Source organism: Nuphar pumila, chromosome 12 (genome assembly GCF_984573655.1).
Source record: "Nuphar pumila chromosome 12, dmNupPumi1.hap1.1, whole genome shotgun sequence".
In the NCBI taxonomy this organism is placed as follows: domain Eukaryota; kingdom Viridiplantae; phylum Streptophyta; class Magnoliopsida; order Nymphaeales; family Nymphaeaceae; genus Nuphar; species Nuphar pumila.
The window spans coordinates 104,140,332-104,389,755 of record NC_143260.1 but is presented as its reverse complement, the minus strand read 5'-3'; the positions used below and the strand labels follow the sequence as shown (position 1 = coordinate 104,389,755).

The 249,424-nt window shown below is 39.7% G+C and overlaps 2 protein-coding genes and 1 non-coding gene across 7 annotated transcripts; 1 reads left to right on the top strand and 2 right to left on the bottom strand.

Moving 5' to 3' along the window:
• Nucleotides 1–40,825: 40,825 nt before the first annotated feature.
• Nucleotides 40,826–42,960, bottom strand: LOC149821430 (uncharacterized). Its single transcript, XM_089982784.1, has 5 exons — nt 42,581–42,960; nt 42,099–42,476; nt 41,734–42,010; nt 41,523–41,636; nt 40,826–41,425 (listed from the first exon to the last, which is right to left on the bottom strand). The coding sequence occupies exons 1-5, from the start codon at nt 42,815–42,817 to the stop codon at nt 41,292–41,294; spliced, it is 1,140 nt and encodes a 379-aa protein (XP_089838910.1). The 5' UTR covers nt 42,818–42,960; the 3' UTR covers nt 40,826–41,291.
• A 23,066-nt stretch (nt 42,961–66,026) lies between these two features.
• Nucleotides 66,027–211,364, bottom strand: LOC149821428 (guanylyl cyclase 1-like). Of its 5 annotated transcripts, none has more exons than XM_089982472.1 (11): nt 211,266–211,364; nt 210,900–211,024; nt 210,443–210,712; nt 210,183–210,307; nt 208,634–208,745; nt 205,957–206,031; nt 205,393–205,481; nt 181,863–181,924; nt 125,457–125,529; nt 80,819–80,894; nt 66,027–66,164 (listed from the first exon to the last, which is right to left on the bottom strand). In XM_089982472.1, exons 3-11 carry the CDS (start codon nt 210,638–210,640, stop codon nt 66,060–66,062), a joined length of 915 nt encoding a protein of 304 aa, XP_089838598.1. In that variant the 5' UTR covers nt 210,641–210,712; nt 210,900–211,024; nt 211,266–211,364; the 3' UTR covers nt 66,027–66,059. The 5 variants fall into 5 exon arrangements, with proteins under 5 accessions (XP_089838598.1, XP_089838599.1, XP_089838596.1 ...); XM_089982473.1 differs by having other exon boundaries at nt 210,981–211,024; XM_089982470.1 differs by lacking the exon at nt 210,900–211,024 and having other exon boundaries at nt 211,266–211,343.
• LOC149821429 (5S ribosomal RNA) lies at nt 106,460–106,578 on the top strand. Its single transcript, XR_016426890.1, has one exon. It is a non-coding gene; the product is annotated as a 5S ribosomal RNA (ribosomal RNA).
• Nucleotides 211,365–249,424: the final 38,060 nt, after the last annotated feature.

The window sequence follows — 249,424 nt, the reverse complement described above, 5'->3', positions numbered from 1 at the left end:
CACTTTTGCACTTAAAACATTACAAACATGGATACTTAAGCCATAAAACCACATATAAATGCATGAATGTATGATAAAATGATGTGCATTTCATGCATTATAAGTTATCATATTTTGAGTGACATTTGCAAAAACAATTTGCAATGGGCTGACTATAATTGCGAAGGAACAAAATTATCGTAAAAAAGTCTGGAATTAAAGATTTTGGATATGGAAAGGATTTCAGCAAATTGTAAGGTATTTTCAAAATCATGCCATTTTGTAAGGACAATTTTATGTATTTCTTATGAGTGTGTTCATTTGATACCCCCACACACAAAAAAAATTTGAGTCCCTTGACATAGGATGAGTTTCCTATGTTGATCCTAACCATCCAGCCCAAGCATGTAGATGGCTAGGAGGTAAGAATGTAGACCAATCGTAAACATTGATTAGATAGCTACGATTGAATATAGGATGAAACCCATCCTATATTCCTATGTCAAAGGATTGGATCCGTACTTTGCAAAAATGGCTGCCTTTCTCGTGAAACAAACTGACCCTTCAACAAAAATAAAACTCGACCTTAGGCCAAATGCCATGAGAAGTCAGAGGCTTACCATCAAAGGTGACCCTCGTGTGGTTCATGACATAAGAAACACCATGGATCAACTGTTTATTTTCTAGATGGGCCAAAACAAAAAAATGAATAAAGGCAAGCTTGGGTTTGGCAGACCCTACCAGTTATACAAGTACACCATTGGGTTTTGAACCTGCAACGTCGCAACACAAGGTGACGTGCACTAGCTGCATCCAATGTACAAAATGGACGGGTGAAAATAAAGCAGAACACCAGCATCTTTAATACTCGTTCATTGCATGGATGAACAGTATCAAAGGCATGGGGCCAGGTCAGAGTGTTCTTTGATGGTGATACCGTCGGAGCTACTTTGGATGTCGTTGATCTCATGATGAACGACATCCAAACCTATACGAATGAGATGCCCATTTGGGGATGTCAACTGGTTGCATGTAACTTGATATCCGACCTGAATCCAAATCTAATTAATCGAATTCCATAGCCAAATCTAGATCAAAATAAAAATCAAATTCGGACTTGGTATTAATTTATCATTGAAATCCGAATCCAATTAAGTGTAAATATTGGATTTTGGACTAATTGGATCTGTATTTGTTTCTATCTTTTTTCATCTGACTCCAATCCGATTAGGTCAGATCCGATTTAATTGGATTCAGTAATGCCTTGGATCAGACCCCTTGACATCGCTATGTCCGCTACTTGGATGGGACTCACTTTTTATTTCCAATGTCGTTCGTGTTTCGGATGGATGGACCACATCTAGATGGTTTTAAAATGAATGGCTCACAATTATCCATATTCACTATTTGATGGATGCTGTTCATTTTCAAGATGAATGGCATCAAAGGTGCAGAGGTGACTGGCCTGATCCTCTCTCGCTCTCAAATACCATAGCAGTACTCACAAGTTTGTGTCATGACTGACAAAGCTAACAATCAGATAGGCAATTTGATTGATTGGGACGTCCTGTTTGGTGAGTCTATGAAACTGCACCATCAGATGCAAGGTGACATGATATACTCCAACCACGTCTCCTTTTTCTTATTATTTTTTAGGGCATGATGGGGTTAGGCATACCCATACCAGTTCATCACTGCTAAAAAAAATACTTATTAGTTATTAAGTTTCCTATTTTAGGAACCACTTAGAAGGTTTGTCTTTGTGGATCTTGTGATGTCCCTCTTTACCCACCTTGGCTAAACTTTCAAGTTTCAACTATAATTTTTTAAGTATAAGAGTGCATGGAAACCCTTAAATTGATACATATGGAATATGCACTTTTGGCTAAACTTTCAACTAATAGTTACAAATTTGGAGTAAAAGATTACATGGAACCCCTTAAATTGATACATGTGGTATATGTGATGTCCCTCTTTACCCAATTTTTTGGCTAAACTTTCAATTAAATGGTTACAAATTTTGAGTATAAGATTAACATGGAAACCCCCTTAAATTGATAAATGTGGTGATTAACCATGCTCGGACAACATCTTCCTTTTAAGGAATTATTGATAATTTTTTGTGACAATTCATCTCAAGCCAGTGAACCACTAACCAAATCGGTGGCTTCAATGATGATGGGGCTCCCAAGAAAGCTGAATATCAGACCAATGGCTTCACCCATAAAATATGACTAGTTTTATTATAATATCTTTTTGGGTGCTTGATTTGATTTACCATAAAGAGCTAGGTGATTTTTCTTTCAATTGGGATCAGGTGCAATCACATTTTGCAAATTAGAAATGCAAATGGGTTGGATTCAGGATGGAGGTTTTGCAATTTCTGGTTATTGTGGATTCAACTAGATCCAACTCTCCCATGTATTTAGTTGTTCTGGATCTGAACCATTTGCATCCCTAGCACAAATGCAATGTGTATCACCCTCCATCTATTGTTGGGTTGTTGGGCTTCCCAACAATTGATAGAGGAGGGTGATCAGTGGCACATTGCATTTGTGCAATATTATAATCACGTGTAAAGTTCAAGCTTAGGTAGGACGTTATGCAAACATAATCACACACACAAAATATCAGAATTTTTGTAATGGTTCGGTCAACTTTACCTACGTCCACAATTGGGCATCCATCTCTCTCTCTAGACGAGGAGGTGTACGCTTTTTTTATACAAATTATCAAGGGGTTTACAATGAGCAGGACTGCTTAAACACAAGGAATTCATATTTAGGTTGCTGATTACAACCTCAGTAGGACTTCCTTTCTACAATCTTGATCTCTTTGCAAGGCTGGTTTTCTTGGTAGGGACGACTACCGAGATATCTTCGAGATAGTTCACTTTAACGTGTAGACCAACAGGGTGAGGGACTCTTGCTGGATCTGGATCTAAACTCATCTTCACACAGTGCACCTCAACCAACCTCTTTTCCCGTCATTAAGAAACTTATTATATGAAGCGAAGATCAGGGGGAGTCACATTGCACACTTTGTGCCGCTGCACCTAACTTCCTTCCATCTCTGAGGTGTGGGACCCAAGTGCAGCGGCACACTAAAGTGTGCAATGTGATTGCACCTGATGTGCCATCATTTTATGGGAGTTTGACTTGATTTGACACTAAGTCCAGCTCAATTCTGGTGTCACACATCTAAATGTTGACTTCAAACAAGTTAGTCTCTTATGAGCATATGACTGTTAAGTAAAGCCCAGTAGATCCATCTCCTCATGGGGTTGGGCTATAGGACAGACTACACAACGTTTCCATCATGGATATGGGTCCAACTTTAAATCAACCTGGATCTAACCACTTTTATATTAAGCATGACTGGACGTGGATTACCTAACTAAATTAAAGCATGGGCCAAGCAAGAGTCCCTAACAGTCACATGCAGACTTGGGTCAAGAAAGAATTGACCCAAGCCCAACCAGTCAGCAGCCATAAAATGTAGGCCAAATTTGCAGGCATGGCCTGATAACTGATCTAATTTGAGGAAAAAAAAACATAAAAAATCTCGATGTGGGTCAAGATTATAATTTATTAAAGTAAAGAGAAATTTCAAAGTGGCAACCAACTTTTTTGGCACAAATAAAAAATGCACTTAATGGTTGGAAATTCTTAAAATAACACTAATGAGTTGTGTTTATATGCATCAAAAACAGATTTTTTCAAAATGAACTGCAGTTGCTACAAGCCTATCTTAGGTTGGTATACAGATATTACAATTCTGGCCTTCAATAACTATAATTCATTCTTGGTCTTATATGCCAATCTGAGACATAGTGAGGCTTATCAATTAGGCATATTTTGTTTTGATATCTTTTTAACTTAATTTCTGATTTTATAGTTTTTTTATTTATCCTTTAAATGTATTGGTATTTGCATAGCCATCACCTCCATGCCACAACAAATTTGTTCAACTTACAACAAAGCAGTCCAAAGTTTGGAGGAAAACAGTCATTAATAGATTTTCAAAGCTAGGTCACAATTGAGAATTTACTATAAATTTGATGCCAGAAATATCCTTGAGTTTTCTTGATTAATCATAGTAATGCTTAGGTGCATTTTTTAATTATGTTGAAAACTTGGGCCTCGATTCATAAATTGCCTTATTTAAAATAAGCAATCGAAGACTTGAAAAACAAACACCATCAACCGCTTGATAAAAATAAGGGGCAATATAACCCGGGTGGGGGGTGATCAACCAAACAACTTAAGGGCATCAAATTTTGTTTCATGCACGGATGATTATCATAAGAGATTTCCAACATATCATAAGATTCTAGTTAAGAAAATAAGTATTTTTAAATGGACGAAGGCGTCTAGATTGTTGACAGCATTGTCACAGATACCCGAGATATTTTCAAAATATCGTGATATTATCATTGTAAATTCAGCAAATGATAATATAGATAAAATATCATGATATTTTGAAAATATCACCAATTTATTAATTTCATGATATTATCAATTAGTTTTACTACTTTTATTTATTTTTATATTTTTAATATGTTTTTAATATATATTTTACTTATTTTTTCTTATTTATGTATTTTTTATCTAAACATGATATTTTCTTACTTATTTTTGTTATTTTTTAGATTTTTCAAGCCCCAAGATTTATCATCAAACATATAATATTGCGAGAAATAATCTCACCAAGATATAGCCTATGCCGATATAATTTGTGACTATGGTTGACAATAACAAGAAATGTTTAAAATACAAAATCAACCCAATCAATTACTGGTATGCAAATAGACAGGAAGGACTGGAGCCACCTTAGTTTCTCTCTTGCAAATGAGAGGAATGGTAAGTATGGGATTCAACTTCATAACCTTATGGGCCGTCTTGATGGATTTTTTCTCCTTGGGGATGTCGTCGTTGATCTTGGGAAAGATGCAACCATTGTTTGTCAAACTAAAGAAGAGGATCCAAATCAATGAGTTGTAGCTAATATCTTGTATTGAGTTACTTCAAATTCCCTTGTATCAGGAAAGGAATAAGGGATATGGATAGCAGCTAGTGCATGTCACCTTGTGTTGGGACGTTGCAGGTTCCACTATAAGAATTATGCGGATTAGCGGACGCTAACCGACGACAATTCATCACAAATCCGTTGCTAATCCATTTAGTGATGGATAGCGTTCGTCGTAATTTCTAGATCGTTAATTAGCTACAGAACTGATCTATCGTTACTTTCGTCGCTAATTCGTAATGAATTAGCGAATGTCATGATCCGTCTCTAAATAATGACTGATTTGGTTTTGCGACAGATACATATCCGTCGATAATCTATTGCTAAAATTTAACGACGGATACATAATCATCGCTAAATTTCATCGCCAATTTATCAACAGATTCGCGATGGATTATATTAAGTCGCAAAACATTGACTGATTTAGTTTTTAAGATAGATAATTGTTCGTTCGTAATCTGTCGCTAAATTCGTGATGAATATTAGTGATGATAATATTTGTCGCTAATCCATCACAAATTTAAAAAAAAAAAATATTTTGTTTGAAATATAAATATCAAAAAAAAAATCTCGTTATACAATTTATATAACCTGTGTATAAAAATAAAGTACACATAAAAAATACATATACAAAGCAGGTGAAATAAATTTAACACAAGTTATAAGCGAAACAAATTTAACAACCCACTATAATCCTCGCCAAGTTCTAATTAGTTACAAGTGAACATATACAAAGAGTTTCGTTTGAAATAACAAGTACGTGAAACAAATTCAACACATGAATCTAATCATAGGCAAGATTCAAAGCATCATCATCTTCATTGTCTCGATCTACCCCTTCATCCATGCCTCCATCAGCTCCTCTACGCTGATCATCTTTAACATCCTACAAGAGAAGCGAAATGTTAGTATTGATAAATAAAATATAATGAAATAAATTATATGCAACACACCTAATCTAAGGTAATCAAAGTAACATAACTGAATGGCACATAGACTAGCAATAAAGTGAAGGACATTAACAAAATTCAGATATATGTTCTAAGGCAGACAAAAAAAATTCATAGTGATTCAATCATGCAGATATGTGTTCTAAGGTTGTCAAAAAAATGTCATAGTCATTCAAGCATGCATAAATGTGTTATGTATCACAATCATACATATATGTGTTATAAGGCAGTCAAAAAACTTTCATAGTGATGAAATCATGCTTATATGTGCTCTAAGGTTGTAAAAAAACTTTCATAGTGATTCAATCATGCATATATGTGTTATAAGGCAGTAAAAAAAAATTCATAGTGATGAAATCATATTTATATGTGTTCTAAAGTTATAAAAAAACTTTCATAGTAATTCAATCATGCATATATGTGTTATAAGGCAGTCAAAAAACTTTTATAGTGATGAAATCATGCTTATATGTGTTTTAAGGTTGTCAAAAAACTTTCATAGTAATTCAATCATGCATATATGTGTTATAAGGCAGTGAAAAAACTTTTATAGTGATGAAATCATGCTTATATGTGTTCTAAGGTTGTCAAAAAACTTTTATAGTAATTCAATCATGCATATATGTGTTATAAAATAGTCAAAAAACTTTCATAGTGATGAAATCATGCTTATATGTGTTCTAAGGTTGTCAATTTTTTTTATAGTGATTCAATCATGCATACATGTGTTCTAATGCTATCAATAAAAATTCATACTGATTCAATCATGCATATATGTATTCAATCATGCATATACTAGCTTGAAATCTAACAACATGAAACAAATGACCTGAAACTTTATACCTGACGGAAACCAGAGCTCATGTTGAATGCAGACAAAGTTCCCCTGTCCCGAATAAAGTTGCAAAACTCATTATGGACAAGGTTGAGAATGACTCCATGTAAAAAGTCACGCATTGTGTCCTGAAGAAGCTGGCGGACACCATCCTAAGAAATAGCAGGGTCAATCAGACGGTGGGAGTTGATGCTGGCGGAAGAACTCTAAGAGCCCTGGTTGCATGAGGCAACGACTGGTGTGGTGTTCATGTTACTCCAAAATCCGAACACACGACCATTTTTGGGTTCACCGGTTGTAGTCACCCATGCTGCATGATCAAAAGGCGGATGCTGAGTGGAGTCATCGCCATATCGCTCTACCATCTGCTGCTCGTATGACTCCTACAAAGTAATGATTATAGTATGAATTAATAATTAAGATGTTTATGAGGATATTTAGAAAGATGAAATCATATTCACAAACAAGATACATTCAATTTAAGCATATTTTTATGATACATTTTTACATGGAGTGTATAATCAAATCGAAAATAACTTCATGCAAGCATGAATAGTCATGTCAAATATTGCAATACATTCAATCATTCATATCATAACAATGTCAAACATGTACCTACAATAAACACACTCCAATATCCCGCTAACTACTACCATGACTAGCATGAAATCCGAACTCCAGCAAAACAATCCTAGAGATGCACAACTAAGTTAGTGTGTGAGCAAGAAAGTGTTGCATCCAAGAAAGTAAATATCATGTGATGCACTTGCATCACTTACTCACCACGGGTATTTACCCAATTTGCATTTGCATTTTTCTTTTTTCTTTTTGCATGGTATTTTAAGCCGCATGCGATACTTAGCATTAAACATCATGCATTTTGCTTTGTTACGCACCTGCAATGCACATTTATATATGATCTAAAGGTGCATATTTTACTTAGCATTCTTGTATCCACTTTTCCCTACCTTGGGGGTTTCAGAGGTTTTACACGTCTCGAGTATACGAGCTAAAGGTCTTTGGTCACGGGGCGCATGCGGCTACGTCGTGCGAGCTGCGAAGGCACAACATATTAGCATGCTAAATAATAAGAATGAAAGAAGAAGAAGGGGCAGGGAACACATCCTTGTCAGATAGGGAAATGAAAAGGGACAAGGGGTGAATCCCTCGTGCCGAAAACCCAAAGGCAGCAGGAGGCCTCGCCCCTGCCTGCCGAAGGGATAACAGGGGCAGGGGCTAGGCCCCTGCCTGCCGAAAATCAGAGCAGGCAGGGGCCTTGCCTCTACCAATTTGACCAAGCCGGTGGCAGGGGCTTCGCTCTTGCCTGACAGAATACAGAGAGGCAGGGGTGAAGCCCCTGTCTGTTGGAACTCTGAAATGGCAGGTGCTTCGCCCCTACCTGACAAAAACTTAAGATGAACGGTCGGGGGTCGGGTGCTCGACGAGGCTGCCGGAGAGGGAGGGTGGGGTTGCCGATGAGCTGCAGGCCAACACGAGGGAAATAGGCGACCGAGGGAGGGTGGGGTTGCCCGACGAGGCTGCCGGAGAGGGGGGGTGGGGTTGCCCGGCAAGGCTGCCGGAGAGGGAGGGTGGGGTTGCCGACGAGCTGCATGCCAACACGAGGATGGAGAAGAGAGACAAGAGACGAGAAGAAAGAAGATGATGAAGAAGACAACGGAGAGGGGGGAAGAGAACACCTAAGAGGGCCGACGTTGGGTGGCCGAAATATGGTGGGCGGGAGAGAGGGATCACCCTAGGAAAAGGGGCGACAGAGGGGGAACGACCGAGGGAGGAGAAAGGGAGGTGGTCAGCAAGGTCTCCGAAAGGAGTTGTCGGTGGGTCGTCGGAGAGCGAGGGGGGGGGGGGGGGGAGATGGCGAGCATTGCGAGGGCGATCGACGAAAGAGGTGAGAGAGAGAGAGCAAAGTTAATTTCGTGCCCTAGATGAGCCGTTTTACATCGAAAATTAGCGACAAAAAAATTCTGTCTCAAAATCCATCGCTAATTAACGACGAATTAGAGACGAAAAATTTTTGACGCTCATTCGTCATGAAGTTGCAATGAAGTTTGAGACAGAACGTTTTCGTCGCTAATTAACGACAGATTTTGAGACAGAATTTTTCCATCATAAATTCCACAACTAATTCCAATTTTAAGGATGGCTAATTTTCTCTTGCTAATCCGTCACAAAATTACGAAGGATTTTTTCCGTCATAAATTTTCGTCGCTAATTAACGTTTTTCTTGTAGTGTTCAAAACCCAATGGTATAGTTGTATAACTCGTATGGTTTGTGTTTGTACTATTTTTTTTTATATTTACACGGAGAAACTGGTCCAGGATCAGAGACCCAGCCATGCTAAAAAACATTTTTTTAAATAAATTTAGATTGTAAAAATACTTCTAGCTTCTTTTAAAACCTCTCTTTCTTGTTTTGCTCTGCTCTCACGATAGACATTTCCAGCTTCCTACTTCAACGTTATTCATTACTTACTCTTTTTATTTTATTTTTTGCAAATCTGATTATAAGCGCTATCTTGAGCTTGCCCTTGCGAGATAAAAGTTCATTTTTGTTTTAAGTTAAACTTAGCTATGATATATTTCTTTTTTTCGTTTTGTTCTAACAAAATGCCTATGGAGATAAAACGAATTTAGTGTTGTTTGGATGATAAATTTATTTGTTTTTCGGACGACCTGCTGCTGCATAAAATACCTTAAGTCTTTATGGTGATGATAAAAATGAGATTGATGTCAATGATAATAAGTGTGTTAAATTCACGGACAGTCAAGGTTTAATATCCCCATGAGCATTGCCCCTCTGCACAAGTCAATGCATAGCATAGGCCCCGAGGGCAGAGGGTCCTAGCCTCAGAGTTTAACCGCTGTCAGTACTATGACTGTAGGTATGGCAGGCTAAGCTAGTGCGACCAGGTCTTCGAGCTGGGTGCGGTTTCTTCAGGTTATAAATCCAAAAGAAAAGCGATCTACTCGATACAAAGCTTGCTGACAAACCAAATTAAGCTCAAACTGTGTAGGTTAGGTTTGAGGTGAGCTTGTGCTGGTACCTTTTGCCTTGGCGGCTAAGCCAAGGGGAAACACCCCAGGACCTGGTAGGCCTCTGATTGTTAAAACCTTGAGCTTCCACCTGCTCATTGGGGAGTACACCCAGCTTCGACCTTATGGCAATGGATGCCTCCCATGGGTTTCGAACCGTGTCCAAAGGCGTAGCTAGGGGGGGGGGGGGGGGGGGGGGCAGGACTGGGCTGTAGCCCAGTCCTGCCTCCCGAAACAGTTATTTTTTTTTTTAAAAGCCCAGTCCTAGCCCAGCCCTGACTGCAGCAAATAGTTTGATTCGTCCATATGAAATAGATTTTTATTAATAATTATAGCCATTTTTTATTTTATCTCAAAAAAAGAAAAATTCGGGGGCGCTGCCCCCGAACCCCCGACTATCGCACAAATTTTTTTTTTTTTGCTACACCCCTGTTTGCCTCCCCCCTCACATGAATCCTAGCTAAGCCACTGACCGTGTCTGTCTCAGGTAAGGTGGTAAACCATGGTCACCCTTAGCCAGAAAGGGGGAGCACTTATAAGATTGATGTCACACTTTATTTTTATTTTTTTTTTGAATGGCAAGCTGGGTTAGGCATACCCCCACCCGTTGCTCAAATTTCCACTGGGTTTTGAATTTGCAACGTCCCACCAAAAGGAGACATGCACTGACAGCTCCTACCAACCATGGGGAGCCCCCATTGGTGGTCACACTAGATATTTCTTAACAAACAAGCCTGAACAATCTAAAAGTCGATTCAGCCCTGCCAATTTACACCAAGAATAGCAATTTCGACAAATATGTTCTTAGAAATATATTTTTCATGGTTGCCATTTTCTCGAGTTTTTCTTATTTGGTTGTTAAATTTCATGATAAGCGGTTTAGAAATTCAAAGAGTGTGCCAAACACATCATGCATGCTCATGCTGTGTTTGTTTGTTGAACATGTATGTTGCATCTGCTTATACAGAAAATTTAGTTTATAACTATGTACACCAAAGCCCCAAAGGGGTTTGGCATAGTGGGAGGGGACCTAGGCCACTAGACAGGTGGTCTAGGTTCAAATCCTCATGAGTGTCACCCCTTGCGCAACATGGTAACTCACTTGGGGTTAGGGCTAAGCCCATAGAGTTTTACACTGCCAGGACAATAACCGCAAGTATGGCGAGCTGAGTCAGTGTTGTTATGTCTTTGATTCTGGGGGTGGTTAATTTCTCCGTGTAAATATAAAAAAAAAAAGAATGTGCACCAAAGGCCTCAGTTTGCTCTATTTTTCTCAAGTGGTTCATCTAAAGGACTTTTGAAAAATATGATAAGCTTGTTAGGGTACATCATATAAACTTTGCCTACTTTTGAGTTTGTTGAGTCATCAAAGCAGATCTGTCCAGTGGAAAGAAAGAGAAACTGAGTGCTCACTGAAAATCCGAGATTTGTGGTTGATATGTTTTCATTGTCACAATAATTTGTATTTGTTACACTACAAGAATGCAGGTCAATAGCGGCGATACAACTCACCGCTATTCTCTATTTCTTGCCACTATAGGCTTATAACGGCAAGAATTCACAACAGAAAATCATCAAAAAATGATTTTTATTAAGTAATAACGGTCATATTTATAGATCGCCGTTAAAGGATGAACTAACAACAACGAAAAATCTCGCAAGAACTAGGAACACCAATAACAATGTGACAATCTTTAATGACAATGTTGTTTTAAGGCCGAGAGAGAATATAACGGTGAGATACCTGACTCGTCATTATAGGCTACCTATAGGTTATAACAATGAGATACTATTCTCACCATTATAGGCTATAACGACAAGACCAATACTCGTTGTTATAGGCTATACGAAGAGAAATAACTTGCTGGTATAAGCTATAATGGCGAGACAGGGATCTCGCTTATAATGGTGAGACATGGATCTCCTCGTTATAGGTTATAAACCTGCAAACAAAAAACAAAAAATTAATTTTCAAATTTGTTTTTACAACTTTAAACATGAGGCAACATTGAAGAATGAACATATAGATTTAGCAATACAAATGGAAGCATCTCATATTTAAAAGCTTCATCAATTTCACTAACAAAATTCATCGATACCATACAGACAATTGAACTTTGAATCTTTTCACCAAAAAAAGATTAAGTTGAACGATTTCCCATCTCAATTTCATGATGATAATATATCAATGATAACATATGAAAAAGCAGAAAAGACCAAAATTTACAAATTTAGATCTCCCTGTGGCTCTCAAGCCCTTATTAAGTATGTGATAGAGTTTGATAGTAACATCAAAGCGATAATGATAGCATTCTGCCTGACATGATAAATCACAAGAGGCAAAGAAATGAAAGACAATTCTTGATATGTTTTATGTTATCAAAATCAAGGATCATGCAAAAAACTTGGAAACTCACATCCGATTCATCCCTTGAACCATCATTAACATGAACCAGTCTACATATATATGAAAAAATATGAACACATATACTGATATATACCAAAATCCCTCATGTTAACAAAACAAGAAGATGCTTAAAAGAGAAAAAAGAAGTTTACAACCCCTCAAGTTCCAACAAGCACAGGGGTCAACAATACTTGCTCCAACAAAAGTTTCCAAAAATACAATTAGTGCTTCGGTAATAAGCTGTATTTGGCAAAATATATAACCTTTTTGCCAGTGAACCGATAGGTGCTAATGAACAATTACCTGCAGATTGAATATAAAGCAATTTCCCACGAAAAATTTTGTTGATTGATAGAATGAAAAACTAAAGCAAACACATGATGAACATTTATCTTACACTAACCCGTAAGATCAAACATTGTAATGAAAATCAAACATTCATTACATGCCTAATAATAATAAAAAACACAATAAACCTTAAAAACCAATTAAATATTTACGTTGTTTAAAAAATAAACTAAATCAATAACCTAAATCCTAAAAAACATCATGCATTATGCCAATTGAAAAATAAATAAATAAAACCCTTAAAATCAAAACAAGCACTCATTTATGATTTGAAAATAAATAAATAAAAAGAAACAAAGAAGAAGAAAAAGTCATAGCCCGACGGTGTCAAAGAGGAAGAAGAGGCTGCCGAAGAAAGGGAGGGGGGAGGCTACTGAATAACACAAGGATGGGGGGAAGGCAACAAGGTTGATGGCAGCCTGCACCAATGGCCGACGGACAACAGGAGGTGGTGGCGCCCTGCTGGTTTCGTGCATCATATATCATAAGAGAGGGAGTGTTGTGTAGGAGAGAGAGCATACATGAGTGGGAAGGGAGTGTTGTGGTGGATTGATTAGTGACCGACAAAACAAAACCGAGGGAGAGAGGGATTTGAGTGAAGGAGGGAGCAGACTGGAGGGAGGGAAGGGTCGACGACAGCTCCATGAACGGTGTCCAGAATCCAACATCTGTGGGTGGTTGGGGTCACGACCACCAATGGTGGAAGCGTGGTGACACGGTGGTGGGCGATGGCATTGACAAGAAGAAACTGGAGAGAGTGTCAGAAAGAGAGACTGTGGGGTTGCAGGGAGGGCCGAAGTAGTTGATGCTGGAGGCAGCCAATGGTCTGGCAGTGGTCCATCTTGTGGAGGGTTAGAGAGAGAGACAGTAGAGAGAAAAATGTTAAAAGGGTTTGTTAGGTCCCTTTTATAGATGTCACTATATATAACAACAACATAACTATCATTGTTATAGATTAAAACCTTATTATGATAATATAATTATCATCATTATAGACTAAAACCCTATAACTGCATGATCCATATCTCGTCGTTATTGCTCTATAACAACTAGATCTTTTGGCTGTTAAATATACCCGTAAAGTATTTTAATGACAATATCTAATAGTCAGATAATCTCATTGTTATACATGTCTTTAACAGTGAGACATGTGCATAGGCAAAACATTATAGGAAATATTCATTTCATTGTTGTTGATAAGTTAATATCACGAGATTCATGGTTGTAGTAGAATAATAACGGAGACATATTTATGTCTGCTATTAACTATCAATTAACGGTGACAAAAATATCATTGTTACATTATCAATAGCGGCGAGATTTTGTCTCACTGATATAGTAGTGTTAATTGCAAACTGTATAGGCTCCAAGTGAGAGCATATCATTAATTGAACCAAGTACCTTAATTTCAAGAAAAGAGATAAGTGTCATGGTTATTTGACACAACAACATTTCATGTGGGGCCTGTATTTTGTAGTTGTAGACCCACGCAACATGAAACTAACCGGCTCCTTTGATCTTAACTTCCCAAAAGCTCAACCTGCATTCTCTCGTTGACCAATGTCGCGGCTTTTGCATTAATAACATCATTCTACATTGTTATTATTCTTTAACACTTTTAAAAATCACTTTTCGTTTAATGATTTTTCAAAAAATCACTGGTATGTTCAGCAATTTCTGCAAAATACGGTGTTGGAGTTACTTGATCCTATTTCTAATACCAACTACTATGGAAATCTAAAACAATACGAAACGATATTCTTAAACATAGATGATAATTTTCAAGATCACTTATTTCAAAGGGCAGTCGCTTCATATTAGTTGTATATAAAAATTATTTATTTAAATTATACACCTATCAGATGAGAGATTGAATAAAACAAAAAAAAATTGAAAAAAAAGGATGTAAGAGCTATTTCTCATGCATGTACGACTTTGGCCCACGTACATGGGGAGGGTGGTGTATGTTCCCCCTGGATGATTCACTGAATCCCACGTCTGTGTTCGGGGCTTTGAATGAGCACCATGTATACTGGTGTTGTTGCAAAGACTTAAGTACCCTTTCTTGCTATTCTTCTCATAAAGTGATGGTTTGAGAAAATGACAAAAATGCCCTTCATTCAAAAAAGAAAAAACAAACAGTTCAAAAAAATGACAAACATATCCTCCGTTCAGAAAGTCGAGGATGATGTTGACTCTTCAAAGTCTTCTTCTTCTTTCTCCGTTCAAAAAAAGGACAAACATGTCCTCCATACAGAAAGTCGAGGATGATGTTGACTCTTCAAAGTCTTCTTCTTCTTTCTCCGTTCAAAAAAAGGACAAACATGTCCTCCATCCAGAAAGTCGAGGATGATGTTGACTCTTTAAAGTCTTCTTCTTCTTTCTCCGTAAAACACTGTAAAACCCTCTCCCTCTCTCTAGAGAAGAAATCAAGGGAGGCAAAGAGTTCTCCCTGGAGAAGGCCATGAACATCAACCCTCTCACTCTCTCTCCCTTCTCTCTCGACTTCTGTGCACATCCAACAGGCGATCCTATATTGCTCCATCAAACACCGACTGCCCTGCACACTGACTGTAGCATCGTTCAACTTGAAGAATTGTGGAGTTTGATTCAGAGTTTTTGCCCTTACAGGAGAAAAGTTTGGGGGTTCCTCCCAACGTGGGTAGCATCGTTCAACTCGATTCGTTGTGGAGCCAGATTTAGAGTTTTTGCCCTTACAGAAGGAGGGTCCGGGGGCTCCCCCCCAGCGCGGATCCCGTCGATTTGTAGTATTATCGGCTTTCCTACAGCGATTTGTAGTGTTATCGGGCTTTCCTACAACAATTTGTAGTATTTTCGGGTCTCCAACGAGCCCCACAACGATTTATAGTGTTATCTGACTTTTCAACAACAATTTATAGTGTCTTCCGCAAATCGCTATAGCGATTTATAATGTTTTTGGATCTCACTATAGCGATTTGTAGTGTCTTCCACAAATCACTATAGCGATTTATAGTATTTTTGAATCTCACTATAGCAATTTGTAGTGTTTTCTGCAAATCGCTATAGCGATTTATAGTGTTTTTGAATCTCACTATAGCGATTTGTAGTGTCTTCCGCAAATCGTTGTAGTTATTTATTCAAAAAAAAAATTGGGGCCTTCCAATAACGATTTGTAGTGTTATCGGGCTTTCCTACAGCGATTTGTAGTATTTTCGGGTCTCCAACGAGCCCCACAACGATTTATAGTGTTATCCAACTTTTCAACAGCGATTTGTAGTGTCTTCCGCAAATCGCTATAGCGATTTATAGTGTTTTTAGATCTCACTATAGCGATTTGTAGTATCTTCCACAAATCGCTATAGCGATTTATAGTGTTTATGAATCTCACTATAGCGATTTGTAGTGTCTTTCGCAAATCGATATAGCGATTTATAGTGTTTTTGAATCTCACTATAGCGATTTGTAGTGTCTTCCGCAAATCGCTGTAGCGATTTATAGTGTTATTCAGTAAGCAAATCGTTATAAATTGCTACCCGAATTAGGACCAACTTGTCAGGGACATATCTCTTTAACCGAAGGTCATATTGTAACGCCCTAAAAATCCAGGACTTGTAACTTTTTAGAAAAGTTTAGAAAGCTTTGAAATCATATAATAATCAGAGTTTAAATAATACTTTAGCGGAAAATGATATTTTTAAAACCACAAGTCAATGGACCTTGAGCACATTACAACGTAAACTTTCCTTTTGTCAAATCCCGCACAACCATTAAAATCAAATGGTTTAGAAACGGAGTTTAAATAATTGAGAATTCGTTTGTTGAAACCAAGAAGAAGCTTACTAAAACAGTTTTATTAACTCACGGTTTAATAAAAGAGAAATTTTGAAGCACACTTTATACCAAATTTACCAACATGTCCTCAGGAGCGAAACGTCAGGAAAAAAGCTCTATCTTGATCTCATCACGCCAGCGTGCCATCGCAGACTGTATTAGCTATCCAAAACCTGCGCATAAAATGGGTCAGTTTCACTAAAAACTGGTAGGTGCACAGACAGGACAATATAGAACATAATTAAGAAGAATAATTTAATATGTCAAGTAGACAGGCAATTAAATAGCAATTTGCTTTCAGCAGAGTCATAGAGCAAACTATCATGAGCATAATGCTAAAATTATTACTAGCATTTTAGTGGCACAAGAAAGTTAACTAGCAGAATACAATGCTTCATCAACCACACACACAATTCCATAAGTATTGAACATGTTGTACTCTATAACTTTCATATGTGCATAACTGAACACATTGTGTGATCGGATTTAAATTATGTTTAGATATTAACTGGCCAAGCGGGTACGCACAAGGCACGACTCTAGAAACAGCCTAGACTGATCCGGGGGTTTATTATGCTATGTATATTATGATAACCCGGATAACTGACTGAGTCCACACCTAAGGGGACGGTCGGTGACCAAGAGAGAAATCCCCAAAGCAGCATAAACAATGGATGCATCCCAAACATGGAGAGCTACCACCTAGGATAATTATGGTAGTCCCATTCCCCTAACTCCGATGACTGGGGAAGCCAAGTCTTTTGCTCGTAACTGCCATTAATGGCCTGTCCATCGAAGTTTTGTACCTTCTTGTTCTCTCTCCTGACAGAAGTCAGCAATTCGAATAAGTACATGAGGGGTAGTTAACTGAAGACCCATTCTACATACTTTGGTCTTTCGACCAACTCGAGTATCTTGCCGGTGAAGGCGAAAACATCACTTATTTAGGTGATCACAACATTTTTTTATTTGCACTCATCGAGGTTGCCACAACCTACTCATCCAATCATCGCAACGTAAGAAGACATACTTGTCAAAAAGTACGGTCGTACTTGTCAAAAATACGACTACGATGAAAGGGAAATGGTTCCACAAAAGAAACCCCAACAGATATTATCTGCAAAAGAATTAATACAACACATCCTGGCAAGATAAGTCTTGAATTCAATTCAACAACATTTTTCATATTTTATGATGCAAGGTCATCTCGGATCTCTCGTCCGATCAACAAAGTACTTAACATGTTGTGCATGTCTAAAAGTACGCTATACTGAACCAGGGAGGTGTGTGGGCTTCTCAAAAGGAACACCCAACACACAACTTCATAATGATCCAAAGAATAAAGGAGTGTTTATTTGACACGATTCATCCTTAAAAGCCATAATGCCACATTAAGTCATTCACGCAAGGCACAACACTATCAAACTCGCATCCAAAATTTATCTTAGTATCGACATGTGACACTAGATTGATAAATAAAGAATGGGTCCTTCAACAGAACCCCACTCATTCATATGCTCATGCCCCTGATCGGGGTTATTCGAATTGGGTCACAACTCGAATCGGGGTTATAAAATATTTCTCCCAAGTGTGCGGACTTGGGAGGACTCAAAAGCAACTTCGACATCCTGCGAGGATTAAAACTTAACTTTGCAAAAGCTGTGCCATTTGAAGAGCACTGGGTTCGCAGGAGGAAACCCTCTTTTAAAAGAACTATAGCGCACAAGTGCAACTTCTAGTGTTTTGAAAACAAGTGATAACAGGATAGACACAAGACTACATTTATGTAAGTACATATTTACCATGAGTGTGAGCATATGAAGGTTATAACATGTCAGCAAACAACTCTCAACTTGCGATGTCGCACATCGAAGGAAAAGCACATAAGTAATACACGAGGTACCAAAACCATACATTGACCACTTAGACAGGCAAAAGACATAAGGTCATAAGTAATACATGAGACACGAAATCATACCTCAGTCAAAGGAAATATGCAGGCAGAAATGTATACAAGCAAACAAGGGCATATGTATTTCACGAAGTACGAAACCACACCTCAAATTCATAAGCAAACTATGCAAAATAATGATCAAAGAATGAAATTGTACCTCGACCCATGAGCATACAAACATGATAATACGCAATGCAGAAGCAATATAACTCTAAGCATATCTAGCATGGCATCTTAATCATTTATACTTAAATACGTTTATCAATTGCCCTTTGTGCGACTTTACCCTACCTCGGGATGTCGTGCAGTTGCGTCCGTCTACGGGTGTGGATGATACGAAGGTCGGGCCTCGGAGCGCGAACTGGACTCGTTGCGAAAATCTGCAAGAGTGAGAGTTATTATGACGTAGTTGTCAAAAATAGCAGAAGGCCACTGGTAAGTCATGCCCTGCCGACGGAATCAAAAGAGTGGCAAGGGTATCGGCCCCTGTCTGACCAAACAACGAATGACAGAGGCCTCGGCCCCTGTCTGACAGGACAGCGGATGGCAGGGGCCTCAGTCCCCGCTAGACAAAGCAGTGAATGGCAGGGGCAGAGGCCCCTACTGGCCAAAACACGAACGACAGGGGTCTCGGACCCTGCCTGCCAAAACAACAAACGGCAGGAGCCTAGGCCCTTGCCTAACAAAAGAAATAAATGGCAGGGGCTGAGGCCCTTACCTCACGGAAACAGCAAATGGCAGGGACTTGGGTCCCTGCCTGACAATATTGGACGACAGGGCCTCGACCCCTGCAAAACAATGAATGGCAGGGGCTTCAGTCCCTGCCAGACAAAACGGAAACTGGCAGGGGCCATAGCCCCTGCCTGACGAAACGAAAAAATGGCAAAGGCCCCGACCCCTGCCTGACGGAACAACGGCGAAACAAGGGGGAAGGTGCGACAAGGAGGGTGTCAGTCCCCTGCCACCCTTCAGGTAGGCATAGAGGGAAAAAGGAGGGCACGACACAGGCGGTATGCCGTCTGTCGGCCCCTCGGCAAGCCCTCAAGGAGAGGGAAAGAAGGGAGGAGGAGTGCCGCAGGGGTGACTGCCCCCCTGCAGGCTCACCTGCAACCTCAAGAGAGAGGGGGAGGCGACAGGGGCCCCGTAGGACACCTGTCGGGCCTTCGATGGGCACAGACGAGGTGGGAGGGCGCGACAGAGGCCGTGCGCCGCCTGTCGGCCTCCCGACGAGGTGACAGAGAGCGGGGGGGGGGTGAGGAGGAGAAGAGGGAGTACCTGGAAGGGGAAAAAAGAGAGAGGTGAAGATGGAGGGCACAACAGGGGCCATCGACCTCCTGTCGTGCCTTCCGCCGAGATGACAGAGAGAGAGGTGAAGGGAGGAGACGACGTACCTGAGAAGAGGATCGCCGGCGGTGGTTGCAGCGGCGGTTGCGATCGGACCAGTAGGAGGAGGGGTCGGTCGGGGTTGTCGGCGAGGAGATCGAGGGCGACGCTGGGGGCGAAGGGATGTGTGCCCTCCCTCGCCCCTCTGTAGTGCTTTTAAAAGCCTTAGGGGGGGCGATGAATGGGGAAACTCTGATGGGTTTCCCCCAATATCCCCGAAATCGAAGGTGGAGGGGGGAAAGGTGTTGCGGCGCTCGGGAAGGGGTTTTCTCAAAATCTCCTTCTCGAGTCGGGTTATCTTAAAACCCTATCGATGGCGGGCTCGGGTCGGGTCCGAACCCGACCCGGCCCGGGTCCGAACCCGACCCGGCCTGGGTCCGAATTTTATATATATATTTTTTTAAATGCGGGTTTTACATCCTACCTCTCTTAAAAGAATTTCGTCCACGAAATATCATTAAAAGATTATCTGTAACAATCTGGTTCTTAGTTAATCGTTGTTAATGAGGATACACTATATGTGTGAGTGATCTCAAACACGTATGCTATGCAAGTAATCAGGACATCACATAATGAATTCTAATGAATTCTCGAGAAAGGTTCGAAGCCAACAACTCGATCGAACAGAATGTGGGCAATTTTGTTAATAATTTATGTCTTCGCAAGATTTTGCACGGAGTCACCAAAAGGGTTTGGCAGAAGACTGTAAGAATGTTTATTCGTCACCTTCTACTAGATTCGATACGAATGAAGAGACACAACAAGATATTGCTCTGGTTTGTTTACGTTCCTTGAACGGAGGTTTCTGTACTATATCATAATCAGGTTGTCGTTCGTTACCCTTACTATTTCTAGCAGACTCTTAGTCCGGAATAGCCTTAATTAATGCCCATATTTCAAGGCCTTACATGTCCAGTTGTCCTATCTTGCTTAAGTTATCCTTCTTAGAATGGCCCTAACTTTCATAGAAGACAAAAACATAACCTTGTATCAAGATCTAGAATCAGCAAGGATCTGATTCTCTAATGTAAAATCAGTATATAATCATGCTACAATAGAAAGCCAAATTTAAAGATTCATAACTGGCTATATCAAATGCTCTCAGAAGAGCATCAAAACACACCATAATACTCTACGAAATCATAATCTATAAGTTCCACGCTGGATCACCTGGTCTGAGAAATGTACGACCTCACAAGGAATTACCGCCCTAGATGGTTTACCTGGTCTTGGATAAATATACTTCCTCACAGGAATTCGCCGTCTTTGCGGCTACCCGATCTTGGACAGTATACTTTCTCACAGAGATTCACCACTAGTCGGATTACCTGATCTTGATCATACATACCCTCACAGAGAATCCTTTGCGGACAAGTCCTCAACTGGTACCGAAATCAATGATACATGCATCAAAACAAACGACGACTCTCAGGGTCGATAGCCACCAATAATGGGCAAAAGTATATATATCATCAATGAGAATCACATCATTTCATATGGTATTCAATTCATAAAATCACCCATTTCACCAATAAGGTTCCAAGAATCATAGTTCACTATTGAACTTAAACATATATTGCATAATTTCAAAATTTGAGGTCACATGCATTTCAATCATATCATACAAAAGAATATTATCCTATGCATTATATCATTGCCACCAGGAGCATTGCATTATCCAAATCTAACCTCAAAACGTGAGTTCTATACAATGTGATCCGATATATATCAAGAATCAACTAAACCTCAAGATACGTAATTTCTACGCAGTTCGAGTTATGCACACAAGATTCAAGTCATATATGCATCTAAGTCATTCAGATCATTGCATCATCTTCATAAGCATTCATAATTTATTTATTTATTTTATATCAAATCACATTTGACTATATTCAGCATGAAACACACGCACGAATCTTCAAAACATCTTAGTCCAATGTGATATCCATCAATCATGCTATACAGGTATGATATATTCTCACAAACAATCATAATGCAAACCTCTGCAACACAACTATGTAGGCGTGATGTATCATAAAAACTAAGTGTTTGTAGTCGTGAGGTGTCATTCCTCTAGATAGTCTAAACTAATGATTTGTAGGCGTATAAGTCAACCACCTAAAAGTTAATCATTTGTAGGCGTAACAAGTCAACTAATCAGTTGTAGGCGTGGCATGTCATTTACCTGCATAAGCATCATAATCATAAGGGTCTAAGTTGAACAAAATTCATACGTAATTTCATTAATAAACTTTTACTCGACAAGATCCGTACTGGAAAATAAAAAGTCTTACCCAAACTTATTAAAGTGTCTATTCGCTAATTCTCTACCTAACCCATCATGATGAAAATAAACACGGTTCACTACTCTCATTACAACTAGTGAGGCAGCTTGGGTTGTTGTTGCTGACTTTCCTTCGCGGTTCGCTTCTTTAGATCTGCTTCCTTCTTGCGACAAATTCTGGTGAAATGCCCCATTTTTTCGCAACAGAAACAACCTCCAATGTCTCGAGGGCATAGTTGTCCAGGATGACCATAATTACACTTCGAGCATTTACGACTAGACGATCGATGTAGTTTCATTCCTTTGCCTTGCTTTTGTTTCTTAGGTGGGGATCTCTGCATTGCATTATTGGCAAGTCGGCATTTGCTAACTTCCTTACTACCAACTGACTTATTGTTCTGAATATCTTTAACTTGCTTCCCTTGCTCCAAGCCTTGTGTGGCCAGATGCCACCTATCGTACTTTCGCTTATAGAGGCATTCTTTCCCTGAATGGTCCACCTTACCACAGAAAGAGCAAACAATAGAATTTCATGGGTACAATAGATTAGGGGTAACTTGATGGTTATCCATCTGTTTATCGCACTGACACTGAAAGGTGTTCTCGCAAGCCACACTATGACTTAGGTTCTGAACCATAGATTGGAGATGAATAACGGCTCCACTCAAAGCATTTATTGCCTCGCTCATCTCATTATACGACATCTAAATCGAAGCAAAATATTTTAATCAAATTAAGTACAACACAACAAAATCAATAGTACTTACCGTGCGATGCAGATGTCGGATGATCAAGAATCACTATTTTCCCTGTCGCTCTCATACCAAGTTGTAACGCCCCAAAAATCCAGGACTTGTAACTTTTTAGAAAAGTTTAGAAAGCTTTGAAATCATACAATAATCAGAGTTTAAATAATACTTCAGCGGAAAATGATATTTTTAAAACCACAAGTCAATGGACTTTGAGCACATTACAGCGTAAACTTTCCTTTTGTCAAATCCCGCACAACCATTGAAACCAAATGGTTTAGAAACGGAGTTTAAATAATTGAGAATTCGTTTGTTGAAACCAAGAAGAAGCTTACTAAAACAATTTTATTAACTCACGATTTAATAAAAGAGAAATTTTGAAATACACTTTATACCAAATTTACCAATATGTCCTCAGGAGCGAAACATCAGGGAAAGAGCTCTATCTTGATCTCATCACGCCATCGTGCCATCGCAGACTGTATTAGCTATCCAAAACCTGCCCATAAAATGGGTCAGTTTCACTAAAAACTGGTAGGTGCACAGACAGGACAATATAGAACATAATTAAGCAGAATAATTTAATATGTCAAGTAGACAGGCAATTAAATAGCAATTTGCTTTCAGCAGAGTCATAGAGCAAACTATCATGAGCATAATGCTAAAATTATTACTAGCATTTTAGTGGCACAAGAAAGTTAACTAGCAGAATACAATGCTTCATCAACCACACACACAATTCCATAAGTATTGAACATGTTGTACTCTATAACTTTCATACGTGCATAACTGAACACATTGTATGATCGGATTTAAATTATGTTTAGATATTAACAGGCCAAGCGGGTACGCACAAGGCACGACTCTAGAAACAGTCTAGACTGATCCGGGGGTTTATTATGATATGTATATTATGATAACCCGGATAACTGACTGAGTCCACACCTAAGGGGACGGTCAGTGACCAAGAGAGAAATCCCCAAAGCAGCATAAACAATGGATGCATCCCAAACATGGAGAGCTACCACCTAGGATAATTATGGTAGTCCCATTTCCCAAACTCCGATGACTGGGGAAGCCAAGTCTTTTGCTCGTAACTGCCATTAATGGCCTGTCCATCGAAGTTTTATACCTTCTTGTTCTCTCTCCTGACAGGAGTCAGCAATTCGAATAAGTACATGAGGGGTAGTTAACTGAAGACCCATTCTACATACTCTGGTCTTTCGACCAACTCGAGTATCTTGCTGGTGAAGGCGAAAACATCACTTATTTAGGTGATCACAACATTTTTTTATTTGCACTCATCGAGGTTGCCACAACCTACTCATCCAATCATCGCAACGTAAGAAGACATACTTGTCAAAAAATACGGTCGTACTTGTCAAAAGTACGACTACGATGAAAGGGAAATGGTTCCACAAAAGAAACCCCAACAGATATTATCTGCAAAAGAATTAATACAACACATCCTGGCAAGATAAGTCTTGAATTCAATTCAACAACATTTTTCATATTTCATGATGCAAGGTCATCTCGGATCTCTCGTCCGATCAACAAAGTACTTAACATGTTGTGCATGTCTAAAAGTACGCTATACTGAACCAGGGAGGTGTGTGGGCTTCTCAAAAGGAACACCCAACACACAACTTCATAACGATCCAAAGAATAAAGGAGTGTTTATTTGACACGATTCATCCTTAAAAGCCATAATGCCACATTAAGTCATTCACGCAAGGCACAACACTATCAAACTCGCATCCAAAATTTATCTTAGTATCGACATGTGACACTAGATTGATAAATAAAGAATGGGTCCTTCAACAGAACCCCACTCGTTCATATGCTCATGCCCCTGATCGGGGTTATTCGAATTGGGTCGCAACTCGAATCGGGGTTATAAAATATTTCTCCCAAGTGTGCGGACTTGGGAGGACTCAAAAGCAACTTCGACATCCTGCGAGGATTAAAACTTAACTTTGCAAAAGCTGTGCCATTTGAAGAGCACTGGGTTCGCAGGAGGAAACCCTCTTTTAAAAGAACTATAGCGCACAAGTGCAACTTCTAGTGTTTTGAAAACAAGTGATAACAGGATAGACACAAGACTACATTTATGTAAGTACATATTTACCATGAGTGTGAGCATATGTAGGTTATAACATGTCAGCAAGCAACTCTCGACTTGCGATGCCGCACATCGAGGGAAAAGCACATAAGTAATACACGAGGTACCAAAACCATACATTGACCACTTAGACAGGCAAAAGACATAAGGTCATAAGTAATACATGAGACGCGAAATCATACCTCACTCAAAGGAAATATGCAGGCAGAAATGTATACAAGCAAACAAGGGCATATGTATTTCACGAAGTACGAAACCACACCTCAAATTCATAAGCAACTATGCAAAATAATGATCGAAGAATGAAATTGTACCTCGACCCATGAGCATACAAACATGATAATACGCAATGCAGAAGCAGTATAACTCTAAGCATATCTAGCATGGCATCTTAATCATTTATACTTAAATACGTTTATCAATTGCCCTTTGTGCGACTTTACCCTACCTCGGGATGTCGTGCAGCTGCGTCCGTCTACGGGTGTGGATGATACGAAGGTCGGGCCGCGGAGCGCGAACTGGACTCGTTGCGAAAATCTGCAAGAGTGAGAGTTATTATGACGTAGTTGTCAAAAATAGCAGAAGGCCACTGGTAAGTCCTGCCCTGCCGACGGAATCAAAAGAGTGGCAAGGGTATCGGCCCCTGTCTGACCAAACAACGAATGACAGAGGCCTCGGCCCCTGTCTGACAGGACAGCGGATGGCAGGGGCCTCAGTCCCCGCCAGACAAAGCAGTGAATGGCAGGGGCAGAGGCCCCTACCGGCCAAAACACGAATGACAGGGGTCTCGGACCCTGCCTTTCGAAACAACAAACGATAGGGGTCTCGGCCCCTGCCTGCCAAAACAACAAACGGCAGGAGCCTAGGCCCCTGCCTAACAAAAGAAATAAATGGCAGGGGCTGAGGCCCCTACCTCACGGAAACAACAAATGGCAGGGACTTGGGTCCCTGCCTGACAATATTGGACAACAGGGCCTCGACCCCTGCAAAACAATGAATGGCAGGGGCTTCAGTCCCTGCCAGACAAAACGAAAACTGGCAGGGGCCTCGGCCTCTGCCTGACGAAACAAAAAAAAGGAAGGGGCCCCGACCCCTGCCTGACGGAACAACGACGAAACAAGGGGGAAGGTGCGACAAGGGGGGTGTCAGTCCCCTGCCACCCTTCAGGTTGGCATAGAGGGAAAAAGGAGGGCACGACACAGGCGGTATGCCGTCTGTCTCCCCCTCGGCAAGCCCTCAAGGAGAGGGAAAGATGGGAGGAGGGGTGCCGCAGGGGTGACTAGCCCCCTGCAGGCTCACCTGCAACCTCAAGAGAGAGGGGGAGGCGACAGGGGCCCCGTAGGCCACCTGTCGGGCCTCCGATGGGCACAGGCGAGTTGGGAGGGCGCGGCAGTGGCTGTGCGTCGCCTGTCGTCCTCCCGGCGAGGTAACAGAGAGGGGGGGGGGGTGAGGAGGTGAAGAGGGAGTACCTGGAAGGGGGAAAAGGAGGGAGGGCACAACAGGGGCCATCGGCCTCGTGTCGTGCCTTCCGGCGAGATGACAGAGAGAGAGAGGTGAAGGGAGGAGACAGCGTACCTAGGAAGAGGATCGCCGGCGGTGGTTGCAGCGGCGGCTGCAATCAGACCAGTAGGAGGAGGCGCTGGTCGGGGTTGTCGGCAAGGAGATCGAGGGCGGCGCTGGGGGCAAAGGGATGTGTGCCCTCCATCGCCTCTCTGTAGTGCTTTTAAAAGCCTCAGGGGGGGCGATGAATGGGAAAACCCCGATGGGTTTCCCCCAATCTCCCCGAAATCAAAGGTGGAGGGGGGAAAGGTGTTGCGGCGCTCGAGAAGGGGTTTTCTCAAAATCCCCTTCTCGAGTAGGGTTATCTTAAAACCCTATCGATGGCGGGCCCGGGTCGGTTCCGGACCCGACCCGGCCCGAGTCCGATTTTTTTTTAAATGCGGGTTTTACACATATTCAAAATCCGTAAAAAATGGTGTCTTCGTTATGTAGTCTAGTTTATTCCTGTAAATTTTAAGCAATTTCTATTGTCATTTCATTCCCTATTTTAACTAAAAACCACACCCTTATTATTTTGTGTTATTTGAGTTGCACAACACCATTCTCGCTTGACATCCACATCTTGATTCTGGCATGCTCCCTGTTGGATTTTCCATTGATTTCTTCCAACCTTGCTTGGAACAAACATATGTCTTTCTCACCACGACACCCTATGCATTTTTTGACCACGACACCCGGGACCCGTGCCAGGGGGAGCCCCCGGACCCCCCTTCTGTAAGGGCAAAAACTCTAAATCAGGATCCACAACGAATTACGTTGAACGATGCTACCCACGCTGGGAGGATCCCCCAAACCTTTCTCCTGTAAGGGCAAAAACTCTGAATCAGGCTTCACACCGAATCAAGTTGAACGATGCTATCCACGTTGGGAGGAGCTCCCAAACCCTCCTCCTATAAGGGTAAAAACTCTGAATCAGACTCCACAACTCATCAAGTTGAATGATGCTACCCACGCTGGGAGGAGCCCTCAGACTCCCCTTCTGTAAAGGTAAAAACTCTGAATCAGACTCCACAACTCTTCAAGTTGAATGATGCTACCCACGCTGGGAGGAGCCCTCAGACCCCCCTTTTTTGTAAGGGTAAAAACTTTGAATGAGACTCCACAACTCTTCAAATTGAATAATGCTACCCCACGTTGGGAGGAGCCCCCAGACCCCTCTTCTGTAAGGGTAAAAACTCTGAATTAGGATATACAACTCATTTAGTTGAATGATGCTACCCACGCTGGGATGAGCCCCCAAACCCTTCTCCTGTAAGGGTAAAAACTCTGAATCAGGCTCCACAACAGTCAATGTGCAGGTCAGTCGGTGCTTGATGGAGCAATGTAAGATCTTCTGTTGGATGTGCATAGAAGCAGAAAAAGAAAGGAGAGAGAGTGAGAGGGTTGATGTTCATGGCCTTCTCCAGAGAAGATTTCTTTTCTCAGATAATCCTGCAGTACAGAGACTGGGTCTTAAATAATCATCTTCGGGGCACTTAAGTCTTTACAACCACTCCTTTTCAAGAATCGTCATTTTTTTTTTGCACCAATGGAGGAGAGGGTACTTAAGTCTTTGCAATCGCATCAAACTCCAATGCTAATTAATGCTGACAAACATGGGGATACAAGACGCACATGCTTACATACGTGGTGCTCTTTGGGACCCCCGAACATGAGATGTAGCTAACTGCCCTGTTCGGGGGGGGGGGGGGGTGGGACATATAACCTGCTTCGACGTACATGCATCTTATTTCTCTTGTTTACTTTTTATTTAATTTATTCTTTATTTTTTTAACAATTACAATTAACCAAAGGCCCCTACTAAGGAGAGCAGATCAGGTGATCCAACAAATCACTTTCCTTCATCTGCAATATGCACAAAGACCATGAGACCCGACCCTTGTGAGATGAATCAATGGCTGGTGAAGATGTTAAATCACCTGATCTGCTCTCCTTACTAAGTTGCCCTTCAAAAGTCTTGTCTTGTTGCCCAAGGGGATTGGCTTAGTGCGGTGGGAGCGTCACCCCCCTGTGCAAGCAGATGCACAACATAAGCCTCAGGGAGTCAATGCAACACAGCCAACCCAAGTGGAGGGCACAACTTGGTTAACAGTGTATTGAGTTCATGACATTACTAAGGCTATCAGGCGTAGATCTGGGCCACCAAGCAGATCTCGAGTCATTATCTGGTGAAATCAGTAGGATGTGAATCCTGACCTCGAACTGAATCTAACGCGGGTCTCACCATGAGTATCCAGATTTTCTAGATGAGAGAATCTCACAATAAATTCTATTTTTGGTTTTTGTAAAATATGGCAAAGGGTAAGCTCACGGAGTTTTACGTTGTTAGGACTGTGACAGTAAGTATGGTAAGCAGAGCCAGAGCAGTTAAGATGGTTTCTCTGTATATATATATTTAAAGATTGAGAGTAATGAGTCGGTGCTAAACCCATTTGGTATTAAACTGCGTGCTAAATGGGGTTTTCAGCTTCTCTTGTGCCTTTTATGCAGTTCCGACCCTATAAATGTGTTGGGCATGGTCGATTTGTTAAGAATCCACACCTGAATCATGTGTTTCTGGAAAAAAAATGATCTTTGGAAATTTACAAAAAATTTGGACTGTTGATTTTTCAAACTTTATAAAAACCCACCCATGTGCTAGAATCAAACGCTTCAAGATATGGTCCCATAAAATCAAGTACATAGATCACATCTCTGCCGTCAGAATTTAAAAATAAAATGAAAAAAACCCAAAAAACCTATTTAGCACACGAGCACCAACCCATTACTCATATATATATATATATATATATATATATATATATATATATATATATATATATATATATCGGAGCATTTGATTCCGAGGATACATTTTTATAAGTTTCAAAATCAGCGGCATACAATCTTCATAAATTTTTGAGGCTCCAAATGATCTAAGTATCGATTTATAATAAATCAATCATGTCGAACACATCTGTAAGGTCAGTATTTTGAAAAAAAACACCAAAAAATTTCATTAGAGAGGTTCGGAAGGGTTTCTATTGGGGAGGTTTTCATATATATATATATATATATATATATATATATATATATATATGTGGCAAATGCACAAAATAAAAGTAAGATATAAAGACAAAAAACTTAAAAAAAAACTATTTTATCATTCTATTTTATCCAAATAGACTATTACCATTTGAACTTGGCTAAGACCTACTTGGAAGAATTTAAAAGGGCTAACATCTAATTGACCTTTATTTTTCCACAAGTACAATTTTGTAAAGAGCAGGTGAAGGTCTGCTAAAGAGGGCTCATGCGTGAATGGTGGGAGGAGCCAATGATGCAACATGTGAGGCCTACTTTGATAAGTTGAAGCCAGCAGGAAGACAGAGGAGCGACCCACAAGGTAGCCCTATTTATTTATTTTTTTGGCCTGAGCTACCTGCCAACATATCATGTGCCTCCTTGGAAGCTTGAGCCCACGCTCACTTATCACCTTGCTGTTTTTTTTTTTAATGATGAGAGGAACATAGGCCATTTGATGGGCTTCCCCTTCTAATCATAGTGTCAAATCTCGAAATTATGAAAATATTTCGAGAAATTACTCGAAAGTTAAAAACAGTAATTTCTTGCGATTTTTTCAATTTCTTGTGAGTTTTTCATCAAAAACATAAATAAAGCGTTTTAAATACAAAATTTATGCTTTTATCGGTTATTTATCATGAAAATCAGTGTGATTTTTATTTATATTTTCTTATAAAATTTATTTTTATATGTTTAATTTGTTTTTATTAATAAGATTTTGCCAAAAAATACAAGATTTGAAAAAAAATTCCAATTTCTCGTGGCTGTTGATATTTGGGCGTTTTTGTCACTGTGCCTCCTAAATAGCAAACCCTGAGTGGGTGCCCTAACCCGTGAATTTCACCCACCCAGCATGCCAAGGGCAATAGATCCTGGGCAAGATTGGTTCCACCACCATCTCAAGAACCACTACCAAGGGAGCCTCCGTGTGGTTGGCAGGAGCTGTCAGAGCAGGTCTCCCTGTGGTAGGGCGATGCAGGTTCAAAACCCCATGGTAAGTTGAATAGTAACTGGTGGGGTCTGCCTAACCCCAGCTTGCCTTTGAAAAAAAAAACAAAAATCTCAATAAGCACTCCGAGGACTTGGGCAACCCGGGGAGGGATCCACCCAGGGGTGAACACCAGGCCAGGTGCCTGTTGGGTTCTCGGGCACCCGGCCAGATATGGGCTGGGATCGGCAGGCATTTGACAAGGCAGCCAGAATTAAGTTGGTCCGAGCCTGGCTCGATATAGTATTGGGTGGGGGCTTGGGCTTATATGCTGGCTCAAGTTGGGGCTTTATGGTTGGTTAAAAACTATATTAAAAAAAGAAAAAGAAAATTTAATCTCTCAATTCACAGATTATGCTTAAGACATGCAGAACATGGGGGTGCTTTGTATTTTTTTTCTTTTTTTTGATAAAAAAAACCCTTACCAAGAACTGGGTCACTTAATGGGCCGGACCTGTGCGAGGCAAAACCCCAAGTGTAATCACCAACATCAGTTAAAGGCACCCTCACATAGGGATGGCAGTGGACCGGGGGAAAGCGGGGCCCTGCCCCGCCTCGCCCCGTTTGCATTGGGGATGAAGGGTATGAAACGGGGATGGGGACGAAGGTTAAAATCCATCCCCGTCCGGGGGTGGAGGCGGGGATGGACGTGCACTTTTCCCCGCCCCGCCCCGACCACTTTTCCCCGCAATATCCCCACCCTGCCCCGCCTCATCCCGGTTTGAACCGGGGATGGAGGACATGAAACGGGGATGAAGGCAGGGGTGGAGGATAAAATCTTGAGGCGGGGTGGGGGTGGAGACCTTGTCCCCCGCCCCACCCCGCCCCACTGCCATCCCTACCCGCACACCCGATGAAAGTCGGGGGGACAAAATAGTCTTGGCATGATGGGCCGGGCTGCTTGTATCAATCATTGGCACAATCTGTTTTGCTTTGGGCCTTGGCAGCATAGATAAGTAAGCAAGGAACAAACCAACCCTCGGCTTGTCTGGCAGGAGAAGTTAGTGGACGTCACCTTGTGTTGGGACGTTGCAAGTTCAAATCCCAATGGTATATGGTTGTATAACTGGGGGTCTGCCTAACCCAGCTTTAAATGTTGAAAAAAAGTTGACAAGAAACAAACCATCTGATGCTGCAGGGTCTGGGTTTCCAACATCTGGTTTGCAAACCCATCCAATCTCCTGTCAGGAACCCCATGTCCACCATGTAAAAATTAGATTTGGGTCGGATTTGGTTTTTATTGTACCACTTAGATTTGGATTTAGCTTGAAAGTTTTTGTTTTAAAATTCGAATCTGAATCCTCATCTGATTAAAAGAAACCCTGTCCGTCGGATTTGGTATAAGCTACATCTGAACCGATTCCAACCCGTTTACATTCCTGTCCACCTACAAAGTTTGGCAAGACATAGCATTGGCAGTACGGCAGGACCATTTGGAATCCACCAGGCATTTATATTTAACCGTTTGTGGCCCTCCTCTTTGGCATTTATCTTTCATGGGTAGTTAATAGGAGTTTTTAAAAGGCAAACTTGGGGTTAGGCAGACCACTACCAGTCATACAACTATACCATTCGGTTTTGAACCTGCAATGTCCCAACACAAGGTGACGTGCACTAGCTGCTCCTACCAGATAAGCCAATCCCCATTGGTATATAGTTGGATAGTTTAAATGGTTCCACAATAATTTTCAGAGCCATCCATCTTGTAATTGAACAACATTTAAAGCACACAAAAAATGAAAAGCTGAAAAACAAGGAAAGGTAGTGGTGTTTGGGTTGCCACTCATGTCAGGGATGAAAGGCATCCAAAGTACCTCTGACGATATTATCATCAACGGTACCTCTGAGAAAAGATGAACTCGGATCCGATCCTGGTCCATACTTGGTAAAAGAATATTCTTTTAGATTGAAAATCCGCTTATCTTAATCGAAACTTGGGTCAGACTCAAATTCGTATAAAATTTTATAAATCATACATGACCCTTCGGACATCATGAGTCCGACCCGAATAGTTAAGCAGACCCTTCTTTGTAACCAAACCTTGACCCTATAGGATCCAGTACAGGTCAGAATAGGTCCACCCCGAGTGGTTGACACCCCTAATTTTATATGTGCCAACATGCATACCTACAACGCATCATTCTAGCCACCAATTACAAATTGAGCACATACTTTAAGCCGATGAAGGAACATAATTACAAGGTAGGTCATATACGGGGATCCAAAGTTGGTGGTTTATAATTCTACTAAAAAAAAGTAAAAACCATCGATGGCACCAGATTTTCCCAAAACAATTGCAGCATTTGTGTGCACGACAGTAACTTATAAGTGGGGACTGTATAAAATATATAAAATAGCTTTAAAAGTCATATGATACTCCAAATAATGAAGAACTTAAGACATATCCCGAGCATATAACCGATGAGCGCACGTATAATAGAAAGTCATACGTGGGAATGAATAGACAAATAGAGTAGGTGAAGCCCAACTCATGGCACAAGAGGCAAAACTTCAAAGTTTCTGTGCTTACATCCAATACATGAGGAGTTGGTGAAGTGCCTGATTATTTGCAAGCGAAGCAAGTTATATGTCCCCCCCCCCCCGAACAAGGGAGTTAGCTACATCTCAAGTTCGGGGGTCCCAAAGAGCACCACGTATGTAAGCATGTGTGTCTCGTATCCCCATGTTTGTCAGCATTAATTAGCGTTGGAGTTTGATGCGATTGCAAAGACTTAAGTACCCTCTTCTCCATTGGTGCCAAAAAAAATGACGATTCTTGAAAAGGAGTGGTTGTAAAGACTTAAGTGCCCCGAAGATGATTATTTAAGACCCAGTCTCTACACTACAGGATTATCCGAGAAAGAAATCTCCCCTGGAGGAGGCCATGAACATCAACCCTCTCACTCTCTCTCTCTCCCTTCTCTTTCTGCTTCTGTGCACATCCAGCAGAAGATCATACATTGCTCCATCAAGCACCGACTGACCTGCACATTGACTGTTGTGGAGCCTGATTCAGAGTTTTTACCCTTACAGGAGGAAGGTTTGGGGGCTCCTCCCAGCGTGGGTAGCATCATTCAACTAAATGAGTTGTAGATCCTGATTCAGAGTTTTTACCCTTACAGGAGAGGGGTCTGGGAGCTCTTCCCAACGTGGGTAGCATCATTCAACTTGAAGAGTTGTGTAGTCTGATTCAGAGTTTTTACCCTTACAAAAAGGGGGGTCTGAGGGTTCCTCCCAGCATGGGTAGCATCATTCAACTTGAAGAGTTGTGGAGTCTGATTCAGAGTTTTTACCCTTACAGAAGGGGGGTCTGAGGGCTCCTCCCAGCGTGGGTAGCATCATTCAACTTAATGAGTTGTGGAGTCTGATTCAGAGTTTTTGCCCTTATAGGAGGAGGGTTTGAGGGCTCCTCCCAACGTGGATAGCATCGTTCAACTTGATTCGTTGTGGAGCTTGATTTAGAGTTTTTGCCCTTATAGGAGGAGGGTTTGGGAGCTCCTCCCAGCGTGGGTAGCATCGTTCAACTTGATTCGTTGCGGAACCTGATTTAGAGTTTTTGCCCTTACAGGAGGGGGGTCTGGGGGCTCCCCCGGCATGGGTCCCGGGTGTCATGGTCAAAAAATGCACATAGTATCGTGGTGAGAAAGACATATTTTTGTTCCAAGCAAGATTGAAAGAAATCAATAGAAAATCCAGCAAGGAGCATGCTAGAATCAAGATGTGGATGTCAAGCGAGAATGGTGTTGTGCAACTCAAATAACACAGAATAATAGGGGTCAGGTTTTTAGTTAAAATGGGGAAAGAAATGATAATAGAAATCACTGAAAATTTACAGAAATAAACTAGACTCAATAACGAAGACACTACTTTTTACGGATTTGGAATATGACCTCCGGTTAAGGAGATATGACTCTGACAAGTTGATCCTAATTCGGGTAGCGATTTACAACGATTTGCTTACTGAATAACACTACAAATCGCTATAGTGATTTGCGGAAGACACTACAAATCGCTATAGTGAGATTCAAAAACACTATAAATCGCTATAGCAATTTGTGAAAAACACTACAAATCGCTATAGTGAGATCCAAAAATACTATAAATCGCTATAGCGATTTGCGGAAAACACTACAAATCGTTATAGTGAGATCCAAAAATACTATAAATCCCTATAGCGATTTGCGGGCTCGTTGGAGACCCAAAAACATTACAAATCGCTGTAGGAAAGCCCGAGAACACTACAAATCGTTGTTGGAAGCCCCTAAAAAAATTTGGTTCGGAGGGTGCTGCCCCTCGGAATCCGCGCCGGGGGGGGAGCCCCCGAACCCCCTTTCTGTAAGGGAAAAAACTCTAAATCAGACTCCACAACTCATCAAGTTGAATAATGTTACCCACGCTGGGAGGAGCCCCCAAACCCTTCTCTTGTAAGGGCAGAACTCTAAATCAGGCTCTACAACGAATCAAGTTGAACGATGCTATCCACGTTTGGAGGAGCCCCCAAACCCTCCTCCTATAAGGGCAAAAACTATGAATCCAGCTCCACAACTCATCAAGTTGAACGATGCTACAGTCAGTGTGCAGGTTAGTCGGTGTTTGATGGAGCAATATAGGATCGTCTGTTGGATGTGCACAGAAGTAGAGAGAGAAGGGAGAGAGAGTGAGAGGGTTGATGTTCATGGCCTTCTCCAGGGAGAACTCTTTGACTCCCTTGATTTATTCTCTCTAGAGAGAGAGAGAGGTTTTTAGAGTGTTTTACGGAGAAAGATGAAGAAGACTTTGAAGAGTCAACATCATCCTCGACTTTCTGGATGGAGGACATGTTTGTCCTTTTTTTGAACTGTTTGTTTTTTCTTTTTTGAATGAAGGGCATTTTTATCATTTTCTCAAACCATCACTTTATGAGAAGAATAGCAAGAAAGGGTACTGAAGTCTTTTCAACCACACCAGATTCTAATGCTTAGTGATGTCAACATACACGGGAATACGAGCCCCATGTGCTTGTATAAGTGGTGCTCATTCCAAGTCCCAAACACAGACGTGGGATTCAGTGAATCATCCCGGAGAACATTGCAAGCATGCCCACAAGTTAATATATAGGCAACTTATCGTTTGCCACCCATAAAGCATATCAGCTATATATAGCATATATATCATCAACTTATCCACCATTATAATATAAATATATATAAGTAAATTAGAGGCACTTGATCAGTAACCAATTTATGACGACCGTAGGTATGGCAGGCTGAGTCAACGCAATCAGGTCTTCCTGCTCAGTGTGGTTTATTTAAGTTATAAATCCAAAACAAAGTACATAAACAGATATGGTGAAAGGTACATCTCATATTTTCGAATTTGAATTTAGAAACGGAACCCTTCCCGGCGCTAGGCACAAGTGATAAAGCGCAACTGGCTGTCTTCCTCTTTGAAATCCACAAGCCAGACAAGAAATTGGCAGCTTATTGCAGTATGCTGTTTCTAGTACAGAGGTTCAGCCTCATTCAAAGTCAGGGATCCAAATTAAAGTGAAAAATCCAATTTATAAAAGCCTGAGACAAAATACCAGCTTGTCTGGTAGGAGCAGCTAGTGCACCGTCACCTTGTGTTGGGACGTTGCAAGTTCAAATCCCAATGGTATCGTTGTATAACTCTGGTAGGGGTCTGCCTAACCCCAGCTTGCCTTTCAAAAAAAAAAAACCCTCAGACAAACTGCACATAGGCACGCATCGTGCCTTAAAAAGTGGAATCCACAAACACACACACACCCACACCCACAGGTGGATTTTAGATTTGAAGATCTAAGAAAATATCTCCCCTGATGTAGAGCAAGAGTAGGATGTTATTCAAGTTCAAGAGATCCGCTTAGATCCGTTTTGTAGTTTGGACTTTTTATTTGAGTTTTCTGTTCTGTAATGGATATTAGATCCATGTATCAATTTAAAAGTCTATGGAAATTGAGATGTCTTTAACTATATCTGTTAGAATAGGATGTTAACAAAAATGTACAAAAGCTCTAAGAGTTAAGAGTCAGTTTTGATAATTGAATTGTCAATTAATTTTTGTCTTTATTGAATTTTTAAGTGATTTTAACTTTATTATTTCCTTATTTTCAAATAATTTTAGATATTTTTAACCATTTCTACATAATTTAGTTTGTAGCTACACTTGGGTATGAATCCACCGGTTTTCAAACAGGAAACAGGCCACACTTCAAGCTCCAGCCAACTTAGCCTAGATAACACTGGCAGAAACATGCAGGTCTTTCGACATAATGCAAATTGCGCATTCCACATGTCGTAAAGGCATTATTTGGGTCTTTTTTGTTTTGGATTTATAACTCAAAGAAACCGCACCCGGGCACGAAGACCTTGTCATGCTGGCTCAGCCTGCCATACCTACGGTCATCGTACCGGTGGCGTAAAACTCTGAGGCTATGACCCCTGCTCCCGGGGACTATGCTGGGTTGCACATAAAGGAGACACCCATGGGAATGGAACCTTGACTAGGCTTCTAATGGCCAAGGCTCCACCCTACTACACCAAACCCCCTTGGGGCAGGCAATATTTGGGTTGAAATTCAATTTTGAAGCTCACACTCGGACCCACACCAAGTACTGAATGGTTTCACATAGTTCAGCGTTGAATCAGCCACCAATTAAGCACACCAAGTTGAGAAGCCAGTTCTACACCAACTAAAGGCTAGACATAAGTTGGTGGCTCAGCCGCACAACACCTAAAAAAAAAAAGATAAAGAAAAATGCCATCCTCGGCTAAATCTAATGCAAACTATTCGGATCCAGAATAGAGAGTTGAATCTGAACCAGCCAAAAATTGCAAAGCTTTCATCCTGGATCCCACCTATTTGCATCTCTTATCTTTTTTTGAGAAACCACCCTCAAGATCAGAGACCTAGTCGCGCTGGCTCTGTCATCTGTATTTACGATCATTGTCCTGACGACGTAAAACTCCATAGGCTTACCCCTCGCCCACAAAGGAGTCACCACGCTTTGGCTCGTACAAGGAGTGATGCCCATAAGATTTGAACATAGACCACCTGCTTAGCGGCCAAGACTAGGGATCGCAGTGGACAAGGCTCATCCCCTGCCCCGTTTCAAAATCTGAACCTTCATCCCCGCACGAGGATGGATTTTAACCTCCAGCCTCGCCTTCATCCCCGATCTAAACGGGGGTGAGCCGCGCAGCCCGGTTTCCCCTCGATCTATAGTCATTCCTTAAAGGATTGGGGATGGAGCAGGGCGGGAAAACGCGGGGATTGAGAAGGGGATAGGGCGGGAGAAAGTGTAAGTCCATCCCCGCACGGAGATAGATTTTAACCTTCATCCCCGTTTCATGCCGTTCATCCCCTGTCCAAACGAGGTGAGCCGGGGCCCCATTGTCCCCCGATCCACTGCCATCCCTAACCAAGATCCCATCCCACTATGCCAAACCCCTTTGGGGCCTCATTTGCATCCTTATCCGAAATAGACGTTGCATAGTTGCATCTGCAACAGCTGAGATAAGACGGCCGGCTAACAAAGTCAACTTCAGATCCACCAAAGAGAACTCAAGTGTCACACCAAAAAAGTAGGGCTGCCAATCATCATCTTAAGCATCTCCTCGCTTCATCTTCACATTTCTTACCAACTAATGACTGCACCTACTAATGACTGAGCCAACAAGGGCTCAGTGCACCTGGCCAGACAGATTGGTTTTTCTTTTTTTCCATGCAAGATGGAGAAACCACCCTTGAAATCGAGACCTAGTCTCGCTGGCTAGGTCTGCAGTAGTTATGTCCCAACGATGTAAACCAGTGGCACACCTCTTGCCTACCCTTAGGGAGTCACCAAGCTTCGGCTGAGCAAGAACTTATCACTTAAGTAGGCATTGCCCTTATTAATGCACGAACACTTACCAACCGTCTAGTGGCCAAGGCCCCCCACTGCGCCAAACCCCTTGGATCAGACAGATGGGTCCGCTTAAGGCCTTCAAATTAGAAGTCAGCTGAGAGTTCCAAACACAATTCAGTCTAACGGCAATTAAACCTCATTCCGCAGAGATTTTGTTCATTAAGGCACGTTTGTGTGCCAAGGAAAGCGGGCTGTTTTCCATGAATACATTTTCGCAGGGCCCACAGTGACAACACAAAAAGCAAAATCCACCAATTTCGCAGAAAACCCTTGACAAGCGTGCCCAAAATACACACTAAATGTGGGTTTTCGGCATGAGGGGTCCGATTTCATTTCCGCAGCAGACGTTCCCCGTCCGTGACATGCAAACGGCCCCTAAGAGAATCATATGGTAGCTTTGGAATTAATAGTAGACAGACAGGTTACCCACATGAAGAGCTCTCCAAAATTTTAGGTGATGAACCACTGAACCAAAACATGACAACGTGCAGGAATATGCCACTAGGTCCACCGCGTCTCCCCCTACTCCCCTTGGTAGATCAACTAATCAAACTTAGTGTATAAAAATACACAAAGCATATTTTCCATATTTGTTAGGGTTCTTTCTGTGGATCTAATCCTACAAATATGATGACGTTCACCATGGACTAGGTGGTTTTCATCAAGTAACTGTGACGTGCATGTGGTTTTTTAAGACTTGAAAAGAAAGTCCCACAATGCAAAAATCATGTTATAACCTCTAAAAGCATGATAAAAAAACATGAACCCCAACAAATCACTGTTAGCTCAGATTATCAGATTATGAGCAGGCGCAGTTTCCAACCAGGAGAGTGTGAATGCAGCCCAATTATATAAAGTTAAATGCCCAATAGGGGCAAAACGCCTGCTTTGGCGTCTATCAACCAAGAAAGAAGGGCAGAAAAGGGTATAAAAACATAGGGGCAAGATATTATATCTGAACAACTCATTGCTCTTAAATAAAGTAACTAGTGGAAAAAGCACAAGCAATTGAGAATTCAAAATTGCACATGCAACGATGATAATATCATAATAAAGAAATGCGCACCCCACACCCCCGTCCCATACCTTTTCTGCTTTTTTCCTCCCACAAAGCCGAGAAAAAAGAGAAAAAATGGTGTGAAGGACCATCGGTCACAATCCCACACGAACCGAACCGGCTGGTCACGCCAGTCCCACCCGCCAAGGTACGACAGGGCGACCGCCGAACGCCTTTCACGCAGAAACATGCTAAGCAAAAGCCGTTCACCCCGCTCGAGAGATTGTAAAACAGAAAAGAAATTGTAAACAGAGAACCTCTCTCTCTCTCTCTCTCTCTCTCTCTAAGCAAATAAAACAAGCGCAGCAGGTCTAAGTCATCCAACGCTCTTCGAGGCAGAGTAGGACCCACCAAAATGACAAGTGGAACCCTGACCACACACCACTTAGGCCGGCAAATCCTTGATGAATGATGCCTACACAGTCTCTCCAAAAAACACACCATTCAAAATTTCTCTCTAAAAGACATACACCATCCAAAATCTCTCAGGCAAAACAGGACCAAAGGCTTTCTCTCACTCTCTGGACCCCAGCTGCACACGTACCAACTAGGCCGGCAAAGGCTCCAAGCCTCACACACACTCTCTCTCTAAAAAACAAGTATTCAAAATCTCCCTAAAAAACATATACCATTCAAAATCTCTCAGGCAAAAACACGACTACAACGACCAAAGGATAGGATGGACAAAACTAGTTACCCCTTTAAAATAAACAGTACCATTGAAAATCTTCATCAAGAGAAACAGTAACATTCAAATTTCAAAATCTCTCTACAGAAACACAGACTGCGACTACCCGCGCCCTCTTTGATGATCAAAGAGATGCAGTCTTTAAATGTTGAACAAAGAGATTACTCTTGAGAGATGTATAGTCAAAGTTCTCTGTCAGCCACAGCTATAAACAGCTAATAGCCTAATACAAAACAGCTATACAGCCTGTCTCTCTCTCTCTCTCTTTGAACCACAAAGGTATTAGAGATTGAGGACCCAAAGAAGCTCAATCTCAAACAATGGGGGAGCCGCGTGGTTGGTAGGAGCTGTCAGTGCACGTCTAATGGTGGTGGGACGTTGCAGGTTCAAAACCCAGTGGTAGGTTGAATAATAATAGGTGTGTGGTTGGTAGGTTGAATAATAATAGGTGTGTGGTTGGTAGGTTGAATAATAACAGGTGGGGTCTGCCTAACCCCAGCTAGCCTTTCCGAAAAAAACAGAAACTCAATCTCCATTAGAAGAGTCTTTCCAGCGAAAACATATAAATCAACCTCTCTCTCTCTCTGACCCGAGTAATAAACAGCTAATACAGACAACATAATAATATTTAAAGAGCGAAGAGCGGAGCAGAACACACGCTGGTGTAAAAGCAAATTCCATTATCCATATTCATTACAATATACTATTCAAGAGACAAAACACCCGTCTCCTTTAACCTTCCATCTTTTTTGATGTACGAGAGTACACTACAACGACAGCTTTATTATTTTCCGGAGGTGGGGTGGTTCTAGGGGTTTCCCACTCTGGCATCCCGAAAAACTTGCAGACCAGCCGAAACTCCCCCGCCAGCCATTTTTCTCTTTCCCATGGCCTCCGTGAAGGGCGCAAAATAGACTTCTTATTACAAAAGGGCCCCCTCCACAAAAACTGTATCACCTAAGCCTAACCCTATAATAATAACAAAAGATAAGCTTTTACTTATTATGATCATCATCACCGTCATCACCTAAACCACTAGCCAAGACGTATATCTGAACCTATAATCCTTCTAGAGGAGAAACCCCACCAACATATCAGGAGGATGGATTCAAGAGATGGGTCGATATCAATACGTCCATTCTTGAGGCAGACGCAACTCGCTGCTGATGGCAGATTGCCGAGGGCGTGTAGTTCTTCTCTGGGGAGGAAGGAGCGCGTTTCTTGCAACAATAGGCCGAGGGTCCAAGGTAATCGAAGCGTCTGATATCATTAAAAGAAAAAAAATAAAATTGTAACCACTAAAATAGCAAAAATCAACCACCACAAGATTAGAAATGAGAAAAAAAGAGAAACATACCGGGTTCATGAACAAGACTCCCAAGGTAGTAACTGGGTTGCGCAACACCCATGTCATCAATATTGAGATTCAACGCCTGAACAACCCTCGCCGGCAACAAAACCGTCGAGCACCCTAACAAATCGCGGAATCATCACCACCAATCAGAACCCCAACTCGGAAAAACAGTCTACGAAGCAATACAGTTAATAAAAGTGCCTCAAAGAATTACCAGATTTCTTCCTGAAGTCGGCCGGGTTAGCGATTCTTCTCGGCAAGAAAACGCCAGTACCGGAAGACTCCCTTCGAGAACCAGAATTACCGAGAAAACCCGCTCTCATGCCATTGTGGGTAGTGTTGTCCTGGAGAGGGGGCCATGCAGATGACGGCAATCCCAGTGGGCGACCAAACTTCGTGTTTGCTACGGCCCTGGCTCGGATCTGCGTCGGCTGCGTCTGCGCAATATTGCCCTGTCTCCCTAAACTCTGCTGCTGCTTAAGCAACTCAAACTACACCAAAAAATAAGCAAGAACAGTGAACACCCACAAAATTTTGGGTCAAGCAAGACAAGATGGGTTCTATCTGGGAGTCGCTTACATGCATAGCAAGAGCAGCCAAGGGTCGATTGTTGTCGACCAAGCAGCCCTGCAGGGGATACCCGGAACCGTTAGCGGTTTTCATCTGTGCAACCGGCTTGCCCACCACCGCCGGAACCGGATTCTTCGGCGGGCCGAGCAATCCTCTCCCATGATACCTTCCACCCTCGTCGTTCATCTTCATCCTCACCACCTGACCAGCGGCGGCATACAGAAGCCCCCACGCGTCGTCTTTCTGGTTGAGCGGCGTCGACGGGGGCGACGACACCTGAGACGGCCCGTTCGAGCCTCCACGACTCCCGTTCGAGTCCAGGCTCCGGCCGGACCAGCTCCCCACCGTGCAGAGCGTCGACTTTGGCGACCCCGCCACCGCACCCACCTTCACCAAACCCAACAACAAGCGCAACAAAATCAAACCACAAAATCCCCAGAAACCAAACACCCAACAAACAAAGCCCACATCAATGAACACAAAACACCTACCTTCTGCACAGCATCGTTCTCATCGTCCTCCAGCGTCGAGTGAGCCATGCGCCGGGTCAGCCCCGCCATGTAATGCTCCTCGTCGCTCTCCGTCTCCGTCGAACTCACTACTGACTCCACCGGAGACGAGTCGGCGTATGGAAACTCGCAGGGGAGCTTGTTCTCCAAGAACCCCATCTCGTCTGATAAGAACCGAGACGGCAACCAGAACTCTCCGTCGTCGAGATCCTCCGCCATTTCGGTTAAAAAGAGGAGTGGGAAGAAGTGGACCAGAAGAAGATGATTTGTCAAGAATTTAGAGAGAGTAGGGAAGGAAGGGGGTTTGCTCTTTGCTGTAGACAGAAGTAACAATGATAATCATAACAATGAGATGGCAAAGGGCCCCAACAAAAGGCTGGAAACTATGGAGAGAAAGGGAAAGGAAATAGGGAAGATGAGGAGGGACAGGGAAGATGAGAAGGGAGATAGGGACTGAAGAGTGAAGAGTCGATTGGTGTATGGTGCAAGCAATAAATACAGAGGCGTTTTAGGGTTTCTTGCCTTTTATTTATTTATTTTTATTTCTTTTGGTCTTGTGTGGAAGAGCGTTTTGGTTGAACAAAACACAGACTAAAACCAACAACTGGCAATTCAGCTGGGTTCGCTTAACTGGCTGAGGGAGACAGTTGTTGAGGCTCGACCTGCCATGTGGAGGTTAAGGGCCCAACCGCTAGCAGCTGCCTTTAACTGTCCCACACGACCCCTCTCTTTTTTGTTTTTTTATCTCTGTTAATGATGTTGAAACCCGAGAGAAGCCCTCCTTTATCTTGAGGGCCCTTGAACCTTGTGGTCTAAGCCAAGGAATCAATCACCTACTTAATTTGCTATAAGCGAGTGCTGTGGAAGTTTTTTTTTTCATTTTTTTAAAGGCAAGTTAGTGTTAGGCAGACCCTACCAGTTACACAGCTAAACCAATGAGTTTTGAACCTGCAAAGTCCCAACATAAGGTGACGTGTGCACTAGTTGTTCCTACCAGACAAGTGGAGCCTCTGTGCCGGCAATGGTTTGGCTCATCTGGTAAGGGCGACTTGTGAATGCAGTCAAGTTGACTGAAAGTCACAAAATTTGATGGGACATCACAAGTTTGAAACTCGCTAATGTGTTTTTTACAGCAAGATTAAAGTTGAGTATACTTTTTTTGTGAACAAAAAAAACCTCAAGGGTTTTACCAAGAGAGGGCCTTTTTTAGGATTATCTAAAAAAAGTGTAATAAGATTCAACAAATATTTGTGCATTAAGCACTTATCACCCTCCATCTTAAAGATAGGCCTGTCAAGTGCGGAGCCCAAGACATGATGGATGGCGATAAGGTGCTTAATGCACAATTTTTGTGCAACCATATTGCACCCAATCCTCTCTCGTCTTACCATATGGGATGTCATGAGTTTGAAATTCACACTGGATGCTTTGTCACATAGACAAAATTGATTCTCAAAAGATTTACCAACCAAAGCCAGCCAAAAAGTGCTGTGGGTGATTATTTAAAAGTAGTCGGAATCATAGTTACTAGAAGCACCTCCCTAAAGAGGGATATGAAGCAGGGCACTCGTGAACTTGCTTCCCATTAATGACATTTCCGATGAACAAAGCTCTTCCCACTCCCTTCTCTCTTGTATCCCTTTCATTTCTTATTAATTTTCTTCCTGTTTTTCCTTTGTTTTCCTAAAATTATCAATTTTTAGCAAACTTCAAACACATCGGCTGAGTCAGATTTACAAGACAAAAATATTTAAAAGTGTTCACTTTGCGTATTTGATAAGTTGTATGTGTTAGAAAAAAACTGACTTTCTCACAAGTGTGAATTGATGGAAGCAATACACCGATGACAGTGGAATAAAATACAAAAACACAACAGCAAAAACAAAAATACACAAAGATTTACGTAGTTCCCTAAAGATGAGGTACGATAATGATGATCGATAGGTCAGCATATTCCACTATTTTCAAACAAAGATTACAAAGTAGCCAAAAAGCATACGCCTTACAAGGACACAAAGGTATAATGAAATACACAAAGAGGATATACCTCACTGAAGAACAAAGAACAAAGCACGAATAATATGAAGAACCAGCTCCATAAGGTTATCCTGAAAGAAGTGCAACAACACTTCTTGCTTTGTTCTCTTCATACCCTTTCGATGCCCTAAAAGAGTTTTTTTCTCTCTTCTGCCTTTTGCTCTGCTGCGCTACACACTGATTCTCTCTCATCCATCCCTTAAATAGAGGTTGAGATCCGCATTAAATACATAAGACTAAACGTCTTGCACCACTTACGATGTGCCTGAAACGCCTTATCACAGATCACTATCCAGCGATACCATAAATCGCTATCCAACGATACCATAAATCATCATATGGATGAAGCACATAATGTTAACCACAAATCGCTTTGCAGTGATACCACAAATCGTCATCCAGTTGAAGCACATAATGCTAATCATAAACCACTATCCAACTGAAGGCTCTCACTATAAATCGTCATCGACAAATCGCTGAACCTCAAACTCTAAAGAGCTGAATCGTCATTTAGCTGAGAGGACTTCTACAAATCGCTATCCAACGAATACTCCAAATCGTCCTCGAGAAGTTCAAGCATCGTGATTGGAATTCTGTAGGGATACAGAATGCGCAACGAACCAATGAAACCCACAAAGGAGGGAAACCCAACAATTCTTTTCCTTCCTGACTTATGTAGAAGCTTCTTCCATTCTTGCTAGAAATTGACACTTCCCATGCTTGTCCTTGGGCAATGACTTGGTCAACATATCCGATGTATTGCCATCAATTTGTACTTTCTTCAGTTGGAGCAATTTTTCATTCAAGACATATCAAATCCAGTGGTATTGAACATCGATATGTTTTGATCTTGAATAAAACGAAGAATTCTCACTCAAGTGAATCGCACTCTGGCTATCACAGTGAAGAAAATACTCTTTTTTGCTTGAAGCCCATCTCTTGCAAGAATTTTTTCACCCACAACAATTCCTTACTGGCTTCTGTAATGGCGATGAACTCAACTTCTGTAGTGGAGAGAGCTACACATTTCTGTAATTTCGACTGTCATGCAACTGTTGCTTCTGCAAAAGTAATCAAATACCCAGAAGTAGACTTTCTACTATCTACATCACCAAGCATGTCAGAATCTATGAACCCATCAAGAATAGGTTCACCCTTTTCAAAGCATAAACTCAACTTTGAAGTGCTCTGAAGATACCTCATAATTCATTTCACTATTGCCCAGTGTTTCTTCCCTGAATTTGACAGAAATTGACTAACAACTCCAACAACATGAGCTATGTCTGGTCGAGTACAGACCATAACATACATCAATGAACCCACTGCCGAAGCATAAATTTTTTTTTGCATCTCAATTCCTTCTTCATCATTTGCAGAATATTGACTTGAGTTAAGTTTGAAATGGCCTGCAAGTGGACAATTAACAAGCTTTGCTTTATCCATGTTGAACCTCTCAAGAACCTTTCTGATATACTTCTCTTGAGATAACCAGATTAGCCTATGTGATCTGTCACGAACGATTCTTTTCCCAAGAATATGCTTTGCTGGACCTAAATCCTTCATGGCAAAGGTCTCACTCAGCTCTAACTTTAACTTGTTTATCCTGCTGATATATTGACCCACAATCAGCATATCGTCCACATAAAGCAAGAGAATGGTAAAATTACCATCTAAAAATTTCTTCACAAACACACAACGAACTGTGGAGGTTCTTAAATATTCATGCTCAATCATGAAAGAATCAAATTTCTTGTACCACTGCATTGGTGCTTGCTTCAATTCATACAAACTCTTCTTCAGCTTGCAGACTAGGTGCTCTTTACCCTTGTTAATGAAGCCCTTAGGGTGCTCCATATAAATTTTTTCTTCCAAGTCAACATGCAGAAATGCAGTCTTCACATCAAGCTGCTCAACTTCTAAGTTCATACTTGCAACTATACCGAGCACAATTTGAATGAAAGACATCTTCACAACTGGTGAGAAGATCTCATCAAAGTCAACGCCCTTTTTCTGAGCAAAACCCTTCACGACTAGCCGTGCCTTGAATCTGGGTTAAGAATCATTTTCATCAGTCTTCTGCATGAAGTCCCACTTGTTCTTCAGTACCTTCTTTCCTTTAGGTGTCTTTACCAGATCAAAGGTGTGATTGTCATGCAATGAATTCATTTTCTCTTTCATTGTCTTAAGCCACTCAGTTTGGTTTTCGTCCTCCAAAACTTCTTCAAAAGTTTTTGGCTCACCTTGATCTGTAATCATCACATACTCATTCAATGAGTATTTTTTGGATGACTGTTTCTCTCTGGTAGACCTCCTTATCGAAGTCTGAGCAAGTGACTCTTGGGGTGTTGGCTCTGCCTCAATTTCTTTCTCATCATATCCTTCATTTGCATCATTGTGAGGAGGTGCCATCTCTTCCACGAAATTCTGAACAGTCGGTGCATCAAGGGGATCTAAGTTAACAAGATCACCTTTACTGGACTCAGATTGCTTAGACTTACCAATATCTTAAATGGTCTGATCTTCCAAGAAGACAATATCTCGACTTCTGACCACCTTCTTATCAATAGGGTCATAGAGTCTGTAGCCAAATTCTTCATGTTCATAGCCAAGGAATATGCATTGCTTGGCTTTTGGATCAAGCTTGAACCTCTCTTCCTTCGAAATATAACAAAGACTCTACAGCCGAATACTCTTAAGTGTCCATAGAAAGGTTTTTTCCCTGTCCAAACTTTCTCTGAAACATCTCCCTTCAAGGGAATAGAAAGAGACAAGTTGATAAGATCAACTATTGTCCTCATTACCTCACCTCAGAAAGATCTTGCCAATTTTGTGTGTGATAGCAAACATCTGACTCTCTCAAGAATGGTGTGATTTATTCTTTCAGCAACTACATTCTGTTGAGGTGTCATCCTCACAGTGCTTTCATGCTTGATGCCATGATTGGTGTAATACTGATCAAATGGTGTAATACTGGCTCAATGTATTTGCCACCATCCGAGCGAACATACTTCAACTGTCTGCCAGTTTCTCTTTCAGCCATGGTCTAAAAATACTTGAATACATCTAGAACTTGGTCTTTAGTTCTCAGTGTATAAGCCCAAACTTTCCTAGAGTGATCATCAATGAAAGTCACAAAGTACAATGCACTACCAATTGTTTTGACTGTCAAAGGTCCACACACATCAGAATGTGCGAGATCTAGAACATGAGATTTTCTAAATGCAATGCTTCTATGGAAAAAAACTTTGTTCTGTTTGTCATATAAGCAATGAACACAAGGTTCTAAAGATGTACCTTCAGCCCTTGTTAGGAGCTCTTTCTTGACCAAGACCTGCAGCCCCTTCTCGCTCATATGCCCGAGCCTTCTATGCATAACTCTGTGGATAAGTCATTCTCTATAGTATTCACAACACTCGTGTAGATCTTCGCTTGCAAAGTGTAAAGAGAACATGTCTTTGTTCCTCTAGCTACCACCAAGGAGCCTTTAGCTAACTTCCATCTTCTATCATTGAAAGTGTTGTTGTAGCCCTCATCATCTAACTTTCTGGCAGAGATCATCTTCAGTCGGATGTCTGGTAAATGCCTCACATCTTTTAGCAACAATTTGCAGCCAATGTTTATTTTCAAATAAATGTCGCTGATGCCAATAATTTTTGACACATCTTCATTTTTCATTTGGACATTACCGAAATTACCTAACAAGTAGGAAGTGAAGAAATCAACCCACGAGGTAACATGAAATGAAGCTCTAGAGTCAATTACCCAATCAGTCTCTTGACCGATCAAATTTATGCAGGTGCCATCACAAACAACCACGAGCTCTCTATCTGTGATTGCGGCAGTGGCACCCTGCTTTTCTTTTAAGCTTTTCTCTTTGCTTTGCTCCTTGAACTTGAGCTTCCTGCACTCTCGCTTCATATGCCCCTTCTTGTGGCAATAATAACACTCGACGTCTTTCTTTGAGCTCGAGTGTGAGTGACCTCTGGATTTGCCATGGTAGTACGAAGCCTTGCTCTTACTTCTACTTCTCTTCCTGTTTTTAATCACAAGCACCTCAGAGATTGAAGGACCTCATGACTTTCTTCTGGTCTCTTCATTCAATAGACTGCTGGTAACTTGGCTCATTGTTACCGTTCTATCAGGTGCGAAGTTACTGACTGTGACCACCAAGGTTTCCCCACTCTCAGAAAGGGAACTAAGAAGCAACAAAGCTTGCAACTCATTATCAAAAGAGATTTTCATTATGGCCAACTGATTCACAATGCTTTTGATTTCATTCAAATGCTCTACAATAGAGCCGTTGTCTTTATATTTGAGGTTCATATGCTTCCGAAATAGAAAAGCCTTATTCACTGTCGTCTTTCTGTTATAAAGGCTTTCTAGTTTGATCCAATGATCATGCACCGAATTTTCTGTGGATACATGATGAAAGACACTGTCATCTATTAATTGCCGAATGAAACCGATCGCCTTTCGGTCTAGCTTTCTCCATTTGTCATCTTTCATCTCTTCTGGTTTACCGCTGACACCCTCAATGAGTCCATCCAAATCTTTACAAACTAAGAGGTTTTTCATTTTAGTTTTTCAGGTGATCCAGTTTATGCCATTCAAACTGATCATACGACCGACATTCTCCATGACTTCACACACAAATATATGAACCAAGGCTCTGATATCAGATATTGGAAAAATTGGCTTTCTCACAAGTGTGAATTTATGGAGGCAATACAACAATGACAGTGGAATAAAATACAAAAACACAATAGCAGAAACAAAAACACACAAAGATTTACGTGGTTCCCTCAAGATGAGGTACGTCCACGGTGATCGATAAGTCAACACCTTCCACTATCTTCAAACAAAGATTACAAAGTTGTTAAAAGGCATACGCCTTACAAACACACAAAGGTGTAACGAAATAAACAAAGATGATATACCTCACTGAAGAACAAAGAAAAAAGAACAAAGAACAAAGAACAAAGAACAAATGATCTGAAGAACCAGCTTCACGAGGCTATCCTGAAAGAAGTGCAGCAACACTTCTTGCTTCTTTTCTCTCTACACTCTTTTGGTGCCCTAAAAGAGTTTTTCTCTCTCTTATGCTTTTTGCTCTGCTGCGCAACACACACTGATTCTCTCTCATCTATCCCTTAAATAGAGGACGATACTCGCATTAAATGCGAAAGACTAAACGTCTTGCACCACTTACGATGCGCCTAAAACACCTTATCACAAATCACTATGCATCGATACCACAAATCGCTATCCAATGATACCACAAATCGTCATCCGGCTAAAGCACATAATGCTAACGACAAATCGCTATGCAGCGATACCACAAATCATCATCCGACCGAAGCATATGATGCTAACCATAAATCACTATCCAGCTGAAGGCACTCACCACAAATCATCATCGATAAATCGCTGAACCTCAAATTCTGAACAACTAAATCGTCATTCAGCTGAGAGGACTTCTACAAATCGCTATCCAGCGAATACTCCAAATCGTCCTCAAAAAATTTAAGCATCATGCTTGAAATTCTACAGCGATACAGAATGTGCAACGAACCAATGAAACCCACAAAGGATGGAAACCCAACAATATGTTCTCACAACCCACAATTCATGTATTTGTTGTGTTATAAGTTGTCCCTACCAACCAACGGGGGGGGGGGGGGGCTCCATTTGTTTGGTAGTAGTAGTTTGTGCATGTTACTGTGTAATGGGATGTTGCAAGTTCTAGTCAGACTGGTATGGGTGGCTGTATAGCTACGAGTAGGGCTTGTTTGCGGAAAAAGGAAGGAGCCCTTAATCGCTGAGTTGGATCATCTTAAGAAAAAAAAGTTATTCATTTTTCACGGTGAGCAATGTGTTCAAATTTGTTCTAATGATCAATTGCTTTGGGCTAATTTTTGACAATTAAGGTTAGCCGTGAGTAATTATCTATACTCCCAACCTTATATAGTAGGAATGCAATGGTAAATTTGTGGCATAAAATATATAACCATACAATGTCTTTTATGGATTACATGCAATGGATGCTGGGAAAGTAAACTTGCAATTTGTTCCTCCGTTTAGATGGTATATATGTGTGGCTTTTGAGCCGTTGGCATTCACCACTGGTTTCAAATGATCCCTTACGAAGGTCCCCAAAATCAAATATCTCTTTAGATCGTGTGTGCTATAGGTAGCGGTGTCAATGGGTTGGGTTTGACCCGAATCCAAACCTGTACAAAACCCTATAGGGTCGGGGTTTGGTGATAAATAAAAAGGCTCGATTAGAATTCAGGTCACATCGAAAGATCCGATTAATATATGCAACCAAGTATAGTTTGTGAAATTTCATACCAAACTTGGGCTGGACTCGGGTTTCGATTATGATATGTAAATTTTTAATGTAAAAATGATAAATAATATTATTTTACCCAGTGTGGTTTGGATCTAGTTCATGTAATTCTTATAGATTTTATGTACATCTTCTTTCTCTTATGATGAGTCTGATTAAACCTGGGTTCGGACCCGATACCATAATATCAAATCAGGTTTTGGTTTGGTTTCACATGAGCCCGAAACCAAAACCCAACCCGTTGACACCCCTAGCTATACGTGTTTTTCTACAAGGAATTGATTGAAGGGTCCAAGGAACCCCTTGGATTACGTTTGTCAAGACATGCAACTCACACAATTTGATACCTTAACATATACCAAACGCGTTGCATATTCAGTATATTAGGGTTCATAAACTTTGGTCAGCATAAGCTAAGACCAGGATAAGTCCCTGCAAACCATTGACCTAGACTCAAGATTCTAATAAAAACTACAAGAAGGAAAGAAGAGAAGCTTGACCTAAAGTGTTTGACACCAAAAATGATTTTGGTCAAGTGGAAAAGTTCTTAGTCAAGTTACCTGTTCATTTGAATGGAACGTCATACATGTAAAACCTACAATGAGTTTCCTTTGTCACAGAGGTTGAAGCTGGGTTTACTCTCCAACGACAATGAGCAAGAAGAGACCTAGAAGTGGTGCTGGAAAATGAATCTATTAGCTAGTGACTTGGCTTGGTTTGACTCAGCCCAATCTCATTCATGATCGACTCATATAGCTGGCCAGCCAAGCCATGAGCAAATCATTTAGTTTAAAATGAGTCGAACCCAAAAGCTCAGGAGAGCTCCTATATATACAAATATATATTTTTTGTGTGTATTTTATATTTAAGTATAATACATAAAAAGAATGCAAAAAATATACAAAAAGAAAGATGCATGAAAAATATATACGCAAAATATAAACTATTATATATAAAATATATTGTAAGTAATATATATATATATATATATATATATATATATATATATATCGGTTAACATTAAATTAGTTGAGTTTAACATTAGACTCAATCTTAAGAAAATGACTAAAATACCTTTAAAAGAATGATACTTTTAAAAAATACCCGGCTACTTTTTTTTTTAGCATTACAAGTTTTTTTTTTAATTTGAAGTAAACTGAAAAGTCAAACACCTTTTCAAGTAAGTAACTTCAAGAATTAATCAAATTTTATCTTTTTGACCATAAAAATGATTATATATTTTTCAAAAACATCATTTTTTAAAGGTATTTTAGTTATTTTAATATGATTGAATTCATCTAATGTTCAAGGTAACTAGTTTAATGTTAACTTTCAGGAACAAGCCAAGCCTAAGCTCAACTCGGCTAAGAATAAACATGAGCTGAGTCCTGAGCTTAATCCACTGGTAAGCTAAACAAGCCTGAACGAGTCTTGTTCGGTTCATTTTGGCTCGTTTGTTAACCCTAATCAAAGGTCTGTCAATATGTGATCGGTGATGGGGGAGTTTTCCTTCGACCTAGCCTAATAACAAAAAATCCAATGGACTTATGGTTGTTCATTCTCTCAACCTCCTTCTTACTTACATAGTTTGGAATCTAGGAACTGTGTCAGGAGTTGAGGAATTTGTCCAAAAGTTGGTGAAACTACCACCTGGTAGCTGTTTGAAAACTGATAGCTGGGAAGGGAGTTAATGCATTTAGGATGGTAAGTGGCATTATATTTACACTAAAGAATGAAATTGACAGCTACCCAAATCCAAGATTTAGCAGCTACCACTTCTTGAAATGCCACTTCCCATCCCAGCTACTTAGTTTTTAAACAGGACCTGGATGGTTTCACTTTTACTAATCATATGAGATGATAAAATTTCTCATCATAATTGATTGCCATCTTTATAATATTTATTGAACCACAATATGATAAAGACCTCACCAACTTGCCTGCAAAATACAAGTCACTAAGGAACTAGGATATGAAAAAGAGAGAAAAAAGATGGGATCCCAAATCTTGAAAAAGAGGCATCCAGACATGTGCTTTGTCAGAAAATGGGCCATCCTTCTTTTGTGCCTTCAGGTCGTCTCTAGCTTACAAAATGGATAGGCTTACCAGGCCCAACCCGTACGGTATTTTTGCATTAAAAAAAGATTTTTCCTTTTTTTTTATTTTTTAATAAATTAATTGCAAGCCTGTCCAAAGTGAAATACTTAAATGCAGCAAATACCTTCCTCATCCAATGCCCCCGCCGATTCGATCCTATGACGTAGACCACACACCGTTTCCCGTTCAAACTTCAAATTTTGATCATCCCCTCGTCGCTGTCAACGGTTAGGAGTTGGGCCGGGTCTGAGGTGTATCTGGACCTATACCCGCTTAAGCTGAATGGATCTGGATAGGTATTCTGATCAGGTTTGATCTGAATAACATGATAGAATCCTCCTAATTATATGGCCCCTCTGGAATTGGATCGGACGAGGATTGTTTCCAACTTACAACCAAAAAGGGAAAGTGCAGAGTGGGGTTTAGGGGTGGGCAACCAACCCATCTTTAGCTTATAAAACTTATAAATTAGGCCCAAGCTCAGCCCGCTTATATATATATATAATATATTATATATAGTATAATAATTTCACCCCTTTCGACTAGGCTCATGGGCCTAATGAGAGAGCTGTGGGTCAGGGTCTTCACAGTGAGCCCGACCAGCCTGTTGCCCAACCCTAGTGGGGTTGGATCTGAATCAGACTTCACGTCAGAGTTGTTAATTTCTTGCCACAGGGTCATGGATCCTAACGCGGCCCGCCTCATTATTGGAGAAACATGGTCTATATAAACTTCCTGGATTCATTGGACTAGGGATTCTAGTCAGTTTGGTCGTTGTTGTCAGTTCTATTTCACTGCTAGAAGTTGGAATCTATATTATTGTCCCAAATCAAGTGTTTTTTATCCGGACCCACTTCAGACCCAGGAATTGGTTTGGTTTTGCAATGAATCTATGTCACATAAGTGCAGATGCGGGTACGGGTGCCAATCTCGATGCAGAATGTATGTCACTAAAACTTATATATATATATATATATATATATATATATATATATATATATATATATATATATATATATATATATATATATATATATATATATATATATATATATATATATATATATATATCACCACACAAGAATATATTTAAAAATAACCTTTTAATCACCATAAACAAAGCCAGCGCAGCTAAGTTTCTGATTTTGAGGGTGGTTTTTGTTTGTAAATATAAAAAAAACACCATAAAAATAAATAATTAGGATTGTTCATAACAGTTAAGTGAGTTTGTTTGGTTTGGGACAAATCCAAATTAGTCAAGCTTGTATCAATAAATTACCAGAACCAGCACCAATGGGGTAACCGCTTGTCTGGTAGAGGCAGCTAGTGCACGTCACATTGTGTTGGGATGTTGCAGGTTCAAAACCCAACGGTATACTTGTATAACCCCCATCTTGCCTTTAAAAAAAAAGAATTACGACAACCAGTATAGAAAGTTGCACATTTATGTGATACAAAAGGAACTCTTTTAAAAACGCTATGAGGTGGATCCAATCTAAAATTGTATTATTTAGATCCACCCAAATGGAAATTGAATTTCATGTTGCATCTGCATATGCAACCTTTTTTAGGGATGTAAATGATTTGATTTAGGATCGGATGTGGTCAATATCAAATCTGACTAGTAAGATGTTTCCTAAACACATTTGGATTTGGACTTGGATGGTGAAAAGTTCATACCAAAATCAGCTTTTTTTTACATGTGATTGGATTTGAATATCCATCAAATATGCAAATCTATCGGATTTGATAACAGAAAACAAAAATCTTATCCATATCCGATTTTAATCTGATACAGTTTCAGTCTGACTAATTGAAGCCGGATTCTGTCAGATATCAGATAAAATCAGATCCATTGACCGCCCTTCTTACTCAAAGAAGTTGGACCATCCTGCCAGTTCTTCAACATACAGGACATAAATTTCGGGTCGGATCAGATATCCAGTCCAATGACAGCTCATCGGTCTTTGCCTTCCAGATTTTTTTTCTGCAAAATTAATTTTCAAAAACGTAAACAATCATCATGTTTTATTGTTTTTAACTTTTTATTCAGAGAATCTGAATTTCTCACCACAAAAAAAAGGCGGTGCAGAGTGACCGTCGATACCTTGAAGATTCTAGCGTTTTCCACCGTCTGATTTAACGGCAGTCTCTTTCTTCGTCGAGGATGACGGCGTTGTCTTTTATGAAGTTTTTCTCGAGGCCTTCGCTTGCCCACGACAAACGGCGTTGACGGCGATGTCCTCGCGGACGGCAAACTGTTTATTAAATCCGCTTCAGACCTGCGCGCATGGGATCCACTTACCTGCCGAAAGCGACACCGACAAGGACGTGAAAGGACGGGAAAAAGCAGCGACTCCGCGGACTCCACACGTTGCCCAAACCCCGATTTAGATCCAAACTTCGAATTACAAAATATCCCAATATCCCAATTTATCCCAGTTTTCGAAATACCAAATTCACCCATCCTATTTTTCAAAAAGACCAACTAATCAAGAAATAATTTGTGTAGGTGAAACTAAGGCTGTCAATGGATCAAGTTTGTATCCGGTGCATGACCCGAACCAAACCTAAACTTTCGGGTATGGGCATGAAAAATGCCGACCCGAATAATACTCACATCGACCCAAACCCGATCCAATCAATATGCTGGCCAGGTTTGGGTCATGATTTTGTCAGGCATTCAACCTGACCTAGTATTTTCACTGGGTACTCCACTCGATCCGAGTATTTAACATAGTTTTTTAATAAAAAAAAAATTCAGAAATTATGTGGATCTGGGTCTGCTATTCCATTTTTATGACCCGTCAAAACTCAAACCAATGATTTATTATTTGGGCAGGTTCAGATATACCGTAATGGGTTGGGTATCCGTCCTGTTCACATCCCTAGATAACACCGTTTATGATATGCTGAGATATCGGACCTCCTCATATGGTTTGGATCCTCGGATGCTATTATAATAAAATATGGATTGGGATGCGGATATGTCATATACTTATATAGTACCCAGCTGGTGATTTTATTTTTGTTTTTTTATTGAAATATGGCTTTTAAAATGTCAATTACCGAAACCGGATGCCAAAACTCATTGCATAAATTGCTTAGCTGTAGTGTGGATAAGTTTTTCAGAATCAGCGATGAGTGCAATCACATGGCACAAAATTTGTGCATTAAGCACCTGATACTGACAGGCCCTGTCCTCGAGATGGAGGGTGATCAGGTGCTTATATTTTCACAGTTTTTCGTATGCATGTCCATATGGTGTCGATGAGTCGAAACTCATAAGTGTGACTTGTTTAGACTCACTATGACATCGTAGATGTGATTTACATGTTTTAATTTAGTGAAAACTGGCCTTTGAAAGATCCAAGGGGTTCCGTTTCGTGTAGTGAGATGGAGCTTAGACCGTTTGACAGGCAGTCTTGGCTCAATTCTCATGGGCATCACCTCACTGTGTAAGCCAAAGCTTGGCGACTCCCTGAGTCGCGGGGTAAGACCTCGGAGTTTTACGCCGACATGAACAGAGACAGTAAGTATGGCAAGCTGAGCTAATGCGGCTAAGTCTCGGCGCTTGGGGTGGTTTCTCCGAGTAAAAAAAATGGCCCTTGAGTCACAAGATTCTGATGTATTTTTAGGGTTTCTTAGCAAACCAAAAATTCAGTAGTGGTAAATTTTTTTTTTTTGCTTAAAAGAACAATTTTTGTAACATAATTCAAAGGGCGATCTTTATTCAATAAAACATGTAAATTACAACTCTGATAAATTCATTCCAAACAAGTTACAATTAAGATTGTGAGCCCCAAAGATTGATCAATATATAATTCATGCATCTACGCTGCCAGGAGATACGTAAGAAGGTAGGCGTTGCACTCATTGAAAATAAGATGAGAGAGAATCGTTTACGGTGGTTTGGACATATTCGGCGAAGGCCTAATGATGCTCCAGTTAGAAGGATGGAGAAATGAGAAAATATATTAGTTAAAAGAGGTCGGGGTAGGCCTAGAAAGACATGGATGAAGGTGATAGGAAAGGATATGAATGCTTTGAACCTCACTAAGGACATGACATTAGATAGAAATGATTGGAGGAAAAAGATTCATGTGGAAGACCCATAATGATTTTCTTTTTTTGGTTCATATCGCCGACCCCAATTATTTTGGGATGAAGAGTTGTTGTTGTACGCTGCCAGGACAACGACCGTAAGGTCCCTGATCTTGGTAGTGGTTTATCAGTGTAAATATATATAAAAAAGTTTGAAGCATAAATAAATGAGGTTATGGACTAATCCAATTAAAAAAGGAAAAATGGACGTATGTTTAGGTGTTGATGGATTGGGTTTGGTAGGAACCCGACCCGTACCAAACCCTATAGGGTCAGGGTTTGTTGATAAAAGAAGAGGTGAAACAGCGTTGGACTCAAAGGGTCCAATTAGTATATGGAGTTGGGTATAATTTATGAAATTCATACCAGACCTGGGTCCAACCTGACTTCTGATCAAGACCTATAAGTTTTCAGTATAAAAAAGTTAAAAATCATTATTTTAGCAGGTATGGACTGGGTTTGGTTCATGTAATTCTTATAGGACTCGGGTAAGGTTTTTCTTATGGAGGATCTGACGAGACCCATGTTCAGAACCGGTGTCAGAACCTCAAAGACAGATACGGGTCTGAAATCGCTACCTATAAACCAGATCCGACTCGTTGACACCCCTACCTATGTACACCAAAGTTAGAGTGGGACCTTATCCATTTCCTGTTAGATTCATATGATCTAAGCTTGAATGGATCCATATCCGCCCTCTCTTCTGTCCTAATTTTTAATATGAGAAATGAGGGAGGGCATTTTGGGAAATTAAGAATTAAGGGGGGGGGGGGGGGAGGGGAAGGAAGAAGGAGAAATGTACTGTCTGCCGGCCAGCCTGCACGACTGTCCCTTGTCCCTTTTTCTAAAGTTAAAACAAAAAAGTGTACCGGACGTGCTTTTTCCCGCCGAAAGAAGCTCCAACGGTCACTTTCACGAGACAGTGGTTCGAAATTTGAACGGGCGTTGGGGGCAAGTCCAACGGCAATAAACCACCATTCAAATTCGTTTTTTATTTTATTTTTACTTATAGAGTTATAGTGTAACGTTTGTGTATTGGAGGACAGTTGGTGAGGAGAAAGGGATGCGGGTGTGTGACTTGTGTGAGTGTTGAATTAATTATTTTAGCTTGCAGTGACCTTGAAGCTTCATTTTACCCCCAACAATCTTTTATAGTTTGGCCCTTTTTTAATTTTTAGGCTTTAGCTAAAGGAGCTCACCTTCCCCTTTGAGAAAATCAGTGGTCGTTTTCTTTTTCCCAATTTTGTTTCATTTATTTTTGTTAATCTATAAAAAAAGGTAATGCTATAATAGGGACATGCTAAAACACTTGGTATTATTAGTTTTTTTCTCTTTTTATCATATGTACAGTAAGTGTGATGTCCTTACTTGTACCCTCAGCAAGTGAAATAAGGCAAGAGTTTTCATATTGAGGGGAAGGAAATCCCTTTTATCACTCATTTTCTCTTCTGCCCCTACCAACTTTCATCCTTTGGTTTGATTTAACATGATTGCTGAGGCTAACGGAGTGCAGTGAGTTTTTTCACTAGTGTCACTATGTTTTGCTCCCACATGGCCACCTCCCCTTTAAACACAAAATCTTATGCATAGGTGCTTGTGATAAATGTTTGATGGGTTTTTCTGCTTTTTTTGATATTTTTTTCAGATCTCATAAATGTGTTGGGCATGGTCGATTTACGAGGAATCCACACCTAGAACATGTGTTTTCGATGAAAAAATGATATTTGGAGCCTAAAATACTTACAAAGATTAATTTGGACAGCTGATTTTTTGAACCTTATAAAAACCCACCTTGTGTCGGAATCGAACACTTCAAGAGCTGATCCCTATAAAATCAAGTACATAGATCTCATCTGTAAGGTCAAAATATAAAAATGAAATGAAAAAACCCATCAAGCATGTATCACAAGCACCTAAGCTCTACTCGATATATATAAAGAGAGAGAGAGAGAGAGAGAGAGAGAGAGAGAGAGAGAGTGAGAGAGAGAGATTTTGTTTCATGCAACTTGCATGCGAAAGTGTTGAGCTAGCAACTCAGATGCAATCCTTTTTTTCATCGTGAATGAAACAAACATGAAGCCAACAAAGTGCCATACTGATACAAGTGAGTCTCATTTTTATTATCACTTACCACTTTTTATTTGTAAATCTTTTCATACTTCTCCCCTCTTTCACCCATACGAAAGCTTTCACATGGAAAGGTTGAGCTGAGAGGAATTTTTAAAAATCTGTACCCATTATAATGTAAAGCCTTTCCTTTACATGAAAATGAAACAAATGAGCCTCAAGGGTCGGTTTATTTCATGTAGTAATCCTTATTATCTCACAGTGGAGGAGAACAACAATGACTGATCTCACCTACCGTAGGTAATAAAACAAAATGACTTTAACTTGGTTCGGTCTGAGAAGACTTATGTCCACGGATAATGCTCACATAATATCTCTCTGTGTTGTGAGCCTTAGAAGATCCTTATTATGTAGATGAGTACACACGGTAAGAAGAGTTATGACACTTTGGACACTTCTTGATAGAGTTATCACGTCTACATTTTATCTTATCATCTATTGGACTCTTCTTCACATTACATTTTGTCTTATCATGCGAAGAAGTCCTTTCCCTATCTCCTTCCTTATAACACTTATCCTTATATCCTTCATTAGACGATTCCTAAGTCTTTCCTTCATTGGCTGGCATATTAGCTGGATTATTAGTTGCTGAAATTGAATCATTTTCTGGATAGATCTTAATTGAATCGGCTGCTCTAGCACCCCCTCAAGTTCAAGGAGAGAGGAATCACATTGAACTTGTTGCATAGAAATTGATGACGAGAGGTAAGAAGAAGTTTAGTCAAAGCATCAACCAATTGATCTTTGGATGAAATATACTTGATGAATAACTGATGTTTGGCAATTTTATCATGAACAAAGTAACAATCTATTTTTATATGCTTGCTTCAATTGTGAAACATTGGATGAGCATATAAATAAGAAACTCCAATATTATCACACCACAATACTGGCACCTAACCGTGAGTTACTCCAAGTTCATGCAATAAGTATTGAAGCCATGTTAACTCTCCAGCCATATTAGCAATAGCTCAGTATTCAGATTTGGTACTGGATTGGGATATTGTAGATCACTTCTTGAAACTCCCACTACAAGAAAAACGTTATTTAGAGACAAAAATTTGCGATAAAAATAATCCATCGTAACATTGCGACGGATTAGCGAGAGAAAGCTATCCGTCCCTAAAATTTGAATTAGTTGCAGAATTTACGATGAAAAAATTCTGTTGCCAATGCTGCCGCTAATTTGCGATGGATTAGCAACGAACAAATTCCATCTCACACTCTATCGTAACTTCGCAATAAATGAGCGACACCATTTTTTTGTCGCTACTCCATCGCAAATTTGCGACGACGTTTGTGACAAACTTTTTTCGTCGCTAATCCGTCGCTAAATAACCCATAAAACCCTAATGCAAGTCCCTTTCTTTTCTCTTTCTGTTTCTTTCTGTCGCTCTTCGCCCGTCGCCCATCGCCCGTCGTCCGCCGCCAGTCGCCCGTCACTTCTCTCACTCCGTCTCTCACCACCGTGTGCCGCCGCCGCCGACCCCTGAGCACCGACGTCGTCGTGTGTCGTGTGCCGATGACCCCCAAACAACCTGATTCGTTGATAGGGCCTTGTGGTGCGATAGGGTTCGAACATGACTAGGCTCTCACCCTCTCTGGCGCTATGTGCCACCGCCGCCAACCCCCGAGCATCAACGCCACCGTGTGCCATGTGTCGACGACCCGATGACCCCCAAACAACCCGATTCATTGACATTGCCTCATGGTGCGATAGGGTCCGAACACGACTGGGCTCTCACCCTCTCGGGCGCCCCCTTCCAGGGGACTTGGGTCCAGTATGTCGGTGAAGGCGCTTCTACAGACTACAATTCGGTAGGCGAAGCCTATCGATTCTCAAGTTGAGCTATTCCTGGTTCACTCACCATTACTTGGGGAATCCTTGTAAGTTTCCTTTCCTCCGCTTATTGATATGCTTAAACTCAGCGGATGGCCTCACCTGACTTGGGGATGCTAAGCTGAGACGAGTAATCACCTTTAGAGTTCCAGTAAACTTCTGATGCTTCATGCGAGTTGTAGCAATCCACCACACAAAGAGTGCACGACTATGGTAATCCCTCGCTTGCCTCGCCACATTGTGTGGTGAGCCAACATTTCAGCTGACGACACACTGATAAAAAAGGCACCATATGCCAATCCTCCGTTTGTACATTTGTGCTTTGCAGGTGCGTAGCTGAGCTAAATGCGCGATGGTTAGTGCTAAGCATCGCTTGCGGCTAAAAATGCCATGCAAAAAAAAATGCAAAGGCAAAAGCATATAAATCGGGTAAATACACGTGGTGAGTAAGTGATGTAGACGCATCACAGGTTATTTAATTTCTTGGATGCAACACTTTTATGTTCACACAGTCACTTAGTTGTGGATATCTAGGACTGTTTTGATGGAGTTCAGAGATCATGCTGAGCATGATTTGAATGTATGAAAATAGAAGTGCTCTTATTTTTGGACTTCGGCTTTCATGCTAGTCATGGTAGTAGTTAGCAGGATATTGGAGTGTGTTTGCTGCAGGTTCATGTTTGACATTGTTTTCATATGAATGTTTTGAATGTGTTGCAATGTTTGGTGTGACTGTATCCATGTTTGTATGAAGTTATTTTCAATTTCATTATGCCTTTCATATGAAATTGTATCATGAAAACAAACTTCAAATGAATGTATCGTGCTGATGAATGTGATTTCATCATTCTAAATATCTTTGTGATGAGTGTAAATATGATGTGATAGTTTTGCATATGAAAATATTAAGTTATTAACGTTTGCATCATAGTTCTTGTGATTGAATGACATCATATATATATATATATATATATATATATATATATATATATATATATATATATATATATATATATATATCAAATCATTACATCCATCATCAATGCATAATAAATTAGATATTTTCTTTATCATAGCATTCTTATGAGTCTCTTTTAACTGGTTAGGATAGTATCCGTAACATCATAGGATAAAATGACTACAAACCGTGAATAAATGTATCATAGAATAGTTGACAATGAGGTATCGCTTGAATATATGGATGGTGTTGATAGTTTTATTGAATTTGCAATGGCAAGTGTTAGTACAGTGGATCTCACTAGTCGAATTAGGTGCCCCTATACGATGTCTAAGAACAATCGATTTGTAGAACTTTATGGCGTTAGACATCACCTATACAAGAAGAGTTTTGTGAGTGATTATCAGAATTGGACGCTTCATGGTAAAGAATTGTGTAACAATTTTGACGCACGGGTGGATGTGGTGCACAATAATCTATATATGAATTTGATATGTGATGCCGCAAGACCTGAAGTGTGTTATGCTATGGGTACTAGTGATGTACCAACTTGGGTAGTGGAAGAAGCAACAAACGATGCCGCTAGTAGATTTTATGACTTACTTAGAGATGCTGATGAGCCACTTTAGAATGGTTGCGAGAGTCACACTGTCTTATATGCAGTTCTTCAACTACTGAATTTGAAGTCAAAGTATAATTTGAGTCAATCATGTTTTGACCATCTGTGCTCTATTGTGAAGAGTATGTTGCCTAAAGATGAGAAATTGCCATAAAATTTCTATCGTGCGAAGGTTATGGTCAACGCTTTAGGTATGGGGTATCAAAAGATAGATGCTTGTTCAAATCACTGCATGTTGTATTTCAAAGATAAAAAAAATAGCAGATTATGTTTGTCATGTGGGCATTCTTGGTTCAAGCCAAAGACAAGAGGCAATGATAGCACGAGGTCAAAAGAAGTGTCATACAAGTCGCTCCGCTACTTCCCTCTTACCCCTAGATTATAATGATTATATATGTCTTCGAGGACATCTAAACAATGAGATGACATGCAAATAAAGTTCGACATAATGAAGACAAGATCACACATCCTGTTGACGCGAAAGCTTGGAAGCACTTTGATCATATTAATCAGACCTTCACAATAGAACTGAAAAATGTTAGGCTCGATTTATATACAGATGAATTTAATCCGTTTGGGGGTAGATCAACCCCATACTCATGTTGGCTAGTATTTGTTACCCCATACAACCTTCCTCGAAGCTTGTGTATAAAGCGTCAAGATCTTTTCTTGTCTCTATTGATCCCTGGTTCAACCTCTCAGGGCCAAAATCTTGATGTATATTTAAGGTCATTGATTGATGAACTGAAAATACTGTGGGATGACAGTGTTCTCACGTACGATGCCCACAAAAAATAAAACTTCAATATGAAGACTGCTGTTCTATAGACAATCAGTGACTTCCCGACATATGGTATGTTATCTGGTTAGAGTACACAAAAGAGGTTGGCATGTTCGTACTTCATGGAGGATACAAAATCTTTTAGATTGATGAATAAAAGGAAGCCATGCTGGTTTGATTGTCATTATTGATTTTTACATAGCGACCATCTGTTCTGACGACAAAATAATGTATTCCGAGCAGGCACAACTGAAATGGAAGGTCCACCTACATGATTATCTGACATAAAGATTTTAAGATGATTGCAATACTTTTCATATGGACTGACAAATGCCCGTAGTCCGACACCCTTCCTTGGATTTGAGAAGGACCACAATTGGACAAAGAAATCTATATTTTGAAAACTACCATATTGGCTGACCTTATTGATACAACATAATTTGGATATGATGCATGTGAAGAAAAATGTGATTGATAATATGTTTAATACAGTAATGAATGTCAAAGGAAAAACGAAGGATAATCCGAAGGCCCGTATGGATTTAAAAGTAATATGTAAAAGACCAGAATTGAAATTCAAAGAGTATAATGAAAAAGTACTCAAACCAAAGACAATGTATGTGCTTAGATTAGATCAAGTAAAACAAGTATGTCAATGGTTGAGACAGTTGAGATTTTTAGATAGATACGTCTCTAACATTGCTTAGGCTATGAAGATAGATGAGAGATAATTATATGGGTTGAAAAGTCATGATTGTCATGTCATTATGGAACAGTTGATTCTCCTAGCATTAAATGAAATATTAGACAAACCTATATGAGAGTATTATCCGAGTTGAGTAGATTTTTTAGAACATTGTGTGCATCGAATGTTGTAGTAACTGAGGTAAAAAATCTCGAGGATTCTGTCGTCACTACTATTTGTCAGCTAGAAAAGATATGAAACATGTGATCATACATTTGCCATATAAACTTAAGGTTGGTGGTCCTATGCAATAATGGTGGATGTACCCATTTGAAAGGTATATATATATATATTTTTTTTTATATTTTTCTTTTCAATGCTATTGAGAATTTATTGTATTACGAGATGTGTATTGTTGACAGATACATGTTTGAGCTAAAAAAAAGGTTCAGAATAAAGCAAGAGTGAAGGTTTCTATTTGAAACTTATTTTCTCAAATAGTGGCTTGATAGGCGCCCACCCAATTGATTTTCCCATGGAGCAATGAACCACTCTCTTTGCCGATCAGGGAGATCCACTTGAATATCTGGCTCATTACCAATGCTTGGTGGGTCGTTTGATTTATTTAACTGTCATAAGACCCGATATTAAATACTCCATCAATGTTTTAAGTCAATTCATGCAACATCCTTGCAAGCCCCATCTTGAAGCTGCATATGGAGTTCTTAGATACTTGAAATCTTCACCAAGCAAAGGTGTTCTTCTCTTTGCTGTTAGCTAAATCTAGCTCACTGCATTTTGTGACTCAGATTGGGCCAGTTGTCCCACTACCCGAAGATCTATAACGGGGTTCCTCACATTCCTTGGTAACAATCAATTCTCATGGAAAACTAAAAAAAGATCCATTTTCCGGTCATCCGTTGAGGCTGAATATCGCTCCGTGGCTGCAACTTATTGTGAGCTTGTTTGGCTCAAAGCTCTTCTGGCGGATCTTGGCATTCATCACCCTCATCCCATGGAGTTATATTGCGATAACCAAGCCGCCTTTCATATTGCTGCCAATATGGTTTTCCATGAGTGAACTAAGTATATGGAGCTTGATTGCCACCTTGTTCACGAGAAAATTCAAGCCGACATAATCTCTGCTGCTTATATTCCCTCTTGTCATCAACTTGCAGATATTTTAACCAAAGCCTTGGGGCGTGAATAAATTTATTCTTTGATTAGAAAGTTGGGCATCACGGATCTTCATACTCGAACTTGAAGGGGATTAATAGCTAGCATATCCAACTGTACAAATGAGTAATAGCTAGCATATCCATGCAGACTCATTCAGTTCTGCAAATTCATGCACCCCATTCACGCATCCAGCATATCCAGCTCTGCCAGATCTCATTCAACCGTTTCCTTATCAATTTGTTATCATTGTAACTATTGCTTTTATCTCCTTTTATCTATAAATATCAAGTTGTAAATCTAATACAAAGTAATGATTACCATTTATATTTTACCGTGTTCTCAAGGGATGCAAATGGCCCTAAGGGTGGGTTTGACACCCTTGGATCAGAGGTGTCGTGGGGGTGCTGGTGTGGTACGGGCCCTAGTGTAAGATTTACGATCTATCAAACATTGGATCTCATATATGAGGCTACCTGGGGTCTGAGATCCCTTTTTGTGAGACAAGAAAGAGACAGGAAGATCTGAGATCCAACTCACGGGGGTCGAACATCAAATCTTTGATCAAGCTTATCCCTCGAATCTCAAGATCCAAGGCTATCAAACGCACTCTAAGCTTTTACCAACTAGTTTCGAGAGATCAAAGTTGCTTCACTGAAACTGAGTGATACCAAATATTTCAATGTAATTAAAACATTTCTGAATCAAGTCCTTGGGGACCTAACTCTTTGACAGTTCCTCTGCTTCGCCTCTTTTGTGTTCGTCTCCTGCTCTTCTTAAATGGGGCATTGTCCTGATCAATGAGGAGAGAAGTGAGTAAATCCAACTATGCCGATCTAGAATCAATGCTTTAGATGAATGTGGTTATTGTGAAGACAAAGTACTCACAATAATTAAATGACAGGTACTGTCATTTAAGGTGTGGCTCTTGAAATTGTAACATCGATAGGGCCTCATGTACGACCATATTTCTCAATTATCGTACTGTTCTTATAAAATGATACGTTTTTTAAATTCCCTTTATATCCAAAAATTTTAAGACAGTTTTACCATTTGCGAACCTCCTCTTCGCACGCGCGCACACACACATATATAAATATAGTTGCATAACTCTGCAATCACTAAGAGTGTAATGCCAGCGGGATGACGCTTCGCACAACGTCATTTTTTGCACAAATAGCGCACTAAACGTGTGCGCCAATAAATGTTTGAAATCTTTAGCAGCACACCATGGACCGTTACTGGCGCTTTTAGTGCGCTAAAGGTTCCAAACGTTTACTGGCGCACACTTCTAGTGCGCCTGTAAAGATATTTTGCAGAAATTAATACTGATTATCCATCGCGTCATCCTGTTGGTAAAGGTTGCACAAATAGATATTTGAGAACCTCTTGACCTACACATAAATATGTTGTAAACCTTTGAATATATTTGTGTGAACCTCCTGACATTCACACAAATATGTTGTGAATCTCCAAATATGGTTAAAATCACTAAGGATATTAGTAACATTTGTTAGGAGAATCATATGCAAACGAGAAGAGGTTTGCATATGAATGTCACATGAGGTTCACACACACACACATATATATACAAACGTTAGAGGAGGTTCACATATATATATGAAAATGCTATAAGGAGGTTTCCAAAAGCTAAAAATGTCTTAAAAAATTAAAAAATAATAATTTTGAAAATAATAAAGATTTAGGCAAATTGTGAAGCATTTTTCAAAACACTATTTTACAAAGACAATACAGTTATTTTGTTTCTTGACTCATGGTAATAGAACTTATAAGAGAAGAGTGCTTTCAAGCCTTGGATAAAAGGTATTATCAGTGTGACAAATATCACAATATACTTTTCAAAGAATTAGTGATTTTAACCAGGTATTTACATTTCATCCCCAATATTTTGGGGCAAGATAGGCATTTATAGTTTTTATGTTTTTTCTATCTTTATCACACATGTTTTTCTATATTTTAAATATGTGTTTGCCCTAAAGCGTGAGAAATATAAATCTAAACTTTTCATGGGAAATTAACTGCTGTTTTATTCCCTTATTGTCTATAGGCACTACCACATTTTCCTTGTGCTGTTGCCTCTAATACCACATACAACCAGCGGTGGACATCAGGCTGGCCCTTATGTTACATGGATACGGCTGCCGATGCAGGCATACACTTTTTATAAAGTTTTCAACATGACTTGTATATAAGGGTATATGGAATGGGGGTTAAAATGGAGTATGTGTAGGGGTGTCAACTGGCCTGGTTTACCCGAACCAAACCGTACAGGGTCCGGATATGGTGATGAATAAGAAGACCCGGGTCCAGAACCGAAGGTCTGATTAGTACATGGACCCGGGTATAGTTAGTGAAATTTTATATCAGACCCGGACCCAACCCGAGTTCTGATTAAGACCTGCAATTTTTCAATGTAAAAATGATAAAAAAATATAGTCTTATAGGGTATGGTTCATGTAGTTCTTATCGGGTCTGAGTATAATTTTTTTATAATGGACCCAATTAGACCCGGATCCATACCTGATACCATACCCAAAAATCTGGTCCAACTCTGGTTCCACCTGGGTCCAAACCAAACCCGACACATTGACATGTCTAAGTATGTGTGATGAAGTCCAGCCTAAGTATAGGTCCAGATAAGGGCCCAATAAACTCGAGCCTGATATGAGTCTGGCTGGGTTATGATCGGGTTTAGGCCAGGCTGCAAAGATCAGCCCAACAACTGTGCCATGTCAGACTGAGTACCCTGGTATCCGATGATGCAACTAGTGCTGTTGGAATGTTGGGACCAATGTTGTCAGTATCGTATCAGCCCTGAATTGTTGGGCCACCGATTCAGCTGTATTGGCTGATACGGTTACTCCAGTGAATTGTTCTGTATCGGCCAGAAAATAATAATAAAAATATTACGTGCATGACACATGTTAAAACTATTAAAATAATATAAAAAAATACTTTTTAATATTTTTTGCATTTATTTAAAAATAGCCGATTCAGAGGTGAATGCGTATCGACGATACGATGTGTATCTGCCGATACTGCTAACATTGGTTGGGACCACAAATTAAAGTAGAATGCACCACAAAGTATAGAAAAAGAAGGTTTGGGAAGAAGTAACTTGTTCAAACCATGAAAGAATCTAAAAGGAGGACAGAATGGAAAAAAGGAAGCATCTTATTATACACCGAAAGCAAAGGTAAGGTGGTCAACACTGGATTTTAAATCCAAGATTGATAGTTTAAAAAAGCCTTAAAGTTCCAACAATAGATATAGGTTGTATTCATAATGTCCCCACTGGTGGGGAGGTTAGATATCATACCCTCTTCCATCTAAGACTACCCTTTACCACCCCCAACGTGATGACCACTTGAGGGCACATATCCCTTTAAGTGGTAGGGTCACTTCAAATCAACCCATTTGCACCCCCTGCCCAACTCTAAACAAAGAAACTAATGTTTTTCAACATCTCACTATAATATGAAAAGAAAGAAATTCCTCTCTCAAAATAGTTGGCAGGTAGCTCTTGGGTCACAATGAGACTGCCAAGCTAATCTGTTGTTTTATAGCCAGCATGTCCTGAAACACATGCACATGGTCGAGTTGTTGCACCTCCCTCCCCATCTCCATGTGTAACCCCATCATGTCACCCACTAAGCCCTATAATAAATAATATGCAGTTGTCCTGCTCATGGAACCCTAATTAATAAAGCCTGCCCGTTCTTGGTGAAGGACAAAAACTGTGTTTAGATCAGGATAGTGCCCCCATTGTCATATTGGACAGAGTATATTTTTTAGCGAAAGAGCAGCAGTAAATTTTCATAAGACTGTTACCTGGTAACTCGACAGCAGTAAGCTGGTTTAGAAGTTTCTATCCCTACATCTTGAGTTACCATTGGCTCATGATTACAGTCAGACTGTATGCCTTGGTTTTTTTACCTTTAAGACTAGTTTTTTTTTACCTTCAAGAATTTAGGAAGCATGATTATCCATTAGTTACAAAGGGTTAAGTCAAATGGATCCAACTGAAAAACACACACCCATATCTGTATCTATATCTCTCTATATATATGGGAATGCATAGAAAACCTCCCAAATCTACCCACTAAGAAACATTTATTGGTTTTTCAGTGTTTTTTCAAAATTCTGACCAGATGTGATCTATGCGATTTTTTTTATAAGAATCAGTTCTTGGAGCATTTGATTTGATACATGGTTATATTTTTATAAGGTTTCAAAAATCAACAGACTACAATTTCATACATTTTTGAGGCTCCAAATACCATTATTTCTACCTAAAATGCATGGTCCAAGTATCGATTTCTAGTACATCAATGATCAATGATGCTGAACACATCTGTAAGGTCAGAATTTAGAAAAAACACCGAAAATCTAGTAAATGTTTCTTAGTGGATAGGTTTGGAAAGTTTTCTGTTGGGTAGGTTTTCCTTCTTTTATATATATATATATATATATATATATATATATATATATATATATATATATATAGAGAGAGAGAGAGAGAGAGAGAGAGAGAGAGAGAGAGAGAGAGAGAGAAGTACAATCATGTTGTATATGATGTATATACTCCATCACCACCTCACATCTCACTTACGGAAGAACAGCAGATCAGATGCAACCACGTTGCACGCTTTATTGTGCTGCTTTACTTGATCTGCTCTCCGTCTCTGTTGGGCCCCACAACTGACAGGCTGTACCCCAGAGATGGAGGGCAGTCAGGTGCAGCGGCACACTTAAACTGTGTTTCTCAAGTGAGATGTGCAGTGGGGATTGAACATAACCGATGATCAGTCACACACAGCATGACCATAATTGCTCCCGAACAGAGATCAGATCTAGATCAATGGTACTGGAACTGGATCTGAAATTCTGGGCTCCCCTTCTTATTAAGGCCCACAGTCAAAATAACCATTATCTTGGTCCAAACACAAGTGGGTTAGCGTGAAAAGATGCTGTATGATTGGTCAAGTATCCATACTGAATCCAAGACAACTCACTAGGATCTTTAGCCAATGCAGTGTGGACCCTCCATTTACAGTCTGGAAACCCACACCCTATGATTGTTCTATATAAGGCTTGTATTTTTTACCAAGATCGGTGCCATAAATCTTGTGGTTTGTTTGTATTTATTGGTCTCTTTGATGTTGGGACAGGTTACAAAGCTGGAGATGCGGCACTCATCTCTCACCCCGATGCAACACATTGGACGACAAACTGCCTGTCTTTCTCTCTGTAAAAAATTAAAAGAATTTCATTTGGACGCCAAACTTTAGCCTCTAATCCCAAGAAAAGGCCTCACGTTCCTGAGTTTCTTGATACCAGCCTCTGTTTTTCTAGAAACTGCCAAACAGAAACCTATTCTTACCATTAATTCATGTTAAACCTCAGTTAAATTGAGTAGAACAATAATAATTAGGGGTGTCAACGGGTTGGGTTGGGTTGGGTTTGGTTCGGACACAGGTGAAACCAAACTTGGATCAGATTTTCGAGTATGGTATCAGGTTCGGACCTGGATCTAATCGGGTCTACTATAAGAGAAACCATACCCGGACCCGATAAGAACTACATGAACCAAATCCAGTAAAGTAATATTTTTGTTATCATTTTTACATTGAAAAATTGCAGGTCTTAATGGGAACTCAGGTTGGGTCTGAGTCTGGTATAAAATTTCACAAACCATATGCAGGTCCAGGTATTAGTAGGACCTTTGGGTCCGGACACAGGTCTTAATCTGGTCTTCTTATTTGTCACCATACCCGGACCCTAATAATGCCCTCAGATGACTCAAATAACTATCTTTCTATTTTCTGTGAGCGTAAATAAATAATTTTTTAACTCCAAAAGACTAAAGCTCAAAAGAATAACATTTCTCAAGATAATGGAAGTTAACCAGCCTTTGTTTGGCAGTTCTCAGAAAAAACAGAGGTCTATATAGATGCAGGAAGGTGAGACCGTTTTTCAAATTAAGGGAAAAAAGTTGGACTCTAAATAGAATTCTCCCTAAAACACAAAAAGTGGTCAAGGACGTCAGACATTGTATCTCACGCCTGCAAAATTCAACCAATGTGAGTCCCACCCAGGTTGGTACACATCAAGCAACACCGAAACCCACTTCTTCAATTAAAGAAAAGAAAAAACACTACCCATTTCTTTTCTCACATTTATTCAAGAGGTTTTGTTTTGTAACCACCAAAATTATAATTTATACATGCTTAAATTGGCCCATGATCTGGATGACCCACTTTGACAAAGTTGGCTTACAAACCATTGGATTAATTTAAACCCTAAAAAGATGCAGTTTCATAAAACAGTCCAATGCCTTGGGAGCCATTAGCTCATCCGAACCCTATTTAACCTGTGCCCATAACACCATTCTCCTTTATGTGAAAGAAAAGTCTCAATATAACAAGATGAGTGAAAGGTTGTTGTTTTTGCTTCTATTTTAATCATGGAATAAAAAAACAAAGTGTGATGTAAGAGAAAATCAATACTTTAGCATTCACATCTTTTTCACCAATTTGTCTATTCATAATTAATACCCCCCCCCCCCCCCCTCCATCTTTCTCGGTTGGGCATATACGGTCCACTACCAAGTTTGAATGGTGATTCAACTTATGGTTTATCAATACACAGACAGATTACACCTGGGCAATGATAAGAAAGAAATCCCACTACCTTTTAAGTCAAAACTAAATGCAAGGGGTATTACCTCTCTCTACCTCTTCCATGTGCACACTGGACAAGCATAGATGCATATACACCCTGTCCTAGGACAAGTTCAGTTTGTTCAGTTCAAGAAAAAAAAATCAAAGTCTATTTTTTATTACTTTTATTTCTGATCAATATTGTATTTTATGTACATGACAAACTGTACATAGTGCAGGATCATGAACACAAACGGATGAATGGTTACAGCTGATTCCAATAAAACACACAGGGTATCTGATTAGATACCTCATCAACTGGAGAGTTTATCCATTCACCCTAAGTAGACCTGCGCTCAGAAATTCAACACTAGAAAAATTAACCACTTGCAGATTAACACGTTTAGTTTCCATAGAAATATAGAAAGAGAACTGTAAAGAAAATCCTTGATTTTGATTTTAAGAAGGCTTATTTGTTTACACTACCAAGACACTGGTTTCTATATTTCTGATCTAGCAGCCTTAGTAGAAAGCCCATGGATAACACACATCGAGAAGCCAGGCGAACTCAGCTTAATAGTTGAGGGAAACATGCACTTGAGGACTATGGAGAAGCCAGAAGAGGCAACTATGTAGCCAACATGATATTTACGCCATCAGTCAAAATGCAGACTAACATCCAGTAAATGTTAGCATAAAAGCAATGTCAAAAGTGAACGAATGATCAGGTGTTCGTCACACCAAGGATCTGGATGACAGGAGTGAAAAGAAGTGTATTCTCCTGTTACGGGTCACGGGTCTGGAGATCCAGACCCGTGATCATTAACATGTCATTAATGGCACTGTGTGTAATTTACCTTCTTGTAATAAGGGTACTTTTGTACCCTAGTCTTATATTTTGTATGTTATTATAAATGAGATCATACAGCAGCCGACCCTAAGCATTGGGGTTATTGGTTTTTTCATTTTCTGCTCTCTCTCTCTCTCTCTCTCTTTCCCTGTCTCTCAGCTCTCACGAGTGGATTAAAATCTAACATGGTATCAGAGCTACGTTACAGCTGAAGCTGAAATCGATCCAAAAAGGTACGTCTGAAAGATCCCTTTCTCCTCGATATTTTTTTTTCTCCTAAGTCAAGAAAAATACTTTTGTTTTCACCAATCTCGTCTGCACCTCTTTTCTGGTTTACCCAAGTTCGATCAGATCACCTCTTTTCTGGTTTCCCCAATCTCGTCTTTGCCCATTTTCCCAATCTCGCCTGCACTTGTTTTCCATCTCCTGATATTGATCAGATCTGACGTTAATCAGATCTGATCATTTCTTCTCCTTCTTGTCTGAGTTACCCAGTTGAATATCTCTTCATTCTGTCTTTCATATATTTTGCTAGTTGTTTTTTATCACAGTGTGACCTAATCACGCAATCGGGTTTTATTTTGATTCAGCTACACTGCATTTCGTTTCACAGTGTGAATTCATATTCACGTTCTTTTTTTTTTTTAGTGTGACTTTCATATCCAATATTCAATCACTTATGAAAATCAGAAATCTGACAGATTTTTAATTTCTGCTTCAAATTCAGCCACTGTCGTCGGCCATTGATCTGAATTAGTTTCTGCAAAAAAAAACAAAAAAACAAAAAAAAAGTTACAGAAACTGTAGACAGACTGTGCTAAACACATTCTTAATACTGTAAACCATGGATTCATTTCCTAGTCAGTCGGTTCTTTCTTCAAGTTTCTTCAGTCAACTCGTGTCTGAAAAATTAAACAATGGTAACTTCTTGACTTGGAAGAGACAAATCATACCTTTTATTAGGAGTCAGGATCTTTCTGGACATCTGGATGGATCTATTCCAGTTCCTCCTGAATTCATATCACAAGAAGAAAGAGACAATAAAGGGAAACCTACTACAATATATGTTAGGAATCCTGAATTTGTGGCTTGGATGAAAAGAGACCAAGCGCTTGTTGCTTATATCACATCTACACTGTCACAAGAGGTACTTGTAGCAATTCCAGATGACTGTACTGCCATGCAACTTTGGAACAGACTTGTTCAGACATACTCACAGGTTTCTCAGGCCAGGATTATGTTTCTTAAAAGAGAATTTCAAATGTTAAGAAAGGATTCCATGACCATCATGGAATACTTGAACAAAATGAAGGTTATCACAGATCAACTTGCAGTTGTTAGAAGTACAGTAACTGATAAAGATTTGGTACAACAAACTCTCAGTGGATTGGGACACGACTATCATATGATTGTTACTTCATTGTTATGTTTACCTGAGCTCCCCAACTTTGAAGATCTGCGTGCAAAATTGTTACAATATGAGATGAACCTAAAGGGGTTTTCTGAAGAATCATCTATGCATACTGGGGCACAAGAAGTTCTTGCTACAGGGGTTACTTAAGCACGAGGACGAGGAAACTATGATATCAAGGGAAAAGGAGGACAAGAAAGAAATGGTCAAGGAGGTCGTGGATTATTACCTACACCCAACACATATACCAACTCACAAAGACAGAGGCCAATCCCTACATGCTTTCTATGTAATAAAATGGGACATATCAAAGCTAACTGTTGGTTCAATCCTTTAAATAAAGGAAAATCAACCCAAACTGAAGCAAAAAGAAACCCAGACAGTACAAGGACCAATGGAGAAGTAAAAGAGTTATTGTTGTCAGCTTTAGCAGAATTGAATCTGAAACAAAATGAGCAAGGTACTTGGTACGTGGACTCTGGCGCGGCGACTCACGTTACTGGTGATGCAGGTAAGCTCCTAAAACTTGCTCCTTACATTGGTAAAAGCAGTATAGTTACTGGAGATGGATCACACCACTCTGTCTCTCATATTGGAAACTCCATTATACCCCTGTCCGAATCTTCTATCAATCTTTCAAAAGTTCTTTATGTTCCTGAAATCAAGAAAAACATCATTTCAGTTTCTAAACTTGTTAATGATATCAAAGCCTCAGTTGAATTTACTCCCTCTTCTGTTCTTGTCAAGGATCTCTGCACGAAGGAGACATTCGCTAGAGGAAAACGACAAGGCAATATGTATGTCTTTCAAGAAGATCCTTCAGCACATATTCGCTCTGCAGATCCAAACTTGAAGCTCTAATCATCGTTGCCTTCTTAAAATTCTACTTGTGTCTTCAGTGTCTCTGAAATCAATAAGCCAATTCTTTGGCATGGTCGTCTAGGTCATTGCAGTAGTAGTTTCATTGAAAAACTTGTTTCAAATAACCTCATTCCCAAGTCAAGTTTAAGAATAAATGTCGATGACAACAAATGTCCTAGTTGTCTCTTATGTAAGAGTCATGTCTTACCATTTCATTCTATTAATAAAAGAGCTTCAAGACCTTTTGAGACTATTTGTTCTGATGTTTGGGGGCCTGCTCCAGTTGCTTCCATATCTGGAACTAGATATTACCTTTTGTTTGTTGACAGTTATTCTCGTTATTCTTGGATATTTTTCATGAAACACAAATCTGAGACCTTCAAGTTGTTCCGAAACTGCCATTCCTTTGTCAAAAACCAATTTTCTGAAAACATCCTTAGTTTCCAATGTGATGGAGGAGGTGAATTTTCTTCCATTGACTTTACTAACTTTCTCCAAAGTAACGGGATAAGGAAAAAGGTGTCTTGCCCACACACACCTCAGCAGAATGGGATTGCTGAAAGAAAGCATCGTCATATTGTTGAGAGTGCGATGAGCATGATGCATGACAGCAGTCTCCCGATCACTTTATGGACAGAGGCTTTTCATTCTGCAGTTCATGTGATAAATCGTTTGCCCATGACTATTTTGGAAAACAAGTCTCCTTGTGTCTTTTTGGTGTACATCCCAACTATCATGATTTGCATGTGTTTGGTTGTTTATGTTATGTTCATGTTGATAGTTCAATGAGACATAAGTTTCAGGACAAGGCTCTGAAGTGCAGGTTTGTGGGTTATGCCGATGACTATAAAGGGTACAAGTGCTATGATCCGGTGAGCAAGCGCATCAAAATATCAAGAAATGTCATCTTCGATGAATTGAATTTTGATTGTCGATATACTAGTTCTTCAGAATCAAAACCTGAAGTTGAGGCTTATCATCCTTGGTTGAATTATGAACTTCTTTCCGGAACTAGTGAGGTTTGCTCGAACTGTACTCAAAAGAATAAGGAATCTATGTCTGCTGATGAAGTGGTTGCTCATGAAAATACAGACCCAACTTCGAATCCACAAAGGTATAAAGGTCTTGTCTACGCTCGACGAGAAAGAGAGCCGCCCACCATAGTTAATTCAGACATGGACACATTCTCTACATCCAACATCGCTGATAATAGAAGATCCACACGTACTCGTCATCCAATTGAAAGATGGGTCAGTTATGAAAATTTCTCATTAGATTTTCAACTCTTTCTAACAGCCTTGAATAAAGAAGATGAACCCACAACGTTCTCTCAAGCATCAAATTCCAGAAGATGGATTGAAGCAATGAATGAGGAGATGGAAGCTCTACATGAATGTGGTACGTGAGATGTCGTACCAAGACCACCTGACAGAAATGTTGTTGGTTCAAAATGGGTGTACAAAATAAAGTATAAACCAGATGGGTCTATAGAGCGATACAAGGCGAGACTTATAGCCAAAGGTTTTACACAGGAGCAAGGACAGGACTATGATGAAACTTTTAGTCCAGTGGTGAAGATGGGAACAATCAGGATTATACTTTCTTTAGCTATTGAACATCAATGGACTATTAGCCAACTTGATGTGAAGAATGCCTTTCTTCATGGAAATTTGAGAGAAGAAGTATACATGGAACAACCCACTGGCTACGCAGAAGGCGATCCTACAAAATACGTATGCAGACTAAAAAGGGCGATATATGGATTGAAGCAGGCATCTCGATCTTGGTTCGACAGTTTCTCTGTTGAAATTCAAAAATATGGTTTTAAGAAATCTCTTCTTGACCACTCCTTATTTATCTTTAAGAACCAAGACACAATTACTCTGTTGTTGATATATGTAGATGATATCATCATCACTGGTAATTCCAATGAGCACATTAAAGAAGTGAAACATCTCTTGAATCAAAGGTTCAAAATGAAGGACCTTGGCAAGCTACGATACTTTCTTGGAGTTGAAGTCATCAGTACTTCTGAAGAGATGACTCTCACCCAACATAAGTATATCATTGATGTTCTAAATAAAGCGGGTATGAAAGTCTGCAAGCCCTTGGGCACTCCTAGTGTCCTTCATCAAAAGCTTAGGTCTCAAGATGGGGATCCATTTGATAATCCCACACAGTATCGTAGCATAGTAGGTATGTTACAATATCTCACCTTTACTCGTTCAGATATAGTCTACTCAGTGAATCAAGTTTCTCAGTTTATGCATGCACCATGTGAAGGGCATATGGAAGCAGTTAAACAGATACTTCGATACCTAAAGGGAACTGTTGGGGATGGCCTCATATATCAGAGAAAGACAAATGGGCAAAATGCACATGAGATCACTGTTTATTCTGATGCGGACTGGGCAGGAGATCCAGATGAACGCAGATCGGTATCCGGCTATTGTGTGTTTGTTGGGATGAATTTAGTTTCTTGGAGTAGTAAGAAACAAAAGGTTGTCGCCAGATCCAGTACAGAGGCTGAATATAGGTCAATGGCAGCCGCCACTGCTGAAGCTACTTGGATTAGACATTTACTGACAGAAGTAGGGGAATCGATCTCTCGATCACTTCTTTTATGTGACAACCAGAGTGCCATTAGTATGTCTTTTAATCCAATCCATCACAGTCGTGCCAAACATATTGAAATAGATCAGCATTTTGTGAGACAAAAGGTAGAAGAGAAAGAGATTGAGCCTGAATTTGTACGAACCACAGATCAGGTGGCGGATATATTTACAAAAGGATTGACGAAAGACAGATTTTGGATGTTAAAAGGCAAGTTGTTCATGGTCCAAGATCATGCACAACTTGAGGGAGGGTGAAAAGAAGTGTATTCTCCTGTTACGGGTCATGGGTCTGGAGATCCAGACCCGTGATCATTAACGTGTCATTAATGGCACTGTGTGTAATTTACCTTCTTGTAATAAGGGTACTTTTGTACCCTAGTCTTATATTTTGTATGTTATTATAAATGAGATCATACAACAGCCGACCCTAAGCATTGGGGTTATCGGTTTTTTCATTTTCTGCTATCTCTCTCTCTCTCTTTCCCTGTCTCTCAGCTCTCACGAGTGGATTAAAATCTAACAAGGAGACCTATTACTGGCTAGTGGCTACTTCATTTTCTTAGGCAGAAATTTATTACCATGAGGCAATAAAAGCAAAAAGAGGTAAATCATTGCAGATGTGAAAAGATGGATTGATTTTTTTAACACTCTGAAATTATTTCTTCACTTTACTGAAAGAAGTCAGTGACTTAATGCAATGACGAGAGCATGAGCCATGGTCTTGTGAATCCAGTCTTTCACAGTCCAACCATCAATGAAGATTTTTGTCCTTGATATTTATAACAAAATAGTATGTGAATTCTAGGGGAACCGAGAGACGACTTGCTCACAAATTCATTGAATGCTGAATAAAGGCAAAATCTTCTCCAGGACAAGCTGTGTCACAGTGTAACGTAGAAGATACAGTTGATTAATAAGGCATATTAGTACTTAAGGGATGACTCCAATACTTGCAATTATCTTCATGTTCTATTTAGGAATCTTATATACGCGAAGCTTTAGCTAGAAAACTAAGAGGACTTTAACATATTTGACAGCACTTCCCCTAGCTAACATTATCAAAAAGAGAAAAATAACATCATCCTTTGCATTTCTAGGACAAACTTGGTGGTGAGGAGCAGTGTCTGATCAACAGCATCAGAGGAATCACAGATTAGGCACAAATTTGTGCTGTTACATGGAATTTTTCTTCAGTGGAAGGTCATTTCTAAAAGACAATAAGAAATCAATTTGACATACATCCAGGTATATGTCATGATTCATAGATAGTGCCTGATGCTACCAATGAAGAAAATAATGGATTTGACATACTTCCATCTCCAATATCATGCTCATGCCAATACCAAGATCTATCTATGCTACCAATGAAGGCTGTTACCAGGATGACTCTAATGACAAGTTAGTCTTACAAAGCTTGTCAGAAGGGGTGTGCTTGGGCCCACAATTCATGCACTTGTGTGAAGTGGGAAATGGAACTGTTGTTCCATCCAATTCCATTATTTTCTTCAAAAAGAGGATGATTATAGGCTTCTTATTGAGACTACCCATTACCACTAGACAGGTGGTAATGAGAATTCCTATTAAAGTGATGATGTGCAAGTCCTAAAAGTTTCATCCTTTCTCCTAGTTTTCTTATTTTACAAACACTATTTCTTATTTTCCTTCTGCTTCCCTAAATTGAATGAACTATTCCTGAAGATCAAATATCATATCAACAAGAACGTCCCATGGGATCACATACATAGCTCACTTCAACCCTTGAAAAATGGGAGGTGAATTCAGAATTATGCCTTGAGTTACCTACCAAGAGAGTAGGATTCAAGCAAATAGTGCAGGAGTAGTGAACAGAACCAACCAATTGTTGGTTTTCCATCTTTCCAGGAAATGGGTTAGAATCTATGGTAATCACCGTGAGCACAAAAGGACAGGAGGGATTGATGCTAACCACACAATATGAATTGAGAATCTAAGATGAAGTTTGCAAAGCGGAAAAGAAATTGAAGGAAACATTTTGAATTAGGTTCACAAAAATGTCTAAGATTGTGAAACATACAAAAGGGGATAAAAGAACACAGTTTCTTTGTTCAACCAAAGACCGCCTCTATAAATGTAGCAAAAACAATTTTTTGAAGTTTCAAGTATTAGATACGCTTAAACACATCAAGCAAACATTTAGGATTTCCACGACTCCCTGGGGCAAGGGGTAAGCCCATGGAGTTTTATGCTGCCAAGACAGTGATCATAAGTACAGCAGGCAGAGCCAGCGCAGATAGGTCTCTGATCTTGGGGGTGGTTTCTCCATGTAAATATATATAAAAAAAAAACATTCAGGATTTCCTTAGTAAAAATTCCTAGAAGGTCATTGCATATTCATGCAAGGTTACACTCAGTTGCTTTTAGGAATTTGATGGGAACAATTGAATGCAATGACATTGAAAAATTTTAGAGTCTTTTTCTGATATAGGTTGACCAAGATGTTATTAATTGTCTACGTATGTTCGAGAGTCGAGTTTTACATATTAATATTTGACATCCTGATATCAAGGGTTGGAGAGGTTTTCTATAAAACCTTCTAATGGCAGCTTTGCGCATTATCCAAGAATAAATTTCTCTGTGTGTGGAGGTGGATGTCTTGGTTGTTGGAAGATCAAGAAAGGATTATTGCAGTAGCATAGAGAGGTACAGGATACAAAATGGATTTATTCTCAAAGAAGCAACTACAAGTAACTCTCTGAACAAGAATAGCACCTGCTTGATGCACAAGTTCAAAAATAAAGCATCAGTAGATAATTAGATATAGAAAATGTTTGTATTTATGCGGAACACCTCGAGTGTTTTTCTATTCATGAGCTTATGCACAAAACAGATATAGCATTCAGTAAATGATTTGGGGCATGAAATAGGTGAAATCCTGCCACATTGAAGATAAACAAATTGATTAAAACATTCTTGCAATAAATTTCTAATACAGGCAATGTTTCTTAATGGGTACTAGACAAACTAAATACAAAGAACAAAAAAACTTACCAAAAGAATGTCTTCATCTGTGCCAAAGGATTTACGAGCTTGTTCTAGGCATTCTATGGAGACTCTTTCATATTTCCTATCAAAAGATGGTTTCAAGTTTAAATCATTAAAAATAAGGTGTAGCTTAATCTAAAAAATTGATCCTGTACTAATAGCAGCAAAAGTGACTCAACCTTTAAAGAAACAAGTAAAAGCACACTCTGCAACTTCATACAACAAGAAATGCAAAGATTTATACAACAGGCATTTTGAACTTCATCTAAATTCATGCCATTGGTAGCATCTGTTAAGAGATTGACTCTTTTAGTATATATATATATTGTTGTTGTGTCTGTGAACTAAAATACCCATCAGGGGTATTTCAGTCATTTTTCATTGTAATAGGGGTCAGCCCATTAGGGTTGCACTTCTGACACACCCGATTTTGTCCTTGTTGTTGCGGAGGACGATTTTCAGCATTGTACTTCTGCTTCTTGTAAGGTGGCTGGTACTTCTTGCCACCGTGGTGCTGCGGCGGACCGGCTCCCCGTTTCCCCGGTGTGTCCCCTTGACTCTTCCTTCATCGCTCCCATTCTTCATTCAGCATAGTAGCCACTTCAATGGCTTGTGCAAGGGTGGACGGCAGATTTATCATCACTCGTGGTCGTAATCCGTCCTTGAGTCCACGGACATACCTAGTTGCTCTGGCTTTATCATTCGCGAACAAATTTGGGCAATAACGCTCCAAGGTCCGAAATTTGGTAGTGTATTCCACCAAATTCATATTTCCTAGAGTAAGCTCCAAGAACTCCTGATGCTTCTGATCACGAGCGTACTGGGGGAAATATGTCTCTAAAAATGTCCGCTTGAAATCTTCCCATGGAATAGTATCCACTCCGGTAAAGTGGATGGTTCGGGTTGTGTCCCACCACTTTTGTGCATCTTCCGTCAAGCGGTAAGTGCCGAAGTCCGTTTGCTTATCATCGGGAACAGACAGAACCCGAAAAGCTCGTTCTGTCTCTGCAATCCAACTCTCGGCTAGTTCAGGATCGGCCTTGCCTGAGAAGGTAGGCGGGTTCAACTTCAAGAACTTCTCATACGTGATTGTGCTCGTGTTATGCTTTTCACTTATGGCTGCGGCTAACTCCGCCTGGTGGCGCATTTGGGTGTCCATGGTTTGAGCCAGATTACCAAGAGTTTCCATCACGAACCCCCTTTGATCCTGCCATTCGTTCGCCGTGCTCGAACTAGCCTGGGATCGACGATACATCTAATAACCATTTCAATACACACAGTTTTACTATCTTTGAATTGTAGCGTTCCTAAAATCATTACATGTATATATCTATACTTATACAGAAAAAAAACAATGCAATTATCATGCCTAATAAAGTAAAAAGGATAAAAATATACTCACAGAGCGATCTCAGGATGTGGCATGACTGTAATCTTTGATTTATTGTTCCCAGGCTCTGATACCATAACTGTAACGCCCCGAAATTTAACCCAAATTTTTAAAGTTTTTTTTTTTTAAGCGGAAACAACTAATAATTCCCGGTTTAAGCATTTCAGAACGATACAGGAAGGTAAAAGCAAACCACACCATTTATTTCCATTTCAATAATAATAAAATCCAACATCAGAGTTTTCACATTGTGAGTCTCAAAACAAAAATCTCAATCTGAAAGAAAGCAGAACCGCCAGGGAACAAATAGATCAGGTCTTGGTCAACGCCTCATCCCACATCGCTCATAGTACTACTCATCTCCTGAAAATGATAAAAATTATAGGAATTAGACTACCACGTCTAAGTAGAGAAACTGTATTCTTAATGCAGGTAAACCATGGACCTAGTATGTGATGTGGAATTTCAGCTTATTAAGAAGTACACAAAAAGACTATGTAAAAGCAGTAACAGGCATATATTTAAACAGACAAACAGATGAGGCAACAATTATAATTAAGCAATTAAAGCATATTCTACAACAATAACAACAGTGATGCATAACATTCATGTAGCAAATTATCCTATGAATCTGAGTATCTCATCTCTACACATTTCAGGACTTCATTTCTTTACAAGCTCAGAACATGCTGGAAAAATATAAACAATGTCTCTCTAGAACTCCTCTCCCTGTGATACCTAAAATGTTCTAATTGATATTTATCTTTTCTTATCCCGCGGGTACACACGGGCCGAGGCAACCATCACAGAAGAGAGCGTTCGGGGGTATATTATTCGAAGTTATTTTATTAACCCGAACATTCTAACTGTGACTGAAATCCCAAGGGAGCGGCCAGTGACCGAGAGAACCTCCCAAAGGCCAAAACCAAACAGGATGCATCCCTAACTTCTGCAGAAGAACAAAGAGCTACCACCTAGGACAATATTGGTAGTCCGGGTCCCCCCAACTCCGAGGACTGGGGACCAACGAGTCGCTTTACGCTCGAACAAATAAACACGTCCCCGGAGTCTTGTACCACCTACCCTCTCCAAGGTAAGCCCGAATTTGAGTGGGTTAATCTTTTCATTTAGTTATTTTCCCGAAGTATGGGGCATTTCCCCAACTTCCTTCTGCTATCATAGTAGTAGAATTCCCAACCTTAGTCATTTTACCAAGGTGTATAAACCATCCAAATCCTTTTTCCATATTGATTGCTTAAACCCACTCAAAGTGCTCCGGTGCCTTTAAACCAGTCAAGCACGAATTACATTTAAGTTTCTTATCAGTATTATGATCATTATTCTAAATGCCTTGGTACTTTTAAACCAATCGGACACAAATGCCCCGGGATCTTTCACCCAGTCAGGCCCTCAGAAATTAACCTTTAATTTTTCTCACCAATGTTGTTAACATTAAGTACATGCTTATTAACCAAAGTACCTACATCAGGTACCCAATCCATATTGCCCAATTAGGCAAGGTTTTCCAAGCAACCCCCTTGCGGGAAGGCACATATCCATATGTCACTAAGTGCACCATCATATATTTGAACTGAATGTAACAACCGTAAGCATATGCAGACTTCTGTATACGTTCAACAATGGTGTATGTGGTCAGTTATCACAATTCATCTTGCAATTTTGCCATAAAGCAGAAAATTGGGAAAAAGTAAAACGATGCATAGATATCAATTTCATAGGCAGCTGGATAGTAACCCGAACGTCCTCATAATAGGCAAAAAAAAAAAAAACATTAAGTATCAGTTGATGTGTAGCTTTCTATGAAACCGAATGTCATCGTAATGGGCAGCTAACTATGTAGTGAGCATCAGATTAGTGTGAATTGAATGAAGTAGAGTATCCTCATAACAAGCACCATTTTGCTAACATAATCTAAAGTACGCATGCCATATTTCACAGACTTGGTTAAAATACACAGACAATAATAATAACATAATTAGGTACCCTATGCCTAAAAGAAATACATGAATTTCCATTTCAGTTCGGCCGCCACACAGCCTACATTAAGCATGCTCTGTTTCACAAAAATAACAGGCACTATTCAGCAACCATAATCTCAAATAAGTATGCTGTATTTCTTAGACTCATGGCAAAATACACAGTAAAAAATAAAACATGATCAGATACACCATGCCTAAAAGAATTAAATGTATTTCAATTGCAGTTCGGCTACCACACATCCTACATTAAGCAGGCTCTGTTTCACAAATTACACATACGCAGGCCAGAATAGCTCACAAGAAAGGGACTACTGAACAAATGCAATCAAAGAATGGGACCCTTCCCCAACTTATTCAGCTAAATAAAAGAAAACAAAAACTAAATGCAATCACATAATTAAAAACTGGATCTGCTGGCAATTTAAATTTTCATTGAACCCGACTCAAAGCAATGCATCATGAATCGTGCAAAAAAAATGATACAGATTCTCCCCTCCCTTTTATCCTAATTTTGTCCCTAAGCACACACTGAACCGACCTAAATCTCTTTCGATTTGGCCAGTGGCATCGAATCCGATCACATCAGTGAAGCAGTGATCAAAGATTCTTATAAATAATCAAACTGTTCTTTAAAAACCTATAGTTTTTCCCATGCTTTCTTCTTTCTTCTGTTCTAACCTAATCTTCCAATTGAATGAACCTAACTATTAAGAACCCATATCCTTAATCAGCACAACAATTCCACGGTCTACTAATCTCGTTAAGAGCCACTGTCCTTACTCTGCAAAATGGAAATTGAGGTACTAAATGTGAAGGGTCATACTGTACACCCTCCCCTAACTAGACTCAGCAAGAATTCTGTCACATTCAAAGTCCCCTCATTTTATTTCACGACCCCCCCCCCCCCCCCCTTTTTGAGGTAGGTGTTCCTGTATGATTTCGGGGCTGCATAACAGCCGACATCACCCCCACATTGCAGAGCTCGAAGGGGAAACCCCCAAATTGCAGAGCTCGAAGGGAAAACCCCTTGCCAATCGACCGATTTGGGTTTTTGGAAAACCCACACCCCACCAAGCCCATGACTGACCTGAAAAAAAATTACAGACCCTACCATTTTTGGGCGAAGGAGTTGCGGCAGCCACGCAAGGAGGTCGGTTGGCGTCACCCGGCAAAGCTTCGAGCAGCAGTCCTAAAACTCGGAGGGCGATCCGAAAGTTAGAGAGAGATAGAGAGAGAGAGAGAGAAAGAAGGGGATAGCGAGAGAAAGGAGAAAGGGGTTCGGGGGTCCCTCTTTGTAGGAGGGAGGCCACCCGAAAAGGAAGGAAAACCTACCTTCCCGGCGGCTGCGTGTGCTCCCCCACCTCCCCATCTCCTTATGTGTTAGGGTTCGGCTGAACCCTAACACCCGATGTCTCGGGGGAGAGGGTTTCCCCCTTTCAAAAATCTTTTTATCGGGCAACCCATATCGGGTTGCCCTTTTTAACCCCTCTTTTCATTTAACAGGGTGTGGGTCGGGTCCGGGTCCGGGTCCGAACCGCGACCTGCGACGCTGGACCCGGTAGCGATTTGGATCCGGGGAATAAAAAAAAATGTGGATCTGAGTCGTGTGAAGAATAGTGGATCCATGGGTTGGATCCACTTGGGTCCGACGATGGATTCGACCAGTTTATTTGCTATTACACCCATATTTTTTTTCTTTTTGGATTCGGGTAACGGATCCTATGCCCAAATCATGCTAAAAAAAAATATGTATATACACAAATTTTCTAGGTAATTGTATAAAATTTGCGATTATTACAATCGTTCCCTTCAACTATTCTTCGCAAACATAGTGACAATCTATCTCAATATGTTTTGTTCACTCATAAAATGTGTGATTGTTGGCTATATATATGGCATTTTTGTTATTGCAGCATAGTTTTGAAGGTTCTGAAACATCACCGCCCATATCTGAAAGTAGTGCTCTCATCTACACCTTGGTGGTTGTTGTAGCCATCGCGCTGTACTCAGCTTCTGTGGAGGATAAAGACACTTTCTGTTGTTTTTTGAATTGCCAAGAGATGAGGGAATCACCTAAAAACACACAAAACCCAGTAGTTGAGTGACGGTTATTGAGATTTTCTCCCCAATCAGAATTAGTATAAGCAATAAGATTTAAAGATGATGAAGAGGATAAAAATAGTCCTTTACATATAGTTTTCTTGATGTACCGAACTATTCTTAATACTGTACTCATGTGAACCGATGTGGGCGCATGTTGAAATGGACTTGCATTGTGTACTACTGCATACGCAATGTCTGGTCTAGTAATACATAGATACATTTTTGAGGTAGGTGTTCCTGTGTGATTTCGGGGCTGCATAACAGCCGACATCACCCCCACATTGCAGAGCTCGAAGCGGAAACCCCCAAATTGCAGAGCTCGAAGGGAAAACCCCTTGCCAATCGACTGATTTGGGTTTTTGGAAAACCCACACCCCACCAAGCCCATGACTGACCTGAAAAAAAATTACAGACCCTACCATTTTTCGGCGAAGGAGTTGCGGCAGCCACGCAAGGAGGTCGGTTGGCGTCACCCGGCAAAGCTTCGAGCAACAGTCCTAAAACTCGGAGGGCGATCCGAAAGTTAGAGAGAGATAGAGAGAGAGAGAGAGAAAGAAGGGGATAGCGAGAGAAAGGAGAAAGGGGTTCGGGGGTCCCTCTTTGTAGGAGGGAGGCCACCCGAAAAGGAAGGAAAACCTACCTTCCCGGCGGCTGCGTGTGCTCCCCCACCTCCCCATCTCCTTATGTGTTAGGGTTCGACTGAACCCTAACACCCGATGTCTCGGGGGAGAGGGTTTCCCCCTTTCAAAAATCTTTTTATCGAGCAACCCATATCGGGTTGCCCTTTTTAACCCCTCTTTTCATTTAACAGGGTGTGGGTCGGGTCCGGGTCCGGGTCCGAACCGCGACCCGCGACGCTGGACCCGGTAGCGATTTGGATCCGGGGAATAAAAAAAGTGGATATGAGTCGTGTGAACAATAGTGGATCCATGGGTTGGATCCAATTAGGTCCAACGATGGATTCGACCAGTTTATTTGCTATTACACCCATATTTTTTTTCTTTTTGGATTCGGGTAACGGATCCTAGGCCCAAATCATGCTAAAAAAAAAATGTATATACACAAATTTTCTAGGTAATTGTATAAAATTTGCGATTATTACATCCTTTCCTCCTAAAAAGAATTTCGTCCTCAAAATTTACCTGTAGGTGCTTACTCGAACAGCTTGGGGTATTTTTCTCGCATATTAGCCTCTGGTTCCCACGTGCTTTCATCGATGCCATGGTGTTGCCATCTCACCTTGACGAGATGAATGGTCTTTGATCTTAAGACTCGCTCGCTTTGTTCCAATATTTCTACTGGTTTTTCTTCCATTGTTAGGTCTTCCCTTATATCTACATCCTCATACTGGATGACATGCGATGGATCTTGAAGATATTTCCTTAACATAGATACATGGAACGGGTTATGAATCTGCGCATACTGAGGAGGTAGGGCTATACGATAGGCCGTTTCTCCAATCCGTTCCAAAATCTCAAAAGGTCCGACATATCTGGGACTCAATTTTCCTTTCTTACCAAAACGAAACACACTCTTGGTGGGTGATACCTTCACAAAGACCCGATCCCCCACATCAAAAGTGAGCTCCCTACGCCTCTGATCTGCATAACTCTTTTGTCGACTCTGGGCTGTGAGCAATCTATCTCTTATCATCTTGATCTGTTGGGTATAATGTTGTAACACAATTGGTGATTCTACCGACCGTTCACCAATTTCATCCCAATACACCGGTGATCTACAGGGTCTTCCGTACAGAGCTTCGAAAGAAGCCATGCCGATACTCGCATGGTAACTATTATTGTAAGCATATTCGGCTAAAACAACATGCTTGTCCCACTCACCTTTCCAATCCAACATACATGCTCGCAGCATATCTTCTAGCGTCTGGATAGTCCTCTCTGATTGTCCGTCAGTCTGGGGATGAAAAGCGGTACTCAGCTTCAGTTTCGTACCCAAGGCCTGTTGCAACTGACCCCAAAACCGAGAAGTAAATCGAGGATCTCGATCTGATATAATAGAGACTGATACTCCATGCAGTCGAACAACCTCTCTGATGTATAAGTCTGCTAAGCTCTCGAGGGATTGATTTATTCGTATGGGTAGAAAGTGAGCCGATTTAGTCAGTCGATCCACTATTACCCATATAGCGTCATGTTGTTTTCGTGTTTTGGGCAAACCCACCACGAAGTCCATGGTGATTTCTTCCCATTTCCACTGTGGAATCTCCATTTGCTGCATCATTCCGCCAGGCTTCTGATGTTCCACCTTGACTTGCTGACAAGTCAAACACTTCGAGACATAACTTGCGACCTCACGCTTCATTCCATTCCACCAATACCCTCGTTGTAAATCTTTAAACATTTTTGTGCCCCCTGGGTGTATGGTGTACTTGGACCTATGTGCTTCACCCAATAGTTCTTCTTTCAACTTTGGATCACTAGGGACCCAAAGTCGCTTTTGCATCCATATACTGCCATCTTCTTTGAGTGAGAAGTGTGAATTTTCTTGTTGGGCTAGTGACTTCAGTTTCTCATACTGGGGATCCTCTTTCTGACCTTCAATAATCTTTGTAAGGATCTCCGGATGAGCAGATAAATTAGATAATTTGATATTTCCCACGATATCTGAGAACGATTTCCAATCAATGAATTCCTCCACCAAATTCCACCATTTTGTCAAAAGACTAGACAAACTGCAACCAGCTTTTCGGCTGAGGGAGTCAGCTACCACATTTGCCTTTCCTGGGTGATAGGAAATGGTAAAATCGTAATCTTTTATAAACTCCAACCATCGTCGTTGTCGCATGTTCAACTCTTTCTGGGAAAACAGGTACTTGAGACTTTTGTGATCAGTAAATACCTCGAATTGTTCCCCATACAGGTAATGTCGCCATATTTTCAAAGCGAATACTACGGCTGCCAATTCGAGATCATGAGTAGGATAGTTTCGTTCATGAATCTTTAATTGGCGAGAGGCATATGCTATCACCTTACCATTTTGCATTAAAACACATCCCAACCCAGTACCTGATGCGTCAGAGTAGACCACAAAACCACCATGACCTGAAGGTAAAGCCAACACTGGTGCGGTGGTAAGCTTCTTCTTTAAGATTTGGAAACTCTCCTCGCACTTATCCGTCCATTCAAACTTGATTCCTTTCCTCAGGAGCTTGGTCATGGGCATAGCAATCCGTGAAAAGTCCTGAATGAATCTTCTATAATAGCCTGCTAATCCTAGAAAACTCCTGATATCGCTGATATTCTTCGGTTGACCCCAATTTAATACAGCTTCAACTTTAGCCGGGTCCACAGCGACTCCATCTCGCGATATGACATGACCCAAGAACATGACCTTCTCGAGCCAGAATTCGCACTTGGAGAATTTGGCGAACAACTGTTGTTCCTTGAGAGTCCCCAATACGATCCTCAAATGTTCACGATGTTGTTCTATACTTTCAGAGTATATAAGTATATCATCAATAAAAACAATCACAAAAGTATCCAAGTACGCTCTGAATACCCGATTCATCAAATCCATGAATGCGGCGGGAGCATTTGTCAGTCCGAATGGCATGACTACGAACTCGTAGTGACCGTACCTTGTTCTAAAGGCCGTCTTAGGAATATCCTCGTCCTTGATCCGAAGTTGGTGATACCCAGATCTAAGATCGATTTTTGAAAACACCTTAGCCCTTTGCAATTGGTCGAACAAGTCTTCAATGCGAGGTAGGGGATACTTATTTTTGACTGTTGCTTGATTCAACATCCGATAGTCTATACACAGCCTCATAGAACCATCTTTCTTCTTTACAAAAAGAACTGGTGCTCCCCATGGTGATACGCTCGGTCTAATGAAACCTTGCTCCATCAACTCCTGGAGTTGTTTCTTCAGCTCCTCCAACTCTACTGGGGCCATACGATAAGGCGCTTTCGAGATCGGTGTCGTCCCAGGCACCAATTCGATATGAAAATCCACCTCACGCTGTGGAGGTAATCCAGGCAACTCATCCGGAAACACTTCTGGGAATTCCCGAACCACTTCAAGTTCTTCTAAAGGTGTGACCTTCGACTCGCAGGAGAATACATTTACTAGGAATGCTCGGCACCCCTGGCGCATATACTTCTGAACCTTTAATATCGATGCAATTCGGCCCTTCACTGTAGGTCTAGAGAGTCGAAACTCAACCTTTGGCAATCCTGGTCGGGACAAAGCCACTTTCCCTTGGCGACAGAGAACGTTGGCATAATGTTCATATAACCAATCCATCCCCAATATGACATCATACTCAGTCATATCGAGCAAGATTAGGTCAGCAGGTAAGTTCTGCCCTTCAAGTACAATTATGACATCAGGGATGTAGTTTACACATATCGAATTATATCCTATCGGATTGTACACATATAATTCATGTTTCAGAGATTCAGTACGTGCACCAAGTAATTTTGCAAATTCTACGGATATGAACGAATGTGTAGCACCACAGTCAAATAGAACAAGTGCAGCACAGCCATTGACAAATACAGTACCTTGTACCAGATTTTCTTTCTCCAACTCCTCCGCAGTGGTGGCATATACTCGTCCAGGCACCCTCTTCTGTGAATTTTACTGTGGTGTTTGCTGTGGCTGAGATGGTTGATGCTGCTGCCCTCCTCCGGTATTACGTTTCTGCATATCCGCCATCTTCTTGTGGCACTGACGGGCATAATGACCCATCTTTCCACAATAGAGACATGCACCTGTGTCTCTGGGGCAAGGTTGTCCATAGTGGAACCGGTTGCACTTCTGACACACCCGATTTTGTCCTTGTTGTTGCGGAGGACGATTTTCAGCATTGTACTTCTGCTTCTTGTAAGGTGGCTGGTACTTCTTGCCACCGTGGTGCTGCGGCGGACCGGCTCCCCGTTTCCCCGGTGTGTCCCCTTGACTCTTCCTTCATCGCTCCCATTCTTCATTCAGCATAGTAGCCACTTCAATGGCTTGTGCAAGGGTGGACGGCAGATTTATCATCACTCGTGGTCGTAATCCGTCCTTGAGTCCACGGACATACCTAGTTGCTCTGGCTTTATCATTCGCGAACAAATTTGGGCAATAACGCTCCAAGGTCCGAAATTTGGTAGTGTATTCCACCAAATTCATATTTCCTAGAGTAAGCTCCAAGAACTCCTGATGCTTCTGATCACGAGCGTACTGGGGGAAATATGTCTCTAAAAATGTCCGCTTGAAATCTTCCCATGGAATAGTATCCACTCCGGTAAAGTGGATGGTTCGGGTTGTGTCCCACCACTTTTGTGCATCTTCCGTCAAGCGGTAAGTGCCGAAGTCCGTTTGCTTATCATCGGGAACAGACAGAACCCGAAAAGCTCGTTCTGTCTCTGCAATCCAACTCTCGGCTAGTTCAGGATCGGCCTTGCCTGAGAAGGTAGGCGGGTTCAACTTCAAGAACTTCTCATACGTGATTGTGCTCGTGTTATGCTTTTCACTTATGGCTGCGGCTAACTCCGCCTGGTGGCGCATTTGGGTGTCCATGGTTTGAGCCAGATTACCAAGAGTTTCCATCACGAACCCCCTTTGATCCTGCCATTCGTTCGCCGTGCTCGAACTAGCCTGGGATCGACGATACATCTAATAACCATTTCAATACACACAGTTTTACTATCTTTGAATTGTAGCGTTCCTAAAATCATTACATGTATATATCTATACTTATACAGAAAAAAAACAATGCAATTATCATGCCTAATAAAGTAAAAAGGATAAAAATATACTCACAGAGCGATCTCAGGATGTGGCATGACTGTAATCTTTGATTTATTGTTCCCAGGCTCTGATACCATAACTGTAACGCCCCGAAATTTAACCCAAATTTTTAAAGTTTTTTTTTTTTAAGCGGAAACAACTAATAATTCCCGGTTTAAGCATTTCAGAACGATACAGGAAGGTAAAAGCAAACCACACCATTTATTTCCATTTCAATAATAATAAAATCCAACATCAGAGTTTTCACATTGTGAGTCTCAAAACAAAAATCTCAATCTGAAAGAAAGCAGAACCGCCAGGGAACAAATAGATCAGGTCTTGGTCAACGCCTCATCCCACATCGCTCATAGTACTACTCATCTCCTGAAAATGATAAAAATTATAGGAATTAGACTACCACGTCTAAGTAGAGAAACTGTATTCTTAATGCAGGTAAACCATGGACCTAGTATGTGATGTGGAATTTCAGCTTATTAAGAAGTACACAAAAAGACTATGTAAAAGCAGTAACAGGCATATATTTAAACAGACAAACAGATGAGGCAACAATTATAATTAAGCAATTAAAGCATATTCTACAACAATAACAACAGTGATGCATAACATTCATGTAGCAAATTATCCTATGAATCTGAGTATCTCATCTCTACACATTTCAGGACTTCATTTCTTTACAAGCTCAGAACATGCTGGAAAAATATAAACAATGTCTCTCTAGAACTCCTCTCCCTGTGATACCTAAAATGTTCTAATTGATATTTATCTTTTCTTATCCCGCGGGTACACACGGGCCGAGGCAACCATCACAGAAGAGAGCGTTCGGGGGTATATTATTCGAAGTTATTTTATTAACCCGAACATTCTAACTGTGACTGAAATCCCAAGGGAGCGGCCAGTGACCGAGAGAACCTCCCAAAGGCCAAAACCAAACAGGATGCATCCCTAACTTCTGCAGAAGAACAAAGAGCTACCACCTAGGACAATATTGGTAGTCCGGGTCCCCCCAACTCCGAGGACTGGGGACCAACGAGTCGCTTTACGCTCGAACAAATAAACACGTCCCCGGAGTCTTGTACCACCTACCCTCTCCAAGGTAAGCCCGAATTTGAGTGGGTTAATCTTTTCATTTAGTTATTTTCCCGAAGTATGGGGCATTTCCCCAACTTCCTTCTGCTATCATAGTAGTAGAATTCCCAACCTTAGTCATTTTACCAAGGTGTATAAACCATCCAAATCCTTTTTCCATATTGATTGCTTAAACCCACTCAAAGTGCTCCGGTGCCTTTAAACCAGTCAAGCACGAATTACATTTAAGTTTCTTATCAGTATTATGATCATTATTCTAAATGCCTTGGTACTTTTAAACCAATCGGACACAAATGCCCCGGGATCTTTCACCCAGTCAGGCCCTCAGAAATTAACCTTTAATTTTTCTCACCAATGTTGTTAACATTAAGTACATGCTTATTAACCAAAGTACCTACATCAGGTACCCAATCCATATTGCCCAATTAGGCAAGGTTTTCCAAGCAACCCCCTTGCGGGAAGGCACATATCCATATGTCACTAAGTGCACCATCATATATTTGAACTGAATGTAACAACCGTAAGCATATGCAGACTTCTGTATACGTTCAACAATGGTGTATGTGGTCAGTTATCACAATTCATCTTGCAATTTTGCCATAAAGCAGAAAATTGGGAAAAAGTAAAACGATGCATAGATATCAATTTCATAGGCAGCTGGATAGTAACCCGAACGTCCTCATAATAGGCAAAAAAAAAAAAAACATTAAGTATCAGTTGATGTGTAGCTTTCTATGAAACCGAATGTCATCGTAATGGGCAGCTAACTATGTAGTGAGCATCAGATTAGTGTGAATTGAATGAAGTAGAGTATCCTCATAACAGGCACCATTTTGCTAACATAATCTAAAGTACACATGCCATATTTCACAGACTTGGTTAAAATACACAGACAATAATAATAACATAATTAGGTACCCTATGCCTAAAAGAAATACATGAATTTCCATTTCAGTTCGGCCGCCACACAGCCTACATTAAGCATGCTCTGTTTCACAAAAATAACAGGCACTATTCAGCAACCATAATCTCAAATAAGTATGCTGTATTTCTTAGACTCATGGCAAAATACACAGTAAAAAATAAAACATGATCAGATACACCATGCCTAAAAGAATTAAATGTATTTCAATTGCAGTTCGGCTACCACACATCCTACATTAAGCAGGCTCTGTTTCACAAATTACACATACGCAGGCCAGAATAGCTCACAAGAAAGGGACTACTGAACAAATGCAATCAAAGAATGGGACCCTTCCCCAACTTATTCAGCTAAATAAAAGAAAACAAAAACTAAATGCAATCACATAATTAAAAATTGGATCTGCTGGCAATTTAAATTTTCATTGAACCCGACTCAAAGCAATGCATCATGAATCGTGCAAAAAAAATGATACAGATTCTCCCCTCCCTTTTATCCTAATTTTGTCCCTAAGCACACACTGAACCGACCTAAATCTCTTTCGATTTGGCCAGTGGCATCGAATCCGATCACATCAGTGAAGCAGTGATCAAAGATTCTTATAAATAATCAAACTGTTCTTTAAAAACCTATAGTTTTTCCCATGCTTTCTTCTTTCTTCTGTTCTAACCTAATCTTCCAATTGAATGAACCTAACTATTAAGAACCCATATCCTTAATCAGCACAACAATTCCACGGTCTACTAATCTCGTTAAGAGCCACTGTCCTTACTCTGCAAAATGGAAATTGAGGTACTAAATGTGAAGGGTCATACTGTACACCCTCCCCTAACTAGACTCAGCAAGAATTCTGTCACATTCAAAGTCCCCTCATTTTATTTCACGACCCCCCCCCCCCCTTTTTGAGGTAGGTGTTCCTGTGTGATTTCGGGGCTGCATAACAGCCGACATCACCCCCACATTGCAGAGCTCGAAGGGGAAACCCCCAAATTGCAGAGCTCGAAGGGAAAACCCCTTGCCAATCGACCGATTTGGGTTTTTGGAAAACCCACACCCCACCAAGCCCATGACTGACCTGAAAAAAAATTACAGACCCTACCATTTTTGGGCGAAGGAGTTGCGGCAGCCACGCAAGGAGGTCGGTTGGCGTCACCCGGCAAAGCTTCGAGCAGCAGTCCTAAAACTCGGAGGGCGATCCGAAAGTTAGAGAGAGATAGAGAGAGAGAGAGAGAGAGAAAGAAGGGGATAGCGAGAGAAAGGAGAAAGGGGTTCGGGGGTCCCTCTTTGTAGGAGGGAGGCCACCCGAAAAGGAAGGAAAACCTACCTTCCCGGCGGCTGCGTGTGCTCCCCCACCTCCCCATCTCCTTATGTGTTAGGGTTCGGCTGAACCCTAACACCCGATGTCTCGGGGGAGAGGGTTTCCCCCTTTCAAAAATCTTTTTATCGGGCAACCCATATCGGGTTGTCCTTTTTAACCCCTCTTTTCATTTAACAGGGTGTGGGTCGGGTCCGGGTCCGGGTCCGAACCGCGACCTGCGACGCTGGACCCGGTAGCGATTTGGATCCGGGGAATAAAAAAAAATGTGGATCTGAGTCGTGTGAACAATAGTGGATCCATGGGTTGGATCCACTTGGGTCCGACGATGGATTCGACCAGTTTATTTGCTATTACACCCATATTTTTTTTCTTTTTGGATTCGGGTAACGGATCCTAGGCCCAAATCATGCTAAAAAAAAATATGTATATACACAAATTTTCTAGGTAATTGTATAAAATTTGCGATTATTACAATCGTTCCCTTCAAATATTCTTCGCAAACATAGTGACAATCTATCTCAATATGTTTTGTTCACTCATAAAATGTGTGATTGTTGGCTATATATATGGCATTTTTGTTATTGCAGCATAGTTTTGAAGGTTCTGAAACATCACCGCCCATATCTGAAAGTAGTGCTCTCATCTACACCTTGGTGGTTGTTGTAGCCATCGCGCTGTACTCAGCTTCTGTGGAGGATAAAGACACTTTCTGTTGTTTTTTGAATTGCCAAGAGATGAGGGAATCACCAAAAAACACACAAAACCCAGTAGTTGAGTGACAGTTATTGAGATTTTCTCCCCAATCAGAATTAGTATAAGCAATAAGATTTAAAGATGATGCAGAGGATAAAAATAGTCCTTTACATATAGTTTTCTTGATGTATCGAACTATTCTTAATACTGTACTCATGTGAACCGATATGGGCGCATGTTGAAATGGACTTGCATTGTGTACTACTGCATACGCAATGTCTGGTCTAGTAATACATAGATACATTAATGATCCGATAAGTTGCTTATAAAGAGTTGAATCATCTAATAACACTCCATCTTCAAATCTCATTTTTGCATTTATCACTTCAGGAGTATCGACATACTTTGTGTCAGTGATTCCCGAACGCGCAACAATATCAGCAGAAAACTTGATTTGAGACAAAATGTACCCTCTTGGCGAGTAGGCTACTTCAATCCCTAAGAAATATCTCAAAAACAAAGGTCAGTCATATCAAAAGATTTTTTAAGCATAGTTTTGATTTCTTCAATTTTCTTCTAATCATTTCCAGTAATGATTATATCATCAACATACAAAAGAATAATAATAAGTGAGGTACCTATAGAGCTTACAAAAAGAGCAATGTCAATGTAACAAAATTTAAAACCAAAGTTCAATACAGTACTACTAAACCGACCATACCATGCTTTAGGGGCTTGTTTAAACCCATATAAAGCCTTTTGAAGTCGAAAAACCATACAATTTTCAATAGTCAAACCAGGGGGAGGATCCATGTACACTTCTTCATTTAAATTTTCATTTAAGAATACATTCTTAACGTTTAACTGATATATAGGCCATGGTCTAATAGATGATATCGTACCTAGAACCCTAACTGTGGTCATACGAGCTACTGGGGCAAATGTTTTCTCATAATCTAGTCTATATTCCTGAGAGTATCCTTTTGCAACTAATCTTGCTTTATATCTTTCTAGGGACCCGTTGTTAAAATATATATATATATATATTTACTCTAAAATACCCGATAGGGGTATTTTGGTCTTTGCATGTAATATAAGTTGTTTTAAAAGAACTTATTTTTAGGCTTTTATTTTCCTTAATTTTTCTTTTTTATCTCCCTTTTGAATCATCGGGGACCTCACAAAGGGAGTCGTTGGGGTCCCCAACGACTCCTTTGTGGGGAGCCCCAATGCTCCCCCTTTCTCCCTTTTTGGGTTACGCTTGCACTTTTAGTGCTTGTGTTCTTGGCTCCTTTAAAGAGTGTTGTATTATTGGTGTTTCCGCTATTTTCATTACACTTTCTTGGATTTAAAACTTGTCTTTTCAAATCAGATATTTGATATGAACTCACCTAATTGGAAAATGAATTATGTGAGTATGTATTGTCTTTTTATGACATCTGGATTGTCCATCCCAAAATTTTATAGGATGCATCATTTCTCTTAGCCTTGTTGTTGGGTCAGGGTTAGCCATTGAGGTGAGTTATATTTGCACCTCAAATCATCTTATCAATCTACAATAATGAAAGTTTATGTGTGTCGTGTTGACACTAGTCTTGGATCTTATTGATAGTTGAATAGCCTCTGGATCTATATATGCTTTTGTTGATTTAGAGATGTTTGTTGGGGGGAGTTGTGTGTACCGCGTTTTATGTCAGTTTAGATTGTCAACTTTTGGTTTGACTCTAACTGACACTTATTTGATCTCTGGATCTGAGAGTGTTGTATCACTCATTTGTTGTATGACCATTGTTATTATAGATGCTTATAACTCTATTTATCTGTGATGGCTATCTAGTTTTGAAACCATGGTGTTTCAAAAGATGGTTAAAATTAATATTCTTATTTATAACATTAGTGTGTTTCTATTACAAGTTTTCTTACCTCGAGCGTCTTCTCCTTTTTATGCTTCTTATCTAAGTGTTATTATATGTACACAAGAGATGTTTGTTTACACCTTCGTGCATTTTTTTGCTTATTGTTGGCATTGAGATTATACTCTTGATCTAGTCGCTGATACACTTGCTTTTATGTAGACAAGAGATGTTTATTTATACCTTCGTGTGTGATTTTAGCCCATCGTTGGCTTTGTGATTATGCACTTGTTGTAGTCATTGATACACTTGTTTTGGATATTATTATATGTAGGCAAGAGATGTTTATACACACCTTTGTGTGTGTCTTTGGCCCTTCAGTGGCATTATATTTGTGCTCTTATTCTAGTCGCTTATACACTTGATTTTTGAGGTTTGGAGGTATAGTGACGTGATTGCTTGTGATGGTCAAACTTGTGTTTTAATTTGCAAAATTCATTCATTATGATGCATGAGATTTTTAAAATCACTTCATATTTTTTTCTAAACTCATTTGCTCTTTTATGATAAATAGTTGAAATATTTTCATGCATTTTGCATTGTATATACCTTAGTTGCATAAGTTATCCCATGATTAATTGTCTTGCATAATTTGCATAAGGTTATGCTTTTCTAGGCATATATTCAATAAACAAATATATATTTTCTGCTTGTGTTGCCCTTTGTATTGTCCCATAGTGGACTTGTGCTTATGCACTTTTGTGCTTGTATTGTGCATTTGTGTCTTTGTGTTTTCCATGCTTGGACTTGTATATAGTTTTGCACTTTGCTTTTGTAATTTCGCATATTTCATTACATGTTTTTCTAAGCATTTCATTAGTGAAATCTCTTATGTGTATGCCGATAGTGGCTATTGTGTGTATTTGACACTTGGTATTATCTTTTGAAAAATTAATGTTTCTTTAACACTCTTATCTTTTATGTCTTCCGTTGTGTAAAACTATCTTGTGTTTTTAACTCTTTTATGAGTTATTTATTTAATGATCATGTCTTTTATGTGAAAAATATGAGTATTCACTTTAAATAATGCATGTTCTCATGAATGATTAAAAGTGATAAAAGGTTTATCGTATGATTTGTTCATGTTAAATGTTGTTAAATTAACTTTATATATTGTATGTGTACTTTGGCCATCCTTTATAACATATAGCTAATATAATTATCTTTTGAATTCTTAAGATATATTTTTGTATAGTTGGATGTTTATGTTAGCACTATTTACAAGTTTTTAAGAATTGATAATAATTAAAGATCTCCTGTGTAATGGAGCATATAATGGAGCAACTCCTGATGAAAGCAACAAATGGAAGAAGTTGATGAAGACAAATGATGATATCTTGTGTAATGGGTTACTTATTTGTATTTGCAAACTTAGAGTGAGTCACTGTAAGTTTGAGGGGGGTGTTAAGAATAATGTATTTTTTTAATATATATATATTGGAGACTATGTCAAAAAATTTCTAGCTCCCAACGACGAAATCTAGATGTTGGGAGGCTCCTCCCTTTGGCTCCCTCTCCTTCTCTCCACTACTTCCTCTCTTTTTCTCTATAAAAGGATGTGAGTGTGTGCCTTTGTAAAGTGAGAGAGTGATGGGTAGTATTAGGTATTTTGTGTGTTTTGAGAGTTATGTAGTTTTACTTTTGTATCTCTAGTGTCCATTATGACTAGGGTTATTGAATGTAATTTTCCTTTGTCTATTATGAATAAAATTGCTCATTCACTTTTCATGTAACCTTTTTAGCTCTCAAGTTTTTATCAAAATGTTTTATGTTCTTGAAGACCCTTATGAAGTGCATTGGAATCCATGTCATTTCATGACAACACCGACTATCTAAAGGAGGAGCATCTTATTATGTTATTTTTGTAGATAACTATAGTAGACACACATGGAATTATTTTCTTAAACTCAAATCCGAATTATTTGATTGTTTTAAAAAATTTCATAGTTATGTTAAAAATCAATTTAAAGCCTTCATTAAAATCTTTAGATCCGATTCTGGATGAGAACCTATATCAAATGACTTAAAAATTATCTTAACCAACAAAGAATTGTTCATAAAAAATCATGTCCACATATACTACAACAAAATGGTTTGGCTAAAAGAAAACATAGGCACATTATTGAAATCACTAGGACTCTTCTCATATCCAAAAATATTCCAAAAAATTTTGGGCCAAAGCCGCTCTTATGGCGGTCTATTTAATTAATAGAATGGCTTTAACTATTTTAAGAAAAATTTTCTTATTGAAAATTTGTTTAAAATGCCTCCTGATTATAAAAGATTAAGGGTCTTTGGTTGCAAATGTTTTGTTTTTTCTTTAAAAAATGATAAGCTTTCCGCAAAGGCCATTCCTATTTTCTTAGGCTATGCCAAAAATAAAAAAGGATATAGGTGTTATGATATTGAAAATGACAAGTTTTATGTTTCAAGAAATGTGACTTTTCTTGAAAAGGAAAATGGATTTGGAAAAATTGAGTCTAAAAAACCATCTGAGTACTCTTTTTTGTTGATTTAATGCATAATGGTAATATTGAGGAGCATGATAATGATATTATTAATGTGAATGATGACAATGATGTCACTCCCAATCAAATACAAGTTTATTCTCATCGAACTCAAGAACATCCTCCATGTGCATTAGAAAGGTATTCTCAAAGTCAAAACATAGATCAACCTAGTGTTAGGAGATCTATGAGAATGTCTAAGGCACTTAGTAGGTTTGTATCCGACGAATCATTCGAACCACATTATAGAGCTTGTCTTGTGGCCATTCACTCCTACGTAGAACCCTTCTCATATAATGAGGCTAAAAATTATCAAGAATAAATTAATGCCATGAACAATGAATTAGAAGCTTTAGAAAAGGTAAAAACTTGAAAATTTTAAACTTTACCCAAGGAAAAGAAAACTATAGGATATAAGTAGGTTTACAAAGTTAAAACAAAAAATGATGGAACATTAGAGAGGCATAAAGCTAAACTTGTAGCTAAAGGATATAGTCAAGAGTACGGTATCGGACTATGAAGAGACATTTGCTCTTGTTGCTCGTATGACTATTGTTAGAACCCTCATTTCTATAGTTTCAATTGAAAAATTGCCTATTTTTTAGATGGATGTTAAAAATGCTTTTTTTAAATGACAATCTTAATAAGAAAGTTTATATGAAACCACCTTTAGTTTTAGAGTTAGCATATGAAAGATTTCTTCTCTTGCGAAAGGCTTTGTATGGCTTAAAACAAGCCCCTAAGGCTTGGTATGATCGATTTAATACTATGATGACTCAACTAGGTTTTAAATCATGTTATACTGACACTGTATTGTTTGTTAAGTCTTTTGATGCAGGGATAGTTATCTTGTTTCTCTATGTAGATGACATGATCATCATAGGAAGTGATAAGCAGAGAGTTAGTCATATCAAAGATGTTCTCAAGTCCAACTTTGATATGCAGATCTTGGTTTTTTGTGTTACTTTCTTGGTATTAAAGTTACACATTCACCTCGTGGTTATTTTTTGTCTCAGACCAAGTATATCATCGAGATAATAGAGCGATCTAGGATTTTTGATGAGAAAAGAGTTGATACTCCAAAGTCCAACAGCACTAATATGAAAAAAGATGATGGGGAGCCTCTGAAGGACCCAACTGCATATAGACAAATGATTGGAGCCCTATCTTATCTCTCTATTACTCGTCCTGATATTACTCATGATATTTATTTTGTTAGTCAATTTTAGCATACTCCTACTACAATACACATGAGTGTTGTAATGAGGATTATTATATATATTAAAAACACTAAAAAATATAGATTATTTCTTTCACCTTCATCCTCATTAGAAGTTATTGCATATTCTGATTCTGATTGGGGGGAGATGTGAATGATATACACTCAACCACTGTTTTTTTTGCATTTATAGGTGATTCTCTGATTTCGTGGAGATATAAGAAACAACAGAAGGTGTCTCTTTCTTCTACAGAAGTAGAGTATCATGCCATGGTGACAACTATTTCTGAAGCAATATGGTTGAGATAGTTGTTAGAAGACTTGGGAGTTCACATAGCAAAATCCTCAAGATTGTGTTGTGATAACAAGAGCACAATTTATATAGTGGGCAATCATACATTCCATGAAAGAACCAAGCACATCAAAATGGATTGCCACTACGTTCATGAAGAATTTCTAAAGAAGACCATCATGTTGCCATATGCCTCATTTGAGTATCAACTGACAAACTTCTTGTAACGCCCCGAAATTTTAACCCAGATTTTTGAGGATTTTTTTTTTTTTTAAACGGAAACAACTACTGATTACAGGGTTAAGTATTTCAGAACGATACAGGAAAGTAAAAGCAAACCACACCATTTATTCTTATTTCAAAAATAATAGAATCAGAGTTTCACATCATGAGTCTCAAAATAAAATTGTCCAATCCCAAAGAAAGTAGGACCGCCAGGGAACAAGTAGATCAAGTCTTGGTCAGCGCCTCATCCTGCGTCGCTCAAAGAACTACTCTGTGCCTGAAAATAATAAAAATTATAGGAATTAGACTACCACGTCTAAGTAGGAAAACTGTATTCTTAAAGCAGGTATGTCATGAATCTAGTATGTGATGTGTGAATCTTTCAGCTTATTAAAAAAAATCACACAAGGTAGAGTATGCATCAGCAGTAACCGACATATATCTAAACAGGCATGCAGATTATACAGCAGTTATAATTAAGCAATTTAAACATTTCATGCAACGACAACAATTAAACAAGGCATTAGAACATGTTATGCAACATAATAATTAAACAAGTATTTAAGCAATTAACCATTTTATGCATCACAATGACAGTCATGCAATCATTCGTGTAGCAGTCCCAATACGGATTTGATTATCTCATGTCTACTCATTTCAGGGCATCATTTAATCACAATTTCAGAACATGCTGGAAAAATATAAACCGGTCTCACTAGTATCTCCACTCGCGGTGATACCAAACATGTACTAATTTATGTTTATCTTGTCTTATCCCGTGGGTACACACGGGCCGAGGCAACCATCACAGAAAAGAACGTTCGGGGGTATGTTATTCAAAGGTGTTTTATTAACCCGAACATTCTAACTGTGACTGAAATCCCAAGGGAGCGATCAGTGACCGAGAGAAACTCCCAAAGGCCAAAACCAGAACAGGATGCATCCCTAACTTCTGCAGAAGAGTAACGAGCTACCACCTAGGACATATTGGTAGTCTGGGTCCCCCCCAACTCCGAGGACTGTGGACCAACGAGTCACTTTAGCTCGAAACAGTAAACATGTCCCCGGAGCTTTGTACCACCTACCCTCTCCAAGGTAAGCCCAAAACTGAGTGGGTTAATCTTTTCATTTAATTTATTTCCCGAATTACAGGGCATCTACCCCACTTCCTCCTACTACCACAGCAGTAGAAAATCCCAACCTTAGTCAATTCACCAAGGTTATAGAACAGTCCCAATCCTTTGTCATATTGATAGCATAACCCACCCAAATTGCTCCGGTGTCTTTGACTCAGTCAAGCAACAATATATAGATTTTTTTTTTCATTTTCATGTGGATTCACATCATAACTTCGATGGCCTATGCAAGACCCTCAATATACTGGCTGGACATTCGTATGTCCACCACAAACCGACCCATAGATTCGGTTGTCGAAACCCTATTATTATTACTGCTTTATTCTTTAATAGTAAATGGCCGCCACCCCTCCATGTATAACAAAAAAGGCATGTATTTGAAAACTCGACCAACAAGCAAAAGCACAGTTGGTGTCTTAAGATTCAGTGACAATACTATATACACTTCTCCCAATACACCCTCATTTGAACATCCCCCACGATATGCAGTTTTTTTTTTTTTCTTTTTATTTAATAATTTCAGAAATTATGTAGGGTCTGAACATAGTACTTTAGAAAAATGCACAGTTTCACATACATGGGAATATTGACGAATAGACCTCTAACTGGCCATTCGAACCTTCTAGATGGTGCACACATAATAACATTTGAATATTTTAAGGAATATGTAATTTGACCAACATAATTTATGCAGCAACTAAATATCAATTTATCTTCCCAAGCTACTTATGCAGTGAACACCAAAAATTTTCATGCAGCTTATTATGCAACTAATCCTCACATTAAATTTCCCAGTTACTTTGCAGCTTATTATATAACTAAACATCCATATAAATTTACTAGTTACTATGCAGTTTAATATGCAACTAAACATCAATTAAGATTACTATATACTGTGCAACTTAACAGGTAACTAAATATCAATGTAAATTTCTAAGTTACTACACAGTTTCATATATAACTAATTATCAGTTTGAAATTACTATGCATACGGTTGCTCAATTCTTAGCTTGAATGTGCAAATCTATAACTCCGTGAATAACTATTAAATCTAGAGATATCATTAAAAATATGAATCTTGAGCAGGTTACAATGAAACCTCATTTCAACCACCAGACCTAAAGAAACATTCTACTATGTGTTTCCCTGTACAACTGGGCAGAATATAGTCATTGCATAAATGGACGAAAATCATAAGTTCATGAAAGTAGTCAACCTCAAAGTGTCAGTTTTCGCATTAACACAACATACTATATTCAACCTGTTACTTGTTGACCCTAAGGTGCTACTAAAGTTAAGCAAGTAATAACAATTACACTAATTCAAACCAAATTGGGTGTTCCTTCCGGCAAGTCAACATCCAACAGGAAGTTCGTTTTTATGATCAGCGATAAGATGGCTGTTGGAGACCTTAAGACCCAAATCTCAGACTTTAACAACTGTCATAAACATAGCCGATTCTCTAAACTTTGTTATTTTTATCAAAAATCAGCACATGAAACAGGGATGGAAATAGACTCTAATGACCAACATAAACAGATCGTACTCCCTGATTATGAGTCTTTATACATCAAAAAACAATCGGATTTTCTTTAACATAAGATTGAGCTAGAAAAAATCCTAATCCGAGTTTATTCCATGCTAATATTGCAAAACCCCCAAGTCTGAAGTGATTTCCCACAGTCATCGGAAAACCCCCAAATGCAAACCCCACTTCATGCGATAATGAGCTTTCTTTCTCAACTGACCCACATACCCGGATGCACTCAACACCAAACAATAAAAGTACTGAAGTCCTACCATTTTCCGGCGAGGGTGTTGCGGCATCCACTGGAGGGGTCGGTCGGCCTGGGCAGCACCACCACCGGCGAGGTCGGCTCTTCACGGCAAGGCCTCGAGCTGCGGCTTGGGATTGGAGGGAGCTTCGAGGTTTAGAAAGGTAGAAAAGAGTGAGAGAGAGAAGAAAGGGTTCGGGTCCCCCTTTGTAGGTGGGTGACCTTCCAAAAAGGAAGGAAGCCCGGCGGCTGCGGGGTGCTTCCCCACCTCCCACCATCTTAGGTGTTAGGGTTCGGCTGAACCCTAACACTCGTTATCGCAGGGGAGAGGGTTTCCCCTCAAAAGCATTTTATCGGGCAACCCATATCGGGTTGCCCCCCCTTATTAGCCCCTCTTTTAATTTAACAGGGTGTGGGTCGGATCCGGGTCCGACCCACGACCTGCGATGCCGGATCCGATTGCAGTTTGGATCCGGGTCGCGTGAATAGCAGTGGATCCACTTGAGTCCAACAATGGTTTTTTTTTTTTTTAAATATTATTATTACTTATTTATTTATATAGTATTATTAAAATACTCAAATATGCACATTTTTCTTTTTGGATCCAATAACGGATCCCAGGCCCAAATCCACATTATTCTTTAAGTTTAGTGTGAAATTTGTGGTTCTTACATCCTTTCCTCCTAAAAAAAAAATTCGTCCTCGAAATTTACCTGTCGGTGTTTACTCGAACAGCTCGGGGTATTTTTCTCTCATATTAGCCTCTGGTTCCCACGTGCTTTCATCGATGCCATGGTGTTGCCATCTCACCTTGACGAGAGGAATGGTCTTTGATCTCAAGATTCGCTCACTTCGTTCCAATATCTCCACTGGTTTTTCTTCCATTGTTAGGTCTTCCCTTATATCTACGTCCTCATACTGGATGACATGTGACGGATCTTGAAGATATTTTCATAACATAGATACATGGAATATGTTATGTATCTGAGCATACTGAGGAGGTAGGGCTATACGATAGGCCGTTTCTCCAATCCGTTCCAAAATCTCAAAAGGTCCGACATATCTGGGACTCAATTTTCCTTTCTTACCAAAACGAAACACACTTTTGGTGGGTGATACCTTTACAAAGACTCGATCCCCCACATCAAAAGTGAGCTCCCTGCGCCTTTGATCTGCATAACTCTTTTGTCGACTCTGGGCTGTGAGCAGTCTATCTCTTATCATTTTGATCTGTTGGGTATAATGTTGTAACACGATTGGTGATTCTACCGACCGTTCACCAATTTCATCCCAATACACAGGTGATCTACAGGGTGCGATCATACCAGCACTAAAGCACCGGATCCCATCAGAACTCCGAAGTTAAGCGTGCTTGGGCGAGAGTAGTACTGGGATGGGTGACCTCCTGGGAAGTCCTCGTGTTGCACTATCTTTTCAAACTCCGCCTGTGTAGTTATACACTGCCGGTCCCAAGCCCGGATAAAGGAGGAGGGTTGCGGTAGGCCTGTGACAGCCAACATAAAAACTTTGTCATATCCTATGAAAATGAACCAATATGAGAATTTCGTTGGGGCGTTCCCTACTGAGCGACGCGCTGTACTCTCTAGGCCCGGAGGCAGTGATAAATGTGCAAGGGTTGCTAGGTCGTCGCCCAGAAGCGACGCGTCACACCGGCGCCCGGGTGTGGTGTCAAATAGGCAAGGGTTCCCTCACTTTGTTGGACGGGTGGGGGTAAAGAAGTTAGTCCAAGACCATAAAATTAGGTTAGCCACTTGGAACATAGGGTCTTTAACTGGTAAGTTGGTAGAGTTAGTAGATGTTATGTGTAGGAGAAAGATTGATATTTTATGTCTTCAAGAGACCAAATGGGTAGGTGAGAAAGCTAAAGTGATAGAACCTTGGGGATATAAGATTTGGTATACAGGAATAAATAGGAATATGAATGGAGTAGGGATTGTTATGAGTCGTCAGTTTATAGATAATGTAGTTGAGGTCCGTAGGAAGGGTGATAGAATTTTACTTATTAAATTAGTATTAGGTACGGATATTATTAATATTATTAGTGTTTATGCACCTCAAGTAGGTTTAGATGATTCCATTAAGCATCAATTTTGGGAAGATTTAGATGGAGTAGTACAAGAGACATCTTATGGAGAAAAGCTTTTCATCGGCGGTGACCTTAATGGACATGTAGGCATTAGTAGGGATGGATTTGAGAATATCCATGGAGGCTATGGTATAGGAAAAAGAAATGAAAGTGGAGAAAGGATTTTAGATTTTTGTTTGTCCTATGATATGATCTTAGCAAACACTTGGTTTAGGAAGAGGGAGTCTCACCTAGTAACATTTAAAAGTGGGGTTAATACGAGTCAGATAGATTTTTTCCTACTTAGAAAGAGAGATAGGGGTTGTTGCATCGATTGTAAGGTTATACCAGGAGAAAGTGTAGCTACACAACATAGAGTCTTAATTTTAGATCTTAGAATTAGACAATGCCGCAAAAGGGATAGACATAGGATAGATCCTAGAATTAAGTGGTGGGCACTGAAATGAGCTAAACAAGGAATGTTTGTAGAGCAGGTAGTTAAGGAAGTTGATTGGTGTCTCGAGGAGGATTCAGAATCAATGTGGAATAAGATAGCGGGTGGTATGAGAAAAGTAGCTAAGGAGGTATTGGGTGAGTCTAAAGGCGGTGCACCACTAGGTAAGGATACATCATGGTGGAACGAGGATGTCAAATTAGCTATTAAGGTTAAAAGAGAGTGTTATAGAAATCTAAGTAAGAATCGTGATAATGAGAATTTGGAGAAGTATATGATAGCAAAGAAGGAAGCTAAAAAAGTTGTTCGAAACGCGAGGGCTAAGGTATATAAGGAGGTTTATGACAAGTTGGATACCAAAGAAGGCGAGAAGGATATTTATAGGCTTGCAAAGATGAGAGATAGGAAATCGAAGGATTTGGGTATGGTTAGATGTATCAAAGATGAAACGCAAAGGGTTTTAGTCAAAGATGAGGAGATTAAGGAGAGATGGAAAGATTATTTTGATAAGCTATTTAATGATAGTCATGCTCAAGATCTTGGAGACTTCTCCATTCCTTTTCATGAGATAAATCGTGACTTCATGCGCAAGATTCAAAAGAAAGAAATTGCAGAGGCTTTGAAGAAAATGAAATCAAGAAGGGCAGTTGGCCCAGATGGTATACCTATCGAGGCTTGGAAATGCTTGGGAGAGAAAGGTTTAGAATGGTTGACAAATCTTTTTAACTTGATTTGGCGAACAAATAAGATGCCTAATGAGTGGAGGAAGAGTACTTTGGTGCCTTTATATAAGAATAAGGGTGATATACAAGATTGCACAAACTATCGTGGTATAAAACTCATGAGTCATACTATGAAACTTTGGGAGAGGGTGATTGAGTCTAGGTTGAGGAAGGTTGTCATGATATCGGAGAATCAATTTGGTTTTATGCTTGGAAGATCAACTATGGAAGCTATACATCTTCTTAGACAACTTATTGAAAGATATAGAGAGAGGAACAAAGATTTGCATATGGTTTTTATTGATTTAGAGAAGGCATACGATAGAGTACCTAGGGACGTTCTCTGGTGGACAATGATGAAGAAAGGTGTTTCTCTCAAGTACATTAGTATAATTAAAGATATGTATGAAGGAGTAGTAACCAATGTCCGCACTTGTGGAGGGGTGACAACCAATTTTCCGATAACGGTTGGGTTACATCAAGGATCTGCTTTAAGCCCTTTCCTATTTGCGATAGTGATGGATGAGCTTACGAGATCAATTCAAGAAAATGTACCGTGGTGTATGTTGTTTGCTGATGATATTGTTTTGATTGATGAGTCTAGAGCTGGGGTTAATGCTAAGTTAGAATTATGGAGACAGACATTGGAAGCTAGAGGTTTTAAGTTGAGTAAGAGTAAGACTGAATATATGGAATGTCGGTTTAGTAAGCAACGAAGTAGTGATGGGAGTGTAGTGAAACTTGGTGAGCAAGATATACCGGTGAATGATTATTTCAAATATTTGGGATCCATCATTCAAAAGCATGGAGAAATTGATGGAGATGTAAATCATAGGATAAAGGTTGGGTGGATGAAATGGAAAAGTGCTACTGGAGTGCTGTGCGATCGTAGAATGCCATTGCGGTTGAAGGGAAAGTTTTATAGGACGACTATTAGACCCGCTTTACTATATGGTACGGAATGTTGGGCTGCCAAGAGACATCATATTCAAAAAATGAGTGTAGCTGAGATGCAGATGCTTAGATGGATGTGTGGAAATACAATAAAAGATAAGATTCGGAACGAAGAGATACGTAAGAAGGTAGGTGTTGCACCCATTGAAAATAAGATGCGAGAGAATCGTTTACGGTGGTTTGGACATATTCGGCGAAGGCCTAATGATGCTCCAGTTAGAAGGTTGGAGAAATGGGAAAATATATTAGTTAAAAGAGGTCGGGGTAGGCCTAGGAAGACTTGGATGGAGATGATAGGAAAGGATATGAATGCTTTGAACCTCACCGAGGACATGGCGTTGGATAGAAATGATTGGAGGAAAAGGATTCATGTGGAAGACCCAAAATGAATTTCTTTTTTGGTTCATATCGCTGACCCCAATTGTTTTGGGATGAAGGCGTAGTTGTTGTTGTTGTTGTTGTACACAGGTGATCTACATGGTCTTCCATACAGAGCTTCGAAAGGAGTCATGCCGATACTCGCATGGTAACTGTTATTGTAAGCATATTCGGCTAAAATAACATGCTTGTCCCACTCCCCCTTCCAATCCAGCATACATGCTCGCAGCATATCTTCTAGTGTCTGGATAGTCCTCTCTGATTGTCCGTCAGTCTGGGGATGAAAAGCAGTACTCAACTTCAGTTTTGTACCTAAGGCCTGTTGCAACTGACCCCAAAATCGCGAAGTAAATCGAGGATCTCGATCTGAGATAATAGAAACTGGTACTCCATGCAGTCGAACAACCTCTTTGATGTATAAGTCTGCTAAGCTCTCGAGGGATTGATTTATTCGTATGGGTAGAAAGTGAGCCGATTTGGTTAGTCGATCCACTATTACCCATATAGCGTCATGTTGTTTCCGTGTTTTGGGCAAACCCACCACGAAGTCCATGGTGATTTCTTCCCATTTCCACTGTGGAATCTCCATTTGCTGCATCATCCCACCAGGTTTCTGATGTTCTACCTTGACTTGCTGACAAGTCAAACACTTCGAGACATAACTTGCGACCTCACGCTTCATTCCATTCCACCAATACCCTCGTTGTAAATCTTTAAACATTTTTGTGCCCCCCGGGTGTATGGTGTACTTGGACCTATGTGCTTCACTCAATAGTTCTTCCTTCAACGTGGGATCACTAGGGACCCAAAGTCGCTTTTTCATCCAAATACTGCCATCTTTCTTGATTGAGAAATGTGACTTCTCTTGTTGTGCTAGTGACTTCAATTTCTCATATTGGGGATCCTCTTTCTGACCTTCAATAATCTTTGTAAGGATCTCCGGGTGAGCAGACAAATTAGATAATTTAATACTTCCCACTACCTCAGCGAACGGTTTCCAATCCATGAATTCCTCCACCAAATTCCACCCTTTTGTCAAAAGACTAGACAAACTGCAACCAGCTTTTCGGCTGAGAGAGTCAGCTACCACATTTGCCTTTCCAGGGTGATAGGAAATGGTAAAATCGTAATCCTTTATAAGCTCCAACCATCGTCGTTGTCGCATGTTCAACTCTTTCTGGGAAAACAGGTACTTGAGACTTTTGTGATCAGTAAATACCTCGAATTGTTCCCCATACAGGTAATGTCGCCATATTTTCAACGCGAACACCACGACTGCCAATTCGAGATTATGAGTTGGGTAGTTTCGTTCATGAGTCTTTAATTGGCGAGAGGCATAAGCTATCACCTTACCATTTTGCATTAAAACACATCCCAACCCAGTACCTGATGCGTCAGAGTAGACCACAAAACCACCATGACCTGAAGGTAAAGCCAACACTGGTGCGGTGGTAAGCTTCTTCTTTAAGATTTGGAAACTCTCCTCACACTTATCAGTCCATTCGAACTTGATTCCTTTCCTCAGGAGCTTGGTCATGGGCATAGCAATCCGTGAAAAGTCCTGAATGAATCTTTTATAATAACCTGCTAATCCCAGAAAACTCCTGATATCACTGATATTCTTCGGTTGACCCCAATTTAATACAGCTTCAACCTTAGCCGGGTCTACAACGACTCCGTCTCGCGATATGACATGACCCAAGAACATGACCTTCTCGATCCAGAATTCGCACTTGGAGAATTTGGCGAACAACTGGTGTTCCTTGAGAGTCCCCAATACGATAATCAAATGTTCACGATGTTGCTCTATGCTTTCTGAGTATATGAGTATATCATCAATAAAGACAATTACAAACGTATCCTAGTATGCTCTGAATACTCGATTCATCAAGTCCATGAATGCGGCAGGAGCATTTGTCAGTCCGAATGGCATAACTACGAACTCGTAGTGACCGTACCTTGTTCTAAAGGTTGTCTTAGGAATATCATCGTCCTTTATCCGAAGTTGGTGATAACCAGATCTAAGATCGATTTTTGAAAACACTTTAGCCTTTTGCAATTGGTCCAACAAGTCTTCAATACGAGGTAGGGGATACTTATTTTTGACGGTCGCTTGATTCAACATCCGATAGTCTATACACAGCCTCATAGAACCATCTTTCTTTTTCACGAAAAGAACTGGTGCTCCCCATGGTGATACGCTCGGTCTAATGAAACCTTGCTCCATCAACTCCTCGAGTTGTTTCTTCAGCTCCTCCAACTCTACTGGGGCCATACGATAAGGCGCTTTCGAGATCGGTGCCGTCCCAGGCACCAACTCGATATGAAAATCCACCTCACGCTGTGGAGGTAGTCCAGGCAACTCATCCGGAAACACTTCCGGGAATTCACGAACCACTTCAAGTTCTTCTAATGGTGTGACTTTCGACTCGCAGGAGAATACATTTACTAGGAATGCTCGGCACCCCTGGCGCATATACTTCTGAACCTTTAATATCGATACAATTCGGCCCTTCACTGTAGGTCTAGAGAGTCGAAACTCAACCTTTGGCAATCCTGGTCGGGACAAAACCACTTTCCCTTGGCGACAGAGAACGTTGGCATAATGTTCATATAACCAATCCATCCCCAATATGACATCATACTCAGTCATATCGAGCAAGATTAGGTCAGCAGGTAAGTTCTGCCCTTCAAGTACAATTATGACATCAGGGATGTAGTTTACACATATCGAATTATATCCTATCGGATTGTACACATATAATTCATGTTTCAGAGATTCAGTATGTGCACCAAGTAATTTTGCAAATTCTACGGATATGAACGAATGTGTAGCACCACAGTCAAATAGAACAAGTGCAGCACAGCCATTGACAAATACAGTACCTTGTACCAGATTTCCTTTCTCCAACTCTTCCGCAGTGGTGGCATATACTTGTCCCGGCACCCTCTTCTGTGCATTTTGCTGTGGTGTTTGCTGCGGCTGAGATGGTTGATGTTGCTGTCCTCCCCCGGTATTACGTTTCTGCATATCCGCCATCTTCTTGTGGCACTGACGGGCATAATGACCCATCTTTCCACAGTAGAGACATGCTCCTGTGTCTCTAGGGCAAGGTTGTCCGTAGTGGGACCGGTTGCACTTCTGGCACACCCGATTTTGTCCTTGTTGCTGCGGAGGACGATTTCCACCATTGTACTTCTGCTTCTTGTAAGGTGGCTGGTACTTCTTACCACCGTGTCGCTCCCATTCCTCGTTCAGCATAGTAGCCACTTCAATGGCTTGTGCGAGGGTGGATGGCAGATTTATCATCACTCGTGGTCGCAATCCGTCCTTGAGTCCGCGGACATACCTAGTTGCTCTGGCTTTATCATTCGCGAACAAATTTGGGCAATAACGCTCCAAGGTCCGAAATTTGGTAGTGTATTCCACCAAATTCATATTTCCTTGTGTAAGCTCCAAGAACTCCTGATGCTTCTGATCACGAGCGTACTGGGGGAAATATGTCTCTAGAAATGTCCGCTTGAATTCTTCCCATGGAATAGAATCCTCTCCGGCAAAGTGGATGGTTCGGGTTGTGTCCCACCATTTCTGTGCATCTTCCGTCAAGCGGTAAGTGCCGAAGTCCGTTTGCTTATCCTCGGGAACAAACAGAACCTGAAAAGCTCGTTCTGTCTCTGCAATCCAATTCTCAGCTAATTCAGGATCAGCCTTGCCTGAGAAGGTAGGCGGGTTCAACTTCAAGAACTTCAAATAGGTGATTGTGTTCGTATTATGCCTTTCACTTATGGCTGCGGCTAACTCCGCCTGATGGCGCATTTGGGTGTTCATGGTTTGAGCCAGATTACCGAGAGTTTCCATCACGAAACCCCTTTGGTCCTGCCACTCGTTCGCCGTGCTCGAACTAGCTTGGGATCGACGATACATCTAATAATCATTTCAATACAAACAGTTTTACTATCTTTGAATTGTAGTGTCCCTAAAATCATCACATGTATATATCTATACTTATATAGAAAACAATGCAATTATCATGACTAATAAAGTAAGAATGATAAAAATATACTCACAGAGCGATCTCAGGATGTGGCATGACCGTGATCCTTGATTTATTGTTCCCAGGCTCTGATACCATAACTGTAACGCCCCGAAATTTTAACCCAGATTTTTGAGGATTTTTTTTTTTTTAAACGGAAACAACTACTGATTACAGGGTTAAGTATTTCAGAACGATACAGGAAAGTAAAAGCAAACCACACCATTTATTCTTATTTCAAAAATAATAGAATCAGAGTTTCACATCATGAGTCTCAAAATAAAATTGTCCAATCCCAAAGAAAGTAGGACCGCTAGGGAACAAGTAGATCAAGTCTTGGTCAGCGCCTCATCCTGCGTCGCTCAAAGAACTACTCTGTGCCTGAAAATAATAAAAATTATAGGAATTAGACTACCACGTCTAAGTAGGAAAACTGTACTCTTAAAGCAGGTATGTCATGAATCTAGTATGTGATGTGTGAATCTTTCAGCTTATTAAAAAAAATCACACAAGGTAGAGTATGCATCAGCAGTAACCGACATATATCTAAACAGGCATGCAGATTATCCAGCAGTTATAATTAAGCAATTTAAACATTTCATGCAACGACAACAATTAAACAAGGCATTAGAACATGTTATGCAACATAATAATTAAACAAGTATTTAAGCAATTAACCATTTTATGCATCACAATGACAGTCATGCAATCATTCGTGTAGCAGTCCCAATACGGATTTGATTATCTCATGTCTACTCATTTCAGGGCGTCATTTAATCACAATTTCAGAACATGCTGGAAAAATATAAACCGGTCTCACTAGTATCTCCACTCGCGGTGATACCTAACATGTACTAATTTATGTTTATCTTGGCTTATCCCGTGGGTACACACGGGCCGAGGCAACCATCACAGAAAAGAACGTTCGGGGGTATGTTATTCAAAGGTGTTTTATTAACCCGAACATTCTAACTGTGACTGAAATCCCAAGGGAGCGATCAGTGACCGAGAGAAACTCCCAAAGGCCAAAACCAGAACAGGATGCATCCCTAACTTCTGCAGAAGAGTAACGAGCTACCACCTAGGACATATTGGTAGTCTGGGTCCCCCCAACTCCGAGGACTGGGGACCAACGAGTCACTTTAGCTCGAAACAGTAAACATGTCCCCGGAGCTTTGTACCACCTACCCTCTCCAAGGTAAGCCCAAAACTGAGTGGGTTAATCTTTTCATTTAATTTATTTCCCGAATTACAGGGCATCTACCCCACTTCCTCCTACTACCACAGCAGTAGAAAATCCCAACCTTAGTCAATTCACCAAGGTTATAGAACAGTCCCAATCCTTTGTCATATTGATAGCATAACCCACCCAAATTGCTCCGGTGTCTTTGACTCAGTCAAGCAACAATATATAGATTTTTTTTTTCATTTTCATGTGGATTCACATCATAACTTCGATGGCCTATGCAAGACCCTCAATATACTGGCTGGACATTCGTATGTCCACCACAAACCGACCCATAGATTCGGTTGTCGAAACCCTATTATTATTACTGCTTTATTCTTTAATAGTAAATGGCCGCCACCCCTCCATGTATAACAAAAAAGGCATGTATTTGAAAACTCGACCAACAAGCAAAAGCACAGTTGGTGTCTTAAGATTCAGTGACAATACTATATACACTTCTCCCAATACACCCTCATTTGAACATCCCCCACGATATGCAGTTTTTTTTTTCTTCTTTTTATTTAATAATTTCAGAAATTATGTAGGGTCTGAACATAGTACTTTAGAAAAATGCACAGTTTCACATACATGGGAATATTGACGAATAGACCTCTAACTGGCAATTCGAACCTTCTAGATGGTGCACACACAATAACATTTGAATATTTTAAGGAATATGTAATTTGACCAACATAATTTATGCAGCAACTAAATATCAATTTATCTTCCCAAGCTACTTATGCAGTGAACACCAAAAATTTTCATGCAGCTTATTATGCAACTAATCCTCACATTAAATTTCCCAGTTACTTTGCAGCTTATTCTATAACTAAACATCCATATAAATTTACTAGTTACTATGCAGTTTAATATGCAACTAAACATCAATTAAGATTACTATATACTGTGCAACTTAACAGGTAACTAAATATCAATGTAAATTTCTAAGTTACTACACAGTTTCATATATAACTAATTATCAGTTTGAAATTACTATGCATACGGTTGCTCAATTCTTAGCTTGAATGTGCAAATCTATAACTCCGTGAATAACTATTAAATCTAGAGATATCATTAAAAATATGAATCTTGAGCAGGTTACAATGAAACCTCATTTCAACCACCAGACCTAAAGAAACATTCTACTATGTGTTTCCCTGTACAACTGGGCAGAATATAGTCATTGCATAAATGGACGAAAATCATAAGTTCATGAAAGTAGTCAACCTCAAAGTGTCAGTTTTCGCATTAACACAACATACTATATTCAACCTGTTACTTGTTGACCCTAAGGTGCTACTACAGTTAAGCAAGTAATAACAATTACACTAATTCAAACCAAATTGGGTGTTCCTTCCGGCAAGTCAACATCCAACAGGAAGTTCGTTTTTATGATCAGCGATAAGATGGCTGTTGGAGACCTTAAGACCCAAATCTCAGACTTTAACAACTGTCATAAACATAGCCGATTCTCTAAACTTTGTTATTTTTATCAAAAATCAGCACATGAAACAGGGATGGAAATAGACTCTAATGACCAACATAAACAGATCGTACTCCCTGATTATGAGTCTTTATACATCAAAAAACAATCGGATTTTCTTTAACATAAGATTGAGCTAGAAAAAATCCTAATCCGAGTTTATTCCATGCTAATATTGCAAAACCCCCAAGTCTGAAGTGATTTCCCACAGTCATCGGAAAACCCCCAAATGCAAACCCCACTTCATGCGATAATGAGCTTTCTTTCTCAACTGACCCACATACCCGGATGCACTCAACACCAAACAATAAAAGTACTGAACTCCTACCATTTTCCGGCGAGGGTGTTGCGGCATCCACTGGAGGGGTCGGTCGGCCTGGGCAGCACCACCACCGGCGAGGTCGGCTCTTCACGGCAAGGCCTCGAGCTGCGGCTTGGGATTGGAGGGAGCTTCGAGGTTTAGAAAGGTAGAAAAGAGTGAGAGAGAGAAGAAAGGGTTCGGGTCCCCCTTTGTAGGTGGGTGACCTTCCAAAAAGGAAGGAAGCCCGGCGGCTGCGGGGTGCTTCCCCACCTCCCACCATCTTAGGTGTTAGGGTTCGGCTGAACCCTAACACTCGTTATCGCAGGGGAGAGGGTTTCCCCTCAAAAGCATTTTATCGGGCAACCCATATCGGGTTGCCCCCCCTTATTAGCCCCTCTTTTAATTTAACAGGGTGTGGGTCGGATCCGGGTCCGACCCACGACCTGCGATGCCGGATCCGATTGCAGTTTGGATCCGGGTCGCGTGAATAGCAGTGGATCCACTTGAGTCCAACAATGGTTTTTTTTTTTTTTAAATATTATTATTACTTATTTATTTATATAGTATTACTAAAATACTCAAATATGCACATTTTTCTTTTTGGATCCAATAACGGATCCCAGGCCCAAATCCACATTATTCTTTAAGTTTAGTGTGAAATTTGTGGTTCTTACACTTCTTCACCAAAGCGCTTCAGTCGCCTAGATTTTACTTCCTCCTTGGCAAACTCTCGGTTGTTGCATCATGAGTTTGAGGAGGGGTGTTAAGAGATTGTACTCTTTTTGTATATGTAAACTGAAATACCCATCAGAGGTATTTCAGTTATTTTTCATTGTAATAGGGGTCATCACATTAAGGGCTGACTTTATATTTTCGTTTATTATTATTTTTTTTGTTTTTTAATTTTTTATAGTCAATATTGTGAAATTGTCTATGAAGAGACAATACGCATACAAGCATAAATACTTTATAAAAGAAGTGCACGAAAGCACTCTCACAACACTTGAACAAAATACGCAAAAAGCGTAAAAATAATAAACATGCAACAATGCATGTATTTTATAAAAGGAGCAAATGCTTGAGACTCTCAAGCTTATTTTACAACAAGGGGGAACACCCCTATTTATACAAGAGCAAAGGGGTGCAAAAGGGGGCTCCCCAAAGGAGTCGTTGGGGAGCCCCCAACGACTCTATTGGGGGGACCCCCAATGCACCTTTTTGTAAAGCAAAAAGGAAAAAATAAAAAAATAAAGAATTACAAAAAAAATGAAAGAAGAAATACAGCATATTCCAAATGGAATATGCGCAAAATGTAAAAAGACAGGAATACCCTTTTTGGGTAAAAGAGAAAAAGGGAAAAAATATATAAATATATATACTTATATATAGAGATACGTATACATATAATATATGTATACGTATCTCTATGTATATAAGTATATATATTTATACTTACAATAATGTTTTTGAGTATACATTTTAACACCCCCCCTCAAACTTACGGTGTGATAACCGCAAGTTTGTCAAGAAGAAAATGAAATCTGGGCGAAGAAAGAGCTTTTGTGAAGAAGTCCGCAAGTTGATACTCAAACGTCACGTATGGTAAATCAATGACCTTCTTCAAGTATTCTTCCCTGACATAATGACAGTCCATCTCTATATGCTTTGTTCGCTCGTGAAAGGTATGGTTTTTGGCAATATAGATTGCACTTTTATTGTCACAACACAACTTTGTTGGTTCTCTGATAAGCACTCCCATATCTTCCAAAAGGCGTCGAATCCATACAATTTCCATGGTAGTGGATGCATGACTCTATATTCGAATTTGGTGGATGACAGAGAGACCTTATGTTGCTTTTTACATCGCCATGAGATCAAGGACTCACCTAAGAAAACACAAAAGCCAGTGGTGGAGTGACGGTTACTAGGGTCACCTCCCCAATCTGAGTCAGTATAAGCAAGTAATTTTAATTCAGAGGAAGAGGATACAAATACTCCCTTGCTTATTGTTCCCTTCAAATATCTGATGATGCGAAGGACAATACTCATATGAACGGTTGTAGGAGCGTGCTGAAACTGGCTGGCGATGTGTATAGCATGAAACAAATCAGGTCGAGTAATGCTAAGGTACATTAAAGAACCTACCAACTGCTTGTAAGGAGTAGGATCAGTTATAGGAACTCCGTCGTCAATCTTCATTTTTGATCCCACGACTTCAGGAGTCTCGCATACTTTGTCATCAGAAATTCCTGATCTGTCAATAATCTCACAAGCAAGTTTAGACTGAGATAGAAAATAACCACGTTGCGAATAGGCAACCTCAATTCCAAGAAAGTATGTCAGAAAACCCAAGTCTGACATCTCAAATTTTGAAGTCAAGACGGACTTAATACCCTTGACTCCTTGAACATCATCACCTGTAATTAGCATGTCATCAACATAGAGTAATAAAATCACAATTCCTGCGTTAGATTTTCTAGTAAATAGAGCAGTATCAGTATAACATGAGAAAAACCATTTTCCATCATTACACTTGTAAACCTGTCATACCAAGCTTTGGGGGCCTGTTTTAAGCCATAGAGGGCCTTGCGAAGGCGAAACACTTTGTCTTTAGGAATCTTCATGCCTGGTGGGGCATCCATGTAAACTTCTTCGTTAAGATCACCATTTAAAAAAGCATTTTTCACATCCATTTGAAAAATGTTCCAATTTTTAATAGATGCAATAGTAATAAGACATCTAACTGTAACCATTCGAGCTACAGGAGCAAAGGTTTCTTCATAATCAATTCCATATTCTTGCCCATATCCTTTTGCGACTAAGCGAGCTTTGTACCTTTACAAAGATCCGTCGCTCTTAGTCTTGACTTTAAAAACCCATCGACAACCTATAGTTTTCTTTCCTATGGGTAGAGTTTGGAAATCCCAAGTTTCAGCCTTTTTAAGAGCATTAAGTTCATTTTGCATAGCTTCTTGCCATTCTATACATTTTTTAGCTTCAAAATTTCTTGGTTCAAAATAAGAATGAATGGCACTAAGACAAGCCCTATATCGGGGTGAAAAGGAATCAAAAGCGACAAAACGAGTTGGAGGTCTCCTATTCCTCTCAGATCTTCGGTGATCGAGAGCAGGAACAAGTTCACTATATTGATCAATAGCACTTCTAAAGGTGCCTTGGTTTCTACGTGAGTAGGTTATTGGATCACTTGAAATTCTGTTTACTTGTTCATTGAGTGGGTTATGTTCTTCAACATCACCATCAATTTCCTCATCATGGTTTGATGATACTGTTAGAAAGTGACTTTGAATACATTAGGTTCAATAATGAACCCATACACATGCACACAAAGTGCGAATATACCCACTCAATGGAACACAAGCACATCATGTGCTAATACATAAACCCATAAAAGGGGTAAATATGACTTAAAGTCATAAGTTGAATATTATTGAGGAAAAAGGAAGAAGAGGGTAAAAACCCTATACAATGGAGCATAAGCTCCTACAAGGAGTAAAGAAATACAAGGGGGAGACCCCTATTTATAACACAAGAGAGGAGCCACAAAGGGGCCTCCCAAAGGAGTCGTTGGGAGCCCCCAACGGTCACATTTGTGACCGTTGGGGGCTCCCCAACGACTCTTTGGGGAGCCTCCCTAGGTGGCGCAAACCCAAAAAAAAGGAGAAAAATAAAAAAAGAAAATATAAAATTAAATTACAAACATATTCCGAATGGAATATGCGTAAAACTGTGAAATGTCTAAACTACCCCTATGCCTATAAATAGAGAAATATATATTTTATATATATAATTAGGATAATACATATGCATATATACAATATATGAATACGTATTATCCTTTATATATATAAAATATATATAATATTACAAAGGTTGAATGATACATTTTAACAGATACATCATCATCACTAGATATATCATCATTATTAGACAATAAGTCAAAAAGGAGTAATCAAAATTTTCTTGTTGAGAAACATTTTTTTCAAATCCACTTTCATTTTCCAAAAAAGTTACATTTCTAGAGACATATAACTTATCATCTCCAAGATCATAACAACGAAACCCTTTTTGAGTTTCAGAATATCCAAGAAAGGCGCAGAGGATAGCTTTGGGAGAGAGCTTGTCATTTTTATCCGTAAGTATAAGACACTTACACCCGAAGACTCGTAACCTATTATAATTTGGTTCAAGCTTATATAAAATCTCAAAAGGGGATATTTTCCCTAATATCCTAGATGGTAAGCGATTTATCAGATAAACAGAAGCAAGAGCTGCTTCAACCCAAAAATTTTTAGGAATGTTTTGGGAAATAAGAAGGGTTCTATTGGTATCAATGATGTGCCTATGTTTTCTTTCGGCCAACCCATTCTGTTGAGGGGTTTTAGGACAAGATCTTTGGTGAATAATTCTGTGATCCTCAAGATATACTTTAAATTGGTTGGAGAGATATTCTCCTCCAGAATCACTTCTAAAAATCTTTATATTGCTGTTGAATTGATTCTTGATCATTGAATGGAAGGTTTTAAAACACGAAAAAACTTCATGTTTGAACTTAAGAAAATAGATCCATGAATATCTGGAGAAATCGTCCACAAAAATGACATAATAAGAAAAACCTCCTTTTGAGACAACATGTGCGGGTCCCCAAACATCGGAATGAACAATTTCAAAGGTTTTAGATGAGAACGTAGTTCTTTGCTCAAAAGGTAAACTTTGCATTTTTCTGAGAATACAATCATTACAAGAAAATGAACTTTTACATAGGTCCTTCGCAAAATGTAAATAAGATAACTTGGTGATATTAGGATGACCAAGTCTTTTGTGCCACATATTTATATCTTTGTTTCGGGCAACATTACAAAAAGATTTTGGAACTTGAAGAGATTCCATATAGTATAAGTCTCCTTTTCTAAAGCCTTCCCCAATCAATTTCCCGGACCGGCGATCCTGTATTAAACATTTATCACACGAAAATTTAATATCGCAACCATGGTCCGAGAGTTGAGAAACAGAGAAGGTTTAAGTTTAGTTTAGGTATGAATCTAATTTTTGGAATGGAAAAATCTTGAGTTTCAAAATTACCTCTCCCTTTAATTTCAAGAGAGGTTTCATCCGCAGTGGAAACAAAGGATGGAGAAACATTTTTTGAATAGTCGGAAAGCGAAAACATGTTTGGGGACATATGAAAAGATGCACCTGAGTCCAAAAGCCAAGAGACTTTACCTGGAAAGGAAGAAGTAGACACGGCGGCACCGGAGGTAGCTCCCTTGAGGAGAGGTTGAAGGGCTTCCACTATTTGATTTAAAGAGAGTGACCCACTTGATGATGCCTCTTCCTTTTGTGGTACATCGGTGGTAGCCATGGCGAAAAGCTTCTTCCATTTGGGACATATGGGCTTGATATGCCCCGGTTCTTTACAAAAATGACAAATAATCTTGCTATAGTCTCTCTTTCCTCTTTGTCCACCATCACCTTCTTGATTTTGTGATTTGAAATGAGGAGGACGATAAGTCTTTACATTATTTCCGGGTCTTGATACAACATTGACCTCATTGTTTTCTTCATAATTACAAGGAACCGCAAGAACATTTGATCCTTGTTTACATAAACTCATACGAGTCTCCTCACCACTTAATTTGGTGAGAACATCTTCAAGAGAAGAAGGTGTAAATGAGGATAGAAGTGATGACCTTATTTGCTCAAATTCCGGTCTTAACCCATTCAAAAAATTGAAGAACCGATCTTCTTCAAGTTGCTTGTGGCGGAGTTCAATTGCCTCCCCACTCCATTTTGGTTCAAGCATGGAAAGCTCATCCCAAATGGAGGAGAGGTCGGCAAAATATTCCCTAATAGACATTTCACCTTGAGTAAGGGAGAGGGCCTTCTTTTGAAGGTAATACTCATGGGATAGATCTCTTGATGTGTACATTTTCTCGAGATAATGCCAAGCTTCCGATGCACTTTTGAATTTGATAATATTGGCATTAATCTTTGTTTCAACGGATGCGAAGAACCAAGAAAGAATTTTGAAGTTCTTCATTTCCCATTCGTCGTGCTTCTTGGAGTATTCTTCAAGAGCTTTGATCCTTTCCTCTCCCTCAAGAATCTTGATTTCACTTTCGTCTATTATGGTTATTTTGGGTTCCGGTTCCGGAATTGTGCCTTGCACATAATCCTTTACCTTTTATGTGAGCCTCCATGTTCCCGGCCCAAATATGATAGTTGGACCCATTTAACTTGAAGCCAAGAGCGAAGTGAGACTCTTTTTCACCCATTAAGGAGTAAAGAAAAGGAGAAAAGGGCGTACCAACACAATGCTTCAACTTCTAGCTTGCACAAGACCCTTCTAAAATATTTGAGAAGCAAGATCCACCACTTCAACTTCTAAGGATCCGAAGGCACGGTTTTCGAGGCACTCGAAAAAAGGAGAATCCCACTATCCTCAATCACCAACCGAGCTCTGATACCATGTGAAATTGTCTATGAAGAGACAATACGCATACAAGCATAAATACTTTATAAAATAAGTGCACGAAAGCACTCTCAGAACACTTGAACAAAATACGCAAAAAGCGTAAAAATAATAAACATACAACAATGCATGTATTTTATAAAAGGAACAAATGCTTGAGACTCTCAAGCTTATTTTACAACAAGGGGGAACACCCCTATTTATAAGAGCAAAGGGGTGCAAAAGGGGGCTCCCCAAAGGAGTCGTTGGGGAGCCCCCAACGGTCACAATTGTGACCGTTGGGGCCCCCCCAACGACTCTCTTGGGGGGACCCCCAATGCACCTTTTTGTAAAGCAAAAAGGAAAAAAGGAAAAAATAAAAAAATAAAGAATTACAAAAAAAATGAAAGAAGAAATACAACATATTCCAAATGGAATATGCGCAAAATGCAAAAAGACAGGAATACCCTTTTGGGTAAAAGAGAAAAAGGGAAAAAATATATAAATATATATACTTATATATAGAGATACGTATACATATAATATATGTATACGTATCTCTATGTATATAAGTATATATATTTATACTTACAATAATGTTTTTGAGTATACATTTTAACAAATATGACTTGGGACAGCCCAACTAGTCTTCTTTTGTCTTATTATTGTGTCTTCTCTTTTGTCTATATAAAGGGATCTTCCCCATTGTAATAGGTATATTTTTCTAAGCACTTTGTTAATGTGAAACATATTATATTTTACTTGTGAGTTGTTAGTGTGATTCTCCTTGTGAGATTGTGTGGGTTTCTTTACAGCATCAATATCCAAAAATGTATCTATCATAAATGCAAAAAAGCCACATGATGAAAAGGGCATGGAAGCACAATGGCAAGAGTTTGTCTGTTATATTACTACAACAAAGAAATATCAAACACATTTTAAAGCTTATGAAGAAAACCCATTATGCTAGAGCCTGTTCATATCTGCCCTTTGACCCATTTTGATGATGTATCTGACCAGTGAATGGGAACCGAAGGATCAGCTTGGACTGTATGACGCAAATGTTGATTACAGAAAACCTGCTTATCCCAACTCAAATCCAACAAGTATGGATGCATGGAGGAAGAGGAATTAAAAAAAATGGTCTGGCAATGATCAATACTACTATAGCTTATAAGGTGTTGCTGGAAAGCACAACACAGAAAAGAAATGTCGAATCGACTGAACTCCAGATGACCGAATCAGGTGGAACAAACAAAGTGGGCAATGCCACAAGTGAGGCATGATTTGATCAACTATGGCATAATATCCAAACTGTTGCATGAACATGAAGACATAAAAAGTGAGGCATGATTTGATCAACCATGGCATAATCTCCAAACTGTTGCATGAACATGAAGACATAAAAACCTTCTGCTCCAATACCAAATGGAAAATGATGACAGAGGCTATGTCACAAGGACATGCCCAAGAGGACATGGGAAACACCATTTTGTGCAGTTCTCCATTAAGAATAGCATGTGAAATGACACAAAAAAGCCTTAACTTGAAGTATCCTTGTGACATAGGACAGAAGTTGCCCCTAAAAGATGACAAGGAAATGAGTAAAATGCCACTTTAGGCAGACATCAAGAACAAATACAGAAAAAAGAGATATCACTAGACCACATGTTCCAAATCTGGCTCTATTTTGGCAGACTTATTCTGTCTGGCTAAAAGAAGGCCAAACCCCATATTTGGAACGCATATCAACCACCCATAGGAAGGGAAAAGGAGGACACCAAATCAGTGGCCCCTGTCTGTGAAATGCAGAGTAGCAAGTTTGTCCAACTACACGAAACACATGCATTCTTTTACAAACAATAAAGCCGTAGGGAATAAAGAATATCCCTCACCTAATAGGTAGAAAAATTCAAGTAAACATATCAGGGATTTTCTTGACTGAAACAAGAGTACATGTCAAATATGCACACCATGCAACTTACAGAAATTGGACAAAGGACTTTAATTTCTTCAGTCCTACCGCTAAATGAAATAGATTATTAAAATTCATATTTTCATGCTCAATTAGACATAGAAGTGGATACAGCTAGTACAGTTAAATGTGTGCAGGAAAATGTAATTTACATTGTAAGATTGTGCAAAATGAATAAATATATTTCCTATACGTAGGAAACATGTGCACAAAGAAATAAATACCTTGAGCTAGCTGGATCTCGGATCTCAAACTCATCTGTCTCCATGTCATAGCCACATATCACAATGTAATGACCTACGAGGAAAAAGAAATAAGGGTTGCATACATCAAACAGTGACTGGTTTCATCAAAAGACCAGAGAAATATTCTCAAATTTTTTCACTTAACAGATGATCAATAAATATTACAAAAGGAAACATGAAAAGGTTCGCTTGTATAGTGGAACAAAATCGATGAAACTATTCTTATCTAGAGAAAGAACCCAAGTAGGAACTGAATTCTAGTTAAATGAAAGAAAATGGTGCAAGAAAAAAAAATAGTCATAATAAGCAAAATCTACATAATGTGATTGTAAGCAGACAACAAACAAATCACAGCCTTAAGCTAACAAAAGTCTTTGGCAAAAGGAAGATGCAGCCTTATTGTATATGATAATGGGTGCTCAGAAATTTAAAGCTAAAATTTATGCACTTCTTTAATACCAGCCTCTTGTATTTCTTGGGTACACTATTCAATAGCTCAAATATATTAATTCTGTTTAAGACTTGTTGAATACGCACGAACCGAGGCAGAGAGAGAGAGAGAGAGAGAGAGAGAAACTAATGTTCCAATCCATTAGGGCTACTCTCCTCTAGTTTAAATAGAGGAAGTTAGTCTCAAGAGGAAATTACATATGGGTCCCTTATTATGAATGAAATATCAAAAAGACACTTTTAAGAATAAAAAAGAATTCAGTTGACTAATCTTAACGCTCTCCCTCAAGTTGGAGCATAGATATCGATCATGCTCATCTTGTCACAACAATGGGAGAAACTAGGCCTCGCAAGGGCCTTGGTAAAGACATCAGCAACTTGATCTTCGGAAGATACATGATCGGTGCAAATATAACCAGCCTGAACCAAGTCACACACATAGTGACAGTCAACTTCAATATGTTTAGTCCTTTCATGAAAAACTGGGTTATTGGCAATATATGTAGTAGCCCTATTGTCACACACCATTAACATAGGTAAGGATACTTTCACCTGAAGTTCGGTCAAAACTGATTTTACCCACATGATCTCAGCTACGGTCTGAGCCATAGCTCGGTATTCTGATTCAACACTCGACCTGGCTACAACAGTTTGTTTCTTAATCCTCCAGGTAACGAGATTTCCTCCCACAAAAACACAGAATCCAGTTGTTGACTTTCTATCTTCGATAGACCCCGCATAATTTGCGTCAGTGTAAGCAACAACGTCCAAGGAAGGATTTTGTTTAAACAACAGTCCTTTACCAGGAGATGACTTTAAGTACCTGAGAACCATCATAGTTGCATCCCAGTGAACTTTGGTAGGTTTATCCATGAATTGACTAATTTTACTCACGGCTAATGAAATGCCAGGTCTAGTAACAGTCACATATAACAACTTACCCACCAAGGATCTAAAACTAGTACTATACACATCTTCAGACTTCTCATCGAACATATGAGTTTTGGGATCCATCGGAATGTTAGCTGGCTTCGCTCCTAGCATTTCAGTCTCTTTTAATAAGTCCAACACATACTTTCTTTATGACAAAACTAAGCCCTCTTTATTTCTTGCAGCCTCAATACCCAAAAAATATCGGAGGGAACCAAGATCTTTAATAACAAAATGTTTCTGAAGATGATCCTTTGTTGCAGAAATATCTTGGGCACCACTTCCTGTTAATATGATGTCATCGACATATACCACCATAACCACAATTCCAGAACTAGTTTTCTTGATAAACAAGGAGTGGTCTAAGGCTGACCTGACAAATCCAAAATCCGACATTACCTCAAATAATTTTTGAAAGCATGCCCGAGGGCTTTGCTTCAGGCCATAAATAGCCTTCTTCAACTTGCACACTTTCTGACACTCCCCCTGAACCTCAAAGCCTGGGGGTTGTTGCATATAGACTGTTTCATGTAAATCCCCATACAAAAAGGCATTTTTGACATCCAACTGAGACAAGGGCCATCCATAGTGCACTGCAACAGAGAGAACGAGACGAATAGTGCCAAGACGAGCGACTAGAGAAAAAGTTTCAAAAAAGTCAACACCATAAGTCTGAGTATAGCCTTTTGCAACCAACCGGGCTTTGTACCATTCAATTGACCCATCCGAATTATATTTAATGGTATATACCCATTTGCAGCCAACAATATCTGCATCAGTAGGAGGATCAACCAAGTCTCAAGTGCCCCTAGAGCATAGGGCATCCATCTCATCCCACATAGTCTGCATCCATTTGGGGTCGAATAGAGCCTGACTGTGATGAAGCGAAACAGAAGAGGCAGACAGAGCCGAGATAAAATTCTTCATAGATGCCCCAAGATTAACTTCAGAAACAAACTGAGAAATGGGATGAAAGGTGCACTGTCTTTTCCCTTTGCGCAGAGCAATAGGAAGATCATCATCAAGAGCAGAAACTTCAGTATGCTCAAAGATACTTACCTCAGGAGAAGGAGATAATGGGGGCAAGGAGGTAGGTGGTAACCTGTGAGTATATACTATAGGAGGGTTTCTGTAGCGAGACTCACCAGAGGATAGAGCCAAAGGTTGTGGAGTGAACGACTTTAAAGGAAAAGGAGGAATTGGCAGAAGAAAGACATCACCCTGACTCTCCTGTAACCTTGTAGTACTCGAGAAATATGGAATAGACTCAAAGAAGGTAACATCCGCACTGACATACTCTTTATAGGATATAGGGTCATAGCAACGATATCCTTTTTTATTCTTAGGATACCCAAGGAAAACATATTTAATAGACTCTGAAGCAAGTTTATCTCGTTCAGGACCCAGCTTATGCACAAAGCACATACATCCAAAAACTTTAGGGGGGATAGGAAAGAGAGAAACCTTTGGATGGAGAATTTAGATTGGAATCTGGTCTTCTACAGAACTTGAAGGCATGCGGTTTATAAGAAAACCAGCAGTCAAAACTGCATCTCCCCAGTATGATGCAGGCATATTGGATTGAATCATTAGGCACCGAGCGACATTGAGAATTTGTCTATGTTTCCTCTCAGCCACACCATTTTGTTGGGATGTATGAGGACATGTAAATTGAGGTTGAATCTTTTTAGCGGAATAGAATTGAAATAAGTCTTTGGATTTGAACTCAAGAGCATTATCAGTGCGAACAATTCTAACACACACATCAAATTGAGTTTTTATTTCATCAATCAAAGATTTAAGAATGACAGGGCCTTGAGACCGATATTTTAACAGGAACACCCATGATAACCTTGAGAAGTCATCGACAATGACCAAATAATAACGACATTGAGTCCTACTAGGAATCCTACTCGGACCCCATACAAAGACATGAAAAAGATCAATCAATCTTTGACTCGACGGACTTTGACTAGAGGGAAAAGAGCTTCGGCAATGTTTTCCCAATTGACATGTTTCGCATTGAAAAGAAACTGAAGGAGGTATATGAGGAATGACTCGACGAAGTTTTGGCACTGGAAGATGACCCAGACGATGATGCCACAATAAAGGACTTGAGGAAGAAGTAACAACAGAATAGACAGAACCCACTGGTTGATGTAGATAATACACACCACCTTCCTCATAGCCGCCACCGATGTAACTCCCCAAAAATCCAGGACTTGTAACTTTTAAAATAGTTTAGAAAGCTTTGAAATCATACAATAATCAGAGTTTAAATAATACTTCAGCGGAAAATGATATTTTTAAAACCACAAGTCAATGGACCTTGAGCGCATTACAGCGTAAACTTTCCTTTGTTAAATCCCGCACAACCATTGAAATCAAATGGTTTAGAAATGGAGTTTCAATAATTGAGAATTCGTTTGTTGAAACCAAGAAGAAGCTTACCAAAACAGTTTTATTAACTCACGGTTTAATAACAGAGAAATTTTGAAACACACTTTATACCAAATTTACCAACATGTCCTCAGGAGCGAAACGTCAGGGAAAGAGCTCTATCTTGACCTCATCACGCCATCGTGCCATCGCAGACTGTATTACCTATCCATTACCTGCCCATAAAATGAGTCAGTTTCGCTAAAAACTGGTAGGTGCACAGACATGACAATATTGAACATAATTAAGCAGAATAATTTAATATGTCAAGTAGACAGACAATTATATAGCAATTTAATTTCAACAGATTCACAGAGCAACTATCATGAACACAATGCTAAAATTATTACAAGCATTTTACTGGCACAAGTAGGCTAACTATTACAAGCAAAGCACTGCACAAGAAAGTTAACTAGCAAAATACAATGCTTCATCAACCACACACATAATTCCATAAGTATTGAACCTGTTGTACCCTATAACTTTCATACGTGCATAACTGAACACATTGTGATCGGATTTAAATTATGTTTCGATATTAACTGGCCAAGCGGGTACGCACAAGGCACGACTCTAGAAACAACCTAGACTGATCCGGGGGTTTATTATGCTATGTATTTTATGATAACCCGGATAGCTGACTGAGTCCGCACCTAAGGGGACGGTCGGTGACCAAGAGAGAAATCCCCAAAGCAGTATAAACAATGGATGCATCCCAAACATGGAGAGCTACCACCTAGGATAATTATGGTAGTCCCATTCCCCTAACTCCGATGACTGGGGAAGACGAGTTTTTTGCTCGTAACTGCCATTAATGACCTGTCCATCAAAGTTTTGTACCTTCCTGTCCTCTCTCCTGACAGGAGTCAGCGATTCGAATGAGTACATCAGGGGTAGTTAACTGAAGACTCATTCTACATACTCTGGTCTTTCGACCAAACTCGAGTATCTTGCCGGTGAAGGCAAAAACATCACTTATTTAGGTGATCACAACATTTTGTTATTTGCACCCATCGAGGTTGCCACAACCTACTCATCCAATCATCGCAACGTAAGAAGACGTACTTGTCAAAAAGTACGGTCGTACATGTCATAAGTACAACTACGATGAAAGGGATATGGTTCCACAAAAGAAACCCCAACAGATATCATCTGCAAAAGAATTAATACTACACAGCCTGGCAAGATAAGTCTTGAATTCACTTCAGCAACATTTTTCATATTTCATGATGCAAGGTCATCTCGGATCTCTCGTCTGATCAACAAAGTACTTAACATGTTGTGCATGTCTAAAAGTACGCTATACTGAACTAGGGAGGTGTGTAGGCTTCTCAAAAGGAACACCCAACACAACTTCATAACGATCCAAAGAATAAAGGAGTGCTCATTTGACACAATTCATCCTTAAAAGCCATAATGCCACATTAAGTCATTCACGCAAGGCACATCACTATCAATCTTGCATCCAAAATTTATCTTAGTATCGACATGCGACACTATATTGACAAATAAAGAATGGGTCCTTCAACAGAACCCCACTCATCCATAGGCTCATGCCCCTGATCGGGGTTATTCGAATTGGGTCGCAACTCGAATCGGGGTTATAAAATATTTCTCCCAAGTGTGTGGACCTGGGAGGGCCTATATGTGACTTCGAAATCCGACATGACTTAAAACTTAACTTTGCAAAAGTTGTGTATTTTGAAGAGCCCTGGGTTTGCAGAAGGAAATCCTCTTTAAAAGAACTATAGTGCACAAGTGCAACTTCTAGTGTTTTGAAAACAAGTGATAACAGGATAGGCACAAGACTACATTTATGTAAGTAAATATTTACCATGAGTGTGAGCATGTGCAGGTTATAACATGTCAACAAACAACTCTCGACTTGCGATGCCGCACATCGAGGGAAAAGCACATAAGTAATACACGAGGTACCAACACCATACATTGACCACTTAGATAGGCAAACACATAAGGTCATAAGTAATAAATGAGACACGAAGTCGTACCTCACTCAAAGGAAACGTGCAGGCAAAAATATATGCAAGCAAATGAGAGCATAGGTATTGCACGAAGTACGAAACCACACCTCAAACTCATAAGCAACTATGCAAAATAATAATCGAAGAATGAAATTGTACCTCGACCCATGAGCATACAAACATGATAATACGCAATGCAGAAGCAATATAACTCTAAGCATATCTAGCATGGCATCTTAATCATTTCAACTTAAATACGTTCATCAATTGCTCTTTGTGCGACTTTACCCTACCTCAAAATGTTGTGTAGTTGCGTACGCCTATGTGTGAGGATAATGCGAGGGTCGGGCCACAGAGCACGAACGGAACCTGTTGCGTAAGCTGCAAAGGTACGTTATTAGTATGCATTTAAATTAATAGGGAAAACGGCAATAAAGGACTGGGGTTTCGGCTTCTCTGCAAAACAAGGCAGGGATCAACGGTTCCTGTCGACTTGAAACAAAGCGGGGTAGGGTCCAATGACCCATGCCGGCAAAGGAAACAGGTGCAGGGGCCATCGGCCCCTGCTGGATATTTAAAGAGGGGCAGGGGCCATCGGCCCCTGCTGGGTTTTCGAAAAGGGAGGCAAGAGCCGAAGGCTCTTGCTGGCTTGAAAGGAAGGGCAGGGGCCATAGGCCCCTACCAAAAAGAGGAATGGCAGGGGCCGATGGGCCCTGCCAAAAAATGAGCAGAGAGAGGGGAGTGCAGGGGCAAAGCCCCCCTGCGGCTTCAAAAGAGGAGCCAGGGGCCAATGGCCCCTGTCGTTCATGGAGAGAAAGGGCAGGGGCCATCGGCCCCTGCTGGGTTTTAAAAGAAGAGGGGCAAGGGCCGATGGCCCCTGCTGAAAGGTAAGAGAGGAGGGTGACAGGAGGACGACCGACCTCCTGTCGGTCGCCCCGATCTCCCACGGGGAAGAGAAGGGGGTCCGCAGGGGCCATTGGCCCCTGCCGGCGCACCCCAAAAGAGGGAAGGGGACGATAGGGGCCCTATAGGCCCCCTGTCGGATCTCCGATGGGCACGGAGGGAGGTGGGAGGGCGCGGCAGGGGCCGTGCGCCGCCTGCCGGCGTCCCGGCGAGTTGACAGAGAAGGGGGAGGGAAGGAGGAGAAGAGGGAGGAGGAGACTGAGATAGAGGGCGTACCTGGAATGGGGGGGGGGGGGGGGGGGCGCCGCCATCGGTGTCGGCTCCCTTGCGAGGTCGTCGGTGGCGGCGATAGGGAAGAGGCAGCAGCGTCGGGAGGAGAGGAGGAGGAGGAGGAGGAGAGAAGGGAGGTGTGCCTCCCCTCCCCTCATGCTCTTCTCTTAAAGACTCAGGAGAGGCGACAATCGGGGAAACCCTCAAGGGGTTTCCTTATTTTGTCGAGGAGGATGGAGCGGTGTGGGCAGGGCGCGGCGCACAGGGGAGAGGATTTGTTTTAACAAATCCTCCCTCTGTGTCGGGTTATGAAACCCTAATGAAGAGGGGCCCGGGTCGGGTCCGGACCCGACCCGGCCAGGGTCCAATTTTTTTTTTTTAGCGGGTTTTACAACCGATCCTCTTCCCCGTCAGCAAGTCCTGAAAAGTGCAACCCATAGGATAAAAAATTACCCTACAATTCAGCTCTTTTGTCATTCGATTGACAGATAATAGATTCTGTGGAAAAGAAGGAGCATGAAGAACATTTGATAATTGAAGGGTAGGGGAAATAGACATGTTCCCCTGCCCTACAATTGGGGAAGAGCTGCCATCAGCAAGGACTGACCTTTTTTTATCTGAGACAGGTTTTAAATTTAAAAAGTTACACGAATTTCCACACATGTGTCTGAATGCTCCTGAATCAATGATCCACCTACCACCTTGGCCAGAAAGACCATCACCTGTCGAGCCAGAAACCTTCGCAACAGGAGGCTTCGAAGTGGATGAACATAAGGCAAGGAGCTCGTCATATTCAGCCCTACTAAGAGTTATAGAGTCATTGGAATAATTTTCACCTGATTTAGCCCCTTGAGCCATAAGATAAAATGATGGGCTTGATTCGAAAACTCAGGTATAACCACACGCACACACAATTTGCTGAAAATCCAGATCTGATTCACAACCAGCTATAAAACTGACTATATCTAGTTTTAATTTCACAGATAAACTCTGAGATTCACGTCCACCGACTCTAACACAACGACTATTCAGATCCAATCTATCACATCCACCTTAACAAGAAACTACTATAGGCTGCATATCACAACTACGACAGGCAGCATACCACGACACCACCAGAGACGACACTAAAGATTTGCTTCACACTTCGTAGATCAACGACAGTTAATGGCCTTTACAGAAACACCTTGAAGTCTCTGCACAACTTCCTTCCAGACTTGACGTCAAACCTAATTCTAGATCAACGTCTTCACACGACTTCAACCTTCACGTGATCTCCTTGTTGGGTCTTCAAACAATTTCCATATCTGGCAGTAGACGACTTCAACGATCTAGACGATGTCTTTAGATCTGAAATATCTTCTTCTTATGCTTCACGATAATCAAACATGATCTACGATCTGCATCAGCTGCTCCACGATCAGCAACACATCGTCTTCAAGCCACAAGCACACGATTTTAGAAGCTTCTCCACGATCAGCGACTGCAACGTCTTCAGAATCCACGAGCAGTTCACGATCCACACATCCGATCCTTCTTCACGATCTACAACCACCAGCAGCAACGTCTTCAAGCCACAAGCACACGATTTTAGAGGCTTTTCCACGATCAGCGACTGCAACGTCTTCAGAATCCACGAGCAGTTCACGATTCAATATATCTGATCCTCCTTCACGATCCGTGATCAGCAACAGGATCACCGTGATCGTCATCAGCAGCGTCATCCCAGAAGGGAGACCTGCTCTGATACCATGTTGAATACGCAGGAACCGAGAGAGAGAGAGAGAGAGAGAGAGAGAGAGAGAGAGAGAGAGAAACTAATGTTCCAATCCATTAGGGCTACTCTCCTCTAGTTTAAATAGAGGAAGTTAGTCTCAAGAGGAAATTACATATGGGTCCCTTATTATGAATGAAATATCAAAAAGACACTTTTAAGAATAAAAAAGAATTCAGTTGACTAATTTTAACAAGACTCATAAATGCTAAACTTCATTTTTCCTCTTTTCTCTAAACTTCATTTAGTTCAATATGGTGAGAATTTAACATTTGATTATAAGCTCCACCAAGACTTAGTGCAAAACTACTCTAGAAAACATCAATGACAACTGCAATCCAATACGAAGCTCAATGAAGATGATTCCCATTAACTCAAAGTTGAGGACAAGAGCCCAACATATTCAATGGCTATATAGAAGTGTTATTGTGTTGGGCTATGCATTCAAATGGATACTTAACAAATACATATTTGACAGTTTCAACTTTCAAGTGATAAAGAACCTATGAGAACAAATAGGCATGTTAAAAAATATCAACCACAAAATAATCATAATGAGAAAATATAAACCACTTAGGTTCTGTTCGGATGACATTTGGTTTTTTATTATTTTTTTCTTTTTTGAGGGAAGACATGAGTTATTTGAATCATCCAATAATGAGATAGTTGTTGGAATCCAATCAACAGTAACTCAGTTGACAGCATAATGTTGTTTGTGACATGAATGATGGAATAGATCCCTCTCACTCTCATGAAATTTTTGTTTCATTACATGGTATCAGAGCTTGGATCTTGAAGTAGTGAAAGCTATCTTGGGATTATCCTACGTATGGTGGTGCTCTTCAATCCTTAGTCCTCATCCAATCCTTCTACTCAAGAATTCTTCATTATGGGAGAAAGAGATTCGGCCTCCGTCATCTCCTACAAGCTCAATGAAAACAATTATTTAATGTGGGCAACGGCAACAGAGAATCACATCAAAGGTAAAAAGCTACGGGGTTTTGTTAGTGGTACAACTAATGAATCTCAACTCAAATTGACAAGAGAAGGAGATCAAGTCAAAGCTTTATCCGAAGAAAAAAATGAGAAAGCTTTGCAAGAATATCAAAACAAATTGGAGGATTGAAAAACTAGCAATGCTCAAATTCTCACATGGTTCATGAATACCATGGAGTTTAAAATTACCACCAACATCATCAAGTTTAAAAAAGCACGCGATGCATGAATTTTTTTTAAAGAGTACCTTCATCCAAAAAGATATGGCTAGGATATATTATCTTCAAGATAAAGTACGTAATACCCAACAAGGAGATAAAAGTGTAAGAGACTTTTATGGTATTTTATCTCCTATTTGAGATGAACTAGTTATGTTAGAATCAAAATGAGAAGGTTCGACTATTGAAATGAGAAGATCTCAAGTAAAAAGAGAAAATCTTTTCTCTTTTCTTTATGGTCTCCGACCGGAATTTGAGCAAGTTAGGTCCTCCTTGCTTCATAGTGTAAGAAAATGGAATCCTCAAATAAACTTCAAATGCTTCCTCACGAATAAACTCTCTCAAAAACCATAAAGGTTCACACACAAGGCAAACACTTAAGAACCACTAGGGTTCACACACACAATACTCAAAAGAGAGATTCCAAATGAAAAGTGAGGAATTGATTTCATTTAAGTGGGACAAAACCCATGTACACTAGATAAAATACAATGGAGTAACTCTTGCGGGTGCGGGTGCCGGGGTGCGGCACTTTCAAAAACCTTGGGTGAGGGGTTGCGGCAAGGGCAAAAATGTACAACAAACAACAACAACAACTATGCTTTCATCCCAAAACAATTGGGGTCGGCGATATAAACCAACAAAGAAAATCATTTTGGGTCTTCCACATGAATCCTTCTCCTCCAATCATTTCTATCCAATGCCATGTCCTCGGTGAGGTTCAAAGCATTCATATCCTTTCCTATCATCTCCATCCAAGTCTTCCTAGGCCTACCCCAACCTCTTTTAACTAATATATTTTCCCATTTCTCCATCCTTCTAACTGGAGCATCATTAGGCCTTCGCCGAATATGTCCAAACCATCGTAAACGATTCTCTCTCATTTTTGGATTTTTTTTTTTAAATTACCCTATGAAATGGGCTGCGGAATTTTAAAAAAAAAATCTTGGGGGGTGCGGCAGGGGCAAAAATGTAATATATATATATATATATATATAGAAGGGGGGTCCGGGGGTTCCCCCCCGGCGCGGGTCCCGTTGCGCAGTCAGCGGTCCAGGGGGGGCCGCCCCTGGCGGGGGGTTATAAGGGGGCAGCGCCCCCCCCCCCCCCCCCCCAAGATTTTTTTTTTAAATTCCGCATCCCATTTCATAGGGAAATTTAAAAAAAAAATCCAAAAATGAACCGAAATGACCCTAGGTGCGGTCAACGCACCCAAGGTCGGGTTGACCGCACCCGCGTCGACGCGGGTGCGACACCCTGCTAGCCGAATCCCTGTGACATAGCTCCCCATATATATATATATATATATATATATACACAAAAGAGAGGGCAAAGGAGAGTCGTTGGAGTGTCCAACGACTCTCACAGCTTTTGTTTTTTGACTTAGTCAAAAAGCAAAAGGTCTATATTATGTCCAAAAAATGAAAAATAAACTAAAAAGTAAAAACCTAACTAACCTATGCTATTGTAACTAATCTGAAAAAAAGATTATATATTATGGGATATTTGCATATGAGATTATCTATGAGATTACAATTTTTAACACTCCTCCTCAAACTTACGGTTGAACAACCGAAAGTTTGTCCAAGAGAAAGTGAAATCGAGTAGCAAGCGGTTTGGTGAAGAAATCTGCCAGTTGAAGTTCTGAGGAGACATAGGGAAGATCAATGGTGCCTTGTAGAAATTCCTCACGTACATAGTGGCAGTCCATTTCGATATGCTTGGTTCATTCGTGGAATGCCCGATTGCTGGCAATGTAAATGAAACTTTTATTGTCACAACATAATCGTGATGCACTTGTACTTGTAACACCCATATCATGGAGTAGTCGTCTCAATCAGACCACTTCCATGGTGGTAGTAGTCATGGCTCTATACTCGGCTTCAGTAGACGAAAGAGAAACCTTATGTTGCTTCTTACACTTCCACGAGATCAATGACTCTCTAAGAAACACACACAATCCAGTAGTTGAGCGTTGATTATTTGAATCACCTCCCCAATCTGCATCAATATAAACAGTTAATTCTAATGTGAAAGAAGCCGACAAAAATAGTCATCTAAAAATGAAAGTTTTAATATATCTAATAATGCGTAACACAGCTCTCATATGAACAGAGGTGGAGGCATGCTGAAATTGACTTGTTGTGTGAACAACATGTGCAACGTCAGGTCTTGTGATGGAGAGGTAAGACAACGCCCTAACAAGTTGTCTATAAGGTGTTGGGTTCTCAAGAGGTTCTCCATCGTCAATTTTCATTTTGATGTTCACAACTTCAGGGGTATCAACATGTTTGTCATCTGTGATTCCTGACCTGTCAATAATATCAAGAGCAAATTTAGATTTAGTTAGTAAATAACCTCTAGGAGAATAAGTTATTTCAATACCAAAAAAAAAAAAAATTTAAACCTAAATCATTCATTTCAAAGTTGGTTTTGAGAAATTTTTTGATATTGTCAACTCCCTATTTATCACTTCCTCTGATGATCATGTCGTCCACGTAGAGAAGAAGAATGATATCCTTACATTAGATTTCTTAATAAACAAAGTTGTATCAGTAAGACAAAATTGAAAGCCAAAATCAAGTATAACCTTACTGAATTTATCATACCAAGCCTTTGGGGCTTATTTAAGACCATATAAGGCCTTATGTAACCGAAGAGCTTTTCCTTGAGGAACTTCAATGCCAGGAGGTGGTTCCATATAGACTTTTTCGGCTAGACTTCCATTGAGAAATGCATTCTTGACATCCATTTGAAAGATATGACATTTCTTTAGAGGACAGGGCTATTAAAGTTCTTACGGTGGTCATTCTAGCGACTAGTGGAAAGGTTTCTTCGCCGTCTATGTAATGAAATAAGCGAAAATAAATACAATGTCCTACAATGGACATTCACAAACAAGATGTAAAGAACAAGTCCATAATGGACAAAATACAAAGCCAACACGAGCTTACTAAAAAGAAGGATCTTATAAAGCAAAAGAGGCTTGAAAAAGCCACACATTACAAAGGGGTTTACCCCTCTATTTATAAGCAAAAGAGAGAGAGTGAGAGAGGGCATTGGGGGGGGGGGGGGGACAATAAGGAGTCGTTGGGGGTCCAACGACTCTTAGTTGGGACCCCCAATGCTTATGCATTAATTGCATTTGCAATAAAGAAAATAAAAATAAAGGAAAATAAAAAAGGCTAAAATGCCCCTATTGGGCAGAATTACAGAAATACCCATTATCGGGTATGATTGGATATAAATTAGTATATATATATATATATATATATATATATGAATACATGTATTTTAACACCCTCCCTCAAGCTTTACGGGGACATGACCGAAAGCTTGTTGAGAAGAAAGAAGAATCGAGGAGCAGCAAGAGCTTTGGTGAAGAAGCCCGCCAACTGGTACTCGGATGTAACGTACGACAATGCTATAATTCATCTTATGTGTTTAGTACGCTCATGGAAGGTGTGGTTGCTTGCGATATAAATTGCGCTTTTATTGTCACAACACATCTTCGAAGGTGTAGAGATGATTATGCTCGTATCATTGAGGAGACTCTGAAGCCACACAAGCTCCATGGTTGTAGTGGCCATTGCACGATATTCAGTTTTCGTTGAAGATAATGATACTTTGTGCTGCTTCTTGCATCTTCAGGAAATCATAGTCACCTAAGAATACACAGAAACTAGTAGTTGAGACTCTATCATTGGGATTTCCATCCCAATCAGTATCAGTATAAGCAATTAGATCAAGTGATGAAGATGAGGAAAGAAAAACTCTCTTAGTTATAGTATTTTTAATATATCTAATAATTCTTAAGACTGCACTCATGTGCATTGTTGTAGGTGCATATTGAAACTGACTGACTGAGTGAACTACATGAGTTGTGTCTGGCCGAGTGATTGATAAGTATGTCAGAGACCCAACAAGTTGGCGATAGGGAGTTGGATCTTCAAGAAGAGTTCCATCTTCCAACCTCAACTTTGCATTGATAACTTCAGGGGTTTCTGTCTTTTTGTCATCTGTGATGCTAGACTTTAAACAAATGCCAGCTGTGAGTTTTATCTGAGAGAGAATGTACCCTCTGGGAGAGTACGCCACTTCAATACCTAAAAAATATCTTAAGAAACCAAGATTAGACATGTCAAAATTTTCTTTCAAAACCTTCTTAATATCATTAATTTCCTGCTCATCACTTCCATTGATGATCATATCATCAACATAAAGCAGGAGAATAACTATTGAAGACCCTGCACTTTTCACAAACAAAGCAGTGTCAGTATAACATGAGCGAAAATTTAAACTTGTCATTACGTTACTAAATTTATCATGCCAAGCCTTTGGGGCTTGTTTTAATCCATATAAAGCTTTGTTAAGTTTAAGAATTTTATTATTACCAATACATACTCCTGGCAGATGATCCATGTAAACCTCTTCATTTAGCTCTCCATTTAAGAATGCATTCTTAACATCTAATTGATAAATAGGTCATTTTTTAATAGAAGCAACAACAATAAGAGTCCTAACACTAGTCATTCTAGCTACAGGAGCGAAAGTTTCCTCATAGTCAATATCGTATTCTTGAACGTATCCTTTTGCTATCAGCCAGTCTTTGTAGCGTTCTAATGACCCATCGCTCTTAGTTTTGACTTTAAAGACCCATCTACATCTAATAGATTTCTTTCCAGTGAAATGAGGTTATTTTCCAAGTTTTTACCTTTTCGAGGCCACTAAGCTCTAAGTTCATGGCTTCGACCCACTGGGGAATATTTTTTGCTTCATTATAGTGAGATGGTTCATGGAATGAGTGTAACGCAATTAGGCATGACCTATATTTTGGTGTTAGAGACTCATATGAAACAAACCTATTAGGAGGATTGGAGACTCGACCAGATCTTCTCAAAGAAGTTTCTTCTATGTTTGAACCTTGGGAGTATTTTTCCAAAGCATTTATGGAAACTTGTTGACCATGCCGAAGATAGGTTTGAATTGGTCTATTATCAATGACATCATTCTCATTCTCGTTTTCAACATTGTTAAGAGGAATGTCCTCTTGGTCATTTAATACATTATCATTAGAAATCACCTCTTCTTAAGGAGTCACTTCTTCATGAGGAAGAAGATCAAACAAGAAAGCATATTCGCTTTCATCAATATTTTTAGTTTTCTCAAACCCATTTTCATTTTCTAAGAAGGTTAGATCTTTAGAAACATACAATTTGTTACTTTTGAGGCCGAAGCATCTAAATCATTTTTTTATTTTCTCCATAACCTAAGAATACACATTCAATAGCCTTTGGAGATAATTTATCTCTTTTATGTGAAAGAACAAAACATTTGCACCAAAAAATTCTTAATCAATTAAAATCGTGTGTTTTTTCAAATAGTTTTTCATATGGAGATGTATTTTGTAAGGATGAAGATATCATTCTATTTATCAAGTTGATGTTAAAGCGGCTTCGGCCCAATAGCTTTTTGGAATTTCTTTAGAAATAAGAAGTGTCCTAGTAGTTTCCAAAATGTGTCTGTTTTCTTTCGGCTAGACCATTTTGTTGAGGAGTTCTAGGACATTATTTTTTATGGCAAATTCCATTTGTTTCTAAATAATTTTGAAATTCATTTGATAAGTACTCTCCGCCCGAATCGGATCTAAGTATAGTGATAATACTTAAAAACTGATTTTTGACAATCATATGAAATTTCTTAAAAAAGGCAAAGACATCGGATTTTAAGTTAAAAAAATAAATCCATACATATCTAGTAAAGTCATTAATGAAGGTAACATAATAGGAGTATCCACCTTTCGATATGACCGACGAAGGGCCCCAAACATCCGAATGAACTAACTCAAATGGTCTTTTGGACACAAAAGTTCTATTTGGAAAAGGAGTAGATTTCATTTTTTCAAATATACAGTTCTTGCAAACAAAATGTTTCTCATTACAAAATTTCTTTCCGAAAGAAAAATAGTACATTTTTGAGAAACTTGGATGTCCAAGTCTTTGGTGCCAAGTTTCAATACTTTTATCTTGGACATAGTTACAAAAAGAGTTTGTGGGAAGTTTCAAGTCGCTCATGTAATAGCGATCTTCCCTCCTATGGCCTTGCTCAATCTGCTTCCCGGACCGGATATCCTGTATAGAGCAACCCTTAGTTGAGAAGGAGATTTCACATTCATGATCATATATTTGAGAAAAAGAAAGAAGATTTAAATTTAGTTCAGGTACCACTCTCACATTTGGCACAAAGAAATTTTTGGAAAAACTTAAAGTTCCAAAACTTTTGACTTATAAAGACGTGCCATCGGCAGTTGAAACATAAGAGGTTTTTGAATTAGGACATAAGTCGGATAACCCATTCTCATGAGGTTGTTAAATTGTAATATCAAATCAATGTAATTATATATATAGTTTATATATATATATATGAAGATACATGCACATATATATTTCATATATATGTACATGTACCTATATATATAAACTATATATATTTATTTCTTGTAATAGTCATAGGGGTAGTTTAGTCTTTTTACACATTCGTTTTTCAAATATGTTTGTAATTATTTTCTTTTTATTTATTTCTCTTTTCTTTTCTTTTTTTCTTTTATTGTAATAGGTGGTGTACACCTTGGAGGGGCACACAATCTAGTCGTTGGGCCCTTTCCACCATTGGAGGGGCTCCAACGACTAGAAGTGGAGCCCCTCCAAGGCTTCCACTCCTCCATAAAAAGGGGTATTCCCCTCCTTGTTTCTTCATGGCTTTGAGTCAAAGCCCAAGTGCTCAATAAAGTTTTTCTAATATTTTTATGCCTTTGTGCATTTGTGAGATTTAGTGGGTTGTGCCTTTGTGCACAAGTGTTCTAAGAGTTCTTATTGTGCATGTGTGTCGAGTTTATTATAAAAAATATAAGGTCTTGATCATAGTATCTTGTTAGACATACTTTTACATGGTATCAAAGCAAGGTTGGAGAAAGAAAGATAGTGTGGATTCTCACTTTTTTTGGTGTCTCGAAAAGCGTGCCTTCAATTTTTTTGTGATTGAAGTGGATTCGCTTGTTCACCCAATATTTTAGAAGACTCTTTTACCAAGAAAGGTCTAAAAATCCTTTGTGGTACGAATTCTTTTTCATCATCTCTCCTCTCTAATGGGTGAAAAAGACTCATTTTTCTTTCGACTTCAAACTCAATGGGTCCAACTATCACGTTTGGGCAGGAAACATGGAGGCTCATATTAAAGGGAAAGGGCTTTGGGGCTATGTCCAAGGCTTGATTCCCGAACCGGAGCCAAAGATAACCTTGATGGAGAAAGGAGAAATAAAAATCCTTGAAGGCGAAGAAAGAGCCAAGGCTCTTGAAGACTACACCAAAAAGCATGAAGAATGGGAGATGAAGAATTTTAAAATCCTCTCATGAATTTTCTCATCTGTAGAAACAAGAATTAACGCCAATATTATCAAGTTTAAGAAGGCTTCTCAAGCGTGGGAATACCTTGAGAAGATGTACACCTCTAGGGACTTGTCCCATAAGTACTATCTCCAAAAGAGGGAGCTAACTCTTCATCAAGGGGATATGACTATAAGGGAGTATTTTGCCGAACTCTCTTTTATTTGGAACGAGTTTGTTATGCTCGAACCCAAGTGGATGGAGAAGCCATAGAGCTTCGCCATAAACAATTGGAAAAGATTGAATTTTCAACTTTTTGAATGGGCTTAGACCCGAATTCGAACAAATCCGGTCTTCTCTTTTGTCCGCCTTCACTTCCCCCTCTCTTGAAGATGTAATTACTAAACTAAGTGAGGAAGAGACTCGGATGAGTATAAGCAAGAACAACCCAAGTGTCATAGCTACACCTTCCAATAATGAAGAAAATGAAGGTGTTAATGTTGTATCAAGACTGGGGAGCAACTTAAGGACCTACAAGCCTCCTCACTTCAAGAATCAAAACTCAAGTGGTCAAGGAGGGAAGAAAGACTATAGCAAGCTTACGTGTCACTTTTGTAAGGAACCGGGGCATATTAAACCTATTTGCCCAAAGTGAAAAAAGTTGCCTGCCATGGCAACTACATCCCAACCTCAAAAGGAAGAGTGCTCATTATCTTCAAATGGAGCTCTCTCGCTATAACAAATCGTTGATGCACTTCAACCTCTTCTAAAAGGGGCTATTTCCGGAGCCGCCATGTCAACCTCTTCTCCTCCCGGTAACACCTTTTGGCTTCTTGATTTGAGGACTTCTTTTCACATGACCCCAAGTTTTAGTTATTTTTCTGAATACTCAAAAAATCCCTCTCCATCATTTGTTTCAACCGCGGATGGAACATCTCTTGAAGTAAAAGGAATAGGAAATTTTGAAAAACAAGGGTTCTTTATTCCAAAAATTAGATTTATACCCAAGTTAAACTTAAATTTACTTTTTGTTTCTCAACTCTCGGATCATGGGTGTGATATAAAGTTTTCATCTAACAAATGTTGGATACAAGATCGTCGGTTCAGGAGATTGATTGGGGAAGGCTCTAGGAAGGGTGATCTTTACTATTTTGATTCCATCCTAATTCCAAAAAACTCATTTTGTAATGTTGTCCAACAAAAGGATATTAATTTGTAGCACAAGAGACTTGGACATTCAAATATTGTAAAAATTTCTCATTTACCTTTTGTTAAAAGTTTATGTAAAAGTGATTTCACTTGTAACGACTGTATACTTGAAAAAATGAAAAAATTATCTTTTTGTCAAAGATCTATGTTTACAACAAGACTTTTTAAAATTGTTCATTCCGATATATGGGGACCGACACCTGTTTTATCAAAAGGAGGCTTTGCCTATTATGTCATCTTTGTTGACAACTATATGAGATATTGTTGGATTTATTTTCTTAAGCACAAATATGAAGTTTTCTCAATTTTTAAAACCTATCATATGATGATTAAAAATCAATTTAATGAGAATCTAAAATTTTTTAGAACCGACTCTGGTGGAGAATACCTTTCAAGTGAATTCAAAAATTATCTTGAAGTCATGGTATTCTTCACCAAAGATCTTGTCCAAAAACCCCTCAACAAAATGGATTAGCCAAAAGGAAGCATAGACATATAATAGAGATGACCCGAACATTACTTGTTTCTCAAAACATCCCAAAAGGTTTTTGGGCAGAAGCGGCTTTAGCATTTGTCTATCTGATAAATAGGCTACCTTCTAAAAACTTAAACAACATCTCACATTTTGAAAAATTGTATACCAAAGAACCCGATTATAGTCGGTTGAGAATATTCGGTTGTAAATGCTTCGTTCTTACTGACAAGAACGACAAACTTTCACTGAAAGCCATTGCCTGCGCCTTTCTTTGATATTCAGAAACCCAAAAAGGGTTTTGTTGTTATGATATCAAGAATGATAAGTTATATGTTTCCAGAAATGTGAGTTTTCTGGAAAATGTTAATGGTTTTGAAAAGAGTGAACCTTGTGAAGAAAATATAGATTATTCTTTTTTATTTGAAATGTTAGCACTTGATGATGGTAGTGATGATAGTGATGATGAAAACACTCATAATGATCTCAATGTTCCTTTTCATCCACCTATCTATCAACATAGTAATGAAGGGGCATCAAGAGATCCTATAACCTATACCCATAGAGATAAAAATAATTTTAGGAGTGCAATTGAAAAATACAGTGAACCTAGTAGTTCCAATTCAACAAATGATGAAACCCTAAGAACTGAGAGAAGTAGAAAGGTACCTTCTAGGTTTATCTCATATGATTCATTTACTCCTAAACATAGAGTCTGTCTTAGTGCCATTCATTCCTATATAGAACCCAGAAACTTCGAAGAAGTTAGAAAGAATGATGAATGGCTGAAAGCAATGGATTGTGAGCTTTCAGCTCTCAACATGGCAAAAACTTGAGAATTTCAAGATCTTCTTAAAGGTAAGAAAGCAATAGGGTGTAGATGGGTATTTAAGGTAAAAACTAAGAGTGATGAATCTCTTGAAAGATATAAAGCCTGGTTAGTTGCAAAAGGATATAGTCAAGAGTACGGGATTGACTATGAAGAAACGTTTGCCCCTGTGGCCCGAATAGTCACTGTTCGATGTCTCATCACCGTTGCCTCAATCAACAAATGAAACATATATCAAATGGATGTTAAAAACGCCTTCCTAAATGGTGATCTGAATGAAGAGATATATATGCATGCTCCACCAGGAATGGAGACTCCTGAAGAGAAAGTGTTTCGCCTTCGAAAAGCACTTTATGGCTTAAAACAAACCCCTAAATCTTGGTATGATAGATTTAACTCCGTAATGTTAGAAAATGGATTTTCTTCCTGTTTCACTGACACTGCCTTATTTGTTAGAAAAGCTAATGCAGGGATTGTCATTCTACTTTTGTATGTGGATGATATGCTTATAATCGGAAGTGATTCTAAAGGGGTTAAAAGCATAAAATTAATTTTGAATGATAGGTTTGAAATGTCTGATTTGGGGTTTCTAACTTATTTTTTGGGAATTGAAGTAGCATACTCTCATAGAGGATATTTTTTATCTCAAACTAAGCTTGCCTCTGAGATTATTGACAGGTCAGGTATTACGGATGATAAGGTTTGTGAAACTCCTACTATAGTAGGAGCCAAAATGAAGATTGATGATGGTATTCCTCTTACCAATCCCACTCCCTATAGACAGTTAGTGGGATCATTAATGTATCTAAGTATTACCAGACCAAATATATCTCATGCAGTTCATACTGCAAGTCAGTTTCAACGTGCTCCAATATCAATTCGCATGAGTGCCATCTTGTGGGTCGTAAGATACATAAAGGGTACACTAAATAAGAGAGTTTTCTTGTCCTCCTCTTCTGAATTAAAATTAATTGCTTATATTGATTCTGACTAGGGAGGTGACCCAAATAACCATCACTCCACTACTGGTTTTTGTGTGTTCTTACGAGACTCGCTGATGTCATGGAGATGCAAGAAGCAACAAAAAGTGTCTCTATCCTCAACCGAAGCTGAATATCGTGTCATGGTAACTACTACCATGAAAATTATATGGATTCATCAGCTGTTAGCAGACATGGGGATCATAATAGAAGGGACCACCAAACTATGCTGTGATAATAAGAGTGCAATATGTATTGCCAAAAATCATATGTTTCATGAGCGGACTAAACACATTAAGATGAACTGTCACTATGTTTGGGAAGCCTATCTGAAAGGAGTCATAGAACTTCCGTATGTCAGTTGGCAGATTTATTCACCAAAGCATTGTGTTCTCCACGGTTCAACTTCCTTCTTGGCAAACTTTCAGTCATCATGCCCTAAGTTTGAGGAGGGGGTGTTAAATTGTAATATCAAATCAATGTAATTATATATATAATTTATATATATATATGAAGATACATGCACATATATATTTCATATATATATATACATGTACCTACATATATATATAAAGTATATATATTTATTTCTTGTAATAGTCATAGGGGTAGTTTAGTCTTTTTACACATTCATTTTTGGAATATGTTTGTAATTATTTTCTTTTTATTTCTTTCTCTTTTCTTTTCTTTTTTTTCCTTTTATTGTAATAGGTGGTGTACACCTTGGAGGGGCCCACAATCTAGTCGTTGGGCCCCTTCCAACAGCCACATTTGTGACCGTTGGAGGGGCTCCAACGACTAGAAGTGGAGCCCCTCCAAGGCTTTCACTCCTCTATAAAAAGGGGTATTCCCCTCCTTGTTTCTTCATGACTTTGAGTCAAAGCCCAAGTGCTCAATAAAGTTTTTCTAATATTTTTTATGCCTTTGTGCATTTGTGAGATTTAGTGGGTTGTGCTTTTGTGCACAAGTGTTCTAAGAGTTCTTATTGTGCATGTGTGCCGAGTTTATTATCAAGAATATTAAAGTCTTGATCATAGAATCTTGTTAGAGATACTTTTACGGAGGTGTCATATGAAAGGAAGCCCCGGAATCAAGGATCCAAGAGGACATACCTGGAGGAGAAGAGGAGGCAATGGCGGCACCCGAAGTAGATGGAGCTTTGAGTAACAATTGAAGTGCCTCGGATAGTTGAGCAAGAGAGAAGGAATCCTTTCCTTTTGTTGAATCTTCCTTCCTAGGTATGCTTTCTTCAATGGAAGCAACTTTTGGCTTGGGAGCTTCATTTATCTTTGGGCAATTGGGCCTTATGTGCCCCGGTTCTTGACAATGATGACATATGGCTTTCTTGTAGTTGCCATTATAGCTATTTTGCCTCCAAAAATGAGGAGGCTTAAAATTCTTTACATGATTTTCGGGTTTGGAAACGGCTAAGACTTCATCTTCTTTTTTTACCATGCCAAGACGAGTTTCTTCTTGACATATTTCGGCAACCGCATCTTCTAGGGGAAGAGGCTTAGATCTATGGAGGAGAGAAGATCTAACTTGCTCATACTCGGGTCTAAGCCCATGCAAAAATTGGAAAAAGTGTTCTTTTTCCATTTGTTGCCTTCTAAGTTCAACATCCTCACTATCTACCCATTTGGGTTCTAGGAGGGATAGCTCATCCCATAAGGGACTAAGAGAGCTAAAGTAGTCACGGACACTCATGTCCTCTTGTTTAATGGTGCAAATCTTTTCTTGAAGAAAAAATTGTCTAGCGAGGTCCTTTTGAGTATACATACCTTTCATGAAGAACCATGCTTCGTTAGCTTTACAAAATTTGGCAATATTTGCACAAATTTTTAGCTCCACGTTATTCATAAACCATGCAAGTATTTTTGCATGCTTACTCTCCCAATCTTCAATCAAGAATTGATCTTCAATGGCTTTAATTCGTACTCCTCCTTCTAATGCTTTTTCTTGGCCTCCTATTTTCGTGAGTTGTAGTTGAGGTTTCGGAAAGGTGCCCATCACATAGCCCCAAAGTTTTTTGCCTTTGAGCTTGTTCTTCATAGTGGATGCCCATGCCAAATAATTGGTACCATTTAGCTTGAAAGTGAGGTCAATCTTTTATTTACCTTCCATGGTGAAATAGAGATAGGAGAAGCTAGAAGAGAGATGCCAACTTACAAGAAAACACAAGCATGATCTGAACTAAAAGAAAACAAGAACAAAACCTTGCTTTGATACCATGTAATGAAATAAGCGGAAATAAACACAATGTCCTACAATGGACATTCACAAACAAGATGCAAAGAACAAGTCCACAATGGACAAAATGCAAAGCCAACATGGGCTTACTAAAAAGAAGGATCTTATAAAGCAAAAGAGGCTTGAAAAAGCCACACATTACAAAGGGGTTTACCCCTTTATTTATAAGCAAAAGAAAGAGAGAGAGTGAGAAAGGGCATTGGGGGGGGACAACAAGGAGTCGTTGGGACCCCCAATGCTTATGCATTAATTGCATTTGCAATAAAGAAAAGAAAAAGAAAAATAAGAAAAAAATAAAAAATAAAAATAAAAAAGGCTAAAATGCCCTTGTTGGGCAGAATTATAGAAATACCCTTTATCGGGTATGATTGGATATAAATTAGTATATATATATATATATATATATATATATATATATATATATATATATATATATATATATATATATATATACACATGAATACATGTATTTTAACAGTCTATTCTATATTCTTGGGAATAGCCTTTAGCGACTAGTAGAACTTTAAATCGTTCAAGAGTGTCATCACTCTTAGTTTTAACTTTGTATACCCATCGACATCCTATGGGCTTTTTCCATGGTGGAATATCTTGAATAGTTCACGTGTTTGCCTTTTCCAAAGCATTTAACTTGATTGTCATAGCTTCGACTCATTTTGAATGTTCTTTTGTTGTATTATAGTTTGAAGCAGTGTTTTAAAACTTGCCGAGTCAACTCGTTGACTCGGCTGACTCGGCTAGGCTCGCCCCTCCAGCGAGTCAACCCGGCAAGGCAAACTCTGTTTGCCAAAACTCGGGCTTGACTCGGCCTGACTCGGCTTGACTCGGCCTGACTCGGCCTGACTCGGGCGAGTTTTGGGATGTTTGAAATTTGTTTTTTGAGTTTCAAATTACAGTTTCGAAATATACAAGTACATATATTTTAACAAGGGTTACCCCCAGATTTTGTATAAAAAAGAAAATAAAAATCATTTAAAGATAAAAAAGCATTTAAATCCATAGAATAAAATCGCCATGTTGTTCGAACTACTGTTCACCCTGTGTTATCAACTTATTCTAGCAAAATATTTTAAAGAAATGATTCTCCACTATATATGGTGGGTCAACTGTGCCTATGGGAAGTCACATTTAGGTTTCATCATCCATTTGTTATGTGAACAAGCATTGTACATATTCAAATATTAGTAGTCTTTTTATAGTTGTGCCATTAATATATTTCCTGCATAGTTTTATACATGAGAAAAATGCTTATTTATGTTGATATTGGGCATTCTGTAAACTTTCAATATGCACATATATCCCTGTTTTACATTTATGGATTTGTTAGAGAGGGAATTAAAACTTTTAAAACAAGCTAGCATATATGATTGGCCATTTTAGGAACCTTAGGTAGTAGCAGACTGAACTCATGGTGACCAAATCCTCTAATTCAAGTCATGAATTAGTCAAAGTGCTTGTATAGATATCAAATTCAATTATTCAAGCAAACCTCTATAGCTCTTTGCAGTTGTTTTTATATTCTTACAGACATTTGGAGACTATGTTTACTCAAAAACATGGTTTCAGACAAATTATATATTGTTTTTCTTTTAAAATCAAAAGTTAACAAAACCCAGTCTGAGTCACCGAGTTGACCCGCCGAGTCACGAGTCAATAAAGAACGAGTCGAGTTTCGAGTCACGGGTTTTAAAACCTTGGTTTGAAGGCTCTATATAGGAGTGTAATAGGGCAATATATGCTTGATGTTTTGGTGAAAAAGATTCATAGGATACAAAATTTTCGGGCACCTTTGACACCCTAGATGATTTTCTGGTTTCTATTTGATCCTGTGCTTTAATATATTTTTCTAGAGCACAAGGTTGCTCTAGATTTCCTCGCCTGAAGTATTGAATGTAGTCTAGATGAGATGTTTCAACGTTGATTATACTATTTTGATCTTCTTGATCAACTTCTTCTTCATTAATTTCTGGAACTAAGTCCAACAAGGAGTATTCATCAACCTCTCTAGGGTTTTTAGTTTAAAAAAAACTTTCGTTTTCTAAGAAAGATACATTTTGTGACACATATAACTTCCTAGTTTTGAGATCAAGGCATCTATAGCCTTTCTGATTGCTTGCGTAACCAAGGAATGCACAAGGAATGGCCCGGGGGAAAGCTTATCATTTTTGTTGGAAAAAATAAAACATTTGCAACCAAATAATCTTAATCGCGAATAATCTGGAATTTGTTTGAAAAGTTTTTCAATAGGTGATACATTTTTTAACAAAGACGATGGCATTCTATTAATGAGATATACTGCGGTTAGAATAGCTTCGGCTCAAAAAAAAATTGGAACTTGATGAGTAATGAGCAAAGTTTTTGTTGTTTCTATAATGTGTCTATGTTTTCGTTCTGCTAAACCATTTTGTTGTGGGGTATATGGGCATGAGTTTTGATGTAAAATATCATGTAGATTTAAGTAATCGTTAAATTCTTTTGATAAATACTCTCCCCTTGAATCAGTGCAAAATATAGAGATATCTTTCTTAAATTGGTTCTTAACTAGTTTATGAAATATTTGAAAATGTAAAAATACTTCGGATTTATGTTTGAGAAAATAAATCCAGGTATGTGTTGTAAAATCATCTACAAAAATGACGTAGTATGAAAACCCTCATTCTGATATGACAGGTGCAGGACCTCATACATCTGAATGTACTAACTCAAGAGGTAGAGATGAGCTAAAATTTCTTTCTTGAAAGGGTAATCTCTTCATTTTTCTAAGAATACATTTTTCATATTTAAATGTCTCAGAATTACAAAAGTTTTCCATATTTGAAAAAAAATGAATTTTGGAGATGTTAGGATGACCAAGTCTCCTGTGCCATAAATCCAAGTCCATTTTCTGAACATTACAACAAAATGTATTCTTGAAAATTTCCAAAAAATCCATGTAGTATAGGTCTTCTTCTCTATGGTCTTCCCCAATCAGCTTCCCTGACTGGTGATCCTGCACTTGGCAACCATGAGAAGAGACGGAAACATTATATCCATGGTCACATAATTGAGAAACGGATAAGAGATTGAGGTTCAATTTTGGAATATATCTAATTTGAGGAATATGAAATCCTTTTAAGTTTTGAGAAGTTATTTCAAAGTTCCCTATTGCTTTAATTTCTAGTGATGTTCCATCAAAAGTAAAAACATTGAACCCATTTGAGTTATGACATTCGGATAGCATTTCAATATTCGGAGTCATATGAAAAGAAGCACCTGAGTCAAGAAGCCATAGAGTTTTACCTGGATCGGAAGTGCTAACTGAAGAGACTGTAGCTCCCGTAGATGAAGATGCTCCCTTGAGTAGAGGTCCAAGAGCTTCCACCAATTGTGCTAGTGACATGCTTCTAATGGAAGATTCGCTTGATTCTTGTGGTGATCCGATGACGACAACCTTTTTCTCATAGGGCCTTTTTAATTTTGGGCAATGGGTTTTTACATGTCCCGGTTCACGATAATAGTAGCAAATGATTTTTCTTCTCTCAAAATCATTTCCTTGTTTTTCATCATTTTCCCTTCCATAGTTAGGAGGTTTGTAAGTCCTGACATAGTTTTTGGGTTTCGAGATGGCTAGAATTGAATCGTCATCATTCTTGTAGATTCTACTTTTGAGTCTATTTTCTTCCATACTTAACTCTTGTATTGTGTCTTCTATTGAAGGCACTTTTCCGCGATGAAGGAGGATAGACTTAGTGGATTCAAATTCCGATCTTAATCCACTAATGAAATGAAAAAAGTGCTCCGCATTGATTTGGTTTTGGCGGAGTTCAATATCTTGTGGACAATGCCACTTTGGTTTAAGAAGAGCTAATTCTTCTCACAATTCTGATAAGTCATTATAATACTCCCTAATGCTCTTGTCTCTTTGAACCATATTTTTTACTTTAATTTAAAGATTGCAAACATGCGCAATATCTTTAAGAGAATACATTCTCTTAAGATAGTATCAAGCTTCATTTGCATGCTCAAATTTTGCTAAACTTGAGCATTTCTTTATATCAACACTTGAAATAAGACAAGACATGATCTTAGCATGTCCCATACGCCATTCTTTCCACTTTTTCTCGTAAGTAGATATGGTCTTAACTCTTTCTACCTTCGTGAGAGGTATTTTCTTTTTTCCTTCATCCTTTGTAAGAATTAAAGTAGGTTTCTCATTGGTTCCATCTACTAATCCCCGTAAACCCTTCCCCCATATAAGATTCTTCATAATTGAAGCCCATGTGACATAGTTGGAATCATTTGGTTTGATGGGCTTAATGGTGACATTATCATTGTCATCCATTTTACAATATTTGGGAAAAGAGAAAAAATAAATAGAAGAATACTCTGCCACAAATGGTGAGTACGAATATCCTTCAAGCTTTTTACGCCTTCACACGATCACCACTTCAAGAAGGATCACTTTCTTGCAAGAAACTTGTGTGGCACGTTTCCTAATGCACCGAAAGAACTTATCTTGATTGCTTCAACCAAGCTCTGATACCATGTAAGAAAATGGAATCCTCAAACAAACTTCAAATGCTTCCTCACAAATAAACTCTCTCAAGAACCATAAAGGTTCACACACAAGGCAAACACTTAAGAACCACTAGGGTTCACACACAAAATACTCAAAAGAGAGATTGCAAACAAAAAAGTGAAGAATTGATTTCATTTAAGTGGGACAAAACCCACATACACTAGATAAAATACAATGGGGTTACTCCGCATATATATACACAAAAGAGAGGGCAAGGGAGAGTCGTTGGACATTCCAACGACTCTAAATAGAGCCATTGGAGTGTCCAACGACTCTCACAACTTTTGCTTTTTGACTTAGTCAAAAGCAAAAGATCTATATTATGTCCAAAAAATAAAAAATAAACTAAAAAGTAAAACCCTAACTAACCTATGTTATTGTAACTAAACTGAAAAAAAAGATTACATATTATGGGATATTTACATATGAGATTACAATTTTTAATACATAGGACTTCGACTCTTATAAGTGAGGCCTTTGCTCAAATTTGCCAAGAGGAAACAAGACTTAGAATGCACAAGTCTAATGATGAGGTTCTTGCCGTATCAAGACCCAGAAATTTTGTAAAAACATATAAACCACCTCACTTTTAAAGAAAATTCAATGGAGAATGACATAATGGGAGAGGATAGAAAGGTAAAATCATTTGTCATCATTATAAGGAACCAGGGCATGTAAGACTGGATTGTCCCAAGTTCAAGAAAGTGGCTGCCATAAGTGAAGAACCTCAAAAATCAAAGAAATGGGGTAACTTTAATGATTTGACAATTGCCCAAATAGCAAAGGTTGTCTCGCAAATTCTTAAAGCCACTCCTACATTTGGCGCTGCCATCTCCTCCTCTTCTCCTCCGGGTAAGTCTTCTTGGATTTTGGATTCAGGAGCCTCTTTTCACATGACTCATAATGAGCCTCTATTATCCGATTGCACTAATTCATACTTTTCATGTGTATCAACCGATGATGGTACAAGTATAGAAAACCTCAACAATATTTCAAAAAACTTTTTTGTTCCAAATGTGAGGGTTATTCCAAAATTAGACTTAAATTTTTTTTCAGTTTCTCAAATTTTTTATTATGGGTGTAAAGTATTCTTCTCATCTAAGGCTTGTTGTGTGCAGGATCTCCAGTCAGGGAAGTTAATTGGGCAAAGTCATAGAAGAGGAGATCTTTATTATATGGATTCCTTATGTTTACTCCAAAACTCCTTTTATAATCATGTCAAAGACATTAATTTAGATCTTTGGCATAAAATATTAGGACACCCAAGTATATTCAAATTATCTCATTTTCTATTTTTAATTTTTTTTTTAAAGATAAAGATTTTGTATGTGAAGATTGTATACTTGAAAAAATGCAAATGACACCTTTTGTATCTAGAACCTCCTGGTCTAATGAAATCTTTGAATTAGTGCATTCTGTAACGCCCCAAAAATCCAGGACTTGTAACTTTTTAGAAAAGTTTAGAAAGCTTTGAAATCATACAATAATCAGAGTTTAAATAATACTTCAGCGGAAAATGATATTTTTAAAACCACAAGTCAATGGATCTTGAGCACATTACAGCGTAAACTTTCCTTTTGTCGAATCCCGCACAACCATTGAAATCAAATGGTTTAGAAACAGTTTCAATAATTGAGAATTCGTTTGTTGAAACCAAGAAGAAGCTTACTAAAACAGTTTTATTAACTCACGGTTTAATAAAAGAGAAATTTTGAAACATACTTTATACCAAATTTACCAATATGTCCTCAGGAGCGAAACGTCAGGGAAAAAGCTCTATCTTGGCCTCATCACGCCATCGTGTCATCGCAGATAGTATTACCTATCCAAAACCTGCCCATAAAATGAGTCAATTTCACTAAAAACTGGTAGGTGCACAGACAAGACAATATTGAACATAATTAAGCAGAATAATTTAATATGTCAAGTAAATAGGCAATTATATAGCAATTTAATTTCAACAGATTCACAGAGCAACGACCATGAGCACAATGCTAAAATTATTACAGGCATTTTATTGGCACAAGTAGGCTAACTATTACAAGCAAAGCGCTGCACAAGAAAGTTAACTAGCAAAATACAATGCTTCATCAACCACACACACAATTCCATAAGTATTGAACCTGTTGTACACTATAACTTTCACACGTGCATGATTGAACACATTATGTGATCAGATTTAAATTATGTTTCGATATTAACTGGCCAAGCGGGTACGCACAAGGCACGACTCTAGAAACAGCCTAGACTAATCCGGGGGTTTATTATGCTATGTATTTTATGATAACCCGGATAGCTGACTGAGTCCGCACCTAAGGGGACGGTTGGTGACCAAGAGAGAAATCCCCAAAGCAGCATAAACAATGGATGCATCACAAACATGGAGAGCTACCACCTAGGATAATTATGGTAGTCCCATTCCCCTAACTCCGATGACTGGGGAAGCCGAGTCTTTTGCTCGTAACTGCCATTAATGGCCTGTCCATCGAAGTTTTGTACCTTCCTGTCCTCTCTCCTGACAGGAGTCAGCGATTCGAATGAGTACATCAGGGGTAGTTAACTGAAGACTCATTCTACATACTCTGGTCTTTCGACCCACTCGAGTATCTTGCCGGTGAAGGCGACAACCTCACTTATTTAGGTGATCACAACATTTTGTTATTTGCGCTCATCGAGGTTGCCACAACCAACTCATCCAATCATCGCAACGTAAGAACACATATTTGTCAAAAAGTATGGTCGTACATGCCATAAGTACGACTACGATGAAAGGGATATGGTTCCACAAAAGAAACCCCAATAGATATTATCTGCAAAAGAATTAATACAACACAGCCTGGCAAGATAAGTTTTGAATTCACTTAAACAACATTTTTCATATTTCATGATGCAAGGTCATCTCGGATCTCTCGTCCGATCAACAAAGTACTTAACATGTTGTGCATGTCTAAAAGTACGCTATATTGAACAAGGGAGGTCTGTGGGCTTCTCAAACGGAATACCCAACACCTAACTTCATAACCATTCAAAGAATATAGGAGTGCTCATTTGGCACGATTAATCCTTAAAAGCCATAATGCCACATTAAGTCATTCACACAAGACACAATACTATCAATCTTACATTCAAAATTTATATTAATATCTACATGATTCGCACGACACGCGACACTAAGTTTAATAAATGAAGAATGGATCCTTCAACAGAACCCCACTCATTCATATGCTCATGCCCCTAATCGGGGTTATTCGAATTGAACCGCAACTTGAATCAAGGTTATAAAACATTTCTCCCAAGTGTGTGGACTTGGGAGGGCCAAACGTGACTTCGCCATCCTGCGAGACTTAAACATACTTTGCAAAAGTTGTGCATTTTGAAGAGCACCAGGTTCGCAGAAGGAAACTCGTTTTTAGAGAACTGAAATGCACAAGCACAACTTCTAGTGTTTTGAAAACAAGTGAAATCAGGATGGGCACAAGACTACATTTATGTAGGTACATATTTACCATAAGTGTCAACATATGCAGGTTATAACATGACGACAAACAGCTCTCGGCGTGCGATGCCGCACATCGAGGGAAAAGCACATAAGTAATACACGAGGTACCAAAACCATACATTGACCACTTAGGCAGGCAAACACATAAGGTCATAAGTAATACACGAGACACAAAATCGTACCTCACTCAAAGGAAACGTGCAGGCAAAAATGGATGCAAGCAAACAAGGGCATATGTATTTCAAGAAATACGAAACCACACCTCATCTCATAATCAACTTATGCAAAATAATGATCGAAGTATGAAATTGTACATCGATCCATAGGAACGAACAGGCAAGCATATATGCAAGCAATTAAGGGCATAAGTATTGCAAAAAGTACGAAACCACCTTCAACCACAAGCAAATATGCAAATTAATACTCAAAGAGTAAAGTCATACATCGACTCATAAGTATGCAGTCAAGAAAATATGCAACGCAGAAGCAATATAAATCTAAGCATATCTAGCATGGGCATCTTAATTGTTTCAACTTAAATACGTTCATCAATTGCCCTTTTGTGCGACTTTACCCTACCTCGGAATGTCGTGCAGTTGCGTGCGTCTTCGCGTGTAGATGATACGAGGCTCAGGCCGCGGAGCCAGAGCGGGGTTCGATACGATGTCTGTAAAAATATGAGTATTCAATTATGATAATTTAATTTAATGGTGCGACGGGAGCAAGGGTAGAATTAGGCAATGGCGGCACCGACGACAACGGAGCGACGGGGAATGAGCCACTGTCAAAAACAGCGAGGCGGCAGGGGGTCAGCCCCTGCCGACAGCAGCAAGGCAGCAGGGGGCCTACCCCTGCCAACAGCAGCGAAGCGGCAGGGGCTGAGCCCCTGCCGACAGCAACGAGGCGGCAGGGGCTGAGCCCCTGCCGACAGCAACGAGGCGGCAGGGGCTGAGCCCCTGCCGACAGCCACGAAACGGCAGGGGGGCCAGCCCCTGCCGACCACACGAGACGACAGGGGACCAGCCCCTGCCGGCAGCATCGATGCGGCAGGGGAGGCAGCCCCTGCCGACAGCCACGAGACCTCAGGGCTAGCCCCTGCCGACAGCAACAAGGAGGCAGGGGTTAGCCCCTGCCGACAGAGAGAGGGAGAGAGCTCGGAACGGGGGGTGACAGGGGGACAAGCCCCCTGCGTGCAGAGAATCAAGGGGCAGGGGGGTTATCCCCTGCCCTACCAGAAGCCAAGAGGCGGCAGGGGGGGTGAGTCCCTGCCAGCCCCACAAAACAAAGGGTGACAGGGGCATTGCCCCTGCCAGCCGAGATAGGAAGGCGACAGGGGCACTACCCCTGCGCGCCAAAACCCCAGAGGCAGCAGGGCGAGCCCCTGCTTGCCGGGAAACATGAAGCGGCAGGGGCATTGCCCCTGCCTACAGGTGATCTAGGGGTGGCAGGGGGACTGACCCCTGCCAGAAAAAGAGGGACCGGGGCGGGGGTGACAGGGAGGGCAACCGACCCTCCGTCGGTTTCCCTATCACCCATAGGGGTGAGGGGGTGTCGCAGGGGCCATTGGTCCCCTGCCGGCACTCCAGCGCACCCCCAGAGGGAAGAGGGGAGGACAGGGGCCCATAGGCCACCTGTCGGGCCCCCGATGGGCACAGGGAAGGTGGGAGGCCGCGGCAGGGGCTGTGAGCCGCCTGTCGGCCTCCCGGCGAGGTGACGGAGAGGGGGGGTGAGGAAGAGAAGAGGGAGGAGGAGAAGTGGCGTACCTGGGAGGCGAGGTGGCTGGCGATCGCCGGCGTGCGCAGGGAAGGAGGAGGTGTCGGTCGTGGTTGCCGCCTGCAGGGAACGAGAAGGGGGGGGGGGCATCTTTCCTCCCCTCCCGCAATGCCCTTAAAGAGCTCGGGGAGGGCGACAAAAGGGGAAACCCCGATGGGTTTCCCTATCGGGCCGAAGGCGCGGTGGGGGGAATGCGGCGCACAGGGGGGTTTTGTTTTAAACAAAACCTCTCCTGCGTCGGGTTATGAAACCCTATCGCAGGCGGGCCCGGGTCGGGTCCGGACCCGACCTGGGTCCGATAAATTTTTTTTTTTTTTGAAAACACGTGGGTTTTACACATTCAGATGTACGGGGTCCCGCTCCCGTTATGTCAAAAGGTGGTTATTCATATTATGTTACATTCATAGATGATTTTAGTAGACATACTTGGATATACTTTCTCAAACTCAAATCCGAAGTCTTTTCGTGTTTTAAAAACTTTCATAATTTTGTTAAAAATCAATTTGAAACAAATATTAAAGTCTTCCGCTCCGACTCAGGGGAAGAGTTTATTTCAAATGAATTTCAATTATATCTAAAAACTCATAGTATTGTACACCAACGATCTTGTCCTAAGACCCCTCAACAAAATGATATTTTCGAAAGAAAGTATCGTCACATTATTGAAACCACTAGAACTTCACTTATTTCAAAAGAAATTCTAAAAAATATTGGGTTAAAGCCGCCCTCGTAGCAGTATATCTAATAAATAGAATGCCTTCTCAAATACTAAAAAACAAATCTCCTATTGAAAAACTTTTTAAAATTTCTCCCAACTTGAAAAGGCTAAGGGTATTTGGATGTAAATGTTTTGTGCTTCTTGAAAAATATAACAAACTCTCTCCTAAAGCTATAAAATATGTTTTTCTTGGATATGCCGAAAACCAAAAAGGCTATCGATGTTATGATCAAACAAATGATAAACTTTATGTTTCTAGAAATGTTATTTTTCTTGAAAATGAAAATAGATTTGATTTTAAAAAACCTCAGGAAGAATCCGAGTATGCCTTCTTATTTGATTTGTTACCTAGATCAAGTGATGAAATTGTTGATTATAATGACATTGGTAATTTCAAGTCTATTAATGACTCAAGTGAAGAAAGAGAACCATCTCATAATCTCTCACAATACTCTAGACGAGACAATGGAGAGCATCCATGTGCTTTTGAAAAATATAATCAATCAACAAATGTTGAAGAAACTAGTGTTAGAAGATTTGAATGTATACATAGGCCTCCAAATAGATTTGTCTCTTATGAATCATTTTCTCCAAACTATAGGGCTTGTCTTCAAGCCATTCATTCATATCATGAACCATCTAACTACAATGAAGCTAAAAACATAAAAGAATGGGTTGAAGCTATAAAAATAGAATTAGATGCATTACATAAGGCTCATACTTGGGCAATTCAACCGCTTCTCAAGAGAAAGAAGACAATAAGGTGTAGATGGGTCTTTAAAATCAAAACAAAAAAGTGACGGGTCCCTAGAAAGATATAAAACAAGATTAGTTGCAAAAAGATACTCTCAAGAATATGAAATAGACTATGAGAAAATATTTGCCCCAATAGCTCGTATGACCACAGTTAGGGCTCTAATTGCAGTAATATTCATTAGAAAATGGACTATATATCAGTTAGACATTAAGAATGCATTCTTAAATAAAAATTTAAATGAAGAAGTGTACATGGATTCTCCCCTTGGTTTGACTATTGAAAATGGTATGGTTATTCATCTTCAAAAAGCTTTATATGGGCTTAAACAAGCCCCTAGAGCATGGTATGATTGGTTTAGTGGTACGGTGTTGAACCTTGGTTTTAAATCTTGTTACAGTGACACTGATCTTTTTGTAAGATAGGTACCTCACTTATCATTCTCCTTTTGTATGTTGATGATATGATCATCACTGGGAATGATCAGAAAGAAATTGAAGAAATTAAAATTATGCTTAAAAATCCTTTGATATGACTAACCTTCGTTTTTTGAGATATTTTTTAGGAATTGAAGTAGCCTACTCGCGAAGAGGGTACATTTTGTCTCAAATTAAGTTTGCAGCTGATATTGTTGCGCGTTCGGAAATCACTGACACAAAATATGTCGATACTCCTGAAGTGATAAATGCAAAAATGAGAGTTGAAGACAGAGTATTATTAGATGATCCAACTCTTTATAAGCAACTTATCGGATCATTAATGTATCTATGTATTACTAGACCAGACATTGCGTATGCAGTAGTACAATGCAAGTCAATTTCAATGTGCGCCCACATCGGTTCACATGAGTACAGTATTAAGAATAGTTCGATACATCAAGAAAACTATATCTAAAGGACTATTCTTATCCTCTTCGTCATCTTTAAATCTTATTGCTTATACTGATTCTGATTAAGGAGGAAATCTCAATAATTGTCACTCAACTAATGGGTTTTGTGTGTTTTTAGGTGATTCGCCCATCTCTTGGCAATTCAAAAAACAACAAAAAGTGTTTTTATCCTCCACGGAAGCTGAGTACAGAGCGATGGCTACAACAACCACCAAGGTCGTGTAGATGAGAGCACTACTTTCATATATGGGCGTTGATGTTTCAGAACCTTCAAAACTATGCTGCAATAACAAAAATGCCATATATATAGCCAACAATCACACATTTCATGAGTCAACAAAACATATTGAGATAGATTGTCACTATGTTTGCGAAGAATATTTGAAGGGAACGATTACTTTGCCCTATGTTCAGTCTGAGTTTCAAATTGCGGACTTCTTCACTAAAGCTCTTCCTCTACAAAGATTCTTGTTTCTTAGCAAACTTTCGGTGATTTCACCGTAAGTTTGAGGGGGAGCGTTAAAATACTATGTACATACTCATTTATATACGTATATTTATAAATATACGTATATCAAGGGTATTATGGTCATTTCATGTAATATATTTTAGTACAATCCATTAGGGACTGAAAAGTCTTTTTAGTTTTCTTTTTCTTTTTTTTCTTTTTCTTTTTTTTTCTTTTTCTTTTTCTTTTTAATTAATGTAACCCATGTGACTGTTGGGAGGTCAGTCCAACTAGTCGTTGGACTGCCTCCCTTTATGTAAAGTGAGGCTCCCTCTTGTATAACTATGCTTTTCTAAAGCATTTTGTTAAGTGAATACAAACTCTCTTTTTATTTTTATGATCTTGTGGATTTTGTCCCCTTGTGCTATTGTTGATTTCATATTTGTATCTCTTTTATGAGATTGTCGTTGGTCTATTAGAGAGCATATTATATTTGTGCACTTGTGTAGCCCTTCGTTAGCATTATAATTGTGCATTCTTGTTTCATTACATCATTTGCATTTGATTGCAATGTTGTATCGTACCATATCATATGATACGGTATAATACATATCATTACTATGGGTAACAACGATACAATACACACTCATATAGCGATACCAGTATAGCATATCCATATCAGATGTATTGTACAATACACTCCTGTACCATACGATACAGGGTGTATTGTATGATGCACCTTCGACATACATTAAAAAGGGCCAAAACTTATTTTTTAATTTCTTGGTTTTAAAGACCTCTTGAGGGCCGACTTCCTCATTTGTGTAGAGGCCATTAGAGGAGTATCCATGTATCCTAGTGTTAGGAAACGACTTAACACGCTATTGATAGATCGAATAAACAAAAATGGGAAGAAGGGAAAGAAATTGTAACGCCCCAAAATTTCGACTTGTGATTTCGAAAACCTTATCGAAAAACCTTTCAAAGATTTAAAGTTTAATATTTAAAAACAACAGCGGAAGACATTTAGAAAGGGACACAAGTCAACAATCCTGGGTACGTTAGCTGAAAAACCATCATTCACATGTACCACATCTTAAAGGAATTTAAGAAATAAGGCAATCGATTAAAATCTACAGTTTATTACAAAATGGGTCTTTTATTCCAAAGTTCTATAAATCTAAGAAAAACTCCAAAAAGTCCCAGAGCCAAGCCGCCAGCAGAAAGAAAATGAATCTTGATCCACGTTGCACCACGCCATCGGCCGCCAGTGAAGTCCTACTCCTCACCTGCCCATGAAATGGGTCAGTTTCATAACAAACTAGTAGGTGCACGAACAGATAAGTAGAATGAAAATAAAACAGGACATTCATGAGATCAACAGTTATGATATTTAAGCAATTAAAGCAGTTGTAGTCTATTCTAGCAAATGTAATAAGTGCAAAGAGAAACAGTGTAAGTCTCAGTCATCTATATTTATTCCTGAATATATTCTTTAAGTTCTGATATTAACTGGCCTGTGGGTACGCACAGACGCGAAACGTAGAAACAGCCGAGACCGATCCGGGGGTTTATTATGTCAGGTGTTTTCATTAACCCGGATGGCTGACTGAGTCCGCTCCTAAGGGGACGGTCAGTGACCAAGAGAGTAAATCCCCAAAGGCATTCGTGCCCCATGGATGCATCCAACTTCTGCAGAAGTGCCTGGGAATTACCACCTAGGATAATTTATGGTAATCCCAATTCCCCTAACTCCGATGACTGGGGAAAACCGAGTCTTTTGCTCGTGGGGTGGTTGTTAACAACCTGTCCATCGGAGTCTTTGTACCATCCATCCTCTCCCTTGATGAACCGTGAAGATCGGATGGGTACGACGGGGGTTTCTTAACCGCCGTCCCATCCTACATGCACTGGTCCATTAGACCCACTCGAGCATCTTGCCTGTGAAGGCGAAATGGTCACCATTTTATGTGATCTCAGCTTTTTGCTAATAGCATTCATCGAGGTTGCCACAACCTCATCATCCCACCATCGTAACCCACATGGGATGTACTTGTCCAAAAGTACGATCGTACCTTCCCAGAGGTACAACTACGATGAGAGGGCAGCATAATGGTTTATGATTCTTTTGGTTCATACATAACATGAATTGCTCTCTGAGCAGAGGGGCCTGGGGAGGCCGGTATCATCTCATGGATATCAATAAGGAATTTCTTAATCACTTTGAGGTACTGAATGACCTCCCGTACTATTGTATCATACTTTTCTTCAGGTCTAATTACCAAAGTAAATTTGTGGGTTCTTGATAGATAGCCTATCACAAGGTTTTATAAATGTCTATATTATGCTTGGCATGCTCGAATACTAAGAATCAAGAAGTCACCTCCAAGATTCATCAGACAATAATCAATAAGGCATTTATAGTAACTTATAACAGTGAGCCAGGCGAACATACAGGAATAAGGTCTTTCTAGCAATGAGTTTACTCGTAGAGCTTCAACAATAAGTATGAAATTTCAAAAGAATACAGATGCAGAAACACAACACAGACAATCACCAGTTAGGGATTTCTACGAGTGAGAATGCATGCCAAATAAACTATTCTATCACAAAATCCTTATAATTTTAATTCATTCTTACAAACCCATCGTGCGACTTTCCCCTACCTCGGGATGTCGTGCAGCTGCGTGCGTCTACGCGTGTAGATGATACGAAGCTCGGGCCGCGGAGCCAGAGCGGAGGGTTTCCGATGCGAGGTCTGCAACAGGGTGAGTATTCAATAATGATAATTTAATTAAATGGTGCGACGGGAGCAAGGGTAGGATTAAGTGACCGGGGATACCGGCCCCTTCCAGACAGAACAATAAAAGGCAGGGCCCTCGGCCCTTGCCTGACGAAATAGGGAATGGCAGGGGCCTAGGCCCCTGACTGACAATAATACCGAATGGCAAGGGCCTTGGCCCCTGCATGACAAAACGCGAAGGGCAGGGCCCTTGCCCCAGCCAAACAGGTCACGCATGGCAGGGGTCTCGGCCCCTACCCCAAGAATAGGGAAAGGCAGGGCCTTGGCCCCTGCCTGGTACAAACAGAATGGCAAGGGCCCTGGCCCTTGCCTGACAAAAATGAAGAAATGGCAAGGGCCCCAGCCCCTGCCTGTCGAAAATGAGGAATGGCAGGGGCCCCAGCCCCTGCCTGACGAATCAAGAGATGGCAGGGGCCTCGGCCCCTGCCAGAAACACCTACAAATGGCAGGGGCCTCGACCCCTGCCAGTCAAAAATCGCGGAGCCGCAGGGTCAAGAGCGGCAGGGGGGTATTCCCTGCCCTCCCAGAAGCCAAAGGGCGGCAGGGGGGTGAGCCCCTGCCAGCCCAACAAAATAAAGGGCGACAGGGGCATTGCCCCTGCCAGCCTAACAAAATAAAGGGCGACAGGGGCATTGCCCCTGCCAGCCTAACAAAATAAAGGGCGACAGGGGCACTACCCCTGCGCGCCAGAACACAAGAGGCAGCGGGGCGAGCCCCCGCTTGCCGAAAAAACAAGAAGCGGCAGGGGCATTGCCCCTGCCTAAAGGTGGTCGAAAGGTGGTAGGGGAACTGACCCCTGCCGAAAGAGAGACCGGGGTGGGGGTGACAGGGAGGGAAACCGACCTCCCGTCAGTTTCCCTGTCACCCACAGAGGTGAGGGAGTGTCGCAGGGGCCATTGGTCCCCTGCCGGCACTCCGGCGCACCCCCAGAGGGAAGAGGGGACGACAGGGGCCTTGCAGGCCACCTGTCGGCCCTCCGGTGATTACCGGAGAGGCAGGAGGGCACGACAGGGGCTGTGCGCAGCCTGCTGGCCTCCCGACGAGGTGACAGAGAGGGGGGGGGGGTGAGGAAAAGAAGAGGAGAAGAGAAGAGAACGGCGTACCTGGGAGTGGTGGTCGACGGCGTGCGCAGCAAGGAGAAGACCGGCGTGGAGGGGGAGGGACGAGGGCTGCGAGAGGGAGGCGAGACTCCCCTCGCCCTAGAACCTCTCTCTTAAAGGCGCAGGGGGGGGCACCTGAATGGGGAAACCCTCGATGGGTTTCCCTATCCAGCCCGAAAACGCAGGGGGGGAGAAGGGGGGTTGCGGCACCCGACTGCTCGGGTTTTTTTAAAACCCTAAATAAAAAGGGGCCCGGGTCGGGTCCGGACCCGACCCGGCCCGGGTCCAAACAGATTTTTTTTTTTTTTAATTGGGGTTTTACATCCTACCCCTCTTAAAAGAATTTCGTCCGCGAAATATCTATTACCTTGAAGAATCAAAATACAGGTCAGGATATTTTTCCCTAATATCGTTCTCAGGTTCCCAAGTACATTCGTCAATTCCATGATGTTGCCACCGAATCTTTACAAAGGAAATGGTCTTTGATCTAAGCACTTGGTCACGACGGTCGACGATCTCCACTGGTCTTTCTTCGAATGTCAAGTCCCTTCTAATGTCCACATCATCATAATGAATGATATGCGATGGATCGTGGACATACTTCCTCAACATGGATACGTGAAAAACATTATGGATCTGAGCATACTGCGGAGGTAACGCCACGCGATAAGCTGCTTCTCCAATTCGCTCCAGGATTTCGAACGGTCCGACGTATCTAGGACTCAGCTTTCCCTTTTTCCCGAACCGAAATACGCTCTTCGTCGGAGATACCTTAACAAAAACCATCTCGCCAATATCGAAGACAAGCTCTCGTCGGCGTCTATCTGCATAGCTTTTCTGCCGACTCTGAGCGGTACGGAGTCGTTCTCGAATCATCTGCACTTGTTGAGTATAGTGTTGCAAGACTATAGGTGCCTCCAAACTTCGTTCGCCAACCTCGTCCCAGTAAACAGGTGATCGACATGGCCTCCCATATAAAGCTTCGTATGGGGCCATCCCGATGCTCGCATGATAGCTGTTGTTATACGCGAACTCCGCCAGACTGATGTGGGAATCCCACTCTCCCTTCCAGTCCATCATACAGGCTCGAAGCATGTCTTCCAAGGTTTGAATCGTACGTTCCGACTGCCCGTCAGTCTGAGGGTGAAACGCAGTGCTGAACTTCAACTTTGTGCCCAACGCCAACTGAAGTTGACCCCAAAACCTTGAAGTGAATCTAGGATCACGATCGGAGATAATCGAGACTGGAACACCGTGCAATCTCACAATCTCTCTAACATAGAGATCAGCGAGACTATCTAACGATTGGTTGAGACAGATAGGTAGGAAATGAGCCGACTTGGTGAGTCTATCGATGATCACCCAAATCGCGTCATGCTTCCTCCGCGTCCTCGAAAGACCGACTATAAAGTCCATGGTAACATCTTCCCACTTCCATAGAGGGATCTCTATCTGCTGCATGACCCCACCGGGTCTCTGGTGCTCGATCTTGATTTGCTGACACGTTAAACACTTCGAGACATACTCAGCCACGTCTCGCTTCATACCGCTCCACCAATAACTGCGTTGTAGGTCTTTGAACATCTTCGTGCTACCCGGGTGAATGGTGTATCTAGACTTGTGGGCCTCCGCCAAAATTTCATCTCGAAGAATCGGGTCGTCAGGAACCCAAAGGCGCTCCCTCAACCATAGACTTCCATCCTCCTTCAGACGAAAAGGTGTATCTACCAATACCGCTTGAGCCTTCAACTTCTCGTAGCGCGCATCCGTCTTCTGCCCATTGATGATTCTCGCTAGTAGCTCAGGTTGAGCAACAAGGTGGGATAAACCGATTGAACCTTGAGTGATTGCGAAAGGTTCCCATGAGGTTAGGTCTTCGACCAACCTCCATCCAGCAAATAAAGCATTTATCAAACTTTCCGGTGCTTTGCGGCTGAGGGCGTCAGCCACAACGTTCGCCTTTCCTGGGTGGTAGGAGAGGGTGAAGTCGTAATCCTTGAGGAATTCAAGCCAACGTCGTTGTCTCATGTTCAATTCCTTCTGCGAAAATAGGTACTTAAGGCTCTTATGATCGGTGAATGCTTCAAACTGCTCCCCGTACAAGTAATGTCTCCATATCTTCAGTGCGAACACCACTGCCGCTAACTCTAAATCGTGAGTTGGGTAGTTCTTCTCGTGGATTTTAAGTTGTCGAGAAGCGTAAGCGATCACCTTCCCATTCTGCATCAGCACGGCCCCTAGGCCTGACCCAGAGGCATCAATATAAATCACGAACCCGCCCTTACCAGAAGGTAAGGTCAAAATAGGAGCACTGGTAAGTCGTTCCTTCAACAACTGAAAACTCGCCTCGCACTTCTCGTCCCATAAGAATTTAGTCTCTTTCTTCAGCAACTTCGTCAAGGGTAACGCAATTTTAGAAAAATCCTGAATGAATCTTCTGTAGTAACCCGCTAGTCCAAGGAAACTTCTGATATCACGCGCGTTCTTTGGTTGCTGCCAACCAAGTACAACCTCCACCTTTGCAGGGTCCACGGACACTCCTTCCTTAGAAATAATGTGTCCCAAAAACATGACTTCCTCGAGCCAGAATTTACATTTAGAGAACTTGGCATACAAACGTTCCTTTCGCAAGGTCTCCAACACAACTGTTAGGTGCTCTCGATGTTGTTCTCGACTTTCTGAGTACACCAAGATGTCGTCGATGAACACGATCACGAAGGTGTCCAAAAATGGCTTGAACACCCTATTCATCAAGTCCATGAAAGTTGCGGGGGCATTGGTCAGTCCGAACGGCATGACTGTGAACTCGTAATGTCCGTATCTCGTCCGAAAGGCCGTCTTGGGAATATCCTCATTCTTAATTCTGAGTTGATGATATCCAGACCTAAGATCGATTTTCGAGAAAACCTTGGCCTTCTGCAACTGATCGAACAAGTCTTCGATACGCGGCAATGGGTACTTGTTTTTTATTGTGGCCTGGTTGAGCATTCGATAGTCGATACACAACCGCAAGGTCCCGTCCTTCTTCTTCACGAAGAGCACAGGAGCTCCCCAAGGAGAAACGCTGGGGCGAATGAATCCCTGATCCAACAACTCCTGCAACTGCTTCTTCAGCTCCTCAAGCTCAGCTGGTGCCATTCTGTAGGGTGCTTTGGAGATTGGTGTCGTACCTGGTAGCAATTCAATATTGAATTCTACCTCACGAGACGGTGGAAGTCCTGACAGCTCTTTAGGAAAAACGTCGGGGTAATCGCGAACAATATCAAGCTCACTGATGGGAATGGGCATTGGATCTGACAGGATAACACTAACCAAAAAGGCAGTGCATCCCTTCCGCAAGAAGTTCTGTGCCTTAAGTGCCGAGATCATCGGGCTTGCTCGAACAGGTCTGGGAATTCTGAATTCTACTCTCGAAGAGCTTGGAGGTGATAAAACGATCTTGCCATCACGGCAAAAGATCTTGGCATGATACTTGTGCAACCAATCCATGCCTAGGATGACGTCAAATTCAGTCATCTCCAGCAGGATAGCACAAGCAGGCAAGTGCCGCTCTACCACAACTACGTCCAATTCAGGTATGAAAGTGGTGCAAACCGTGTTCTTCCCAACGGGGTTATACACGTCTAATGCATTATCAAGCGTTTTTACCGTTATATGCAATTGTTTTACGAATTTTTCTGAAACAAACGAATGTGTGGCACCACAATCAAAGAGTGCAAAAGCTGCTTGATCAGCAACAAGAATGGTACCTTGAACGAGATCCCCTTTGGTCAATTGATCGACCGTGGCTGCATAAACTCGACCCGGCTCTCTGCCACTGCTTGGTTGTGCTCGCTGTTGTTGCTGATGAGGTGGTCGAGGAGGCTGAGATACGTTGCCGGTTCGCTTGAGGTCATCTGCTGCTTTCTTCCGGCAGTCGCGTATGAAATGGCCCATCTTGCCACAGTACAGGCATCCGCCAGTGTCCCGCGGACAAGATTGTCCCACATGAGGCCTCTTGCACCTGGGGCAGTTATCACTCGACGGTTGCCTGGGCGGTGGAGGGCCCTGTTGTCGCTGGCGTTTTGCTGGAGGAAATTGTTTCTTCCCTGCTTCAGCCTTCACTGGAAAAGGTGGTCGTTGCCCTGGGCCGCCGGAAAATGTCTTCTTCTGCTCACCACCTGACGCGGTTGACTTCTTGGCTTGCACACTTTTTGAACGCTCCCAATCCTCGTTCAGTAGGGTGGCTGCTGCTACTGCTGCAGAAAAAGTCGCGGGCATGCTGGTGAGAACCCTATGCCTGAGTCCTTCCTTCAGTCCGCGAATAAACTTCCCGGCCCGCTCATGATCATCCTCGAATAGGTGAGGACAATAGCGCTCCAACCGTTGAAATTTGGCGATATATTCGTTCAAACTTAAGCTTCCTTGGCACAACTCCAGAAATTCCACCTTCTTTTCCCTCGCATGAGGAGGGAAATAGTTTCCGAGAAAAACCCTTCGGAAGGCCTCCCACGGAATCACCTCAGCACCCGGAAACTGCACCTCCCGCGTAGTGTCCCACCATTCGCGAGCATCGTCCTTCAAACGAAAGGACCCGAACATCGTCTTCTTATCCTCAGGAACGGACAACACTTGGAACACCCGTTCCACCTCTTTAACCCAACTCTCCGCCAAGTCAGGATCAACCTTGCCAGAGAAAGTAGGAGGGTCCAGCTTCAGAAATTTTTCATATGTGGCGGTTGGTGCATTCCCAGCAAGGGAACCCGGATCCTGATGGGGGCGACCCTGGTTACGAATCGCCTCAGCTAAGGAGTTGAGGGTATCCATCATGAATCCCCTCTGTTCACGCAACTCATCGGTCATGCTGTGGCTTGAGTTTCCCGCCATCCTTAAAAAGCAACCAAGATTAAAGTCAAAAACACTAAAGACGTACCAGTAGGCATAAGTATAGAAACAAAGGCAATAACATAGATCTTTATTCCGAGAGTCAAATATTTAGAATCCAGCTGTGCTGGTACATAAGCAAAAGTTATATTCCGCAGTTATAAATAAGTTCACAGACTCCAACAAAACTGGGTGCGTGCTACCTCCCCTTAGGGACGACTAGAATACTTCCTAAGATATTCCCTTCTATTGCCTGTGCGCCTGAATCTGCGCTTAGGGGTGAAGGGAAGTGACTCATCGTAGGAGGGCTCCTGCCCGTAAAGAGGCGTCGCCGGAGTATATTCCGGTGAGCCAAGACTATAATCTGAAGAATCCGTCGCAGGTGTATATGTGGGTGATACACCGCCCACTGGGTCTGCCGGAGGTGGCGGTTGCTCGCCGGCAGTCGAAATTGCGATCTTGTCGTCATGCTCAGCCTTGTGGAAGCAATCATCCATGGTGTGGCCTGTTTCTCCGCAGAAACCACACTCCTCTGTTAACTCAGGGGGAACAAAATCTCCCGATGACTCCTGTGGTGTCTGATGGTGCACCTGAATGTGTGAAGGCGCAAAACCACCTTCTCGAGCATGCACTTCAGCCCACGCTGCTGCCAAGTGTATCTGGTAGGCGATCGGTAGTGCGAAGCCTTGCTCATCCGTAAAAATGGGTAGAGGAGGGCGGTTAGCCCAGTAACCAGCCCCGAACATCTCACGTCCGCCCCTCCCCCTTACGGAACGGCCACGTACACTACGCGTGCTCCTACCGCGAATACCATTAGAACCAGTAACTGGATCCATATATCCAACGGTACTACGAATAAAACAAGAATATCATTTAGTCTAAACATGCTATGAAATATCAAAGATTTACTTACAGCGCGATGGGATGCTCAATAGTCAAGATTCACTTCTTTCTGATCTGGCTCTGATACCAAGTTGTAACGCCCCAAAATTTCGACTTGTGATTTCGAAAACCTTATCGAAAAACCTTTCAAAGATTTAAAGTTTAATATTTAAAAACAACAGCGGAAGACATTTAGAAAGGGACACAAGTCAACAATCCTGGGTACGTTAGCTGAAAAACCATCATTCACATGTACCACATCTTAAAGGAATTTAAGAAATAAGGCAATCGATTAAAATCTGCAGTTTATTACAAAATGGGTCTTTTATTCCAAAGTTCTATAAATCTAAGAAAAACTCCAAAAAGTCCCAGAGCCAAGCCGCCAGCAGAAAGAAAATGAATCTTGATCCACGTTGCACCACGCCATCGGCCGCCAGTGAAGTCCTACTCCTCACCTGCCCATGAAATGGGTCAGTTTCATAACAAACTAGTAGGTGCACGAACAGATAAGTAGAATGAAAATAAAACAGGACATTCATGAGATCAACAGTTATGATATTTAAGCAATTAAAGCAGTTGTAGTCTATTCTAGCAAATGTAATAAGTGCAAAGAGAAACAGTGTAAGTCTCAGTCATCTATATTTATTCCTGAATATATTCTTTAAGTTCTGATATTAACTGGCCTGTGGGTACGCACAGACGCGAAACGTAGAAACAGCCGAGACCGATCCGGGGGTTTATTATGTCAGGTGTTTTCATTAACCCGGATGGCTGACTGAGTCCGCTCCTAAGGGGACGGTCAGTGACCAAGAGAGTAAATCCCCAAAGGCATTCGTGCCCCATGGATGCATCCAACTTCTGCAGAAGTGCCTGGGAATTACCACCTAGGATAATTTATGGTAATCCCAATTCCCCTAACTCCGATGACTGGGGAAAACCGAGTCTTTTGCTCGTGGGGTGGTTGTTAACAACCTGTCCATCGGAGTCTTTGTACCATCCATCCTCTCCCTTGATGAACCGTGAAGATCGGATGGGTACGACGGGGGTTTCTTAACCGCCGTCCCATCCTACATGCACTGGTCCATTAGACCCACTCGAGCATCTTGCCTGTGAAGGCGAAATGGTCACCATTTTATGTGATCTCAGCTTTTTGCTAATAGCATTCATCGAGGTTGCCACAACCTCATCATCCCACCATCGTAACCCACATGGGATGTACTTGTCCAAAAGTACGATCGTACCTTCCCAGAGGTACAACTACGATGAGAGGGCAGCATAATGGTTTATGATTCTTTTGGTTCATACATAACATGAATTGCTCTCTGAGCAGAGGGGCCTGGGGAGGCCGGTATCATCTCATGGATATCAATAAGGAATTTCTTAATCACTTTGAGGTACTGAATGACCTCCCGTACTATTGTATCATACTTTTCTTCAGGTCTAATTACCAAAGTAAATTTGTGGGTTCTTGATAGATAGCCTATCACAAGGTTTTATAAATGTCTATATTATGCTTGGCATGCTCGAATACTAAGAATCAAGAAGTCACCTCCAAGATTCATCAGGCAATAATCAATAAGGCATTTATAGTAACTTATAACAGTGAGCCAGGCGAACATACAGGAATAAGGTCTTTCTAGCAATGAGTCTACTCGTAGAGCTTCAACAATAAGTATGAAATTTCAAAAGAATACAGATGCAGAAACACAACACAGACAATCACCAGTTAGGGATTTCTACGAGTGAGAATGCATGCCAAATAAACTATTCTATCACAAAATCCTTATAATTTTAATTCATTCTTACAAACCCATCGTGCGACTTTCCCCTACCTCGGGATGTCGTGCAGCTGCGTGCGTCTACGCGTGTAGATGATACGAGGCTCGGGCCGCGGAGCCAGAGCGGAGGGTTTCCGATGCGAGGTCTGCAACAGGGTGAGTATTCAATAATGATAATTTAATTAAATGGTGCGACGGGAGCAAGGGTAGGATTAAGTGACCGGGGATACCGGCCCCTTCGAGACAGAACAATAAAAGGCAGGGCCCTTGGCCCTTGCCTGACGAAATAGGGAATGGCAGGGGCCTAGGCCCCTGACTGACAATAATAGCGAATGGCAAGGGCCTTGGCCCCTGCATGACAAAACGCGAAGGGCAGGGCCCTTGCCCCAGCCAAACAGGTCACGCATGGCAGGGGTCTCGGCCCCTACCCCAAGAATAGGGAAAGGCAGGGCCTCGGCCCCTGCCTGGTACAAACAGAATGGCAAGGGCCCTGGCCCTTGCCTGACAAAAATGAAGAAATGGCAAGGGCCCCAGCCCCTGCCTGTCGAAAATGAGGAATGGCAGGGGCCCCAACCCCTGCCTGACGAATCAAGAGATGGCAGGGGCCTCGGCCCCTGCCAGAAACACCTACAAATGGCAAGGGCCTCGACCCCTGCCAGTCAAAAATCGCGGAGCCGCAGGGTCAAGAGCGGCAGGGGGGTATTCCCTGCCCTCCCAGAAGCCAGAGGGCGGCAGGGGGTTGAGCCCCTGCCAGCCCAACAAAATAAAGGGCGACAGGGGCATTGCCCCTGCCAGCCTAACAAAATAAAGGGCGGCAGGGGCATTGCCCCTGCCAGCCTAAACAGGAAGGCGGCAGGGGCACTACCCCTGCGCGCCAGAACACAAGAGGCAGCGGGGCGAGCCCCCGCCTGCCGAAAAACCAAGAAGCGGCAGGGGCATTGCCCCTGCCTAAAGGTGGTCGAAAGGTGGCAGGGGAACTGACCCCTGCCGAAAGAGAGACCGGGGTGGGGGTGACAGGGAGGGAAACCGACCTCCCGTCAGTTTCCCTGTCACCCACAGAGGTGAGGGAGTGTCGCAGGGGCCATTGGTCCCCTGCCGGCACTCCGGCGCACCCCCAGAGGGAAGAGGGGACGACAGGGGCCTTGCAGGCCACCTGTCGGCCCTCCGGTGATTACCGGAGAGGCAGGAGGGCACGGCAGGGGCTGTGCGCAGCCTGCTGGCCTCCCGACGAGGTGACAGAGAGGGGGGGTGAGGAAAAGAAGAGGGAGGAGAAGAGAAGAGAACGGCGTACCTGGGAGTGGTGGCCGACGTCGGCGGCGTGCGCAGCAAGGAGAAGACCGGCGTGGAGGGGGAGGGACGAGGGCTGCGAGAGGGAGGCGAGACTCCCCTCGCCCTAGAACCTCTCTCTTAAAGGCGCAGGGGGGGGCACCTGAATGGGGAAACCCTCGATGGGTTTCCCTATCCAGCCCGAAAACGCAGGGGGGGAGAAGGGGGGTTGCGGCGCCCGACTGCTCGGGTTTTTTTAAAACCCTAAATAAAAAGGGGCCTGGGTCGGGTCCGGACCCGACTCGGCCCGGGTCCAAACAGATTTTTTTTTTTTTAATTGGGGTTTTACAGAAATCAACCGCACAAAGAACAAGTATTTTACGTGGTTTGACAATAGTTTCCTATGTCCACGACCACACTGAGATCCACTATTAAGATTGAGATTAACACACATACCTTACAAAATACAGATTGCCCTTTTAAGTGTTAAGATTGTATATACACATATATTATATATATGTTTATTTCTAGTTATATAGGTATATGCCCTAAAAGGGCATTTTAGTCATTTCACTCATGTAATAAACTGTTTTAGTAAAATAATTGTTTTTTATTTAAAATTTTTTCTTTTTGTAATATTGAGGGACCCCTAGGGGCTCTATGGTCAAAACGACCATAGAGTCGTTGGGGGCTCCCAATGGTCATATATATGACCGTTGGGAGCTCCCAACATCTCCTTTGTGAGCTCTCAAGGGTCCCCTACTTCCCCCTTTTTGTGTATATATAGGGTTGTTCCCCCTTGTATTCAATGCTTTTTTGAAGCACTTTATCAATAAGATTGTCTACATTTTTTATTTCGTGTGTATCTTTTATATCTTATGGGACTTGTGCATGTGCACTTGTATGTTTGTAATCTTGTAAAGCCTTCAACTGGTTAGTGTTTTCGTGCTTCCGCATATTTCCTTACATGGTATCAGAGCCATAGTATTATGAAAAACAATCTTAAAAGGAAAAAGCTTTGGGGTTATGTGATGGGTACAATTCTCGAACCCCAACTCAAGCTCACAAAGATAGAAAGAGGTCAAGAGAAAGCCCTAGAGGGAGATGCTTGCACCAAGGTTATCGAAGATCATCATAAACAAGTGAAAGATTGGGAGAGTAACCATGCAAAAATTCTTGCATGGTTCATGAACAACGTGAAACTCAAGGTATGTGCTAACATTACAAAATTTTGCAAAGCCAATGAGGCTTGGTTTTTTATAAAGGGTATGCATACCCAAAAAGATCTTGCAAGAGCATATTTCTTGCAAGAAAATGTGAGCACCAAATAAGGATAAATGAGTATCCAAGATTACTGCAGTGCTTTAAATCTCCTATGGGATGAATTAGCACTCCTAGAGCCTAAATGGGTTGTCACTGAAGAGGTGGAACTTAGGCAAAAACAAATGGAACAAGAAAGATTTTTTCAATTTCTATTTGGGCTTCATCCCGAATATGAGCAAGCTAGGTCTTCTCTCCTAAATAGATCTACTCTTCTTTTGGAAGATGCTATTGCCGAAATTAGCCAAGAAGAAACTCGTCTTGGTATGAGTAAGAGTTTTGACAAAGTCTTGGCCGTATCTAAACCCGGCAACCATGTCAAAACATATAAGCCTCTACACTTTGGGAGGCAAAGTAAATATAGTAATAACTATAGTGGATGGAGAAAAATGATTATTTGTCATCATTGTAATGAGTCGGGTCACATTAAACCCGCTTGCCCAAAGTTAAATGGAACTTTCAAGCATAAGGTTGCTTCCGTTGAAGAATTACCTCCCAAGGAAGAAGAGGGCAAGAGTGGAGATCTTAAAAACATACTTGGACAAATTTCTATGGCACTTCAACAAATTCTCAAGGCAACTTCTTCTACGTCGGGTGCTGCCATTGTCTCCGCATCTTCACCCGATATGTATTCTTGGATTCTAGATTCTAGAGCATCTTTTCATATGACTCTCCATGAAAATATCTTAACTAATGTATGCACCAATTCAAACGTATCTTGTGTTTCTATGGCCGATGGAACTTTTTTAAAAATTAAGAGTATAGGAACATTGGATTCTAAAAAATTTCAAAATTTTTTTGTTCCAAAAGTTAGAGTCGTTTCCAAACTAAATTTAAACATTTTTTCCGTTTCCCAAATTACCGACCATGGATGTGAAATATCTTTCTCATCTAATGGTTGCTTTGTGTAGGATCTTCAGTCCGAGAATTGGATTGGGCAAGGTGATAGGAAGGGGGATCTTTACTTTATGGATTATTTGTCTCTTCCTTTAAACTCTTTTTGTACTTATGTTCAAGATAAGGGTACTGAAACTTGGTATAAAAGACTTGGACATCCAAGCTACTCTAAAATGTATATTTTTCCTTTTGGGAATAAATTTTGTAATAAAAAAAATATGATTTGCAAAAATTATATTCTTGAGAAAATGAAATCTATTCAATTTCCAAATAGAACCTTTGTCTCAACAAGACCTTTTGAATTGGTGCACTCGGATGTATGGGGTCTATCTCCCGTTATGTTTAAGGGTGGTTACTCATATTATGTGACTTTTATTGATGATTTTACTAGGTATGTATGGATCTACTTTCTTAATCTTAAGTCGAAAGTTTTTTTCTTTAAAGAATTTTACATAAAAGTTAAAAATCAATTTCAAAGCAATATATTTATTCTTGGATCGGATTCGGGTGGAGAATATCTATCTAATGATTTTCAAAGTTATCTAAAGCTAAATGGAATTTGCCATCAAAGGTCTTTCCCTGGGACACCACAACAAAATGAGCTAGCGAAAAGAAAACATAGGCATATAGCAGAAACCGCTAGAACATTACTTATTTCTAAAAATATTCCCAAAAAATTTTTGGGCTGAAGCCGTTTTAACCTCTCTTATTTAATAAATCGAATGCCATCATCCACCTTGAAAAATATGTCTCCATATGAAAAACTTCTCAAAATAATACCAGACTTCAATCGCTTGCGAATTTTTTGTTGTAAATGCTTTGTACTTTTATACAAAAGAGATAAGTTATCTCCAAAAGCAATTGAATGTGTTTTCATTGGATATGGTGAAAATAAAAAAGAATATAGATGCTTTGATTTTAAAAATAACAAACTTTATGCTTCCAAAGATGTGACATTCTTAGAAGATGAAAATAGTTTTGAAGAATATGATAAGGAGGAAATCGACTATATGTTTTTGTATGATCTCTCCCCAAGGAAAGATATACATTCTAATGATGATTCTTTGAATCATTATGAAGTTATAGATGATATACATCATGAATATTCTAATATTGAAACATCACCAAGTAGTGATGACATCATTGATAATTCTTCTAAAAATATTCAAGTTTATACCCGGCGTGAGCAAAATAATCCTATTAGTGCCTTAAAAAAAAATTCTCAATACAATGAATCTATAGAAGAAACTCCTCTTAGAAGATCTAGTAGAGAATCTATTCCACCAAATAGGTTTGTGTCTTATGAAACATTATCTCCTAATTATAGGACTTGCTTAATAACTTTACATTCACACCATGAGCCTTCACACTATAATGAAGCTAAAAATGTTCCTCATTGGATTGAAGCCATGAACATAGAACTAGATGCTCTTAGGAAAACAAAAACTTTGGTGGTAGTTAAGCTACCTCTCAACAAGAAACCTATTGGATGCCGATGGGTTTTTAAAGTTAAAACCAAGAAGGATATAAAGCAAGGTTAGTAGCTAAAGGATACTCACAAGAATATGGAATTCACTATGAGGAGACCTTTGCACCTGTAGCTAGAATGACTAGTGTTAGGACCCTAATAGTTGTTGCGTCAACTAAAAAATGACATATATATATCAATTAGATATTAAAAATGCTTTTTTTAATGAAAAACTAAATGAAGAAGTCTATATGGATCCTCCCCCGAGATTTGACATTGAAAAAAGAAAATCTCTTAAACTTTTAAAAGCCTTGTATGGTCTTAAGCAGGCTCCCAAGGCCTGGTATGATAGGTTCAGTAATGTCATGACTAATTTGACTTTTCGTTATTCTTCTACTTTACGTAGATGATATGATTATAACAGGGAATGATAAAAATGTGTTAAAAGATACTTTTGATATGTTAGACTTAGGATTCTTAAGATATTTTTTAGGAATCGAAGTTGCATACTCTCTCGGAGGGTACATGATTTCTCAAATGAAACTTGCTGCAGATATATATGCTAAATCTGACATTGTAGATGATAAAAAGGTGAAAACTCCTGAAGTGGTGAATGTTAAATTAAGACTTGAAGATGAAACTCTTCTCAAAGATCTCACACCTTACAGATAGCTAATTGAGTTTCTCACTTATCTGTCAATTACCAGACCAGATATCGCTCATGCTGTTTACTCTGCTAGTCAGTTTCAACATACTCCTACAACTGTACACATGAGTGTTGTATTAAGAATCGTCAGATATATCAAGAATACCATAACTAAAAGGTTCTTTTTATCTTTATCCTCATCTTTAAATTTACTTGCTTATACTGATGCTGATTGGGGAGGAAATCTCAATGATAGAATCTCAACTATTGGTTTCTATGTTTTTTTAGGAGATTCTCTAATTGCCTGGATATGCAAGAAACAGCAGAAAGTCTCGTTATCTTCTACTGAAGCAGAATACAGAGCTATGGCAACTACAACTATGAAACTTGTATGGTTAAGAAAAATTCTCAGGGATACGAGTGTTGACACCTTCAATCCTTTGAAGATGTGTTGCGATAATAAAAGCGTAATTTACATTGCCAGCAACCACACCTTTCATGAGCGCACCAAGCACATCGAGATGGACTGCCATTATGTTCGTGATGAATTCCTGAGAGAAACTATTGAGTTGCCTTTTGTCACTTCAGAATTTCAACTTGTGGACTTCTTCACTAAACCTCTTGCTGCCCTACGTTTCCTTTTTCTTCTCAACAAACTTACGGTGTAAACAGTAAGTTTGAGGGGGGTTGTTAAGATTGTATATACACATATTATATATATATATGTGTGTGTGTGTGTGTTTATTTCTAGTTATATAGGTATATGCCCTAAGGGGCATTTTAGTCATTTCACTCATGTAATAAACTATTTTATTAAAACAGATATTTTTTATTGTCTTTTTTTATTTAAATTTTTTCCTTTTTGTAATATTGAGTGACCCCTAGGGGCTTTATGGTCAAAATGACCATAGAGTTGTTGGGGGCTCCCAACAACTCCTTTGGGAGCTCCCAAGGGTCCCCTACATCCCCCTTTTTGTGTATCAATATAGGGGCTGTTCCCTTTTGTATTCAATGCTTTTTTAAAGCACTTTATCAATAAGATTGTCTACATTTTTTACTTTTGTGTATCTTTTATATCTTATTGATCATTGTATTGTCCCATAGTGGACATGTGCATGTGCACTTGTATGTTTGTAATCTTGTAAAGCCTTCAAGTGGTTAGTGTTTTCGTGCTTCCACATATTTCCTTACATTAAATACAAGGAGTCTAGGAAAACCTATATCAAAGTAGAAATCAGGCTCCACACTCCTCCAATACTTAGAAGTCGTGAGAGCGATTTGGGGGTCGATCTGTGCACAAGTGAGAGGGCTTTTGCGGTTTTCTCAAGTAAGAGTGAATTTTCATCATTTTTCCACTGAAGGAAGTGGGATAAGGTAAAAAAATCCTTATTCTTGGATTCTTATTGAGTTTTTTTTAGAAGATGGCATCAGATGATCTAGCATAGCAATGAGACACTCAAGTAATGAGTGAAAACCGATTGAAAATTGAGTGCAACTATTGCCATAATATTTTTTCAGGTGGTATCTCTTAGCTGAAGCATTATTTAGTCGGGACACATCTCAATGTTGTGACCTGCATGTCAAGGAATTTGCCGGATGTTGTGAAATGGCAATGCTAACAATTACTCACTGGTTTGAGAGAAAAAAAGACAAAAAAAAAGATAAGGTAGAAATGGAGTATGGGCAGCCCTGAGAGGATGTGTATAATGAAAATGAGACATAAATGCTTCATATGTGATTTTATGGTTGTATTTTGTGCAAATAATCATTGTTCCATGTGTTATGATTTTTTTAGAATTTTTGCTATTTTTTATTATTTTTTTGAAATTTATACAATTTTTTTATTCAAAAATTATGATTTTTTTACTATACGATACATGTGGGCCCGACCAATACGGGTAACGATACGATACTTACAACCTTGTTTGATTGCCCACACTTGTCTAGACCCGAGTCCAACTCCTTATAAAGTATTCCCCTTGCTAACATCAACATGTTTGAATTATACGTCACAATTATTTATTATTCAAAAAATAAAAAAGGAAAAAAATCCAGACTTGATTAACTGGGCCAACTTCATTAGCATCTACCAGTTTCTCAATTCTTATTTTTTCTTAAATCAACCAACTAGAAGGCTTCTTATTTTTTCTTAAATCAACCAACTTAGAAAGCTTCTTTTCCAATTGTCCTACAGGTTTGTATTGTTTTCAGCTTACTATCTGACAAAATTTTATGGTGTACACTACAGCAATGCTATATGAAAATTTTCTCAATCTATCCTCTACATGGTAATATAAAAAATGGTTCCTTTACCATTTTCCGTTCCTTCAAATGCTTTCTCTCCATATTTCAGTGAATCTTTGGATCTCTTTTTCCACTGTGCACATTTCTTTCCTATTGTTTCCAGAACACCCTTTCCTTCCTAACTCTAATCTTATGCCTTCTCATACCTCATGATCGCATGACTTGTATGAGGACACCTTTTCATTTGTTGCTTCAAAATTATATCCAAGGCACTGTGGGAGAAAACATTGTCAGAAGAATATCAAAATTGCCTGAATTTGATGATTATGAAGCCACTTTGAACTTTGTACAGAAGCCCACTGTTGGTCATGAGTTCTCGACCTATTTAATCATCTGATTTGGTCCAACATTGCAAAGTTCATGAAGGCCAAGGCCATCAAATGCTAGATCTAGCATATTGGATGTGTGTGTGTGTGTGTGAGAGAGAGAGAGAGAGAGAGAGAGAAATTAATGATATCAATCCACAATTATTTTGCACTTGCCTTGAGATTACATAAATCCAGCCATCAAATGCTAGATCTAGCATATTGGATGTGTTTAACATAGTCTAATTTCTGTTTAGGTACTATAGTTTAAACCAAGTAGATGTTTAAGAGCTACTTTATAGGCAGGATTACTCCACTCTAACATGGTCTGTTACCTTTTACTTCTTTTAGACCTTAGTAAGCATACAACGTTGAGGATGTCTCAACAGCCAGAGCTAATATTTGATGATCAAATCTGACCAAACACAAGGCAAGGGCACAAATAGGTGCTGTCTATCGATGACATGACAGATTAGCTCCTATGAAGCATGGAGGATCTTGGATATCCTAAAGAAATGTCATAACCCACACCCTTCTTTTGGAATTGTCTCACCATGTATCACAGATACTCTCTCTCTCTCTCTCTCTCTCTCTCTCTCTCTCTCTCTCTCTCTCTCTCTCTCTCTCTCTCTCTCTCTCTCTCACACACACACACACACACACACAAACAAACAAACAAACAAACAAACACACAGTTATTCGGTAATCCAAGCAAGTTCTCTGAAGAACAGCAAATTAGTATTACCATATAAGGAATGTGGTATGCCCAGTCCAGGTCATTTACATTTGCAATCATTATATTTTATCCAACATGTACATGGTGAATCATCTTTGAATAAGGCTGTTGTACACATGGAATAAAGTGCGAGCAGAAAGTACATTCTCTACAACATAAATCTGGAAAGTACTAGTAGCAATGATCATTTTGAGTTAAGAGAACAAATTGAATTTTCTTGCCAAAATGCTTAACATTCACAAGATTGCTAATTTATCTTCTAAGAAAAATAAATACCTATGTAACCAGATGTTCCACCACAACATCCTGAGCCACAAAAGTCCTCCAACCAAGACCGACTGCATAGAATTTTCTCTAAAATCACCAATCATGCATCATAATAATACACTGATTGATATTCAAAGAAGTGTGTATAGATGTATTCATGTAGTGAACAGGTGGTTGAACACATGTTACTATTTTAGGCAATAACTATTGAATTTAGACATAGTCAATATAGGGAAGATAGATTGATAATAAAACATCTTATTGATCACTCAAAGAGAACTCCATTTAACTGGAAAAACAATATGGTCTAGGATGAGTAACCTCCTCGTTGTGGAGAGAGAGAGAGAGAGAGAGATGCTGGCCTATTACTTTTAAGAAAACAAAAATTCATATATGAAATACATAGATGGAAAAAACTAAAAATAAATGGCATATCAAGTGATGTATATGATGGTGAGTGAGAGAAAGGCAATCCATGTCATCCTAAATGATCCAACCAAAGAAACATCATAACTGTTTCACATACAGCCTGAGAGAAACTTAATGGAACCTGGGAAGCCTAGGTTAGTGATTCAACTAATCCATCCATCCCTAGAGAATCTAACCCAGGAAAGATTCACCATCTGTGCCATTTTGTATTTCAGCATAAGGTTGCCCTATATGCACATATATCACATATAAGGTACTGATAATGTTAAATTTTAGAATTCCCTCGGACAGATGTACCACCAAGCGGAGATCAGAAAGCATCTCCACATGATAGACCATTCTAAAATGATGCTTCATCCATTCTCCCACAGACCTCTGCATCCCCTCAATATCAAAAGAAAATTACAGAAAGGAACTCACAGTAGAGAACACATTATAGAAGAAAAGAACATCTGACAACTGAATCCACTGAAAAAACTGTCAACCATCAAGCTGAAAGTGAAAGCACAGCACTCTCAAGAAAAGCATTATGAAATGCATATTCAGCTTTAGTGTAATACCCGTGAATTTTATCAGGTAAATCCACTGGCAATTTATGTCCAAAGCTATTTTTATAATTGTTATTCGTATTTGGATCTTGGAAATCCTATTTGGACCTTCAATGATTGGGTCCCTAATATCCAGTTCGGACCTTCGATATTTCATTCGGATCTAAGATATCGGATCGCTAACATCAAATGGATATTTAATAGTTGTTTTTGGTCAAGTGGATCACAACTCTGGTTTTGGGTCTGAAATATCCTGGACATCGGAGATTTAAATTGGTTTGGGTCCAATTAAAATTTCAAATTGGATCTGAGATACATTGCTTGGAATCCAAAATATTTGGCTTGGATCCATAAATATTAAATTGGATCCATGGTTCCAAGTCAGGGTATGATGAAAACTTTGGATCCCTAAGATATGGATTTATTAAAGGGCTTTATGAAGCACAATGGACCTTAGATCCATAATAAGTTATTGGAGATCGATAATAATGAGATTGGATCCAAGTAATTTTAAATTAGGTCATATTAAAAAATTTAAATATTTAATAAGTTAAATATTTAAAGGTTGGTCCGAATCCTCGGATGGATCCGGATAAGCCCAAACCGTGGACCCAACTGTAGTGGGTCGCGAGTCACAGGTTCGAGTTAGGTCGAACCAAACCCGCACCTGTTGGTGCGTTAAAAGGTAAATAAAAAAAAAGGTGAAAACCCCGTAAAAGAGGGAGGATTCACAATTGAACCCTAGTTTTTCTTTTTAAAAAACCGACCCCCCCCCCTCATTCACGACAGAGGAGGGGGGAGGTTACGCAGCCGCTGTGGAGAGGGGGTAACCGACCCACCTCTCCCACGACCCCCATCTCCCTTCCATTTCGCCCCTCTCTCTCTTTCACTACCTCGTTATCCCTCTTCCTCCCTCTCGCCATCTCCCTTCCCCTTCTTCTCTCCCTCTCCCTTGAGTTGTTCTCTCATCCACTCTCTGCTGCACATCAAGGGCGGAAGGTGTGCACGGCTGCACCGAGTCTACTGCAGCGAGGGGATCGCTTAGAGTCACGGCAGCAAGTCAGGGAAATCAAACAGAAAGATTGGGGATTCGTGTTTCCGAGGTAGGGTTTTACTATGTTTTTGCGAGTGTACTGCGTTGCAAGCATGTAATGTAGGTTTTCACTATGATTTTAGTATATGCTGATTTTCAAGTATGCAGTGGGTTGTCGTAAATCCCAAATCGACAAATTTGGGGATTTAGGTTGCCGTAAATTCCAAATCAACAAATCTGGGGATTTAGGTTGTCGTAAATCCCAAATCGAAAAATTTGGGGATTTAGGTTGTCATGAATCCCAAATCAAAAAATTGGAGATTTCGGTCTCTGAGGTAGGGTTGCCATGATTTTGTAGTGTATTTGTTTCAAATATGTGATATAATGTAAAAATCCATGACCTTCCGATCGAGATATGCGTGAAATCAGACCTAGAACATAGGCTTTATGTTCTTAACGCAATCTAGATGATTCTGAAAAAAAGGGGAAAAGACACAAATTCCTGAGTATGAGTAAATACTCTGATTTTGGGTACGTATATGGTTGTGGTGTGCTTTTGGTTGAGTGTATGAGCATCGATGTATACTATGTCATCGATAATCTATTCATGGTAGGAGCAGTTGGTTATTACCGATGAAATCACGAAGAAAAAGAAAATATACAGACTGGGTATTCGTTGCCTATGGGCTGAGTGTTCAGACAAATTTAATTTGTATTTTTGTTTCTCCTTTTGGTTAAATCTGATTCGCTTTTCTCGCTACAGTTGATCTATGCGTGATATTACATTAGATTCTATATTTCTTTTGCTTCGTGGAAAGATCTGGGCTACTGTTTGATGGGTGTTTGCTTTATTTTATGGTTCTGTGCAATTTGTACTCACTGCATGCATGTGGTTGATGGTCGGATTATATGGCTTGGCATATATTTAATACGAATTGTCTCCCTGAAAATGTGCATAAAAATATATTGTTGTACATGTTTTAGGATTTGCCTTCATCAAACTCATAGAAATGGTTGTTTTGTTTTATGAGCTGCTAGAATACAGGCCATGAATTCATGCTGCTAATTTGTTTCTGTAAACCAAAATCCAGACCTGCGTGGTACAGTAGTCCTATTTGTTTTGTATATTCAATAGATAAAATCAGCCGCCGTGTGTTTCAAAAGGGGTGATCTATCTGTAGATGGGGAATCAGGAACTGTGGGTTCCTATTAGTAAACTTTTTATATAAATAATAAAACAGAAACTATGAGCTGAGTATATGCAATATAATACTTTTGTGTCTGGCATCCTGGATAAAACCCTGTATTGCTTATCGCAATTTCTGAAGTAGTCTAAATGAAAATCCTGTTAGAACTTTACAAATGGTCCTTGACGTATCTGTGTTAGGTCCCAATGACCGAGTAACTATGCTTGGTAGATCCATTGACAGAAACAATTTCTGTTTTAAGATCAATAACCAATATTAGATATCTGTGTTGAGGTTATTGGTAGAAACTTATTCCGGCAACAAGGATACTGACATAGATTGCTCTGTTGAATTTTGTTCAGCAAGAGAAATCCAGTTCTATCTGTTTACAATAAGCATGTTTCTGTGTTATGTTCTTGGGCACAAGCTGACTGCTGCATATTGTTTTCATAATTTTTATGCAGATTGTGTTCTTTCTGTACTTTAGGTAAGGAATGGTGCAAAGTTTATTGATGTTTACTATATCTTAATCAAGTTTAGTTAATTTGGAAGCCCATGAGCTTTTCTACAGTTATCCTGCATATTGTGTAATCTGCCTATATTTGACAGCACTTGAAAGGATTCAGCACTAGCATCCAAAATTTCCTGTGACAACGTGATTTACATTGCCAATTTGAATTACTTACCTATTCTCGTATTATTTCAACAAAAGTCACAAATAAACAGTACATTGTGCCAATGATCAAACCCTGTTTATAAACACTTTAATAAACACTTTAATGTAAAGGATTAACCTTATGTGGGTCTTACTCCTATGAAGTGGAAGTCCATGATTTTAGTGATAATAAAACTGAGTATGATGAAAAGATTGTGGTTATGAAGCAGTACATTTACTTTTGTGAATAACTTGGCAGGGTAGCCCTACATATAATTCTCAAAGAATGAATTCATAACCAAGCCTGCGGGTTGGTTTGATGTTGGCACATGTGAAAGAATCTGAAAAGGGCTTCAAGATAGTGCGCCTTCAAGCTTTGGAGAATAGCCTTCAATCTGAAAATACAAAATAAAGAGAAGAGAGGAGAGGGGGAGAGGAGGAGGATGCCAAAATGGAAAGTAGGGCACGTTAAAAGTATCGTGACCCTCTCTTAATAAGATATATATAGGATCTAACACTACTGAACAAAATACATGAAAAATATACAGGATTACAAGTATGCCACCGCCCAAGCATGGGGAAAGCATACGCTCGGATATGGATCCAATATCGGATCCATATCCGATACAAATACAATTCTAACATCCCCCCTCAAGTTGTGCATGAGTTTTCATCATGCCCAACTTGTTCTTCAAATGCCAAAACTGTGATCCAGTGAGTCCTTTGGTGAAAAGATCAGCAACTTGTTCAGAAGTATGTATATATGCAGGGGAGATTTCCTCATCTTCTATTTTCTGACGAATGAAATGTTGATCAATCTCAATGTGCTTGGTACGACTGTGAAGTATGGGATTGAATGAAATTTTAATGGCACTTTGATTGTCAACCAGCATGGAAGATTGAGCAATAGGAAGAGATAATTCCCCAAGAAGGTGACGAAGCCAAGTAGCATCGGCAGTGCCAGCAGCCATGGCCCTATATTCAGCTTCTGTGCTGGATTTTGCAATGGCGCGTTGTCTGCGACTACTCCAACAGACAAGATTAGAATTGAGAAAGACACAATAGCCAGAAACAGATCGGCGTTCATCAAGATCGCTTCCCCAATCAGCATCAGTGTAAGTAGAGATAATATGACCATCCACAGTAGGAGACATGCGTTTATAAGTAAGTCCATCGCCAATAGTCCCCTTGAGATAACGTAAGATACGCTTGACAGCTTCCATATGAGTGTCTGTGGGAGCATGCATAAACTGGGAAACTTGATTGACAGCATATACAATGTCGGGCCGAGTGAATGTCAAATATTGAAGTTTCCCAACAATACTGCGGTAAAGGGTTGGAACAGGATATGCAGGACTGCCATCTGAAACGTTCAACTTTGCATGCAAAACGCTGGGCGTGTTAATGGGCTTACAATCAGACATACCAGAGGATGTAAGAATATCAAGGGCATACTTGTGTTGAGAAAGAGTGAGGGAATCCTCAGTCCTGTCTAATTCAACACCCAAAAAATATCTGAGGTCCCCGAGATCTTTCATTTTGAAATGTTGTTCTAACACTTCTTTGATTTGGACGATATGAGAGGGAGTATTTCCCGTGAGAACAATGTCATCCACATATATCAATAACCAAGTAGTGATCCCTCCTCTGTGATAGATAAAAAGAGAATGATCAAGAGCACTCTTCTGAAAACCAGCTTCTTGAATGTGAAGGGAGAACCTTTCAAACCATGAACGAGAAGCCTGTTTTAACCCATATAATGATTTATGCAACTTGCATACCCATAGATTAGAATCATTAGTAGCATATCCTGGTGGTTGTTCCATGTAGACGTCCTCTTTGAGGAAACCATGAAGAAAAGCATTTTTGACATCAAGTTGATGTAATGACCATCCAAAAGTAACAGCAAGAGAGAGAATAACTCGAATGGTACTCATCTTAACAACAGGGCTGAAGGTCTCATCATAATCTTCCCCATGTTGTTGAGTGAAACCTCTAGCCACAAGTCGAGCTTTATACCTATCAATACTGCCATCTGGTTTATATTTGATTTTATAAACCCATTTAGACCCAACAACATTCTTATCCCTTGGCCGTGGAACAACTTCCCATGTTTGACATTCATTCAAGGCTTCCATTTCTTCATTCATGGCTTCAATCCAACGGGAATTTTGAGAGGCCTGAGAATAACACTTTGGTTCAGTTTGTTTATGCAAACTGGTCATAAAAAGCTGAAAGTCCAAAGTGAAAGTGTTATAGCTTATCCATCTATCCACGGGATGTCTCGCTCGAGTGGACCTTCGTGGATGAGAAGGAACAATGACAGAATCAGTAGTAGAGGCAGGAGTGCGACGAGAATAAACCAAGCCAGAAAATCTGTCTAAAGGAGGATCAGCCATCTGAGTATCAGACATTTCTGCTTCAATGTGAGTACTGTCAGAAGGGGCTGGAAAAGTGGTCGGTTGAATCCCATCGCCTAAGATATTAGCACATAACCATGGATCATATAGTCTGGACGCTGGATCATGAATAGCCTTGAAAGAAATGTGAAACTGCAATCTGAGTTCATCAAAAACAACATGTCTTGAAATATGTATACGGCCTGTTAGGGGATTATAGCACCTATAGCCTCGATAATGGTCTGCATAGCCCACAAACTGACACATTATAGCCCGAGCCTGAAGTTTGTTCCGGAGGCTGGAATCAACATGAACATAGCAAATGTATCCAAAAACCCGAAGCTCATCATACTTAGGATGCTCATGATTCAAAAGAAATAAAGGAGATTTCCCTGCGAGAAGAGCTAAAGGCAATCGATTTATAACATAAACGGCCGTGTGAAATGCCTCAGTCCATAGAGTCATAGGGAGATCAGTGTCATGGAGCATGCTTAAGGCAGTCTCTACAATGTGTCGGTGCTTGCGTTCTGCAATGCCATTTTGCTGTGGTGTGTGTGGACAAGATATCTGTCTAGTGATGCCATGATTTAGCAAGTATTCAGTAAATTCAGATGATAAATATTCACCACCACCATCACATTGAAAATGCACTATGTTGGATGAAAATTTATTTTGGATGAGGGCATGAAATTGGCTAAACAAACGGAACACTTCAGATTTGTGTTTTATGAATTGTATCCATGTATAGCGAGAAAAAGAATCAACAAAAATGACATAGTATCTACTGCCGGAAGGAGATGAGACAGGAGCTGGTCCCCAAACATCAGAGTAAATCGTTTCAAACAATTTAGAAGCTCTTTTATTGATGGAATTAAAAGGAAGGGCATGACTCTTACAAAGTTGACAGCTTGAGCACATGCCTGACTCACTAACAGGTCTCAGACTGGATTTGTGCAACAATCCATTATTAACAAGGCTAGAAATAAAAGAATGACTACAATGGCCTAATCGATTATGCCAAATGGACGGCATATCAGTTTGAGTCAAATTGACTTCATTCAGACTGATAGGAAAAGAAACAGATGAACTGGACTTGGACACTGGAGGAGCTTCTTTGAGGACGTACATGTTGCCTTCACGAATTCCTTCAGCGAATATCGTCTTGGTGAGAGGATCCTTGACAAAAACAGAGGAAGGAGTGAATTCAACTGATGTGGAAGAGTCATCAATGAGTTTAGAAACTGAAATAATGTTTTTCTTGACATTAGGGACGACTAAAACATTGTGTAAAGGAAGAGAAGTATGCGGCAAAGAAACATATGCATTACCAATGTGAGTAATTTTGTGGTGAGTGCCATCACCTGTAACTACAGAACCTTTTGCTAAATATGGAGATGCACTAGAGAGTTTACCTGCATCATCAGTCACATGGGCGGCAGCACCAGAATCCACATACCAGACACCATCATCATTTTGCTTGAGATTCAGATTAGAAATAGCTGTCATTAAGAGTTGTTGTGCATCGGGCGTGAATGAGGAGGAAGACGCTCTAGAAATGATAGAGGGGGTTGGCCTGTGATCACGTCGACCTCCCTTAGCTTTGTTCTGAGGATTGTGCCAACATTCAGATTTAACATGTCCTCTCTTGTTACAATAGAAACATGTAGGGATACGCTTTGGCATGTTAACAAGAGTGCTGCCCTGAGGAGTAGGAAGAATACCCTTTCCTTGTCCGGATGTATGAGCCCAAGTATGTGCACGCTGTCCTGACACACCATGTGTAGAAGTAACTAAAATACTGGGCGAAGTAGAAATGGAAGCATCATGCCTGTGAACTCTACTAGCCTCATGCTGGATCAATTTTGCCTTTAAGTCTTCAAAAGAGGGTAAGACAGGGAGAACCTCCAGAGCAGTGCAAAATATATCAAACTCTGACCCTAGACCACTAAGAGCCTGCTGAACTTTATCCTTGTCTGAAATAGGATGGCCAATAACAGCAAGTTGATCGCTTACATTTTTAATCTCATAGAGATACTCAAGTACAGATCTGGAGCCTCTATTTATGCTTTGAAATTGACGCTTCAATTGAAGATATCTAGCTTCTGAAACTTGAGAGTATGTATTTGCAAGCGTATTCCATAGTTGAAAAGCTGAGATATCATCATCTATACCTGCAAGCACTTCTTCAGAGAGGGTAGAAGTAATATAAGCAACTAAAGCCTGATCATGTGCCATCCATATGGCATATGCTGGATTAGGGATATTATCTGTAGCAGTCACCGAACTAGTAGCATCCTTTGTTTCACCCAAAATCAATTCAGGCGGGGCTGGAGTAGAGCCATCAATATGACCATATAGACAATGGCTCTTAATGAAAGGGACTATCTGACGTTTCCACGTCAAATAGTTGGAATGGGTTAACTTTTGGGAGATGAGTTGGGAGAGAAAACTCGAAGAGAGGGTGGACATGATTATGCTGATATAATATTTGTGTTTCCAAAGGTACTCGGCTGAAGGATCAGGCACTCGGTTGAAGGATGAGGATCAGGCACTCGGCTGAAGAATGAAGATCAAACTCAGCAGATCGTGGCCGGGTTGACAGGCGTGATGAAGAAGGCAGACGTAACTCAGCAGTTCGTCGATCGTGGCTGGAGAAGACTCGCTCGTGGCTGGGGAAGACTCGATCGTGGCTGAAGAAACAGGCGTCGATCGTGGGTGGCTCTGATACCATGAAAGAATCTGAAAAGGGCTTCAAGATAGTGCGCCTTCAAGCTTTGGAGAATAGCCTTCAATCTGAAAATACAAAATAAAGAGAAGAGAGGAGAGGGGGAGAGGAGGAGGATGCCAAAATGGAAAGTAGGGCACGTTAAAAGTATCGTGACCCTCTCTTAATAAGATATATATAGGATCTAACACTACTGAACAAAATACATGAAAAATATACAGGATTACAAGTATGCCACCGCCCAAGCATGGGGAAAGCATACGCTCGGATATGGATCCAATATCGGATCCATATCCGATACAAATACAATTCTAACAACATGAGTGGCCAAGCCTTATGTAAGAGGGTTCCACAGGGGCCCTCGAGTTTATAAAGAGAATACACAAGTAAATTGAAATATAATAATTGATGCCTGACTGGTTTAAAGGTACCGGGGCATTCGTGCTTGACGGTTTAAAAGTACCGGAGCACTTTGAGTGGGTCTGCACAATTAAATGGATAAAGGTTGGTTAACATACCTATTTAAGGTATGAACGATTGGAGATCTACTCCTACTGTGGTATGATTCAAAATTTTGAGGAACTCTAGTGTCTTTGAGTACTGGGTTCATGATGCAGCCTTCATGCGTTTTGCCGGAGGTAGTAAAGGCACAACCATGTGATGCAGTCTTCAGCACTCACGTTTGCAGATGGTGGCTGTGAAAGGTAATACCCACACGATTGTGCACTGAACAGGCTGGAGTAACAATGCCCAACCACGACGGCGAGGCTGGGTTCCTTTTATTTCAATCTCAATAACAATGAACAAAGTACTTAATAAAATGAAAGGTAAAGACAAATACTGACGGTAACAGGGAAACAAAGAAAATGACTGAAAAGAAAAAAGGAATGTTGCTCAAAAGAAACTGTGGTTATTCTTCAATACCCAAAACTGCCTCACGCAACCCTAGACAGGGTTTTTAAAGCTGATCACCGGATCCGAGTCTTGGGTCCGGACCCGAGACTGTTTCAATTTGGAACCTGGTCTTCCCTCTTTTGGAATAGGTGCGTATTACATCCCTGCATCGGGTCCCTCACCTGTGATCGGATCCTGCTGCTGGATCCGATCGTCTATTCCTTGTGATGGGTCGGGTTCCCTGGCCATGCCAGGGTCACGCGGTTCAACCTGCTCTGCATCATTCTCCCCTGGTTGGGAAGAAGTCGACTCTAACGACTTGTTGTCCCCACAGTAAGCATATAGATCAGACACATTGAAAATCAGAGAAATGTTCCAAGCGTCGGGCAATTCAAGGAGGTAGGCATTCGGACCCAATCGCCTGAGGACCTTGAAGGGACCATATTTCTTAGGGCTCAGTTTACTATAAGTACCAACTGGGAAACGCTCTGAACGTAGATAAACCCAAACTAACTGACCGACTTGAAACTGAATGTCGCGATGACCTTGGTCAGCGAAAGCTTTGTACGCTTCGTAACTCTCAACGAGTTTGGCTCGGACTTGCCTATGTATATCACGCATGTATTCAACGGCATCAAAGGCGTCGGGGGCTGGGTCGGGGAGACTGGACACTGGAGCTAGATCTACAACATGAGTGGGCGACCGACCATAAACAACTTGGAAAGGAGACTTGCCCGTGGATCTGTTGATGGAGCTGTTATATGCAAACTCGGCTTGAGGCAAGACTAGGTCCCAGGTTTTGACATTTTCCCCTACTAAACTCCGTAACAAGTTTCCTAAGGTGCGGTTCACAACTTCGGTTTGACCATCGGTTTGTGAGTGGTACGCACTACTGAATTGAAGCTTGGTCTTCAATAAGGCCCACAAGGATTTCCAAAAAATGGCTCATAAAACGCATGTCACGATCAGAGGTGATCGTGTAGGGTAAACCATGGAAGCGGGCGACGTCCTTGAAGTAATAGGAAGCTACTAATGAAGCGTCGGTGGTTCGCTTACACGGAACAAAAATAGCCATTTTGGAGAATCGGTCAACGACGACTAAAATTGAATCAAAATGACGTGGGGTTCTGGGAAGACCCACGATAAAACCCATGGACACGTGTTCCCATGGTTGCTCAGGGATGGGTAATGGGGTATACAACCCACTATTCTGACGACGACCCTTAGACACTTGACACACATGACAACCTTGAACGAACTTGACAACATCTTTGTGCATTTTGGGCCAAAAGTATCGTTCATCTAATAGAGTGAACGTCTTATCATGTCCAAAATGCCCAGCTAACCCTCCCTCATGTAATTCGAAAATCAACTGAAGTCTAAGAGGGAAATCAGGCACACATAACTTGTTCCCACGAAAGAGGTAACCATTATGAATACTAAAACGGTGGTCTATGGTGCGATCTGAGGAGAGGCACCCTTCCCAAACTTGCTGGAAATCAGGATCCGTCGGGTATAACTCCTTGCACTCCTCGAACCCAATGACCTGCACTGACATAGTCATCAGAAGACTGTTTTTCCTACTAAGGGCGTCAGCCACCTTGTTCAGAGTACCCGACTGATGACGAATCGTGAAGGTGTACTCTTGCAAGAAGCTGACCCACTTGGCATGACGAGCACTAAGCTTCTTCTGACTGTTCAGGTATTTCAATGTCTCATGATCTGTGTACAAGACAAACTCCTTATAAATGAGATAATGTTGTAAGGAAATATGCGGAAAAGAAATATATGTCCTACAATGGACATTCACACATAGAAACCAAAGAACAAGTCCAAAAGAGGACATACACAAAAGCCAACAATGGCTGGAAAGCATAAAATCTTATAAAGGCACAAGAAGGCTTGAAGAAGCCACACATACAAAGGGGGGAGACCCCACTTATTTATAGGCAAGAGAGGAGTGAGAGAGAGTTAGAGAAGGGAGAGAGAGAGGCACCATTGGGAGTCCCAACAAGGTGTCGTTGGGCTCCCAACGGTCATAATTGTGACCGTTGGGGGCCCAACGACTCTTTGTTGGGACCCCCAATGAGTGTGCATTTAATGCACAAAAAATAAAAAAGGAAAAAAAGAAATAAGAAAAAAAGGAAAAAGAAAAGAAAAGGGGAAAAAAGGTAAAAAAGACTACAATGCCCCTATTGGGCTGATTTACAGAAATACCCCTTATCGGGTATGTGGATGAATATTTATATATATATATATAAATATATTGATTACATGTATTTTAACACCCTCCCTCAAACTTTACGGGGATACAACCGAAAGCTTGTTGAGAAGAAACATGAAACGAGGAGCAGCAAGGGCTTTAGTGAAGAAGTCCGCCAACTGGTACTCGGATGTGACATAGGGCAGTGCTATGGTTCCTTTTAGGTATTCATCTCGAACATAGTGGCAGTCCATCTCTATGTATTTAGTACGCTCATGGAAGGTGTGATTGCTTGCAATATAAATGGCGCTCTTGTTATCACAACACATCTTCGAAGGAGTAGAGATGATCATGCCCATATCACTGAGGAGACTTCTAAGCCACACAAGCTCCAAGGTTGTAGTGGCCATTGCACGATACTCCGCTTCTGTTGAGGACAATGACACTTTGTGATGCTTCTTGCATCTCCAAGAAATCATGAAGTCACCTAAGAAAACACAAAAACCAGTAGTTAAGACTCTATCATTGGGATTTTCTCCCCAATCAGCATCAGTATAAGCAATTAAATCAAGAGATGATGAAGAAGAAAGAAAAACTCCCTTAGTTATGGTGTCTTTAATGTATTTGACTATTCTTAAGACTGCACTCATGTGCACAGTTGTAGGTGCATGTTGAAACTGACGGAGTGAACTGCATGAGCTATATCTGGCCGAGTGATGGATAAGTATGTCAGAGACCCAACAAGTTGACGGTAGGGAGTAGGATTCTCGAGAAGTGTTTCATCTTCCAACCTTAACTTTGCATTGATAACCTCAGGGGTTTCTGTCTTCTTATCATCCAAAATTCCAGACTTGGAACAAATGTCAGCAACAAGTTTCATCTGAGAGAGAATATACCCTCGGGGAGAGTATGTTACTTCAATACCTAAAAAATATCTTAAGAAACCAAGGTCAGACATGTCAAAATTTTCTTTTAAAACTTTCTTAATATCATGGATTCCTTGCTCATCACATCCAGTGATGATCATATCATCAACATACAGTAGTAAAATAACTACTGAAGTCCCTACACTTTTCACAAACAACGCAGTGTCAGTATAACATGAACGAAAATTTAAGCTAGTCATTACATTGTTAAATCTGTCATGCCAAGCCTTTGGAGCTTGCTTTAAACCATACAGTGCCTTTTTAAGTTTGAGAATTTTATTTTCACCAATAGATACTCTTGGTGGAGGATCCATATAAACCTCTTCGCTTAACTCACCATTAAGAAATGCGTTTTTAACATCTAATTGGTAGATAGGCCAGTTTTTAACAGATGCAACCGCAATAAGAGTCTTAACACTAGTCATTCTAGCTACGGGAGCGAATGTTTCTTCATAGTCTATACCGTATTCTTGAGCATATCCTTTGGCTACCAACCTAACTTTATAGCGTTCTAATGACCCATCACTTTTAGTTTTAATTTTGAAGACCCATCTACATCCAATAGATTTCTTTCCAGTGGGTAATGAGGTTATTTCCCAAGTTTTAGCCTTTTCAAGGGCAGTAAGTTCTAGTTTCATGGCTTCAACCCACTAAGGAATGTTTTTTGCTTCATTATAGTGTGACGGTTCATGATAAGAGTGTAATGCAATTAGACATGCCCTATACTTAGGTGTTAGGGACTCATAGGAAACAAACCTATTAGGAGGATTGGAGATTCGGCTGGATCTCCTTAAAGAGGTTTCTTCTATGTTGGAATCCTGAGAATATTTTTCTAGAGCACTTATGGGAACTTGTTGACCACGCCTAACATAGGTTTGAATTGACCTATTTTCAAAATCATTACTTTCATTTTCAATATTATTAAGAGGAATATCCTCTAAATCATTAGAAACTTCCTCTTCGTGAGGAGTCACATCTTCTTGAGAGAGAAGATCAAATAAGAAAGCATATTCGCTTTCATCAATATCGTTATTTTTCTCAAAGTTGTTTTCATTTTCTAAAAAAGTAACGTCTTTGGATACATATAGTTTGTTGCTTTTTAGGTCGAAGCATCTAAAACCTTTTTTATTTTCTCCGTATCCTAAAAACACACATTCAATAGCTTTAGGAGATAACTTATCTCTTTTATGTGTAAGGACAAAACATTTACACCCAAAAATTCTTAATCTATTGAAATCGGGTATTCTTTCAAATAGTTTTTCATATGGAGATATATTTTGTTTTTCATTCTATTTATCAAATAGGTGGAAGTTAAGGCGGCTTCGGCCCAATAACACTTTGGAATTTCTTTGGAAATGAGAAGAGTCCTAGTGGTTTCCAAAATGTGTCTATGCTTTCTTTCAGCTAGACCGTTTTGTTGAGGAGTCCTAGGACATGACCTTTGATGACAAATGCCATTTGTTTCTAAATATTCTTGAAATTCATTTGATAGATATTCTCCACCGGATACGGATCGAAGAGTGGAGATATTACTTGAAAATTGATTTTTGACAATCATATGAAATTTTTTGAAGAAATTAAAGACTTCGGATTTTAGATTAAGAAAATAGATCCACACATATCGAGTGTAGTCATTAATGAAAGTAACATAATACGAGTATCCTCCTTTTGATATGACCGGAGAAGGACCCCAAACATCCGAATGGACTAATTCAAAAGGTCTTTTGGACACAAATGTTCTATTTGGAAAAGGAGTGGATTTCATTTTTCCAAAAATACAATTCTTGCAAACAAAATGTTTCTCATTACAAAATTTATTTCCAAAGGGAAAGGAGTACATTTTTTAGAAACTTGGATGTCCAAGTCTTTGATGCCAAGTTTCAATATTTTTATCTTGGACATGATTACAAAATGAGTTAGTGGGAAGTTTCAAGTTGTTCATATAGTAGAGATCTCCCCTCCTATGGCCTTGCCCAATCCGCTTCCCGGACTGGAGATCCTGTATAGAGCAATCATTGGTTGAGAAGGAGATTTCACATCCATGATCACATATTTAAGAGACAGACAAGAGGTTTAAATTAAGTTGAGGTACCACCCTTACGTTTGACACAAAGAAATCTTTTGAAAAGTCTAAAGTTCCAAAACTTTTAACTTGTAAAGATGTACCATCGGCGGTGGAAACAAAAGAATTTTTGGAGTTGTTACATAAATTGGATAGTCCATTTTCAATAGGGGTCATATGAAAGGATGCTCCAGAATCAAGAATCCAAGAAGACATACCTGAAGGAGAAGAAGAGGCAATGGAGGCTCTCGAAGTTGATGGCGATTTGAGTAGAATTTGAAGTGCTTCGGATAGTTGAGCAAGGGAAAAGGACTCCTTCCCTTTCATTGGCTCCTCCTTCTTTTGTGTGGTTTCTTCAATAATTGCAACCTTACCTTTTGGAGGTTCATTTATCTTAGGACAATTAGGTCTTATATGACCCGGTTCTTGGCAATGATGGCAAATGGCTTTCCTATAATTGCCATTATAGTTATTTTGTCTCCCAAAGTGTGGAGTCTTATAAGCTTTCATATGATTGTCGGGTTTAGACACGGCTAGAACTTCATCTCCTCCTTTAATCATGCCAAGACGCGTTTCTTCTTGGCATATTTCGGCTATGGCATCTTCCAATGGAAGAGGTTTAGATCTATGAAGAAGGGAGGATCTAACTTGTTCATATTCGGGCCTAAGCCCATGTAAAAATTGAAAAAAGTTTTCTTTTTTCATTTGTTCTCTTTTCATTTTCACATCTTCACTAGACACCCATTTTGGTTCTAGTAGGGATAGCTCATCCCATAAAGGACCAAGAGTGCTATAGTAATCTCTTACACTCATTTTACCTTGCTTAATGGTACGAATTTTTTCTTGGAGAAAGAATTGACGAGCAAGGTCCTTTTGAGTATACATACCTTTCATAAATAACCATGCTTTATTTGCTAGGCGGAATTTAGCAATGTTGGCGCAATTTTTGATCTCCACATTGTTCATAAACCATGCAAGAATTTTTGCATGCTTACTTTCCCAATCTTCGACCTCAGATTGGTGATCTTCAACAGCCTTCATGCGAGCATTTCCTTCTAGAGCTTTTTCTTTATCACCATCCATCTTTGTAAGTTGAAGTTGAGGTTTCCTAATGGTGCCCATAACATATCCCCAAAGCTTTTTACCCTTGAGGTTGTTCTCCGTGGCGGCGGCCCACATCATGTAGTTGGTACCATTAAGCTTGAAGGAAAAATCAATCTTTTGTTCTCCTTCCATCATAGACTCAAGAATGGAGGACAAACCAAAAGCGAGAGAAAAAAGGTATAACTAGTCAACTAGCTATAAGAATCAAGAGCATAACCAAGGCTCTGATATTATGTAAAGAAATATGCGGAAAAGATATATATGTCCTACAATGGACATTCACACATAGAAACCAAAGAACAAGTCCAAAAGAGGACATACACAAAAGCCAACAATGGCTTGAAAGCATAAAATCTTATAAAGGCACAAGAAGGCTTGAAGAAGCCACACATACAAAGGGGGGAGACCCCACTTATTTATAGGCAAGAGAGGAGTGAGAGAGAGTTAGAGAAGGGAGAGAGAGAGGCACCATTGGGAGTCCCAACAAGGTGTCATTGGGCTCCCAACGGTCACAATTGTGACCGTTGGGGGCCCAACGACTCTTTGTTGGGACCCCCAATGAGTGTGCATTTAATGCACAAAAAATAAAAAATAAAAAAAATAAATAAAAAAAAGGAAAAAGAAAAGAAAAGGGGAAAAAAGGTAAAAAAGACTACAATGCCCCTATTGGGCTGATTTACAGAAATACCCCTTATCGGGTATGTGGATGAATATTTATATATATATATATATATATATATATATATATATATATATATATATATATATATTGATTACATGTATTTTAACAAATGCCTCCAATAATGAAGGGCTTGTACGACGGCATAAAACTCAACATCATAAGTGGAATACTAGCACCTGGCTTGAGTCAGCTTCTCGCTAAAGAAGGCCACAGGTCGGCGGTTCTGACTCAAGACAGCGTCAATTCCCACTTTAGAGGCATCGCACTCGACCTCAAAGACTGCATTGAAATCAGGGAGAGCCAAGACAGGGGCACTAGTCATTCTCTCTTTGATGATCGTAAAGGCTTTTCCCGCGGTAGGCGTCCAATGGAAACTAGTACCTTTTAGGCATTCTGTGATAGGGGCCATGAGGGTACTGAAATTTCACACAAAACGACGATAGAAAGTGGCTAACCCGTGGAAACTACGAACCTCTCCGATAGTCGTTGGGGTAGGCCAGTCTACGATCGCATGGACTTTCGCAGGATCTGCTTTAACTCCATCAGAAGACACTATAAAACCTAGGAACACGACACTTGACGTCATGAACTCACACTTTTTTGCATTGACATACAATTTTTCTCTCCTCAAAATCTCTAAGACCTGACGCAGGTGGCTCAAATGATCTGACAAAGACGAACTATAAATCAAAATATCATCAAAATAGACAACAACAAACTTTCCGATACACGGACGCAACACTTGGGTCATCATATTCATGAAAGTACTTGGGGCATTAGATAACCCAAAGGGCATGACTAACCACTCATACAACCCATCACGTGTCTTGAATGTCGTCTTCCACTCATCCCATTCCCGGATACGAATCTGGTGATACCCACTTTTCAAATCTATTTTGGAGAAAATGGAGGCACCGGACAACATATCAAACATATCGTCCAAGCGAGGGCTGGGAAAACGGTATTTGACCGTGATGCGATTGATCGCACGACTGTCAACGCACATGCGTATGGACCCATCTTTCTTAGGGGTGAGTAAGGCGGGTACTGCGCAAGGGCTCACACTCTCACAAATAAAACCCTTTTGCAGTAACTCCTGAACCTGCCTCAGCAACTCAGCATGCTCAGAGGGGTTCATGCGATATGCGGGGAGGTTGAGAAGACTCGATCCCGGCACAAAATCAATGGCGTGCTGGACCACTCTCATCGAAGGCAACCCATTAGGCAGGTCATCTGGCATAATGTTGCGAAACTCCTCAATCAGAGGGGCAACGTCCGCGGGAACGGACAGAGACGTACTCATCGACGGTTTAGCCATCAGGGCATAGCAATAGCCATCTTCTTGACAATGGTTCACGAAAGATCGGTAAGAGAGGCCCGTGAGCCTGGGGACTCGCTCAGGTTTATCCACAGTGGGAAAACTGGTCTCCTTGATAGGGAGAAGGACTATCTTATGACCGTTAAAGATAAAAGAGTAGGTGTTCTTGCGGCCATCGTGAGTTGTCTTGCGATCAAACTACCAGGGACGTCCCAAAAGGATGTGGCACGCGTGCATAGGGGCTACATCACACCACACTTTATCGTGGTAGTGTTCCCCCATGGAAAATCGGACTAAACACCGCTGGGTGATGGGGACCTCGTTCCCCTTCTTGAACCAAGCCATCTTATAGGGTTGGGACAGTTTCTCGGTGTTGAGTTTCAAGGTAGACACGACGCTCTCAGACACCATGTTCTCGCATGCCCCGGTATCAATGATAACATCACACGCGTGACCCTCACAATTGCACCGGGTCCTAAAAATGTTATTCCTCAACCATTTCGATGGGGCCAATTCCCGAGGTGCGGTTAACACGTGATGGATGGACAACAAATTTTTGAAGTTACCGTCGAACTCTATGACTTCCCTCTCATCCTCGTCATCAACCAATGACTCACTCTCGGTCTCAGATGCTGACTCCACAATACCTTCAACAAGATGAGTGTTCTTGCTCGCAGTTGGACACTTAGACGCGACATGTCCTAACTCCTGACACCTAAAACAACGAATGGTCGACTCACTAGGTTTGGCTTTGGACCGGGTATGGAAGGCTGGTCCTGACTGGTCAGGTTTGCCAAAGTCTGCTCTAGGCTTTGAGTCACTAGGGGAGCTTGCTCCCCTGGTTGGGAAACTCGACTTAGGTCGACTGGATGGTTCACTACGGGAGGTCCTATATTCCTGCCTCCTTTTCAACTTTTCCTCGACATTCATGGCATAACCGCTTGCCTGATCCAATGTCTCAACTGTGATACAACTAAAATCATCAGAAATAGCAGGACGAAGACCAGAAATGTACCTCGTGACCTGCTGGCGGGCAGTTTCCGCAACCTGCACACGTAGGGAAAGACGATGGAACTCAGCAGTGTATTCCGTCACATTTCGGGTGCCTTGACGCAGGGTCAGGTACTCTTTGTAGGCTCTCTCGGCGTGATCTGAAGGCACGAATTTTGACTGCATTAATCTCTGCATCTCTTCTCACGATTGTACGCGCTCTAGTCTCTGCCGCTCTCTCAACAGCTACAGCTCTACCCACCATGTTTGTGCTAGGCCTCTCAACCGAGTAGACGCTAGAGAGACACGACGGTGTTCAGCGACGGTGTGATAATCGAAGAAGAACTGCACGGCATAAGACCAGTCGAAGAACTGCTCCGCGTCGAATCGCCCCGCAAACTCCAGAAGATCTAGCTTCACTCCGTAAGTGGAGAGGTGCTCTCTGTTGTCGAGGCTCCACCATTCCTGCAGGATACTCGTTCCAGAAAGCGTCGTAGTCCCATATTGCTTCATCGCCCTCTATGCGATATTGCTCGCATGGATGCTGGTGCTGACAAACTCCACTGATGGGTGGTTGGCGCTCAGGTCGCGCTGCTCCCTGTTGATTCTGCCTCGGTCTGGCTTGCCCGTGGACGGGAGCCATCTACGGCCGACGTTGGGGCACCAGGATGACGGGAGGTCTAGGGTAAGGTGGGTGGGTCTGGTGGCTCTCGGGTTCTAAATGGGTAGGAGAAGGGTAATACGGGTTTGGGTTATGACAGTGTTGTCAGATAGGGTGAGGTATCGGGTTTTGGATCGGTAACGGGTTAATGGGTTGGTTGGAGTTCGGGTATCAGGTTGGGTTGGGATAGGACTGAGATGAGTCGCCCGACTGGATATGGGTCAGGCCTAATCCTAAACTATTCGTCAGACCCAGATTTGGATAGGTTGGATCGTGGATCGAGTTGTGGGGGTAAAAGGCTTGGTTTGAACTCGATCCACGATCCATATGATGATGGGTCTGGTTTTGACCCGACTCAAAATCTAGCTGGAGCTCCGTCCGGGTCCGATACAAGTTTGGGTCGCGATAGGATCCATTTTGGGGTTCAAAGATAACGGGTTGGGCCGGATTCGTAGTGAACTGCGAACCGAACCCAACCGGGTAGGCTGGGTATGGGGTTGTTGGACCCAGACCCGTTCCCAAAAACTCAAAGGGTGGTCCTCGGTAACCGGGTCCGGACCCATTTAATAAAGGTTCTTGACCAGACCCTAAGGGGTCTGGATTGCTCCACAGGGGATCAATCCCCTTGGCCCGAGAATGGACTGTGATCGTGCCCCCACGCGCAGGCGCTGGGAGGGTCGACAGACCCATCCCGGCCCGAGCTGCTGCTGGCTGATCTGGCATCATGTTCGGGCCACACAGGCCGTGATGGGCCTGCAGCCCCTGTTGAGTGGGCTGCATAGTCAGGCCAATGACGGGGAGAGTTCCAATAGAACTCGGGGTCGACTGTGTTGCGGTCGCGCCAGGGTTCGGCAACGGCGTACCTTGCTGGGGCATCTCCCGATTGGTAGCTTTGCGCAGATCACCTTCAACGCCCTCTGACAACACGACAGGATGGTGGTCCATTCGGGTTGGGCCAATCGCAGCAGTCGTGACGATGCCGACTACACAGTCGCCCACAGTGGTACCCACCTCTTGGGTTGGCGTCGGGAGCGACCCCGCTGACGATATGACGGCAACGAGCCGATTGTCCATTCCATCCAACCTTTTTGAGATTTCGGCTACTTCTTTATTCATGCGGAGCATGTTTTCTTGCATTTTCGTCATCATTTCCATCATACGCATCATGGGATCGTCGGTACCGATCTCCTCCCGTTCCTTGTTGTGTGCCGGATCGTCCCTCGCCTCTTGAGCCATGCTGCTGCCGAAGGAGGATGTCGTTGCTCTGATACTACTTTGATGCAGCCTTCACGCATTTTGCCGGAGGTAGTGAAGGCACAACCATGTGATGCAGTCTTCAGCCCTCACGTTTGCAGATGGTGGTTGCGAAAGGTAATACCCACACGATTGTGCACTGAACAGACTGGAGTAACAATGCCCAACCACGACGGCGAGGCTGGATTCCTTTTATTTCAATCTCAATAACAATGAACAAAGTACTTAATAAAATGAAAGGTAAAGACAAATATTGACGGTAACAGGGAAACAAAGAAAATAATTGGAAAAAAAAAGGAATGCTACTCAAAAGAAACTGCAATTATTCCTCAATACCCAAAACTGCCTCACGCAACCCTAGACAGGGTTTTTAAAGCTGATCACCGAATCCAGATCTTGGGTCCGGATCCGGACCCGAGACCGTTTCAATTTGGAACCGGGTCTTCCCTCTTCTGGAATAGGTGCGTATTACATCCCTGCATCGGGTCCCCTCACCTGTGATCGGATCCTGCTGTTGGATCCGATCGTCTATTCCTTGTGATGGGTCGGGTTCCCTGGCCATGCCAGGGTCACGCGGTTCAACTTGCTCTGCATCAGTTCAAATCAAGGAAAACCCTGACAATCGGGAAATACAAATTAATAATTCAGCAACCCACTCAGACTCGGTCTTACCTTGGAGAGGGTAGGTGGTACACAACTCTGGGGATGAGTGTTTTCATGCTTCGAGTGGCAATGGCTCGATGGTCCCCAGTCCTCAGAGTCAGGGGACCCGTACTACCAATTTGTCCTAGGTGGTAGCTTCATGTTCTTCTGCAGAAGTTAGGGATACATCCTGTTTGTTAGTGACCTTTGGGAGGTTCTCTCGGTTATTCAACCGTTCCTTTAAGATTTCAGTTTCAGTTAGAACGTTCGGGTTAATAAAACACCAATGCATAATAAACCCCCGAATATTTTCTTCTGTTACAGTTACTTTGGCCTGCGTGTACCCGCAAGATAATTCAAGAGAAACATTAAATTGAGTATATTGTGTATACTAGTTAGACAAAGGATTGTAAGCCTTGCACTTTCACATGTCATTAGTTGTTTACAACATGCGATTAGTTAACTAAGTATAAGATGAATTCTTTAAACCTGTGATTATTGATTCGATCATGTTATTGTTCATGTATGCTAGTTAGAGACTTATAATTGTGAGATGTGTTAAATTAGTTTCATGTTATTTATTTTCGTTTAATATCATGTTTTACTGCTTATATTTAATCAAACACATTGCATACTTGTTACATAGTATATCTGCAAAATCATAGTATTCCCTACGTAGACTGGTTGTAGTCTGACACAATTTATTTTACTATTTTTCAGAAGAAGAGTAAAAGATCAAGAGCGGTTACGGGACGGTGTGCGGACCAAGATATATGATCTATTGTGTTCCCGACATGTCAAAATTTATTTATGTTATTTAGTTATTTCAAACTCTGATCTTATGTTTCAAACGGTTATTAGTAATGAAATGAATGGTAATTGCTTTGAGGATTCCTGTGACGCGCCTGAAATGCTTAGCTTGTTTAAATTTGAATATTTCTGCTGCCTTTAAAAAAAAACTTCAAAAATTTGGGTTAAATTTCGGGGTGTTACATTTAGAATTAACCAAAAAATGCATCAACAAAAAAAGAATAGGTCCTTCTATTAGCCAAAGAAGTTCAACCCCCAATATTGAGAAAACAACACTAAGGAAAATTACCTAGGCCTGTCCCCAAGAATTATTTTTCTTTAAGTTCATTCACAAAGTCAAGATATACTCTTTTTTTTGGATAATAAGTCAAGATATATTCTTAAGAGCATAAACAGACCTCTGTTTTCATAAGCATGCCACTCAAAGTTCAAGAAAACAACTTGAGCAAGTTTTTCTTAATCCCCTTTGCAAACTGAAAACGGTCAAAAGCTGCAGAAAGATGCACAAACCCAGGGGTAGAACTAAAAAATTATGCCCAATGGACCTGGAATATAACACATAGGAAAAAGGATCCCTAAGAGACATATATTGCAAAATGAACGCCTTTTTAGGTCCAAAATATATCAGATTTCGACAATCTTCCTACATATATTCATACAAAAGGACAAAAACAGCTACTCAAAGACATCTCTGAACTATGTCACCAAATCTGAATAACAAGGATAGTGCAAGTGACAATTTTGACACAACACTAAGCACAACAAACTCATAGATAGCAGACAACCTTTTCTGAGCATTAACAAGCACAACAAAAATCTCTCGGAAAAATATCCACTAGCAGTAAAACTTTCTCTCTCTCACACACACACACATGCACGCACATATGCATGTGTCTGCATGTATGCACTATGTACCAATGCAGGTATATTGTCATTTAGGCATCAATATTATCAAGTATATGCTTATTGGATGTTGATGTAGCTCCCAATTCATACACTATGATAAAAACTGGGTACCTTAGCTTGAGCTTGTCAACCAATGCAATTGCAATATATCTTCCTGAAAGTAGCATCATGGAGATTTCTTCACCACTGATGGACCTGCACTGTAACACAAAATATTTGTAGAACTATATCCAGTTTTAAGATACAAGTGGGCCAGCTCATTGACAAAGAACAGCAATCACTGCTTAAGTAACACACAACTGGAAGTAACAGTGAAATGTATAAATGAAATCTACCAACAAATTCATGGAACTATAAGAAGTTCAGCGGATAATTAGGCTATATTGATGATAATTAGACAACCATTGCAACTAGATCCCTATTAATAGATGACCACATAATGTAATAAAACATCTAAGTAGAAGGTCTAGGGGTAAAAAATTGTGAACATAATAGCTACTGTAGCAGGATTCACCCCAACTTGATCACAGCTGTTCTTTTACAAGAAACAACATGTGCTTTTGATCCAAATTAATGTTGGCATATTGTTTTCAACATTTACCATTAGAATAATTATCATAAATGCAATATTTTCTTCCTATTTCACACAAGTATCAACAAACGGACTATAGATACCTGTATGCTGATTCCGGCTTGCATTGCATTTTTAAAAAGTCTATCCACACGACTTGTATCATCTGGCAATTGCTCCTGCATATTCAAAAGTAACAGCAAATAATGCTATCAACAGCATGGTATTTATATGGCTGTCCAAAATAGGCTTATGTTTAAAAAAAAAAACTAGTTACCATTTAATAATAAGCGGTATACAACCATAGATACATCAGAATAACTCAATTCCAAGCCATCAATAATCAAGATGGGAGGCAAGAAGGAACCAATCATTAATGGAAGAAATTCCTTTCTTCTTTTCAAAGCAATGGAACTGGTAATTAACTACATGTGTTTCCCAAATACCATTTTGTAAGTGGCATATGTGATTTGGAAAGGAATGCGACTCTGACTTTCTTCTAATCATACACCAGGCTACACAATGTTAAATCGTGTAAATTGATTACTTAACAAAATGAAGCGCTTTAATCAATTGCCACATGATGCATTGTTGCAATGCAGAATTACTTTACTATGATACTATTGTGTGGCAGAGGAGTTTGACGACGGGCCATTAGGCACCTATTCATATTTGAAACCATGACCTATTCATACTTGAAACCATGCTTTTGTACTTGCCTGTTTCTTTGATAGATTTCTTGTTCTTTACTTCAAAGGAGAACGAGACTCATTATCTGAATGATGCGAGAGAAAATAAATCCAGTTAACAAATTTGAGATGAAGTGCTGGCATCTGCTCCGCTAACTACTGCATTTTCCTGCTACTAGTACCCACACCTCAAGCTCATTCTCAAGTGCACATTTCAATACTTTTTCATTGACACGTGCTTATATGCAGCCGCACAGTATAAAGCAATATGACCCTGCACCTGACTGATTGCCTACATAATTGAGGGCAGGAATAGTGTTGAGAGGAACCTGTTGCATGCCCATGGCAATAGTTGAGGTTAGGGTTCAGACTTCATATGTTATTTGTTTTCCATTTTCAGCATTTCTTAATGCTGGTGAGGCCATCAGATATCAAACGTCTTGTCATTCATGCAGGAAAATATTGACCGATGATTGAATTCCTCCATGCTGTTTTCATAAAGGTGCTTGAAGCCTATAAAATGCTTTTCGCATTATCAATTCCTTAGACAGTCATAGTTACAAATGGTGCCAAGAGAAACTCCCTTAGTTGCTCTAGGGAGAGCTTAAATTTGGACCACCGAACTCTTGCTGCATGTCTGGCTTTTTTTAAATGTTGGCAAAGCAAGAAACTGCTGTGCATCTTACCATCCATTCAGGCAACGCAAGTACCTTTGCATGTAGTCACCAAATACCATTCAGTTTATCATATTTTAAAAGGATTGTTTTTAAGTGAAAGAAGCTAAAATATTTGGATAAATTAAAAAATAAATATTATCATGATATTTCCTCAAAAACATATTTTCATTAATTATATTTTTCAAATTTACAAATTGTATTCAGCATATCCTTGAATCCCAAGAAAAACTGCACTAAATTTTTCCCACGGGAAAAACTTGCAGATATTATTGCAGCTATGACACACATCAACAAATTACATGGCAAGGAATTATGCACAAATATAAAAACTTTTATTTAGGTCAAGAAAATAGCATATGCACATTAACTATATCATATGGATATGGCTGAGGATACGGGGATATGGCCATTTTATGAAGTTTTTAATATGGATTGTATATAAAGGAATACAGAACGGGAGTCAAAATGGAGTATCCATGTGACATAGCTCATTAATATGCTTAAAACCATGACAAAAGATGGAAGATTTTCTTGCCAGATGAAAAGTGCCAACATTAAGAAAAAAGGAAAAGGAAAGAAAAAAAATGACTTAATGGGATCCAATACCAGAATCATAACAACAAGCAAGGTGCATGAATGTTTGAGTGTGTCAAATATGTTTGATCTCAAGCAAAATTAATCAAGACTACAACATCTATGTAAGCACATGCAGGCAACTGAATATTCAGCATATTTTTTCGCAAAAGTTGGATAACAAAAAGAAGCCAATCTAGATGCACCAATAGAATAATATTTTACAGCTAAATGTAACAAGCACAATTGTAGGCTCTCTAAACATATACAAATTTTATTGGCTAAAACATCAGAAATCCACAGGGAAGCGAATGCTATAACAAATTTACTTGACCAATTATCAAGCTCTTGCAATGACTCTACACAAGCAGCATGATATGACAGTACAACCGGAAAAAAACATGATTTTGGTGCAAAAAGGAGTTAACAAGAAATTATATGTTGATAGAGTGCACCAAAAGTAGCATAATGCCCATTCATACATAAGTAATGTAACTAAGAACAATATTTTGAGAAATTGGCCATGGAAGTCATAAGAATTAAGCACAAGGCTTCCAAGACTCTCTATGAATGTCTTAACAGTCAAGTAGAAGTTTGGTCTGTCTCCCAAGTCCATCTTGAACCTCTGCATACATCTGTCCAGTGTACAATTTCAGCTCCAGTTCAGGATTGATCTGGAAGGCTCCCATCCAGTGTTCCACATCAATGGCAAGCCTTCCGGAATGAAGATTGAGTCTCATTCTGAGCCCATCATGAGTCCCAGTGACCATTTTCTGAGAAACCCACTGAGCCTAGTTTTAAAAGAATAAAAGTGATGAAAGCATGTGAACTTTAAAACTCACTTTGTAAAAGGTCTCCACAGCAAATTCTGGATTTGCACCAAGAGTCACAGTGAGGAAAAAAAATCTCACAGAAAATTTATGCAGTAAATGTGCCAGATCAACCGTCCAAATGCTGCCAACCAGAATAGTATTAGTTAGAAGCATGACCATTTTATTTAAAAAATGACCATAAGTATAAGAAAACAAACAATGTCTTAAGTTTGATCGCAAGGTAGAAGATACTAGACTGAAGAAGGGTGCAAACAAGTTAATTATTAAGTTCAACGACAGGTTAAAACAACAGTTGCACACCAAAATCCCTGACTAGTTCCATACTTTTCTATCTTCAGAATTTCAATATTTTTATGTTTTAATTACACGTGTCAACGTCATGTACAGGAACTATAATGATACAGATGGTGTTTTACTTGTTTTATTTGTAAATGAACCTATTCTCGATAACCTTCAATTAACACAGTATTCTAGCTGCCCATGAGGGCTCCACCCAACTGGTGAGAGAATATTCAGATTAATCCCAATCCATGCTAAGAGGAAAGAAAGAGTGGTAGTAGTTAATATTGTTTATGTCATCTACAACTTAATATTTCAAGTTAAACAAAAACTTAGATCAGGATTAACAGCCAGACATTGATTGGAATAGAACAAACTTATAAGAGGCTGATGAATACTCATCTTCCTGTTCTGGACAAAATGTTGCAGGCCGCCACCGCCACAAGTATAAAAAGTTCAAGGTGGAAAAGAATAATTTTTTTTATGTTGTGCAGCATCTTTTCTGTGAGGCATAACTATAACTACAAGAACTTTCTACTTCACATAATTCCATGAAGTGTGGCATGAACTTTTGCAAAGGGCTGACAAAATATGTGAGAAGGTAACCTCACAAACTTATTCTAAAATGAAATTCAGGAGAATGGTAATTTTTGTATAGAAATGATTCACACAGATAATGCAGACAAATAAAAAGACATGAAAAGAGACGGATGTGGCCATGGACAGCAACAATGCAAATTTTTTTATTTTTTTAACCTAAATTAATTTTTTTCTATGTTTCTAGTAGCACCAGACCTAAAGATATCATGACCTATAACAGGACATGCTTCAACAATTAGAAAAAAAATAGGAATCTCCATTGATGCAATAGCACAGATTTTCAAAGAAAGGCATAAGCAACAAACCAAAGACAAAATCACTAGCTCAAAGAAAGTAGAATACACCAAGCAACCAAACAATACAAAATACCAAATTGCTCGCCTGGAAATACTGCAGCATTTTTCATAGTTGCCAACCTAAATGTATAATGTGAATAGACAATATCTAAACAAAAACATCAAAGCAACATTAAATCAAATATTGGTTACCAAAGTTTTGAAAATACATCTAGAAACAGACAACAATCCACAAAACACTAAAACAGACACCAAAATAGGTTCCGTATGGCAAAGTACATGATGGCAATTTTCTTCTTGAACAAAAACCATGGCAGTATTCTAATTCTTTCACCAAGCAATCAAATATCAAATTTCTCAGAATGCAATGATCAAAAGGATACCTCGTCGTGCGGCACAACTCGGCCAAAGAATGAATGTCACAGTGTTCAATCCCGAGAGTTCTCAAAACCATCAAAACACAAGCAAGACCGCAATCCCAAGCACATAGCTGGCAAACGTGAGGCACCTTGGAGAATCCAAACAAAATGCAATATCCGAGCAAGATCAAAACATAGGAACTCACTTAGGAAACAATTGATGGGGAACAATCAACTCGAAGCAGAAACACAAAACAGGAGATGAACATGGGCAAGTGAATCACCTCAACGAAATGCGAACGACGTAAAACGGTTTCATAACCCAATTGAGGTAAATGAGATAACTTCATCGAGGCAAATTCTTCGGAGAAACAAGAACCTTCCATCCCGCCGTTATCCGAAAGATGGAATTTCCGACTCCTTTCCCCGCGCGCCATAACAGAATCGGCGGAGAACGCTTGCAGGAGGCCAAATTCATCCATGTCCGTAGAAAGACCACCGTCCTTTACGAAGCATGAAACGCAACTATTAACAACAAGAGGCGAAGAATAGGCCTGAAACAAAAGAACCCACATCGTAAATCGTCTTGGCAATCAAATTCTCGTCTAATCCCTCCCGAAACCCAAAAGAAAAATAATGGTCCTGAAACAAAGAACCCACTTTTTGGATCTTATTGGGCAATCAAATTCTCGTCTCAAAACAACAAAAAATCACCAATACGCTTGAAACAAAAGAACCCACTTGTTAAATCTTCTTGGGTAATCAAGTTCTCGTCTCAAACCAACAAAAAATCACCAATATGCTTGAACCAAAAGAACCCACTTGTTAAATCTTCTTGGGCAATCAAAATTCTCGTCTCTTCCGTCCTGAAACCAACAAAGAATCAGGCAAAACCCAACGAATGCGACTATTTTCTTATTCATTGCCCCAAAAAAACAAAAACAAAAAACATCAAAATTTTGAAAAAACTAGGCGGGTTGAAGGCTTAACAAGCAAATTTTCATATACCCATGAAAGAAAGAAAAAAACAAAAAAAGCAAGAAATCCTGAACAGAATTCAATTTCACCACAACCACAAAATTAAAAAAACCATGAAAAAAAGGATACCTCAAGCATTCGACTCACTTAGAAGCGAAGGACCCCAAAAAACGTAGTTTCAGAAGTTGGTTAGGAGACTTCCAGCCAGAGACGATCTCCGGAACCGACCATCTATAGTTTTTCGAACGTAGGTGCGAGCAGGACAAAATTCACCGATTGGGGACGAGCACGTTTTCGTCTGTCTCTATCCTGTAGGACCTACCGTTGGTTGGAGTTTTTGAACGTGAACGACTCTCCTTTGAGATAACTACTGTCAAAAAGGATTTCTTCTCGAAGATACCACATGGATACGAACATGGACGTGATACGACTCTACATGTTTTTTTTAACAATCCAAAGTGAAAACTCCTCCGTCACCTCCCATTGTACATTGGTTGACCTCGGTTGCTAAAATCCACGAGCACCCATCTTCCACGGGTGTCCAACCTGGGACATCTAGGTGACAATTCACAAGTCGTCCATACCAGATGAGTGGATCCGTTGTGGGCATCGAGAAATCTAGAAATGAATACTTGATAAGCAAGGTGCAAAAGATAATTGCTCCTTTTAATATTTGATATATAAATTTGTTTAAAATGTAAAAATTATTTTTCATAGATTTTTTTTATTTGAAAGGTTATAACAAATATTTTAATACATATTTTTTATAATTAAAAGAATATAAAACTATTTTAATATTTTTATAATTAAAGAGATTTCGGATGATCGGCAAGTACTATCATTTACAAAACCTTGTTATAGTTAACTTAGAAAGAAAACCCAACAGAAGGCTTGCAGTTGCTAATGTGCCAACAATGATAGTTCTGTATTGAAGTATCAATGGGGGCTCGGCCTGTCTGGCTGGAGCAGTTAGCGTACGTCACCTTGTGTTGGAATGTTGCAAGTTCGAATCCCAATAGTATAGTTGTATAACTGAAAATGGCCGGAGCAATTTTGATCGTTTAAATTTTTGGGTCGCTCGGCCATTTTTTTACTACTCATTGGCTGAAAAATAGCTAAAAAGGTGTCACCCATGCATGCAATACCTTCCTGACCATTTTCCGGCTGATAGGTGGCTGAAAATGGCCAAATTCTTATTTTCTTGTTTTTCTCTTTTTTTTTTTAATTTTCAACATTCCGGCGGCCAGGATAGTGCTGCCTTTGCAGGGTGATACCATTCTGCCATTTTTAGGTCACTGACTGGTAGAAAAATGGCTAGCCTGATCTTTTTTTAGGTTTTCATGCTCAAAAACCTGATTTGGTCACCCAAACCAGGTTTCCGAAAAACCAAGTTTTGAGGCAAAACCTGGTTTTCTCGTAACCATATTTTGCCCTTGTCATCCACACGGAGCCTTTGTAAATTAAAAAGTTTTGTGAAGCTGCATTTTGCAGGTTTATCACTAGTAAATACAAATGCTTTTGGACAGTGAATTTCAAATGAGTCCTTTTTTTTCTTTTCTTCCTTTTACTTTTTTATCTCCGTTTCATGACGTGAGGTTTGGTATTTGAATTGTGATGTGTGTTTGAAGCTATACCCAATAAAGTGGTCCAGCTGGTATTCATTGCAAACATATAATAACATCTATCAAATGCACCGTGATCATGTAAAACCCACCCGAAATAACATCCATCAAACTCACTGTGATCACGTAAAACCCACCCGACTGTGTCTGGTGGAGAAGATAATCTTAAAAAAAAAAGGAAATGAGATTGGGAAAAACGGTTCAGGAAAATTGAGGAATCGCTTTCCTCTCTTGTCTGCCGAGAGACGAGGATAAACCTCACCTCATTATCGAGAGGGTAAGGCTTATTCTCACCCACCGTGAGGGCTCTATAAACGGTGAACCTCTCTGCCTCACCATACAGTGAGAGAGGAAGATTTGTGGACAAAGAGAGTATGAGAGAGCGATTGAGAGAGAGCCATCACCACCAGAGCATCGCCGCTAGGAGAGGTAAACCCTCCCCCTTTTCCGTTATTCTTTTGTTTAAGAGAGAGACCGACATCCATGGCGGACGACATGTCCATTAAGAGAAGGCTGGCAGCTGCCGGCATCGTTGCTGAGAGAGAGAGAGAGAGAGAGAGAGAGAGGAGGGGAGGAACCCAACAACCGAAGGTTGTCGGCAACCTCGACTCTTCAGCTGAGTGAGTCAGTAGAGCCGACTTGGTTTGGGGGTAAACCAGACTGAGTCGGGTCTATCGAAACTTAGTTGGGTCACTCTCGGTGAGACCTAAACCGAACCAGATCAAAAAAAAAATGTTTTGATCGATCGAACCGGTATGAGCTGAATCAGACTGAGTCGGTCTGACCAAACCGGTTTGGGTGTGAACCTAGACTGGGTCAGGTCTGACTAAGATCGACTCGGTCTGGGTTCAGTCCAAACTGAGTTTGGTCAATATGCTTTTGAGCTCATCTTGGTTGATCAAATCGATCTGGACTAAACCAGACCGAGTCGAATTGACCGAACCGGTCTGGTGTGAACCCAGACTGGGATGACTCTAACAAAGTCTTGGTTCCTTATTTGGGTGTTGATCTAACTGGACCCAGACTGGGTTTGGGTTCAGTTCGATCCATTTGATCAGGACCAATCCAAGTTGAACCAGATCCAGACTAAACCAAACAGAATTGGGTCTGGATCAGTCTTGGATTCATATCAGAACTAGATCTAGATCCAGTTTGAGAGTAGTGAGATCAATTCTAGATGCAGAATGTAACTTGATCTGCATCCAATTCATAACTAAATGGATCAATTCTTGATCCAAGTCAGAACTGGGTCTGGATCTAGTCAAACAGTTTTGGATCTAGATCAAAACTGAGTTTGGATCCAGTCTGTGATTAGCTTGAATTAGTTCTAGTTCATGATTGGATCCAATCCAGTCTGCTTTAGGCTGGATCAATTTTGGTTCCTGATTGGGACAGAACTGATGTAACGCCCCCAAAATCCTGAACTTTTAACTTTTTAGAAAAAAATTTGAAGCCTTGAATTCATTCCTTTATCAGAGTTTAAAATAGCAGTTTAGCAAAAAAAAAGTGTTTGAAATAACAAGTCAATGGACCTTGAGAGCATTACAGGTGAACCTCTTCCATTACATAACGGATTTGTAACTTTGTACGTTCATTGAAACCAAATAGATTCAAAATGAGGGTTTAAAGTTTATACGAAAAGTAGAATTTCAAATAAACCCTTTTACCAAATTACAAAAGATGTCCTCAAGAGCAAAACGTTAGGAAAAAAGTTTCAACTTAATATCATCACGTCATCATGCCATCGCTTGTCGTACCAACTTAATCATCACCTGTACCCATAAAATAGGGTCAGATTGATAAAAATCTAGTAGCTGCATAGATATAATAATTCAGAATGAGACTAACACATGCGTAGTTTTATTTGTGATATGCAGTTCAAAATAAGAAAAAATGAGCATGCTAATCTTGTTTATGTATCATTCCAATTTTATCAGATGTCTCCGAATTGAGTGAGCAAAATGAGCACGCTGACAAAATTCAAAACAAAACTAACATATATGTTGTTCCTTTCGTGGTGTGCAAGTCAAAATAACTATAATGAACATAATAACTTTGTTTCGATATTAACTGTCTTGAGGGTGTGCACAAAAGAAACGTAAAAACAACTAAGATTTTCTGGCGGTTTGTTATGTTATATATTTTGATACCCCATACAGCTAGCTGAGTCTGCTCCTAAAGAGACGACCAATGACCGAGAGAGAATTTTTCAGAGGTCACTCGTTCAAGTGGATGTATCCATACTTCTGCAGAAGTCATTAGGACCTACCTCGTAGGATAATTTTTGGTAGCCCAGTCCCCTAACTCCGATAACTGGGGACGTCGAGTCATTTGCTCGAGGAGTGTAGTTGTTAATAACCTATCCATCAGAGTTTTTGTACCATCTCATCCTCTCTTTTGACGAAATCATAACAATGAATGGGTATGTCATGTTCTATTTTAACTGACGACCCATTCTACATGCTCTGGTCTTTTAAACCAACTCGAGCATCTTGCATGTGAAGGCGATAACTATCGTTTATGTGATTTTCTTTTCATTATTGTGCATTTGCATGTTATGAGGTTACCATAAACCTTTTATCCAATCATTATAGTATTAACATGTTGTGCATGTTACAATGAGGGGGGTATCGGTTTCTCATAAGGAAACCCCAACATTATTTAGAATTCTCAATATTTTTTTTAATAACATTTTTGTGATTTCCTTTTTATCATTGTGTATTTGCACGCTACGAGGTTACCATAAACTTTTCATCAAATCATCATAGTATTAACATGACATGCATGTCTGATAGTAACGTTACGATAAAAAATGTATCAATTTCTCAGAAAGAAATGCTAACACTATTAAGAAATATCAGAGTCTCATGTTTTAGGCAAAGAGTATCAGAGTCATTCAGATATCAAACAAAAGACCGTACGTACCTCTTAGGGCTATATAGGTTTGAAGAAAGACTTGGTTGCGAATGATCAACTGTCAGGTATTCATTTTTGCTTTTCAAAACCACGCATATTCAAATACTAGAATCTCACAAGAAATCTCTTTTCCTTTAAAGCTTTGGCGGACATGCCCGAATTCGCGTCTTTAAAAAGAACAAGCGTAATACAGGGTAGGAAAGAGTATGAAAAATTATGTACCTTACAAGGTTGTATATATATATATATATATATATATATATATATATATATAATCACAAAGCGCAAGTTTGTGCACATTACAGTGTGGCGGCAATGTATAGAGCAAGACTCGATGTGCGAAACCACACATCGAGTTAAATAAATTACGTAAGCAGTGCACGAGGTACGAAATCATACATTAGCTAAATAAATGCATAAACAATACATGAAGTACGAAACCATACCTCGGCTAAATAAATGCATAAGCAGTGCATGAGATACGTAACCGTACGTTGGCTAAATAAATATGTAAGCAGTACCCTATGCACGTAATAGCTCGACGACAAGGTAAATGACATAAAACAAGACTTGATGTGCAAAACCACACATTGAGATAAATAAATTGCATAAGCAGTGCATGAGGTACAAAACTGCACTTTGGCTAAATAAATACGTAAGCTGTCTGTGCACGCAACAGCGTGACAGCAAAGTAAATCACATAAAGGTAAATGAACAAGGATTCGTAAAACTGCATCCTTGAGTTAAAAGCATATATATATATATATATATATATATATATATATATATATATATATATATATATATATTATATGTATGCTTATACACATGTTTTAGAATTGTCCTGCCATTGTCTTATATGCAACTTTTCCCTACCTCGAAGATTGTCGGATTCACTAACAATTTCGAGCGTAGGTTATAAATGGTTTATGCCTCGGTGTGTGTGTCGAGTCCATTGCGCTGATGGGGTGCGCTAAAATATTTATCGTACTGTGAAAATAAGAACAAGAGAATTCCTTTTTAAAATTATGCATTTGTATTAGGTTTGTGTCACAGGGGCCAAACCTGACCCTGGTTTGGGTTGCCTGACTGAGCTGGGTCCCGAGTCGGGGTGAACCGAGGTTAGTCGGGCTCGGCTGAGCCCGACTGGCCCCAAGTGGGGGAGAGGGCTGAGTTGGGCTTGGTGAGGATCGAGCGCACACGATCAAGTGAGCCGGTTAAGGCCCAACCGAGCCGGACTCAGTTGGATCCCCAACCGAGCCGGGCTCGGTTTCAATTAAAAAGAAAAGCAGGGAAAGGGGGTGGGCTAGACTGCCACGCTGAGCCTGGCCCATCCTTGGACGGGACCAAGGACCCGGTTGGGCTCAGTTTGGTTGTTGAGCCTGACCCATTTAAAGAATGGGATCGAGCCTAGGCTCGACTCTCCTTCAACCGGTATACGATGGGCTCAGTTTAAACTGAGCCCAACTGCAAGAGGGCAGAAGCGTCGCCTCTGTCTGTTGACCAAAAAAAGGAGGAAGCAGGGGGCAACACCTCTGTCTGCTGGTTGTTGGCCAAAAAAGAAAAGGAGGCAGGGGTACCATCCCTGCCAGCCAATCGAAAAACACAAGAAGGCAGGGGCGGCACCCCTACTGGCCAAAAAAGAAAAGGGCAAGGGGTGTCGCCCCCCTGTCTTGCTTGTTGGTCGAAATACATGAGGCGACAGCAGGAGGGGCAATGCCCTCTTGCCAACAAAACCAGCGAGAGAGAGAGAATAGATGCACACTTGAGGGGTCGCGCGAGTCTGACTAAGGCTGGAGGCTCCGGTGAAGGGAAAGGGAGAGACGAGAGGGTTGAGGGGGAGAAGTATCGGGGGGAGGAGGTTGGATCCAACCTGGATCCATTTTTTTTTAATTTACGAGTGTTACAACTGAACCAGTCTGGTTCGAGTCTGGTCGAGTTACACCAAACTGGATATGAATATACACCATTTAGTAAGCATATCCGAGACAAATTTTAGAGAGCCTAGATGGGTTTGAACCCAAACCTAGTTGGGTCTAGACTGGGTTCAATAAACTTGGTATTATAAACTTAGAGCGAGTATGGTCCGACCTTAGCTGAGTAAGAACAAATCTCAAAGAGTTGAAATGGCCAAATTACCCTTATGTGTGACTCAATATTAAGTTAGTAAAACAGGCATAACTTTGCACCCTGAACTCAAAATTGAGTGAGGTTTGGTGTGTTAGATTCATATCGCAGAGATAAATCTTCCTATCCTATGGTTTTGACCAAACCAAGGGCACAAAATTGGAGGTTTGATAGACCTTAAGAAAGGTATTTTGGTAATTTTGATAAAGAATAAATAATATCTATTTATTAATATAAATATACTTATGTGATTATCCGATTTTATTATTAGAGCTATGAGAGACTCAACTACGGACTAGAGTGCATTGTTTGCATTTAAGGTAAAAAATTTAAGTATTTTAATTAATAAAATATTGTATGTTGGCATATTTATGAATTAGACTACATGAAATCATGTTTGCTTGAGATTATGGTTGTATCCTAAAGAGTTTGCAATTGTATCTTAGAAATATACTTTCCTTGTGAGTAGAGAATGAATGCATGTGAATTAGTCTAAAATGCCATAAATGATTTCATGTATGTGACACTTCAACATGAGTTGCATGTATTGAATCATTGTATGTTAGATGAAATATATATTTGAGTTTTGAAGAACTTAGAAATGAATGCATGAGAATAGAATTCTTGAGATGAGATTTGAGTCTCATAATAGTTACAGAGGAGCTTTGTGACTTGAAATACATTGCATGCTGAAAGCCCTATAAATTTTTGAGGAAGACAGTGGAAATGGCTGCCTGATGGTCGTCAGCATGTGAGTTGCTACTGTTGGGGTCCTCAGGATTTATAGATATAGAGAGACTACATCTCTGCATGTTTAGAGAATTGGTGAACCTCAAAACCCTAGGATTGTCCCTTGAGAATACTTGAATGAGAATACCCCTTTGAGTACATTTGTTGGGAGACAATGGAAAGGAACTCGAGTGGGGGTTCATGTGAATGCATGAGATGCATATGTCTTAAGGAATCTTAGGGTTTCACCAAAAGATTTGGCACTCTAGAGTTATATTAAGATATAGCATGAACCACGAAAAACCTTGGGGCATGTATAGCTCTAGATTACTAACTTGTTAGTTTGCTACCAGAAGTCCTACAGTGCAGTGAACAAAGCGAGTGGTTCACAGTTTGACCAACACCATAGAATTAGTGTATTCTACACATGTTGCTATGCCCACAGTAGGCTATTACTGATATAACCAACATAGATAGTGGTTAGCATCAAGAGTATGCTAACTTGTGATAATTGAATGAAAAACTAGGAAAAAATAAAAGACATAAACCTATATGTGATGTATGATCGAGAACTAAAACAAGACAGGCTTAGAGCCCACTACAGTCGTAATTTGAGTTTATTTGCTTATAATTTAATATTTGTTGAGTTTTAGATGCACTCCCTTTTTAATTATTATAATTGTAGGTTCTAGGTGACTTGTGAGACAGGACTTGGTGTTAGGGATGGTAGTGGACGGGGGGAAACAGGGCCCCACCCCGCCTCTCTCCATTTGGATCAAGGATGGAGGACATGAAATGGGGATGGAGGCAGGGATGAAGGTTAAAATCAAAACCTGTGTGGGGATGGACTTACGCTTTTCCTCGCTCTGCCCCATCCTCGTCCTGATCCCTGCCTTGCCCCACCCCGTCCCCAATCCTTCTAAAGATGGCAATGTATCGAGGGGAAACGGGGCCCCGCCTCTCCTCATTTGGACCAGGGATGGAGGATATGAAACGGGGATGGAGGTTAAAATCCAAACCCGAGTGGGGATGGAGGTCCGGATTTTGAGACGAGGCGGGGGTGGAGACCTTGACTTCTGCCCCCGCCCTGGTCCACTGTCATCCCTACTTGGTGTAGGACGTTGGCAGCCTTCAGCAGGACATAGGTGGCCTCATCTTCAGGCATAGCAGTTTCCTCTTTTCTTTAGTTATTGAACTTGAGAGGAGAAACCTCATTTGGATGATGTAGCTTTTGTGGCATATGTGGATTTCTTTATTTAAATTTAATTAATACTATTTATTTAGAAAAAAATTATATCCTGTTGCTATGCGCTACTTTGGTATTTCCCTCTAGGAAGTAATACCCACGAACCTAGACTCTAGAGGTCCCAGATCATGGGGTTATAAAGTGATATCAAAGCCAAGTTAGCATAAAAAAAATTATCATCAAAATGTTCAATAAATAAAGAATAAAGTCTCTGCTAGTTAGAAACCTATTAATTAAAAAATTTGTGTTGGATAAGAATGGAAAACTTGAACGAGAATAGTGTGTTTGCACAACTAGGACACATAGTTGTGTTAGTATCCATAATAGCTCTAGCTATTTATGACATGGGACACTGGGTTTAGGGGATGGCGGAGGTTTGGGTGAGAGGTCCATTGTTGCCACCTCCTACTAGGAGAGGGCACTCACAGCCCAACCCCTGAGGAGCTCACCAGTTCTCCCACCAGGGAGTGCGGGCAGCACTAGGAAGAGCAACCAGAGATGGGTTGTCTGCTGGAGGAGGAGTCGTGCAGAGGACACGGACCAGTTTTATGAGGGGCGGGAGGCCCATGGTTAGTGACCATGGGCACCACATGTCTCTTGCTCTCTACAGATCTACCATGTTAGAACCCAATAGAGTCGACCTAGCAGTTTACAAGGAGGTAGTGTCCACTGCAGCCAGGGAAGAAGATTAGTGATATTGGAGGTTCAGATAGAAGGCAAGAGAGTGGCAACAACACGAGCGACTATGCCTGTTCAACCTACTTTTATGTTTCCTTATGAGCATATGGTACCGATCCCTTACCGAGCACCGCTAGTCGTAGCTTGGACTGAGGTGCATGCTAGGGAAGGACCAAGGGACTTGTCGGGTGAGCAAAGAGATAGAGAGCCCACTCTAGACTCTCCCACTTACATACCGGCTAGCCCAGTAGGATTCCCTGACTCTCCTACCTATACACCGGTCACACCAATTTACAGTATGATTGGATCTCCTGAGTTACCCCCTCAGTAGAGGGAATTTCATTTGATATCTCATTTCATTCAATTGGTGTAATTAGCTTTATGATATTTCATTCTTTGAATTTAGCAATTGCTTGAGTGTGTACAAACTTTAATAATTAATAAAAAGTTTGATTGTGTTATGCATATGTATGCTTGTATGTGAATGTGAATCTTATAAATTTAGTTGACTTTTTATTAAAAATGCAAATGAATGACAAATGCAGTACGTAATGGCCACATAGAGAGGGACTTTGTACCTATCGAGGGTACTCATACTGCCAGACGTGAGGCAACACTAACCAACAATTCCCCATAGGAGAGTGCAAATGGAGGAAGTGCTTCAACCAGGAGAACACCCTTTGTTTCATGTTCCTTTGGTAACAATATTCTTCAAAACTTCTGCAATGAGGGAAGGAAGATTTCACCGGTCTCTCCTGAGAGGAGTCTTGCGGCAAGCGACACAAGTGTACCGCCAGAATACACCACATACCATATTGGTATAAGTTTTATGAAATAGATTTTAAAAGATATTTTTGATAAAAATGTTTTGTGAAATCTAGACACTAAATAATAAAAACTGGCTCACACTAGGGTGAGATCCAGGTCAAAGTCAGGGAACGGGAGAATAAACTTTGTATTCCACATAATGACAAGTTTTATTGCCTTTAAAACTAAATAAGTAAAAGTAACTAGCTATTACAATGTGTTACCCTCTTGCGGAGGGCTCAAAAAGAATAATTAATGGCCTTATACAAACCCAAATTAATAAAATTAATAACCCTAATCTAAAAAAAAAGAAAAATGGTCTTCAGTTGCTTGAGCTTCTAGTCTCTTTGATCTCACTGCTTTCTTTTTTGACTAGCAGGCTTATAAAAGCTACTAATATTTTATTTTGAGGGCTCTTCTAAGGGCTCGAAGGGTCTTTTGGGGACCTCAGAGGGCTCTTTAGTTAAAATACTAGTTTACAATTCCTAAACTAATCAAAATTACAAAATAAAGAATCCTAAACTAATCAAAATACTGAAAATACAGGGAAGACTTGGAAATTGGCAATTTTAACTTTATTTTGAATTTCAAAGTAGTTTCTCAAAAGTGTTGACAAGAATGGGTTTTTAATGCAATTTTTCAATGGATCATGCATAAAAATATATGTATAAGATACAAAATATATGTATAATCAAATTTTCTCATGCTTATTGTTTGCTAGTCCTTGAGCAAACTGACCTTGAATAACAAAAAACACAAGCAAACTAACAAAGCAAAAACCTAACTCACTTTCATAAGAATCACAACTGCATTTAGTGTATGCAACAAGCCCTTTAAACCCTTGGGTTACCTCAGTGGACGAGTAAGGTCTCGTGAGGGTTTGCAGTGATGCTACCCACAAACATCTCTTTTATATATACATACAGATTTCAACTTCACAAAGTGTTAGGCAGTTAAGGAGTTTGTTTTCACGAATATTTCATGCCATTACACTTTCAAGACATATTTAGAGTTTTTTACATGCCACCACAGAGTAAAAAAATTCTTTTACTTTTCTAAGAAAAACCATAATCATTTATGCTTTATTCTTAGAAAATCGAATACACACATGTCATTGTTTATTTATCCTCACTTATATATTTTCTGCATAGGTTTCTCAAAAATTATTCCTAAGCAATGAACTTTATTTTTATGCTCTTGATTTTCTTTTCTTTTTTTCTTTTTTTCTTTTTTTTCAGATATTAAATTTTTCAACACTTTTTCTTTCTTTTTGTTGAGCACTATATCAATTTTTCGTTTTTTTGTAACCCATGTAACAAACTTTGGGTCAGTGACTCCCATACCAGATGACCTTAGGGCATCAGATACAAAGTATCTCTCAGACTTAATTGCTCTAGTAACTAGATCTTTCATTTTTATAGTTCTATGTATAGTTGTCTTTTTTGTCGTGTGCAATGTCAACATCTATTAGGCTCTATATAAAGTTCATGTAACGGACTTTCGATCTGATGACTCCCAAACCAGATGACTTTAGGGCACCAGGTATAAACACCCATCAGGCTCTACTCGCTCGAACCAAATAGGCCATATATACCCTAATAGCTAGGCTCAGACGCAAGTTAAAGTGTTTGATACCCATATTAAAAAGGACAACGAAAGAGATCACTTCTTTGTTTAGTTGACATCTGTGGCCTATCTGGTTTGAGCAAGTAGAGCCTGAGGGGTGTTTACACCTGGTGCCCTAAAGTCATCTGGTTTAGGAGCCACCGGCCCGAAAACTTGCTATATGGACTTTATAGAGATCAAAAGAGATGTTGACATTGCACATAACAAGAAAAAAACTATACATAAAACTATAAAAATATAAGGTCTAGTGACTCAAGCAATTAAGTCTGAGGGATACTCTGTATCTGGTGCCCTAAGGTCGTCGGGTCTGGGAGTCATTGACCCAAAGCTCGTTATACGGGTCACAACAACCCAAAAATTGATATAGTGCTCAATTGAAAAAAGAAGAAGGAAAAGTGTGAAAAAGTGAAAAAGAGAAAGAAAAATAATCACAAGAGTTGATTGAGAATTTTTTTTAGTGCTTAGAAAGAATCATGAAAACACTGTGCAGAAAACATATAAGTGAGGATAAATAAGTTATAGCATAAATGCATATGATTTTATGAGAATAAAGCATAAATAATTGTGATTTTTAGAGAAGTAAAAGTAAAAGTTTTTCTTCTATGGTGGCATGTGAAAACTCTAATGTTATAAAAAGGTAATTGCATAAAATATTTGTTTAGACAAATTTCTTAACTGGCTAATGCTTTTTTAATTTGAATTCCGATGTATACATGACAGAGATGTTTGTGGGTAGCATCACTGCAAACCCTTACGATACCTTACTCGTCCACTAGGGTAACCCCAAGGTTTAAAGGACTTATTGCATATGCTAAATGCAACTACGATTCCTATAAAAGTGAGTTAAGTTTTGATTTGCATGTTTTGTTTTGTTTGCGTTAAGGGTCAGTTTGTTCGAGGACTAGCAAACAATAAGCATGTGAAAATTTGATCATGCATACGTTATTTATAATTTTATATATTTTTATGCATGATATTCTGCACATTTAGTGTTAAAAACCTATGCTTAGTCGATTTTTATGCATTGCCCTGCAGGAAAGTTTGTGTCATGTTATATCGCACTTAAAGTGAAAAAGAAGCAATTTGGAGAGAATGGATCGGATAAAAGGTTGAAGCTCCAGATTTATCCATCTGTATTTTAGAATACTTTAGTTTTCTAATAGGCTTTTAGAAATATTTTTTTAAAAAGTGAGGCTCTTTGAAATTGTTTGAAATTAGATTAATTTTTTTAGAAAAAATTCTAATTAATCCCTCTTAACCCTAATTGCCATTATAAAAAGATTTTATGGAGAGGGGGGAGGGGCATCTTTCCCCTTGAGATTCATGCCCCTGCTCTCTCTCTCTCTTCTTTAGTCATTTTCCTCCTCTTCTTCTTCTTCCTTCTCTTATTCTTCCTTTCTTTCCCTTCTTTCACTAGCTACTTCTTTCCCTCTCATCAGAGAGTGGTGGTACGCGTGCGATCTCATAGGAGAACCACTCTTTTTCTCAACCACTCTGTCGGAGGCAAACCACAAGGTGAGTCTCTTCTCCCCCGTCTCTTTATTTTTCTGCATATAGAATACTTTTTGGTTATGCGTGCATATAGTACTTTTTTGGCATTGCATCTTAGTTTGATAAGGTATTCTCAATTGTTTTCAGCTAAAGTTAGTTTTTTTGAAATTTTGCATGCATCTAAAATAGGTTCTATTCTGATGTTCGTTGCATATAGGTTAGTGAATTTATTTTCCAGCATAGCATAGTTTTTTTTGTTTTCTCTGTTTAAATAAAAAACACAAAAAGAATCGGGTCTCTTCATATTTCTATTAGATCTGGTGATTTGATCTATCGATCAGATCCAACCAGATCTGATTATTCCATTAGCCTTGACCCGATCGGGTTTTGCTTTTGATCACGCAGGCAACACATTTTGCTTTTGGTCGGTTGATCTGATCGCTGATAAGATCTAACCAAATCTAAATAGGTCTGCTGCCAGTAGCGGACGGGCAGATCTGCATACAGTGGGCTAGTTCCATTCTTGGCCAAATCACGCCAAGTTGCTCTGAGAATAATTTTTATGAGATTTATATAACCTGCAGATCTGATTCACATAATTTTTTTCTCAAACCTTGGTCTGAATACACGTAGCCAACAACCACGTTGTCAGCTAGCCTGCAGCCGAGTGGTGGTTGGCTGACAGGCTGTTGCTTGCTGCCAACACGGACCCACTTTGGGTCAAAGTCGGCTAGCATCAAAGCTGAACAAAAGTTATAACGCCCCAGATTTTCAAAACAAAGCTAAGTTGAAAATTTTATGATTTTTTTTTCTTTATAGCAAAACTTAGAAATGGTTTTAGTAGTGAAAATGGACGATAATGAGTCATCGGTTTTAGAAAACTCTGGGCAAGTCACAGGTATGTGGCCAAGCTTTCATTGACCACCAAGGTGTTTCATTTATCAAAACAACTTATTACAAACATCACTGCTTGGAAAATCAGTACATAGTTTTAATAAAGGAAGCAATACAACACTATTTAGAGAAACCCTGAAACTCGATGTCGCCTTGCTTCACATATCGCAACACAGGTTCAACACCTGAAATCCCCATTAAACGAGGTCAGAACCACTGTTGGTCTGGTAAGCAAGCATTCATCCATACATTCAATAAAGCATCAACTCATGCAAAGACCACTCAGGGTCACAGTTCGCAACAACGATGCTCAAGTCTCCACGACTTAGCGTATATCGCAAGAGCCTCCTCAGGGCTACGAGTTGAACACTTTGCTCAAGTCTCTTTGACTTAGCGTGAGCCTCTTTCAGGCTGTGATTTAAACATCTTGCTTAAGTCTCCAGAACTTAGCATAGACCTCTTCAAGGTCTCATTTAGGAAGTCAAACTCAAGTCTCCATGACTTGGCACATCTTTATCTTACGAACCCAAGCACGAGCGCCTCAAGCTTAGCTTGTTGTGCATATACAACATGGGTCTTTGCCCTATCGGTCCAGTAGTATATCGATCATGACACATTTCTCAAGGTTATACAGGACTTGACAAAACAATGTTCATTCACTCATACATTCATACATTGCTGAACCTAAAGCTAATGCATTGTTTCGATATTAGCGGTTCACCCCCTAGTACATGGGAGAAGTTTTGTCCAGACATCAACGCGACATTCTGGGGGTTGATTATTTCATATTTTTTAGATACCCCAGAGGCCTATTGACTTTATCCATGTTAGGGCGGTAGAACTCATATCGAGATAACCCTAACAGGCCAGTTCGGATGCATCCTCTACTATAGTAGTTGGGTTTAATCCTTAGATATTTAAGGATAATCACGACCTCTAAACCTCCTGAGTGATGGGAGGCCCCTTGAACTCTATCAGGTTCAAAATCAAATAGATGTCACTCACAGCTATACCATCATCATATGCCATGGTGAGCAATAGTCGTGAAGGGGTCTACCGGTCTTATGATTACTTGTCGGATATTCACATGCTCTTCGGGAAGCCAATGCCTCACGCACTGAGGACATATGTACTCGACCCCATTCAGTATTCCCCAACACTGCCAAAACTACAGGGTTTGTGACCTTAAGGCTTATTCATATGCATGCTTGACTCTGCTCTCGACATCTACGGCCATCACGAGCACCTCACCTCTTTTGGGTAAATAACGTATTCTAGCTCTTCGGCCCTTACGAGTCTAGTTGTGCAATAATATCTCAATGAGCATGCATATGACGCGATCTCAACGGATTGACTGTTTGACGTAAATCATCATAATGAGCACCTGGCCTAGTTAATGTGCATCAACTACTCTGTCTCTTCGACCCTTATGAGTAAAGTGCCCTTACGAGCAAACATGAGAACGAGCCATTCTGGCAGCGTTCCGACAATAGGGCATCCTTATGCCATTCAATAGGTTCAAGAAATTCTTTTGCCAACCATTTCAACAACACTTTCCCTGCTTTGACGACAGAAGTGTGACGACCCTTTTTACTTTGTAGAAAGTATTTGACAGAACTTGGGCATCACCTCATCTGTATGACGGAGTAACATGCTACATTCTTTCTGAGTTTGTTGAGCTTCTTCAAAAATTTCAGCAACACTTCCTCTCTTTGACGAAGAAAGCATGTGTTTTTTTAAGCTGGGTGAGCATCTTTTCAAAAATTTGGCAGCATTTCTCCTCTTTTGACGGATAAATTACTACACTTAACTCGGGGATGGATATGTACCATTGTGCGTACTTCACATCCATCGAGGTTCGTTGAAACATTGGGCCATAACCAAGCCATGCGCAAGTAACTTAGGTTTTTACGAAAAAGCGATTTTGCATAAAAGCAAAACCTTTCTAATAGGGCTTCATTCGTCAAGCAAAATCTTGATCGAGGTGCGTAATGAAATCACATTGGCAATTTGGAATTTGATCTCCATTTGAATGCTCATTTATGCGCACTATATGTAATATAAGCAGGAGCATGTGCTTTATAATACGATGGCGTAAGTGAGTGCATATTTAATATTCAACAGAAGAAACCGAACTAAATAACTTGCAGAAAGCAAATACATATATATTTGCAGAAAGCAGGAGCCTTGGCATCATTCGACGCTACAACAATCTCAAATGCGTAATTTAAATTACAGAAAGTAGGAGCCTTGGCATCGTTCGGCGTGATGGCAATCTTAAATGCATAATTTAAATTACAAAAAGCAGGAGCCTTGGCATCGTTCAATGTGATGGTAATCTTAAATGCATAATTTGAATTGCAGAAAGCAAGAGCGTTGGCATCGTTTGACGCGATGACAATCTTAAAAGCATAATTTAAATTATAAAAAGCAGGAGCCTTAGAATCGTTCAACGCGACAATAATCTCAAATACATATATACACGAAAACCAATATCCAACGACAGTCGCAAGGCATGCACATGAATACCGAAGTATCCTAGAGGGCATAAACCAAAGACTAGGGCTAGATACCATTTTTAAGAACGTATATACTACGTATTCAACATACATATCCGACGATAGTCGCAAGGCATGCACATGAACATCGAAGTGTCCTAGAGGGCATAAACCAAGGATTAGGGTCAGATACTACTTCAAAACGTATATGCTATATATCATAGTACAAACAATCAAATACTTGAGAGAGAGATCGGTGAAGCAAACTTACTTTTTAATCGATGAAGAACGGTTCCAGAATGCTCTGACTGCTTCGAACTAGGTTTAAACCTTCCTTCGAGAGGTCAGACTAGGTCAGATGAGTTCAACCTAGTTAAGAAAGAGGAAGAGCAGGTCAAGCTACTAAACCCAAGTGGTTTGAACCAAAATGAGTTCGGTCCAAGTCAATTGGGTCAGGTAGGTTCAAACTTAGACCCACTAGGCTAGGTCTAGGTCAAGTGAATCAAACCTAGGTGTAAACACCCCAATTTTTCCTCATCCATGATCAGACAACCCTCCTCGTGCAGTGCTAACCCTGTTAGCTCAGTGTAGGAGTCAAACCCAGAGTCTGTGTAAAAAATTACCATTTTACCCACTTTTATTAAGAAAATTACCATTTTACCCCTAGGTCATCCCGGACCCAGTCAGTCGGAGTCAACCAAGCACATTGGTCAGTTCAGAACAGTTAAAATATCAATCATTTCAAGCTCATCTGAGCTCACAGTGAGAAAGCCATTTTCATTTCTAACCATTCCTGCCAAAATGGGATCATTTCTTCAGAAATAAGCTCTTTTCTCACTCAAATCCAAGCCAATTGTCTCCAAGTCAGTCATTCACAGTCAGTCATATTCTCTAGAGTCTAACTTGAGCTCACCAGGAGTTCAAGTGCTCCCATTTCAGTTCTAAACCATTTCCAGGTGTCTAGGAGCCCATTTTAGCCCGTTTAGCTCATCCAGCTGAAATTGAGCTGAATTCAGTCGATTGAGCTAGTGTTTGAGCTTCAATTTTAGTTCATGTCAGTATTACTGATCTTTGTTTTAGCTCAAACCCAGCTCAGATTCGTAATTCACTTCACTCCAGTGACCATTCTGTACAATTTCTCTAAAACTGGCAGCTTTTCTTGAAAATTTAGTCAGAAAGGTTAGTTCAGTCAGTGTCTTGTCAGTCCGGTCGAGTTCTGAAACTCAAAAACCCAGCTCAATCCAGTTCATTTCAGTTTAATATAGCTAAAACCCTAATTTTCAGTGTCACTTTAGCCCGGTAGAGCCCAAAAATCATTTCTTGAACCATTTTGCAAATTTTATCAATTTTAACACTTTTTGAACTGGTACAACTGTCAATCGGGGTCTAATCACCAAATTTCTTCATTCAGGGTCAGCATTTCGCATAGCATTTCATACCATTTCTCATTATTTCATATCATTTCTCAGCATTTCATAACATTTCATCACATTTCATTTCATTTTTGAAGTCCAGAACTCCAGTTTTATAAATTTCAATCCAGATTGAGTTTTAAAAGTTTTCAGAAATCAATTTCAAACCCTGGGTTTCCAAAATTGATATTTTTACCCCAAGAATTCTAAATTTGGAAATATTTTCTCGAGAAAAACAATCTGGATTTTTTTCAAACTCAAATTTTCAAATTCTATACTGGATTTGCTTCGTAATGGGGTATTGAACTTCAAATTTTGAGCTCGTTTCAAAAACTGTCAAAATAGCTCATTCCGTTTGGATTTTTTTTAAAAGACTATTTTACCCCTCTAATCTTCAAAATAAATTTCAAAATTGGAATTTGGACCCGCTCTAAGATGGCCCATCCATTTGCAATTTCCTTTTAATATATATATATATATATATATATATATATATATAAAAGAAAAAAAATTATTTTATTTATTTTTATTATTTATTTATTTTTACCTAAAGCGGGACCCACTAGGGGGTCGACCCCCCTAGCCCCCCTCTCTTTCCTTTCTTCCTCTATTTTTCTTTCCCTCTTCTTTCTTCCCTCTTTTCTTCCCCTTCTTTCCTTCTTCCCTTCCCTTCCTTCCTTTCCCTATTTTCCAACCCATTCATGTAAACCCTTGGCTTTCCTCTAATTCAACCTACTTCCATTTAAAACTTAGGAAAAAAAATCTCATTTGGCCCTAAGTTAAAAACCAAAAAAGGACCATTGACGTGGATTCCTCTCTCACGCCCAACTCTCTCTCTCTCCCTCTCTCCCTTGCAGCCACCATTGCTGCTACCACTGACCTCCTTCTTCACCCCCTTTAACTTGGGCTCCAGCCACCACTTCCTCCATCATCTTCAACCCACTTCCAACACTCCAGCCACCATCTTCAACGCCTTCAGCACCATCTGCAGCTTCAACCTTCAAACGACTGCAGCCGTGTTCCAGCTATCTCCCACTGTTGCAGCAAGGCCCCAAGGCCTTTCCTTGGTGCAAACTTTCTAGTTGAAGCAGCTTCCTTGGAAACACCCAGCCCACCTTCAAGCTTCAAGGTTGCAGCCACCATAGCCTTCCCTCCAATCGATCCAAGGTAAGATCCCTAATTACATCAAAATATTCATTATATATTACATATTTTCATGTTTTTTATATATTCCATATGTTCGCTATTGAAAGAAACGGATCCGTCCAATCAATGGACCGAATCTTTCCTTCAATAGCCAAAATGAAAGAAATACATTTATGCTTCATTGAGATTTTTCTTTATCTCTTGATTTTGATGTTGATTATATGTTTTCAAAAGCACTAAATTAATTTTTACAGCATCATGTCTCATTCATTTCATAAGCCTAGTATAGGTCTATTAAGGGCTTCTTATTGTTTTGCAAGTATTGAATTTGTGCGTGTAGTCTAGCTCTCATTTCATGTCTAGTTTTTCATCAATAAATATTGATTTTTTTGTGTTAGATGAACATGTTTATCTGTGTTTCCCTGCCAAAAATCCAGATTATGTTGGGTTTCAAAACCCCTTTGAGCAAAACAAAACCCTAAATCGGGTTTTCTATACTTTGGAATTTCCAATTTCTGTTTTAGCAGACTTGTCGACCTAAGATCCCCTAGATGGGAGATCCGAATCTCCCCCTAAAAATTATAGTAGATTCATGGTAGAATTTGATAATTGTCTGAAAATTTTGAAATTTTTATATATAGATTTAACCTTTGTTAAAAATCAATTTTCCGAGACCTCTGGGAAAACCTCAATTTTTCCTTGTCAGGGTATAGACCGATCTTAATGTGCTGTGTCTGCTTAACCCGTAGCTCGAATGCAAAAACTTTCAACATGAAAGTTGTTTCTAACCTTTTTGTTTGTCATTTCCCAAAATTTCGGAATTTTTAGAATTGTCCAAGTATTTTTCCCAAAATTATCTTTTCTGTCTGACAAATTTTCACACCCAAAAATTCCAGAGATTCAGGTCTCTGATAACAGCATGCTCATTTCCAAACCGTAACCCAAATCCCAATTATGTAAAAAGATGAAATTTGCCTATGTTTGTCAAGGACATTTTTCCACATGTCCAGACATTTTTCCATCTGTCTTCTATTTTTCCCTTAATTTCTCCCGAAACTTGTCTGTCTTCCCTAAATCCTAGAGATGTCGGATTCCGATCTGACTTGCCAGAGATATCTAGCTCCGACCATAGGTCAAAACCAAATGTATAAATGGAAAAAATCTTTTTCTGACTGTCCTCTATCGTACCATAAAATTTGAGAAATTTTTATGAAAGTTTAGTATCCAAAATCCAATTTAGAGTTAGCATTTTAGGCGAAAATCACAAAATTTAGGGTTTTTATTTGAATTTCTATATTTAAAAATACCAAAAAAATATATTTGCAGATTCTATTATGTTCCTAGAGTTAGTCTAGGTGTCCATGCCAAATTTGGCTCAATTCCAAGTTTATTTGCTTTGCATGTTAGTTTATTTTTAAATTCAGAGGCGAAAATCAGAAGAAAATCAAGTTAAATTCAATATTTTATGATATTTTCGCCATTTTAGGGTTTTTATCATATAAATAAAGATGGCATGTCATATAAAGGTTAATTTCAATATCATTTGCATTTTAATTCCCCATTTTTACAAAATTTATTTCAGAAAACCCTAGTTTCAAGGCCATAGTCTTGTTATTAGGGGTATTTTGATCATTTTGACCTAAATTTCGAAATTCCAAACTTTAATTTTCTAAATTTTCATGCATATAATCATATTTTATCATATTATGTTTGATTTATTTCATTTGATTTTCAAATTTCCAAATTTTAGAAAAACTCTTTTAGAAAACCCTGATTTCAAGGTTATCAGGGGCATTTTGGTCATTTTGACCCCAATTTCGAATTTCCAAGTTTATTTCTAAAATGTATTCTTTATTTCTCATGTTTATATCAAGGGGGGTTATGAACTTGGTTTTATATCTGAATAATATCTGATAATTTCTAATATTTTCAGATAAATTCAGAAAAACCTATATTTCTGTGCCAACATGTTTTCTAGTTTTGCAGGAACATTCAAGAAGAAGACTTAGCCTTTATTCTTTTATTTTTATTCAATGTAAAGATGTAATAATTTGGAATAAGAATTTATATTTTTGCTTAGAATATGACTACATTGCATATAGTTTAATTTCTGCAAATTCTGATATATAATGCATCATTCATGCACATTTTTCCAAAATTCACTATGGTTGACACGAATGGCATGTGCACAAGCTCTTATGGAGTTTATAAACTCGGTGAGATTCGTATTTATGGCCATAGTCAGAATACGAAGAAAACCTAGATTTATGATCTTCGTATTAGCCACATTCAGCCTACACTTAGGCTAACTTCAAAAATGCACTGCATTTCTCAAAATTCAAAAGGATTTCTCAATTCCTCAATAAAATATCTTTCAAATTCATATTCATTCATTCAATTTGCATCATTTTCAAACTCTTTTTCTAATTCTATTTCAGAAAAATCAAATTTTCCAAGAATTTCCAAGTCTTTCTCAGGATTTGATTTTCTCAGGATTCTGAATTTTCAAATGAGATTCAAGGTATTTCCCAAGTTCAAGTCATGATTTTTCTACTATTTTAATATTCTTAATTTCAAATTTCAAAGCTCCAAAATCGATTTTCTCAAAAACTTTGAATTACTTTTGAAATTCATTTTTCCAGAATTCTCAAATACTATTCAGAAATCGATTTTCTTAGAAAGAGCTATTCCGATTTCAAAAATCGATTTTCTCAGAGTTCCCATTTTCCTGAGAATCCATTTTCTATTTCAAAAAATCATTTTCCAATGAACTTCCTATTTTTCTCAAGATTCTCATATCCATTTCCTTAGAAAAGTAATCCAAATCTCAAAATCAATTTTCTCAAAGTTCAAGTTTTCTTGAGAATTCATTTTTCAATGCAAATTTCTGATTTCCAATAAAATTCAAAGATTTTATCAAGAATTCCATTTTCAAGCACTTTTCCAAGTATATCTCAATTTTCCAAGGCAAACATCATATTTCTCAAAAGCTTGCATTATTTTCAAAATTTCATAGCACATGCTTGATTCTTTGTGCATTATAGGAAAACAGAGCATGATTTAGATAATTTAACTTAGTCAAAGCACAGAATTGATCATTGGTTCGATTACCCCTGGTAAAGGCGCCAGGAATGGTCGAACCTCGTACCGACAGGTGGATCCCATTCCATGAAATTTTTCCGCAAATTTTCAAAACGAAGACGAGTAATTTTCAAAACCAATTTTCAAAACTTTGGTCGAGTTTGACTCGCAGAATCATTTCTCTCTCTCGCAGAGGGAGAGTGGAAAAATTTTGCGATGAAAACACTAGGTTTAGGACTAAAAGAGACTTTGACTTTGACTAAACCCAACTAGGTTCAAGCTAAGACAAGTGGCTTTGGACCAGGTCAGGCAGGCTCAGACCAGGTTAGGCAGGCTCAGACCCACTCAGGCAAGCTAGGCTAGGTAGGAGTGGTTTTAGAGATAGATAGAGAGAGAGAGAGAGAGAGAGAGAGAGAGAGAGAGAGAGAGAGAGAGGGCCAATTTTTCTGAGAAGAGAGAGAGTGGGGAGGGCCCTCTTTGGATTTTTCTGGAAAAATCCAAAGAGTTCTTTCCCCTTCTTTCCCTTAGCTTTAAATAAATCCCAAGAGGTTCCTATGTGTGGGGGCCCACATGGAATATTCCATGAAATATTCTATGGGTCCCACAAGATATTTTATGAGAAATATTTTTGTGGGTCCCACCAGCATTTCTATGGGTCCTACAAAAATTTTGGGTTTTCGATGATTTTTTTTCAAAAAATTTGGAGTATGCAATTCGATTTGTATTGACGTAACTGAGAAAGTTGACTGTGAACACCCCAATTTTTTTAAAATTTTGCAAATATTTCTTTTTTGCCCCTGGCCCCATTTTCTGAGATAATTGAGTCAGTTTCAATCTAAATTCCAGTTTATTTCTCGAATTTTACAGGAATCAAATTCATTTTCTATATCTGACTCAATTTCGGATCCGGATCCAGTTCAAAATCCAAATCTGAGCCTCGTTATCCAATTTTCAAATTAAAATTACAAGAATGTCAAAATCATTTCTGAAAGACTCAGACAATACATCCGGTGTCCATTTGGATCCACTGTTCTATATTTCTCGATTCGAGGTTCAAAGCTCAAATATTTCTCAAAACCTGGATCCAAACCCATTTTCTGAAGAAATTTCCAAAATTCAAACCTGAATTCTCAGAAAACCCCTCTTTTGTAAATATTTTTAAAAATTTCATAAAAATAGTATTAAAGCCCTTAAAATCCCTTAGTTTTAGAGTTTTATGTCAAAAACAATAAAAAAATCAAAATGGAGAAAGAAAATACAAAAAGAAAATAGCTTGAAAGCCCTTTTTGAAAATCGTTTTTGTTAATTTTTTTTTTTTGAAAAACCTTATAAAAAGAGCCTTTGTTTTGAAAAATTCTGAAAAATTGAAGGACGTACTTTGAAAAAGCCCCTAACAGTTTTTTGTTGCAGAGGGGTTCGCTGAGGCCGCTCTCTTCCGCTCTCCAACTGCTCCCTTCTCGATCCTTCTTCTGTTTCTTATATAAACGAGCACAAGGGTCTCATTAAAAGATCATCAATTACCTCTATCTTCACTGGACGTGTCTCCCTGATCCATCCATTTTTTACGCCATTTCTCCTTTCATCATCTAGGAAAGGCATCCATTGTTAATCCACAGAGTGCATCCATTTCCATCATCAAGTTTTCACCATCGCACTGCTTTCCTCCTCCCGCCCTCTGGTGTTTCTCCTTTCAAGCAACTAAAGGTCGAACACATCTACAGGTAAGAAACTCATCCTCTTCCCCTTTCTTCGGTGCTATATTTCTTTGTTTCTTTGATTCTTCGCTGTCTTTCCTCTTCTTATTTTGTCGATTTGCCGAAGGCAGCATTGTATCATCGACCTGCTTATCGCAGTCCCGATGACACATATTGCTATATCAACATCACCCTTAAAACTCGATGCGTTGGGGGCTACAACAGATGACACACATATTAGTTTCATCTTTTATTGGTTTTTCTGTCTAAATTTTGGCACATATTATTCAAATCTAATGGAATTTTTTCTATGTTTTCCGCATTTTACTGTTTTCGTTTTGTTTTAGCATTTTAATTGAATTCATTCCTGATCATTTCTGGGATTTTCATCAGTTAGTACATATATATATATATATCACCTCCCTTCTCCCATCTTTTATGTTGGTTTTACCTGGCTTTCCTGGTTTTGTTCCACTAACGCACCGACGGTAACATCGGGTTGCCTGTCACAACACCGATCTACCTCCGTGCAATAATCAACGGAGTGAGTGATTCCAACGTCTTTTGTTCCCAGTGTTGTGATTCATTTTATCCAATATTATTTGGATTGTGTAAACTCATAGCATCATTTCCGCACATTTTTCTTTCCTTTTCGTCATTTTGCTATTATTCTTTAGCTTGTTTACACTCCAGTCATTGCTCTATGTCATATATTTGCAATTTGGGGTCTATTTCATTCTATCGATCTGTGTCTCCTGAGATCACCTTCCGGTAAATTGCGGTCTGGAGTCACTAGTTTGTTTTAGTATTTTTCTTTCCTTTTCTTTCTTGAAAGTATGATTGTGATGTGTGATCTGAGGATGGCGTGTGTCCTGGTGAATTTTTTTCCTGAGATTATATTCCTTGAGTGGGTCATTTGGGAGGCGTTATGCAACTTCCACTTATGGGATTGTTCCGCTATGAGTAATACTCGCCCTTCTGGACAATCTAGATCTCCTAATGTGATACCTTTGCAGCTTTGTCACAGGTGTGTGTTCATGCTCTGTTGCAGCACACTACACGCCCTTATCATCTGTTTGTGATCTTTGTGCTATCCAAGGCTAGTAGTACCATGACTAAAAAATGGGGGGGGGGGGGGGGGGTCATACCTCATAAGATGCCTCCGCCCCAGTTTGAATGGTGAAGTCCTCTTGATTTTTCATTCAATCTCTCATTCAACACCTTCGTTGAAGATCATATTCACGTGTTTTTCCTTGACAATATCATGAAAGGTTATTGCAGAATGCGTTCCTTCTATTTTAAAGATTGTATGCATCGCTTATCTTTACAATAGCTAAGGATAAGGAAATCCAGTTTGACAATCTGGCATGGGGATATTGTGTCAGTCCATCACTATCTGCATATTTTAGTTCAGCAGATTTGGAGGCTGTCGAACTTCTCTCTATGTAGAAATGTGAGCGCGTGTGTTTGAGGAGGAATAGATACTCACAGTCACATTTAGGCATTGGCAACATTTATTACAAGTTTGTGCTCTGTATATACCTTATAATCCATGAGAGTTTGCATTTTCCATATAGTTAAATTTTTGTTGATGCGATGTTAGCAAAAACCAAGCGTGTGGACATCAATATCAAGAATTACCTCCACGAAGCTTTCGTCATCTGCTAGAAGGCTACATGCTTCACTTGCTGCACTTGAAAAGGATGATATCTCAGGGGCTGTCTCTGTAAGTTTTTTTTTTTGAATCAACAAAACTCTGGTTTAAATATGTCCTGAAGGCCCTATATGGATCGAATCTCAAATCACAAGAGTCTATTAACTACTTGATTACAGGAAATGCCATTTTAAGGTGGATTTGATGGCATACTTTGGCATCATTTTGAGTGAATAGACAGACTCAAATTTTATTTCATCATTCTCTTGAGGATTATGAACACACGTGATGAAATAACTTGCAGTATAATTGCTCTAATGCTGGATGTTTTGTGTCTTTACCGTGAGAATGCATATGCATTACCCACTCCATCATCTGTATGAATATTTTTTTTGTTTGTTACTAGAGCTGGGCGATTTGCCAGGAGAAATCTAGATTCCTGGGTTCAAAATTTTAGCCTCCATCTGATATGAAATTATTTGATGAGTTGATCCAGTACATGTTTTTGAATAGTGGAAAATCACATATTCTGATCTCAAGTATGGGTTCATATTTTCTTTCTCAGGTAGGTTTATTTGTCAAACCCACAAAGTTGAACTGAATTCTAAAAAGAAAGTGTGTATTCATGTGCTGCTAACTGGTCAATTGAATGGGTAGCCTAGGATGATCTTGATTTGCATATTTTTATTTAGGTTTGAGGGTTATGTTTTAAAGATCTGAATCATATTTGATCTGAATATTTTGGTCTCCCAGCCCAAGAATATAATTGATCCAGGAGGTGTTGGTTCATCTGTAACTTATGGATCAAACTGGAGTATGTCGTAGGCTTAGCTCATATGGGACTAGTGCCACCTTTAAAAGAGCATTGTTCCCTGGGGAAGAACACTACAGTGTAGCCACACAGCAAATCCCCTCCTATAGTTAAAACCGATAGACCAAGTGACAATTGGCCACCCTGCAAGGAAATCAATGTCTTTTAACTTCAGGACTGTTGTACTCAACTGCTTATCACAACCATTTACCCACACTCCAGCATACGTTTTTTGCATTTTTTTTCTGCAAAATGCACTATTCACCTATATATCTACCTATATCCATTTCCATTTTCTGTGCACACCTAGTAGCACCACCTACACTCAAGGTCACATTGCCACACTTAGATTCACACTTCACTATTGCACTGTATCTCCTTGTGGCATTGCACTTTTCACACTATATCCACATGTAGCTTCACTGGCTGCAGTATATGGTATCCACCTTCCAGCCATCTCCACAATGCATGCACTATTACCCAATGTCCTATCATCCATCCCATATGAATTTCCAGTCTAGTTTGGTATCAACATGAACATTTAGCACCTGCTAAGCATTGATACATCCGTTAGCATGAACATCCATCTTCAGTTAGGATTGGACATAGGCGTATGTATTCTTTTAATACAAGTATAGCCTCGTATGTCACCATTGCATTTTCATGAGTATTTAGATGATACATTCCCATCAGTGTATTCACTTGTGCTCTTTCTCTCTAACATAAGCATTTAGACTTTGCTTAAATCCAACATATTTTGCAATGTTTGCTCTGTGATTAACCCTATTTTGCAGAAAATACATGGAAAATAACTATTTTCTTTCATAGAATTAGAGACTTCTGTAATTTTTTTTCAGATTCGAGTTGTAATAGCTAGATTATAATGAGAATTTACATTTCTTACACTAGATTAGAATGTATGAGCATATATATTTTCTAAAAAATGCTTGTTTTCATATTATTTTTTTTTATTTCAAAATTTCACGAATGAGAACACGAATGACACGTGCACCATTCTAATAAAAGGTGATTAAATCCTAAGTTGATGATTTGCATCAATGGCCATAGTCAAGGTGTGAACAAAACTTATGGTTTTCATCTTTTATGGGATAACACTGGATCCACACTGGATCTCTTTTCAAAAATTTATCATATTTTTAAATATTTTCTTCCTTTATCAGAGTTTAATTTAAAATTAATTCAAAATATATATCAATGGCCATAGTCAGGATATATTGAGAGTTAATTTCATTTTAAACTCTATAAAGGCACCAAAATGTGTTTTATTCTTCATTTGAGTTTAAATATGATTATTATATAATACATTTTATGACCATAGTCAGAAATGTATTATATCTTCAATCTTATTTCAATTCACTTAAAGAATGAAATATGCTTTTCAAATTCAATTTTCAATTTCCTTTTTTCATTCATCATTTAGGATAGAATTACATAATATTTTCAAAATCCATTTTCAAAATCCAAGTGATTTTGAGATAATTCTTCAAATCTTTTTCAAATCATTTATAAATTCAAATTGATCTTTCTATTCTCAATTCTATCTCATTTTAAAAATTCAAGATTCAATTTCAAAGTCCAATTTAACTTTGAAATTTTGAATTCACTTCTATACTCCAAATTCAATTTCTAATTCAAAAACCTGATTTCAAAGTTCAATTCAACTTTGAAAATTCAATTTCATTTCCATTCTCAAGATTTGATTTTAAATTCAACTCAATATCCCAGATCAAATTTCAAAGTTCAATTTAACTTTGAAATTCCTGATTCATCTTCTAATTTCAAACTCAAGCTTTAAATCTAAATTTATCCTTTATTTTTCAAAATCTCCAAAGTTCTATCTAAAGATTAAGTCTTGACTCTCAATTCAAAATCAAGGTTTTGAGATTGATTCTGAATCTCAAAATTTGATTTTTTCTGAGTTTTAAATTCAATCTAGGTTTTTTCAAAACCCAGATCCATCTTCAGAGTCCCATTTGGATTTTCAAAATCCAATTCCATCTTGGATTCTAGATTTAGAACCCAGTTCCACCTTGGATTCAGATTTCCAAATCCAATCTCCATCTTGGATTCCAGACTTCGGATCCAAATTTCATTTAGGATTCCAGATTTCGGATCCAACTCCATCTTGGATTCCAGACTTCGAATCCAATTCCACTTAGGATCTCATATCTCAGATTCAAATCCATCCAGAAATCCAGATTCTAAATCCAATTCTATTTTTAAATTCCACCTTGATCCAAGATTCATTCTAATTTTGGACTTTAAATCCGGAATTCAATTCCATTTCAAAATTCCATCTCAAATTCGAATTCTAGACTCATTCAAAATCAAAGTCCATTCTGACTTTGAAAATTCATTTTTTCAAAAATGCTATCTCAATTTCAAATCTCCTCTTTCTTCATCTCTTCAAAGTTCAAGATTTATTTCCAAACTCTGATTATTCCAAGACTTGGAAATTTAAGTTTCTTCTCAAAATCTACTTTAAATTCTAAGATAGATTCAAAATCTAACTTTTTTAAACCAATTTCAAACCTTTGAATCATTTCTTAACTCCATTATCAAATTTATTTCAGAATCACTTGAAAAATCCCAAATTTCTAAACTGTTTTCTCAAAAGCATACATTTCTGCATTTGCATTGCACAAGCATAATTCTTTGTGCATTTAGACTTAGAATAAATTCTTAGATAATATTTTAGCAAAGCAAAAGGCAAAAATTTGATCTTTGGTTCGATTACCTCTGGTAAAGGCGCCAGGAATGGTCGAACCTCGTACCGACGAGCGAATCCCGTCTTTTTATTTTTCTGCAAATTTTCAAAACGGAGGTGAGTAATTTTAAAATATTTTTCCAAAATTTTGGTTAGATGAGACCTTCGCAAAAGAGCTCCTCTCTCTTCTTTCTTTTCTTTTCTCTCTTCTTTTTTTGTCTTTTATTTCCCCTTTCAAAAAAAAAAAATAGAGGTTAGAAAGAAAAAAGAGGAGGAAAAGAGAGAAGGATACAAGAGAAAAAAATTTGTGATGATCACATTGACTCGTACAAATCTCTTGATTTTACTTAGGAAGAAAGTTATGACTCCCTGACTGTTTAAGCAATATATTCACAAAGATGCGAATATCCTAAGTATAACTGGTTTGTAGAAATTGATTCATTTTGCATTTCGAGTTCTTATGCTATTTTCACATGGAAATGCCTCATGAATTTATTTAGAAAGTTGCTAAAAAATTATGGGTCTTACAAAAGTTCTTGTCTCCAAATTTTAGCATGTTGTACTGAAAAAAGAACAAACCAAATTAAATCTGGGTGGTCTCGATCTGTGTACTAGATTTACATATAACCGACCTGCGGCTTGGATGCGAATTCAAGAGGGGCCTGATTGATTTTATTTTCTGTTGGCAACCATTGTTGTAGTTTCTTTTCTTTTTTTTATTATTTAAATTAGTTTTTTATAGCATTTAGTTTAGAATTCAATTTCTTAGAATAAGATTCTTGTATGTCTTTCTTTTAGATTTAATTTCTATTTCTCGCAACCAACATTACTAGATTAGGTAGTCTAGTAGTTCATTTGTTTTGTGGTTGTGTTTTGCAGGGGTTTCACGATTGGTGATGAAAGCGTGATAGTGAGGGTCGTGCCCGTGCGAACGAAGAAGTTCGATGGAGAGCAACAAGAGTTCTGCAATTTTCAGTTCTCAGGCTATTTAATTTAATTAGGTTGTAAGTATTTTTACTTCTCGACAATTCTAATAGGGTAGAATGTTTATTTATTCTTTTACTTAAGGCAATAAAGTTGTGTCATTGTGTGGACTACAAAAGTCTTTTAAGCTCGTTCCTTGTGTTTGACTCGAACTTCATTACTGGTGTGAATCAAAATTTAAAGATTTGATGCACGGTTTGCATAAACAATTTTTATTGAAAAGTACCTTTTAAAACACTTTCACAAAAAGTTGCACCAAGGGTCTATAGTAATAACAATTGGCTATAAAAATTGTGTGGTGAGTATATATGGTCATGAATTACCAGTGAATCTCCTACAATTGGATTTCAATGTGATTAATATGGTACTAAGTATGGACTGGTTGTCAACGCACTATGCCACTATTGATTGTAGGAGGTTAAGAAACTGACCAAGCCAGCGGTCATATCGTGCTTGAAGGCCAATCAGTATCTTTATGATGGATGTGTTGGATACTTGACCTATATGAAGACTGATAAGAAGGATAACCTTTCAGTGACTGACGTAGAAATCGTGTGAGAATATGCTGATATTTTCCTGGAGGAACTTTCAGGTCTTTCTCCAGACAGAGAGATTCAGTTTCAGATTGACCTTGTTTCACGAACTAAACCCATTTCTAAGACACCTTATAGAATGAGACCCACAGAACTCAAGAAACTCAAGTTGCAACTTTAGGAGTTATTCGATAATATTTTCATCCGACAATCAGTGTCCCCATGGGGTGCTCCAATCTTATTTATAAAAAAGAATGATGGGTCACTGCGGATGTGCATTGACTATCAATAATTGAAGGCAATGACCATCAAGAACAAATACCCACTACCTCGAATTGATGATTTCTTTGATCAATTGCAAGGAGTTGCATATTTCTAGAAGTTAGACTTGTGTTTAGGGTATCACCAACTAAAAATAGAGAAAAAAATGTGTCTAAAACAACTTTTAGATCAAGATATGGCCATTATAAATTTCTAGTCATGACTTTTAGATTGACAATAGTATCATCAACGAATACCATCACAAACTTGTCTAAATATGGACTAAAGACTATGTTCATTAAGTCCATGAATGATTCGATTATGTCAAATAGGGACTCCAACTTTACTTCACGGTTCTGGTAGAGTTTTCAGGATGCAATGGAAACATAATTAAAGATGAGCACAACATTTCACCCTCTGACAGACAGACAGTCAAAGTGGACTATTGAGATTCTAGAGGACATGTTGAGGGCATGTACTTTGAAATATAGTGACTCATGGAACGGTATTCTGCCCTTGATAGAGTTTGCCTACAATAATAGTTTTCAGGCAAGCATAGGCATGACTCTCTTTGAGGCACTATACGGTCGACGATGTCGAACACCCTTGTGTTGGGGGTGAGGTCAGAGAGAGAAGATTATTAGGGTCTGAGTTGGTGCAGTATATGACAAAACAAGTCAGATTCATTTAAAAGTGTTTACTGGCAGCACAAAGTCAGTCAAAAAGTTTTGCGGACCAAAGACATCATGAGTTAGTTTAAGCAGGGTGACCATGTGTTCTTGAAGATTTTCTCCTTTAAAAGAGTGATGCACTTTGGTCGAAAGGAAAAACTGAGTCCAAGATATATTAAACCCTTTGAGATACGATGGTTGGTCCGACAACTTACCATTTGGCTTTGCTATATTCCATATCCAGAATTCATAATATATTTCATTCTTTTATATTGCAAAAATATATGCTAGACCCTTCACATATATTGAATAGTAGAGTCAGTTATGAAGATTCAGGATGACATGACCATTAAAGAGGATTTCATTGAAATTCTGCATACAAAGGAACATAAGCAGCAAACATGGTCATATAGTTGGTCCTGGTCAGATGGAGGCATCACAATAGTAGTGAGGCCACTTGGGAGCATGAGTCAGATATCTATGCATAATTTCCATAATTATTTTCAAGTAAGATTCAAGACGAATCTTCTTTTAAGGGGGGTAGAATTGTAAAACCCACCCAACTGTATCGGGTGAGGAAGATAATCTTAAACAAAAAACAAAAAAATGTCTCGGTCGACCGAACTGAACCGAGTCTATCTGACCGAAATGGTCAGTGTGTGAACTCAGACCAGGTCGTGTTTGACTGAGACTGACTTGGTCTGAGTTCAGTCCAGACTGAGTCTGGTCAATATGGCCTTGAGCTCGTCTCTATCGATTGAATCGTTACAGATTGAATCAGACTGAGTCGGTCTGACCGAACCAATCTGGTGTGAACCTAGACTAGGACAACTCTAATAGAGTCTCAGTTCCTTGTTTGGGTTTGGATTGAACTAGATCAGACTGAGTCTGGGTCTAGTTCATTCGATTTAATCTAGACCGATCCAAGTTGAACCAGATCCAGATAGAATCGATTCTAGATCTAGTTTGAATCTAGATGGATCAATCTTGGATCCAAATCATAACTGTATATGGATTCAGTTTGATCTAGAATATAACTGGATCTAGATCCAATTCATAGCTAGATGAATCAATTTTGAATCCAGATCATAACTGGGTTTGGATCCAGTCTCATAGTTTTGGATCTAAATCAAAACTGGGTCTGGATCTGGATCTGGTATGTGACTAGTTTGGATCAGTCTAGTCCATTCTACTCTAGACTGGATCAGTTATGGTTCTTGACTGAGATAGAACTGAACCAGTCCAGTTTGGGTCCAATCCAGTTACACCAAACTGGATATGGATCCACACCATTTAGTAAGCTGATCCAAGATGAATTTTAGAGAGTCCAAATGGGTCTAAACCCAAACCTAGTTGGATCTTGACTTGGTTCAGTAAACCTAGTATTATGAACTTAGAGCGAGTCCAGTCTAACCTGAGTTGAGTAAGGTCAAGTTGTAGAGAGTTGAAATAACCAAATTATCCTTGTATGTGACTTGATATCAAGTTGGTAAAATGGGCATAACTTTTCACCCCAAACTTAAAATTGAGTGAGGTTTGGTGTGTTGAATTCATATCATAGAGAGGAATCTGTTTGTCTTATGATTCTGACCAAACTAAGGGCACATAATTTGAGGTCTGACAGACCACCTCAAGAGAGGTATTTTGATAATTTTGACAAAGAATAAATAATGTATGTTTGCATTCGAGGTAAGAGAAATTATACGCATTTTAGTTAATAAAATATTGTATGTTAACGTATTTGTGAATTAAACAACATAAAATCATGTTTGCTTGAGATTATGACTGTATCCTAAAGACTTTGCTACTGATTGTTAGGTATACACTTTCCTTGTGATTAGAGAATGAATGCATGTATTTTAGTCTGGAATGCCATAACTGATTTCATGTATGTGTGATACTTCAGGATGAGTTGCATGTATTGAATCATTGTATGTTAGATGAAATGCATACTTGAGTTTTGAAGAACTTAAAAATACATGTATGAGAATAGAATTCTGAAAATGAGATTTGAGTATCGTAATAGTTACAGAGGAGCTACTATGACTTAAAATACCTTGCATGCTGAAAACCCCATAAATTATTGAGGAAGAAGGTGAAAATGGTTGTCAGCGTGTGAGTCAACACTCTTGGGGTCTTCAGGATTTATTGATGTAAAAAGACTATATTTGTGCATGTTTAGAGAATTGGTGAACCTGAGAACCCTAGGATTGTCCTTTGAGAATATTTGAATGAGAATGTCTCTTGAGTACACTTGTTGGGAGATAGTGAAAAGAAACTCGAGTGAGAATTCATGAGTTGCATATGTCCTAGAAAATCTTAGGGCTTCACCTATATATTTGGGTCTCTAGAGTTATATTAAGATATAACATGAACCACGAAAAACCTTGAGGCATATATAGCTCTAGATTATTGACTTATTCATTCACTATTCAGGGTCCTACACTATAGTGGGCAAAGTGAGTGATTCATAATCTGGTCAACTTCGTAGAATCTGGGTATTCTATATGGGTTGCTACATCCACAATAGGCTATTACCGGCATAACCAATATAGATAGTGGTAATGATCAAGTAATTTGTGAGGATCTAGTGAGAAACTGGAGGGAATTAAAAGACACAAACCTGTATATAATGTGTGATCGCGAACTAAAACAAGACTAGTAGCTTAGAGTCCACTACAGTTATAATTTGAGTTTTTTGTGCTTATAATTTAATCCTTACTGAGATTTAGACTCATTTTTTTTAATTATTATAACTGTAGGTTTCAGGTGACTTGTGAGACAAGACTTAGTATAGGATATTGTTAGCCTTATGCAGGACATAGGTGGTCGCTTCTTCAAGCAAAATAATTTTCTCTTTTCTTTAGTTATTGAACTTGAGAGGCGAGCCCTTATTTGAATGATGTAGCCTTTGTGGCATATGTGGATTTCTTTATTTGAATTTAATTAATGATGTTTATTTAGAAAAAAAATTGATATCGTAATTCTGTGCGCTACTTTGGTGTTTTTCTCTGAAAAGTAATACCCACAAACCCAGACTCTAGAGGTCTCAGACCATGGTGTTACAGATCATTAATTTGCCACCTGCCATTTCACTACTTGTAATTTCCCGTTTATAATAATATCAGCAACTTTCCTTCAATTTGCACTTTTTTTTAATAGGTCAAAAGAAAAACGCCTTGAGTTGGTAGAACCCTTGATATATTATATATTAAGTTTTTTTGTAAAATTGGTCTCTAAAGATTTATAAAAAAAAGTCAGCATTATTTTTGTTTTCAAGAACATAGACCTAGCCTTGTTGGCATTGTCTGCTGTATTTACAATCATTGATCATTGTCCTGACAGTGTAAGACTCCTCATCACACTTTGGCTTATGCAAGGGATGATGATTGGTTTCTACCTTTTTGTTAACTCTTGCAATGAAGTCCATGATGTTGGCATAGGTTGACCTCTTTGATGGAAGCCCTAGAAAGCAGAAAAATAATGTTTGCAAAGCATGTGTAAGATAGGAGCCATTTTGCAATACCTTCACTTAATGACCTTTGTGTGAAAAACTAATAACACAGGAATGATTTTGCAAAAAAAAGTAAAAAATGATAATTTATTTTCTTGGGGTTATAATGTTTATCTTGTATGACCACTTAACCATGGTGAATATCTTACTATAGTTAAGCTATCACCCTCTTGACCCAAGGGCTAGTTTGAGCTAACGGCAGAACAGGTAGAGATTTGTTTGTAAAAACACATAAGATACGAATGCTTCTGCAAACAGAGACCATTAGTAAAAATACCCTATATATATTCTTGAAAATATTTTTACCTATATATTAATAGAGTAATACTACAGTGCTCCGGAAGCACCTAATCCCATATACTAGAAATTATAGTAGTAGGTTGCATCTTCTCATTCAGACCTTATAGATGTATTTAAAATAATTTATTTGATATGAATCATGTCTTGGATCATGCTTTCTGGACATAAAAATAGATTTTTTTCAAGTCATAAAATTTTGGTACATTGTGAATGGTTGATTTTTGAAGATCTTAAAAAACCTACATGTATGCCATAATCACATGAACCAATTCAACTAAACAATGATTGTAGATCATATCTATAAGGTCTGATCAACAAAAAAGTTTTTTTTTTTTGAAAATTTGAAGCTTCTATTAAGTGGGAGTAGGTGCTTCAATAGCACCTTATCATTACTAATATTAAAATTCTTGAAAGTTAGGCAATTAAAAAACTTTCCTCAAAAGAATTGCAAGGATACGATAGGTTCAACTTTAACATTCTAGTAGGTTCTATAGTGGTTGGAAGTTTGATGCACTGCAACTATTTAATATTTTCAACAAGATCAGTGGCTTGCAATTCTTCTTTTCCTTAGAAAAATTCAATTCTCACATGATCCCTCTCTATAACCAACTGCTACAATTTTTGGCAATATTTTAAAGTTATCCACTAAGCATTGTTACTATTGTGCTCGTCGTATCAATAAAAAGTGTACAATGACATTGCACCTGGGGGGGTGTCAATGGGTCGGATCGGCTTTGGACTCAAGTGAGCTCAAACCCAAATCTGTTTTGAGGTGCTTGTACCAGGTTCGGACCCCAATCTTATCGGGTCTGTTATAAGAAAAACCATACCCAGACCCTATAAAGATTACATGAACCAGACTCAATAAAATAATTTTTTTTATGTTTTTATATTAAAAGATCATGGGTCTTAGTCAGAACTCGGGTCAGACCTAGGTCTAGTATGAAATTTCACAAAACATACCCGGCTCCATATATTAATCGGGCCCTTTGGGTCTGACCCAGTTTCTAATCAGACCTTTTTATCACCAAACCTTGACCATATAGGATTTGGTATGGGTTGGGTCTGGATCAAACCCGACCTATTGACACCCCTAATTACACCTGGTCCTCCTTCTTGTTACTATGGTGCGGGTCTAATAGTTGAATGAGATAGTTGCAAGGCTGGTAAACGAGCCAAATGAGATAGTTGCTTATGGCAAGCCCAAGTTAAACAAGCTAGCTTGAGCTAAATTATTTAAAAGAAATTACATTTTTTAAAATTAAAATAATAGAATTTGAGATTTAAACCTATCAAGCAAAGTTCAAACTGGCTTATTTATAAGATAAATACATTATTTCAAAGTTGGTGAGATGGGAGCGGCTGGAGCAATGTTGTAAGAATTGTCTCGGACCCTGAAAAATAGATTCAGGAAATCAGGTGATTCCTTGTATCAACTTTTAACCACAGAAAGACACGTGTCAAAAATATTGAAATAATATTAACAAACTATTTTGACTATTTTTAAGATTTATTTGAAAATTAGCTGGTTCAGGCCAGTTTCGCATTGATTTTCTACCAATACTATACGAATGGGCCGATTCCCAACGATACTGACAACATTGGGCTGGAGTTAGGGGTCTCAACGGGTCTGGTTTACCCAGACCTGAACCGAACAAAACCCTATAGGGTCTGGGTATGGTGATAAATAAGAAGACCCGATTAAAACCTGGACCAGGACCCAAAAGTTCGATTACTACATGAACCTGGGTATAGTTTGTGAAAAATGATTCCAGACTCAGACCCGACCCGAGTTCCGATTAAGACCCATATTTTTTCAATGTAAAAATGATAAAAAATATGGGTTTACAGGGTATGGTCCAGGTTTGGTTCATGTAGTTCTTATCGAGTCCGAGTATGGTTTTTCTTATAGTGAACCCGATTAGACCCAGGTCCAGACCGAATACCATACCCTAAAATCTTGTCCAAATATGATTCCACCTGATCCAAACCAAACGCTACCCGTTGACACCCCTAAGCACAATGTGATTACATATTTTTATATCGTCCTGATCCGAACCAAAACTTTATCCTGCTTCCTACCCATTTGCATCCCTAGTTAGATCCAACCTCGAACACTGTATCCAGGGTATTCAAACAGCACCTTTATCCACCAACTCACCATATGCAGACATTTGAGTGATATTGAAGTGTGAATCAACAAAGTTTGTGCACTCAAATTCTATGGGCCAAAAGCCCCCAACAGCAAACTCAATGGGGGAACCATGAGCCCAATGAAGATAAATAATTAAAAACTCACACCATGTGATAAAAAGTAATGCAAAAATAATTCACTACTTTCATTCCAATAAAAAAAATGGATAAAATGTCCCATCCATCTTGGCTTATTCGACCCGAACCAAATCTTATAGGATCCGGGTACGGTGATAAATAAGAAGACCAGATTACGACCCTGGACCTAAAGGTCCAATTAATACATGGATCGGGGTATAGTTTGTGAAAATTTATATCAGACCTAGACCCAACCTGAGTTCCGATTAAGACCCATAAATTTTCAATGTAAAATGATCAAAAATATGATTTTACCGGGTATGGTCTGGGTTTGGTTCATGTAGTTTTTATTGGGTCTGAGCAATGTTTTTTCTTATAGTGGACCCAATTAAATCTGGGTCCAGATCCGATACCATACCCAAAAATCTGGTCCAAGTTTGGTTCCACCTGGTCCAAACCAAACCTGACTCGTTGACACCCCTTTTAATTAACGTGATGCTCATAGGGGTGTTAATGTGTCAGGTTTGACATGGACCCGACCTGTGCCAAACCTTATAGGGTCAGGTTTGGTGATAAATGAGAAGGTCCAAATAG

Coding starts and splice junctions, on each gene's coding strand:
- LOC149821430 (XM_089982784.1), bottom strand. CDS start 42,817: ATGGCGGAGGATCTCGACGACGGAGAGTTCTGGTTGCCGTCTCGGTTC. Junction 42,477..42,580: donor AGAACGATGCTGTGCAGAAG/GTAGGTGTTTTG, acceptor GGTTTGGTGAAG/GTGGGTGCGGTGGCGGGGTC. Junction 41,637..41,733: donor CGACTTCAGGAAGAAATCTG/GTAATTCTTTGA, acceptor GCGATTTGTTAG/GGTGCTCGACGGTTTTGTTG.
- LOC149821428 (XM_089982470.1), bottom strand. Junction 208,746..210,182: donor GAGTTGTGCCGCACGACGAG/GTATCCTTTTGA, acceptor TCTGGTTGGCAG/CATTTGGACGGTTGATCTGG. Junction 205,482..205,956: donor AAGCCGGAATCAGCATACAG/GTATCTATAGTC, acceptor TTTGTGTTACAG/TGCAGGTCCATCAGTGGTGA.